This window comes from Lepisosteus oculatus, chromosome 1 (assembly GCF_040954835.1).
Source record: "Lepisosteus oculatus isolate fLepOcu1 chromosome 1, fLepOcu1.hap2, whole genome shotgun sequence".
In the NCBI taxonomy this organism is placed as follows: Eukaryota; Metazoa; Chordata; class Actinopteri; order Semionotiformes; family Lepisosteidae; genus Lepisosteus; species Lepisosteus oculatus.
This window is the reverse complement of record NC_090696.1, coordinates 33,152,030-33,373,668: the sequence shown is the minus strand read 5'-3', so window position 1 is coordinate 33,373,668 and position 221,639 is coordinate 33,152,030. Positions and strand designations below refer to the sequence as shown.

Sequence of the window (221,639 nt, the reverse complement as noted above, 5' to 3'; positions counted from 1 at the left end):
AAACCAAAAGTCGAAAGCGCATGCGTGCACCGTCTGCAGCGTTGAACATTGTCATGAACTCTAAACCCAAAGTTTCAACTGCGCTTCTGTGCGCTGTCATTGCACAATGTATTAGGTTGTTCATACATTCAAAGTATCTTTGGCATATAGTACCTACGAGAACAATTATCGTGTTATGACGAGAAGGTACATTATTAGTACATAGTAAATTATCTCGTAATTACGAGACAACACATGGGATATACCTTTTCCTTGATAACAGGAACGCGCTTTCGTACTGCAGTGCTGTTTTTTGTTTGATACAACAGACGTCGCTGCAGGTCAGGTTTGAATAATCTCAGCCCTCTGGCGCAGATTTCTGAAGTTCTGCGCAGATTTCTGCAGTTCTGCATAGACCTGCTCAGCTCAGCTTTACTCTCTCCTGTGGCTGTATGATGTCAGGCAGCCTGTCCTGGCCGCAGCCAACGAGAAATTGCGGCTGGGAACCAACAGAAAGAGACACTGAGGGTATGAGAGATCTAGCTGTCAGATTCCAAGTGTGCTACACAACTTTTTGGTCCTAACATCAATAACAGCTTGAATCGACTCCAGCAAAAACAAAGAAATAAATAGTTATTCTATGGACGTTGTCATTTATTTTCTAACGCGAACCCGTGTATTCCCATAGAATTCTCACAGGCTTTATTACCAACAGCTATGTCACCCTGCAATTTACAACTCACAACTGGCAACCCACTGAAGCTCAACAGGTTTGAGCCTGGCCAGTAGCTGGTTGGGAGACCTCCTGGGAAAGGTACGGTTACTGCTAGAAGAGCTGTTACTAGTGACACCAGTAGAAGGTGCTCACCCTGAGGTCTGTGAAGGTCCTAACGCCCCCATATAGTGACGGGGGCGCCATACTGTAAGAAATGTGCCGTCCTTGGGATGAGGCGTAAAACCGAGGTCCTGGCTCCCCGTTCTCATTAAAAATCCTAGGGCGTTTCTAGAAAATAGTACAGGTGTTATTTTAACCTGACTAAAGCCCCCCCCGCTTTACCAATCTTTGCTTCCTAATACTCCCCATTTATGAAATAATTGGTGTGTGGTGAGCGTACTGGTGCACTACTGCTGCCGTCGCATCATCCAGGTGGGGCTGCACATTGGTGATGGAGGGGAGTCCCTATTACCTACCTGTATAGGTCTAGTAAAGTACCAAATTAGTGTAATTATCATTATATTTATTATTATTAATATTATTATTATGTATAAGAACAGTTAGTGAGATTCACGGAGTAAGGCAAGTAAGCGTGTGACAACACCAGAATGCGAACAATAGCAATTGTCCCCCGTTTTTTAATTAAAAATTAAAAATGAGTTAACCAACGCATCCGTGGTGTAAAACAGAAATGCTTTACCAGAATGAAAATGAGGAAGAAACCAGAGGACTCCAAATAAACAAGTGGTAAGGCCCTGATATGAATTGTATTTTTTCAAAACTATTCGTTTCACGTGTTCCTTTTTCTTTGACTTGTAGGGAACTTTTCTAATTCCGCAGCACAACAGCTAACTGATGCGTGACGTCACTTAACCAGAGCCGCAGTCGCTGCGCGGAGATCTCAACCGCTTCTTCCGGCAGGGCGCTCTGCGTGCAACACTGTTTCCCCTCCGCCGGAAACGCGTGTTACTGTTGAGATAAAAACACAGAAGCAATGCTGGACAGCTTTAAAGAAAGAGTTGGCGAGGTTTTACTACCTGGCGATGTTTTTTCGTTTGAATCACCAGGTTCCGAAAGTAATATACAAGATAAAGTTATTTGTGGACCCGGGCTGCGCCGTAATGGAGATGAAATCCTTGTTTGCAAAAGTGGCATTTTGCGTCACAAGGAGCCGAATCTGTACTGGATAGATTCCCAGCAAAAACGGGTAAAGAGTGGATATCCATCACAGCAGTTTTTCTGAGCGTAAAATATAATGTTTGGTATAACGTATGAACAACAGAAGTTCACTTGTTTAATTATTTTTAAGTTATTTAAAGAAGTTAATCTATATGAAAATGCTTGCAATCGCCCACGTGGTTGATGTCATTCATGTAGACATTTACACAAGAACAAGAACACATCTCGTTTCTGAGACCAGTATTCACCTGCATATATTGTCAACCTGTTTCTGTCTGCAGTGCGCTTCTTCTGCATAGTCACAAACTACTAATAGCAAAGTTCGATTTACTATTACCTAAAACACGTAGTACATCAGACGGGTCTCTGTTAGGTCTTTTAGATTTGTTTAATCATGCTGATATAATTTAATATTTTACCATATAAGAATGTTATTTGTATATGCTGCTTTAACTAAAGATGATTGCCTGAGGTGTAAAATGCTCTCACAGTACTACTGTGGGCTTTTAACGAGAATGTTTACAGCTGACCTATCTGGTTTAAGATTAAAGATAACCAAATGTGCTAGATGGGGCGAATGGTATTTTTAACCTTTCTTATTTTGAAATATTTCTTCTTGAGTTCAAGACTAGATGTGCTTTGGTTCTTCAGTATCTAGCAGACTGTTACCTCCCCTCCAGGCGGCCTCCTGTCAGCTGATTTCTGGTTTGCTGTGTTTCCACTCTTATTCCACACTCTGGCAAATACGGGGCCCTCTGTTGCTGCACCCCAATACTCCATAACCATCTCAGAATAACCAGGGACTCAGCCACACTGGGTGCTTTTAAATCTATCCTTATTTTCTTCAGTTATTTGGTTGTGATTGAGTTTTTTTCTGATTCTGCCGTGTAATGCTCATTAATTTTACTGTGACACGTGCTTTTTATATTTTACAAGTGCCTTGAGAATATTGCTCTTAAAGGTACTATTTAAAAGGAAAATGACAAATGTTCCCCTGATTTATGAGGGATACAGCTGCATTCAACAGGAGACCAGACATCCATGAGACATCTTCGGACTGATTTGCCCATAAACAGCAGGCTTTGCCCAGGCAAAACAAGTCTGGTGTATTTTACAGATCTGGCATTGTGAGAAATACCTTTTTTATATTTCAGTACGTCCCGGCGAAGGGGGAGTGTGTCATTGGTATTGTGACAGCAAAGTCCGGCGACGTTTTCAAGGTCGACGTTGGCGGAAGTGAACAAGCTTCTCTGTCCTACCTGGCTTTTGAAGGGGCAACGAAACGAAACAGGCCGAATGTTCAGGTACGTGCTCTGTAGTACGAGTACAGGGGCTGTGTGGTAGACTGGACGTTTCTGGGGAGGGGGCAGACTGTGAGGTTACCATATGTAGATGCACTTAGTGATCAAATTGTTCTGTCCGCCGGAGTGCGGGAGTACTACCGCTACCAAGTTAGCTACTGCGTTAAAATGGTTAAAAAGCTACAGTGCACAGGCTTTAAAATCAAAGAAAAAAGACCCAGAGTAATTTGGTTTTAAACTTAAATTACATTTTATGCTAAAAATGTTCCTACAAAAAAATAAATCATACTGACAGGCTTCTCATGGCAGCTAATCTTTATCTGTGTATTACAAAGAAACTGTTTTATGTAGACCATAAAAGCCATGCAGCGTCATATAAATAAATTGCTTGGTTCCGACATTTAACTGGCAGCGTTTGTCTCCTGCAGTACAATGACAGAGACATAACTGCAGAATTTTGTCAGTGCTACTTAAGCAAAGTTGTAGCTCGTTTCTGTGATTAGGCTATAACTCTTCAAACGGGTTTCAGGAAGTTTTTAGTCATTAGTTTTTCTCAAATATAATAGGTTGTCTAGTAATAGGAAACAAAAGTACAATGTTTGAAGCCATTAGAACAAAAATGTGTTGTGGGTGTTCCGAGTCCCAGATGGGAATCTGAGTAGGCGCTGCAGTGTGGGTGAGGTGGGTGCGGGCTCAGAAAGCAGCCGTCACACCATACCTTTTGGGAGCAGCTGGACTACTCCCTACACCACCAGTTCTTCTATCGTGACCAGCTCTTGGGCTGTGTAATTCCAGGTTCTTGTCTACTATAGAAGAAGGAAGAAGGAGTAGAATGTCCATGTCTCGCTGTGTCTTATTTCAACCCTAAAGGCAATTTAAAACCCCCAAATCTGTTTTTGTGGATATGCCATTATATATTACCATCACGAGCTACAGTTATCTTAGGTCACACCTTCTGTAGTAGGGGTTCCCAACTTCATTTCAGCTTTGCTCTATTACATAATTAGACCCCTGACTTCAATCTTTTGGTTTCAATTCCTAAGCACGTTGGAGGTTGCCTTTCAACTGCTGTGTTTCGCAAGTAGCATAAGATCTCCAGCTTCCGAGTCGAAAAAGAGAACTTTCTGTAAAGCACTTTTAAAGGCGCTATGTAAGTTGATTCATTCAGTTGTTTGCAATCTAATGAAGCATCATCCTAGCTGAAGTGAAGATCTCAGTTTGAGTGTAATCCAGCCTGTGCGTGGGACCAAAGATGTTTTCGTTCCGAGTTGTAAAGCTATTCTGGAAATGGAGTAAATTTTATTGAAATAAAAAATGTCAATTGAATATATTCTGTTCATATTAAAGATTTGAGTTGTGGTGCATACAAAAATAAAGCTTGAACAGCAGAACGTTATAATGCTATTGTTCATTTTGAAAGCAGGCATCAACTCGGGGAGAGTTAGATCAAGGGTTCGGTAACAGATGTTTAACTTAGACAATTGAAATGTTTTAGGTATTAATAGAATCTTCCTCAAAATAGGTTTGGTAATACATTTTTTCTGTTTGAGCTAAATGTTCAGTATAAAATAGCTGGAGAAGACTATTAGCTTAATTGCCTTAATTTTACATTTACAGTTCTTACATTATAGAAAAGGATGTTTGCTTTTGGATGCTTTGTGAATCACATTATCTAAATCTGTGTTAGCAATTTTGGATATAGCACTTAACAGTTAAACACCACAGGATATAAGTGGAAGCTGAAGGGAAGTGCATGTGAAAACCAGAACAGGATGTGCTTTTTTACAGGGGGGGTGGTGGGAGTCTGGGACAAGGTACCCAGCCATGTTGTTGAACCTGATATCCTGACGTCTTTCAAGAAATGGCCAGATGAGGTTCCTGGATCATTTATACATACATAAAATAGCCTTGTCTTCTTTGCAAATGTTATGCTTAAAAAAGACATCTAGTAACCATTGTCCTGTTGCAATATCCTGATAGGTTGGAGACCTGGTGTATTCGCAGTTTATAATTGCGAATAAAGACATGGAGCCGGAGCTGGTGTGTATTGACAGCTCTGGACGTGCCAATGGAATGGGAGTGTTTGGGACTGGGGGACTTCTCTTCAAGGTGTCTCTGGGACTTGTGCGGAAGTAAGTTGACGTAACGTCAGAAAAAAAGGCTTGTGCCTCCCTTTGGCTGGAACAAACAAGCACCATCTGATATCAGAAAGTGAAAGACCTCATTCTACCTCATACTGCTGTGAACGCAGCCCGCAACTGAACATAGACATTACAGAACATGCCTCTCACCAAGGTCTTGAAGTTTTGGCTTAAAAATAGCAAAGGCCCTTCATAAACAGAAATATCACTGCTTTGGGTGATATAGCTCATAAAGCTACACATTGCGATCAATATAAAAAGGACATTTATAAAATATAAAATATAAAAGTGTCACTTCAAGATCAATCGCAATTTAGAATTGTCCACCACAGTTGTTTGGAGTCCTAAAAAAGTCTGTTGTTGGTACAACCAAAATAATTTATTGATTTTCATTACATATAAAACACATGTGCCCTAGATCTTAACATATCACAGTTCTACTAATGTGCAGAAGATATGAGTTTTGTAACAACGGTGTGATGCAGTTCAATCTACCACCTTCATGAATCAACAGTTAAAATCATAATATTCCTCTCTCATTCCTATGGTGTTGGTTATACAGCATTGTGGGACCCTCCAAATGTCTGTATAGTTCTTTAGCACATCCTGGTCCTGGACGTTCTCACACCTGCTGGATTTCATTCTGGCTGAGGTTAAATACCTAATTGAACTAGCAGGCTCGATTGGAAGTCTTGTTTTGCTTACAAGTATGGAATTTTATTTTACTTAGGAAATGTACTAGTTAAAATGCAGCCTTTAACATGTTTAAGAGCTGCAAACAGTCAAAATGTTTAAATTGATCCTATCATTAAGTGAGTAGAGGGTTCAGTTGTGGATTGAAACCCAGCAGGTGAGCAGTCCACCTGGGCCTGGATAAGCAGCCCATGTATGAGTAAACTTTATTCCAGTGAATGTCAGTCTTGAGTGTTCCAGACTCTTCTTATTTTCATTTCACCCAAGCTCTTAATGAATAAAATCAGATTGCTTAAATTGTGGAGATTACCGTTTTTATCCCAATCTTTAACCACTGAAGATCTCAGGCTAAGCTTGTGTGCAAGTATTACGTTTTGGTTCTTGCATGTAATTGTTACACCTTCTGTGCATGGACAGTCACAGCATGCTAGTCTTTAATCACCACCATAGCTTTTTTTTTCCCACAGTCATTGACAGCACATTGCAAATAAAACTGGAAAAAAATGAATGGTACATAAGTAGAGCTCGTTTTTGTAGGCCTTGAAGAATCTGAAAAATATTGAGCATTTTTTGTCTTTCAAAGGGTGTCAAAGTAAACATACATCATCCTGTATTAAATAAAGTATTTCGATTCCTTCAATCACTAAATTGTAAGAGTCCTAAATTTGCATGTAATTTCTTCTAAAAGTATTTTAAAGGATTTACTTATTGGTGACATGCATTTGATTACGGGTTTTCTAGCCTTGGTTCTGAATGTTCATGTACACTTTGACCATTCGTGAAAATATGACTTTTCCAGGCTCTTTTACCATTGCCGGACCATTAATTATTATTAATTTTCTGTCTTGACTTGCAGCATGATGCCCTGCATAAATGATATGTGTGTTTGTCTTGTCAACTCCATTTAAACGCTTAGCATGTTATACTTCTCCCTGCTTCAGGGTTGTTGACTTTAGCATGGCAGGTCTCTTGTGTGTATTCAAGGTTACATAACATTATTTGTTTTATAAGGATACTGTTGCGTTTATTGCATTTTTCTATTGTGAGGTGAAACCTCAGATGAGTTCCAGGGAAACAGGTCTGAATGCTAGTGTTAGATGTGATCCCTATTTTTCTTTTTTAACGTTCAAGTCACTTGTGACCGAAAACCCTTTTTCCCCTGCCATGCAGGCTCCTGGTACCGCAGAGTGAAATAGTAAAGGACCTGGAGAAGATTTTCCCCTTCGAAATGGTCGTTGGAATGAACGGGCGGATTTGGGTGAAAGCCCGGAGCACTCAGCAGACTTTAATTGTTGCCAATATCCTGGAGAGCTGCGAAAACATGACAGCACAGCAGAGGAGGACACTCTTTAAGAAGGTGGCACAAAATGCCTCGTAAATCAAGAACCCCGTTACAGCACACCCAAGCTGGTCTTTGTTGGCAGTGCCAGGAAGCGTTTCCACGGTTGCCACCTCCACAGACCTCCCTACAAGAGACCGGTCATTGAGGCAGTACAGCTGGAAGGAGTCTGCTAAACAAACTCAAGCTTTTTGGCTTATTTAACAGCACGGTCTTCACTTTTGTAAATCAAACTTAATGCCGCTTTGTGACGTGGCTTAGTTCCAGGAAGGAGTTTTTTTTTTAGCAGGATGGCAGTTGAGTATAAATCAGTGATTTTTTTTAATTGCATAATTTTGGATTTTGGGAAGGTTACAAGTTTGGTCGCATTTGTCTAGAACTATTTATCATTGTAAGGTTTTTTTTATGGGGGTTTACAAAACACTTTTAAAATGTAACCTAATAAGGTGTATTCTTGGACTTTCAATTAGAATTTTGATGTTGTTAATTTTGATATTTACTTTTTAATAAAAGCCAGTAATTGGCTCTCCCAACTGGGACAGTTCTTACAATATATGTGAAAGACAGAATAAATCACATCGCTGTAAAAATGCATAAATGCATTCACTGACATGCTTAGAACATGTGTTTCACAATAATATCTAGCTCCTGATGCACCACCTATTAAACAATTTGAAGCAGAATTTAAGCGATATCCTAATTTCATCATTTTACTTCACCTTAACCGAAGTGGAATAATCCTGATCCTGAAAGGAAAATGCAATTAAAACAGGCACTGATTAGTGAGCAGTCCAATCTACAACAATATGTAGATACAAAAACAATAACACCTTTGTCCTTGAGTACAAAAATAAGACTTATCATTTAAGTGCAGTTATCTAAAATGAGCTGTTTCTGTGATAACAATGACCTTGGAGTGTTTTTTAACTGTTGTTACTGACTTTGGGTACCCTAATAATCTGGATTCAAAATTCAGAAACAATCCAAATGCACAATAACTCTGACGTTTCGAAATTTAAAAAAGCTTTTCTCTTAGAATTCAGACAATACAGTCATGCAGCACCTTTATTTCATCTCACATTTGAATTAATCCTCGTATGTATGTTACTGCTGTCAGTCTTGACATCAGACCTCATTTCATTTATGTTCCCAATCAGTTCTTTTACAGTTTCTTTCTGCTGGTAATGATCATTTTCTTAAATTTACCTTTAAAATGCCACATAAATGTTTTTATGAAAAGGGTGGATCTTAAAACTGTGACTTGTGCGATATGCCAGTTCTCACTTGTACTGTATAGTATATACGTGTTTGCTGCGTGTCATGGTTGAATGTTTTCATATGGCAGTTACCTTGTAGAAGGTCCTCATGCTCTTTCTGGAGTAATGTTGTCTGAAGGGACAGGGCTGTTAACTGAGTGAAGACAATACATAAAACCCATGTTAACCAGACAGTCCGATAAAAAGTGAACCTGAATTAGTAGTTTGTTCAAAGCTTGATTAGCTCTGTTCACGTTCAAGAGGGATTACAGATACCAGCTGTTTGGAATATTTACAGAAAGAGTATGTGACAATTTCTGAACAACTGGAAATTGGATTCTATGTTCTGTGATAGGGCTAAAAATATTCTCATACCATGTATGTCCATTCTGCATTACTCTAGATGCCTGTGTCCTTAAGGCAACATTTATGGTAATGTATCAAGTTGTTCTCGTGTGTTCTCTCTTTCAGAGCAGAATGCAATAAGGTACTGTACATGTGCATTTCTGCTGTGCTATCTGGAGGTGTAATATACTTTTTTTCAAACTTCACTGAACTGTGCTATGCCTCTACATCCTGAAAGATGTGTTCTGAACACTTAGGAGACACAGAAGGAGATGGCCTGTGTAAGGCCTTGCTGGCTCCTGACCAACCTCTAAAACCAGTCCTCACCTTGTGACTTTGGGTTCAAATACAGGCCAGTTCGCATGTGAACTCAGTGTCGGTTTTCATTTTTAGCTACTTCCCTAGCAGATATTTGTACACATCACTAAAAAGGGAACTCCAAATTGATTGAGTGTTTCTTCAGAGACATATTTTGGAGTGTTGGAGGAACTAACACACTTAGTTTGTCAACTAAGGATGACAGACTAAGACACATGGATAGTCAACCTCTGACTTATGTTTTCATCTAACTGATGTCCACAGACACCTGGGTTCCAAGAGGAAATGTCAGCGGGTGCTCAGTAAAATTCAGAATTATGTCTCATGTATTCCAGTTATTAAATGCTCTCAATCACAGCTTTTAAGGCAATCTTACTCTTTTAAATGCACTGTGGGAGTTAACTACATGGGGGAGTCCCTGAAAGGCTACTGGTCCTGCACCAACAACTTCAAATGTCCAGTGTTACAGCCAACAGCATTCGACCTCTGATATTTCCTGTCTTTTTCCTGTATTGATGCTGATCATGACTCACAGCCACAAAAGGAGCTGATTGAAATGTCCAATACAAAAATGTGCAAATCAAATTTGCATTGGTTTCCCTATCAGAGCTCTGAATTTGCACAAGACGTACCTATGAGTGAGCTCTTCCATTTTGAAAGCCGTAAAAAGCAGATAAATGTGGAGAATGATCTGATTAGCACTAACAAGAAAGACCACATACTGTTGAGTACAGCAGGTTACACCAGCCCCACCCCTCCCAGAGTGGAGTTTTACTAGACTTCATTTTTTTTATTGTCCATCATTAAACTGCTCTGCAATTTATAGCCTGTGCTTGAAAAGTTGCATCACAGAAGTGTGTTAAAATATGTGTAAATATAAAAGTGTGGCTTCTTTCATTGAGTGTTGTTTGCTTAGTCAGAGTGAAATCATTTAGGGTTCTGGGGATTAAAATGTTTAGGAGCCCCTGACATAAGTAGCACCCATCAGAAATTCTTATTTGAGGTATTGAAAGATATAAATCAAAGCAGAGTTTGATAATAAAACAAATATCTTCGAACATCCTTCAGCATGTACAGTTTTGAGGTCTACAATGTGAGGTCCGTTGCAGATTCTTTCTTTGCGGAATCAGGCCTTCAAGACCATCAACAATCCTGGAACTTCGGATGGCCAGAACTGCAATCTTCCTATTTAACAGAAATTCCTCTGTAGAAGATTTAGGGTTATTACCCTTCTGGAATGCAAGGTCACATATGAAAGTGCACACCTTCTTGATGTTATGCAGCCTTCAGTGGTCCTTCTGTAAGGTAAAGCTGCCCATGTGCCGTCTCAGAACTTCGTCTATGAACAACACTGTCTCGGGATCTTGTAATATAAGATAAGCCTGAAAAGGCTTTATTATTTTTAGAAATATTTAAGGCTCTGATACTGAGACACACAGACATGCTTTTGTGAAGTTCACAGATATCTAACACAATGTAAGCTTCCCAGCACAGCCTGACAGAAGACTTGGCATTGTGGATATGGCAAGTCTCTAAGTGATGTCACCACAAACCAGCAGGCACCCAGCATGCCTCAGGAGTTGCCATGGCACCAAAGGCCTTGGCTGACGCATCCTAACCCTGCTCTAGTGGCACTTAGCTAATTGCTCTATCTCAGGGAATCCTACACACAGTCAGCTAGAGAGATTACCCAGGTAATCTAGTAACATCTAGGCAACAGAGCATTTTTACTCCTTAGACCAAGAAGCAAGGGTAGTCTTCTTGAATTTACCTAATGTCTACTGGATTTCCCTAGTTGAACCTGACCCATAACACCATACTTTGTATAGGAGGTTTTTACAGGCTACATGCACCTTGTGTGGCTACCAGAATTCTAGTTTCTAAACTATTTGAAAACAATATTTTTGGCATATCTGCTGTATGATGTAACAGTAAACAGATTTACAGTATTAATTTCCTTTTAGGAAGAGCCATATTCAAGTAACGTCAGATTTGTATTTGCTTAGAAGAAAACAACAGTAAAGTCATATCAAACGAGGACTATTTTAACATTTCCTGTAGGAATCTGAATCCTTTTATTTTGTTCTAAAAAAGTCTGAGTTGGGAAAAAAAACATGGGAAAGGATTCTATGTGAACATGGCTCATGGAGTCTTTATAATTTGTTATCAAAGATATGAATACAGAAATAGTGACTAATCTTAAAAATGAAGACTGCCTACCGACTTGTTCTTTGAGTGAATGGCCTCTTTTAGAGTTGCAACCTCCTCTCTCAGTGCAACAAGTTGTTCTCGCAGGGCACTTTCCTGGATCTTCCTGTTCTCCCCTCTCAGGGAGGTCAGACGTGTTTCGTTGGTCTTAATAATATCTATGCAGTTCTGAAATTAAGTCGATTGATAACACATGCTAAACAACTGCAACATCCTTCCCTGCATTGATCTTCCATCTGTTCAGTTTCCTCCTTCCTTTTTGCATTCTTTCTCCCCAACAGCAAATCATGCATTTCAACCTGGTGTTCAAATAGCCTGACCTGTCTGTCCGAGTGGTTAATGTTGTTACTATGGAACCTGTCTGTGACTTCATGTGTTTGATACATGCGAACACCAAGGTGCTACCAAATTTACAGCAGCAGTAAAAGTTTAACAAATTCTGTTATTAAAGTTTTTTTTACACATTTACCAGTTTCACACAAAAGTGGCCTAAGCAATAATATATAAAATAGCCATCACTAGAATAGTTTCATGTTAAAATATCGCTGATGTATTCAAACAAAGGGACTGAGCATGCCTACTAAAACCCGGAAAAATTCACAAACATTTCTACATTGCTAAATACTTGCACACATGCTGCCATATAGGTTCTGTTTTAAATTTTCATATTAAACTCTCCAGATGAATATATTCTATTTAGGTTGAGTGGTAATGAGGAGCAGAAGTGTGAAGTCTCCACCAGATAAATCTAACCTTCAGAAGTCTTGTTCGGTTCACCCATTTTACAGCATCCATGTCTTCTGGCTTGTCCGAGTCTTCAGAGAGTACCTGACAGGCCTTCCTGAGGTGTTGCAGTTCAATTACTAGGGCAGTAATCTACTCAGAAAAATATAAAACACATATCGTCTTTGAAGATGTACTGGACATATTAATAGAAATATCAATATAGGAAATTAAGTGATTTTTCTATCAGAGTCAAAAACCAACGGAGCAATACACTATAATGCTGTATACCCTCCTCAGGGCTAGTTTCAGATCCAAACCTGATTGAGGCTGGACAGAATAAGGCAGAGAAAACAATGTGCTTCCTTGAAGCGAGTTTGTTGGAATTCTATGCAAGCTTATTAACGCCACAGAGAAAAAAATATATGTTGTGTGTTTAAACAAGAGTGTAGTGTTTAAGTGAGAAAGTTATTGCGTTTATACATGAAGGATAGCATAGTTTCGAAAGCTGTGTCATTTCTACTTTGCACAGAACTGGCAAAAACAACACAGGTTGAATCCAGGAATGCTCACTGACATGATGTTGTACTTCATGTATACAAAAAACATGCTCCTGTAGATTATTTTTATTTCTATAAAGAGGAGTGCAATGATAGTCTTCTGTTGTTTAATTCAATGCTACTTTGCATGGGACAATATTACAGAATATGTAATACAAGATATTAATATAGTAAGCAATACTGTTCACAAATTAACTATTGCTTTTAAACGCAATGCTATCTAGTACAAATGCAATAATTTTCTTGTTTAAACACAATAATATCTTGTATAAATGCAATACGTTTCTTAAATGCAACAAAACATTCTCTGTGGCGCTAATAAGCTTCTGTACCTTTCTTGTGTTCTTATGTTATGACTTGTTTTACTAATTCCTCTGTCCTTTTTATATATAATTTTATGATCTGGCAGGTGTGCCTCTCCTGCAATTACCTGTTTGATAATCAGTTGTTCATCTTCTGTCTGGAAGCAGTGGTCATCCAGAAAAATATTAGTTTCATTCGCCCATTTTTCACAATCCTGAAAACAACCAAAAACATGCCATTGTGAAATCAAAGTATAAGCCAAGAAAGGAAAAAAAATATTCTACACATACAGGTAACTGTGATACGCCTTTGAATCACCAAAGGAAACAAAATGAAAAATAAAATATTTAATTTGGTTTATTTTGATACCAGTTGCACAAGCAGTTGAATTCAAGCCCAGTGAGATTTTGCTAATAGCATTTTTAACACTCACAGAACAGAGAAAGACATGAAATATCAAGGATCTGGAGGTTATTGAAGTGACTGCAGCTCTTAAAACTAAAATTTCTACACAGATTTCTATACAGTTTCTATGCGATGGGAAATGTGTTTGTTTTCCTGCAGTGGGTCCATGGAACACTGTCCAATTGCTGTATTTGCTGATTTTTTGGGATTATAGAGGAGTCTTGCTTGGGGACACCATTCATGCTGCCTTGAGTCCTAATATACAGTACAACGTGTTCTAGGCCTGTTTACTGTCCAGTGGCTGGTATTGCTGCCTCACAGTGCTGGAGCCCTGGGTTCAGTTCTGGACCTGGGGTGCTATCTGCATGGAGATCTCCCCATATTTGCGTGTGTTTCCTCTGGATGCTCCAGTTCCCACCCACACACCAAAGACATACTGGTAGGTACGTCTGGGAAAACTAGCCTGGTGTGAGTATGTGCATGTCTGTGTGTTCCCTCCGATTGACTGGTGTACAGACCAGGGTGTACCCTGCCTTGTGCCCACTGCTTGCCAGGATAGGCTCTGGCTCCCCTGCAACCCAGGATGAAGTGATTAGAAAATGGAGGGATGGGTAAGGGATGTATTGTGTTAAGGACTACACAATGGCGGTTTCAGCTGCATGGAGTTTGCTTTCTTCTCCGTGTGGGTTTCTATCCAGTGCTCCGGTTCCCTCCCACATTTGAAAACATGCACAGGGCTCACTGACAACAGCCCTCCATGTGCGGGTGTGAGTGAATACATGTGTGTCCCATCTATCCCATCTATGTTTTATAGAGGACTATGGGATGCCTAGGCCGAAATGGTGCTAAATACAAAAAATTGTATTGTTGTACTGTTGTACAGAAATCTTGTAATCTTAATACTTACATATATTTACCTGTCATTTGTACATACTCATATACAGTAACTTACTTATAAGGTCTTTAGTCCAGTTCCCCATGTGCAGGTGTGAATACATGTGTCCCATCCAAAGTGTATCCTGCAGGCTCTGTGCCTGCTTAGTCTAGCTCACTGCAACCTGCTATGAAAAAGCAGTCCGTGGAAATGGACAGACTGCATTATGTTGATTCAAATAAGCTACAGTATAACAAAAGCTATACCAAGGGAGGGATGACAACAGGCAAGTTCAATCAACCTCAGCCATCGGTTGTTTATAATCAATGAGGAAATCCTAATTTCTTCTCTTAAACATGATACATACTAGACATTACCCCCTTCTTTCCCTGGCGTATGTCTTGTACATCCCTCCTCCACCCCTGCAGCTGCACCTAGGCTACTCCTCACTCTGCATGGGGGTCCCAGCCTCCCCGTCCTGTGGCCAGGAGGTTAGACCTCAGCCAAGCAGGTAAAACCACACTATTATTACTTAACATACTCAATAAACCTTTTAATATTCCTAATTCTTAACTGTTGTCACTCCTAGAGAAATGTGAATTTGATGTAAACTGTGAAAGACTGGATTCATTAGCACAGGTTTCATTAACACGGTCACAGACTTGGCCAGTAGTTCAGGAAAATGTCAACAGAAAGGAAACCGAGCTGCAGGGGAGGTCTGGCGGGGCCAAGAGAGGCCGGGGTGTCGTGCAGAGGGGAGAACAGCACAATAGCAAGACAGACTGAGGCAACATGCCAATGTGCAACAAAACTGACCCTCTTTACGAGACGGGGGATAAAAACTGGCTAAATTCCCCCTGCGCGAAAGTGAACAGTGCTCCGTGGCTCAGCTCCATGGACTGGAGCAGAGAAGAGAAATGAACTATGAAATGATCAGGGAGTTAGAGGGGGTAGATTTCTGCAAATTTCTGCAAATCTGGAAAAGAAGCAGCTTTACAGGTAGCAATATTCTAGTTCAAGAGCTGTCATCTCCAGTACTCCAGTCCTTAAAACAGAGCTCAGTCACTTTCCCAGTTAAATTCAATATCGAGTCACCGATTTAACGTTTTCTTACCAGCAGAGGATGGTCCTGAAAAAGTGCCGGGGTAGAGCCTGTCAGGACTAGAGCAGCCCTGTCCTGCTTTAGTGACTCCATTTTAGAAAAATAAATGATTATGATTATTGATAGGAGTGAAGCAGAAAAGATTTTAAAAAGATTTCACTTTTGACTGAAGCAACTTTGAATCTTTCAAACTCATAGCGATTTTTGGACATAAAGTCATTTTAATACTTTTTTTCAGAATTTGGAAGAATATTAGCACCGGTATATCAATTCAAATATGCAATCTGTAGGCTAAGCACCCAAGGCACAGCGATGCCCGTCTCAAAGCAGGATGCACACGGCCATGAGACAATCTTGTGCAAAACTCTGTTTCTCTTGCAGCTCAAGAAACAAGCTTGCAAGCTCATGGGATGTGTGTCTTGCTCTACTATCACTAAACAAATCTGTTTTTGTCTTATTGGTTAATGTGGTGAGATGCTTTTTTCCCTTCGCTACAGATCAAAAATAAAACAAAATGTTTAAATGCAGGAGTTGGAACATCCACTGTGTTAATTCTGCACAGCCCTCCCTCTCTGCACTGACAGATGTCTCTCCCCTTGTGCTCAGTCCAAGGTGCTGACTGAGTGAAAACCAAACATTGCATCCAGGACACGGAAATAAATGTCTGTACTATGTTTGCTGTGAAGCCAGAGGAGAGAAGAACACTTTATGGCCAGCTACCAGATGTGTGATTAAAGAGATGTTATAAACAATTAAAATTATGGTATTCTGTAGAAAAACATAATACAATTATAAATTATATTGGATTTTTATGTAATATTTCAGATTGCACGTTCTGGGGTTGTGTAAGCAGAGACTGCACTGTGTATAAATTGAGCAGGTTTTAAGGTGTTGGGGTTGCCCAGCAAACATGGATTATTATATCAAACCCGCACCTGGCTGAGACTTAGTGCATCTTCCTCTTGGAATTCAAGATGAACCGGCGGCCTGAAAGAGATTTACTGACATGATAACCACACAGTCAAGGGGTCAAGCTCAGTTCGTACTTGTGCATTGATTTTCTTGGTGAACACCATCTCAAAGGGCTTTATGTGTGTAAAGCTGCTGTTGCACTGCAATTTCCCTCACGGGATCAATAAAGTATCTATCTATCAATCTATCTATCTATCAAGTCATGTTAGAGCATGCCAGGGCACTGCAAAGTGCAGCCCCATAGCCAGTTTGCAAAATATAAATAGGACAACCTCACAATCCACAGGCATGGGCAACAATCTAACATGCAGTAAACCACACGTCTTCCTTTATCAGAACATACACCACACTGGTTATAATAAAGGCCACTGGTAAACATAAAGCCAGAGTAACTGCATCAAACACAATGAGTTAGAATTACCAAAGGATCTGGATTTTTTCTAAGAAATGGGAGTTTGCAAAATTAAGCAATTGCAATGTGACGTCCAGAGGAACTCTGAGGTGTTTCTTAGTTCACAAGTGTAGCATACCATAAAAGAAAGTTTTTTTTTTAAGTAAGCCAGGGTTATAGTAGAATAAAACTAAAGGTGAGAAACAGTACAAAAAAAATCAACATGTTAAACTTTCATACAAGCACAAGAACCTTTCATAAGAACTTTTACTGACGAGAGGAGGCCATTTAGTCCGTCAAGGTCTTCTGGAAATCAGTTATTTATTGAACCAATGATCTCGTCCAGCTGTTTCTTGAAAACAACATGGCTGGGTAGCCTGTTCCACCCTTGATGTACAGTAGATACAAAATGATAACTGTGATAAGCAGTCCTGGATGTCAATAAAATGAGTACTTATGGTAACTATTTTGCAATAAAGGGAGTTTTTTTCCTCGCTGAATGAACTGCACATCTTTTACAATAATATTTAAAAAACTTACCCAGGATAGCTTTCTGATTTCACTGCATCTAAGACCATCTGTTTCAGTCTGAACTGTGAGGATGCCTGAAACAGCAGCAGAAATTTTCGTTACTGTTTTACATTATCCAGCGGAACCTCAGTACCTTTTCCATACTGTACCAGCAGAAAAAAAGCTTAATGCTTTCACCACATAGACAGGGTTGTATGAAGAACTGAGGATTGTGACAATCTAGCTGGTAGTGTTACTGTTTTCAATAGATTTTTTCTTTTCTCCAGAAACCTTTGGCCAATTGTAGAGTCAGGGCCAGTGAATTTAATCCTTCATAATAAGGAAATGTGACATCATTTTCTTGGCAGAAAATTTCAGTCGTAAGGCAGAAATATTAAAAGTGCAGATTCAGCCAGACTTAAATTGCACAGGAAAATGGGCAGGAGAAGGTAAAAAAACATGAAGCCACACTGATTTCAACTGGTTCTTCCAAAACAGGATATACTGAGAAAAAACTGGAGAAGGGCTTTTAAGCAGAGGACTTCAATCAGAAAAAAAGACAAACAAGAAAGAGATTCTCTTACACAATTTCAAGAGAACTCTTGTAAGACAAGACAATGTATCTCTGCATCTGCTTTTAAACAAATATTGTCCAGTTGGTACTTTTCCTACCGTTTCATCCATTTAGAATGACAAAAAGTAGCATTATGAAATATCACATAGGAAACATTTTTGACAATTTGGCAAATTAAAACAATCACTGTAAGGAAATAAAATGTCAAAAAGTAAGGTTAATAGGGATAGATTGCGGCTGTCTGAATTGGCCGTATCCACAGAAATGTCAAATTAAGAAACACCGAACAGCTACAGCATGCAAGCTTTTGGCCACATCAGTTTGAATTATTATTTCCCCTAACTGGCTTCCAAACAAATACATCTGTGGTTTTGAGGTAATTCAAACCTTGAATGTATTGTACATATCATTACATATTGTTAGTTGATACGATATTTTCATCCACTGCCAGGTCTAGTGAAACTGCAACACCTCTTACCAATTGGGAAAGGAACTCTCTGTGGTTTTTAAGTATTCCAATCATTTCTCCCCAGTCAGCACTTTCGATAATTCTCCTTTCATGCTGCTCAAGAAACCTCAGGAATAAAGACAGAGCATAGTATTTGGTTAAATGATTACCCAAAGAAACATTCTCTACTGGAAAATGAAATCAGTTCAGCAATTGAAAAAATAAGAGAGCATGGGTCCAGGTAAGCATTAGAATTAGAAACAAAACTATGGCGACAAGAGTTAAATATATGTATGTGTTTGAGTTTAAAATGGTGTCCCTTCTAGGCAGCACAATGGTGCAGTGGTAAGCATGGCTGCCCTGCAGCACTGGGGCCCTGTGCTGCATCAATTCCTGAGGTGCTGTCTGCATGGAGTTTGTTCTCCCTGTGTTCACATGAGTCTCCTCCGGGTGCTTTGGTTTCTTCCCACAGTCCAAAAAACATACTGGTAGGCCTACTGGCTTTTGTGAAAAGTGCCCCTGGTGTGAGTGTGTGCGAGTCTGTGCCCTGCGATGGACTGGCCCCCTGTCCAGGGTGTACCCTGCCTTGTGCCCACTGCTTGCCAGGATAGGCTCTGGCTCCCCTGCTGCCCAGAACTGGATGAAGTGATTAGAAAATGGAGGGATGGGTGAGGGATGTATTACGTTTAGGACTGCACAGTGGTGGTTTCAGTTGCGTGGTGTTTGCTTTCTTCTCTGTGTGGGATTCTATGCAGTGCTCCGGTTCCCTCCCACATTTTAAAACATGCACAGGGCTCACTGACAACAGCCCTCCATGTGCGGGTGTGAGTGAATACATGTGTGTCCCATCTATCCCATCTATGTTTTATAGAGGACTATGGGATGCCTAGGCCGAAATGGTGCTAAATACAAAAAATTGTATTGTTGTACTGTTGTACAGAAATCTTGTAATCTTAATACTTACATATATTTACCTGTCATTTGTACATACTCATATACAGTAACTTACTTATAAGGTCTTTAGTCTTTTAACTTGCTTGTATAATCTCTGCATCTTTTTGCTGTACATCAGCTGAATGTCCTAAACGCCTAATGAAAAGGCCTTTCAAAGCCTGCAATAATTAGATGCTGTGCATATCAAATTAATATTTCAGCTGATGGTTTTTTGGCACCCTTTGCAATTGCTGTTAACAGATGACATCAGTGCCTGTGAGAGATAGAGAGAGTTTCTTCCTGCTTCTCAGGTTCAGGTTGCCAAACCAGCAGATCTGAGTAAAAGTTAGAACCAATTCAAGGAAGTACCAGGAGAACAAAATCAACAATGAGTCATCGACCTTAACAAAACTTAAGCTTCCGTAAGAAAAAAAGACACCATGGACCTTTTCTGAGGATCAGGTTAGTACAGGCTTCAAAATTAAGCTTGGAGTCCATTACAGTCCCCAAGTACTTGTATAGTTCTACTCGCTCCACTGAATCTCCCCCCATGTAGGTTAGGGTGGGTAGGGGTGTTTTTCCTGAAGTCAATTATCATGTCTTTGGTCTAGGAAACATTTAGCTTGAGGGGGTTTTGTTCACACATGGTGGCAAACTCATTAACGACTGGTACATGGCTCCACTCGTTTGCTTGTAGCTGGCCAGCTACAGAGGTGTCAGCAAATGAAGGGACTTACAGCTCCAGTTTCAGCTTCAGACTTGTCAGCTGCTCTGTAATCTTCCTCAAACCTTCAAATGCCTCTAGGAGTTTACTGGTCTTAAGAAAACAAAAATGAAACATCTTGCATTACTGTTGTAGGCTGAAATAGTCGATCAGGTATTTTTTAAAGATGAAACGTCTTCTTTATGGATTTCCAAGGCTGTAAGTACAGTCAAATTTTCTGTCTGGGGCTTATGCTCAAAGTGCAACTCAGCAGTGAAAAAGGAATAAATACCCTTTGTCACTGCTGATCCCAGAGGAATGCAAGATCATCAACACAAAACCCATACGTCACTAGGGCCCCTTAGTAAAACGTCTGGAAAAACAGAAGAGCCTGTGGCTTTATCATTGCAGTGAATGATTTACAGTCTTGCCTCATACAGGGTATCAAATAACAGTTCCAGGGAACTAACATGGAAGTCCACCTTTAAAAGAAGCCATAGCCATAGAGCTTTCCGTCCTCTTTCATTCTACAAAATGAAATGCTTTATTAACCTAGCACACCCATTAACCTCATGATCAAAATGCTTCCATTTCAAAGTCTGTTCAGTTGCGGAATTTCATTATTGCTTTGGGGTTTTCTTTACGACACGCAGAAATTGCGTCAAGCTGTTACCATAAGCACCTCCTTTTCCCGCCGCAGCTCAGTGGGCAGCGGAGGTGTAGTAGCGGTAACAGTGCCTGCAGGTCTCTCCGTCCTGCGCTCTTCCTTCAGGAGCCCTAATTGAGCTCTCACGTGTCTCAGCTCTCTCTGCACCCGCTCACAATCGCAGCATGCTTTCGTCTCCCGCTCCCCGGTTCCGCTAAATGATTCACAGATGTGGGGAAAAAAAAACCTTGAAACAATCCCCTGGCCACTGCCAGAAGTAAGATTCTATAACGGCTTTCTCATGATTGGTTTTGACTCTAAACATTGTAATGAAACAGGAAGCAAGGAAGAGTTAAACCTATCCAAAGTAGGAAAGGTCTGCTGTAGGTGAATGAAAAAAAGCGAACCTTTTCGGGAAAATAAAATATTCCACATGAAAAAAACAGTAAGATACCTGTTTATTTCATGTTTGGAGTCCCAGTTCCCACTTTGGGGAGATTTATTCATCCTCAGCTGCTCCAGAAGCTGAACTTTCTGACGGATCAGCTGTTCTCTCTCAGACTCCAGTGCCCTGATCCTGACAGCGGAGATGTTCCGCTCGCTTTCTAGTTGAGCAATCTGCTTCTCAGATGACATCATCTTTTGTCGCAGCAATGTTAAGTTGTGTAAGATGTTTTCGTTGACCTAGATGAAATAATGTTAGAAACTCTTAAACGTTTTACCAGAAAACTGGCCTTTTTTTGTCACTCCAAAAACCTAAGAAGTAACAAAAACACAAAATTAAAAGCAACAGAGATTTCTGGAACTCTGATGACATTCGTTGGTCTGGTTATATTGTTTAGGACGCAATTCTGTTTTTGTTTTTGTCTTACCATTCCTCTTCTGAGCTTAAGACCATTTCCTCAGCAGTGAGAAGGGAGAAAAGCAGGGAGAGGGGTGTGGGCCTGTCTTTTCCACATCAGAAGAGACCTTAGGTTGCGGCCTGTGTAACAAATACGCCCCTGCGTATACCAGGGATCTCAGCCGCCTAGGCTGAGGGAGGTCTCCTTTAGCTCAGCCGGCCAGAGACCTGGGTTCGCGCCCAGGCAGTGAAGGACGAACTGGGAGGGCAGGAGCGGCAAGGAAACCCCAAGAACCATTACACCTGTCATAAGGCAAATGTCCCATCTTTGCATTGAATCCAGCACAGGAGAAGTCCATATCAGCTTTCTGGAGTCAAGGCTTGCCTACTGCCTTGTCTACTTAAGAGATGCAGAAAATGTCTTCTTAAGGTCTGAGGAGGTGGAAGTCAGTAGGTGCCAGGAAAGGGCTGAGGCGAGGGAGCTCCTGTATCTCTCACCTGTAACACTACAGGTGCTTGTACAGTAGGGCGTGGATGGACTGGCATTATTGTGCAGCAAGATGGCTCTCTGACACAGACGGCAGAGGACACAGCCCTTTCTGATCAGACCTGTGAACACCTGCAAGAGCTCTGGCTTTACTAAAAACATCAACAGACCAGGTTTTGCATAGAGCACAGGCAAATGTCTGGAATGATGTCAGGTGTCAGATGTCAGTGTTAATGCAGTATGGCCAGGGTTTCAACATAGTAGATGTTCCTCTTGTTGACGTGAATTGCAGGTGTAAGGAATTTTGGGGTACAATCTGTTTTGTGTGCAGGGGCATACTGGGGGCAGAATAAATGACACTATACTACTGGTGTCTGTTTACTGAAAATAAAGGAAAATAAAGCTATATGTAGGCTTTGTACTGAGAAAAAAGATTAGAAGAAGGAAAGAATTACCTGTCTACTGCTTTTGAGTTCTGTGTCTGTCTGGAGCTTTTCCTTCTCCAGTGCATGCTGCTGGCATCGCGCCTGGAAGAGATCTGACTGAAGATTTGACACCTCAGACTCCAGTGTCTCTCTGCTTTTCTCTGTCATCTTCAGGTGTGATGAAAGATCCTGGACAGACTGTTCAAGATTGCATTTTTCCTAGAAAGTAAAACTGACATACAGTACCTAGGAAAAGTATTCACACCCTTGCATATTTTCACAATTCTCAGTAAGGTCCCTCAGATACTGTAGGTAGGAAATTGCACCAAGTGGGTGTTCAAAGCTGGTAAAGACTTGCAACTGTACTTGGTGAAAGCAATCTGCAGGAGTTACAGCTGTCTTTGTCAATAGGTTTGCACACTTGTTTTCACACTAGGATAGTGCAAGTTTTGCCTTTCCCTATTGGAAAATAAAGATAAATAAATAAAAGCTACATTTATTAAAGAAAGAAAGTACAATGTTTTTAAAAATGTTTTTTTTTTCTTTTTGGTATTTTTTTTTATTAATATCATGAATATGATTTTATACAAACTGTTAAAAACATTGTGTTCACCACTATTGTGCAACAAGTATTTTTTTACTGTTGCCACAGCACTTAATGTCTCAATAAATGTAGGTCCCAACTTTTGCTTTTCTTCTAAGATGACTTCACATACTTTCTCTTCTTAGCCATCGGTCCACACTTCGCCACATTATTCCTTATACTCTCACGATTCTTCACAATAGTGTTTGATGTAGAAATCGGGATATTCAGCCGTTTTTTTTAACGTTTTTTCACGTTCACACGTGAGAATCCACCTCACATAATATAGATACTTTTGGTTTGAGGGAAATGGTCTTCCTTTCATTCTTCCACTCCATGTTAGGCTTTAAAACACATATTCGATTAAAAAAACTCACAACGCACACAAAGACAACCATACAGCACAAACACTGAAACAGTAATGGCAGACGGCCGACAGCCGAGGAGGCGTTGTTTTGGTTGGGACTGGAAGAAAAATTACATACATAACGGGAAAACGTAAATACCGGTAAAGTAAATACAGGGTTCGACAGTATATCTATTAGGAATTGTGGTAATATTGTAATCTACATAATAAGCAAATCATGTTACCTTCAACAGGTGACTGTTTTCCAAAGATAACACAATCATCTCTGATGTCCTCTTTAGGCTCTCCCCAAGCGAGTCTTGATCGATGGTGACTTGTGTTTTCTCCTAACAAAGAGTGTCAAAAAGGCATTGAGGAAATGGGAGGAACTGCTTACTGATTTATTACGTTTTTAATTCTCCGGTTGAAAGTGTTTAGCTCTGTGTCTCAGGCCCTGATCTTTGTTAACTTTGGCATTGAAGACATCTCTCAAGTGTAGAAAGGCTGATCATGTTGAAAACACAGACCTAGGGCCTCAATGGCTGAATCTTTAAAATAATATGACCCAAGAAGTCAAGAAAGGAGGCAACAGATTGGAGATTTCCTGTCATGTCAGAGCCTCCTAGTTACACAAACCCAAAGTATTTACCTAGCAAGATCATGTTCCTTTTATATGTAGACAAGAGCATCACATTAAAACTCTCATATATAGGCTTCTACCACATGAAATACACAAGGATACCCACTGGACTTTAGCCACGTTTGTTGTGATGGTAACTATGAAGTCATCTGGCAGCCACTATACGGCTGTGGAATCCTATTCAGAATTTCCTATGCTCGCCCTTAACAGGGAAAAGGACAAAAAGGATGTTCTCACCCTAGGCGGTTTAGGTCTCTCTCAATACCCAGCCAGCTCTAGGCCACTAACAAAATCCATCTAAAGTAATTCTAAAGTAACTCTGAAGAATCTCTGATCCAAAGTCAGTGTGCTTGCAGAAGCAAAAGTGTGCAACACTGAGTCAGTAGTCATACGTTAATTGTATTTGTAATGATTGATTTGCATTATTCAGTGCAGTTCGTTCCAAATGATATAAAATTGATGACAAGACCTCATTGTCTACAGGTAAAGTGCAGTGTGGTTGACATGCAGGTTGCCATTATAAAGGAAGTGTTTATACCCTTTGCAACTCCTATTTACAGTATGTCCTCTCTGTATGGCACTAAATTCTACCTTGCTCTTTGTTTCTGTTTTTTGAGTGCCTAGATGACTACTTGGCAGGAGAATTGACAGTTTGACAAAATGTAGGTCTGAAAAAATACCTCTCTACCCTGAGAGGAGGAGAGCAGTGTTGTATTAAGATCTCAGACCTACCATATAAAGCATCAGAGTTCCCACCCCTGGGACATTTCCTGTTTTTTAACTGAGAGAAGACGGCTCGGCTAGACTCTTTCTCCTGTACTAGAGTATACCACAAATACTAGAAGAAATTAACTTACATACGAACCAAGAAAACATATATACAATATGTTATAAAATAGAAGAGTTGTTTTAGAAAATATATTGATATGGACAATAAAGTACAAGAAAGAGAATCATGTTGCAATATAATTTAGTCTTTTATTAGATTTGCCAATTAGACTAAATAAATAATTAGATTTAACACTTTTTTAGAATGGTCTATAGGTATAAACTTCTCCATGTGGACAGTGGCAGGTTTTAAATATCTAGAATAATTAAAACTGTTCTTTTGGGGGATGATGATTCCTAAACATGAATGCAGAAGCATTTCTAATTATCCAGTGGCAAAGTAAAAAGAACGTGGCTGGATGGATATACAGTATGTGGTATATCAGCTGAAAGAAACTATGAACATGATCACATTTTACATTTAAATCTAATTGGAAATTATGGATGGATGGAAATTTGTATAGTTGCCTAGGCTCTAAAGCCTTCTTAAATCATCACAGAAGAAAGTACGTAAATCATGTAATTGACATCTTGTTGTCATTGATTACTTGAGTGTTTTAAATTTAAAAAGGCTATTTGTAGACAATAATGATGATGAAACCTGTATGTCTGAGAAATGTGTGACTTCTTCCATTTCAATTTGTGACATTGAAAAATGTATAGAAAGTAAACTTTGAGAAGAAATTATTTCACACAAAGCCCGAGTGAGCTGTTTTTATTAACTGGTTGTGAATTCTGGAAGTATACATACTGAAGCATTTGAATTATAGAAGTGAAGGCACATAAAATAATTTTAATCCAACGGTACTCACCTGTTCTGGTTTGGTGGAAAATATGACTGGTGTACTACAGATGAGTCTTGACTGGATGACTTCATCTAGCTTGCCCTTGATGATGTAAAGCTCTGATTGCAGTTGTAGAACTCTGTTGAAATTAAAATGTTGGTTACCATTTGGTTAAAACAAGCCAACATCTAAAAATATTTTGGTTTTAGATATAGGTGCCACTTTTGCTTATGTAGGTAACATTAAATGTTGGTGAGAACCAGTGATCTGATGACAAATCCATCCACGCGTTTTCTAACCACCATTCAAATTCAATCAGGGTCGCCTGTCAGGGAGCCAGATCCTGTCCCAGCAAGGAACGTGTACAAGGCAGTAAACACCCTGAACTGGACACCAGACAAACCTCTCGCACCAGGGACAATTAACATACCAGTATGTCTTTGGACTGTGGGAGGAAATCAGAGTACCTAAAGGAAACCCACGTGAACACGGGGTGAACATACAAACTCCACACAGAGAGCACCCCAGGTCCAGAATTGAACTCAGGACCCCAGTGAAGTCAGTGTTGAGAATTGAACTCAGTGCTGTGAGGCAGCAAATGTTTCATTGCAATGAAACTACTGGACAGATCATTCAGATGTGAATGATAGTCCTAAAATTGCAAGAGATGATTCCTTCATTCAACCAGAATATTCTGAGGATATAACTGAACCATCCATTTTTCTATAAAATCATCAAATCCCAGTCTATTCTTTACAGCTTTCTGTCTCCCTGCTTATGGAGTTACCAGACATATTTACTTCATCATAGTGCAATAACTGCTCTCTTTTCGGTGACATCATGAAAGGCAGGCTGGAGGCAGCTGTCAGGTTCACTGACTGTTTTACGGGACTAGATACCATTAAGGTTCCTGGTACAGCGATCTCCTCCACCTTGAAATGGGACAACAATTTACACTCTACTGTACACCAGATAGTGAAGAAAGCCCATCAGAGACTCTCTTTCCTTAGGCAGCTCTGAAAGTTTGGTTTGTGTTGGGAAGCCATGATCCATTTTTACAGGACAGCAACTGAGAGTGTATTAACTGACTTAAATTGAACCAAGCCACTCAGGAGAGGAAACAGCTGGGGACAGTGATCCACACTGCTTCTAAGAAAATTAGCCATTTGTCCACATACGCAACCTAAGACCTCTGAAAATGATCAGTGACCAGTCCCACCCAGAGTTTCCCCTGTTTGAGCTCCTTTCTTCGAGAAGAAGCCTAAAATGTAACAAATTTTATAGAGCAGTTCTGCAAGAGCACCTACACCCTGGCTATTTGGTCTCTCAACTCAACACTGTTAAAAAAGCAAATAATAAATTGGTAAATTGGTGGATTCCATCTTCGCTGTAATGTAGAAACATATTGTATTTTGTATATGAAATGTGTTACTTTCTCTTCTGGTATCTGTCTTTTTTTGTATCTCTGTGATTTCAAGTGCGACACAAAAAAGTCCTAACGGGTTGGTTTGGCAATAAAGTTGACTTTGAGTTTTCATTCCAGCTGGACCTGCTAGTCACAGAGCAGGTGGAGCTCGGCTGGCAGAGAGACAGAGGGAGAGAGAGGGTTGCTCCCCAGGTTTATAGAGGGACAATGGCGGGACAGTGTGAACCGGGGGTAAAAGAGGAGAGTTGTAGGGACAGTCCGGTGCTGGCGGCAGGGATAGCTACAGTATCTATCCGGTTATTGCACAACAAATCATTTATATGATGTTTATTACTATCTATGTGTTGAGAGAAAATTACATTACAGCCTAATCAAATTATCCCTCAACGGTTGTTACACTCTCCCTCAGCAGTTTATGAACCAATAAAGTATTAATCTCTCCATTCATTTATATCTTTCTGCTTTCTGCTCTTCCACTGAAATGCATCAGCTGATTTCTCTTTAGGACAATTTTACACACCCTTACACATTCACATTCGTCATCCACCCACCTTCCTCCAGTCTTCCTAATTCCACCACATTCCAGAAGAACATTATTTTAACTTCTTTCTATTTTGCTGATCAGTGTGCAGTTCACTTCTACGTGTTCCTTGGAAAATATATATGTCAACATTGTGAGACAAAAGAGTCACTTGGCATTTTGGCATTAATGTTCCTGGACATTTATGTTTATTTAACATTCCTTATTTTATGAGAGGAATGTAATAGTATGAAACATTCCTCTCTGTTTAGAAATGTCATTGGTGTAGATGCCAATTATTTCTTCATAATTGTTTAAGCAGGGCCTTGTGTCAGCATGTAAAGTTGAATTCCTCATATCTCATGAGCGGGGTCAGGTTCAAAAACAAACGCTGCTTTTTTTCAAGAGACGGAGAAAGAAAGCCTTGAATTCTGTTAACTGTTATTCATGTTTTTTAAATGTATAAATAATAAACTGAAACGCATTTTCAGGATCCGCATGATGCAAAGCAGAATGGGGAGTGTATTGAACTTTCTAGATTTACAGGGACTAAAAAAGAATAAAAATTGATGGATTGATTGATTGACTACTGACAATATTATAAATTCAGTGCTGTACACTTTTTAAAAACATTCCGTGTAATTTAAAAATGGTTTTACATTTTAAAGCTTAACAGTGTCTTGAATTGCACTGAGACTAGGGTAAGTTATCAGGAGTCTCAGGCCAGCTCAATATCCTCCTGGCCACAATGCCTCATATTACAGCCAAATCTTCATCCCCGTGAGAATAAGCCAGAGTTAAACCCCACTGATTCAGGCTGCATTCTCACCCTGATATTCTGTTGTCAGAGGGAGGCTGTTTGCTCAGCTTAGTTCTCACCATAGGATGATGTAAGATGAAGTGAAACATTTTTATAGGTAAAATGATCATGTTGGGACATAAACAGTGGAATTGCTTTACAATATATTATTGTTCTAAAAACTTTAATGGTAGAACCCTTTCTTTATCTCTCAGTTACTGCCAACAACATTCTGTGATCACATATGAGGAAATTATAGCATTTAAAGGTACATTAGGAAAACTTTCTGGGCTGTCATAAATACAACATTATGTGTGGATAGAGTTCATCTTACCTTTTGTGCAGGTCACTGTGATTTAACATATTAAACAGACCCAGTGAACAACTGTTAGTTTTAATCGCCCTAATCTGGTCTGCCAAGATCTGCAAGAAAGGAAAATAACGTTTTAATAACTAAAAAGCATGGGGACAGAATTTAATATTACATTTTCCATTGAACACTTTCAAAGCAAAGGAGCTGTTAACGTTCTTAATGTGGAGCTAGTAAATTGCAGTTCCTCTGAACCGAGCATCTCTTGGTGCAGTCAGCTCTTTTCACACTGTCTGCCATAATGGAAACACGCAGAAGACAGATGGGCAGCCTCTGTTGGTCAGAGCTGCTGTTAAAAGGCAGGTAGATCATCTAACCTCAGGCTATTGTAAGCTGGGCCATTGCAGGGCTTTGATCCTGTCCATTAATATCTTATCTGAGTCTTTGATATTAACCCACCTTTGTCTAATTCCTAGCTGACAGGAAAGCCGAGAACTGCATGATACTCTTTATGGAAGTTAATTATCATTCTAGGTTTCTAGCACAATGCCAGTAGGTTTCAAAGGGCTGAGGTTTCTTGTACTGTTCTGTGACTAACTGTGTTATATGTTAAGTGTGTCATATGGGCAGTTATAAAAATTGCTGTGTTTTGGGGAGTGATTCAAAACCTGGCGCATAAAACACAGACAATGTTTGTGCCTCACAATGTTCAGTCCACAAAACTTTATGGTGATCCTTCTGCCTTATTAAGCCCCTTATTTGCATAGTTAAGGCAACATTTCCAGTACATCAGGTTTATCATTCTGTTGTTACGTGGGAGTACTGTAGCCTCATAAACAAACCCAGTCTGACCAGTTTTTAACACTGTGGCTCATCAAGCTTTTGTGGTTTTAGGTACAAAGAGTATGGATAATTCCCTCTAGGGTGGGATTCTTGTTCTCCTCAGTTTTTGATACCTGATAATTTAACAATCCAGTTTTTCCTCACATTCAATGTATGTTAAAGAGGTATGCCAGAGTTCAGTAAATTGCTCCTGTTCTACATACAATAAACATTTGTTTGCCCATTGTATTTTTATCCCAGTGGGTTCTTTTTGATTTGCTAATTTGCTAATTCTTTGCCTAGTTTAGAGGACCTTTTAAATAATAAATATTTAATTTGGGATTGGACCAGAAGCTCGGGACTATCTGCTTTAAAGGGGCTTCACCAAACCAGACCAGAGTAAAGCTGAAAATGCTGCCCTGCTTCCAGGCAGTTCAAGAAAAGTGTCTCTGAGGTCAACAACAGCCAATGCAGTCACCGACATACTTTGTTAACTTTGTTCTTAATTAAACTATGATCTTTGGTCTGTGCAACATTTGGAGCCTGTTACACACAACTAACTATATCTGATAAAAATCTCTTCAGAAAGACCTTTTTTGTGAGAACTTCGTCATACAGTACAGTAAATACTGCCATTTGTTGACCAGGAAAGAGTCCCACCTTCCACTGGGCTATCCTTTCCTCAGTGGTTGGCCCAAAGACTGATGCTGGTCTGTGTAGTTTGTTAGCAACATGCTGCAAGGCATTCTGGGCATTTGCCAGGCTTTCCTCCAGGGCCTGCTCCCTGCTCTCGGAGTCTCGCAAGCTGACCCTCAGGCTGCGGGCCGTTTGGCAGCAGAGCGGGCTCAGGGGTGTGTGGTCTGGAAGCATTTTGACGAAGTAGGTTTTTCCAGCAGACAGCAGAAGCCCACCTTGCCGTAGTGCTGAACAAGCAGAAAGGCAGCAAAAGGGGTTTAAAGAAGCCATAGAAAAGGAAACTTTGTATTAGCTTTAAAGTACATAACCAAAATCACTGAAAGGCATTGATGTGAGTTAATACCTTTGTGCACGACTTGTAAAAGCCACTATTGTCTTGATCAGAAGCTGGTACAATGAGTGACAGAAAACATTTTACATAAAATACAGACAATGTTTGCACCTCACGATGTTTAGTCAACGTTTAATCAAAGTCCTTGTACCATAGTAAGTTGACATTCAAGAAAGAAAAAAACATTCTCGAGTTCACCTCTGTGTTACCATCAACAATCGCGGTAATCTTCCAGGTGCTTCGGGCCTTAGCAATAATTCAAATGTTTAATTACAGTTCTGCATCTTATGTGCACTGCTGACATGACTTGCAAGTCCCCTATGCAAGTTGCTTTATTAACTCCTTCAGTGTTCTGCAGTTGGGAGAATAGTTTACTGCTGCTCATTAGCTTCTTTCTCACTGATTCCCTTTCTCTTATCAAAGAGATAGAAGGAAATTTCAGAAGGAAAACAGCCTTTTTCTTGACTGTCATTCATCTAAGTGCTTCATCCAAGCCAGGATTGCAGAGGAAGGGGGCTGGGGGGGGTGGGGGGTGGGTACAGGGGACTGTTGCTTGAAGTCTATCTTGGCAAGCAACGGGCACCAGGCAGGATATAACCTGTCCTGCCAGCCCATCGCAGGACAGACACAGACACAAACACTCTCACACCTATAGCCTTCTAGACATTTGGGTCCTGAATGAGCCCAGTGTTCTCTGTGGCTCACACAAAGTCAGTGTTTCTAAACACTTCTATACCGTTCTGGTTGAATGCCAGTGTATTTTAACTTAAACACTGCGTGATTCTTTCCCTACCAATTTATTATCACTCAGCAAGTCTCCCGTGAGACACAATTGATGGCTTATAACCATGAAAGTTAGGAGAAAAACACAGACCTCACCTGAGAACAGGACTAACTTGAGATTAATTGATTTTTAAAAAGGTCAAGTTTATACCTGAACCTAAGAGCTTAATAGGCCATATATTGTTTTAAGTACAATGGGTGTGCCCTTACTGCTTTATTTAAGGAGGTAAGCCAATTGTGAGCACAATTCACAGTTGCAGTGATAACCCACGTGGGAAGTTCACATTACTGTGACACAGGAAGCAAAGCATTAAGTTAAAGGAAAAAGCCATTTTTAAAGTGAAAATAACAAAATTAACAATTCAGAGTATCAACTAGTAGTGCTCTAACCTTACTGTCCTGATATGAAGTAGGGAGAATAATGTTGGTGTATATACAGCATGTATATAGAAGCAAATAAGTTCCACCAGCAAGTTAAATAACAGCATTTTGCCATTCCCATTTATATTCGAATAGACAAGCTGATACAATTCCTCCTAAAGTCCTAGGCCAGTATTCACATTCTGTATATATACAGAAAGTAGGTTTAGGTCACAAAACCATGTGCAAAACAGTCCTAAAGTTCTATAATCTTTACACATGACCAATTCTTAACACTGGTGTCCAATTGCAATTAAATGTGATTTGCTCACCTTGTCCAAACCCAGAGTCTGAAGTAGCTTGTTGTTCAACTCTTCTCTTTAATTACCAAACATACGTAATTACTTCAACAATGAGATTTCCAAAATGAAAAGATAGCTTACAGTCGCTTGTGCTCTGCTGGGGTATTGTTTTGCTTAGCCTAGACTTTGTCCTAGCAGGTTACCTATGGATACGATCCTCCTACTGCACAGGGCCTAGATAGGTGAAGGTAGCCTTTCAGGGCTGAGCTGTGGCTGAACATTAACTACTGTGTGGCTTCCTTTGAGGGTCAGAATGTTGATGGTGAAGGCCAGAGCTCTGTGAAAAAGAAAAAATGGGGTGTGTGGTATCTTTTATGTAGCTGTTCCAGATGAGCCACATGTACAGTCTTGCTAGGAACCAGAGAAAGGTGAGTACATTCAAAACTTTCCCTAGAAGTTTCCACTTGGTTCCAAATTTGTTGTAGATTGTGTGAAACCAAATCATGCTCCGAAGGCAAAGCTAAATACATGAATAATATCATTCAGAATCTGACATTGTCATAAGGCTTGGACTGGCTTCAAAGCACAAGATGCCCAGTACAGTGTGTGTGAAATAAAAGCAACTGTGGATGGCAGCGTTCTTTGTCTCAGCTTTGGAAGTTGTTCGAGAGAAGATGCCCACTTGTGGAAAGGATTGAGCTTCCTGTCCTCTACTTTACTTTCCCACCACCTGCAAATGAGGCTGTACCCAGAGGAGCTTCTCACTGAGAGATGTGCACCCACACTGTCCTAAAGGTGTGGCAGTGCGTTTTCGAGTCATGCAGGAATAACCTGATGATGTATTTTAACTCATACTATGAGGAAAGAAACTGCAGTATAATACACATGGAAAATGATATTACTCTTATGGATTGCAGGTGAAATCCATTCATCACAAGTTCATCTGGTGCTGCATAAGAAATGTGCTGCTGTCTTTTCAGCCTGTGGAGCTGATACATTCCAGGCAGATTGCAATTAGCAAGCAGGCAGCTTCAATTCACAAGAGCTCCTCTGAGCTTGTACTATCGGGCTATTTTCATTGTGCATGAAGCAGCTACTTTTCTAGCATGTGCTGCTGACATTACAGTATGGCAACAGTACAGTAATCGGAAGTATAGATACAGTATGGCATGTCGAGGTCACATGACCACATTAACCAAATTATTCCTCTGATGTGTCATTAAAACATGATGATAAAGACATATGATTAAATCTGCAACGTATACACATTCTACTCCATGATTATACCTTTTTATTATTTATATGCACATTTTAGATGTAGTTGGTCTTGCACTGCAAAACATGCATATCCTTATCACAAACCTAGTGAATCATTGCAGGTTAAATTAGTCAAGTAGTAGATTAATGACTTGAAAAATCAACTTTTACCAACTAATCCAATTGAATGCTAAGTGATTTTTAACGTACATATTGTAATGGAAACATTCAATACAAACTCTCATGACAGAATAGAATTTAGTGTATAGAAGATGGTAAAAACACAACAAAGCAAAATCTAATTTTATTGACTCCTGTGTACGGTGTACGTATATATGTAATTAAGAAACATTCAAGTCAAACTCCAAAGAATTTTAATGTGATCCAAACAAAAGTGTTTTTTTTTTCATTAAAGCACACCAAAAAAGACCAAAATTCCCCCAAACTCAACAAGGAAATGCAAAAATAATAACTCTGATTTCCAAAAGAATGCAACCTTGATGTTACAAAATATAACAATAGAATTGAGACAACAAGAATTTAAAACTGCATTTTCAATGGCTTTTTCTCCTCTGAAAAGCTGAATTTTCACACAGCAGAAATGCACTGCATAACATATAAATACATCAAATAGTGTTCATGGCCTTTTTAACTTTTCACAGAAATTTACCAATTTAATTCGAGATGATTTGCAACAGCAGCATAAAAAACACACAGCAAGATAAAAATAAAACAGTCTGAGACTGTCTTTGGACATACAGCTTAATGGATTCAAGTTTGCTTTTACTTTCCATATATTGTTGTTCCACAAAATACAAAGATAAAAAGCAATAGCAAGGTTATCTCTGGAAAAACCAAACACAGTAAATTATAAACTAAAACAAAATGCTTCAAACCTCGGTATAACGCACCCTGCTTATAAAGGCCCAATGTTATAATGAACATGCTGCATCCATAGGAATGCATTCTCTTTTGACCCCTTTATTGTGATCGAAACCCTGATTACAGAGACTGTCTTATCACAAGACTGTGCTGTTGAAATAAGCAACATTTGTATTTAAGCGTCTTAGAGAAAAACTTGCCTGTATCCACAGACAGAGCTTTAAAAGGCAGTTATTTACCAAGCATTTTGGAATAGCATTTAAACAAGGCAACATATCCACTGAGCATGAAAACACCAGCTGCAAACTTTTTATATGCTCTTTGTAGTTTAATCGAGGTCTTTGTTTGCTGGAATCTTCTAATTGTGTCTGATAAGCTTGGTGTGATTATATCAGGTCTTGCTCTTTATAGACAAAGTTACATTTGTATAGAGTGAATTCATCAGTGTTCAGCGTTGTGTTCAAGGTTGATAGAAAAAAAGGTACTGGACACAACATGCAAAATGCGGATCATGTTACTTTAATGTAATTTGTGTCCTTCAAAACGTTGCTGTATCCGGTTTCCTTAGAGGCTAATGGCTCTCACTGACTGCTACAGGTAATTAAAAAAATATTGGCTGCGTTGCAGCTTCTGTTCTTGGGATTCCAGTCATTGTATCTGTGAATTTTCCATATATTTGGTCTCACACACATACAAAAGTAAAGCAGCTTCAATCATCCATTCAGAAATAAGACAAACAAAAAGCTCCAACACCTGAAAACTGATTCACCCTGAAGAAGGTGACATACAACAGTCTGATATAGATATAGATTTCAATATTGCAAGAACTCCAGGCTAGAGTTCAACATTAGCACATGCCAGGCACCACTTTATCATTAAAAAGTTCTCGTTCTTTGCATTTGTTTTCAGATTTCCTATAAAACGTTTAAGGCTGACAGATATTGCTTTAAAAGAAACCTGTTAATTGCACAATGAAATACCTTGCTCCTTTCGTTTATTTTATTTTACTATTCCATTTCTCATCTGAAAATGAGTCTCAGTCTGAGGCAGCTTTGACATGCCTTTGACTAATTCCTTTCTAAGGTCTGGAGTATGTCAGATGGGCACCAATGTTGACAACTTGTACATTATATCAAATATAATTTCACACAGAAAACAAACAGCAATATTGTAAAGAGGTTTCAGTAAGTGAAAAGGAATTAATTAAAGAACGTCCCTTTCTCTCGGGAAACTTGGTTGAGTTTTGAAACAAAAAAGCCTGAATCAGTTTGAAACTGCTAAGGGGAGATTTATGTGTCCGTGCAAGCAAAAACTTCAAAACTTTGTTAAAAAAAGTAACATACTAGAGAACCAAAAGGTTTTTTGGTACTTTGTAAAATAAACATCTCTATCTCCCGTATTAAAAAAAAATGCAAATACAATTTAATGGAGGCTGTGCAAAACAGGAATGCATCTGGGGAAAAGGCACATAGATGTGTCAAGAGTATTCACTCAGAACAACTTTTGAGTCTTCGCTACTGAATTCCAAAACACCTGGTCTGAAGCCTGTTTATGTACAGCGCATGCTAAGGCACATTTGGTGACTGCATACATTGTATTGCATGTGCATTTCTACATATACAAATATACACATTTCTGAACCATTCCTTTCATCGTTCTGGAGGTTACCTAGTTGGCATTCCGACATCCACGGTTATGTTTGTAAATAATTTATTCTTTTCTACTTTAACGACTTTGTAAGTCAGCGAATTGATGCCATCCGTGTTCATGGTTTCTCTGGTGTGCACAATCCTGTCGAACCTGTGAACAGAAACAACAAACTGTGAGCCGGACGTCTGAAAACGGGAGCAATTGTACGGGCGGTAGAGAGTTCTTATTCGCTGGCTGTCACGCATTGCAGAGGAACTAAAAGCTGTGCCCGTGAAACGTGTTCTCATGTCCACAGCTGAGCCACTGTTGTGTGCACTCCTTTTCACAGTGCCTCCCACATCTAAATGACACAAAACTAATCATGTCTGTTGGGGTGTGTTGTACTGGGGTATCCTGGCAAACAGATTTATTATATGACACTAGGGCGGCACAGTGGAGTGGTGGTTTATACTGCTGCCTCCCAGTGTGGGGCCTTGTGTCCAATTCCAGACCTGGGGTGTCACCTGCATGGAGTTTGCATGTTCCCCTGTGTTTGTCTGGCTTTCTTCTGGATGCTCTGGTTTCCTCCCATAGACCAAATACACACTGCTAGGGTCACAGCCATCATGAACAACGCCTCTCATCCGGTTCATGGGACTGTTACTGGGCAGTGAAGCACTTTTAGCAACAGACTGCTCCAGCTACAGTGTTCAAGCCGCAGGTCTTTCCTCCCGGCAGCTGTCAGGGTGTATAAGGCTGCCCTAGGCTAAGATTGTTAGCCCTTCATTTGCTCATCTATGGACAGCATGTTGCTCTATTGTACTATTTGGACAATCAATCTGTATAAACCTATGCACATTTTGCAAATATTTTATTGTTTTTACAGTGATTATGATAATCATATTTTGCACACACCTATGTATTATTTTTATTTCTTTTATATTTATTTTGTATAACTTTTCGTCTATTCTGATGTCTGTTTTTGCTTGTCTTGGGCTGGTCTGCTGTAACACATCAATTTCCCTACGGGATCAATAAAGTCTTAACTATCTTACTGCCTCCTGGGGCAAATGACCCTTGTGTGTGTGTGTGTCTGTCTGTGTGTGCCCTTTATGGACTGGTGTCCTGTCCAGGGTGTACCTTGCCTTGCGCCCAATTAAAAATAAAAAATATAAAACTGGTCTTGTCCGACAGATACCTGCATACGTTAGGATACCATCATGGCATCAGGGACCAGTATTCTTTCTTGCTATTGTATCACTATTGTATTATTCTGTACCCCCTGGACTAAATTATCTATAATATAAAAAGACCTTCTCATGTTCTATCTAACTGTTGTGCACTTTTGAAACACTTTTACATCAGTTTTGAATTTTTGAAAAAGATGAGGAAGGACAAATTGTCAGGCCTTATTCGAACCAGCCCTTCTCAAGTACATTTTCCATTGTCCTGCATTCGGATGTTTTACGGAATTTCTACTTTCACTGTAGAAAAAGAAATTCACTCTTCCCGGTCCAATAATGTTCCTGAAGAGCAAAGGAAAGATTCTTCCATCTTACTTCATCGTGTTTTCAAAAGACGCATTTCGAAGTGCCAATTACTTTTTGTCCTATTCCCAGCCATTTTGGCATGACTATGTTTTAGGATTCGGCTCTCCAGTAATGGCTCCTGCACCAGCCTGGGAAGGAATGAACCACATAGTCCTACTCTAGTGTGCCCACGACACGGCCAGCCTTTCGGCACTGGCCCTTCAGAAGCACCATGGTAAGGGCAGTTTGTAATAAAACAACTATGGTTGCTATATGCGTTACACAATAACTGTGACCCTATGTGTACTCTGAAGTCATTTTTGTACTAGGACCTTAGAAAAGGTCAGGGGTCATGGGAAAAGCTATTTATTTACCACAGCATGAAGGGTTTTTGTGTTCCACAGTAACTGTGACTGTAGCTGCTCTCAATAGAGGTTCTAAGATAATTTTCCAGGAAAGAAAAGGTAAGGCTGACAAATCTTGGGGTCAATCAGCTTTCTTCAGTGAAAATTACAATTCCCATAGGCTACTGTTCCCCTGGGATTGTTAACAAGCTTTCAACATTTTATTATAAACAGATAAAAAACTGGATAACATAACTGGACATTAAAAAAAATGTCACTTGAAGGACAATAAAACCAGTTCGTACCTCTGTGGGTTTGGGTCATTCTTGCGGTCTCTGTCGTGTCGGATCATTCGACATTTTCCAATCACTGCATCAGGGCGTGAGATAGACATCCCCCTGGAAGATATCCTACAGAACAAAGTACAGGTGTTAACACAGGCTAGAACAGCATGCCAGTCTGTGGTGAGAGTGTCACAGAGTGAGTCACAGGAGAGGTGTTCCCTCAGCTGGTAGATACACACTGCTCCTTCAGCCTCTTGTATTCTCTGGTAACTCTATAGACTGTTCTCTAAATAATAGAAATGAACAGAATCGCAAAGAAGCTGTCTTGAAAGTATAAGATTTGTAAAACCCACACAGAGCAGTCAAGCAAAATGCCTTTTAAATTAACGCATTATGACTGTAGACTGTATTTAACCACAGATTTTTTTTCAATTGTGATGCCATTATTAAATGTATAGGGTAAGAAACATTTTGGTTTAGAAATGTTCACAGTGCATTACAAAGGAGAATGTCTTACAGTCTACGTGGGGATAGGTACAAACAGTAAGTTATTACTAAAAGCTACTCCCTGGTATAGCCTTTCTGTGAATTATTTCAGCAAAACTGCTTTATAATGGTGGAGAGGAAAAAGCAAGGCAAGTCCTTCCTTCCTTTTTTAATTTGAGGTCATACTTCTTTTCTCTAAAAAAAGAGACTCTAGCGTTCCTCAGCACGGAAAAGCTGTGAATTATTTTTAATTGTGTCTTAACAGGAAGCACATAGTCACAGAATGTAGACTATACTAAAAACTAATGGGGATACAAGTACTTCAACATTGTACAGCTGAAAGGAACACCATTTCCTCAAGGCTGAGTCAGCAGAGACATCTTGGTCTCATGCTTTTGTCTTAGCTGTAAAAGCCTACAGTTTTGAGGATTTTAAAAGCTCTAAATGTCTTTCAAAAATATTTCTAAAGAATGTCAGAGCAAGATCTTGCAACAGCAGCGGAAATTAAGAGGTAATTAAGAGGCAAATCCAGAAAATGCTTGTTCCCTTTCTTTATATTAGTACGGTTGATTAAATTCACATAACCGCACTCTTAATCTCTGGATTTGTTTATTAAAATAAAATTGCCATATTATCTCAATAGCACTGTTGTTTGTATCAAGAAGGAGGCTACAGTATGTTTAGTGTTCAGATGTTGCCATGGAATTGCTATGCAGGCTTTTTGTGTTATGGAAGCCATTTTTTTTTTGGCCATCAAGAGCAAAGCAATAACTGCATAACAAAACCACAGAATTTTACATGCTGGGGAAATTTATTTCAAACAGGCTTAAGACAGAGAAATGAACCCCCAGAGATTGGAACACACAGGTAGACCATGAGCCCATCACCATCTTTCTGGAGCAGCACTTGCTGATGGTTAACTAAGTAAAGAGTGGAGGTGCAGTAATTGGGTCGCTTGCATTGGGTGGAGCAGTGGCTCTGTGGCTAAGGATCTGTGCCTGTGGCTAGAAGGTTGCTGGTTCAAATCCTGCAGCTGGCAGAGGAATCCTACTCCGTTGGGCTCCTGAGCAAGGCCCTTAACCCCAAGTGCTCCAGGGGCGCTGTACAATGGGAGACCCTGCGCTCTGATCCCAGGCTCTCTCTCTGTCTGTGTGTCTCATGGAGAGCAAGCTGGGGTATGCAAAAAGATCATTCCTAATGCAAGAAATTGTTAATAAAAGGTGATGTTATTTCTATCCTTCCATTTAGAACCTTGGGTTTTCCTCCAGTGGATGTGTGCTGCCAAGATCCCACCTAACCTATTCCAGGTTGGCACTTCACAACCAGCTCTTGCACTGGGGAACTAATACCTCTTTGGTCTCAGACACTTTGCCAGTTAGGCAGCAGTGTGAAGTACTCTAGATTCATAACTAAAAGGCCATGTGTTCAAATCCCAGGTGGGGCACTGCTACTGAAATACTGAAATACATTCAGCAAGGTACTTCACCCAGCTTGCAAAGTGCCCAGATGCAGAAATGCATACAACTGTAAATCATTATGTAAATCATTAACTGTATCATTAAAATTAAGTCAAATAATACTGATACTGAATACTGAAATACATTCAGCAAGGTACTTCACCCAGCTTGCAAAGTGCCCAGATGCAGAAATGCATACAACTGTAAATCATTATGTAAATCATTAACTGTATCATTAAAATTAAGTCAAATAACTTATTCACAGAGATGTGTAAAGCACCCGAAGCAATGCTGTTGCTGATCTACGCATACGAGCACAGACGCAGTGCAATTCCGTATGGAAAAGCCATTCAGGGAGGCCAGCTTCATGGGCTGGGTGACGTCACTGCCCGACAGAACAAAGCCTTGTTTCTGAGAAGCCAAAGCAGTAAAAATGCTTCATTTGATTACCAAAAATGAAGTACAAACTAAGGAGATTGGGCTGGCTCTCCTATGCCACTGTAAGAGGGACTGAGAGATCTTACTCCCCTCAAGAAGACTCCCAACTATTTCTGAAACAAAAGCAGCACGAACGCTGGTTTTAACAGCATATAATCTAATCACCTTTCTGTTTTCTGACATTAAGCCATATGCTTTTAATTTAACTCATATTAAATAATTTGTGCTATTTGTAGGGGGCAACCTTCATAGAGCCGCCACTTTGTGTCACAGTACAATGTTCTCAGAAAGTTCTCAGATTCAACTCTATATTAGCTATTTCTCAGTCTCATTTTGAGTTTTTTTATTATCTAATGTCATTTTCCCACTTGGATATCTAGCCTCTTATATAGTTGTGTTAAACGGCCCAATCAGTCTGTATTCCTGAAACTAGCACTCTCAAAGCACTCTAGTAAGCGAGCAACTTACCTGTTGTAAATGTCATCATCTTCTCCGCCCCAGCCCCAGTAATTGTTAGGAAAGCCGTTGATCTTCAGAAACTGTTCCTTGCTCAAAGATGACACGCCACCAAAATACTGCTGATAAGGCAACCTTGAAAACAACAGTAAACCTCTAAAATTCCAGCCTTAAACACAGATACTAATATGTGGTGGTGAACAGCTCTTACCGTCAAAAAGGGTTGAAAACCACTTGATTGCAGAATCAGGTAAAATATTTCACACAAGTTAATGCCGTGTCAGATCAACACACAATCCTACCACAATGAGCAATCTCCACAGGTATTCGAAAAATGTAAGTCAAAAGAATCGTATCAGAGCAGGCACAGTTAAAGTGCTTTTAATTTTGTGTGAGTGTGCAGTTTTCATAAATGGGACAATGGACATGTCACTGCCATGAACATAAATTATGAACATAAAAGTGTCAGAAATAATGAGGCTATTGGCTAATTTTGTTAATTTACAGGCTAGAAGCTCCATGATGCAAGACTCTTTTTAAGTATGTTCCTTATAGACATTATGTAATCTGAAATGTTTCTTCTTTTCTGGAATCTGAAACAGGAGAGCAAAGAAATTCCAATTGTGTTAAATACTACTTCAAGAAAATACACTTTAAGTTTCATCAGCAAAAGTTAAAGGGAACGCCAAGAAATTTGTTTCTAGACTTGTTTGCATTTCTTCTTCTACAATTTAAAGGGTAAAATATAAAAGAATGCCTGAAGAAGGTGCTGTTCCTCGGTGCAAAGAAAATGCATTGTACGAAGTCAAAACTGTCCCTCAAAAATTACCAGGGCTGGACTGAATTAAAAGACACCAATCCTGTTTATCGGAATTAACAAAATATTTTGTTTAGCCTGAAACATGCACGTTGGACTTTGGTCTGTGGGAAAACAATTTGGCTGCTCTCCTCAAAAACACATCTAAAACAAGGCTTACACACTTAGTCGACACAGTATCTGTAGACCGATACCTTTCAACAAGAAAAGGACTCGTGAATATAAAATGTGAATAACGAGGAACAGGTTCCATTTTCTAGTCAGTAAGATTTAAAATAACATTTTCTGGTCACAGCAATGCAGCAGTTATCACACTTCTGCAAGTGTGAGCAGAAACCACTTTTTCTAGCTGGCTTAGAATCTGATTTTTCTGGCTGGAGTCTGAATCGGAGGGCAATGCTCTGAACTTCGCTCTTGAGCTTGGATCACAGAGTTCTTCGGAGGTCATACATTGGAGAAGGTCTGAAGCATGCGAGATTGTCACTTTCCCTATTTGCTCCTAAAAATACCTGTTCACATAAAACTGGCCAAAGCAATAATCCTATCATAATGTAATGGTGAAACACAAAAAAGTAATATTTACAATTGGAAAGAATAGAGACCAACATTTTACATTCAGCTGGATACATTGTAGAGCCACCTTAATCTAACTAGGCATCACTGCATTAATTTGTTGGCTGTTTCTCTGATCAAATACCTCAGCTGTCCATATATATATTCTCACTCCTAGAATATTCTCACTCCTAGATATCCGACACTACCATTAGCTCTTAAGGTTACAAACAAGAGGAGGCCATTTTAACGCATTTAGCTTGTGTGGTTGTTGGTAGCTAAATGACCAGTGAAACTTAACCATCTTTCTTGAAAGAAGCCAGGGTGTCAACTTTGACAACATTCAAGTACGTAACTGTGTCAGCATGTATAGGCTGCAGAGGAAAAGGTAAAGTTTTATTCTATGCTGCAAAGAAAAGAGACAATGTTTTGGCAGTGGAGCCTTCTTCAGGTGTGACACCGTACTCCTCTGTTTGCTCCTGCAGGAAAACATCTCCTTGTGCGGCTTGCAGAAAGACCAAGCAGAGGACCAATGACGAGGTTGAAAGTCCGCCAGGTACCAGACGAGACATGACATGATCGGTCATCAAAGAGAAGTGCATGTTGGAGGACCTGGAAGAGCTTATCAACTGGAACAAGATGACCAGTAAATTCAAGAGGACTGAAGAAAGTGAAAATGGAAAATAGCTGGAGCTGGTTCAAAGCTGGAGGAAAGGAAATACCAACACTCTCAGAAAAGCCACTAAAGAGGCTGGGAAGTGTTTCGATGAAAACACTGAAAGATACAGTGAGCATGTAGAGGACAGTGAAGCAAGCAAAGGAGTGGATGCATAAAGTGGAGAAAAGCCGCCGTCCTGAGAAATACAACACTTGGTGTTGCCAACACGGGGTCCAATGAAGAATACTCTGGCCTCTCTTAGTTTTTGACTGCCCAATAACAACACTTAAGGGAATGGAAAGAAACATTAGTAGTTACCTAAGAAGATGCTAGAGGTACAAAGGAGCTTCAGTAGCTTGAATATGTACAGCACAGGGACCAAATTACAACTATGTTTCAGGGGGCTAGCCAAGGAGTTAGATAGGTCCTGCTTCTGCATGACTGTAGGGATGATAAAGTAAGACCCAACGGAGCAGAAGTTTGCACAGACAGGAAACGGTCAGCCACAAGGGCAACCAAAGAAACAGAATCCAGGCTACACCACAAAGATATTGCGGGGACAGTAGCCACTGGAAAGCTAAGAATTGGCTGCACCCAAAGCAAGAGCTGAGGAAAAGCTAACCTGGTGGAGAAAAGAGACCTGGTGCAGTTCCAAATCTGTAACGTGGTGGGAGAGGGTAGGTTTGCACGAGCGGATAAGATGAGACTGCAAGGGAGATGGACACAGAGGGAAGGAGTGAAAGATCATGTGGGCTGATATGTGGTCCATGGAGACCAACAGATCATGATTCCTGAAGATCCATGCTGCTGTGGAGGGCACCCAAGATACTGAGCATAAGAGACCACCACTGAAACCACAAGAAACTGCAAGGCAGTGGGACAAGAGGCAGAGAAGGTGGTGGCCGAAGAGGTAGGAGCAGTGCTCAGGTCGGGTCTGACCATCCTTGCTGGCTCACCCTCTAGAAGGTGCCAAAACACCCAGTGAAGTCTTCCAACTCACTGTTTCCCATTTATGTTGTGTTCTTGCTATCTGAATTTAAAAGTCTGCCCATGTCTACATCAAATATTTCCAGGTGTTTGCCCAGGCTTGAATTTTGTCAAAAGCTTCCCAGTTTGGTTTTGTTCAAATAGAGGTCTTAATAGGTTAATAAGATTGAACCCTCAATTTACCCAATCAGCTGATTTTAGCCAATTATCCATTATTGGTTAAAGTCCATTTGATTTTCTATTTTTAATTTCAAAACCCCATCCTACTTTTTTAGCGCTGTAAAATTTTTAAAATATTTAAACATTCAATAAGCTTAAATAAGACCTAGATTACAATGAAGACCAAAAAAAGAGATTGATGCTCCAAATCATTGTGAACTTCTCTTGTAGCTTGTACAGTGTTTGCAAATTCTTTTACATTGGTCTCAACTGCAAATCTTGCTGGAAACCCTGACTAACCCTGACAGTGATCTAAATCACTGATATGACTGAGGAAAAGCAATTCCAGCTCTTGAGTACTGCTACAATAATGCCATCCCTCTTATCTAACTCTACTTAATATGCGGTCACCAGTTATCAAACCAAATGCATTTCCTTAATTGCCTACTTCTTTCTATTTGAAAATAAATCTTAAAGAGATTACTGAAACTGTTACCCACTTTTGCCCCAGGGAAATCACGTATTGTCGTTGATAATTCTCACACACTCTCTGTTCCCGACAATGGACACATGTTGACAAGTGACTTGCGGCTCTTGTCTCGGGGAGTTGGTATGCAAAAAGGGTATGGCCAGTAAAGTTCCTGGTCTTTTGTTGCAAAACATCTCTCGAAGGTGGAACCTGTTTGTCAGGTGTAGGTTTTGGCCTTTACATCTGTGTAGGTTTTAGTTTAAACTTAGCTTTTGTTCATGTTAAGGAAATAGGACAGACCACCTGTCCATGGAATCCATATTAAGCTGATTAAAAGAGTGTGTAACATTTGTCAAACAGCTGGGAATCACATCATACATTCCGTGTCTATCTCTTCTTACAGCACATATGCCTTTTCATAAACACATTTTGTGTTTATGTTTTATGTCATAGACCAACATTTAATATTTATGTTAACACAGAAGCTGCAAGGCAGCGTCTCATGTATAAATTTCCCGTAGAAGTACTTGTGTCTAATAGAGGAGTGGGAGAACATCTGCAGGGATTTTTCTATCTCTACTCTCTGAGGGCTTTTGTGAAATAAACGTATTTTGCGACTTCTTGCATCCCCAGGCTAAGATTTCTGGAAATGAAATGCTTTAGAAAAAAGGAAAAAGGCAAAAACATAAGAGTCCTGGTTAAAATTAAACTACTGGGTTATACTTTATTTAAATGTTGCTGCATAATGGCTTCACAATCCCTTCATAGCTGCAACATAAAACATATTCACACGCATAATGCTTTACAGGGACATGCACAAGTGACATAACATGTATAAGAGGTCGTAGCATTTGTTTTAACATAATGTATAGCGCTTCATAAGATGCAATGCTAAAATGAAATGCTAAAATGTCATGACCTCGTATGCACACATTATGTAATTTGTCATATGGATAAACCACTTGTTTCTACTGTAGGAATGGTGAAAGCAGTTCAGTCAGGACTTTGAAGAAGCTTTGTTTTGCTTATTCACACCATATAAATACAAAACATTCATTTTTTATTCACTTCCACACTAAAAAACGCATCAGTTCTTCAGTGAAAGTGCATTATACCAGCCCTGAACTTGAAAAGCAACAAGTATAAGTTAAGTAAACTCAAGCTAGGTCCTTTTTTCAGTACAACTCCCCAGAAGGGGAAACTTAGAAGCCGATAGAAATGGAGTGGTTTCATGGATACTGTAGATGCAGCTCTTATCAAACCGTCTCTTCAGAATTACCAATATTGTGAAACATTCCTATGACAACGCAAACAACGACATTTGATGCGCTCTGCAATCGGATACTCCTCTGTTTCTTGCCTGTCACAGAGCTCTTTATCAGTTACTTTTTCTTTAAAATGTTTGCCGTAGTCATTCATGACTATACACTGCCTTGCAAAAGTATTCAGATCCGTGCAGTTTACACATTTTGTTGCTTTAAAGGTTGCATGACACAAAGACATAATTACTATGAAGGAAAAATATGAGAAAAGTCATGACTGCATAAATGGTCAAACAAGTTGCTGTGTATTTAGGCAAACCTCAAAATCACCTTAACAAGACACACAATAAGCTGGGTGGTGTCCGTCACGCTTCAATAATGTCCAGCAAACATTCAACCATCCAGACCAAGGAGCTCTCAAAACAACTCAGGGATAAAAATGTAAAAAGGTGCAGTTTACGAGATAAGGCTGAAAAAAATTCAAAGACTCCTAATATCTCTATCAGCATTGTGAAGGAGGGGCTACTGAAGCTACAGCCTGAGGAAGTGAATTAGTGCAGTTTATCAGAATTGCGCAGGCTCTCAAATGTTTGGCCTATTGACAGTCAGGAAGCTGGTGTGTCCTGATCGCTTTGGAAGTGCTGTTTTTTTTTACCTAGTGAACAATAGCTACTAATACAATAGACATTTTGGTGTCAATGCAAACCAAATTGTGGTGGTTCAAAAAGACATGAGAAATTTGTGACCTGGAGTCAGGGTTAACCCCGTCTTTAAACACACAGGCCGCTGGTGCTGGTGAAAACAGAAAGAGTCATGTTCTTAAAACGTGAGTAGAAAGCAAAAAATAAAACAGAAAAATAAAAAAAGGAGTTGTACTTCGCCAAAAGAGTGCTTGACACCCTTGGCCTCCTGTTCCTGGATGGAGTGGTTTTATAAACAACTGTTCCACTATAAAGAACTAGCCAGGATGTGCGAACCACAGCCATGCACTTCCCAATATGACTCAGCTTTCAGAAAGCAGCGGCCAGCAGCCTAATTCATTCCATGTCCGGAAACGACAGTGGAGCTGGCCCCATTAGCTCGGAGCTCCCAAGCCCTGACTACCAGCAGCGCTGAATCGACGAGGGGATCAGAAAGAAGCTCACTGACATGATATCTGTCTGTTGTGGCTTTTGACCACACCCTGCTGTACGTCAGCGCCTTCAGCATGCTTGGGTAGAGCTGAATCGCACACATCTGGCAGGTAAACTGAGGAAACGAGACTGAAGGGAAGGGGGGTACAAGCAATTTCCACTTGAGCGTGGAAAACAGGGAGCTCTTTGAAATCCATGTTGCAATGTACGAGGTGGTGCCAGGAGAGAACCGAAATTGTTGTTTTGGCTCCTGACAAGAGTACCGTATTCAACACGCCCTCTTTGCTTCTCAACGATGTCCAATTAAAGAAAATGAGCTCAGCTGTGTTGACCAACAGCTTGCCTTGGCTGCTCTTTGGACAGCACTTACTTTTTGGTTCCCTTTGTACCATGTGATGCACATTAATACAGGGCTATGTATGTGCTCTTCTAATGGTATAAGAAATGAGCTACGAAAAATAAATGGTTTGCTGGAAGTTGGATTGCGATAGACAAAAAAAAAACAAAGCCAACAGACCAAAGAAGATACCTTTGGGATTATTATGATGGTACTTGATCTATTATGTTTGATCTACTGGCATTTGATGTTTAATTTCTCCAGGGGTGTTTTTCATACCCCAACAAGCCAAAATAAGCAAGCCGTTACCTGGTTTATTTATAAGTAAGGGTGGAGCGGTGGCTCTGTGGCTCAGGATCTGTGCCTGTGACTGGAAGGTTGCCGGTTCAAATCCCACAGCCGGCAGAGGAATCCTACTCCATAGGCCCCTGAGCAAGGCCCTTAACCCCAACTGCTCCAGGGGCGCTGTACAATGGCTGACCCTGCGCTCTGACCACAAGCTTCTCTCCCTGTCTGTGTCTCAAGGAGGTATGCGAAAAAACGAATTCCTAATGCAAGAAATTGTATAGGGCTAATAAAGCAACATTATCATTAACTTTATTTTAATAAAGTGCCTTTCCACACCCTAGGGCACTGTACATAATGATAAACAAATACACTAAATAAAACAAGAATGTACAAGACATAACGTAAGACATAGGCCCCCGTTCAAAGATACTTTTTAAATTTAGGTTTAAAAAGAGTCAAAGAATCTGCCTCTTGAAGAGACACAGGAAGGGCATTCCATAAAAAGGGAGCAGAGAAAAAGCACGCTCACCAATAGTCCAACATTTAGTCCCAAGTACAGTAAGCAAAGTGACCAGCCTCAACTGAACAGAGCCTATGCGAAGGAGTTCAATAATGTATGATGGAGTCACATTATTCACAGCCTTAAAAGACTAAATATTGAATAATTTATAGGCAACCAATGTAGAGACTTGAGAGCAGGAGTAAGATGTTGCCATGGTCTAGCATGAGTATCCAAACATTTTATAAGTATTCATACATTTAGCATATAATTAAGTCCTAATAACAATTCCTTAGACTTGTACAGCTGTTTTCTGGACACTCCACACAAAGCTTCACAGGTAATGGGGATCCACCTCCTGCACCTCCATAGATGTAAAGCCCCCACCTGGATGATGCAATGGAAGCTAAAGTGCATCGATACTCTCAACACATCGTCAGCTAACAGTGGAGATGAGAACAAAGTGATGAAGCCAATTCCTAGATGGGGATTATTAGGAGGCCACAATTGGTAAAGGCCAGGGAGAAATTTGGCCAGGATGCTAGGGTAACACTCCTACTCTTATCGATAAACGCACGGTGATAGATTTTTAATGACCACAGAGTCGGGACCTCAGTTTAACATCTCATTCGAAGGACGGTGCCTTTTTTACAGTATAGTGTCCCCACCACCATACTGGGGCATTAGGACCCACACAGAGCACAGGAGGGAAGACCCCCTACCGGTCCCGCTAACACCTCTTCCAACAGCAACCTTAGCTTTTCCCAGGAGGCCTCCCATCCAGGCACTGACCAAGCCCACCCCTGCTGAGCTTCAGTGGGCTGCCAGTTGTGAGCTGCAGGGTGAAAAAGCTGCTGTCAGAAGCAGCTGTGAAGCCCTATTGCAGTTGGTTTTATCTTGTTTAGTAGCTGCATTGACTAGAAAACAGCCAACTTCTTTCAGTTCTCCTTTTCTGACCCCTCCCCCCATTCACGAAGTAAACAGAACAGGGCTTCAGCAGCAAGAGGAGATACTGACTGGTTCATGGGTAAACTTGCCTATAGTTGGGTCCCAGTCAGATCCTGTCTTTAACATCAACACACTGTACTCCGCATACCATACCCACACACTGGCTCCAGATCACGTCAGGACACCGAGCGGACAGACAGAACCTCTGTAAATTGGCAGTATCTAAGTGAGGCACACGTGCACACGTTGCAGTGCTTAAAAACAAGAGGCTGTGTTCACGATGGAGACAAAGAGCCCCTTTAATGAGAAAACAAAGCTCTTCTGGCTCCGAGCGTTCAACCATTGTTCTCGTTCTTCACTCAAGTCATTATTTCAAATTTTTAAACCATATCCACTCAAAAGCAGGTCAGGAGAAATCACAGCTCTAAGGGATTTTTACTATCTGTGTTACCTTATTTCAGAATCCTAAATCCTGACTCTAGATGAAAATGGAGAGATGATGAACACAAAAGAATGATCATTTTTCATGATACCCTGTGAGGCTTCTGTGTAATGTTCTCCAGTTGCTCTCGTGTGTTAAACATCTTAATAACAAACCTTGCATAATCTATGGAAAAGAATGCTAGATGCCATATATTAATCACTGTCCTACCCATACAAATTATATTTGCAAATCTTTTTAAAACTACCCTTGATTGTTTTTTAGATGCTGTAGCACTTACAAAATATCTCAAAAGGGCTTACAAGTTTAGCGTTATATAATTAGCATTTTTCTCTAAGGGTTCCTTAATTCGATGCAGAAGGTCTAACCACTGTTAAGCATTTTCTTTTCTTTTACAGGGATGGAAAGTTTACAGAAAACTCTGTAGGTTTCCCCAAGAAGTGAAGAAGTCTTCAAATACAGTGTCTAGATTAACAACATAAACACAGAGTATGCATCTACTATATTTAAACACCAAACACCCCTCTCCTATACAAAAACAAATGTACAGTATGTACACTGTACTGTATGTATTTGTGTATCGAAAGGTCCATGTATGGACTGTGGCATCACCTTCATCATGCTTCTGAATTAGCTCAGAAGTACCAAGATGAACAATGTCAGTTTTGCGATTGTGTTACGGATATATAAGACCAGAGGAACATTTACTAAAGTGATGGAAAAGTTAAAGCGTGGAAAAAGAAAGGAACTGAAAATGTTCTGAAGCCCATGACCTACTGTGTAAAGTATGTCAGAAGTAATATCGGGGTCTGAGCACACTTGGCTACCTTTGGAACTGGCTCACTCATGTTGTCATGTGACTAATAAAGCCTGCTGCTGAATGAATTCTGAAGTTTACAGAAACTTTGTATGTGTAAAAATATGTACCATACTTATAAGGGATTTCTTAAGCACGCAGCATGACCATGACTCAGAAAATACAGCCAATTGATCTTATGATCCTATATAGACACTGCTTCACTAAAACATAATTAAGTTTTGACTTTGCTGTCCTAGTAATTTCAGAGGGCACAATGCATGTATAGTTGCACCTTTCCAAGTGTTCACAGCATAGAAGGTCTGCAATCTGTATACATTACTTACTGTTTAACTTAAACTAGTAGAAACATATGCTAGATTCCCATTGCAGCTACTACATAGGACAAATCTTTTGAAGTGTTTTGCCCTCTGCTCCAGCTCAGACGTATTGTGAAGCTACACGCCCTGTTCTGTCAACAGGTGCCAAATGAGAACAGTGCAAAACCTGTACGGTGACAGACACTGTGTTGTCTTTTTCAAAACAGCCCACACTTGAATTTGAGGAGGAATGTGGGAGAGGTACTCTGGTGCGTGTTGCAAATTTAGGACTTGACGATGAAGCCTCACATAAAACAATAGTGTGTAAAACATCAACGTAAAGGAAATAAACCTTTAACTACCAAGATGGCAGATGTATAGGGATACAGGTTGGAAGGGGGAAAAAAACTACAGTAAACCAATGAGGATTAGGCCTATATTTGGAAAATTGAAACATAAAGCATTAAATCTTTTACAACTATTTCCAAAATCAGTGAATGTTTCAGATTGCTGCTCCATTTAAGGTTCGTATTGGTATTATTCATGTACTGTAGTAGTGGCTTGCAGCTTTGTCTTTTCCACGGTTTCCATTCAGATTGCTCAGTGGCAGGTAAAATATGACAACATTTTTGGGGCAGCATTTTATCGTGTTACAGTTTTCATCAAATAAAATGAAGACGTACAGAATGACCACGAACTGTGGCAGTCAAGACCACCTTGGAGAGTTATTGTGAAGAAAGCATGGGCATTGTTGTCACATACAAAAGATTATTCTTAGCAAATGAACAGGAAGACACCCTTGTGCACATATCAAAAGTAACAAAATGCATTCCTGGTTTCATTATTCAGGAAATTTCAATCTATATATCTATATACGGTAACTTCAGGAAATAAAATGTTACATGCCTAGTGCGTGCTATCTGATCTCTGCTTAGTAAGACGTGCTCAGTGCATTTCCACAATTGTAATGTAGAATTCTCTACAGTGTCTGCTTAGAACAGAATTTTTAGGTGACTAGCTATTTCAGAACAGCTTAAACTTTACAGTGTTAGTTTACAATATACAGAAAAATTCAAATAGTGGCACATGGACCAGTGTGTATCGAAAGGTCCATGTATGGACTGTGGCATCACCTTCATCATGCTTCTGAATTAGCTCAGAAGTACCAAGATGAACAATGTCAGTTTTGCGATTGTGTTACGGATATATAAGACCAGAGGAACATTTACTAAAGTGATGGAAAAGTTAAAGCGTGGAAAAAGAAAGGAACTGAAAATGTTCTGAAGCCCATGACCTACTGTGTAAAGTATGTCAGAAGTAATATCGGGGTCTGAACACACTTGGCTACCTTTGGAACTGGCTCACTCATGTTGTCATGTGACTAATAAAGCCTGCTGCTGAATGAATTCTGAAGTTTACAGAAACTTTGTATGTGTAAAAATATGCACCATACTTATAAGGGATTTCTTAAGCACGCAGCATGACCATGACTCAGAAAATACAGCCAATGTAAATAGAGTTCATTGGGATAAAAAAACAAAACAGAAAATTGTAGCCTGGCCAGCTCTCAAAATTTTATATCCTAGTCAGAATACATTTTACATGCTGAAGAATAATGTAAAGTCAGAACACCCCCAAACAGGCAACAACTCAAAGTGACTGCAGCAAAGCATCTTTAATGATAGCTCAAGAGTTTAATGAATGAGATGAATCACAGAAGTCTTGCAGTTATTGCCTCAAAGGGACATGCAACCAAGTACTAACTCTTACACGCATTGGGTTGTACTTAAACTATGTTTTCTTTATAATGTGATTAAATGTATGCATGGAATTACCAAACAAAAATGTAAATTATATTGTACTTATCATTCATATTGATCTTATGATCCTATATAGACACTGCTTCACTAAAACATAATTAAGTTTTGACTTTGCTGTCCTAGTAATTTCAGAGGGCACAATGCATGTATAGTTGCACCTTTCCAAGTGTTCACAGCATAGAAGGTCTGCAATCTGTATACATTACTTACTGTTTAACTTAAACTAGTAGAAACATATGCTAGATTCCCATTGCAGCTACTACATAGGACAAATCTTTTGAAGTGTTTTGCCCTCTGCTCCAGCTCAGACGTATTGTGAAGCTACACGCCCTGTTCTGTCAACACGTGCCAAATGAGAACAGTGCAAAACCTGTACGGTGACAGACACTGTGTTGTCTTTTTCAAAACAGCCCACACTTGAATTTGAGGAGGAATGTGGGAGAGGCACCATTTCCTTGTCACAAAAAGTATTTATGTGTTCAAAAAGACATATTTCACATACTGTACAATTACTTCAAGATAATCACCTCTTTATCCACATTAGTGCTCTGCCCCTTGTTCTTTTCAACCTTCTTTATTCTGTTACAAACTAACTTATTAAAAAGTAAGCCCTTTATAAAGCACATAAACGGACAGATCTTTCTTCTTGTAAATCACAAGGAATAAAGGTATTTGTACTTTGTGTTACATAAGGTGTTAAATTACTCACCTGAAGCCAAATTTATCCATTGACACCGCAAGATGTCTTGGCTGGCTGTAGCACTTGTATGTATTCCGGTCATCCATAGGTATCAAATCCACGTCACTGAACACAAAGCAGTCATAGTCATACTCTTTCAGAGCTTCTGCATAGCCTATGTTCAGGAGCTTAGCTCGGTTGAATGTCTCATCTCCAAACTGCATAGAGAAAGGGAGGACAAAGAAGTAAAAATTAAAACAGACTCCTTAAAACAAGACTACAGCTTGTACTCTGGTGCGTGTTGCAAATTTAGGACTTGACGATGAAGCCTCACATAAAACTATAGTGTGTAAAACATCAACGTAAAAGAAATAAACCTTTAACTACCAAGATGGCAGATGTATAGGGATACAGGTTGGAAGGGGGAAAAAAACTACAGTAAACCAATGAGGATTAGGCCTATATTTGGAAAATTGAAACATAAAGCATTAAATCTTTTACAACTATTTCCAAAATCAGTGAATGTTTCAGATTGCTGCTCCATTTAAGGTTCGTATTGGTATTATTCATGTACTGTAGTAGTGGCTTGCAGCTTTGTCTTTTCCACGGTTTCCATTCAGATTGCTCAGTGGCAGGTAAAATATGACAACATTTTTGGGGCAGCATTTTATCGTGTTACAGTTTTCATCAAATAAAATGAAGACGTACAGAATGACCACGAACTGTGGCAGTCAAGACCACCTTGGAGAGTTATTGTGAAGAAAGCATGGGCATTGTTGTCACATACAAAAGATTATTCTTAGCAAATGAACAGGAAGACACCCTTGTGCACATATCAAAAGTAACAAAATGCATTCCTGGTTTCATTATTCAGGAAATTTCAATCTATATATCTATATACGGTAACTTCAGGAAATAAAATGTTACATGCCTAGTGCGTGCTATCTGATCTCTGCTTAGTAAGACGTGCTCAGTGCATTTCCACAATTGTAATGTAGAATTCTCTACAGTGTCTGCTTAGAACAGAATTTTTAGGTGACTAGCTATTTCAGAACAGCTTAAACTTTACAGTGTTAGTTTACAATATACAGAAAAATTCAAATAGTGGCACATGGACCAGTCCAATGGATAGATTTCGTTTTGCTGGTATGAGAAAAATATCTCAGTTCCTATGTTTCAATCAGACAAACATTTTTTAGTCTTTTTTTCTTGTTTATTTATTTATTCGTATGAGCTTAACCTGCAGAAGTTACACAGTTAAATTGTCACAGTCAGGTGCCTCAGCCAGTCACGGCTGGCATCATCCAAATCGGTGAAGTTGCCGGGGCACCTGAAGCGAGGGCAGGAGTAAAGGATTTGGTCGGCCGTCGCCGCAGTCGCAAATTGGGTCATCAGTGAGGCCCCACTTGTATAGGGTGGCCCGGAAACGGCCATGTCCGGTTCTTAGTCAGTTCAGCTTGACCCAGGCTTGTCTGGGCAGGTCATTTCCAACGGGTTTGTTAGATACTTTGTCGATAAACTGTTTCAGCCTGTGGTTGTTATTATTCCACGCATCTTGCCACTTTTTGTTAGCCCAAGTTAGCACTTTTTGTGATGGTATAGTTAGAATTGCCCAATATGAAGTGGTATAGTTAGAATTACCTACTGAAACAAAGAGGATATTGCATGTCCTTGTACAATATGTACGGGAGAGCTGAAATAACAGGAGATACAGTATGACTTGAAGAAATTCTGAAAATAAAACCAATTTGTTTGTTGGTCTAGTACAAGACTCTGGTGAATATGAAATATCTTGCCCAATCTTTTGAAGCGAATGTTCTCAACTGTCTTGGTTGTCTAAAAACACATTCCTGCAATCTAAAATTAGACAGTAGTGTGGCATATAGGCTAAAACTCTGGACTGGAGGGTTATGTGTGACAATGTTGTGTCAACCAATGTGCTTCACACAAACTGCTCCAGTAAATGCCCTGTTGTGTAAATGCCTCTCCAGGTCATCGTCAATGGAAATTAGTTCCCATTGACTTTCCTGACAAAGGAATACATTTACTACTGACCCATAAAACAAGGAATAAAAACAGGTTTAACTTGCTCAAGACTATACTTTGACCAAACCCATTGACCAAACCCAGCATTGCTATGTAAAAGCATTAGAGGACAAACCCTTCCAAAAGGAGGTCATTACTATAGTGAATGATTCATGCTTGAGTGCAGCTTCTAAGTTACTGGCTTTGTTCTTTAACATAAGCATCAGATTTCCTACTGTATAAATAACTGTCTTTAAACCTGGCTTGGCGTACCTGCTTCTTCTACTTCAGAAAGCTTTGTTTCGGGTTTGCCAGCTGTGATAGGAGACGTCCCCCAGGACTGCGTGCCTGGGTTTGCTCTATTCTCCCTGCATCTCTCATACGGAAGAATGTAGTCAGCTTTCACTGTTATGCTAATGAAGGCCCAAAGGTATCTTTCTGCAAGGCCTATCAAAACCCCGGCACAAAACAGAGGCTTGTTGCTACACTTGCCTTGGATATGAGAAGAGTGAACAGCGACAACGGACCAAATGTGCCAAGTTATAAATCCAGAACACAAGGAAAAGATGTGTAACGACACAATGCTAACCGTGTCTGTGAAACGTGATGGTGAGAAAAGATTCACACATACATAAATCAAACACTGTCGTGTCATTGTATTGCCTGGTGCACAAGGCCTGAAGTCAACAGGCACACAGAGAATGAACAGTTCCTTTTTTCTTTTTCAATGCTGTGTTGACTAACAAAACAAGGCAGGATGTGCAAGAGCGGTAGAATTCATCGTAGTGGAAAATGGTGGAAAAATAAACTGAGCTGTGTATCGTATTGGTTTGCAGGATCTATATATATACACGTTTGTTTGGGGTCAACAGAACCTTCCTTCCACTTACAGTACAGTTGCAGCCCAAGTACAGAACTCAATTGTCCATAAGACAGACTGAGAGCAGCTACTGTATATTAAGCATTAAGCTATATTAAGCACTATATTATATTAAGCTATATTAATAAGCTATGTTATTTAAGCGCTTTGAAAAGACACCTTTAAAGGCACTATATAAATAAAGTTTTTTATTATTATTATTATTATTATTATTATTATGTGCCCAAAGACATCCTGCTTTTTTTCTACATTTATCGATATGGATTATCATACATTTCTTTTTCCGAGAGAGGGCACTCTTCTAAATACAATTCTTCATGGTCCAGTTTGCACTAAAACTAATTGGATGTCTGTTATACCTCCTGCATATTAGCAGCAAAAGGACTGTAATAATACTCTTGGCCTTCTGTCAACTCTCTGATTGCTACCTACATATTCAGTGAAATTGCAAATACTTTGCAATTGCAATTTGTGTCCTTTGCAAAAAAATACACAAGAGGTGCTTTTTTCATTGACTCAAATGATAGGAAAACTTTTATTCATCTTTCGTTTTATTCTGTTTGCTCTGTAAGTGAGCAAACTCGTCCACATTTCAATGATTTGCTGTTTGCGTCTTATATATCCAAGGTAGAACAAATTAGAAGAAAGGAACTGAAAACTTCTTTTTTCAAGTGGCTGGTCAGCCACAAACCCTCTATCGCTCACTGCAGTCTTTCTGTGCACCTCCTCTTGAGGTAAACTGGTCAATATCTAGGTTGTGCCACTTCACCATTTCATACATCTTCAGACCGCAACACAGTGGTGCTACATTTTTTCAAAAAAATATCTGAATGTTATATTTTTGGCAAAATGGTCAAAAAGTTACATACTCTTTTAAAAGCATAAGAGATTGCTTAGGGGATAAAAATAGATTACCTGCTCCTTGGAAGCAAATTTGTAGCCCAGAACTTACACATACAGCAAAATCATGTTTGAAGGAGTAGAGGCCAATTGAGTCCCTTTAGCTTCTTTGGGTGATAGTAGCTAACTGATCCGAGAATCTCATCTGTTAGACAGACGTGAAGGTCTTGGCTTCAAAAACGTGGTCAGTTGTTTTGTTCCAAAGGTTTTGTCCCTTTGTGCAAAGAAGCACCTTTTCTACTCCATTTCAAAAGCACTTCCCATTAGTTTTGATTTGTCTCCTCCAGGTTCATGGCTCATTGTTGATTCTGAAGAAGCCCATCCAATTTGCTTTGTCAGTGCCTCTGAGGACAGCCTTGGCTGGTTAAATCTACACAGACTTTGTGCTTTTAGCCTTTCAAATTGGGACATTTTCCCTTCGGGGATGTATAAAGTCTTACCTTATCTTATTCCATTCAGCCTGGGAGCAATTAAGAAGTCAAATATTTTCACTTAACCAAATTTAAATGAGTGATTTAACAATGTCAACTGCAAAGTCAATGTTTTACATTAATCAGAAGATTACTCATGTTTATCCAACGTTTGCTGTGTTCAGGGGTTTTGCATATGTTTTTTTTTAAACAGGAAAGCAAACAAAACTAACCTGTGCAAACGTAATGTATCACTCTTTGTTTCAGGAACAAGGATTTACATACTGTATATAGGGACTATTTTGACAGTAGCAGAATCTTGCTCCATGAATGGATGTGTTCTTAGCTTAGTAAGCAATTGATATCAATGCAATATAGCTAATTATTGTTCCTAGCCTTACCCAAGGGGCCAATATTTTAAACTGGAGCTATACACTAACTTTCTGAACTGAAACAAGAAACAATGAGTTGCCCTTTTTAAAAGCTGGTTTATCCTCCAGTTTTCATGGACCTGTTGTGTCTTTTCTGGTTTTACAAACTCCATTTAGAGTCAGAGAAAATGAACGAGCCAAAACACCTTCGATAAACAGATCTCGCCACAGAGAAAGATTAAACCCACATTACCGGTGTGCCCGAGCAGCTCAGCGATCACAGGACAGGCCCGAGATGACACCGCGGTCGTCTGAGCTCTTCTGAGAGGCAACGCGCATGGCTACAGACAAGACTGACATGTAAAGGGGAATGGTTTGCACAAGGGAAGAAGGAAAACAGGGTCAATAGGGGAGAACAGGGATAGGAGAAAAAGAGAGAAAGATTGAGCAGAAACACAGTAAAGGCATCAGGGGCCCAACCATTTCTTCAAGTGCAGATTACAAGGCACAGTCCCCAATAAATTAAATTCTGCTGGGGCAAAATGACAAAAACTTGCCTTTTCAAGGAGAAGCTTTATCTGGCAAAAGCCATGGCAATGACCTTTGAAGACATATAGTTCTGTATCAGGAATCTGCTTTAGGGCTTTGGCCCTTTCGATTTTCTAAAAGCATTTTAAACTCAAGGTCAATGTATCCTAAAGCATGACAACAGCACAACAGAACAACAGAACATACTCTATCACTGAAGGAGGTAAGACATTTGCTCCTTGAGCTGCCTTCCTTAAACCTCTTAACTCCTTAGTTTGTCTTCTTCTGTTCCTGGAGCGGGTAGGGATATACGCAGCATGGTTACAAAGTACAACAAGCGAAACTGGTCTTTATTTAGAGGAACAGGTCAAACAGCATCTCTTTCTTTTTTATATGAAACATTAGAAATAACAATAGATTTAAGGAGAGTCTGCTATTTATTTAAGAAAAAAAGGGCTTGAAAGCTTATCCTTGCTGCACAGAAGGGTCTATTAATCTATTAACTTTAGGTTCCTGACGCATTTTGTTACACAACAAGAGGATTTGAAAAAAGAAAACACCTTAAGCTCTCCAGAGATGTCAATGAAAACTACCTTAAATACAGTATGTGAATACTGCGCAGTTTCAAAAGACTTCAACACTTCACTGTACACAGTATGCACATTATTATGATTGTGATCTTATCAACAAATGTATTTAATACAGAGAAGACAAGCCATCATGTAATGATTCAACAAACATGTACAGCAATAAGGCACAGGCACTATTGGGTGTCTGATGAGACTCATCATCAACAAACGTGTTTGACACACACTTACTTTTTATCATACCAGCCAAGCCCTCTGCAAATACTGTGCTCAAGAAATATCTGATAAAAAAAAAGAAAAGTATGGAAGTCCCTTGCGTCATTAGTCTAATACACAATACAACTTTAGAGGACAACCTCAGCATGTCAGACACAACCTTGTGGATTTTCTTTTCATATCTCAATGTCAGCAACTGATGGCAGGATACTGCTTGTCATCATTGGAAATTAAAGTGCTTTGCTCAAGTATTCAGAAACTTTTTAAGTTTTCAAATTTTGCTGGATTACCAATGATACAGTACGTACACATCATTTTAAATTTTTTTTAGACAGCTGCTGACAAATACCTAATTTTATCAGTAACGTGCTTCTGTTTGAGCATCTGAATCTACTGATTGGAAAAAGATGTGTGAGTATCATTTGTAATCCATCAACATTTGAAAACTTTTCAAGGGTCTGAATACTTTTGCAAAGCACTGTAGGTGCAAAAGCCTAGCAAACTGAGCAGGAAGAAAGTACCAATCTGAGACATCTGGAATTATATAAAAAACATGAGGGCTCTGGAATTTAGGTGCCATAATCTATGTTGAATGTAGTTCTCAAGATCCAGGTCACATATCACAAGGCATCCTGGACTGTGAAGAACTATTTTTGATAATATATACTACTATTTCTGGTTGTGGGATCGTGAGGATTTGCGTGCTTGCCTGCTTCCTAATATTTTGTGTGCTTTGAGTTGTGCATTCAGCACACCTGGGCTATTTCGAACTCCAGTGCCTTGTAAAAATACAATAAATTTAAAATACTCAGACTCCCTTGTGAAAAGTATCTGTAAACATCTGTGTTTAACTGGATTTCCTGTTGCAGTGCAATTTAGCTGTTATGACACCCACCCCCAGAGGAGTTTTCGTCCAAGAATGCAGCTGCAGGTCTTTTCCTGTGCAAACCTTCAAAACATTCAATGCCCGAGTCTCCCATAACGATTACAAGCAAAGAGGAAGCCATGCAGTCATTCTAACTAGCCCTTCCACATTCCTGGAAGAATAAAATCCAACTGGAAAAAAAAAGATGGGACTTGATTAGTATGCTGCAGTACAAGGGGGACGGGTGATTAAAAATATCACAACCAAAACACTTGCTAAATATATCTGCTGGCACTGAAAACAGAGAGCGAAAGATTTATATGTTATGAAGGGCGCACATCTGTCTCTCCACCCCTGTATCTTGTTGCTTGAAGGCCATTCGCCCAACATGGTGTGTTTCTTGGCCTCTGCTGCTGTGTTCGAGAGGAACTGGGGGGATTTCTAGGCTAGTGTTAGAAGCTGTGCCTTCCGGGCAAGCATGACAAATACAAGCAATTTAAACTATCGAGTCGTGTGTTCAGTTCCATTGGTGGCTAATGCAAAATAGTACAAGTCTTTCACAAGGGCCCTGAACTGTGCTGGATAACTGTGCTGTCCAACACAACCAGCAGTTACCCTAGTATCTTTATGCCATGCACTGTATACTCATTCCAAGCTTTAAACTGGCAAGAAGGCTGTAAAGGTGGAAAGGATAAGTGTGAGTAAAAAAAAAACTGTAACAAAAGGAGGAGAAAGAATGTTTTTTTAAAAAAAAAAGCTCTAGCATGGGGGCTATCCACAAAATTAAGCGACAAACCCAATTAACAGTTCAACAACTGTCAACATAAGGTTTTCTTCCTAAATATTGAAAAAGGTTAAGACACAAGGCACAGCAGCACCCGAAAACTTAGTGAAGTCACTTGAACTAATAAAAATAAGAAAAACCTATGTTAAAAATTCTACTGCTGCAGAAAAAATGAAACCTACTTTTATTGCTGTTTATTAACATTGTGGTTTCATTCAAGGCTGAAATGAAATTGAAATATAATTAAATTTAAACAATAAGCATAATTTAAATCCCCCATTTTAATTCCTTCATTGTTCGGCATCACACTTTTTTCTATTTTCTGCCCCTTTCTCTGCATCTTTCATTGGATTTCACATCCAAAGTAAAACCCTGCCGCCCCCTCTCTTCACTCACTAGACCACGACGTGTGAAACTCCCCCAATTCGTTACCTGTGTAAATCTCTTGCTGTGAGAAGGTGCTGGAAAGCTCTGTTTGCTCAAGGAGTCTCATAATGAAACAAATAAAACACTGTTCTGGACATTTGAGAAGATTAAGAAATAACTAACTACTACAAAATCTACAGTATATAAATGAATAACTATTACACGCAAGCGATATAAATGCAGTAACGGTGCCCTGTAACATTTGGGACAGGAATGAAGACGCATGTGGGAGATTTCGCCAAAGAAGGCAAAGCTAAGACGAGCTCAGGTGTGTGTGTGTGGCTTCATTTACAGGGAAGACAGGAATAAGTTATAGCTCAATTTGAGAATGTGCGTCAGACGAGCACGAGAAACAGATGTGGTCATAGTTTATAAAATCTTCACGAATTCTTTGAAGCACATAAATGGCAAAAAGAACATGAATGGCATTAGATGTAAATAATGAAATTAGGGCACTCTGTGACTGTAACCTCAGTTTCTTTTGTGTTGCTGCTTTTACAGTTTAGAAAGAACTCAATTCACAATAAGGACATGTAACAACCCCAACATTCTCTTGTGTAGTCCAAGATCAGAGAAAATTGGTGTGTATGGAACTACTGGATAAAGATTCAGTAAATTTTTTTGTGAAAAAAGAGCACATGTAAAGAAAAAGGTGGCTTAGTAGTGTTGCAATGTGGCGGTGAAGCTACACAGAATGATGAATCACAGAACAATGTGACAAAACAAATATCACACTCGACTGAGCCCTTGAAGTTAGACAGGTTTGTTTGGCATGGGATCCTAGAAAGGCTGTTTTAATACAGTTAAGGCAGGCTTAGTGCAGCTAACCCACTCAGACAAACTGCTTAAAAAGGCATGCATGTAACATGATAAAAGCCAAAATCAAGCATTCAAAAAAGTCTTCTTCCTCAGACTGTGTAGCAGAAATGTCCCACCTCCATAGACGGAAAGAGTAAAATTACAGAATGAATACTTGGGAAGGATTTAAAAAGAGGCTGCCAGACTTGTTTACTTGTTACAGATCCTAAAAGGTTTATTTTCTCGCTTGTTAAATATCCAGACGTATTTACCTTCTGCCAATAGCATAATGTCATGAGACAAGATTATTGTGGTTCAGCAATTTATAAATAGAGTCACTTCTTAAAAAAATGTGAAAATATTATAGAAAGTGTTTGGACCAAAATTGAAAAATTATGCAATTAAAACTGATTGATTGTCAGTAATATTTAATGGTATCTACTGTAGTAAACCACCTTTACCACCAATTATCAAGAAACTTATCATCTTATTTATTGAACAGACGTATGTAGATTCACTATGACTATTAACATCAAGAGTTTATTGACAATTAATAATAACAATAATTGCTTACACTTATATAGTGCTTTTTTGGACATTCCACTCAAAGCACTTTACAGGTAATGGGGACTCCCCTCCACCACCACCAATGTGCAGCCCCACCTGGATGATGCGACGGCACCCATAGTGCGCCAGAACGCTCACCACACACCAGCTATCAGTGTGGAGGAGAGCAGAGTGATGAAGCCAGCTCATAGAGAGGGATTATTAGGAGGCTATGAGGCCATGAGAAATTTGGCCCAGACGCCGGGGTTACATCCCTACTCTTTTCGAGAAACACCCTGGGATTTTAATGACCACAGAGAGTCAGGACCTCGGTTTTACGTCTCATCCGAAGGACGGCACCTGTTTACAGTATAGTGTCCCCATCACTATACTGGGGCATTAGGACCCACACAGACCGCAGGGTGAACGCCCCCTGATGGCCCCACTAACACCTCTTCCAGCAGCAACCTTGGTTTTTCCCAGGAGGTCTCCCATCCAGGTACTGACCAGGCTCACACCTGCTGAGCTTCAGTGGGTTGCCAGTTGTGAGTTGCAAGGTGATATGGCTGGCTGGCTGACAAGGGGGTCTACTGTGAAAGTTACAAGCTAATGTCTGTGACCACTGTTGGAAACAAAACAAGCTGCACACCTCTGACTTATGCTTCACACCAAGTTGCAGATGATGTCTTGTGAGATTCATAAAGCCTGAACAAGCATGCGTCAATCCCCAGTTTCTGGACCCTACGTGCCACGTGTAACCTCAGCTCATTTCACAAATGTTCAATGGGGCTAAAGACTAGGTAGAGCTGTCACACTCTCCACTCCCAAGAAAGCCACAGTTGAAAAAGAAGCACAAGGATGTATGCTGTCGACATGCCACTGTCGTCTCTAGAATGTTGTCATGTCAGGATCAGGCCCAGAAAAAGCAGTGAGTGAGATCCCAGGACTTGACCAACGTTGCACCACGCAGTCCTTTATAGACCTTACACTTGCACCTTCCTCTTGATTTTGGAGAGGTTAGAAACTGTGAATATCCCAGACAGTGAATGACAGTCTACAACATACTGGGGGCAGAAAGGTGTTGTTCTGTTGATAAGTGCGACCTTTGGGTTCTTATCCATTTTTCTTCCTTTTTTTCCCCACTTGATTTAACTCAAAATATTAAATCACCTCATCTCTCTCACTAATGAAGCAATTTTGTGCTCATACAATTGTTACCCGGATGCTCCAGTCTAATTAGTGAGTAATCAAGTAATCAAAATGATACTACAAACATTTAATTCATATCCAAAATATGAAAATATTCATTTTAGTAAAAAAGCTCTGTGTGTGAATAGGGAATTTTTATGCCCAGGACAGAACAGAGAAAAGCTGTTTAAAGCCATCTTAGTGTCACATGGTTTCTTCTTAGCTTGATAAAACAGGTTTTTTAAATGTACGCATGCTTTTGGTTTTCTGTTTTGAACCCCATCCTTTGTTAACAGTTCTGGATAAGGCAGCAATAAAACTGTGTTAATTTCACAAGCACGGGCGCTGTGACACCAGTGACAAACTTTGTACTATGGAAGTCTGGCTGTATCAGCAACTATAACCAAGTCAAATCTTAAGAAATAACCGACAACAGTACGTAAGACGACCCTTGTAAATGTATATTGAGTATTGGCATGTCGGCAAAAACTCTACAGTGCAGACGTTGTCTACATATACAGTACCTGTTTAAAAAAAAAGATTCATGCTTAAGTGCACAGAGCTGAACACTTAGTTAATTTTGCAACTGTCATTCATTCTAAAAGTAACAAACCACTTCATTTCTACTATATCAGGCAGAACTAATTGTTTCGGACTTTTACTCCTCAAAGTCCAACAGCTGGGAGAAAAAGGCCACACACCTTCAAAGGATAGTTCTCGTGCATTCCGGAAACAAAAAATACACAGGAGGCTCTGCACTTTTTTTAACAACACAAAACGAGGAATGCAAAATGCCAATGCAACAACATTTGAATGGAATGCAAAAACAGCAACAACATACCAGAGCTGTCACCTGCCTTTCGATGACACCATTCTGTCGAAGTGGATTCTTACCTGGTTTATCACATACACCCCGTAGTCGAGCTGCTGCCTCTGGAGAATGGGATGCAGGTAGTACAACCAGAACTTCAGGTGCTCTTCACGCTTGCGGAATGGAATAATAAAGGCCACTTTCTGCCGGGCTACGCAGTCCTTTGGCATGTATCGGCCACCATCTCTGAGCTCGGGGTTTTCTAACTCGATCTGTTTCAAGCCCACGGGCTGAGAAAACTCTATTCTCAAGGGACCCACTGCAGAGAACAACAACAAAAAAAAACATTCTGTGTCAATTCAGGCACCTATATGTCTTTGAATTGCATACATATCGATACATCCATCCATTTTCTAATTGCTTCATCCAATCTGGGGTCGTGGGGGAGTTGGAGTCTATCCCGGCAAGCAACAAGCCGGGGTACACGTTAGACGGGATGCACAAGACAAACACAGAGAAGCTAACACCCAGGGCCAATTTTCCCACAAGCCAATTAACCCAACAGTATGTCTTTGGACTGTGGGAGGAAACTGGAGCACCTGGAAGGAACCCACTCAAACATGGGGAGAACATCCAAACCCCACACAGAGAGCCCCCCAGGTCCAGAACTGCACTCATTCAACTCAGGGCCCCAGCGCTGCGAGGCAGCAATGTTAACAGCTGTGCCCATGTGCCACCAAAACTGGTAACTTAGTAAAAGCAATTATACGGAAAATTATATCTGCATTTTCCTAGAGTTCTAGAACTTTCTAGAGCAAACAACTTCTAATGCTTCCCATGATGTGAAACTGCCTTGTAAACATATTCACCATTTCCAATAATTAACATTGTTTGAGTGCACATTTCACTCATCCTTAGAAATCTGTTCAAAATACGGCCACCTAACCTACTGCACCAAAACACTGCAAACCAAACAGCCAAAACGAATGACAGTCGCAGAATCTAAAAATTATATCAGAATCAGGATCTATGCGTCACTTAAAGGATAGTTCACCTAGCTTTAAAAACTAAAATCGTTCTTTGGAAAGACACCGTAAGTACTGGACACATACATAGCACATGCTATGGGATATTTGGATTTTCATATGGCTTTAATAACATTTCGCACAAAAAAGTAATTCATAAATTATGGGCGGTAAGTATGTTTGGAAAAGTAACAAAATACAAATAAGATGTAAATGATCAAACTGAGGCAATGTGCTTAAATGTGTACCACAGAAATCAGTCTTAGAAGCACTGCTCTTTTCTTTAACATTATATCAATGATCTAGTGCCTGGTACTGTATAAGCAGCAAACTAGCTCAGTTTAGGACTACCACTGCCAAAACAGCTATTGAAATTCAAAAGCATTCAATTAGATAAGAGAAATTATGTAAGAGAAAGATTAGATCAAATTCAAGATTGGGCCAACACCTGAAAATAAAAACATAAACTATGAATACAAAATCAGAAATGCTGAACTAGAAGACGTTACTAATGTAAAAGACTTGGGACTGTATGTTCACATGAAATTTACGCTTCTAAACAGTGTGGAAAAGCAATCAAAAAAGCAAAATGAAAGGCATGTCACATAAACGATGTCGCACAAGGATTAATAGTGTAAAATTTTAAAACAAGGGATGTTGTCTTAAAATTGTACAACACACTAGTAAAACCTAATTTGGAATATTATGTACAATTTTGGTTACAACATTTTAGAAACGATATTGCTGCTCTGAAATAAGTCAAGAGTCATGCATTTATGAAAACTACAGGACTGGAAAAACACCTGTCTAATGACGTTTAATGTAAGGCAGTCCATAGTTTTACATGTAGGTAGAAAACAGAAACTAAATACAAAATGGGAACTAGAAGAGGCTTATGAATAAGTCTCAGGTATCTGATGTCAACATATCATTTACAACATCTACACAATGTAGGGAAAGAGAAATGTTAAGGGTTTGTTAAAGGCATAGAATGTAAATACAGGGATGTTATGGTAAAACTGGACAATGCACTATTACAGTCTCATTTAGAGTCTTTACTCATTTAATGAGTACAGTTTTGGCCACTATGTTAGAAAAAAAGATACTGCTGCTCTGGTGACAGAGTACTGGCACAGGTTAATATAAAGAAAGTGCATTATTGTTCCTCTGATCTGATTAATTGTCCCCAAGGTTTCTAGAGTTTAATTTTTTTGATTAACCACTTAATCACTGACACTACCATTGACCTGAACAAAAGTTCTGATTAAATTGATTGCTTTTTAAGGATATGTTGAGCCTCAGGCTCAAATGCAAGATAACTGATCCCATACATATAGTATGGCAACATGTTTTATCTTTGTGTGTTGATTTTGTGTGCGAGTCTCTAGGCTAGAGACTAGGCAAGATCCAAAACTATTGCCTACTTACTTTCAAATGAAACATTTCAAGTAATGTTTTAAGTATCTGAACAGCCTTTTATATGGAGTCCATGAGCAAACCACAATTTTCTCCAACCCGAGAAACAGGTTTTGTCCCAGGCAAAACTTATTAATTATGTGCATTTCCTTTATCACCAAATACAAGACCCTAAACTGCATAGTCTTTTATGGAGTTAGACAGAATTAAAGATTTAGCTTCCATACTAACTGTATCATTTGAATATAATCATTGGCTTATTTTGTTATTCTTACTTGTTTTGCTGGTATTATAATTATAGTTATCACACAGTATACTTGATATGACAAAGATAAATCAGATTCATACAGCACATTTCATCCCCAAGGTCCCAAAGCAATTTAGAAACAAGAGGGAACAGATTCATTCCCCACTGAAATGCAGCTCCCATCTGTGTGACCTGCCAAAGCTATGATACAAGCAGCCCCACTACACAGCAGATCAGGCTGAGAAGAGAGAAATTACATCTCCATCTGGATTCAAGAACAGCTTCCAGCAGACCAGATAGTCGAAGTTCAAAGGAACATTTAGCCAGGATACCAGGCTCTCACTCTGCAGTTCCAGACAGCACCATATGGAAATGTGCTTTAGTCACCTAGAGGACAGGATTTTTCCACTTTTCAACTTCTCATCTGAGGGAAGGTAGCTCCTACAGCACAGGGTGCCCACTCCCTTTACTGGGGGAGAATGTAGGAGAATCCCTCTTCTCTCTCAGAGATTCTGACCTGGGGGGAAGACTGAGACCTGAGACCTAGGTGTAATGATGCTGGTGTAATTAATTCTAGCTCTGACAAGAAAGGGCTTTCTGAATACCTTTTGAATATTTTGAAGCACTATCAGGAAAATATATGCTATGCTATGTATATTTAAGTAAACCGCAACTGAGAATTCTTAGCCAATCCCTTAATTATGAAATGCCACGGCTTCAAAGTGAACTGCCACACAACAGTAATTTCAGAGTGTTCCACCAGACATGATTAGAACGGATGGAGTTCTTCACCCCAGACACCCAAAATAAAGCTCTAGTACCTAGACGCAGTCTAATGACAATACAACATAAATAAGATTTGCGCCAAAGTATTGTACTTACCTAGAAGAGGTGAAGTTTCGGGACATTGCTCAAGGTCTTTGGCTTTCACTGTTGGCGACCTTGCTCCAGGAGGTTGTCGTTCAGAAAGGTTTGACGTTAAGGTCGCTTCAGAACGGCTTAGAGCTGAGGTGCTATAGGTGTTCTGCTGCTGGTTTTGGGCAAACGAGTTACGAAAGACGTCTAAAGTATTTAAATAATAGAGAAGGGTGACCGAGAGATGGACAGCGCAAAGGAACACCACAAGTGTGCAAGTTTTTTGGAGAGCTCTTCCGGGTAAACTGGGATTTTGATCAGGCATTCTAATCAGATTTACGAAAAGTTTAAAGCGATATTAAAAAGTAAGCATTTAAAAAAATTGTACGTGGGATTGATGCGTTATCCCCGCTGACTTACTTCACTTATCTTGTCGGATCTAATAAGAAAGATCGTCGTTCTCGACAAGCAGTTTCCCCCAGAAACAACTCCTGAAAATCTGACAGCCGCAACACAAATGTAAAAAAAAGTATCAGGAAAAAAACGAAATGAACTGAAGACGCTGGGATTTTTAGTCGCTGTAATTATCAAGGTTGAATCAAATTCACCGCTGGATCAACTTGTATAATTGTTACTCTTTTCTTTCCAGAAGACCACCACGTCCTCCCTTACCTAGATCTTTAACTTCATCAGTCAGTCTCAGTAATCTCATTTAACGGGTCATTTTCCTGAAGAGATGCATCCTCGCGAACTTCTGACTTGGAAGCCACGATCAAGACCGTTTGTCAGTTTATTAGAAGTACGCAAATGTCCAGGCTACACTGTACCCCATGTTTCTCTCAGGCTGTGACTGGCTTCTTCCGGGCGGAGGGCGCAAAGAGAACTCGCAGAAGCCTGATGCCTACAGTCTGACGTGCGTGGTTTAGGCGTGGTAACTAGAAGAAACCGGAAAGATAATCGTAATGCGCGCTACAGTATTAGGGTTTGGAAATTAGGTAAATTAGGGATTTGGTTAGGTTCAGGGTCTGTGGTGGGTGTACCGAGTTTCGATTTCTAATCCGCGCCGACATAGTTGTAGTTACAGACTCGGGGCACCTGGAAGCCAGTGAGTGCCGGACGACAGTTATGGCTATGCACAGCACAAGCGCATCTGGAACTGAAGTTGAACATGTCTTAGTTGTTTTCCGAGTGCTCTTCTAAGATACATCGTGATAGCACCGCAGCTTGAAGAGAAACGTGTTTGCATTCTTTTCCTACAAACCAGAGACCAGTTTTCTACGTTCTCTGGGGTTGCTACCTGAGCCTATAATCTCTTGAGACATTTTGTGAGGATTTTAAAATCGTCAAGAAAACGAAAATAAGTTAACTTGTAAATTGAGCGCTAAACCTTTTCTTAATACATCTGCTTAATTAACATGTAGAGACTAACTACATAAAAGTCTTTATGTATGTTTATAAATTTAGAATATTTAATATTTTTTAATGAATCTGCTAATAATGCATAACTCAATTTACAATGTCTTCATGCTAAATTTTACAGCCTGCATTAACTCAGTAATCAGATGTGAACTGTTCGTTTTACAGATTAACATTAGATTAGTCATCAATTCCAATTACGATTGTACTTTTCAATAAAAATAACGTTTTTAAAAAAATATATGGAAAACTGCAAATTATTAAGTTAAAATAGATGTTTTCACATTCAAGGGATACTCTTATATTACCAGGCCTCACATAACAATTAAGCAGTAATATCAATTTAGTAAACGTTTATCATTCACTTTACAGGTTAATTTAGTTCTGTGTCAGCAACTTCAAGATAAGATCAACTTTATCATACCCTAGCAGAATTTTATGGACACATAGCGCTTCTGTCCATCTGAATACATCACTAAACACTACACATCCCGTCTGTTGTGCATGACACCTTAATTGGTTTATACTGTGACAATTGCATTTATCCTTGGCACTTTGTGTGCGTGTTAATTGCTTAAATCGTATGAATCTACGAATTGAAGGGACCGTATGAATATTTGTTTGTATTTGATCTACATTTGGGAACCCTTAAACATGTGTTAGAGGGAACAAGTTGATTTTCATAATTAACAATATGAAAAGATTCAGATATAAGTTTTCTCCCTGTTGTATCATGAATTGTTCAAACATTGTCTGCCAGGAGGAGAACTGGTTCACTCTCATTGCCTTCATTGCTCTTTGGACAAGTTGGGTGATTTTTGTTTTTCTTAATTGGACTGATAAATGACCAAGTCACACTGTTATACCATAACAAATAGCAGTCTCTATTGCAGCATTGTAAAAGAGGAGCATTATTTTCTGTTCATCTCCAAACACTCTTAATCTTTGTAAAAAAAATTCAAACTCTGGTGAACTCTGGAGCAAACCCTCTCAACCTGAGTATCTTAACTTTAGTATCCTGTCCTGTTCAATGATTTATCTATATTCACAGGTTTGTTTTGGTTAGTGTTCAGTTTCATCACCGGATGTCTTATAAAGGCCCCTGTGAATCATAGAACTTGATGACCATCAATAAAGTGAAAGAAAATAAAATTTTAATGTCCCAGGTTGTGCAAATTTCCCATACAGTCAAAGGCGGCATAGCAGCACCACCTAGTGGTATATTTTGTATAAAAGCTCTTTTCGGTCGCTTTGTCTTCTCGGTAAATCTCTTCTAAGTAACTGGACTGGACTGTCAGTTGTGTTACCATTTATTGAACAGCAGAAGTTTCTCCATTGGTGTTTATTGCGAAACCGCTATTATACACTTTAGACTACATAATATCACTTATGCATTTGGATCATAGGCCTGTGTGCTAAGGGTTTTCCCCTGTAGCTGGAAATCAAGTGCAGTAGCTTTAGGCTGGATTGTGCTTTTCCTGAGGATCTGAGAGAAGAAACCCTCCCATGCATGTGGCCACTAAATTAAGAAGGCAACCGCTGCTACAAAATGGGAGACTGGGAATGTTAATGGTCATTGTTCTGGCACATGTATGAAAGTAAAGTTAATATCTAGGATAACTTATTTTCTAATTGGGATAACCTGTGGAAGTAGTGTCACTCAGAGTCGACCCAGAAAAAAGTGCTTTGTGTCTGTATACTGTCTTGTTCTGTCCCATTCATCCCTCAGTACCAGGACAAGCTTGTGCTTGTGCCCTAGTTGCCACAAATCATCCCACAGATCAGTAGATGTTCGATATTGCTCAGGTGATTAGTCAAAATGATACAAATAACATTTTATCAATATCCTAAATCTGTATACTGTATCTTATTTTTCTAAAAACATACAGTTTTGTGCAAACATTTAGGCACCCCTGGTTAAATTATGTTTCATTTAATCTCTACGTGAACAAGAGGTGACATGACCTCTGTATGGTACTAAGTGAAACCCAACAGCTTTCTGTAAACTGTAATGCAAAAGTATGATTTATTATTTAATATTTATTGAAAAAATAAAAAAGTGAATGTAACCGGTGCAAAAGTCTGGACACCCTCATAGTTGATTCATTACTAGGTTTTTAATTTGTGTTTTTCAAAGGCCCCAAAACTTGACTGACTCGTTAGGCCTTAAATTGAGCCAGGTGAAGAATTCCATGGTTGAACAAATACTCTGACCCTTCTAAGCTCTCAGGTTGTGATTTCTGTTCTGCTTGCTTTCAACAACCATGGTCTCCTCTAAGCAGCTGTCTGAGGGCTTGAAGATAAAGATAATTCACTCTTACAAAGCAGAGGAAGGCTATAAAATGGTGTCTAAATGCTTCCAGCAGGAAATTTCAACTGTCAGAAACACCATTGACACATGAAAGTTAATGGAAAAGTTAAAGTCAAGGCAAGATCTAGGAGACCCAGAAAAATCTGATAGAACTGCCTGAAAACTGGGCAGATCTGCAAAGCAGAACCCAGAGATCACTGCAATATCTGAATATTATTGAAAATCTGTGGGGAGATCTCAAGCATGCAGTGCATGCAAGACCTAAGAATAGTTCTGAGCCAGAAGAGTTCCTCAAGCAAGAGTAGGAAAAACTCCAAAAGCAAAAATAGAAATACTCTTTTCTCACTACAGAAAAGGTTTGGATGCTCTGATTTCTGCCAATAGAGATGTTACTAAGTACTGACTGACAGAGTACACAGACTACCGCACGTCAGATTCACTGTTTTTTCTTGCTTTGAATATCTACAAAACTGTTTGCAGAAATGTTAAGTTTTGTACCACACAGAATTTGGTTCAGCTTCTTTTCACTTAGAGATTCATTAAAACTTACAATTTGACCCGGGGTGCCCACACTTTTGCACTCAACTGTAATTGCACAAAAGAGCATTAGGTTTTTTTCCCCAGTAAATGTGGCTGCTATATAAATACAATTACCTTATTGCAGCAGCAGGGGGAGCAATATGATGGAAATACTGAAACAGAACTACTATACTGTTTTGTACATTTTATCAATAATAACTTATCAAATGTACTCTTGGTCCAGGAATTCTCAGTCCTAATCCTGGAGGTCCACTGAACTGTTGATATTTGCTATAATTTCTTATAAATGCTGTAGATTGAAGAATACACAAGTGCAGTTGTGAGACCCTGGCTTTTAAGTAAAATAAAAACTGTATATTTTCTGCTGGCCCCTCTAATACCTCTTCTAGCAGCAACCTTTTTTTAAAAAAACATTTTTTTTTTAGTTGGTCTCCCACCCAGGTACTGACCTGGCTCACACCTGCTGAGCTTCAGTGGGTTGTCAATTGTGAGTTGCAGGGTGATATGGCTGTTGGCACAGACACATTGAACCAGGTTACAGTAAAACAACACAAAGAAATTAGCCTATCCTTTACAAACTAATTGTAATCTGCTATCATTATTCATTCAGTCTTTAACCATAGGGAAAAGAGTACTGTACCAAGTAGCCAGGTATGTGATCATGTAAAATACACTGTTTAATTTTTTTGTAGAAAACTTCACAAAGTATTGTAATAATTCATAATAACCCCTTGCATTTGTTTGGTGCTGTTCAAAAAGCAGGGTAGATTTTGCAGGCCCAGGGAGGAATTTTACTGGGGTTTTAATATTCGTACTCTTATGAACAGCAGAAAGAGTAGTCAACACCCTGGTATAACATCTAATCTAAAGGATAGCACCCCCTACAGTAGAGTGTACAGTACAGTCAGTGATCTGGCAGTTGTTGCAACTGAGATGTATATTTGGCATATCATGAGGTGACTGTTTACTGTGTATACACACCCAGATGGTTGTGCCTCCTATAATATTTCATTTCATTTGAATATTTAATTTGATTCTCATCTTTAAGTGCATCTCAGTTCTGAAAAGTAAGGAACATCTGCATGGTGTTTATTAGAAATTTAGGCACATTGTGTGAAAATATTTTTTTTGTTTCTGAAATTATTTTACTTAATATCCACAGATAATACAATTTTGTCTCATTTATTGCAGTCTCTAAATTGTACATTTCTTTTGGAATTAAGTACATACTGTATATATTCATATGTACAGTATGTTCTGTATTTCACAAGGAAAAATGAACAGGTTGCGTATTTGGTGATCATACCCAGGTCTTTGAAGAAGTATAGCTCATCACCGGCAGAGTTTTGAAAACATAAAGTTCCTTCTTTTTCTGCAAATGTTGAGCTCTTCACTCAGAAACCTTTCACCACCTGATGGTGGTCCATCTGGAAAGCCTCCAGTACTTACTGCTGATCTTTCAGCTGCAGAGCTTTGCTACAGTCTTCATCCATCTGCAGTCTGCAGAACCTCCAAGAAAAGGAATTGCTGTGGTATCTGCCTTGAAGCTGCTTTCCTCCCCCCCCCCACAATTCCCTCTAATCCAGACTGCCAGTGATGTTCTGTCACTTGGACTGCACACTTTGCTCCAAGGGTATTTCAGGCACCTCCTCCGTATTGTCATCGACCCTTGCCAGCCACCTTTGCAAAGCTTCACTCAAAGGCATAGTGACGGCTGAGTCACCAATGCGGTGAAGTTAAAGGACTCAAGACTCCGCCATCTTTAAGTGTGGTGCTCCCCAACCAACTGCAGCTTCCGCAATTTCCATGACCTTCCTTTGGCGGGTTCACTCGTGGCCTTTCAGAGGCTGTCCTCATTTTCACATTGCACAAGGGGCAAAAGGCACGAAGAAAGCTGAGGAAGAAGAGGTGATGCAAAGGCCCCTTTTCACCTAGGCCCAGTGTTCTCCTAGCCTGCCAGATTTATTACTCCAGGTGCTGGAAAGGAAGAGAAGTAGGTGCTGGAAATCCCTCAGCATTGCTATGGCTTCATCCTGGAATCGCTGTCTTCCACTTGGGTGCCAGTCAAGGTTGCTCTCTCGCTGCTGCTTCAGACACACACTGAATCTCTCTGTCTTCCCCATGGCCCCTCCTTCCCTTCTGTTTTCTCTCTCCTTCTCTAAATAATTGTTGAAAGGTTTGGCTTCAGCCTGCATTGCTTCCTGCTTCAGACACCAATATAGCACTAACATACGTCAACAAAGCTCTAGAAATAAAGCAGACAAAAGCACATTAAGTGAGGGTTCCAGCTTGCATTCAGTCTACTAGTAAAAATATCCCCAAGATACCGCTTAGCTCAGGAAGGCACCCTGGGTCCCCACATACTCTCTCTGTGCATATTCTGTGCAGGGGCACACACGCACACTCACAGACACAGATACACAAACAAGCACCCACACAGACTCTCCCACATACTCTCTCTCAACCCCTGCAGAGGCACACACACTCACACACAGACTTCCACATAAACTTCCTTAACCCCTGCAGGGGCACACATGTACACTCACAGACACAGATACACAAACACGCACCCACACAGACTTTCCCACATACTCTCTCAACCCCTGCAGGGAAACACACACACACAGACACACACAAACACTCACACACAGTCTCCCCCTCATACTCTCTCTCAAGCCCTGCAGAGACACACACGCACACTCACAGACATACAAACACTCACACACAGACTCCCCCTCATACTCTCTCTCAAGCCCTGCAGAGACACACACGCACACTCACAGACATACAAACACTCACACACAGTCTCCCCCTCATACCCTCTCTCAAGCCCTGCAGAGGCACAGACACCCACACTCACAGAAACACAAACAGGCACACACAGACTCCCATACAAACTGTCTCAACCCCTGCAGAGGCACACACACTCACACACAGACTTCCACATAAACTTCCTTAACCCCTGCAGGGGCACACATGCACACTCACAGACACACAGACTCCCCCACATACTCTCTCTCATCCACTGCAGAGGCACACACAAACACACACACAGACTCCCCCCAGGCACCCCCTCAGCCCCTGCAAAGGCACAGACAAGCACAGGTCAAGTGTCTCAGTTAACCAACCATGCCCAAACCTTACTAGCTACAAGATAAAGGCACACAAAAGGAAGAAAAAGTAAACAGAGGGACGCATGCACAATGTGTTTAATGCAGAACCAAAGATTAACACTAAGAATGATCAACAGCTTTTAGGAAAGGCAGGCCTTGCTTAACCAACATGTTAGTGTTCTTTGAAGAAGCAGCCACAGTAACTCTAAGAACACATAAACCATACAATACGGAATATTTTGATTTTGATTTTCATTATGCTTTTGACAAAGTTCTTCTCAAAAGATTCATTGTGCAATTACTGGCAGTAGGCATTCAGGGCTCTAGTGTTTAGATTGAAAACTGGTTATTGATAGAAAATAGAGATCACAGTACTGATGAGTACTCAAATTCTGGTGATGTAAGACTGGCGCTCTTCCTAATTTAGATTAATGATCTTCTAGATTGTGATATACTTAGTAAAGTAGTCAAATCTATAGATGATACCAAAATAGGAGGATTAGCAAACACTGTAGAAGTAGCAAATCAAATTCAGAAAGATTTAGATAAAATTCAAGACTAGGCAAACACCTGGCAGATGACTCTTAAAGCAAACAAGTGTAGAGTGCATAGGGTAACAAAAACAAACAACAAATACAAAATGTGAAAGGCTGAGCTTGACGAAGCTATTTATGCATTTTTTGCATATCTTAAAAACATTCAGATATGTAGGATGGTGCAGTGGTTTTATTGCTGCCTCATAGTGCCAGAGCCCTTGGCTCAATTTTGGACCTGGGGTACTGTCTGTGTGGAGTTTGCATGTTCGCCCCGTGTTCATGTGCATTTCCTCTGTTTGCTCCGATTCCCTCCCACAATCCAAAAACATACCAGTGGCTTTTGGAAAAATTGGCCCTAGGTGTGTGCGTGTCTGCTTCTGTGTGCCCTGCAATGGACTGGCCAGGGTTGACTTGTCTTGTGCCCATTGCTTGCCAGGATTAGGCTCTGACTCCTCTGCAATCCTGAATTGGAAGAGGTGGTTAGAAAATGGGAGTTTGGACTCAGATATTTATGTTACCATGTCATTAAATCAAATACACATATTATTAGTATAATACACAGTCCATATTCTATCTGTAATAGAGTAAGTAAAAGGCAAAATGTTAGTATAGAAAGTTAAATGTGATACATTTTTAATAAATTATTGCTATTTTAAAATTATACAATGCACTTTCAAGACCTTATTCAGAATATTGTGTTTAAGTATGCTCATTACAGTCTAAAAAAGATTAAATCAGACCAGGTACATTCTGGGGCTTAAGTGAAAGTCTTACACTGACAGGCTGAAATAACTTATCTTTTCTAGTTTGAACAGAGAAAACTACAAGGCTGAAATATAAGTATTCAAGATCCTCACATGTTTTGATAAAGTCAACCCAGTGAAACACAAACCGGGCGACACAAGGAGAAACTGTGTGGGTGCATTTGAAACTGAGACTAGGAGGCACAAAGGGTTGTAGGAGTATGGAACACACTACCCAGCCATTATACCTACCCTGCTGAAGCCTCTGGCTGGATGACAGCCTTGGATCAATTACTTATTAGCTGCCAAACAAAACGGATGGTCTGAAAGGCCTCTCATCTGTAACCTTTACAATAAAAACATACACATACAGTATACATACACATCCACATCCTCAGATGCATAAACACATCTTCTAAAAACCGGCCTTTGTCTCAATCTCCTTTGCAAGTACAATCCACTAGCCCTGTGGAATTCACCTGCAATAAGGTTCACAATCCTCTGGCATCATGGCACACTGTTCATAAGAAAGTGCTATGGTTCACCCGTACTCTTTGTCTGTCTCAAGTACTACATGAAGCGAGAGGGACTATGCAAATCTTTTATATTCATTTGATTTAAAAATATGTGGAATTGTGGTACCATGGCGACATAGTGAGTACTGCTTCACAGATCTTATGTCCTGTGGCCAATCTGGACAGAGACACCTTCAGTGTGGCGTTTGCATGTTCTCTTCCTGTTTATGTAGGTTTTTGCTGGGTGCAGTGGTTTCCAAGCATCTAACAAGGACAGTTATGCTAGTCAGGGAACTGGAGTCTCTAAACTGTTCCTATGTGGATACTTTGTAGACCTTGCAAGGGACTTGAATCATATGTATGACGCTTTCGGGTTCTCAAAATCTCCGCTGCAGCCGTGTTCCTATGAAGAACTTTAACAAACACAGGTCTTTCCATAGTCTTCATTGTTCAGTGTTTGTTGACTTATTTCTGTGAGCATGAATTTGCGTATTTTGCTATAGCCCAGGACCCTACTCTGAGATCTCCTGGATTAGAAGCAAGCCTTTGCTATTTACTCCTGAAAAAGATAAAGACGACGACTTCGCAATTTTGGAATGTGGTCTGCCTTGTTAATAAATGCGGCATTGAATGAAACCGCACTTTCAGAATTCATACTTTAGATAAATACTGTATTTGTTTTTCTTCTTCCATTAACTGCTATTATTAGGATTGCGTTCATTGAGGTTCCAGGACTGCAAGAGAAATCCACTCGTTTCAACACAGAACTTCAACTCAGGGCTGTGCGACTCAGTCCTGGGCAGAAACGCGAGTACGCGCTGACGTCAGCCATCCCCACGAACAGAGCGATGTGCTGGAATGTGGGGACTTGTTACTCCGGGAACAAATTCGTTTCAAATAAGTTGAAAAATATAGCTTTCGAGTTGCAAGAAAAGAAGAAAGTGGCTTAAGGTAAGTGGAAAAAGAGAGGCGAACTCGTCGGCTCTGCGGGCATGTGGCCGGGAATTTCCAGACCGAAAACTTTGAGAAACTGTTTTAAAAATGGAGGGGGTTTTCGCTCGCTGAAAAGGGAGAGGCGCTGTCCAGGGCTGATTCAATAAAGCGCAGAGCTCGGGTTTCAGCACGGAGATCAGGACCACGGCTAACACACATACAAAAAAGTTTGAGGTACGGCTTTAATGGGCACTTATCAACTGCGGATGTAGCTTGTGATCAGCACGTTTAACTTAAAATGGACGATGTTTTCCACTTTCTTTGTTTAATTTAGTAGAAAAAGTTGTCCTGTTTTCTCAGTTTCCGGAAAGGGCATGTTTACTTTGCTAAGTTTTTGAGAGAAGTGTTGGGGCCTTGAACATAGTTGGACAGCGATTTTTCCTCTCGCGTTTCCTGCATTGGAGTATAAATGCTTTATTTACGAAAGCATTTTTGCACATCGTAACTGTTCACGTCAGTGTTTTCATTGGATCTCGAGTTAATTTGTTCCTTAAGGTTGATAGACTAAAATAGGAGGCAAAAGTTTGACCTTCTGTTTTTACGAGGGGGAAGTGTGCTCTTCACTTCGGTTTTGCTAAAATGGTTTCTTGCACACTTAAGTGCGAACTCAGGCGCTTTGCTTTACTTGGAAATCGAGTTGCATATTCACGAATCTGAGACACGCAATATGTTAAGAAACTTGATGGTTTTGGAGGAAGAAAAATAAAAGAAATGTAACTATTCCCCTTTTCAGTGCTTAGGTAGCAAACGTGAGCTCGTCATCAGGTGACTTCATAAAGCTGTATATTTCTTACTTACACGGTACATCAGAGAGCTTGTAGTTGGTGGGGCTGTTTGGAATGTTATAAAATGGCCGAACGCAAATTTCTAAGCATGCAAACGCAGAGGCCTAAGTTTTTTACAGTTTGAAGAACAGACTTGATTGTACTTACGTTAACTTGATGCAGCATGTTTTTGTTTTATAATTCACTTTCTTTCACACTTTGTTTGAATGGGACGAGCCGACATGCTGCTTCCTTTTAGGTACCCCACAGTTTGCCAATAAAGAGAGTCGAGAAATGCCTTTTAGATTTTTGGAAATAAGTACAACTTATTTCGTGCTTCTCTAATGAAGGGTTCGCGGAAGAAATTAAACGCCTCATGCCGAAAGAAGCTGGGACATAGGTCACAGTCCTTGATTCCCATACCGAATACCTAAGAGCTGACGATCCGTAGGTGTCTTAATAGCCTTAAGTAAAATTTCCATTAAAGGTCATTCTTAAGCTTTGGTGAAATCAAGTTAGATAACGGATAGATTATTTTTTAATTTACCATCTGCTATGATTGCTCCTCTTGTTACATGTCATGTTTCCATAAAAGTGGCTACAAGTAGAAGATGCCCATTTTGGCCCACTGCAGTTGTATAGCTGTTAAAAGGTAATTGGTTTGAGAATGTCACGAGCTGTTTTTTTTTTAAGAATCCATGAAATCATGAAATCTTGGGAAAAAAAATGGCTGAGTAGCTATTTCAGAACTTCCACAATTCGCATTTTGCACTTATTTTTCTGTGACTGGAAACCTTACCAGTGTGTTGGTCCCTTCATGAGCTGGCAGAGTCTTAAATATTTAATTTACACAAACCCAGATCGGTGGTGTCCATACAATGAAGGCTCAGGTGTGAAAGGTGTGCTTTCTGCATTCTTCTGAGCTTGTGTCATCTTGTGCATTGTTCCAGTTTTATTACAGTTTAAAGGCTATTCTGATTTCGGTCTTCAAACTGGCCATGACCGCTTTAATTTATAATGCTGTCCAATTAACCTTGTGCTTTTATTCAACATTTTTGGATGAGGTGTTGGTCTTTCCTTTTTCCTTACATTCTGTGCCTGGGGTAAAATATTAGGCCTGAGTGGCGTTTTTTCCCCTTGTTTTTGTTGAGCGGAATTGCAGAACTGTCAGAAATGAGAAACAGTCATAGGAACCTATGAAAAACCTAATCTTTTTTGGTATTTAGTAGCTAATTTATCTGTGGATGTCAGCCATCTCAATGTGGCTTCAACAACATGGTTAATAGGTTAATCTGGACTCTCATAATCCTGTATGTAAATAAAAGTGCCTCTTAGCCTTGGTTTTGAAGGAAACAAAAAATAAAAGTGCCATGAATATCCTCTGGTTCATGATTCACTCCTGATTTTGTACAAGGCTCTTATGTAGGCTTTGTCGGTGCCTTTGGGGGTTTTGAATATTTGAATCAGGTCCTATCATGGTCTTCTGTGTTTAAGAATAAACAGATTTATTTCTTAATGCCTGTGAGAGTAGCAAATTCCTGTGAGACTGGGAATGTATCTGGTTGGTCTTCTTTGGAGTGATTCCAGAGAAACTGTCTTTTTTTATAATGTGGTGATCTAATTTGTGTGCTATATTCAAAATTAGGCCTTACTAAATTGTAAAAACATTCTCCCATTGATTTCAATTCTATGGTTTTAATGATGTATCGATGTACAATCGAGAAGTCTGCAGTGGTTGTCCAGTGTGCATTCAGAGGCCTAGTTTTGGAACGTTTAACAGATGTACTCATAGTGGCATGATTGTGTGTCATCCCTTCTTAGAACCACAAACATTATTCTTAGTTTATGACAGCTCACAACCACAAAATCGTATCTTTTGGTTGATCTTGGTTTTGTTTTAGAGGTTTTGGTATAAACCTTTAAAATCTCTTTTCGTCATGAGAAATCAATCAAATTTAAAAGACAGAATTTACATTTTCTTTCCAAGGTGAAGGAACTGAAGTCTCCTTCGTTAAATGTTTTTTTTTTTCAATTCTGAAACACTTTAAAGTGTTTGAATCTTGGGGAGAAATAGGATTTTATTTTTATTATTGTCATAATGAAAAGAGTGCCATAAAAGCTGCTCTTAACTTTAAACCCTTTGCTAGTAAGCCAAGCCATTGACTTAGTTAATGTATTAGCCACATTGCAACTGACTCCAAATATTTGAGCATGTTTTGCCTTGGCACCTGGGATATCATTGGCTGGTGAATGCTGGGGGATCAGGTGACTGTCACAGTTGACTGCTCTTGGCCTCTCCTGGTAGAAACAGTCCATGCACCAGTGGGAATGAGAGGCTCTAGCCTCTTGCCAGCTCTAGGAATGCAGTAAGGAGAAAGCTAATGGCTGATAGACATGCATCTGTTGGCAATGCATGAGCAAGACCTCTGAAGAGGCTTCATAGTACTTTGTTGAAGCTGGTAGTACAAATAGTACTGTTGGGGTCAGAACAGCCAAAATGTTTGTATTTCTATTTTTCAGTACCTGTGTTCTGTGTGTGTAAGTAATTTTGTAGACTTTCTTGTGCTGTGAGTGAAGAAAGACTTTTCAGTAAGAATAAAAAAAGCAACAGCATTTGCAATTATTTGCCAAGTGTGTTTAATTATTACTAAAACCAGACAGTTGGTAAGTGAATTAATCAAATGACAGAGGTAATGGGGATGATAGCCCAGTCGTCTTTCTTCTGAAGCGGAGTTCACGAAACCTTATCTTTACAAGAATCCAGTTACACTGCAATTCAAACTCCTTCTCATGTCCGAAGAAGTTGGCCTAGGCTTGTGGGAAACGAGCCACCATTTTTCTCTGTAGTCATTGTTGGTAACTCCAGTAGCTCCTCAACTTGTTGTCATGAAACTGAACACACTGTAGCACCACATTTTTGTGATTTAACCGAGGGCTTTTCATAACAGCTTCTTACCTTATTTCCTAATTATGGCAGATCTTGGAGCTAAGCAAGACTGGGATGGTTTGTACTGGGTCAAGGGAAACTGGGCTGCTGCTTTTAAGGGGGTGCTATGGACCAGTAGATGGTATTTTTCTCTTTGGTCCACAAGTTCCAAACCTATTCCACAAAGTGGTGACCAGGGTACATTGCTGAGCAGTTCAACTCTGCTGTGAAACCCAGGGCCTGCCTGCCTGATTGGTCAGGAACGATCCAGTGGCATTATGTGAAAGAGTAAGGCTGCTAACCCTGATGTGCTGGCTAAATTTGTCTTTGGAATATTCTTCCTGACCTTATTAAAAATGCAGGCTTGTGTCGATGTTTTTAAATCACACCTAAAAATGGCCCTTAATTCATACTCTCTCGATTTCGCATTTATACATGGATTAGCTGTATTTTCTATGCACTGTGCTTTTTATGTGAATAAGTTATGCAAGGTATCTTAAGAGTGTTCTGGATTGGATCTGTATTAAGTGTTCTAGCTCTGAGAGCATGGATAAAAATAAAATCCCCAGACCTTGTAACCAGTGTTACTGCAAACCTGTGGTGAAACGTGAACAGACCGGCACACAGCAGGGCTCAACAGAATAAAACTGATGGATAAATCAATAAAGAATAACATGGATTGATCATTTCCACTGTCAGGCCTGCTTAAGGCAAGCCGGCGAAGTGTTTTTTTTACTTCTCCAACCAGAGTGGTTGTTTTAGCTGTGGGTGTGGTGGTACTGTTGGGGGGGGGTATATACCACTTCTGTAAGTGACAAAACCGGTCACTTTATTGTGGGAGGGCTCCAGTTCTGTTTGCTGTCGAAGCGCAAAAAAGGGAGAAGTCTAACCAGGACATGCAGCATCATCTGTAAATTCTCTATATTTTTTGTGTTTCAGGACAGCATGGCTGCTCAGACTGTGCACCCCATTGGAGCCAACATGTTCTCGTCTCCGGGGGGCATGCCCCTGAGTGGGGAGGGACACGGGCTGACCGAGCTGTCCAGGACCGAGATGGCGGCGCCTCAGCTGGTCATGCTGGCCAACGTGGCCCTGACCTCGGAGGTCAGCGGCTGCGAGTACATGATGGAGGAAAAACAGATGGTGGAGCTGAAGACCGTGGGCAGCACCTTCTCGGACAGCGAGGAGGAAAACCTGCTCAGGTGCGACTACGAGAACCAGCTGGAGATGCCCGTGGGGTTTTACGCCGAAACCTCCCAGGGGACGGGCTCCGACGAAGAGGTCCTGCCCAGCGCCCCCGTGTTCTGCCATTCGCCCCCGGGGGCCAAGAGGAAGCGGGGCCACCGCTGCGTGGAAGCGCCCAAGAAGAAGAAGCCTTTCCACTGCAAGCCCTGCCAGTACCAGGCGGAGTGCGAGGAGGAGTTCGTGCACCACATCCGCGTGCACAGCGCCAAAAAGCTGATCGTCGTCGGGAGGGCGGAGAACGAGGAGCAGCTGAAGGAGGCAGCGGAGAGCACGGAGGGGGTGGTCTACAACAAGGGCGTGATCCGCTGCGAGCGCTGCGGCTACAACACCAACCGGTACGACCACTACATGGCGCACCTCAAGCACCACAAGAAGGAGGGCGACAGCCAGCGGGTGTACAAGTGCACCATCTGCACCTACACCACCGTCAGCCAGTATCACTGGAAGAAGCACCTGAGGAACCACTTCCCCAGCAAGCTCTACACCTGCTCCCAGTGCTGCTACTTCTCGGACCGCAAGAACAACTACGTGCAGCACATCCGCACCCACACAGGTACTGGGCATCGGGCACTTCTGACCTGCACTGACTGACTGTGACCTGCATCGCACTGACTGGCTATTACTGGCTGTGATAGCCTCTCTTTACTAGGGTGTTGCGGTCGTGGGAGTCTCTGTAGGGAGCCTAAAAGGCATCCTCTCATTTTCTGTGCTCTGTATGATCTGGCTTTAAAATGTGAAAAACAAAGAAATAGCTGCAGCTCTGACTCAGAACCCCACATTCTGTTTGGAGAACATGGTGGGGAGTACACAGCAGGGAAATATCAGTACAAGTGTCCCGGAACAAGTCCCTCTCGTCAGTTTTTGCTTGTTTCTAAAAACGGTGAGACAGCTTTCCGATCTAAAAGTATGATCAGCTTAAATAATTGGCGTATCAAAAACAGAAAACAAAATTGCTGTGACCGTAGGGGCAGATCCCCATTTTGTGCAAAATTTCACGTTTGAAATTCCAGGTTCCAGGTCAGCAGGTCTCGTATGAGCAAAAAAAGGCATAGAGGGGAAAACAATTATTTTTTTAAGGACATTTTTTGAAAGGATTTAGATCACTTTTTTTAAAAAAAAGCAACATTAAGCATGCAGCTTTGTTGAACAGTGTTCGTGAACTTCTAAGTAAAAGGAATTAACATTTTAATTAATTATAATAATAATTGCTAACACTTACACATTTTGAGCAAAGAGCAACTGTGCTGTGCGTATTTTGTTTCATTTTATTTTTAGTACGCAGGAAGTTGCCTGCAAAATCAGAGTCCTAGAAACCCCTATGTAAAATTTAATTCCATTCTCTCTTGAAGATACAGTTGCCCTTACTCAAACACTCTCCTGCTTTTCTCATTGTTTGAGGGTGTGAGATCGTTATAGCCTCTCTGTTCTATGCTGACACATAGAAATGCAGCACTGACTGGATCTGTTCAATAGCCTATTGTGATGTAAAATTCTACAACAGAAGACCTTCCCTCAAAACAACAAACAGCAAAGACAACAGTGCTTCAGTTAGACTGCTCTTGAACAAACAGGGGTTTAAATTGGGCTGTAAACCATAGAAATGGGTGTCATTAAAAACTCTGGAAGAAAACTGCAGGATACATCATGTACCAGCTGTTGAAAATGGTCTAGTTCATTATATGTGAAAGCTGTTCAATGAATAGAAGAAAAACCTCAGCCAGCTTGTGAACTTGTTCCAGAGGGATAATCTATTCTTTGCACTTGCACTCTGTGTTGCTTTGTGTGTGGACTGTGTGTAGAAAGAAATTCTCCATAAGTATTCTCCAAATGTATTCTTAATATTGACAAACTAACTGAAAGTGAATATAAAAGAAAATGCGTGTTCAGATGCAGGCATATCAGCATTTCATGTCAACATTTTTGATTTACCATGATAATGTATGAAGCGGAATCCTAAATATATCTTTGTAAAAAAGAATTCTATAGTTCTAAATGCAATACATACTCTTTGAATTTCTTTTTACTCTGTATGTAAATACTAAATTAAATCCTGTAATGTTCTTGGTCATCTGGTAGTTTCACAAACTTCACAATGTTTACAAAAACTTCCAGAGGTTGCCTTGATTGAATTTCTTCTTACTCTGTACGTAAACACTAAATTAAATCCTGTAACATTCTCAGTCATCTGGTAGTTTCTCGAATTTGTTTACGGAAGCTTCTGGAAGTCACTTTGATTGCCAGTAGGTAGTAAGGGAGGCTGAATACTCAGCCCATGTCATTGTGTGGAAAGCCAGAGAACTGTCCAACGATCTAGGGTAAAAATATTCTGATCTTCAAGAGCTCTAGTGAGGAATATAAAAGGAGACTAAGCCAACCAGGTTTTTCATTTTGGGTTCTGTCATCGAGAAGTTCAAGACTTAATGCAATAGCAGCTCCTCCCCTGGGAGGAAGGCATTTGAAAGCTCTACCCAAATAGAGGTCAGGAAGGAGATTTGAAGGATAACTCACACTCAAGGCAGCAGCCAGGAACCTTACAAAAATCTTTTAAATTACAAAAAGAAAGGAAATTGTTGACAAACAGCAACTAGTTCACCCCAAGACGAATGGGACCACATGACTACACACATGGAGTGTGTGGACTCTCCTGGAGTGGGGGTAATACAGAATAGTAACGCTGTTGTTGAAAATCAACACTGTCCCTTTTGTGAATAAATGAAATGGATCTGTTGTTCTTAGTTTACATCGTCTGGTCCTGGTTAGAAAGGAGAAAGAGCTGCATTGCAAATTTAACCAGGACATGGACTTCACAGTAAGAGAATACAGCACATGCTTTAAAGGCAATCACCAGATCTTTTAAAATCTTACAGAGCACACCTCCTTGTACTCAAAGCCAAAGGAGATTTCACAAAGTACTGATTGCCAAGATTGTGGCTAGTTAAACACCATTAACTACCATCTGGCTTTTGACTTTTCATTTTGAAGAGGACACATTAACTAACTGGTTGTCATCTTATTTTGGAGATTATATTTGTTTTTGTTTATCTTATTATTTAGGAGAACGTCCTTTCCGGTGTCCTTACTGCAAGTATTCAAGCTCCCAGAAAACCCACCTGACCAGACACATGCGAACACATTCAGGTAAGTGTCTGCCTCTTATCTTTTAAGAGCAGTTCACAAGATGGGTATAAAGTCCCCAGGGACTTGGAGTTTGACCTTGGACCCCTAGAGGTTTTTTTTCTCTTTACTAAGGAGTTTTTGGTTCCTCTCCTCCGTTGTCTTCTGGTCTGTTCTGTTGTGTATTCACAACATGTATGGTTACTTGCTTTGATAAGCGCCTTGGGGCAACCTTGTTGTGAAAGGTGCTATATAACAATCAATTGAATTGAAAGTTTGCAGTGTGGGGATAAACAGCAGTGTGGCTATTGGCTAGTTTTGAGAAAACTGGTGGGCAGGGCAGCGTCAAAATTAAATGGTAAATCTCAAGATCCTATTGCTAAGACTTTTGTCATATTTTTTATGTAATTGTTAGTGTAGCATGTCAACCAAATATTATTAGGTTTAATGCTTGCATACATTGCAAAACAAAAGCATGGTCTGTGTAGGGAATATTAACTGTATATCACTTGGGACTTAAGTTTAAGAATTTTTTCTTCACAATGTTCATTTCCATTTTTTGTCGCATTCAATGCATTCAATGGAGCAGTTGGTTTGGATACCCTTCTCAAATTAAAACAGTAAGCCATCAGGTAATGGTATGTATGTTTGTGCTTCGTGTTTTTGATAAGTGCTTGATCGCCGGTAATTGGTTGAATTTATTTTCTGGATTTTCCAGACTTTGTGACTGTTTTTCTTAAGCATGGGATCATGATTTATAAGCATCTCTGTCATAGAAATAGTATTTTGTGTTGCCATGGAAGGTATGGGTTTCCCATATAATGTTTATTTTTTATTTTTTTCTGATAACAGGTGAGAAGCCCTTTAAATGCGAGAGTTGCTGCTACGTGGCCGCTAACCAGCATGAAGTCACGCGTCATGCCAGACAGGTTCACGACGGACCCAAGCCCTTGAGCTGCCCTCATTGTGACTACAAAACGGCGGATCGCAGCAACTACAAAAAGCACGTGGAACTCCACGTCAATCCCAGGCAGTTCCTGTGCCCTGTCTGTAACTACGCCGCTTCCAAGAAGTGCAACCTGCAGTACCACATCAAGTCCAGGCACCCTCACTGCACTGAAATCACTATGGACGTGTCGAGAGTGAAGCTGCGCAGCAAACGGACTGGACCTGGGGCTGCTTACTACCAGGCAACAGGCAGTCCTCAGTATGCTGTGACTGGGCAAGAAGAAGAACCGAAACGCGTGGGCCAGGAGAAAAAATCAGAGAAACAAGAAAAGAGCGAGGGCGAGAAGCAGGCGAACACAGGTGCGTTGAATCTCACGACCGCCAAAACTGTGAAGCCCAGCTCAGAATCAGTTAAGGAGAAGCAGCAGAAGGAAAAGGGCCTCAAGAAGGGAGAGGAGGGCTCCGATAAGGAGAACATGGAAAAGAAAGAGAAAGTTCAGGGGTGCACAGACAAGGAAGAGAGAGCGGAGAAAACTACAGGAAAGGAGACTGTGGAGAAGAGTACAGGACAGGCTGCGGACAGGCCTGAGAAAGCAGAAAAGAGCTTGGAGAAAACGGCGAGAGCGGAAAGTAATATAAAAAGGGCAGAGAACGGTGCTGATAAGCTGGTAAAGAAGAAAGAGAAAGAAGCCAAGAAAACGGCTGAAGCGGCCAAACCTGCAGACAAGGCGCCGAAGACGAGGCCCAAAAGAGAAAGGAACCCAGCAAAAACGAACGTCAGTGCTGAAAAGCCTAGCAAGACTGCAGAGAGAGTGAACAAGAACCCGGAGAAGGCAGTTAAAGGCACAACAAAGAAGTCTGCCAAACTGACCAAAATGGAGAAAGCAGATAGCGAGAAGGCCCGCGAGGGTTCGGACACCACAGAAAAGGGTTCAGAGAAGCTGCCCAAGACCAAAGCAGGGAAGAGAAAAGCAGAGGCGATGGAACCTGCGCCAGCGAAAGAGAACTCTGAGCATCCTGCTTGTGTGGAAAAAAAGAAGAAGAAAATGAAGGGCAAGGACAAAAGTTCCAAGAAAAGTAGCATCCTCAGAAAGAAGCACAAAAAGCTGAAGAATTGCAAGTCATCAAAAAGCAAAGGTAAGCTGGGTAAGAAAGCAGACTGGCCCACCACTGTCAAGCTGAAAAAGAAAACTACAAAGACCAAAAATGAGAAGAGCAAGACAGCTGTGGAAGAGCCAGCCACACAGGAGGAGAAAAGTGACGCTAATGACTCTCGGGATCCCTTACAAAATGAGGATTATCCAGTCACAGAGATCCAGCTGGTGATTGTTGAGGAGGAGGAGCACCTGGCTTCTGAAAAGGTAGGCAGCTCCCCAGTGGACAGCTGTACTGAGGAGGCCACTGCTGATGGGCGGGAAGATGGTACTGGTCATGGACAGGAAGAGGCCATGGCTGATGGGCAGGAAGAGTCCACTGGTCATGGGCAGGAAGATGGCACAGCTGATGGGGAGGGAGAGGGCTCTGCTGATGGGGAGGGAGAGGGCTCTGCTGATGGGGAAGAAGAGGGCTCTGTTGATGGGGAGGGAGAGGGTGCTGCTGAAGGAAAGAAACAGGATGGAGACGAGAATGAGGAACAAAGCAATAGGAGCACAGAAGACAGTGATGTAGGGAATGTGGAGATTGACAAAAGCAAAACCTTGTCGGAGCTTCCTCATGAGCAAAAGCAGCTTCCTGAGGAAACCGGGACAGAACGAGAACTGGGGGATGACACAAGTGAACCAAAGGACACATCTGAAAGCATTAGCTCCAGCAGCCAGCAAATCCAGCCTTGTACAGAGGAGACCACAGGGCCCAAGAAATCCGCAGACCAAGACCGTTTGCCCCCTCTCGAGCTTCCCGCAGTCGGCAACAAACCCCACGCCGAAACCGTGGACACGGAGGAAGACGAAGGCATCCACAGCCACGACGGCAGTGACCTCAGCGATAGTGTTTCCGAGGGGAGTGACGACTCGGGATTAAATGGGGTGGGAGCGGCTGCGGAAGCTGCCAGTACTGCCATGAAGGCCAGCGACCCAGAGCCGAGGCAAGCTTCCAAGAGTTTCACTTGCATCTTCTGCGACCGCGTGTTTTCAGCTGAAGGGGAATACAGGAGGCACCTGAACCGACACTTGGTTAATGTGTACTATCTGGAGAACGCAGCAGAGGACAGCTGAACAGCCGCAGAGCGGTCGGCGATCTGGAATTGCTTTCATAAGCCGCAGATTTGTATCTCAAGTAGCAATCATCAGTGGTGTCTTGTTGTTGCATTACTCCTTGAGGCTTCCTTGATATTATCAGTCATATATGTGTAATTTGTATTTTTGAAGGCCATACATTTTTCATTTTTGTAATCTCTTCAGTGTCAAGGTTTATCGTATGAACATGAAAAATGATCTGGCTTTGCGTAAGGTGTATCTCGAGGCATATTATTGTTCTCAACCTGCTGTGAGTGTTGATTGAGATTAATGTATAATACAAAGCTTTATGGCGTTTCTAGAAAATGTGAGGCTAGCTTTACAGACTGCAAGTTGGAATGTGGAATTCAACAACCAGGAGTCTTATTTTTCTTCTTTCATATCTGGCGAGGCCTTTTTTTCTGTATTCATCCACATCCTGTTGGTAAATAGAGGAGTTGGTTCATTTTTGTGACATGGAAGTCGAGGAAATCCTTGCAGGGACAGCTTTGGCTTGTGTGGTATTTCAGAAGACGGCCCTCTTTTGAAAGCGTGAGGCATTGTTACTTCAGAGGGCTCTGAAAAAGGCAGTCGACTATATTCTGAAAGGTGAATTTATAGAGTAGGGGCTTTCCAGACTTCATACATCCCAGGACGTTTTTTTTTAAATCACCTCATGTTAACAGATTTTTCTTCAGAAAAAAACACTGCTTTTAGCCTCCATGTTTCTTGCAGCGGTGTACAAACCTTCATTAGTTATAGCTCTTCAGAAAAAAATTCAAAACTAGCGCTTTGAATAATCATAAAAAGAGTCTGTCCAACAAATAAGCATAGTTTATGCTTTATGAAAAGTATCATTATTATAATTAAGTAATGTACCAAAGATGCCCTTTGTCCTTCCTGAGTAAGAGGAATAATAAGACAGACACAGCTGCCCAAGCCATGCAGTTGTGAGAAGTGCATACACTCATTTTGTATTAGTTATTCCCATCTGCTCCTGGCTGTATCTGACACTTTACACTTTCTTTACTGTAGATGTGGAATAAAATGCTTTTAGGTACTCCAGGTTACTGGAAGTCTAAATGAAGGAGACTAAAAGCTATATGATTTTTTTTAAAAGCATGCACTTTGTAAAAAAAATTGTAATCCCTTTGATTTTTTTTCTTTCCTGTGACCTGCAATTGCAATACAGCATCACAAAAACATTCACTGGTTGCACACCATCTTAAAGCTATGCATTGGAGCAAGGACAAAAATAGACTTTTCGAAACTTTGTATTTTATTAGTTACCAGGTTTTATATTTCTTTTGGAACTTCTGTGTATATATGTCTATCAAAACCTAAATCATAGGTAGTCAGTAGGCTTTTAAATTGTAAATTCTTGAAATATTTATAAGGATGGGTGTGTGTACCTTGGAGTATTTAGTAAATGGTTTTCATCGCTATCACTTGGCTGCAAGAAGTGTTATCCTGGTATTTTACAGTGTAGAAATTAATGACTACAACAGCTTTATTGTCCTAATAGTAGGAAAATCCCCCTTATTGAAACATTTCATTCTGAAATACTGTAATATTTATGTATTAAATTCTGTTGATATTCACTTTTTCCTGGGCTTTTCTGTCTTAATAGCTAATCATGCTCCTGGTTGTGTTTAATTTGTGTAGTTTGATTGTGACGTACACAGTTCAGTGCACCATTGTGGGATCCCTGTCAGAGGCAGTTTCAAATTATACGTCTCCCTTGACAACTGAGCCAGTTTTGCCTGTAAATATTTTTCTGAAACAATGCTACAGGAAACAAACGGTAGACTGTTCAATAAACTGCTTACATCTGCACTTGGTGATGAGTTGGAAGTACATCTAATTTTCTCTAAATTCTGGTAATTCACGGCACATTTGTCTCTTGTGGCACTGTGTGCAAATGATATTTGCAGTTGTCCTGGTCAAACTATGGACTCTCGGTCAAAAGGTAAAACTGGAGAATAAAACATGGGACAACTGATCCAAGACTGTTGGTGTGAGCTGTACCCACAGGTCACCTGGCATCACCTGATGCTTCAAAAGAGGCTGATCTGGCCAGGGTGGCCTGTAAATGCTTGTAGTTATCAGTTTGTGTGGTGTCAACATGTAGATGGAGGGGTAGAAAGTGAAGAAAAATAAGGTAAATGCAGAGACCTCGACGGAAGATTCAGTTATACTTCGATTTGAACACAATAGATGAAGTCCAAAGATCTTATATATATATAGTATATTTGTTGTAAAGAAAGGAGTCTTTGTAAAATTTGACCTCTTTTCTGTAATGCCTTTGACAATCAGTCTTTAATCTAGTTTGTGAACAGATTTGTGCTTTGAGCAATTAAGCAGGTTTTAAAGAAAGTTGGACCTATTTTGGTCAATAGGTTTGTTTAGAAAATTCTTTATTTTTATAACAGATTGTCCTGCTTCTCAATAAAGTAATGGCTTTTGCCTTCCCCTTTTCTGGTTTAAGAAATTAAACCTTTCATTGACATGAAAGTATGATGGTACAGGTTTTGAACAGTGTATGATCTTCAACACCTTATGCTTTTCAGTCATGCAGTGTTTTTTTTTTTACTGACATTTTCAGAGTTGTTTAAATGTAGAACTGTTTTATTTTCTAGTGATGCTCTGTAATTATCACTCAAAACTTTTTTTTTTAACGCGAGAGCTGGTTTGGATGAAGAGAAAAAATCTGCATTTTTATAGACGTGGATTTTTCTATCCTCTCTGCCACAGTCCAGGATTCATGGAACAGCAGCTGAGTTCTGTTTGATTTCATATCGTCATGTGGCAACATGTAAAACAACTGTACAGAAATGAGCTGAATCACTGTATACTGTAATTTCACATAAAAGAACTGAAGACCACAAACTGTGACCATCCATCAGAGTACTTGAGGGAAAAATGAAACATCGGTAAGCCTGTGACTCTCAGGCTGAGGCAATGTCACAAATTAACTATTGAGGTGTTACTATTTGACACTATATGATTTTAAGGGCTACATGACAGATCAAAACTCTGTGGCTCTGCAGCTTTGTAAATTGTTGACACTTGTACACATTGTTTTGCCTGCATCCAGACTGAACAGATTGGTTTATTGGTTAAGTCAGCAGTGTTGTATTCGATTTAATTGACTATTTTCCTCACTTTAAGAGCAAATCAATGTATTCTGAATAATTTCATACACAAATATCAATTCAAATTGAATCCAGTGTTATGTTCTGCCCACACATATCATGGGTTTACTGTCCCTGAGCATTAAGCTGTTTTTCCATGTTTGCACACAAATGACCTAAATTGTCATTCAGTTTGGTATAGCTTTATCTGATTTTTTTTCTTTTTTTTGTCTGGATGTACATTATGTAATACGTTGTACTGCCAGACTGCTGATTATGTTGAGCAACCTATACACATTCTTTTGCATATCCAGTGCAATATTGCCTGTTCAAATAAAACCAAAGTATGTATAGGACTCTTATGAACTACTGTGCATTCTTAGTTCCCCTGTCTAAAAATATTGGGCACAGGGAAAATGATGTTCCTTTCAATTGCTATTTGTCTGAATTGAAAATGCACTCATTCTGGGTGGTTAGATTGCAAATTGTGGTATCTATATGTGTTAGTGTTATATAAAACTGGAAATGATTATTCTTTATGTACATTTGTTTATCTATAGTAATTAGGTCATTTCTTAAGATAGACACTGTAACTGTCCAATGCATGTATCATTAATTGTACTCGGTTATATGTAATTTGTTGTTTGTACTATGTAGTAAATAACACAGTATCCCTTTTTTTAGTAGGGGCTGTTGGGCTCATTAAACCATTACTGGACTAGCAAAGGAAAAATAAAGCATTTATGTTTGAAGAAAGATGTGATGCATACTGACATCTAGCAGTTGGGCCAAGATTAGCTTGTTTCATTTTCTTGTTTGTCCACAGAGAATGAATTTTCCCCAATTTGCATTGTCAGAGCATCTTTTTTTATTAATGATGCTTCATTTATAGACCACAAACTCCAGCTACCAATTTCACTTTACAGAAAGTGTGAAATAAGTAATTAAGGGGTGTATTATTACAGAACTGTACATTACTGCTATAAGTGGTAAGAACACAAATTATATCAAGAGATGTTAAAAGTGTAATGAGTGTTGAATTGATAGCATCTTTAACACCTCTCTCTATAATATGCACCAATAATAATGAGCTGTTATTGAAAGAAGGGGATACTGAGTCATTTGCTTGACTTTGACTGATCCAGTGTATATGAACTGCTCCCAAGCTGTAGAAAAACACTGTAGAATTTTTCAATAAAAATTTAAGTTGACTTTTTTTGTCAAATTGATTTATTTTGAACATAAATTTTGAAGATAAAGTAAGATTTCCACTAAGCAAATCAAGGGTGAAGACAGACCACGTGGTATTTTAATGACCAAATATAAATCAATTGCACAGGCTAAAAATTGGCAGGGATTTTTCCACTTTTTTTGTCTCCTTCTCATGATTCTGAGTTCCAGTTCATAGTATCTTATAGCAACAGTATTTTTGTTCTTGCATAGTAATGTAATAAAAACTATAATTTCCTGTTTTAAAAATGCAAGGTTTTTTTTATTTTAAATTTTGAAACTGATTAATTGGAGAGCAAGAACAATTGAGGATTACATCTTTTTGAACAAAACCCTGGAATTATACCTGCAGCAGGGATCTCCACTCCCAGTGTGAAAGAGCCCTTATCCTGTTACTCTTACAGGTCTCCCTTATTTGACTGTTATTTAAAGATGAGGATCACGTGTTTAGTTATTCAGTTCTGCAAGTAATGTTTTAATGAAGGGAACGCTCCTCCTTGAGAAATAAAGGTATTTTGATTCTTTACAAAATATCTCTAAATGATACATGAACATACCCCCTGCTAAACTGATCATAGTTTAACCGTTTCAAGCCTTGGGCAGCTGATAATTTAAAATCCATGTACATGTTGCCGGACAGGAGTTCTGAAGGACCAGCGTGAAGACCCTTGATCCATACATTTCACTTTAAGAATGGTGTTTTTATCTGGCAAGTAATAAGTAACATATAAAGTGGCTTCAAGCTGACAATCAGTGTTATTAAATCAGCTGAAGTGATTCAATTCAATGAATAACTGCTGAAGTGTAAGATCAGATCATTTTCTTAGCCATATACAATTTCCTGTATTAGGAATTTGTCTTTTCGCATACCCCAGCTTGCTCTCCATCAGACACACAGGCAGGGAGAGAAAAGCTTGGGGTCAGAGCGCAAGGTCAGCCATTGTACAGCACCCCTGGAGCAGTTGAGGTTAAGGGCCTTGGTCAGGAGCCCAATGGAGTAGGATTCCTCTGTCGGCTGTGGGATTTGAACTGGCAACCTTCCAGCCACAGGCGCAGATCCTTAGCTGCAGAGCCACTGCTCCGCCCTATCTAAAGCATTAACATTGCAAAACAATTAAGAGGTGTATGAATTTGATGGTCCTATGTTCTCATACAGCTGCCTGTCACAACAAGAGCAGGGATAAATCTTAAGTTGCCATCGTTGTGTTCAGCTGGAAGGCAATGGTCAGAGAGAGTGTCTTCCTGCCCCTGGGTGTGGGGTTCTACCCCAGGGGAGCAAGTCTGCAACTGGTAGATGAGCAGGGAAGAATATATGAAAGGAGGTAAAAAGAGTGATGAAGAGGGGAAAGAAGGATCTTTAAACAGTTCCAATGAGGAATCAGGAATGGTTCACTAAGTAACTGCATGAAGAGGAGGAGATGCAGGGGAAAAGCAAGACAAAATATTTAGCAAGGTGCAGGGTTTTGGATAAGTTGGAAGAGTGATTACCAGGCAGCTGAGAGGGATGAATAGAAGAGTCATAGGAGAAGGTATACAAGGCATAAGAGATGTCCTGATGGCTTGACATTGGACCACCAAACATTGAAATTGGCAACCTCAGAATTATGTGATAAAAACTAGTCTTAAACAACTGTTAAATGTATTTAACTCCCTTGACTGTTGTACAAGAATGCCCGTTCCTCTCCTGAGAAAGCTGCTGCTACAGAATGACATGACGTGAAGACACAGTATTTTTCATTTCTTTGATTTGTCTGCTCTAGCTGTAGACAGGCAGGTGTCCAGCAGGGTCGGAGGTCTCTTGGCTTTGTAGGTGGGGGATTTCCGGATCCTCTTCCCTTTCAGGAGCACGATGTGGGGCAGCAGCGGGGGCCTGCGCAGTGCGAGTCCCGCCCCCGCCGGACTGTGCACCCGGAACAGCAGCTTGTCTTCGGCGTGAGCCGTCACTGCCACCCAGCCTGGGGGAGAAGAAACCAACTCCAGCTTTCACCATACGGACTACAACTCGACCATTCCTTTAACATGCTTCTGCTTTATTGCAATTGAATCCCGCATTACATTATAAGAAGCAGTAAACCGCCACCCTTTATCAGAAAGCCTCTCATTCCTTGTAAACACCCAGACAGTACAGTGGGCAAGGTGAGAAAGGATGCCAGATAATAACAGGGCAGCCACACATGAGCACACAGAGGCAATTTTGACACCCTAATTACCCTAGCCAGCATGACTTTGAAGGCATGAACAAACAACAGTACCCATCAAACACTCATGTGAGACAACAATGCTAAATACCATGCCCCTCTGCTTCAGAACAATATTTTAAATGAGACTGAAAACAAATGTTTCTTGTCTGAGTTTGATTTTGTTTGCTATTTGGTTTCTAATTTGAAGGTATGATCTTCACATGGATGAACTGGTTAGAAAATGGATGTATGGAGGTTCTTCGCATCATTTCTTTATTATGCTTTCTTTCCAAGAACCCATCTTGAGTTTCAATGAAGTAGAAAGTGTGAACACAAGTTGGTTTACTGCCATTAATAGTGGTGCTCTTATGTAAAAAAAAATATAGAATAAGCTCCTGAAAAAACAGTCAAAAGTGCTTACTGAATTACTGTCCAAACTGTGTCTAATCTTGTTTCCAGTATATCCAGTAAGGGACTACAGCGAAACAATACAACTGGGACAATCACCCTACTCCTGTTGATAATCCAGTGTTCATTGGCTTTCAATTTACCTCACTGCAATACCACTCCACTTTTCCAACCCAGGTGCTCCTTATGTCACAGTAGTGAAGAGAATAAGTCAATGGCGCTGTTCCTACCTACAGACGAGAGCTTGATGTCGGCTATAGCCTCTTCAGGCCCCACTCCCTGCAGCTCAAAGTCTTGAGGTACAAGAGCTGGAAACTGTCTCATGCGCTCTTCCCCACCAGCAGGCACCTAAAGACGTACTGTTGTGTTAGCACAAGTCTCGGAAACAAGCCCAGCATCTCACCTGAATGTCCCCACAGTCCCATGACCTTCATATCCATGACTTATTACCAAGAAAGTGGATAGAATTTCAGAGCTCTCTATAGCTCAGCTAAATGATCATCACATTTTGCACACACCTATGTATTTATTTTTATTTAGTTTGTTGTCTTTTGTTTTATAACTATTCTAATGTCTGTTTTTGCTTGTCTTGGGCTGACTTCTGTAACACATCAATTTCCCTACGGGATTAATAAAGTATTATCTATCTATCTAAATTATTATATAAATGCCATTATGGAACAGAAAGGAGAAAAGGTTTATTGTTAGTTACTAATTTTGAAACATGCTACCAGAGTATGTCTAATTCTAAAAAGCAAATGTGTATTTGCAGCCACCTGAAATTTGTGTAACATCAATTTTAACTGCACTGCAAATCCGTTCTTTTTTTCCTTTAAAACAGGAAGCAGGAAAGAAGGAATGGAGGAGCCGAGTTAACCTAATGACAAAAGGAGAAGTATTCTGTGTACAACATGTTTGAACTGGAAATCTCTTAAAGCATGTATTAAATGGCACATGATGCTATGGCTAAATACAATCTTTTTTAGGTCATGAACAGAAAATTAGCTCCAAACAGTCCAGTCCAAACAGATTGTTCTTAATCGTTACTGGCTGTTCCCAGTATATCCAGTACAGACTACAGGACTACAGAGAAACGGGACCAGATTTGCTTGGTGGACTAACGGCTTCTGATGTTCTGATCAAAATGCACCAACTTGTGGATTTTTATGATAAAACTGAACTAAAGGCATCATATTTTACATAATGCCTAATACTAAACTATATATACATTATGTATGTCCAAACAAGCAAACTACAATTATATTTGTTTCACTCCTGATCACCTGTCAGTACATTATCAAATTACTGAGGTATCACTTTAATACTATAAACTAAAACATTCATTTTCCCCAAATTTAATTGCTACAGCAAAGATAAGAGTTGTGCTTTAAAAGTTTTCTGTTTTGGTTTCCTACTGTTCACACGCACTTACCCCAAGAAGTGTATTCCCAGCATGCTTTTGGTAAATGTCATCTGCTTTCTCCCCACTGGTGATGTGAACTGGCAGGAGATTGGAGGCGACAATCGAGAGCCAACAAGATCTCTCGCCCTAAGGCAAGAAGAGCCTTTAAAGTGAAACAGGCTACCACTCATGGAGTGCACAAGAATCTTAATGGCACCACTCATGCCTAAAATATTTTTTTATCTCCTTTGAATCTCATTGTTGCATCTCATTTGAAAAAAAATATTAAATCTCTCTTAAATCATTTGCCACAGACTGCTTTGCAGATTTATACAGCAGTTAACAATCCTGTACAGCAACAGTAGACCTCAAGAGTACAAAAAAAGGGAAAACAAAAAATTCCTGTGGGAGCAAATAGACCTCTGGGGTCCCAGTTCTCCTCCAGGCGATGTGTTTGTGGTACTTTTATTACGAAAAAATCTGTACAGATACCTATTGAATAATCAAGCAAAATCTGTATGTAATATTGGTAATATTGCAATATTACATCCAAAATCAGCATGTAATATTGCAAACTACCATTATTTGCCTCAATTATCCTTTTGGCACTTTTAACTTCACTGAAATCGTAATCCACTATTGTCACTTGCGTTTATTTTACATCACAACATTTAACACAACTGCATTTAAAGTGTCACTTATGTCCATGCTGAATTGGGGAACATACTCTAAAAACAGTTAACAAACATTTTACTTTTTAGTCCATGTATGACACCATGGGCACAAAACCAAATGGTCATGACCTCTACAATTTACCCACCTTAAGGAAATCTATGCGCACTAGGGCGCCCAAAAAGAGCACCATTCCCGGCTTCAGCACAAACGTCCTGGGCACAATGGCTTGAGTTGGTACCACCATCTTCAACTCTTCATCTGTGAGCTGACTGAGAACCTGCAAAATGCAAAGAGATTAAATAGCAGAACTGCTTATTTCAATAGGCTTTCAAACATGGGCACACAGTATACACAGCGCCCTGTTACAAACACTTTACACGTGTCTGCATTAAATGCTGTCTGCCATTTGTTAAAGTTTGCCTTGATCTTTTACAGATTGTTTTTAATCCTCATCCTCCTATTTTGGTGTCATCTGTGAACGTGACTAGTTAATAACCTAATCCCATTAAGATCATTAATATAAATTAAAAATTGATTTAGAGGAGTGGTCCTAACACAGAGACTTGTGGTACTTCAGAAATAACATCACCCAGTTTTGAGCATTTAACCCTTCACTGTTTTCTATGCATTAGGCAGTTCTCAATCCAAATCCATACAGTAGCTTGACTCCCTACTACCTATTGAGAATGAATCTTTTATCAACAGCCTTTGGAAAATCAAAATATACTCTGTTTGTATCCATTACTTCTGTTGCTTGTTTAAAGCTATGCAAAGAGCTACCCTTCCTACTTCCATGTTGACCTTGCTCAAGAAATCCACTGCTGTACAACTGAGCCACTAGTTCTAATTTCCAAACCCCTGCAAGTTCATAGTGTCTGAGAGCTATAACGCGTTGCCTGGTGTTCTGGATGACTACAAGAAAGAAGTCTGTACGTGGGTCTGATAGAGGCGACCTCTATGGGCACATATAAGGTTCTGAGGGGCATCTACATGGAAAAGGGAGCTGGAGTCAGTGTAGGACAATCAGTTTCCTCTGGGAAATAATCAAGCTTATCAGTACTAAAGCTTCCCATGTCTGCCTGGAATAAAAACAACTACAAGATGGCACATTTTAACTAATAGGGATAGCAATAACTGACCATGGGCACCAGCAGACAGTAAGTGTTTCAGTCAGAGAAGAGCTCTACATCTGACATGATGCTGCACTCATGACTCATGTCTGATTCAATATATTAGGTGCATGTAGTAATTATTCTGCAGCTAAGCACAAAGATTGCATTGGCTAAACGTACAATACGTTTTAGCAAAAGCACTCACACAGTGTTCTTTCATAATTCCCGGGGTGTCATACAGCCAATGCGCATCTTTGAGCTCGTTGTGGGTGAACTCCACTGGGTTGGAAAGAGCTGATTTTTTACTCATTCTGTCTTCTTCCTCCTCTCCCACACTGAGACTTTCTAGATCAAAATCCACAACATCCATATCTTTCTGCGCCTGGACAGCCGAGCCAAAAGATCTGCCAACTCGCCCTGAAATGAACAGGGAAGACAAATTCCTTGTCAACCGTGCAAGTGTGGCAACTCCACCCCCACAGGAAGTCTTTCATTGGGCTCTTGAAGAAATCAGGGTCATGGAGGAACAGGAATAGGTTTATTATTATAATTATGGGCTTGAAACCAGGCTGTGTTAAGGTACCAGATGCTGGAATGTAAGTTAAAGTGAGGACTGAGAGTTAAGGGGAGCATAGGGTTAGAGTTAAGAGTTTCACTGTGTCATTTAAGTTAGGGTTAAGGGGAAGTTTAGATTTAGTCACAGGGTTTTTATTCTGTCTCCTTTTAATTTATTCAGGCCTGAACAAATGTTGATCTGGTACTGTCATAGAAGTCAGAACTCTTACCTACTAAATATCCCTGCTTGCTGAGCTGCTGCAGTCGTCTTAACTCCTGTGGGCTCAGGTCCTTCTCTGACTGAGAGCCATCACTCTTCAGTCTCTCAGACCTCTTGAACATGCGATATGGAGTGGGGTTGATGATTGGGAACTTCAGGAGATTTAGTGTGGTGCCTCATGAAGAACAGATAGGTTAGTGTCTGCTTCCATCTGCAACAACCTAAAATATGACCACCTAACATGGGATAAATTTAGGTTTTGACAGATGGAAAACAATACTTTTCATACACTGAGCTGAGGGAATAGCGAAAGGTATTTCTTCCTCAATCATCAAAACATCTAGTGATTTAGACTGAGGTTTATTACACTGTTCATACAAAGACTTCACATAAACATATCCTAATAACTTGAACTTGGCACTGCAAGGCCTTTACTTAGACATATGGGCAGTTTCTCTGCAAATCATGCTAAACCTCACTGCATTATATAGTGCCTTCATAGGCTTCTACGACGAAAGAGAGCGGGTCTTCACTTTGCACTGGCCTGCAGCCTGGCAAATGTACAGTAATAATTACCTGGCCATCGAGATATGGTAGCTTTCTGAATCACATCTGGAGCTTTCGACTTGCAGTAGTCTGACTCCAGCAGGGTGTTAAACAGTGTAGACTTTCCAGCATTTGCTGTTCCAACCAAATACACATCTCCTTTATATTTCCACGATCTTTGAAGACTCGAAATTAGGTTTTCTATCCCATAGCCGGTCTTGGCGCTGATGAGATGGACGTCTTTGGTGCCATCGCCTAAAGTAATACCTGCGTCAACACAATATGCAAAAAGCTGACGTTTAATTCGTTTTAAATAGCAATCCGAATCGCCAGGTAGCAGATCTATTTTATTTCCCAGAACCACTATGGTTTTATTTTTGCCCACTAGTTCTAACAGATCTGGAATGATAGAATCGGGAATATCCAGAAGGTCCACAATGAACAATACCAAAGCTTTTTCTTGGCGTATCCGACTAACAACATTCCGATATTCTTCTTTCGAAACCTGAATATTTAAAGACTTTTGGTGATGGACAAGCAAGAAACATCGCTGACACACCGCTCTGTCCATCTTGTCCTCCTTTATTAGCTGTTTGTATTTCTCACTGGGTACATAACCGGGCAAAATCGGGTCAGTGCAATGCATACGAGCACCGCATCCCGAACAGCTGTTGTCACTAAAAGGAATCTCCTTATCTGGAGTGCCGTATATTTTTTGAGATTTTTTCCTTTTAGAAGTTAATTTAGGAAGGGGGAAGCCAGCGTCATGAAATTCTATATCCATTTCTTGTACGTCCTGGTCCTGGTCTAACACTGTATCTTCTAATAACCGCATCTGTATTTCCAAAGCTCTGTGATACACCTCTGTACACGACTTTCGCGATGCGTTTCTCTCTTTATTGGCCACAGACCCCATCTGCGAAGGGGGTTTGAAAGAAACCCCATCATCGTTCTCTTCCTCTAGGTTGGAGTAGTCTAGAAAGACGAATTCTTCTTCTTTTTCTGGTTCAATCGATGTGTAAGAGTTTCCAAGACGTCCCTGCTTTCCGCTGTCGCCGATTGCCGCTTGCGTTGTGCTGTAACAGCGGGCCACTGACGTCCACGTGTCTTCCAAGCAGAAGATCTTAAAAGTTGGCACTTTTCTACAGAGTCCTGGACAATTGCGTAGAATAGATGAACAGCGATTACCTTGTCTGTCCCCCAAAGTTGGTAAAAATACAGGAAACACATTCCGGGCGCAATAACAAGCAGGAGCACATTGCTTTAGTCGGTATAACCTCTGCATTTTTAATATAATTAAAAAAGAAATTATACTTGAAATATTTTTTTAAAGGTTACGTTTTTTCTTCTTAGTTGAACCTTGAATGGCAAATAATAACATACACATGTGGTGCGTCTAGGAGTCTTCCATTTTTAGTACTCTGACTCCTGTGACGTATATGATTACCACATCAAACCATCCGAAATTATTATTAATAATTATTATCACGATTCTCTTTGTATTATTATTGAGAATATCAATTACAATTAACATATTTCTGGTGGTTCAATTATTTTAAAATGTTTCGTTTGACGTCACGAAAGCCTGCAGGAAGTGACGTATACACCATCGATATCTCGTACTGTTGTGTTCAGGTGGTGTGGATGGAAGTAGAGGGTTATAGCGCACTTATTTTTAATTCAACGTATTTGTAAGTGTTTTTTTTTCTTTTGGAGTCAATAAAGGAAGTACCTTCAATCCAATATGTATGATCAAGATGAAGGTAGGTATCTGGTTTGTTTAGTTCTTTTTTTAAACAATATTTTGAACATGGCGTCAGGGTACGTTCTTTGATTTTTGGTCTGTATTGTACAGAGGTGTCTTATAAATGCAAAATGAATTGTGCCATTAACTCTGACACGTTTAACGACATCTGTTATTTAGATTTTGTGCATCCTGAAGTTTGTTTTAGAAATATTGTGCTTCGTTTTCAACATTCTCAGTCTAAACCGTTCGTATTTACAGTCACTTTCAGCACATGAGTTCTAAATTTGTATTTTGAAATGCATTCAACAGGCGAGAGCTTTACATCCAAATAGGGAAGGTGATTTTCCAAAAAGCTTTTGGCATTTCAGTTTTATCAAGAAACGCCAGAAAATGAAATCGGAGGAACGGTAATTAGTTCATGGTGGTTCTAACATCTCATTTTGCGTACCACTGTCCTTAGGAATTAAAAACGTGGCCTTTTCTTTAATGTTCGAAAAGGTTGCAGAGTAGCAAACGTTATAAAAGTCAATTTCGGTGAAGTTAACAGATGCCTCCTGATGTATTAGTCTAAGTTCTGTCTTTCGACAAACAATCACACTCGTGTCGCCATTGTAACAAAGCTGCTTCAGAGAGGGCAGGTTATTGAGGAGAATAAAGATTTTTTGCTCCTTTTATCCTTGATCATGCCTTTAGGAAGTGGAATGAAGCAAAGTGCCTGGAGAAAATTCATATGTGTACATGCAGTGCGATCAACTCTGCATAGGCGGCACGCTGTCTCCAGAGCTGTGAGATAGCAGGTCCAAGTACCATGTCTCTTGAAAAGCTTTTTACCACGCATGTAGTGTAAAAACAGTTTCTGTGAAAATCAAATGCATTAAGGGCCATCTTACCTTTCTTTGTTAGTTTCATATGCAGCAAGCTTTCTTCCTGTAGAAGGTAACTGCCTGTGAATAATACTTTTTTAGGGGGAAGTCCAAAGAGAGCATAATATTTTATGTGGATGGGGCTCCCTTAATATTACAATTCTGTGGTCTTGTTTAGATATTCAGTATGATGAAGATGACGATGAGATCACTCCAGACTTGTGGCAGGAAGCCTGCTGGATTGTCATCAGGTGAGCAGCCTAAAAAATATAACATATTAACCACCTTCACCTTTTAGGGTTATCTTTTGATTTTATTGATCTTATTTTTGACTTAATACTCACATTTCAACATTCTTCTGTGCTGTAAAAGTCCAGCCCTGGTCCCAGTGACGTACAACCCAGCAGATTTTGAATGTCACCATTAGTTTTCCTACAAACAATTGTAAAGACTTGAGAACTGAAATGAATAATTTCAGTTTTGTTCATTTTTTAAAGCTACACAGTTTAAAGGTTGGTCATTCCTGATTTAGTTGAACCAGTTACCTGACTAAACTGATCACAGTCCACATGTTGCAGGTCCTTACAAAGATATAATTTAAGGATGACCTATAAGACCTACTTGATTGTGGCTCTCCACTGCAAAAGTTGAACTGTTTTTCATTTTGTTTTAAGTGTGTCCCCTTATATATTCATATATATGTTTGTCTGTTTATGTCCAGTCAAGTTCTATCCTGCTTTTTTAAAAAAGCACATTTTTTTTCTGATACAGATATACAAAGTTAAAAACATTTCTGGTAAAGGGTTTCACAGATTTGGCTGTAATGAATCAGAATGTATTTAAAGTTCTAAAACAGAAGGAAATGTTGGGCTTTAATGAAGATAGTCTATAGTTCACTGTCATTCTTAACATTGCAAGCTGCAGTTTGTCTGATGCAGTCAGCATTCTTCCTTTCTGTGCAGTTATTCTGACCTATATCTATAGAAGCAGTAGTGATCATCTCCTGTAATGCAGATCTTCAAAGCAAATTCAGCCCAGGTTTTTTTCCACATTTGGGGCACAAAGGGGGAGAATGGTATTAGTAATGGATGGCCTGTTCTTGTCTTCGTAGTTCTTATTTTGATGAAAAGGGTTTGGTGAGGCAGCAGCTGGACTCTTTCGATGAGTTCATCCAGATGTCAGTACAGAGGATTGTGGAGGATGCCCCACCCATCGACCTGCAGGCTGAGGCCCAGCACACCTCTGGAGAAGTGGAGGAGCCCGTGAGTCTCTCGACGGCTTGAAAAGATTTTTCCGGCATGTGACCCCAAGCAGTCTGAAAGTGTAGTGATATGTATTGATGCACAGATACGTCTGATTAATTGGTGCAGGGGGCGGTTTGCCCACAGTAGGGGCGATTTCTGTGAAATCAATGGGTGGATTTTGCATGTTTATCACCTCTTGTCATCTTTTCGTTCTAGCCACGTTACCTGCTGAAGTTTGAGCAGATTTATCTTTCCAAACCTACGCACTGGGAGAGAGATGGAGCTCCTTCTCCTATGATGCCAAATGAAGCTAGACTCCGAAATCTTACGTAAGTTGAGCTTTACATTGTTGTGTTGCTCCCTATTCTGATGCGATCCCCCACATTGTTTAGTTTTGTCCATTGCTGTTGCAGAAATGTGCTTCACACCAGGGTTTTTTTGAGAGCTAGAGCAGCATTGTGCAGCAGGGGTTAGGTCTCTGAAACTGGAAGGTTAAACTCCAGCTGAGACAGTGCTGTTTGTACCTTTGACCAAAGGAATTCACCTGAAGTACTCCAATAACAATACCTGGCTTTGATATTTTTCCATTTTAAAATAAAGTTGGACACTGGGCTCCTCATTTCTGGTCTACCTTCTAAAATAACGTTTCTCCCATCACAATATCAATTTCTGGATAATTTATTTCTCTTATTAAGGGAATGTATTTTAACCAACTGGTTTAAGAAAAACACCCTCTGTTACATTTTGGTATGGTGAATGTTGTAGTGTACTGCCCTATGGAAGGCTTAGTGCAGTTTCCATAGGAGAACAGAAGATCATAAACTATGGTCACCTGTTACAGAGTATTTGCCAGTGGCATTAACAGAATTGTTGCTTAAGGGTCAGTGAGTATGAAAGTGAATCCCTCTGTGGGTTCCCCAAACTGAGGGAGGAGGGGTTAGGGTGGATGGTGGGGGGATGACTGAATGTGGAGGAGAGGACAGGATGGATGTCACTAGTTGAAGACTGGAGATAATTTTTTTATCTTTATCTTTCTTTTATTGTATACTATTTCATGGTGGATTTTTTTCTTCTCTTAATCTTATTGTTTTTCAATGATGGATGGTATTTGAATTTTGTTGGAAAATTAATAAAAGGATGTAAAAATACCCAGTTTTGAGTTCCATTGTAAATTGGTTTGGTTTAAAGGGTCAGTCGGATAAAAATGAGTAGAGAGTAAAGAGTACTACCTTTGGAGAAGGTGTGCATGAACTGACATCAGGTGTTCGAAGGATAGCAAGTGGCCGACTTCACAGCTGGTCACGAGTGATTAGTTTACGTAAATGACTAGTATAAACTGTTAACCTAGTGGAGTGTATGTGTCCTTTCTTTTGCGTTCCTTATCTTGATATGAAATTCAAGTCAGACCCAAAACATTGCTGTGTTTGTATCGTACAAAACACTGGGGTTTGGCACATTGTCCTGGCCAAATTTCATCCTGGCCTTTACCAGTCATACCCTCCTAATAATCCCTATCTCTGACTTCATCACTTTGTTCTCCTCCCCACTGATAGCTGGTGTGTGCTGGGTGTACTGGTGCACTATGTTTGCTATTGCATCATCCAGATGGGTGCTGCACATTGGTGGTGGTGGAGGGGAGTTCTCATTACCTGTAAAGCTCTTTGAGTGGAGTGGCCAGAAAAGCGCTATATAAGTGTAAGCAATTATTATCTTCTGAATCTATTGATGTTCACAAATTTTTTTCCTGGCTCAGGTACTCTGCTCCTCTCTATGTGGACATCACCAAAACCATCATCAAGGAAGGGGAGGAGCAGCTGCAGACGCAGCACCAGAAAACCTTCATCGGAAAGATTCCCATCATGCTGCGCTCCACCTACTGCTTACTCAGTGGGCTGACAGACCGTGATCTCTGTGAGCTTAATGAGTGTCCCCTGGACCCGGGAGGCTATTTCATCATTAACGGATCAGAAAAGGTAAAAGGAATAATCCTGTCCAGCTGAGCACAGCCGATGGACAGACATTTCATGTGAAGTGGTGTTTTACAAAGATTTTCATACTCTATAACAGCAATAGGGACACCTTTAGTCAAGTCTTTGGCATCGGTCAGAAGTATTTAATGTTTTAATTGTTAATAAAAATCTGCAGATTTTCCAAAAAAAAACATTGTAGATTGTCTGGTTAGCTTCTTTTTGAAGAGCGGAATTCATACATGGAGAGAACTTGAAATGGGCCAGATCTTGACACAACCTCTTGCCCCCCAGATCTGTCCTCTTTGGTTCCAAACCAACAACTGTTCAGCTCTAAAAATACTTCTTTTAAAAATGTATGTTGTGTAGTTTCTTCTTTTGAAGTGTACTTGGAATACATGGAAATGTGTCAACTAATTCAGTAGACAAGTAATTAGTCATTAATAAAATAACAGCTGGATGAATATTGGATTAGAAAGTCTTGATAGTTTTATCTGAAGCTGAATTCGCAGGTATTTATACTGTGGCCCAGCTCATGATTTTGGTGCTATGCACCTTTTTTGCTGCAGGTTCTGATCGCTCAGGAGAAGATGGCCACAAACACAGTGTATGTGTTTGCCAAGAAGGATTCCAAGTACGCCTACACCGCAGAATGCCGGTCCTGTCTGGAGAACTCTTCCCGTCCCACCAGTTCCATCTGGGTCAGCATGATGGCCAGAGGTGGTCAGGTGAGACTAGGGCTTGGGGCAGCACTGGGCTGCTGGACACTTTTGGTCATACTAAGTGTCCCCCCCATGGAGTTAAAACACCTGGGAGAGGCACGTGTGTGACTGTCAAAAAATGTCCTTTTTCATTTTGGTGAAATTTTCACATTTGTTCACCCACCTCATTCACCAGGGTGTGAAGAAAAGTGCCATTGGCCAGAGAATCGTGTCCACTCTGCCGTACATCAGGCAGGAAGTGCCCATAATCATCGTGTTCCGCGCCTTGGGCTTCGTGTCTGACCGCGACATCCTGGAGCACATCATCTATGACTTTGATGATCCAGAAATGATGGAAATGGTGACTTTTGTTTTGTTGTTGTGTGGTTTTATGAAAATCTTTTAATTTATCTTCATGTTTTTTCTGTGCCACATGCATTTTTAGCATTCATTTTAAATACAGTACCTTTTGAGTGTAATGTTCTTAGTGTACCATGGATTGCAGTCCATGCTTTAAGAAAATGTTGCAAGTGTTTGATATGTTTGCAGTAAATGATAGATTTATTATGGATAAAATCTTTCCCTTTTTCTTGCACTGGTGAATCGTTACCGGTAACCCAGCTGTTGCATGTATTGAATATTTAGGTATATGGGGAAAAATGGGAGTTAGGTTCACATTGCCTGGATTTGACTTGTAAATCTCATTATAACACCCACGTTTTCTTAAATACACAGTAATGTGTATAAGGAACTGCATTATAATCTTATTAAATATTGGTATATATATTATAATATCATTTCCCGTACATTAATACAATGGAAATTGAATTTTAGATAAAGCCACTCGCAACACCAGCCCCAATTGATAATTAATTTTTCCAAATTGTGCATATAGATTGCTTCACCCCCTTTAATCTACCACTCAAGCACATGATACATCTTCTAAGGCCAGTCCATCACTTCTTTTTTCTTTCCTAAAGACATTACAGATCTTGAACTCTTACTAACAGTGCTTACTTACTGGTGCCTTCTCACTCGTAGCACACTTAGGAACCATGGTTTCTCACTAAGTAGTATTTCACAAACATGAAGCAGATGAGAGAATACAGTGACAATGTAGGGGACGCAGTGTGGCACATGTGTGGTACAAGACGACCCAAGACAGTATGTGTTGCTGGTTCCACTTGCTGAAATGTTAGTATCAAATCTTCATGTAAATGTGAAACCGAGTAAACCACAACTGCCTTGTAAGACAGGGGAGACCTGTTTATACATTTCATAATATTTTAAAATACTCATGCTAGAGATGATCCCTTCAGTTGTCTGATATATTCATCAATATATGAGTGCAACAGAAGAAATGCAGCTTAATTACTTGTTGAAATTTGACTCTCTGCCAGATGAGGTAAAAATCTCACCCCTAATATTTAAGACCTCTTTATCAACCTATTTGTTTTGGTCTTCAAGTGACCCAGAGCACAAGGAAGGAACTAAATGGGTGATAAATGTTTCATCCATCCTGCCTATCCAATAAGAATTAGGTTATTGGTCCATAATGAACTACATCACCTCATGAATATCCTGTAAATCTATTTCATTAAATGTAAACTTGTCCAAAAGGCAAATTTGTTGTTTTGAAAGGTTTGACATTTTTATGATTTTTTTTTTCCATCCAAATCTGTGTCTGGCCAGGTCAAGCCTTCCCTGGACGAGGCCTTTGTGATTCAGGAACAGAACGTGGCTCTGAACTTCATCGGCTCTCGAGGTGCCAAGCCCGGGGTTACCAAGGAGAAGAGAATTAAATATGCCAAGGAGGTGCTGCAGAAAGAAGTGCTGCCACACGTGGGAGTCAGCGACTTCTGCGAGACGAAGAAGGCTTACTTCTTAGGGTAGGAATTAGAGCTTCGTACCTCGTGGTGGTGTTTTATAATGATTCTTGTTCCCCGGGAAAATACATTCATAGATTTTGGAAAGGGTAACCAGATGACAGTTATAGAAATCATAAACAATGAAAAATACGTTAACATCTCATGAGAGGAGAAGTTTATTTAGTTGTCCTCTTTACTTTTGTCAGAATTGTGAGGTGTGATTTTGTATTATTAAATGATAAACGGTTGATAAGGAGCTGTGGTGAAGTACACAAGTAACCTTTTTTGTTGTAATACCTGATTATGGCCCATTCATTGGTAAAACGCAGAATTTCTTGTAAGAAAATTAAGCTCTCGGGGTTTCCCAGCTTGGTAGACAGACAACTGCCTGCAGGTTTCCATTTGAAAGGAGCCAGCATCACTAGTGTGAAATAACATCTATAGTATATCTACTTGCATTCAGCGCTGAGATTTTAAAAAATGCACTACTTCAAAGGATGTTGTTTCCAACGAATTCACCTCAATTTAACCACTCATAAAAACTTAGTTCCTTCTTCAGAAGTCCAATGCGGGGGTCAATTTTCAAGCAACTTTTGAATGGGAAGAGTTGAACCTCTTTGCAGAATACGAATCTGAAAGCAAGCGAACATGTACCCCCAGAACAAACTATAAATTTTGAAATTAAGGGAATGTGTACAAAATGAGATTTGTTTTAAAGCGTGTTTTTATCTGAAAGGAAAATTGAAAGTTGACCGTGTTATTTTTTTCTGTGCTTTCAGGTATATGGTCCACAGGCTGCTCCTGGCCGCTCTAGGCAGGAGAGAGCTGGACGACAGAGATCACTATGGCAACAAGAGGCTGGACCTGGCGGGGCCGCTTCTTGCTTTCTTGTTTCGCGGGTAAGATCAGCGGTTGGCTTCACTTTTCCAACGAGCGCGTCAAAATGGTCCAGTTTGCTTAGGAACTAATTTCTGAAGATCCGAATATGGTACATTTGTCCTTCATTGACTTGTCAGATACCTGATTTTAATGTTGTTTGTAGTATTTCCGTTACTGTCGGACGCTTCCCATTGAAAAAGAATAAGCAAATATAAGAACGTATGAGTAAGTAAGAGGAGGTTGTTTACCAGATGTGTTAATCATAAAGAAGAATGTTGCATGTTATTTTTCTTGTGTTCCTTTATACAAAATATTTATATTCTAAATTTTCTGTCGTTTATGTCCACTTGAAAAACAGTTCTGGACCTGATTTTATATCGGTTCTGTCCTAAGAGACTTACTTAACACTGAATACTGATTGGTGTTGCTATAACATGTTAAAAGAAGTACCCACTGATTGCTGTTTTTTTCTTGGCTTAAATATTAATGAATGAACAACATAAATGTCTTTTTTCCGTGAGAATCTCTCAGCTCTCTCAAAATAACTCGGTAAAATATTTGTTCAGGCCTTGAGAAATAGCATTGAGTCCTTGAGAGAATGGTTATCTTGTGGCTTTGTTTTCACGTAAGATCTCTTTTGGCATTTCTCATATTTTTGGGGCTAATCTTTGCAGTGTTCAATAAAGACTATACAAACTATACTATATTGGTTTTGCTATTTTCCAAATCTCACAGTTTCTCATTGAATTCAAAGGTCATACCATGGTCATAAAGCATGTGTTTTAAATGCTGTTGAAATATTCAAGAACAGACTTGATATCTGTAAGAAGGTTAACATAAGTAGGTTGGAATAATAATTCAGTACGTTCTTTGTAAACAGACATGATGTGCAGCAAAGTAATTCCCACACTGATAGTTACAGAGCTGCTGATAAATATTCAGGGTTTTCTTATTTTAATTTCTCTCCTACTCTTTATTTCTCTCAGAATGTTTAAGAATCTGTTGAAGGAGATCCGAATCTACGCCCAGAAGTTCATTGACCGGGGGAAGGATTTTAACTTGGAGTTGGCTATTAAGACTCGCATCATCTCAGATGGGCTGAAGTACTCTCTGGCCACAGGGAACTGGGGAGATGTCAAGAAGGCCCATCAGGCCAGAGCTGGAGTGTCTCAGGTGGGTCTTGGAGAGAGAAGGAGGAGGAATGATGCTCTGTCTACAGCCAAGACCCAGCTTGTGATTGCATGAAGTATATGAACAAATTCCCACATTGCTTGAGAGCAAGTGTGAAATGCTTTTGAATTTTTTTTAATAAAGGCTTTCATAGGATTGTTCAAGGTTTTGATCAGGAGATTTTAATAAGGCCATTGGACACAATTGTTTCTCATGAAACACTAAAGAAGAAACTTAGGTTTTTGTAATATTCAGTTTTAAAAGAAGTATGAATTTGGAAAGGCTAACTGGACTGAAACACCCCACTTGGTGTGCAGGATATGTCCAGAATCTTAGAGATTGCAGGTCTTTGTTTTGGCACTTATCTCATGACCTAGAGCAGGCTAACTGAACTAGCCTATTAATTTTCACTGTCCACCCTGCTTGAGCATAGCAGAACATTGCCTGTCCTTCTGGGTAGTCCTCTCTAGGAATCGGGCAGAATCAAGATGTGAACTTTCTCTAATGCAGTGTGGGAGAGTTGTGACGTGGAATTATTATTTTAGGTGTTGAACCGCCTGACCTTTGCTTCAACCCTGTCGCACCTGAGGCGTGTGAACTCTCCCATTGGTCGAGACGGGAAGCTGGCCAAACCCAGACAGCTCCACAACACCTTGTGGGGCATGGTGTGCCCAGCTGAAACCCCAGAGGTAGGATGTCCAGACCTTAATGTGTTGAATGAGTTCCTTTCTTTATTACATCGGTATGAATTAATTCTATGTATCTCTGCGTCTTATGACTTATAAAATAAGCACCTATGTTCACCCGACTTCGTTAGACTTGTAAATCGTGCTGTTGTGCTTTTTCTATGAGAGGTTTTATGTATCATCACATTTATACAGCAGTGGTGACTATTCTTGGGGGGTATTGTTTCTTCTGTTGTAGGGAAGTAGGACTATTCATTTGTTGGTAGGTCTTATGTCATGTCATGGAGGAGTTCCTTAGAAGTGGTGGTGTTAGGTTTGCAACAGCAGTCTGTATGTTTGAAAGGTTTTGAGAATGTGATTGAACTGGGTGTGGACAGGACTGTTTAGTCATGGTTTCTCCGTTATCCAGGGACATGCTGTGGGGCTCGTGAAGAACCTGGCTCTGATGGCCTACATCTCTGTGGGTTCCCAGCCCTCCCCTATCCTTGAGTTCTTGGAGGAGTGGAGTATGGAGAACCTTGAAGAGATCTCCCCGGCTGCTATCGCCGAGTCAGTACTGACATCTTCCATAGACCAGCAATTGCAGTGATGAGCTTCGACAGCAGTGATTTTAATCACTCTCCCCTTTGTTTAACGTAATGTGTAAAAAAAAAAAATTGGAATCGGATAATACAGTATTAAATTAGGATTGTGACACTGTGTGTTAGAGTCATCTGCCTACTAAAAAAGCTTTGTGCTTTGTTAATGGTTTGTGAACGTCATGTCATTACAGTGCGACCAAGATTTTTGTAAACGGCTGCTGGGTAGGAATCCACAAAGACCCCGAACAGCTGATGAACACGCTGAGGAAGCTGCGCCGTCAGATGGACATCATTGTGTCAGAGGTGACGAACGCCGGCATGATTCCACAGCAGCCTGTTGTTTAAAATAACTTTTGCAGTATGTTTAGTTTTTGTGCTTTTAGAAAAATAAAAACCTGTGCCCATGCAGGACATCTACTGGTAAAGACAGTCCCGTAATGTAAATTTATTCCCAGTTCTGCCTTCAGTTTTTTTTATGCTGATTTAAAAAATGTAAAAGCCTCTCCCAGGAAAAACTAGGTTTATGTGATCCATGGTTATAGAGCTATGTGCTAATGTTAAATTTTGTTGCATCAGAAAACCAAGATTAAAAGTTCTAGGGGGCGTATGTTCATATTAATTGTAAGGACCTAGTTGCCTCATGAAGATTTAAACTGCCAGAATCCATTATAGCACTGTCCAGACAGCTCGTGACTCTGAAGCCCCTTTCTGTCTGTTGCAGGTATCTATGATCAGAGATATCCGCGAGCGAGAGATCCGGATTTACACCGATGCCGGGAGGATCTGTCGGCCTCTGCTGATTGTAGAGAAGCAGAAACTGCTCCTGAAAAGAAGACACATTGACCAGCTGAAGGAGAGGGAGTACAATAACTACAGGTGTGTCAGCTGAGGACAGCTTGACAAATGTTCATTTCTTATTGCAGCATAAATATATTTTATTTTATAATCAGTGAAGAGAATCATTGAAAAAAACATTTTTGCGATGTATTAAATTAATTTGCATTTGAGAGTTACCGTGGTTATCATTCCCTTTGTATCAGAGTGTGTTGATCGATGTAACACTCCCACTTTGTGCAGTAGTGGAAATTTAAGTTGAACTTTAAGTTGAAATTTAAGTTAAGATACACCATACTGCGTGTATCACAGGCTTGTACTTACATGGCAATACCAATCGTTCTGTTCCGAAGTTAAACATTTTTAACCCACCACATGAGATTCAGGGCGATGTCTGTATTCTCTCGTCCAGCTGGCAGGACCTGGTGGCAAGTGGGGTGGTGGAGTACATTGACACTCTGGAGGAGGAGACGGTGATGTTGGCCATGACGCCTGATGACTTACAGGAGAAGGGAGTGGCCTATTGTTCCACATATACCCACTGCGAGATCCACCCCTCTATGATCCTGGGAGTCTGTGCCTCGATCATCCCTTTTCCCGATCACAACCAGGTATGGCTCGTCTTTGCATTTATGCTGGTTTGTCTTTTTTTTTTTTTCTAGCACAAGAGAGGGGAATACCGTTTATTAGCCCATAGCATAAGTACTTCTTGTGCTGAACAGAAGACTGTCGTAGTCATAAATGGATATTATCCCTAACTCTCTTCTCAACAGGTTGCAGTACGTTCAGATCTCTGCAGCTGGACTACTAACTCACACCAGACCCTGGCAGCATATCACTCCTGCACTTAAGTCTTTACATTGGTTGCCAATCAAGTCAGATATTCAATACAAGATCTAGTTGTTGACTTTCTAGGCTCTAAACAATCTGGCTCCATCACACATCTATGAACTCCTCCATGTTTACACTCCCCCTCTGTAGACTCCGTTCAGTTGAGGCTGGTCCTCTACTCACTGTCGCCAGGACTAAATCACAGACTATGGGTGAGCGTGCCCTATCTGTTGCTGCCCCAGAGTTGTGGAATGGCCTTCCTCAGACTTTAAGAGACCCAATTTCTTTAACTCTCTTTAAATCTAAACTGAAAAACTTCACTTTTACAAAGGTCTATGTTTGATTGCCCACATCTGTAAAAACCTGAATGCTTTCCTTCATTTACTTTCACTGTATTTTTTTTTATTCATTATGTACAGCGTCCTTGGGTTAGGAAAGGTACTTGTAGTCACAATATTTGATCTGTGACACAGAAGAAACAACTTCGGAACCCCCCGCTTTCTAATTTTCTCAGTTTTTTTGCTAATTTCTTTTTTTTCCCCCCTCTCTCCCTGTTTAGTCACCAAGAAATACGTACCAGTCTGCTATGGGTAAACAAGCCATGGGTGTGTACATTACCAACTTCCACGTGCGCATGGACACTCTGGCCCACGTGCTCTACTACCCACAGAAGCCCTTGGTGACGACGCGCTCCATGGAGTACCTGCGCTTCAGGGAGCTCCCTGCGGGTGAGGGCTGTCGCGCCGCTGGTCCACATTCAAAATGTGCAAAGAACTGGGAAGGAAATTTAAAGAAATGATGGCCAGAGTGTCGAGACTTTGTAGTGCTACGTTTTTGTGCGAACAACTGCTGTGCGGCAGTGATAAAGTCGGACACGTGCTTGAAGGGAAGTTTGAAAATCTCCGTCACTTTGACCTGACAGAACCTAGATCTGAAATGAAGATGTATAACGGTAGTCCAAAAAACAGGAAAATTCATTACACAGATGTCTTGAAATCTGGCCGCTGACCTTCAAATCAGGCCAGCGCAGAGTGTTAAATGCAGGTAGCAAACATATAAACTGGAAATCGGAGATTTGACTTGGGTCTTTTTGTCGATCCATTATTTATTTCTTCAAATAGAAAAGCAAATAGGATGTTAGGATAGTTAAATGTAGAACTTAAATCAACTTTATGTTAAGTACATGTTGCACAAGTAATATTAAGACAACAGAATACTGTGTGATATCCGCTCCATGTGATTTTGATCACCACATTGCAAAAAAGATACTGCAACCCTGGAATTACTCCACTGATCCTGATGCATTCCTTGACTCAAAAGAAAAGTCCCACTCCAAGAGGCTCAAAGAACCATTCGATTTTGTTCTTCCAGGAATCAATTCTATTGTTGCAATTGCATCATACACTGGGTACAATCAGGAGGACTCGGTCATCATGAACCGATCTGCGGTGGACAGAGGATTTTTCAGGTCTGGCTGCCTATTCATGTTGTCTCCTGGCTTCAGTGATAACAGTAATCAGACGCAAGCTGAAATAGTACTGTTGAGTAACAGTGTAGTAATATGCACTTGGGCAAAACAAACACACAGCACATAATCTCTGCTCTTGGTCAAGGGAAGTACCTGATCCCAGATGTACTGTACCTGCTGCCTTGCATTCTCAGTGGTTTTATGGATTGAATCACTGTGCTCAACAATATGTGCAGTGAATGTGCAGGTCACGTCAGAAAGTCATGGATCTGGTGGTTTGCTAATTCTTTAGTGAATTTCAACATGTGAAGGGATACCCCTGGACATGAAGAAAAGTGAACATTCTTAATGTTTTGTTGATTTAGACTGGCAGAAGTTGTTTCTCTGATTTAACTTTTGAAAGCCATGTAGAATTTGGTGCAATTTAATGGAATTGTAATGTTTAATTGTTCATCAACTCAAAACGTTTTGAAAAGTGCACCAGTGTTTCATAGAAAAGGTTGGAAATTCTGCCCTATTAGGATATGCCAAAACTTTTAAATTGATATTATATGTGATTACCATCATCTCCTTTTACTGCAGCAAGAAAAGGGACTCCTGCATTATTTAAAACAAAGATAATCTTTGTGATATTCTGTACATGTGATTCAGGATTAGTGTAGTTCCTGTATCTATTCCTGAAAACCTGTAAAAAAGATGTGAAGTGTAAACCTGTCTCCCGGGAAGAAAATAATTCTCATACCATGCAGAGACATCACACATACCTACAAAAAGGTGAAGCTTTCCATGCCGGGTTAAATACTGAAATGTCTCGTTTGTACAGATCTGTGTTTTACCGCTCATACAAAGAACAGGAGTCAAAGAAAGGCTTTGATCAAGAGGAGATTTTTGAGAAGCCAACTCGTGAGACGTGTCAGGGTGAGTTAATTCTCTTTGCTCCTGTTAATAACTACCTCAGTGCCTTGTGATCTTATAGAATTAGCCTCCACTATAATAAGACTGACTGCATAAAATAATGTGATGCTGTCCTGAAGGCCCTGCCTGTAAGACCAGTATAGGATAGTTTAAAACAGATGGTGAAATACAAGATTAATATGAATGCCTTCCCCCTCTTCCCAAGCAGTGCTTTTCAAGTAGTAACTTTGTATTAAAGAAAAACACTTTTGTGTAGAAAAGTGTGTATATAGTAGTAAAATACAGGAATAAAGAAAGAAGCTCAATTGCCCTTATTCCGAAAGAAAAGGAAAAGAAAAGAATTGCAAAACAATTTGTTGTACCAGGTAAAGACTCTGTGGCATTAATGTGGGTCCTCAACCTGTTTTGGTCTGGATATATTAATGTATAAAAGTAATCCCCCCAGTGCTTTATAATATATTTTTTATTGTTGATTTATAGTTTTGCTTTATAAAACCAAGTTGTATTCATTTGATGAACATCTTGGAATTTGAAATCGCATTGATGGTACCCTTCTGCTTCTTTCTTTTCATACATTGGATACACTTGGATCTGCTTCTCAATATCTCGGGAGGAATAAATAATATTGCTGCAGTTTTCATTACCGCCAGCTGCCAGTGAAGTCCTCTCTGCCCCTTGCCACGGTTGTAGTCACTGGATAATAAAAAGCCCAACTTAGAAAAAGAGCCAAATTGCCACCGTAGAATTTCAGATTGAGAAGAAGAACTGACAAAAGGGGTGTCCTTGATCCATCAGGTATGAGGCACGCCATCTACGACAAGCTGGACGACGACGGGCTGATCGCGCCGGGCGTGCGCGTGTCCGGGGAGGATGTGATCATCGGCAAGACGGTCACGCTGCCGGAGAATGAAGATGAGCTGGACAGCACCAACCGGCGCTACACCAAGAGAGACTGCAGCACCTTCCTGCGCACCAGCGAGACCGGCATCGTGGACCAGGTCATGGTCACGCTCAACCAGGAGGGGTACAAGTTCTGTAAGATAAGGGTGAGTCTGCCACCCTCAAGTTTCTCCACTTACCGACAACACAATCTTGGGCTGTAGAATGATCATGAAATGGAAAAGCTTCTTTCTATCTCAGCGCTTGTTACAGATGTGCCCAGCTTTAATTTAATTTCTCTTGTTTTTCAATGATCACAAGGAAATGGCTGGAAATGGTCTTGAGGTCACGAAGAGAAATAGCCCTGTGCTTGCTTATTGTTTTTCAAGGACTTTGCCGTATTTTTCAGCGGTGTTTGTTTCTCTTCTGTGAATCCACAGGTGCGGTCGGTTAGAATCCCCCAGATTGGAGACAAGTTTGCCAGTAGACATGGGCAGAAAGGTACTTGTGGGATCCAGTACAGACAAGAGGTAAAAGTTTATTTGTGCAATGCGTCAACCTCCCTTGTTTATTTTCAGAAATGCATTCTTTGTGAACTTAAACCAGATACACTCTCTATGGAAGATCCTGTCCATAGCTGACCACTTCTGTGCCCTGTGTATACTTTGGACTAAATGCAAAACATTCTTGCAAAATATTTCAACTAAGTGATGTGAAATTGGGCTGCAGTTTACTATGGAAATGTTATATTGCATATTAGAACAAAATACTTACCGTATCTAGAAAGTGTCACATTCTGATTCAGCTAATATAGAAGTGAAATGGGAACCAAAGAAAAAATGTATGGGTACCTAAGAGAGGATTGCATTTGGAAATCTGCCATTTTTAAGGAAATGGTTTTCTGAGCAAGATACTAGCCTTGACTGTAATTTGAATTGATGAGAATATCTGTTCCTACACATGAAACAAACACAGCTGGAGTTACGCCACTCCTGATATCCACTTCCAACGGATTTATGTTGAGACTGACTTTTAGCTTCCCAGAGAAAAGGGAAACGCTGTCTTTTCAGAGTGCAGATGTGTTCTCTGTGATATATTCCAATGTTCTCTGTGATTTTATTTTTATTACTTAGATGGCTTTTGCATTCCCACATCTTTTAACGGTTCATTTGGTTTCTTAGAGCTTTTTGTTTTCATTGGAGCTGAACTTATTTATTCCTTAATTAGCTGGAACGTTCATTGTCATATTTCACATCTGGTAAATGAAATTCCAGGCTAGAGAGAATATAACAAACTGAGAATATAAAAAGCTCATCAAAGGGGGAAATACTAATTCTACGTGCTAATGTGAAGGTACAATACTGTAATGTCTCGGAGAAGCCAAGGAACTAGGAATACTAACAAGTCTGCTGTGGAACCTGCCAAAATAGGGCAACTTTTATCATCAAACAAGAATCTGTTTTTCCAAGAGGCCTGGAGGGGATTCAATTATAGATAGAATGAATGCAGTGTTTCCTACGTGACTGGTATGAAACATTCATCATAGCCTGGTTTGGGTCATTTGATGCAAAAGGGTGAAATTTGAGAAGTCTGAACTGGGAGTCTGGGTGAACAAGGAACAGCTATTCCCTTTAGAGGTGGAGTATTTTAGGACTATTGCTGTGGTAACATTGTTCTGTCTGTTGATTACTTCTTGCATAGGACATGCCCTTTACCTGTGAAGGAATAACTCCTGATATCATCATCAACCCTCACGCCATCCCCTCTCGAATGACAGTCGGCCACTTGATCGAGTGTCTTCAGGGCAAGGTATTGCATTAGACTCTCTGGAAACTGCTTTTATGTGTGGAGAGAAATAGTGTTCTTGCACTCTAAGAAAGAGGGGCATTTTTATATATTTAAGCACAAGTGTTTTCAGCTGTGACTAGAGAATACATGATGTCTAAGGGATTTCATTATGAACAGGTGTCTGCGAACAAGGGGGAGATTGGCGATGCCACACCTTTCAACGATGCTGTCAATGTGCAGAAGGTTTCTAACCTGCTCTCCGAATACGGTTATCATCTGAGGGGAAATGAGGTATAGTAGTATTTCCTCCTAGGAAAATTAATGCATAGAATTCATTCATACTGGTGCAGCAGTATAACCTAATGTATATTGTTTATTTGGAAGCTTGTACACAATAAGATATCAAAATATTTTATGCTTGCTGTTAAACCTGCATAATCTTCATGTAAGCAGTGCACTGTTGTGTTGCAATAAAATGTATAGTTCTTAGTTGCTGCTGAATTTCAATTAATTTCTTGTACTTATGAACAGTTGTCAGCCCAAAAGATGTCGCAGGAAGGCATAGAGGTGCATCATCCACCTTAATGTACTGCCCAGAGTTATTTCATTGTGAGGGTGTAGGAAATTGTTCAGATTGATGCCATTGATTGTTTTTCAGGTATTGTACAATGGCTTCACTGGCCGCAAACTGACCTCCCAGATTTTCATTGGCCCGACCTATTACCAACGTCTGAAGCACATGGTGGACGACAAGATCCACTCCCGGGCTCGCGGGCCAGTTCAGATCCTCAACAGACAGCCCATGGAGGGTAGATCTCGGTGAGGATGTGACACGGTTAACATTCCCATTCTTTCAGAACTATAGGAGTTTGTCTCGGCAAAATTAGTCAGGGCCTTCAGTCTGGAGTCAATTGCGTCTGAAAAGAAAGACCCACAGCCTGACTAGGTTTGTGCTCCTGTCCTGTGTGCAGCGATGGAGGCCTGCGATTCGGGGAGATGGAGCGCGACTGTCAGATTGCTCATGGAGCCGCCCAGTTTTTGAGGGAAAGACTGTTTGAAGCCTCTGACCCGTACCAGGTCCACGTGTGCAACCTGTGCGGGCTGATGGCCATCGCCAACACGAGGACGCACACCTACGAGTGCCGAGGGTGTCGTAACAAAACACAGGTACGTTTTCTTTGGTCAGCGTCTTGGGAGTCGCGAGTCTTGTTTCCTTCCCTGATGTTAAAACGAAGAAAAGAAACTGTCGCCCCGTGGCTGGTGCCCCTCATTCCTGTTGCGTTAATTGCTAACACGACGCGCTTGTCTCCGTCCGCAGATTTCTCTGGTCCGAATGCCCTACGCCTGCAAGCTCCTCTTCCAGGAGCTGATGTCCATGAGCATCGCGCCCCGCATGATGACCAACTAGTGAAGTCTGGCTTCTCGGAAACCGATATCTGAAGAGAGAAAACGTCTTGCGTTGCCTCTCCCTGTTGAACTGAAAACAGGGAGACTTCGAAAATGAAGATTTTCTGAAAGGCTTAAGTGCTGGAATCATTTACTTTTGGAAGTAAACGTATGTTTGTGAGATCACTGTTTAAGCATAAGGAATATGCTTTTGTATTGGTTATTTTGTCATTTGTTGTTTTAGAGAAAACTTAATAAAGTTCTGATTTTTAACACTTTTTTGCTGAATTGTTGACATTAAAGAAATACAGAGGTCGCGCAGGAAGTCCTGCTCTGTATTACAAAAAAATCTACAGGAAAGCAGTGAAACATTTGATGATGGAGAATTTAATTTTCAAAATAATCCTACAAGGTCATCAGTTATCCAATAGATTTCAACTGAAATAATTGGGGTTTTTTGATGGTTACCAAAGCTTATAAAAGACTTGCAAAATGTATTGGTCCAAATTGCACCATAGACAGTAGATTGATTACAAGACTGAAAAATTATTATTAAAAATAAAGCAATGAACTAAGGCAGCTAGTATGTTCTCATTCCAATTATACGTTTTTTTTGGACAAATATTTCCACACACTTTGCAAAGTGCATTTCTAACACGTACCATTTGCAAAAATTGATTTTTAGCAAATGCAGGATTTGGTAGGACTGTGGTTAACACATTCCCTTTAACATTTTCTTAAAGATTATTTCTGAAACTCTTCTTTAAAATGTTTAACAGGTATTGGTAAGAACAATTGAACCTTTTTTAAATACTTTGAATATATGATATCCTGAGTTTCAATTCATACTTTTTTTTTCTTCCTTGATAATGATACTTTCTTTTTATTGTCTTGGCACAATTATGTATTTTTTTTGTTGGTGACAAAGATGCATAGAAATTGATATTTACTATGAATGTATAGCAGTTTTTCAGAAATTATGGTCAAGTATTTATACAAATTCATAAAATTTATACTGGTGCAGCTGTATAACCTATTTTTTCCTTTGGAAGCTAGTTTACAGTAAGATTTAAAAATGGTTTAACAGCAAGCTTAAACTTATGTATAACTGTCGCTGTACATTCAGCGGAGATCGTGCAGAGAAAATCTATAAAATTGGCGGAGATGTGATTTAATTTAGTTATAACACTTTATACAGGTCAGTCATTAGAGATAGAACATCTTTATATAAAACTCCAAACAATTTTTCACTTTCTTGGGTTTTTTAAAAAAAAACAGTAAAAGTTCCATCAGAAAAAATTGTAGAGGATACTATGTTCTTTTTTTTAAAAAAAAAATGGTAATGTCTTATCTGAGAAAAACACAGACCACGCTGACTGGACTAAAGAATAAAAAACACAAATTGTCTATATAGGTTTTGGATGACGCTTGGTCCCACTCCCCAGTTCCTACTTTAACATTTCAGCCATCACAGACATAGCCTTTTTACAGTTTTCACTTTGAATATGACCATTTAGATTTTCTTGGTGTTTGTGGTATTCAGTTTTGCTACTTAAGTTAAGAGCCTCATTTCAGTACTTCCCTAGATCTTTTAAATGGACATGACGGTAAACAGTGAAGGACTCTCAAACGTTTTAGAATCAAAATACATCTGCCCTTAGGTAAATAGAACCTGTTGACCATACAGCATCGGGGAATGCACTATGCTGAAATGCTGGCCCACTTCTAACCTTTTATTGGAGATAGAGGTATCACAACCCTGGGTCCTTTATCAACACCCCAAAGGAGTTATACAAATGATTTACATTTTTGTAGCTGTTGTAATGTCCTGTTGCTTTATATTTTCTTGTAATTCTCTGCTGTAATATAACAAGCTGTCAGTTCTGGATAATTCAGCTTCTGAAAAGAGATCTTAAAGTTGCTAACCTGGAATTACAAAGGGAAATAATGCTTTACACACAGCCTAAAAGTCCATTGAAAGTCAAAGACCTTTTAATGATGAAACACTGAAGTTTACTCTCTGATTTCAGGTTGTAAGAAATCTATTCAAGCCTTTTTTCCATCATTCTTCTCTCCCTTGAACACTTCCTGTGGATTGGTTTCAGGATGTCCTTTCAAAAGCTGGTTTTATGGGATTGTTTGGTTGTCATGTTGAAAAATAGGGAAGAATACCTGCCACCACACACAAAAAAGTCCACTTGTCAGACATTTGAACTGTTTTCCTCTGCAGTTACAATTCCAGAATACCTGAAGCAATCTTGACAGATCTACCATCCTGTAGTACATTTTAAATAAGAAATTAAAGAAATAAAAAGAAAGTTCCAGTTATGGAACTTCACTATCAGGCTTATTCTGTCAAACACTAATCTAAATGTGCATTTATGTGTTCTTTAAAAAATACAGGTTAAATATTTTTTTTATAGACATAAGAGTGGAATGCAAGCATTTGCAGTGCTGGTGTGCTGAAGATATTAGTTTTGCGCTGGATTCAAACTCCTAACTCCATCCGGGCTGCAGAGCTGTGTAGGCTGTTGATGGTGCACACTGCTCCTGACTCTCAGGTAGGAACACACCATGTCCGCTCCATCTCAGAGTTCGTCGTCTTGAGCTGAGGGCACAGAAACAGCAATCAGTTTCACTGCAACCAAGATCACCTTTCATTAAGAAGCATGAGGTTTGATGCAGCAACTGAAATGATTGTCATTTAAAATAGATTACATAAACTGATAGTTACAACTGGAACAGGAAAAAGTTAGAACAGATGTCTCCCTGAGCTCACTGGGTGAGAACTAAAGACGTAACGGAATAGGGTGGGTTTTTAGAGCTTGAGACAATACAAACCCATGTAACCATTAAAATATGACTCTAATGAATTCTGAATAATGCCTGTATCAAGCATATTTACTGTGACATTTTTTCTTACACACCTACCTTAGATGCGTAAGAAAATAGGCCTGTGTAATTCTTTACTGGCATGTGTAAATATGCATGTCTGGTAATGCTAACTGATTAACTGAAAGTTACACAAGAAAGCTTGCATAGCACAATTAGGGCTAGAGCTTTTCAATGAAGGACAGGTGCCCTGGGCCAAATCAACCCCCTAGGCATTCTGTTTCGTATGTCTAACCCAAGAACTGAATTCCTCTAGCTAGAGAAAGGCATTCAAAGCCTTGAGAAAGTACAGGCCTGCTTATCTAGCAAAATGACAGTCATATGTGGACGTGGAAGCAGAAGGAGCAGGGATAAGATATTACAGTTTTTTGTCTTCTAAACTCTGAAGCCATCTAGCTCTCTTGCACAACGAGGGCATTTTTTCAGGAAATTCATGTTGGCCCCCTGTGACTGTGATCAGCAAGGTGTGTTTTTTGGACACCCGGGGCTAAATGGCAGAGGGACACTGGGGTGAATGACTCTTGATGTGCTGCCTACTTAGACTGACTCAATGTCTGAAAGTATCCAGCTACAATCAGCACTTCACTCGAAGTAACTCAACCGGTTACCTTGCTGAGCTGGGATGCCATCAGACAAGTCTGCCACGTTGATTCTGCCAACAGCAGATGTTTCTCCTTTAGAGTTTGCTGCATGGCACTCATATTCTCCGGCATCCATTTTGGTCAGTGGAGAAATCTGAAACAGAGGCATGAAGACAGATACGCTGTGTCTCAGATTCCTCTGGCAGTTTGCTATTAACAGTCCAGTTTTCCATTGTGAGAAGGTTAATTGATTTACTCTTAAATGGAAAAAAAATCCAATTTGTCAGTTATGTTTTCACCTTTGTTGTTTACTTTAACTACTAATTTACAAAGTTTTAAGTCTGATACACATATGCATAAACATATAAAACTGCTCTGTAGTCTTTTTGTAATTTTTTAAAATCAGGGACATCTTACTTTATTTTGTTATCATTACTCAGAAAACATTACTGTTTCATAGAATGTTTTATTAGAGTTTCACATAATGATCTGTAGTAATCAATTGGCTAGCTGATTTTGGAGAGCATTACGTTTTTTCAATTGCTCACATACATCCAAAGAATGTTATAAAAATACTTGTGTTTATAAAGAAAATAACAAAATCCTGCAAATACTTCTGCAGAATACCATTTCTTTGTTCAACAACTTAAATCCTTATAAGGAAAAATCACTGGTAACTAACGCTGATAAAGAATACACTGTATTTTAACAGAGGGTACAGTTTTGATTTTACTATCCCAATAAACTTGAAACAGAAACACCATCATGAATGAAGCAAACAAACAAAAAATGTTTATTTTAGAAGCTGATCTTTGCCACCAAGAGCCAAATGTGAGATTTTAATCCATATAACATTATACAATAACAATATTTTATCTTACAAACTTTCTTCTATCAGTTTTTAGTACCTGTGGTGTACATAAGCTAAATTATGTGTTTTTATGAAGCATGGAAATAACCAGAACTAAAACAGTCAACTGCTGAAGGATATCTGATACAAAAAGTAGGAAAAAAAGAATACATACCCAAAGACTACAGAGGTGACATCTAATAATAAAATCAATAACAACAGCAGACTCTCCACTCTCTATATCCGTAGCATAGATATCAGGACAATATGCTATCTGGTACAAATGTAACTATTTTTAAATTGAGCCACACTCTTGGCGTAAAGCCATTCACTAGTCAACACAGGTACTTTTACATGAATAAACAGCCACAAACAGTTCATTTTAAGTCAGACATTACTTTTAATAACAATAATAAGGCAAAAGTAATGCTGTCCCAGCTTCGCTAATCACAGCAGTCTATTAATCCTTGATAAAGAAGCTAATGTTTCCAAAAGTATTAAAAAGATTTTATCTTATCTATAAAATCTTAAAAGAACAGCTACTATTTATGAATCTTTGACTCTACATTCAAAACTTTAGACAATCATGATGAAAGATATTGTGATACTAGAGGCTAACGTTTTCAAAGATTCTGTCTGCTTGTGTTGTGGAAAACATTAAAACCTTAAGGCCTTACTTTAGGGTTGTTTAAAGCTTGTTTAGAGTCTTGTTTTAAACAAGGTCAGTCAACCCAAAAGCACAAAAAGTCTCATTTTCTTAAAGCCACTTCAAAGCCACAGACATTAAGTACAAAGATGTTTCAGAGGTGTCCTCAGACACATTCTTCAAAAAACTAAAACTTCTTGTGAGCAGATGTGGAATTTCACATAAAGGGGTAAAAAACGGAGACAAAATTAAAAGTTACAGTAAACAGGTCACAAGTCTATAATCACAAGCTAATAGCAGTTAACTATGCTGGAGAGTGAACTGACACCAAGAAAATGCTACCAGTCACCTTTGGAAACATGCATGAATGACTGCTGCTTAAAGCGGATCTTAAGAATCTGTATTCTGGGGGAAGGCAAACCTCAAGAGCTCACTGCTGATGTTTTTACACTAGAGCTTGCGGGTCAAGATGTAAAAGTCAAGAATTATCTAAGAGAATAGAGGAGCAAGTGAGTGGAAATATATGCTGTATATTCAAGAGGGAATATGGCGCCTCAGATCTTAACTTACTCTGTGAATTAACAACCACTCTTTTTTTATCAGAAGGGTTTACTCCACTCCCATCACAGAAAAAGAGGAAGCACTAATCCTGGAAGAAGTGTTAGTGGGGCCAGCAGGGGGCGCTCACCCTGCGGTCTATGTGGGTCCTAATGCCCCAGTATAGCGACGGGGACACTGTACTGTAAACAGGCGCCGTCCTTCAGATGAGACGTAAATCCGAGGCCCTGACTCTCTGTGGTCATTAAAAATCCCAGGGCATTTCTTGAAAAGAGTATGGGTATAATTTCCCATTTGCCCTTACCAATCATGGCCTCCTAATAATCCCCATCTATGAATTGGCTTCATTACTCTGCTCTCCTCCACACTGATAGCTGGTGTGTGGTGAACGTTCTGGCGCACTATGGCTGCCGTCGCATCATCCAGGTGGATGCTGCACATTGGTGGTGGTGGGGAGTCCCCATTACCTGTAAAGCGCTTTGAGTGGAGTGTCCAGAAAAGCGCTATACAAGTGTAAGCAATTATTAATTATTATTAATTACTAAAGAATTACTTTTTTAGTAGTATCTGTGTCCACTGTTACAAAACCTGCAGGGGACTTTTCAGAACAAATTCCCTGTGTTTCTATGTACTCCATTTATTTTTATATTCTCCATAGCAGCTGGTGTGTAAGTGGGATGTTATATAATGTCAAAATGTGAAAGTTAACACTCCCAGCGTTTGGTCATATGAAACATTTGTGTTCAGTTGACAACAGTTCAGTTAAGGACATACATTGCAGAAATGGAAAAACCGCAGTCTTGTTGGGAGAAGGAGTTAAGTTTAGTGTGTTATACTATTTACCCGTGGTCCTCTAACAAAAGGACGAAGACATCCTGACCTACACATGGCAAGAGGAACTGTGGTTTCCAGAGGCAAGTGATTAGTGAGAAGTATCTTTCCAAAAGAACTCAGCTGTCTGTCGTTACACTTCCACGTACTCGAACGCTGAGGTCCTCTTTATTTAACGCACCAAGTCCCCTCTGCAGGTGTGTCGGGTAGCCAGTGAGAGAGCGACCACAACACACCTGGGAGCTCTGAGGGAGAGTGAGAGAGTTCCCGAACTAGCCAGAGCTCCAAGACACTTACTGTAAGTGTCGTTGGGCTAAAATCGAAGGACCCCCCTGTACGAGTGACCAGAAGATGAGCCACAGGGGCGGCCATTATAGAGTTGAAACCACTGGTGAAGCTTCTTAGCGGCTAAAGAATATTTTTCTTTTCCTTATTTTAGTTTGCACCATGACCCCCCGTGCATTTTGTTTCTCCCAGAGCCTCCAGGCTTTGTTCTGTTTACTGAATAAAGGGAGTGGCGGCGCAGGGACTCAGCTCAGCCTGTAACAACGTGTTCAAGTTAAAGGAGACTTTCTGACGTGGATACCGCCCGAGACAAAAGAGCCTTTAAGACAAAACTCTTCCTGGCCGGGTTTGTGCGCGAAGCCCACCCAGCGGCGCAGCACTCACCAGCACCCAGCCGGTGACCTCATGCTTCTCTGGCCCGCCACGCGTCTGGATGGCCAGGTTGTCACGGTCACCAGGCAGCAGCTCCATCTTCTCCTGACCCTTGCTCGTAGTTACGATCTGACATCCACGTAAAAACGAGAGAAAAAAAGGAAAGACCTTCACGTGTCACTGATTTAGCTCTGAATGCCATCCTTTTGCCCGCCTTGCAAAACATTCAAACACAGTGGGGCTGTTCACAATTCATCTCAGGATTGCCAGCCAGAGGCCAGGATCTCAGTCATACCAAACAACTTTGACAGGATGCAGATGACAGAAAAAAAGAGACAGTCATTTATTGGTTTGTCAGTCAAAACAAGTACATGTAAATGGAACTTGAGTTGTAATTACTAGAAAAAAAGTGATTAATTAGACATATGGTTAATATGCAGTAAATACCTTGCAATACCAAAAACGTAACCAATGGAGTATGGGACATATGGTGCAGTAAAAGCCATTCAAAACTGGGTACTCAGCTTTAAGGTAGATTTTCTCAAACATGCATGATCCTCATTATAAAATCATAGATACAGACTTGCCACTTTTAAGCATTTTCTCATGACTTTACAGCACTGTACTGTACTACTTTAGTGATTGTCTAATAGAGTGACATTACAGTAAACTTTATTTTATACAGCACTTTTAAAGGTGGCTTCTCAGAGCACTTTTTACAGAACAAATAATTGGTTACACTTATATAGCACTTTTCTGGACACTCCACTCAAAGTGCTTTACAGGTAATGGGGACTCCCCTCCACTACCACCAATGTGTAGCCCCACCTGGATGATGCCACAGCAGCCATAGTGCACCAGTACACTCACCACACATCAGCTATCAGTGGGGAGGAGTACAGAGTGATGATTCCCAATTCAATGAGAAATGTGGACAGGATGCCAGAGTGACACCCCTACTCTTTTCACGAAATGCCCTGGGAATTTTAATGACCACAGAGAGTCAGGACCTCGGTTTTATGTCTCATCCGAAGGATGACGCCTTTTTTACAGAATAGAGTCCCTGTCACTTTACTGGAGCATTAGGACTGCAGGGTGAGTGCCCCCAGCTAGCCCAATCCAGATACTGACAAGGTTCACACCTGCTTAGCTTCAGTGGGTTGTCAGTTGTGAGCTGCAGGGGGATATGGCTGCTGGACATATTATGCTTTAGAGAGGTATGTAGTTCTTTAGTGTTACTGTACACAGTGACCTTTGGTTAACTCAGAGTACTTTCTTGAAAGTCCAGTCATGTGCTGTCTTGAGTAACCTGCAGCTGCTGGGCTGCTTTTGGTGTGTCTGCAGTATGTGTGTGTCTGAGTATGCAGGGGTGGATTATGAGGGACTGCTACATGAACCTTAACAGTGGTATTATAGGAAAGCAGAGAGCTGTCTGCTGTTAGCTGAATAACAAGTTAGTTACTACACCAGGGGCACATCAGACTTGGGCTGTTCACAATATCCTGACAGATACACTACCTGACACACTGTCGGTTATATTAATCCCTCTTGTGACGGAGTTTAGGAAGAGATTGAGGGTGTGGTGTTCCCTTGATCTTAGCAGTATCTTTTTTCTGTTTTTTCATGTGACCGGCTGATATCTACTCAACACAGAAACAAATTGTCCACAAGCACATCCTTGGGCCCCAGCAGCTGTGTACTTTCATCCATCTTCTGTCAAACCAAGACGGTGCTTGAAATTTAGGTTTCTTTTACAAGAGACACAGTGAGGACTGTGTTAAGTACAGAATGACATGATAACTTTGTCTTGTTATAAAGCATCTTCTTAAGCTTTATTCCCATTGGCTTCCTTGGTCAAAACAGAAAGCTGTGCCAATTGACTCTCAAGTCAATTGTGTCTCCTTCCAAACAATTTATACAATTTATACACGCCAGGGATACAACTACCCCAGATGCAAATGGGGTTACCTTCACTCCAGTTTGATGTGGTGTCATTGTTTCCCATTTTATAAACTGCATTGCGACTAGCTAATTTATCATAAGTACCCTCTTTCCACCCCCTTTTAGTTTATCAAACCCTTTCTGAAAACCCTTGACTAAAACCTCAGCAAACAAGTCAGATAATCAAATAGCAGTGCTCTGTCCCCCGCTCTTCTGTTAGAAGTGATTGACTGACCTTTTTCCAGGTGAGAACAGGTGTTGGGATTCCTATAGCTTCGCAGCTCAGGTAGACCTGGGCTCCAGTCACATTCCAGATCTCTTTAGGAGGAGTCACAATGACAGGTGCTGCAACACGAAGAAATATTAAAGAGGGTTCGTAAGTTCAACACAAAGCCAATTCTCAGTTTTGCCATTTTGTTTCCTTGACAGCATAATCTTAGCAAAAACTTTCTTTTTCTTCAGCAATTTACTGAACACAGGAATGGACATAAAATTCATGAGAAGTTTCCAAGGCGTGCATAAATTTAGTCAGGCATTTTCATAAACCTGTTATGCATTGATTAGTGCAAGGCATCAGTGCTTTCAGACTTCCCACAGAATCTAAAAGTAATCCATCACATACACTGTAGGCAGACATCAACAGTGTCTCTGAAGCAACTGTTAAAAAATACACAGGAAAGCCAATTTATTTTCACATCTGGATTAAAAGTCCCTTAAAGAAAAATACTTTAGGACCAACTTATTAAAAATTAACATTAAATACTTTTTTTTAAATATGAGGCTAATTTATTTATTTGAATATCAAATAAAAATATAAGAAATTACACGAGAGAGTAGGCAAAGCTTGGGTTACAAATACAGTACTTGAACTTTTAGTGTAAGGAAGTATTTTACTGGCACATTCTGATCATTCCTATCATGTTTTTTAGGTAAAAAGTTCAGTTTTTCTAGCTGGGTCATGAGACAACAGAATGAGAGAAGGTCATGAGAAAAGTCTCACATGTTAATTTTCTAAACTGACACTAATTTTCTAAACTACGTCTGTCCATATTCTTCTGTTTCAGACAGAAAAACAGGGTCACCGAGTTCTGGTATGGAATTAATTTTGGGTTGTACATTGTCACTATCTGCCTCATCTCTGAACGGACCCTCCTATGAAACCTGTCTGAAAACACGCAATAGAATAAAACGCATATAACTTCTGGTATATTTTACATTATCATTTGATTGTTAAATCTTTCAGACTACTTAATAATAAACACTTCTGCCTGCAGGAGGGGCTATCATGCACTATTACTGCCTTAACTTTAAATAGATAAATTAGAAGAAAGTAAAACGGGATAATATAAAATTCACATAAAATTTTGGATAGCTCATTTTGAACAGGGAATAAAGATTCCATTTGCTGCAGTATTTGTCCTCCGTTTGGCACATAAATTGATCAGTTTAACCTACAGTATGTACATCAAGTATAGTTCTGGGTGATAGTCTCTCTTCATTAAGACACCACTGATAAAAATGCACCTCAAATGTCAGTTTATTACACATTTCAATCTTTTAATGGTTTATAAGTAAACTTTGCACTATGGAGTTTCTTCTTTTTGTATTTTTTAATCTTCCTTTGGCATGCTCAACTTTTTTAACCGAGTACAGCACATTACTACAAGCTACAAACGACTGAAAGATTTTTGGACTCACCCTCATAACTAATGCGCTAAAATTACAAATACTTGAAGAGTACATTCAGTGCCTCAAAACAAAAAAAGGATTTTTTTGGGGGGGGCTGCAAGTCCCGATTTTTCTAATGGCAATCCTTTGAAATCAGCCGGTCTAATTGAAGGGCAAATCGGGAGCCGTTTGAATTATTCCCATGGCATGTGATTTTGCTTACGGGGACTATTTTTACATTGACCACGATCAATTCACTCGCTAATCCAGGACGGGCCAGTCTTTGTCGTTAATCATGACAGGGTTCAGTGAGCTAGCGGCAGGCTTTGGTTTGAAACAACACGCTCATCCATGTCTCTACAAGTGCCGCAGAGGTATTTGATTAGCACTCTTTTCTTTTGAGGCTCAAAAGCCCTCTAGGCTGAAATTTCAGACAGCATGTCTATTCAAAGCCATGAACTGGTATTCGTGCCATCCAACAAGGCCCACTTGTTTCTTTAATTGCACTTATGGAACCGTTCTTGATTCTTATCTGTGGTCTTGTACTGTCAGTTGGATTTTAGATGATTTTTAGAGTAAGAGATGCCAGTGCAATCGCAGCATTACTGACAGCTGTTACTGTAACACACCTTGTCAGATACACCTGACAAGAGACAGGTTCTACACCATTCTGTGAGGAGAGTCTAGAATATACATGAACTGAATAAAATCAAAATAATGTCCCCCTTTTTCAATTAGGTATTTAAATGCAATTTAAGAACATAAGAAAGCTCCGTGAAGTTGCCCCTCCAACAGACAGCACAAACGATGAAACCCACCTCATGCGCTAGTGCTACGTTTGTGCTGGTTTGTGTCGCTGTACGTAGCGTTTGTGCTGCTTTTGTTTCCGAGATATAGCGCCTTGGGTTTTCGGGTAATCACGTGACTATCTACGAGGAAGTTTACAGATGCCAACAAACTCGGTACTTTGACTCCTGATTTTCATGAAAACAATGGGGGCAATTTGTTTTCCGAGTCTGTCTGATCGGGTGGGGTGGATGTTTCAATATAGCGCCTTATTTTCCTGGCTGTGGGCTAACTCTGTGACGTATAAAACAGCAAAGCCACGACTAACAGACCTTTCCGTTGTGATCTTTTGATCAGTTGACCCCAGACTTTGCAGCCTATACACGAATAAACAGTCTTACATTTAGGGAGGAGTTACTATGTTAGTTCATTGGGTTAAGTGTTTTGTTTTAATTTTTAACCATGTTCTCGAACATGTATTGCTTGTGTACTCCTTTCATTAGTGAAGAGACCAGTTTCCAAATTACCACTGGTACAACACGAGAGCCCATATTCACATTTTTAGGAATTAGTTTCAAGTTCGATATAACTTAACAATAAAAAACAAAATTGAAAGCACGAATATAATAATACAATGATCATATACTTTACATTTCTATTCATTTTTGAAGTACAAAGCAGAAGGTGTTTCCCCTACCTTAAATATACGATTACAATTGTTCGAATACCATGTATTCATAATAGAAAGCAGCGGAGACAGTTATATTGCAAATAAAAAAATGTATGTATTTCGAAGATTAAGGGACATTTTGAATCAATAAAGACGTTAAAAAAACAAGCCGATGTAGTAATTTTTCAAATAAGTAAAGCATTTTAAAAACAGATTCTAATTAACAGTAAACAAGCCGATCCAGCTGCCGCTGCTAGCTTCAACAGCTCTCAGACCCGTGGTTGGCTAAACCCCCGAACAGTCCGGGCCGCGATTGGGTGAAGAATCGACACTCTGATTGGGTAAAGCGCCACAGCGGAAGTTCTGTGTGTACTGTGTGTGCTGTATGAGCACACTGGATATGCAGTAACACATCTATTGGATTCCAATTACTGATCAATCGCAGACAAAAAATGTCATGTCATTCCCCCCCGCGCCCATATCGCGACATGAAAGGCCTTATATCGTGATATAACAAAAACTGCCAAGCCCATGTCGCGACATGAAGCCCCTATATCGCGATATGACATACCCCGGCAAAAGTGCCCCCCTGTCGCGATATGAAAGGCCTTATATCGCGATATAACAAAAAACTGCCAAGCCCATGTCGCGACATGAAGCCCCCTATATCGCGATATGAAATATCCCCCCCCCCCCCCCCCTCTCCCGACAAAATGCCTCGCCCCCATGTCGTGACATGGAGTCCATATGTTGCGATAGGGCATACTCTGACAGGATATGCTGACCCCATGTTGCACAAAGTCCATATATTGCAACACAAAATCATATATATCGCGACACGTCCTATCTGGGTATATCATGTCCTGATATGAAACCTTTGTTGGGACAGCGGTGCCAGGGTGGCATGGAAGCAAGGGGCCACTCGAGATATACACTGCCACGATATACATGCCTTATACATGGGGCCCCTATCATGACGTGCTGCGGAGGTCTTGTCGCGATGGTATCCAACAGTTACGCGTTTGGCAACAGCGTGTCAAGCTAATCGATCCAACGATTTAATCCAGCCATTTCTTGAAGGAAGCTTGTCCCATACTCCCACAATCCTTTGTGCAAAGAAATGCGTTTCATTCTTGGTTGTAAACGCACTTTCACATAGTTCCCATGTGTGCTCTCTGGTTTGTATTTCAATTTCCATTCGATAAACTGGGCTGACTTTTTCTCTCAGAACATATTTAGAATTTTTGTGTCAGGTCTCCTCGTAGTTTTTTTTTTTCAAGACTAAAAAATGTCAGTTCTTTTAGCCCGTCAGTGTAGCACATTCCCTCAAGCCCCTGCATGCATCTAGGTGTTCTTCTCTGGACTGATACCGGCAGAGCAATATCTTTTTTTTTCTAACTTGGTGGCCACAATTGCACACAATATTCTAAATGAGATCTACCGACTGCAGTGTACATTTTAATATAACATCCCATTATTTAAATTATACATTTTTACTTTATATCCTAACATTTTGTTTGGCTTTTTTATTCCTTTCCCATATTGTCTAGAAGATGTAGATGCTGTGTCAACAGAAACAGAAAAGAAAAGTCTTTTAGAAAAGTAGCATTTTCAATCTCAGAATTTTCCATTTTGGGCTAATGCTTTTACTAACGTTTGCAAAACTTTGCTTTTGTTAACACTGATCATCAATCGGGCATTTATCCAGTATTATATTTCGATTTCATCTGCTTCTACAGTGTATACAAATCCTGTTCACAAGTGTCGCCACTGGGCTTTAAATGATGTTGAACTGGCTGGGGTGGTCAAACTTTTACACAGCACTGGTTTAAATGATGGCTAGAAACCAGACCAAGCTGAATTTCTGCTAAAGCAAAGGACGTGAGGAGTGTTTCACACCTGAGACGGGACAGGAAGGAATGTGAGCCGATTGCTTCGCGTGTATGAAAGCGAGGTCCGCTTGCGTGCAATTCAGATTCGGGGCGGAGGGAGAGTGAGATCTAGGGAGCTGAAGGGGCAAGGGTCCTCTCACAGAAGACTGAGCTCAGAGTAGCTAGAGCCTATCCTGGCAAGCAACGGGCACAAGAGGTACACCCTGGATGAGACTCCAGTCAATCGCAGGGTACACACACACAGACACAGGCACACTCACACTCACACAAGGGTCAGTTTTCCCAAAGGTCTATTAACCTAGAAACCGACTCGGAACACAGGGTGAACACAGAGAAAATATACACGCTAACAGAGAAAATACAAACTAGGTGTCCGTGTTCCTGGGACTTGCATTTCAAGCCACTGCGTGTATTCAGTCTGTGAGACTCCCTGTTTGACAGCTCGTCGAAGAATGAATTTCTACGATTTCGTGCACTGGACACGTTATCAAGAGGGCTTTATATTTGAGCACCAAATATACAGCGACGTACAAATAATTGCACTATAGAGCAAATTCATTGCAATACTCATACAGGTGGATGCTGCACATTGGTGGTGGTGGAGGGGAGTCCCCATTACCTGTAAAGGGCTTTGAGTGAAGTGTCCAGAAAAGCGCTATATAAGTGTAAGCAATTATTATTAATTATTATTATTAATTATACTATTTTGGATTGTGGGTTGAACTGTGGGCTCATTTATCTCATCTAACCAAAACATTTTTACGCGTTACACCTTTTAGCACACCCCGAAATGAATCAAAACAGTTCGTTAGCGGAAAAGCGGTGGCCTCGGAGCAAGTGGTGTTGCTACTACAGAAAAAAAAAACACTACCTTGTCGAAATGATTTTCAGAGGAAAATGTGTAAGTAGTGCTATAGCCGCAAAGCGGCAACTAAAGTATTGTCTAAATACGGTCTATTCCGTATTTACTACATGCAAATTAACTGTATATTGCCAAAAAAAAGAACGCAAGATATACAGGCAACATTTCTAATATATTGTTTTAGTTTCAAATTAAATTTCAATATAATATCTCGCCAACATAATTTGATTTTTACATTGTCTTTTTATTCGCGTGACCTTCTTTTCCCGCTTTTAAGAATTATAGTTTCACAATACAATACCAGAAAGACTAGTGCAAAGGGCATCAAAATACATGTTTTAATACATAAGACCCCAGTTTAGAATTTCCGTGATTTATATTACTTTAAGTAGAGCTTAAGGTTTTCAGGGGCTGGCTCAGTACTGTACTCCGGTGGGTCGTGGGATTATATTAGACTGCTGTTGTACTGTTGAGCAAAGGAATTCACTCAGATTGCTCCACGAAATGCTCTGCTCTGTTAGAGCTCTGTTGTTCTCGATTGAGTTAACAAATAAAAAAATGCTAATTCCTAAACGCTTGTCACAGTGGTGTAAATAAAGGTCTCACTTGAGTAAATAATACAATAATACAATGGATGGGGCATCTTTAACATCATTTATCGAACAAGGAAGACATTCTCTCACCTTTTTCGCACTTTCCTTTATTTAGCACCTTGATCTCGGGTTGCTTCATGCTTACGGCTTTCTTGCTGGCCGCTCCGAGGTCACAGCTGTTCTTGTAGGTGACTCCGTCAGTGCCGCACACTTCGTGGGCGCCCTTGCAGGCACACACCCCGGTTTCTCCCTTCCTGCCCTTGCCGCTCTTCACGCACTCCATCCCAGCCGCGCAGCGCCTGGAGGAGCTGCCGCGTCCCCCGCAGGGATCCCCCTGCCCGGCAGCGCAAACGGCACAACACCCGCAGGAGTCCTGAACCGTGCCCAGCTCGCAGCCTCCCGCCGGGAGAGGGGCGCAAAGACTGGGCTGGCACGGAGCGCAGCCCCGGGTACCACGGTTAGATACCGTGGCCGAAACGGACATGGAGAGCACCAAAGCAAAAAGCACCAGCATATTTAAATAACAGGAACCCCTGTGCTCTTCTCTTACTCGTCAATATCCACCTCGCAAAATGAGGCGACAGTCCTCTACACCAAAACTACACTAAAGCTGCTCCCCGCCCACTATACTTAATCGCACCCCTTACAGTCCAAGTTTAGCTCGCTCCTTATTGCTTAATTTCCCGAAAATATGTAACAGTTATAACATATCCTTCTAATCCAGTACAATACTTAAATTGGCTTCCTAATGAAGATAATGCAATATATGATTTTATAAACCTAGTTTAGTTTATTAATTTCTAATACATAAATTATGTTTTATGAATTTTATTTCACGCACATTTTATTACCGTTTTCACTGTTTCAGTGAAACATTTTTAGTCAGTTAAGTTTCTTAAACTCTCCCAACACAAGAAGACAGTTGGATGTTGAACAGAACCGCTCAGTTCAAGAATAAAGTAAAACACAGAATACCAGTTTAATTTCGAGAACGAGAACAAAGACGTTTTATCTTCAAAATCGAGGATTGATTGAATTTACACTTTACACGAAAACCAAACACCTTTAAAGAGGTGTGCTTGTGGAAAAAAAAAAGGTTATTTTCTTAAGTATCGTTTTCTGGGGGAAAAAGACATAAAAAAGGACATGGAATATCCCTAAAGGTCTTATCATGCTGGACAGTACTGCAAAACTAAAAGCATTCTCATGTGAAACTTTTTGTTTAGGGATGGGAATTGGTCAGTTGCCAAAAATTCCAAGGACGCTGAATCCCTGCCTCTCTCAACAGCTAGCTTCCTTGAGTTTTTACATTATGTACTCAACACACATTCCAATCCATTCAACACTCCCACATGAATAAAATGTCTCCTGCAGTAAAAGCTTTCCAGTCTTCCATGGTATTAACATACCATATACAGGTGTTGTGGAAATAACGTCAGACTTCCACCAAAGCCAAACACAAAACCCTACAAAGGTTTTTTTTTTTTTTACTTTCGTGAGGCCTGTTGAATCCTCAGAAAATTCCAGATTTTCTGGATTATTTTTCGAGAGGGATGCGTATATTCCACTGGGAAAGCCAGCTCCGCAAGAGTTTAAAACCAGGAAATGAATCGCACGGCAGAGCGGTCCTCCACAGAGGCCCGGCGTGGCCCGGCACCAGGGCTACTTGAAGTATTTGGTGACAAAGGCGGAGGCGAGGTCTCTGTACGGAGTCTCCGAGTCGGCCCGGCTGGGGGGGATCCGGCAGATCCTGCGGAAACGCGGGGAGCGCAGCAGCAAGTTGTGCCCCAGGCCAACGCAGCTGGAGCTCAGCCAGTACAGGGTCATGGACTGCAGGAGAGGAAGCACACAGGACGTCAGACTAAACAAGAGCAGCAGCTTGGACAAACAGAACACACAGCATTCAGGGTCAGACGTCACTGGAAGAGCAAGACAAGCTCAACACGGAAGAGCAGATCACAGCGTCCTGGGCGCACCCAGTTTAGGAAAACAAAGTCATTTAGCCGACACCGGTCCAAGGGCACTCGTCTGCGGAACAAAAGAAGCATAAAATGCTACATGAAAACTCATGGAGAAGGGTAAAAACAAAATAAATCAGTTAATACATTCAATTCACGTTATACGATGATCAAACCAAGGTACAGAAATGATTAAATGACCAAAGCACAAGGTAGAATAACTGAAGTAAAAGGTAACGCAAGACACCAAAACTGTACTGCAATCTAAGGATAGAGTCTAAAGAGGAAGAGGTGCCTCCACACTTGACACGCCCCCTGTGTAATGCCACAGTACTGTACACCCCACCTGGATGATGTGACGGCAGCCATAATGCACACGGTACCTCACCACACATCAGGTTTAATGGGGTGGAGAACAGAGTGATGAAGCCAGTTCATAGATGGGGATTACTTGGAGGCCATGACTGGTAAAGGCCAGGGGGAAGTTTGGCCAAGACTCCGGGGTAACATCCCTACTCTTTCCGGGAAACGCCCTGGGATTTTTAGTGACCACAGAGATTTAGGACTTGGTTTTACGTCTCATCCAAAGGACGGCACCTTTTTACAGTCCCTGTCACTATACTGGGGCATTAGGACCCACACAGGCTGCAGGGTGAGTGCCTACTAAGGGCCCCACTAACACCTCCTCCAGCAGCAACCTTAGTTTTTCCCAGGAGGTCTCCCATCCAGGTACTGGACAGGCTCACACCTGCTTAGCTTCAGTGGGCTGCCAGTTGTGAAAAGGCAAAGCATACTGTGTACTGGCAAAATATATATATAGGACTAAGTATATATACAATTAGCAAATTACACTGACATCCAATATCTTGTACACATAACTATCAGTTTGATCCGTTGAAAACTGTTATGTTCCTCATCCCTCCTCTAGAGGGCGCTCCACCCCTTCTAGTTATCATTAGTTTCTATTATTTCCTGGAGCATCTCGTTTGCTTTTTGGTTAAAAGCCTCGCGTCTATGCAGTTACAGGCTCAGTACTGGAATATGGACGCCACATGGTTTGCCTATTTTCCGGGTTGTCTGATGGCAAGCCTTTTCCCCGGCATCCTGACTGCCTGGTCCTGTTATGTTTTTAGTTCCTGTTCCTGTGCCGGTTCCGACCCGGTTCCCGTTTTTAACCGTTTGCTTGGATGGATCTCCCAGCTCTTGGATTAAGGACCGCGCCCCGACTTCCCTTTTGGATTTCCTTGGACTTGGTTGCTTCCGCATTTCCCCCGTGCACCTGCTCACTACAGTCACCGCCCCCTGCTGTGTCAATCCATCCTAACCCCGTTGTACCTTCCTCCGTCGTCTTTTACGGATTATACCGTCCGCATAGTGTCTTTAATAACGCACTCCACGGGAGTCAAAACCGGCTCTCGTGACAAAAACAAAAACACATTACTTGTAATTCATCAAAACGTGACATTATTGGTGTGGGAGGTGAAGACCTCCAAAAATAACTGTGCAACACTCAGCACTCGACCCCACAGAGACTCAGTTCTGGAACTCAAGAGGGGAATGTCATACTCACCGAGGGCACAGTAGCTGCAATTGGTATCATCACCAACGAAATCCCACGGATAAAATTGGTGATGTACTTCTGGAACCTGGACACTTCAGTTCTCCGTAAAGAGAAAATCTGAAAGGGGATGAAAAAAAGAAAACTCCATCCAGCACGTGAACATTTATCTGGATATTAAAAGGAGATTCGAGTTTCCCACAAAAGAATAGTGACACTGATCTATCCATCCATTTTTAACTGCTTCTTTCAATTCAGGGTCACAGGAGCCGGAGCCTATCCCATCAAGCAATGGGCACAAGGCAGGAAACACCCGAGAAAAGACATACGCACACACAGACAAACAAGGGCCAGTTTTCCCAGAAGCCAATGAACCGACCAGTATGTCTTTGGCCTGTCTTAAGAAACCAGAGCACTTGGAGAAAACCAACCCATACAAACTAAGGGAACACATACGAACTCCACACAGACAGCACCCCAGTGGAACCCAGGGCCCCAGTGCTGTGAGGCAGCAATGCTAACCACTGCGCCACTGTGCCAACCTCTTAATATCATTATACAGTTCAGACATAACATAGTTTGATTTAGTGGTGAAATAAAATCAGGAGTCTTGTCTACACAGATTAGAAGATCTGTCCTTTCTCCTTTCATTTCCTAAGAAGGAATGTTCACTAACTCTGTAAGGAAACAAATTAGTTGAATCAGAAAAGAGTTGTTAGGCTTGATGGGGTTAATGTAAGGTGCTGAGTATCCTGAGTGTAGGAAACATACCTCTACAATGATCAAGTTGACCAGTCCTAAGGAAACTGGCATTATCCAGGTGGGATCAGGCAGTGTGAGATCAGGAAACCAAAGGGCGCCCCCTGCTGCGAGCTCTGATTGAAAAGCTGTGAAACAACCAAAGATTGGGGTTTAAGGAAGCCGAAACGTAATGAGCAAAGCTATAGCATTTACTTGACATTCGCACATGTGAAGAAAGGCTTCGCTCCATAATATCCCCGAGAATGCATTTGCATGCATTTTTCCACAGTAGCAGTTTTTGCCCGTTTTGCGATACAGGTAGGCATCTACACACACATTGAGCAGTATGAATGAAATGCAATGCCCCCAAGTACCTCTAGAGGAGTCGCTAACTCCCAGACTCATGTTGCGCAGAGCGAGCGACAGAAACACCCACATGGGGATCTGAACCCAGATCAGGAGGCTGGCTTTCACCGGGTGGCAGTTGTCTCGCACGTATAGTTCAGACACGATGCGGCGCAAGTTCTTCCTGAAATGGTACCTGAGCGACAGAGAAAATGGGTGTTACTCTATGTCCAGAACAATTTAGAAAACCAGACGGGCCCTCCACACTGGACATGAGAAAAAAAAAACTAAACTGGAAGTGTTTAATAAAGTAACAATAATGCTATCATTTATGAAGTCGACTTTCCAAGAGACAAGTTTCTGGCAATGTACAATCAGCAAGGTTATGTCACAAGAGTGTAAAATTCAGGGGAATAAACAGCAAATTACAATGAAAACCACAACTGCCTGGACTGTGATCAATTTATGAAGGTTGGGTTTAGTCAATTAAATTATTTGGGATTTAATACTGAATTATACAATGATAAGCAATGGAAGAATCACTTTAAAAAATAAGAAAATAAATAAAATGTCCAACTACCTGTAGAAACCAAGAAATTCGAGCCTGAAGTGTTCATTTGTCCAGCCAAGCTTTATTGTATGCATACAAGGAACCACAATAAGCACCATAATAGTTATAGTACCGATTGCAGCTCAAAGTGGATATGGTCCTACAGAACTTATATACACACGTCCCCCCCCCACCTCCTCCTCCCCCTCCTGTCTTTGATGTAACCGAAGGAAATAGAAACCTTCCTTTGTCATCAGGTGTTTAGTGTAAACATTTACCATCTGGGGGGATCAAGGGGAGAAAGCCTCTGTGATCAAGCAGGCGTGACGGTTACAGTTTAGCATGTAAAAGCCATTAGCAGGCTCCATCATACCTTATAAATTATCTAACATACCTATTGATAAGTTCGACTTAAAAGGAAAAAAGAGGAACATTCGTATTCCTGCAGCACCTATTATTTGTATTTCTGTGTGAAAGTTCTCAAAATGTGACTGGATGTTGCTCTGATTAAAAGCAATTTGCTGCCGGGGCAAAAAAATCTTATGAAAACCTCTGTGATGACACCACAGGCATCACATTGCTGGGATTTAGGACACCCTTCCTCAGCGTAAGCCACTACATTTTAATATGCATTTGTCATATTTGTGAAATGTGTGTCTGTATTTGTGAAAGCACATAGCATGAGCAGCACACACTGCTCGGCTATAATCTTCAGAGTTTTATTTGCATTATATCCCCTCAGCTTGGAATGCACCTAAATAATGCGGACCTGCGTGTATGCTCCTCCCATGCGTCCAGCTGTCTGAGCCATCGACCATTTCACATGCTGCTGAGCTCACACTTCCTTCCTGGAGCATTCGCAGCCATTGGACGAGACATGTGTAGCTGTCTGACATCACCATTGGCAGGAAGCAGGAGCGGAGGTATTCCTCTAGCCAGCTCAGGGCAGCCCAGCCACTGTGAACTTCTACTTGGCAGTCCTTATGCTGAATAAGGCTCAGTCATAAATTGAACAGTATACGGATCTGCCTTGATCAGGAAAAGGCTTACCCATTAAAATGTGATCTATTTGCTGGATTTGTTTAATATTATCACATATGGTGTTGTTAAACAAGAATGAGAAAAGGTCAAACAGTAATCTCACATCTCTGCTCCCCAATTATAATGTGGTGCGTGCTGCCCACAGCTCTGTGAGCACCTTTTCTACAGGTACATCTTCCTCCACAGCAGCTCCCTGTTTCATTCCTCATAAGTGAGAAAAAAGGGTTTCGGCAGAACTGACCAGTCATTTCCTCAAGTTAATGCTGAACACTAAAGTATTGAGATGCTATTTCAAATCGTCACATTTCAAATTTGACCAAACTACTGAAAAGCCCATCATTGAAAAGAAAGATTGAACAGAATGTATAAAAAGAGATTTGATATTTATTATGAAGTGCCATATCTAAAAACCTTTACAGCAAACCAATTACACAGTAAACTTTTCTTATTTGTGATAAAAATCCCAAATGGCTTTAATTACTGGATACTAAAAGTACCACAGAAAGGCTTGAACAAACAGAAATCTTACCAATTTACAAATTAAACAGAGGAACAATTATTACCACAGACTAAGATAAAATTGTAACATGCTCTTTCAATGGCTTTTGGTGTCAACATGCAAGGCAATTTCTTACCGAGCGACTTTCTCAGACCAGCCCAGCTGTTTGGCCCGGACGGAGACCTCATATCGTAGACGCTTGGCTAGCTCTCCAATTTCAACTTGCAACGACTCAATCTGGCTGGTGAAAAGACCGAAAAAATGTTACATTACCTGGAAAAGCTTTTTTACAGTTCCAGCAAAATCTCAGCTTGTAACATAGCAGGGGCTTTCTATAGGTTCTGCTGTCAAAGGTATATAAAAAGAAATAAAAATATTTCATGACATTACAGTCACCCTTTATTGCTACATCCAGCCCACTTCTGCTTCAGAAACTGTATTCTGTATTAAACCTAGAGATCTTCTTAACACAGATCAGATTCCACATCCTGAAACCTTGCCTTTAAGATGGCACACTGTCATACAGCAGAAGGACACTGACTGTCAAGCAGCTCCCACTGTTTCTTGTAAATGGCTTTATGCAGCCGGGCCAGCAAGTCAGCGTAACATTGACCAACAACTGCTGTTCTTTGCAGCTAGTAATTGCTTTACATTAATACATTTGCAAGCCAACTTAAACTTTGATTCAGTTTCCGCAGCAGAGTCTGTTTCTGGACTGGTTGCGTCTGAGGATCATCCAGATTCTCTGGCATTTTAAATTCCTTCAACTACGGAGAAAAAGCAAGGGGCAGGCTCCCCTGATCACAGCAGTCATGTCTTCCCTCCTTTCATATGGATGGGCAGTTTCCCTTAAGAGCATGTAGTGCCCTCAAACAGCAGATTATGTTGCTGTCAACAAGGAGCTGTGAACACTACAGAGTGCACAAGCTCTTCTTGACAATCCTCACTGTGGTGGAGTTAAAGTCAATCATTTACTATCTGTTCTCCCTCAGCCAGGACTGCAGGGGCCTAATTTTGCCCTCTTTGAGAGTTTCCAATCAAAATGCTGATTACAGCCACATCACCCTGCAACTCACAACTGGCAACCCACTGAAGCTCAGCGGGTATGAGCCTGGTCAGTACCTGGATGGGAGACCGACTGGGAAAAACTAAGGATGCTGCTGGAAGAGGTTTTAATGGGGCCAGTAGGGGGCTCTCACCCCACAGTCTGTGTATGGTCACTATACTGGGCCACTATTCTAGTGCTCCAGTATAGTGACAGGGACACTATACCGTAAAAAAGGTGTCGTCCTTTGAATGAGACATAAAAGAGAGGTTCTGTGGTCATTAAAGTCCCCGGGTGTTTCTCAAAAAGAGCAGAGATGTAACCCTGGTGTCCTGGTCAAATTTCCCCCTGGGCTTTACCAATCATGGCCCCCGAATAATCCCCATCTACAAAGTGGCTTCTGTTCTCCTCCCCACTGATAGCTGATGTGTGGTGAGCGTTCTGGTGCACTATGGCTGCAATTGCATCATCCAGGTGGATGCTGCACACTGGTGTTGGTGGAGGGGAGTCCCCATTACCTGTAAAGCGCTTTGAGTGGAGTGTCCAGAAAAGCGCTATACAGTATATGTGTAAGGAATTATTATTACGGACATATTCAAAACATATTAGTAAAAATGATGGGTTCAGGCAAAGTTTAAAGTTGACACGGAATGCTGGCTTTGAAACAGACCTTTGCTATAATGGCCATCTGGTAGGTGCCCAGGGGCAGCGTGACGGCCGTCCTCAGGGCCACCGTGGTGCAGGCGATGCTAGCCCACCATGGCAGCCCCGTGGCCTGCTGCGTCAGCGCCAGGAGCCCCTCCGTCAGGTGGACGGGCGTCGAGTCCGCGAGGCTCTCGTACCAGCTGGGACCGGCTGAGGCAGCCGAAGCCGCAGAAACCAGGCCCCTGCTCTGCAGCACCGCGCTGCCCGGAGATCTGGAGAGACGGACCCCCTCCCTGCGGGGCAGTCTTTGGTCATGGCAGGAGGCAGTGCAGGCCATCTTTAACGCCCTTCTTGCGCAGGGCCTTGGAAGTGCGGCCATTAACAGGCCGGCTCTACTCTGCCAAAGCATGAGGCACGAGCTGAAAGAAAAACATGGGCCAGATAAAACGACTGTATTTACCCTTCCTAGAAATGCCACGTTTACGATGACGACATTACTACATTCGATTAGCCAGCTGTTACATCACCCTGCAACTCACAACTGGCAGCAGGTGTGAGCCTGGCCAGTACCTGGATGGGAGACCTCCTGGGAAAAACTAAGGTTGCTGCTGGAAGAGGTGTCAGAGAGGCCAGCATGTGGCGCTCACTCTACTGCAGTCTGTGTGGGTCCTAATGTCCCAGTATAGTGACGGGGACACTGTACTGTAAAAAAGGACCACCCTTCGGATGAGAAGTAAAACCGAAGTCATCATTAAAAATCCCAGGGCATTTCTCGAAAAGATAGGGGTGTTATGCCAATGTCTTGGTCAAATTTCCCCTCTGTCCTTTACCGATCAAGGCCTCCTTATAATCCCCATCTATGAACTGGCTTCCTCACTGTTCTCCTCCCTGCTGATGTCTGATGTGTGGTGAGTGCACTGTGCACACTATGGCCGCCGTCTCATCATCCAGGTGGTTGTTGCACATTGGTGGTGGTGGAGGGGAGAACCTATTACCTGTAAAGCGCTATATAATTTGAAGGAATTATTATATTATTCGTTTTTAGTTTGTCTCCCTTTCAGCTACAGCATTTGGAGCAGGCAGACATGCTTGGCAACAACATTATTTTACATACAGGGAGTTTGGTAAAAAAAAAAGTGCACTGAAGATCAATAACAAGATGTTGTTCTTTACTCTAACTGTTGTGGAAGTGTGGAACAAACCTTTATGTTGCTCAACATAAATATGTTAAGAAAAATTACAAATGAAATGAGGGAATTGCTTCAGTTTTAACAGAATGGCTGATTAGTTTATACTCCGAATCCCACCTCAGGCTCTTGATTTTAGACACACCTGCCCCCTCTGCTTCATAGGAACAATAGGTTTATTCTATGCTGAAAAGAGAAGAAGAAAACACAGCGTTTCGGCCGTGAAGCCTTTTTCATGTGTGAGGTTTCACGGCCGAAATGTTGCGTTTTCTTTCTTCTCTTTTCAGCATGGAATAAACCTATTACTTGTTCCTTTGCAGCCTACCCACCCAAACCTCCTCGGCTTCACGTTCCCTTGTTGATTTGGAAGAAGTCAATGTTTTGAGGATATTAAATTCTTTAATCAGGTTACCATATAATCGTCTCTGTTCAGGACTAAAAAGGCTTAGTTCTTTCAGCCTGTCAGTGCAGGAAATTCCTTTGTCTCGGAATGTAGCTGGTTGTTTTTTTCCTGATTGACTCCAGAGCGCTAATGCCTTATTTTCGTCTTGGCGTTCGTACAAAAATAAATGGACAAATAGACGTTACAGTAATAACAGGTTATATTTTATTAGGGTTGTATGACTCACAACAGAAAGGCATGACCTGTTCATTTTAAGTCGTTTGCATATTTCATTATCATAATATCGTTATCATAAAGAATCGATTCAATTTTGGTCCGTTACAGTTAGCTGAGAATTGTTTACTGTTTCACTGCTATCACCGTGGTCCTTAGTATTATTCTTCCAGAATTAAAAAAACAAACAAATAGGGGTTCGTTTTAATCATTACATAGCGATCTTAGCTGTGAGGCTGGAAATATCATGAAGGTCATGAAATGAATGAAATGAAGAGGTACCTTGTAGTACCGTTTGCATTCTGAAACCCCAAGAGTCATTCGAAAACCTTAGTTTAAAGTGAAAAGTAATACAGATGTTGTTCTCATAAACAAAATACACTGTTGTATAGTTCTACAGAAAATATTTAAAGCACATTTACCTTTCCGTAGTTTATGGTGTACGGGTCGCTGAAATATGACGTCACAGTACGCCCTCGCTCCCGGCATGAGAGGAAAATAGGTTTGTGCTGAGTTTGCTCGAGTGATAGGCATGTGACTTCGCTGACTATTTAACTGTGTGATAAACTACAGTTTTGTACCGCTTTATTTTTTTCTGTCAGCATCATTAGAGAGGAAATTCGTTTTACACGGTAAAGTGTATTTTTAAATAATTTGTAAGATATATGTGATTTGATTGCGTTTACTCCAGTTTTTTACTGGAAAGGCACCGGGATAGGGTACAAAAATGTAATTTATTTTAAAAGGTATTTTAAACATATATGGACTTATTATCAGAAGTAAGGAAAAACTACTATCCAATATGTAAAAAAGAGCAATGTATCTTTGTTTATACAGTACAAAGCGCTATATAGGCTTTATTTATCAACAGACATAGGTGATATGAAAGACCGGTGTAAAGTTAGCTTGAAGTTCGAAAATGATTTTGACACACCTGTTGCGTTTTCACGAAAGCTCCTAGAGTTACGAAAACACTTGCTGTGTGTACAAAGTACATTGTGACTGTTTTCACAGCCTTCACTAAGTCGTTTTTATGCACTTTTTTTGACCACGCACGAATATTCTTATGGCCACATCTTCTCAAGGGAAACACAGAAAGCCTTGTTAAATTTGTTAAATAAACAAAGAGCTCTACTTGTTACATTTTTTTCACAGCCCCCACATAAAACCATCGGTGAGCTTTTTTAAACCTCCGTTTTTATATCGATGCGTAATTACGCACTCACTTACCTGGGGGACCCCTGTGTACACACGTTCACAACGCGAGAAATACTGCTCAATGCGGCTTCGTGCGAACAACCCGTATATGACCATAGGAAGCAGCGCAGTCTCCAATTACCCAGACTGTAAGCACGGGAATAAAGCTTTGTTTGATTTCTGAAACCCTTTCTTTATGTCCTGTTTTCATTCAGGTAAGGGTCAGCTATATACACAATACTGCTGACAGCGGGAAAATTCATATTCTTTACTCAGCAGCTTATTAAAAACAGCACCCATGATGTTCAAACCGATTTTGTACACAGAAGACTGACAGCTTTGCGTTGTGAATCTCTTTTTCTCGTGCTTTTATCTAATGTGGCACTATGCACTGTGATAGGGGGATGCTGTTCACAAACCAATAGCATTTAAACTACAGCACCCACAATGCTGCAAGTGTTTTACACACTAAGCAGGTCCTCTGACCCTTCCAAGCCTTGCTTTGGGTTGTGTAACCTCTTTTAGTTTTTCAATATGGCACCATTAGACATGCAATACACTGGGATAGGGGGGTCTTCTTCATGACTCTAGTTTTTTAAGCATAACATTCACAATGCTGCAACCAAGTGTTTTACACAGCAGATAGCCCCCCTCACCTTTATACAACCTTGCTTTGGGTTGTGAAACTTTTCTTTATTTTTTTTTATAATTGTTTCAATATGGCACTATTAGATAGGCAGTACATGGGGATAGGAGGGTGCTATTCACGAGTCAGTTGCATTTCAAGCACAACATTCACAATGCTGCAACCAAGTGTTTTACGCACCAGATAGCCCCCCTCACCTTATATAACCTTCCTTTGGGTTGTGAAAGTTTTCTTTATTTTTTTAATGATTTTTTAAAGATAACACTACAGGTAATACACGGGGTAATACAAAACAAAGGGCTGCAGACACCTTTTCTCAAAGAAAATCTTCTATTTGACATTTGAGCAAACAGTACATCCAAAAGCATTAACTGATTGAGCGATAAAGTTAGGAACTCGGAGCATTATTTGTTCCACAACACCGACTGAGAACCAAGTACTGTACATTTCCTTGTTTTCTTCAAAATAGATAATGTACCATGCCTGTAATCACCCGGTACATGTTTCCTTTCTTATGCTGACAGTCTTATTCTTAACTTTCTCAAAGTCTAACACATGCACATGACTATAGTATCTGTTGTATGAAGTGTATAAGATGAGGTATGTCCTTGTTCACTTGGCCGCATTTTGCCCTTCTCTTTCAGAAAAGCGGAACTGTGTGCTGGGAAAAGGAACTCCTTGTTATCTGTGGTCATTAGGTTCTGTTTACTCTTCTGTACAGAGTGGCACATGTCTCTGTCAATAAGCCTCCCAGAGGTTATTGGCTTTTGGAGATGTCGTCATGAAGGTTGGTTGCAGAGTAGTTGTGGTCAAAGGTAGTTGGAATGAAACAAGGTACATAGAGGAAGATATTCTTTTAGAAAACATAACAGTCCGAACACTCAGGAAAACTGTTCAGTTGTCCACTGGTCTGAAAAATAAGGAGAATGGAATGGATCGGGTGAGTGATTTTTTTTAAACACTTTTTTGTTTTTATATTATCATAACTGAATGTTTTGGATATCTCAATCATGCTGTATCGTACCTTAGATTTCTCAATAGTACTTTAGTACTTGGTGTTTATAATTCCTTAGTAAGTATTTTCAAATCTATGCATTTACTATATAAAGTAGACATAAAGTATTTATCACATATCCCACATTCATTCTTGTTAGTTATGTTAAATCTGGAAGCCATCACAATTCTGGTCTTATCACTAACCAGTATCACTTTCCAAGCCACATGGTTGTTCATTGGTTTTGATAGGGGGAAGTCTTCTCTTTTCCCATTCAGTTCATCTAAACAAAACATGCAGCAGACTATAAACAAAACCAAAGTTATAAAGCTCTTTGAAGTTCTAAAGTAACTGTTATGGTTATTACTTATGTTGTAGAGGCAGGTAGAAGCAGACAGTGGATTTATGGCCACTAAGTTAGTGCCTATTTGCTCTACATTTGACTTAAAGTAGATGCAGTAGATTAATGTGTAATTGATTATTGCTGAGATTTGTTCAAGACAAACGTTGTTTCACTACTTCCTGGTCCTGGAGGCTTAAATAAGAGCTAGAACCACTTTTCTTGTGGTGAATATGAAATTATTCTTGTATTCCATAGTCACACCGGAAATAGATAAATACAATATTGATTTTATGCTTGAACCTGGTAGAAAACAGGACATTTATCAACTTCCCCTTTTTTCTATTGTGTGAATAATCACATATATTATTTTTCCTTGAATTTGGCTTTTTATCTAAGAATGATCTAAACAATGGTTGATGCTGATATTTCCAATCACATTTCAAATGGCTAAAAAACAAAAAATATAACATTTGATTATAAAAATACACATTATTTCCCAGTGTGACTAGATCATGTTGATGTGTGAACAAAAAGTAAACTACTTATTGCTATAAAAATAAAGTTTTAGTTTTATTATACGTTAGTGATACACAAATATGCTCTACTGTTCTGCTATAATTTATTCTGTAATAAACTGTTAAATATTTTCATATTATTTTGGTATTTATTTTTAATGTCACCATACACCTTTGCCTTTCACAAACTATGGTCCTTCAATACAGTACATGCTAGCATTAATGATTTAATTCAGAATATTACACAGAGACATGATAGATCTCTTTCAACACGCAGTTAATCAGTAAACACTCTTTTTTAGTTGACTGTGATGGAACACAATCACATGACTGTCATACTTTTTATTATGACTAGTGAAGGACCTCATAGAATGATAGGATCAGAGACAGCTGTGCTGCCTGAGGCATTCTTCAATTACAGGATTTACTTTGGCTCCAAAATAAAAAGCGAAGCTAGTTCGGATACAGTGACGTCATCGCCCTCCCCGCGCATAGCAGGGACCTGGGCTGATGGAGGTCTCCTTTAGCTCGTGCGGCTGGTTCCCTGTTGTGTTACGCCGGAGACCCGGGTTCGCGCCCCTGGTGTTGCGGGGCAAAATGGGTGGCGGAGTGCACAAGCCCATGCGGAACCTCGACAGTCACATATTATTCATGTCCATATTTGCTGAATGATTCAAAATATTGATTTCACACACTAAGCTAAGGAACTCCTTTCTTCTCACTCAGGATGCCTGCAAACAAGACATGTGAAAGTGAGGTGTCCATGGAGCTCTTTCTGCACTGCTCCCTTGTCCCTGCTGTGAGTACCCTTGTAGTCTCCCAATGGAAAATTCCTCGTCAGCACTAACAAAGTGCACATGCACCCAAAGTGTAAAGTGGAGGGGAGTTCCTGGCTCGAGAGTCTGAGCTGGGCTTATTCACTGCTCGTAGCTCTTCCTCCCCATGATGTCCCAGGACACTAGAGACTGCTTGGCTCAGATGATGTAGGTTACACCTCTCGGTCTGCATGAGGCTGAGCTTTCTGCAGGTGAGCAGAATATGGAGCAGAGGATTTCTCCTGGGTGGAGAATGCTTGTGGGTTTGTAAATACTGTGGAGTAATGTTTTTCGTTTTGTGTTCAGGCTGAGGACAATAAATAATCAACCAAGATTAATTCTCTACATTGTGAAGCCTATGGCAGTAATAGACAAATACACCCTTTTTCAGTTAAACATATTTATATTTTAAACCCTTGAGTGTAACATGGAGAGTTAGTTTTTTTTTGTTTCTTAACCATTCATGTCCAAAGGGAATATGGTTGTTTGTTTTTAAGCATTCCTTAAAATGGAAACAGCTGCCTTTCCTTGCCTTACAGGAACATTTCCCATCTGTCCTTCTTCCAGGTTTTCATCATAGCTGTCCTGTCTTTTCTGCAGAGGAGGGGCAAGAAAATGGCGATCGATGAGAAAATCCCCGTTCTTCGCGGGCACTTTGGCCTAGTCGTGTGAGCCAATTGATCTTCTCAAACACTCAAGGGCCACATTCCTCTTTCTAGGGTTGTCTACCAGTAGTCAGGCCCGGCCTGACTATTGTCATTAATGAGAGGACAGTGGTCTGCCTTCAGCTTCCCATACTTGTAAATTGTCAATTCAGTTTTTCGTCTTTGCTGAAATGAAAACTGGTGACAAGCTCCTGTGTGCTGTAAGGATGTAATTGTGATGAGCTGGTCACTATTCCTGCCTCTGACCAGACCATGAGAAGTGCAGCTACCGGTTTGCTAGGTCATTAGGTTTCACAGTGAAGACATTACACTGAATTTCCACATGAATGTCTTTTATTTTAAGATCGGTTTTTAAATGTTCAAATCCTGTACTGCCTCCAAGTGTCATTTTATCAATAATCTTATCCTTTGATTTATTTTTGCCAGGCCTTTAGACTTCATTGGGAGCCTCAGTAACAGATGGTCCTATGGCTTTGCTTTTGGAGCTGTATCTTCTAGTGTCCTGTTACTATTCTCTGAGAGATATATACCATTTACTGTTCCATCATGGGCTAGAGGTACAGTCTGTAATACAATGTCATTCTTGTTAAAAGTGTCAGTAACAACAAACATTGACAATATTGATTTTTAGTAAGATATTGATTATATTGAACATTTGGGAGCTCTGGTTATCTAGTTTATAGTATGTTGTAGGACTTCATTTTAAAGTGTGTAGTATGTGTTGTGTGGGGAAGTAGGATGGTGGCATTAAAACACATCTATCGTTGTTTTGCATATCTTCCACTCACTTTTCTTCTATACCTTGATGCTACATATCTATTGTTTTCAAGTAATATCTAAGATAATACTGCTGATCCATCTTCCTCATGCAGTCCAACGCAACAGGCCCTGGTGTGAGAGTGGGTGTGTTTGTGTCTGTGTGTGGCCTGTGATGGACTGCTGTCTCATCCAGGGTGAATCCTGCCTTGTGCCCAGTGCTTCCTGGGATGAGCTCTGGGTTATGGTGACCCTAAGTGGGATAAGTGGTTAATGAGACTGATGTAATGATGTGATATGACTGAATGATAAAATTATTAGGGTTTTACCATGAATCCCTGTATATTCACGACATAGTTTTAAGCACTAACAGGACTACTTCACCTGTAAAATTTAGAATTAAATCACCTATGTACACATTTGCTTATCCTATGTACATATATGCTTATTTGATGACATCTTAGCCGTCTTCAAAGGCAATCAGTACCCTCACCAGACAGTAGAAACATATAGTGCACTACTGCAGGACATCCACTGAGGAAAACGGTCTGCTCACCTGAAAATGAAGATTATTTAATTAACATTAACTGTGAAAGAGGTATGATGATTTTTCATGGCTGTTAATCTCTGTTTTTTAAAAAGAGGATTTTCACGTCTGGGTCGTTCCTGCATAGTCAATTAAAGAATTAACACAATTATTTTCTGAATTAGATGTGTAAAGGCTCTTTGGAAAGGGGACCTGCAGTCCCAATTTCTCTGACCGATTATTAAATCTCCATCACAAAATAAGTTATTTGAGGTTATAAAAAAATTACATATTCCGAATTAAGCACAAAACTGTGAATGTTTCGTGTAAATACTGTACGTCGCCATGTTGTCGCAAACTCACATTAGAGTTTCACTGAAATGTTCCAACGTGATCTGCGTGCAGTTAACAAGTAGTATTTGTCAGAATTGAAAGCAATATTTGTATTGGATTAAAAGAGACGTATTCACAAGCAGGCTTGTGAATACATAGGGCCACAACATGTATATCGCATATCTGGAAATGTCTGTTTTGTGATGTAAATTGTAGGTTTTACAGGTTACTGGTTACTGTGTACATTTTACTTTTATTGCGGTTTGAAATGCGCTCATCAATGATGATTCTTTCTAATGCCGAAATATAAAAATAGCAGTGTGGTTCCCCTTTAAGGTCTTTTACAGTTGGTTACTAAAATTGTACAAGTAGGTAGCTGCGTCAGCTTGCGTAGGCTGCAAACGAACAAGTAAAGGTTTATGCCATGCTGAGAAGAGAAGAAAAGAGACACAACATTTCAGCTGTGGAGCCTTCTTTGGCTGTGAGAAAGAGAGGAAAGTCAGCAGCAGATAAAGCATAGGCGAACAAAAGCCAGGAAGCGGGAGCAGGGAGGAGGCAAAGTGGACACTCAAGTGGTGCGAAGTCGAGAGAACTGAGGAGAGGTGAGAAGTTTAAACCTGCATGTGAATAGAGAGGATTAGAAGGAGACGAGTCTGTCGTTGAGAGAAGGGGGAAGGTGTGGTCCTAGTTTCAGGATAATTTGGTTTCAGCTATGGGAGTTAATAAACCCTACTTTGAGAACACAGACGGAGAGATCAGTGTGAACATGGCCATCAGAGGTGAAATGAGTAACTTGGAGTAACTTGGCTTGGAGAGATCTTTGATCCTCACAGCCCTGACATGTTCTCTGAAGCGGTCTCCCAGTCTCTCTCCTGTTTTCCCAGTGTAGATGGCTGGGTATTTTCTGCAAGAGATGCAGTACATAAGGTTGCTGGGGGTACAAGATGTCATCTGAGTGATCTGGAATTGTCCTGAGGGGCCGTGAATGAGGGTGGTATTAGATATATACTGTATTTGCAGGTGATGTAGTGGGTTCTGTGGCAGGGGAAAGTGCCTGGTGTAGTAAAATAGTGTGCTGCAGTAAAAGTACAGTTACCTACTGTATAAAACACCTTCCAGCCTGGCTAGAAGTATTAACAGTTACATTATCAGACCTGCTCTGTAATTGAGAGCTTAGAGGAAGAAAACTCGGATGACACCAGGCCCTGTATGTGACACTGGTTCAGATAGCTTCAGTACTACAGAGCACTAGCTGGAAAGTGGCTTGACAACTTGCTCAAAACCAAATCTACATTTATAACTGCAAATAATTCCCCAAACTAATTTATGATTTAACCTGCAATAGCATCCTCTTTTCTCTTCAGCTTTAGTGTATTTGGCAGGAGCTCTTGAGGTAGGCCTGGCCTACTTCCCTTTCTTTGCCTGCCTGTCGACAGACTTCAAGATTGTCGGAGGAGTGCTGGGGATCCTGTATACTCTTATTTGGTGGGTACTTAGGGTTGACATTTTTTTTTCTTCCGGAATGTAAGCAATGATACTTAATTCACTGATAATTAGTTGGGAAAACAATTCTAAACAGATGGAACAGAGCTCCATGTTCTGTGTTTGAACAGGCTCACAAAAAAACATCACGGTACTTGCAGAGTGGTTAATTTTCTGTAAACATAACTGAAATGATGTGTTGTAAACAGATTCTCCAATGAGTGACAGATTTTGCTAGAAAATAAAGATTATGCTAGTGATAAATCTCCATCTTGTGGTAGCATGGCACCAGGAAGCTATACACATAAAACACCCAAAAGATGTCTTTTTCAAGATTGAAGGACTCACCTGGCTGTATTTTCATGATGTTTAACACGTGATTGTACCTAGGCATTCTTTTTACTATAACCCTGGTTACTTTCCACACACCTTTAACCCCGTGAACTGTTTTTGTACTTTAACACACCATTATGTAAGACGGAACAAGTATAGGTTTATATGGAATAGATTTATTCCATGCTGAAAAAAAGAAGAAAGAAAACAACGTTTCGGCCATGGAGCCTTCTTCAGGTGTCAGGTGTCCAAACTTAAAAATTAAAAAAGGTTTTACAAAACAGAAAGAGCTACAGATGATAATTCATTTTTAGTGTATTTTTAAATTCTCTTTTCAAACAGATTTTAAATGTGTTTTTTTTCCCAATTTGTAGGTTTATCATTACTCTCTGGGATATCGTGACATGTCCTAGTGGTCAGGTAGGTGAATATTAAAATATATGTACAGTGCTATTAAATATTCAAGCTTTTTTTCTTGAAAAGCTCATAGGATAGTAAAAAAAAATGACCATGTTTGAATTTATAAAATAGGCTTACCTTGATTAATTTTTCAAACTTAAAATGCAAAATGGATACTTTTCTGTGTTGTTCCATGTTTGCTTTAGTGTTAGAGATGATTAAATCAGTATTATTCTAAAGGATGTCTTGTCCTCATTTGAGCTTATTGTAGCCTCTTTACACAAACAGGATCTTTGAAATGAAAAGCGGTCTAAAGAGATGATTATTTTTGCTATTATTCTGATGAGTAAGAAGTGCTCCTGGTTCTGAATGAGGTCCTGCAGATGTCAGGGCTTTCACCGCACACACAGGGGAGACTTTAGTAAAGGGCCCCGGTCACCCAGGATGGCCATGAGCCAAGTACACACAGGTATAGGAGCACAACTGAGATAAACCACAAGGTCAAGACTAGCAGCTGTTATACGAGCCACGTGTGCTGTAATCTCTCCCAGTTACCTCACCAGAGGTTGCAGCAGCCACAGTGCATTTCTCCCAGTTACTGCTCATTTGATGCTTTTTGAATGTTAAGTCTCTAAAGGTCCTTCATGTGAGGTGTCAGGTTTGCACCTGATGAGGTGCGGTGGTACGGTGGCTAAGGATCTGCACCTCTGGCTGGAAGGTTGCCGGTTCAAAGCCCGCGGCCAGCAGAGGAATCCTACTCCGTTGGGCCCCAGAGCAAGGCCCTTAACCCCAACTGCCCCAGGGGTGCCGTATAAATAATTGACCCTGCGCTCTGACCCCAAGCTTCTCTCCGTCTCTTGTGTCTGTGTGTCTCATGGAGAGCAAGGTGGGGTAATGCGAAAAGAAAAATTCCTAATGCAAGAAATTGTTTATGGCTAATAAAGTGATCTTATCTGCTCTGCCCATGCTCAGATTCTTGGCAAATACCAGAAAATTATCTGCCTGTGGCCATGCATCCTCTGCCTGTTTGTTCTGCTGGCCCGATATATCCACATGCTGGTCAAGGCTGTCCAGGCCCACCTGAATCTGGACGTGGATGAGGTGAGCACACATTTCGCGTCTTTGTCTTTCCATTTCTCCAGCCCCTGCTCGCTCAGGCAGCATGTTCGTCTGCTGTTGAGAGTTCATGACAGTTACTGGCTTTAAATACAACACATGCACTGAGGCAAGCCACTGTTAAAGTAAGAAACAAACAAAATCCCAGATGTGTTTTCCGCATTTCTATTGTTCAATTGAGTGCTTTTTTCATGTGTTCAACTATAATCAACTGATCACTATGCACTGCAAACTACTACGGTCAGATGGTAGCTGCACAATCTCCCAAAGATAGTTCTGCCCCATGTCTTCACCTCATGGAATGTCTACCCAATGAAGCAGTGCAATTAAGAGATCCTAACTGAAGGGGACTGCCGGAAGTGAAGTGATCAGTTGTTTTAAGCACTAGGTTGGTAGAGTCTGTAAAGCAATGTGACTCACCAGGGAAAAGGCATTTTATGCAGGACAGCACTGAAACCCAGCTTATGTATTCCTGCTGTGCGGATTGGCAGGGGGCTTTGTTTTCCCCTCAGTAACATTATCCTATGTGTTTCACACTTACTAATGGGAACCTTTTTTTAAAAAAAGAGAGGAGCAGAAGGAATTTCCCAGCACTATTTTTTTCTTTTTACAAAAGAAAAGGCTAAAGTAATTATTTTTTATGGTGTTTATGTTCATGCCCCTGTTGTTTCTGCATTCCCCCAAGGCTGTTGACAAAGCAGAGGCTGGTTATGAGGCCTGTTCTCTCCATCCTGGGCCTCCTCACCCTTGTTATCCTTTCCCACAGGACCAGGAGCGGCTGTTGCAAACCCACCAGGCTCAGTATGTGAAGCAACTGCTGAGGGCTCCTCCTGAACGGTACGGTAGTGAACTGCACAGCGTTTCCTCTGACTGGTAACAGAAGTTTCTGGAATAAGCCTTGCTGACAGGTTTTACATCTCTTGTGCCACATGTTGGGATGACAAAAGCTTATAACCCATCTCACAAATAATGAGGTAGTGCAATAAATGGAGCAAACTAACAGTCTATTCAGAATCTTAACAAATTTGAGTTTAGTACATAGAGAAAATGCCTGTTAGACCCATCACACAGGTCTGTGTATGGGGAATTACATGTTCTCAGCAGAGCTGCTAAATCAGCTGAGTGTTGCCTAGTTTGGGTTTAGTAGTCAGGAAGCTCTGCCTGGCAAGTTCATCTTTGGTCCCTGGAGTTAAACTCCAAACGAAGGCTTTGAGGTGTTTCTCACTGTTTTGTGCCTGGTTCATTGTTCAGTGTAAAGACACTATGTCAGTTGCTTTAGCTTTGTTACAGTAAAATATTAGAGCATTGGAATTTAGGTGACAGACAATTGGGCCATCATGCTTCTAGATGATATTGTGTTTTCAAGTTTTAGCATGTAAAAATCTGGGCTTCTGATAAAAAGGGCACGGTGGGATGCATAGACAGGCATGGCTCTGAGTTGTCCAGGGGCCCTTCAGCTCTGGGCTTCTGTAGATCTCTGCCACTGGAGGATGATCTTCCCTCCTGCAGTCATGGTGGCCCCGTTTGAGCTCCTGTTGATTGCAGTTCAAAAGATTCAGAAAGTCTATGGGAAATAACACATATGTAAGAGGATAGGTGTGTATGTTGTCTTCAGCACTGCCATCTGCCATCTTTTATTTAGGGGTTCAAAAATAATTGGCTCTTCCAGATCGGAAAACACAACACAAAGGCAGTTAACTGATTCTAAAGTTTGCAAATGTTGTTCTGTAGTATAAAGGTCCATTGGGAACTATGTGTATTGAGCCTATTGAGGTTTAATCAGATTGGGTAGATCTGCTGGCGTTTTTCTTGGTTTCTCTTCACAATCATGCTTCAGCAAACTCACTGATAAAGCTGTTGAAGGACAAAGACAATTTGCCCAAATGGAGGGCAGATAAACCTCAAGAATTAAAAGGTGGTAAACAATAAATTGTATTGACACTTGTAAAGTTTCCATTTTAATTGCCTGAGACTGGGGCCCCTCATGTTTTACGATGGATCTTTATGAGGTTGTTGTAGGCTTGTTGTTTATTCATGTATCTGTTCTGGCAGAGAGGTGGAGAAGAGCTGGTTTCAGAGGAAGATATATGACTGGGACCCTTATTTCAAGTTCCCCAACAGACTGATCGGCACAACCATCATTTCCCTCATTGACTTGTATATTGTGAGTACTTTACATAGGTCCAGTGCAGCCCTTTTAAAACAATTCTGCTGTTTGCTTTTCAAGTGGTGTCTAGCAGAGGCCTAAAAATACCACTTTACATTGAAATATTCTAAAGTGTAAAAAATGCCTGGCAATACAGTATACTCAATTACAGAAGAAAATAATTAAAAAACAACCATTCCATAACACAGTGCAACTTTTCCAGGTTTATAAGTTTAACATTTTGTCAAAACAAATAGAAGACTTTTGTCCTATCTCTGTTTTGTAGCCTTCTATTACTAATTTTGGTTTTCCCTTAATTTTAGATTAATTAACAAGAATTTAGACAGTTCCTTCCTTCCTGGAGCACAAACAGTTCAAACTCCTTTTTCTTTCAGTGGTTGTCAGGCCCCTTTTACAAACTCTCTGCTGCCGCTTGCAGGTTTGTGTTTCCAAGAGCTACGGGCATACTGTGTGTGGTCTCCCACTGCAGAACAGTCAGCACAGGGCACCAGGAACCGAACTCTTCAGCAATAAACGTCAAGCTCTTTAAAAGGCCTTTGCACGTTCAACCTCCTTTTGAAAGATTGGATAAAATGGTCAAATTTGTAGGAAAACTGCGAGAAACAAATAATGTCTATATGAATTTGGACTTTCCGCTTCCTGCAATGTAATTTTCTAAAGAAAGCACCAGCAACAATGCAATACATTTGTTTCCTGACTGTAGAAATGGTTTATGTGTTTTGATGTGCTTTCTGGTGAGATTCTCCACTCATTCTTTCTAGCTCTCGCTGGCAGACTACAGTTTGAGCAGCTATGCCTTCAACAGGCTTGATGGGCTGAAAGACTCCCTGGAGGATCTGGCTTCATCCCTCAATATGACTGACAACATCATTGCAAAATCTATCCCTCACATTGAAGAATTAATCCGCGTTGCCAGAGGTGACAAATTTGTGATTGTTAAGGACTTAAAGATGAGCAGTGAAAAGAAAATTTAAGGTTTATGCTGGGTTTTGATACTCTGTTACGAGATGGAATGTAAAATAGTTCTGATTGACTCACTGCTTAGTGGATTAAGTCTGGACCTTTCAACAATTTTTGGATTGTGCAAGAGAGCGTTCTGGGCATTTTTATTTAAAAATAATGTGTTCTCTTTTGTATTTGCTTGCAGCTGCACAAACTAAATTCTGATGACAATTACACATTTTTAAAGAATAGTATAATAATTCACTGTGTATTACTGATGCACAAGAGCAGAGATTCAGTGTCTACATCATAGGTATTAAATTCACTATTTTCTTCAGAATTTTACAGTTACTTTTTACATTCCCACATGTTTTTATATCGAGGCTGGGGAAAAGACAATCATTGACCTATCCCTCTAACAGGCTGTAACAGTTTAGTTAAGCAGGGTACAGTATTTGCGAGTACTAGTCTTTTGCATTCGATTAATTAGTCTGCTCTTTACAATTATGGCATATGAGTGCATGAGACTCTCCGTTTATCGTTAACTAAACCCATCTGTGATTTGCTTTTCACTAATTTGATTAAAGGAGGCCACTTCCTTTCACTTCCAAATTAAATTTTAATGAAGTGTCCTTTTGAATTGTAGAAATGGCCTTTTTAAGTGGATTAAGTGACGGCTCCTTGTAGCCTCTGGCACTTTTCTCACAGGGTTTTCAGTAAACCGTAAGAGATGTTGGCAACAGTTTTAAAAGATGCACTTTGTGTTATGATAACTTTTCCTGATTAATGCTTCACAAAAATGCTTTGTGTCGGTGTGGGCTTCACTGTGGGCTCTGGTCTGAAGTAATTGCAGCAGTGAGTGCCTTGTTGTGGTGATGTGTACAGCTATGAAGCTAGATAAAGGATAGAGAAATATGATATATCATGCTGTGGAGATGTTGTCACTACTGTTACTTACAATTTCAAGCAAAAAGCAAGATGATGTGAAAAACGAAAACATTCATTTCTGTCAAATCATTCTGTCATGATTAGACACAGAAAGCTTGTTTATGTATTCTGTTCCTTGTGTTCTCATTAGGAGCACAATAGTGTAGATGTGTCTTTACAGTAGAATCCTCCAGTTGTAGTCATTCCCCATGTAACTTGGGAGTTTGCTTTTATAATTCTATGATACGTGAGTGCAATACAAAACTGAAAATAATTAAGGATTTGAAGGGAAAAATACTTTGTCGAAGATGTAGTTGCATAGAACGTTTCTGTGTTAGAAACATTTCTGTTTTTTTTTTCACATTTTAGGTGCCTGGTTGGTCACAACCATTTTTGCCATGCTGACCTCTGTGACTTACATCTTTCATGTGTTAGCATGTTACAGGTAAGATGGCATTATGTTGGAAAAACACAATTTCCAAGTACCGTGAATGGAAGAGCTGTACACTTTAAAGATACTGCAGGTGTTTTCTATCTGGACACTAGTGAGCAGCAGGGATGGTTTAAATTGTCTGTTTCATAAGGTAGTAGTAGCCGTAACAGCCCCGCAGCATAGTGCCCAACACATGTAGAGACTAAAACATCAGTCTTGTGAAGGAGTGGCAGCTGTGTGAGAAAGTCAGCATTTAGGCTCAATCCTCAGGCCCAGTGGTGTGGCCTTGAGTCGACATTCGACTGTTAATTGGAAAAACCTGCTTTATGAGGCACTGCTGGTCTTAATGGGGATTCAGCACTCACTGACTGGAAAGGCTCTGTGTGGAATGAGCCATTCTTTAATTAAGAGGCTTGTAAAACCAGGTATGAGGAAAAGAGTTTCAATCTGTGTCTACATCTCAATCTGGAAGGAGTAAGAGTGAGAGTGGGAGTTTTCATTAGCAGCGGATTGGGCTGGGTTATAGGCCTGTGGGACTAGATCGTGATGCTTCAGGAAATACCAGGGTTGACTGAAGGCGTAAACGCCTGGAGGAGTGGGGAATCAGTTCAATTCAACGAGCTTTATTGGCATGACCGATGAATTGCAGTGTTGCCAAAGCATATACAGTCAATACAACATCTGCAGACATTTTTAATATAAAAACATTATAGGACAATTACGTACAATATACAACACATAGAATATTATTGCGTGACAGGCTCTGTTCCTCAGGCTGTGACTGTGAATCAGTGTACCGTCCGTCTCCCTACAGCTGAGAGAGAGCAGGCTAGACAGCACAGGTTGAGTCCTTGAGTCCTCAAGAGTGTGAGATACGTGTGAGACAAAAATGACGTCTGCGTCTGGGACACAAGTTTTTTACGGAGTAAAGTTGTTTACGGAGAGGTGTGCCAGGCCAATCAGAATCATCTGGGAGAGCTGTTGATTGTGTGGGGCGGGGAAGCTGCTGTTATTATTGAAGATCTGGTACTAGCGAAAAGTAGGAACAAAGAGTTGAATTGAATTAAGTATTCTAGTGTAGAATGCAACTGGGCAACAACAGGTTAATCTGGTTGAGTTCTTTGGTGTCTATAGATGAATGCAGATAGAGTGAAGAACTGGTGAAAAGATTTGGTGAGTGTCATTAGTACATGCAGGGCATAGTGATTGATGAAGACAGAGTGAATTGTTGGTGAGAAGATTTAGCAGTTTGTTTGAGAAGAAGCAATTGAGGAGCAACCTAGGAGGAATAGGACCATGCAGTCCTCCCCAAGAGAGCTAGGACCAAGAGAGGGGTCGGAAAGATAAAGACAGATCGTTTGAAATGTGAAAAACTAAGATGACTCTCGACAGTGCTGGAATTGGGAATTTGGTGTGTGTTGGCATTTGTCAGAGGCCTTCATGGTAAAGTGTTTGAATTTCACAAAAGTTGTGAGAAAACAGCATGAAAATAAGCCAAACGTTTAGAAGAAATGACTACCATGTGCAGAGGTTCCAAAGAGCAGAGGTAATAGCAGTGAAAAACATGATTTTGTCTTTTGTCACTGTGTACTCACTTTATTCAATCCTTCCTTAAGGAAACATTTAAAAAGGCTGTGGGCTGGACAGAAAGGGTTTCTACCACAGAAATTTCACAGGCCCAGTTCTGCTGTCAGCATGGTGAGTCATACCTGTTCTGTCTATAGAGTAGTGGACAAGTGTGGAAAATTTAATGTACCATGCAGTACACTCATGAATGTGGCCAGTAGAGAGGGCTATATTATACCTATATCCCTCTGTTATCTGAACTATGACGGTTTTCTGGTTTTCATGCTTAAATATCTAAGGATAAAGTAGTTCAAGTAGGTAGCCGCATCAGCATGCGTAGGCTGCAAAGGAACAAGTAAAGGTTTATTTCATGCTGAAGAGAGCCAAAAAGAAACAATGTTTCAGCTGTGAAGCTGGTTACAGCCAGAAGATCACACCCAAAGAAGGTTCCACAGCCGAAGCGTCGTGTTTCTTTTCTTCTCTTTTCAACATGGAATAAACCTTTACATTTACTTGTTCCTTTGCAGATCTGAGGATATCCTGTTTCACAATTTGGTCACTTTCCAACTCATTTTGCTACAATAAACCATTCTCACTCTGACCACTCTAACAAGGGCTGTCAAACCAGTTGACCTTTACCTGAATTGTGAAGCAGTATATTTGTGTGATATCATGGATTTACTGCATCACTGCACTATAAAGCTCAAGGTGCTGCCCAGTTGTAAATATTTCACCAGAAGGTCAGCCTGTGTAGATTGCATGCTAGGAAATGTATCTGGAACAGTTGTCTTGCTATTGTGACTTGTTGGTTAGAGGCTCCACATCACTTACCTGTGCTGCAGCACTAGAATATTGTGGATAAGCATGTTTTACATGACTATTTTTTCCAGGGCTTTTTACTAATTCTTTAAATTTCATCTATACACTTCGTTGTTCTTTGGAGAGACTATGCCTAGAGACCTGGAAGTGTGTTTCTTGTGTAAAATGTGATAAACTGGATTATCAAAAGACAGTTGTCCATACAGTTGTGCATACAGAGCCTGCATGCTCTGCCTGCAAGTGTTTTTTCATAATCTATAATCCTCAATGTAGCAGGTTCATGAAATCCATAGACACATTATGATGCCTATGTAATCTGTGCCTCTATGGTAATGTAGCTTACGTTATGCATGTAAATTACCTTGAGTGACCTGAAGTATGAGTAGAGAATGTAATACTTAAAAAACTAACCCGCAAATGTAATAATGCTGTTTGTTATGAAACTAAAGATAATTACACTATTGCATATTACTAATCTTTTTATGATTTCAGGTGTGGCTTTGAAACATTTTTTTTAATTTTCAGGCTGCTATTACAAGGTATTCAGGATGGCAAATAGCTTTTACATTATGGGGTATGTACAGAACTACTTATCCAAACATTACAGAAACCTCTTCCAAATCTTATCATCACTGTTTCCATGTTGCATGTGAATTGATAATTTCCTTCATCAGTGTAAACCTTTGGGTTTGTTTAAAGCCACAGTGTATAACTCTTTCTGTTCTGAATCTTTCTGATAGACAGATCTTCGTCACTCAGTCTATCAGTTCACTATAAATGACTTAATCTTACTGTCTACCATCTGAAAGTGTTCTGAAAGGTATTGTGGTATGGTTAAGACAAACGTAAAGCAAATGTGATATATAAAATTGGTTTATTAAAACCATCAAAACGCTGACTTCAAATCTCTTAGATGTTGCAACAAATATAGAGTGAAAAGAAATAGCTTGTATTCAGATTGAAATCTAATGTTGATTAAATTAGCTTAAACTGATGGAATATAACCTATTGAATGTAGAAGAGCTAAAATGTAGTTTAATGGAGATGATCAGGAGACTGTTTTTTTATGTATTATCCAAAAACAATACAAATCAGATGGGATTTACAGCAGTAACCCATATGTACTGTAGCCTGATCACATTAGATCGCAAAGCTAAGCAAGGCACGTGCTCAGTCCTGGGGTGGGAGACCTTTAAGAAAAAACAGGTTGCTGCTGTATGTTGTGTTGGTGGGCCAATAGGCAGCTCTTCTTCTCTATAAGGTAATTGCTAGTCCAGTGCCTCATTATAGTGATAGGGAACACTGTGCTGTAGGAGGTGCTGTCCTGAAGATTGGATGACTATAAGGTCTTGAATGATATCATTACACTCTGCATAATAGTAGGGGTGCTAACCTCTTATTACAGTAATGTGTGTAAACATGACAGCTTGTCACTGTCCTATCCCTTACAGGTTACTTGATCATTCATTTTGTCCAGTTCCTGTTAGGACTGCTGATTGCATATGCATTGGTACTACCAATCGTGCACGGCAATGGACTAGAACTGCTCAAACACCTGGCCATCATAATGTAAGTTTGTGACAAGAATACTGTACATTGATTGTATTCTGTGCCCTTATATACCTTTCAGTTTCTTGTCTTGCTGAATATATATCAGCCTGCTATTTGATCTTTACTCCTGGGGTTCTTTGTTTATTAATAACTAATTTAAAAGCAATACATTTTCTAGAACTGCACAGTCAATTCATCCAGACATCAGATACCTGCTTATTCCTGGTAAGAATCATTACAGTCACAGGCGGGGATAAGACTACACCTAGAAGGGATACAAGTCCATGCTCACATCAGACTAATGACTCTATACAACACCATCACAAAAAAAATCTTGCAAATGCACAGTCACTGTTTTCTCTAGTTTTTAAATTGTATTTATGGATATCACGTTTTTCCGGGCTCATGTCCGGAACATACAAGATGCTGCCCAATTTCTCTAACAAATATTTTTTTTGTTTGTTTTTAGCTTGACCTTAGCTCTGGTTGCAGGACTTGTGATCCTTCAGATTTTTCTTGTCCACATCTTCTTCCTTCAAGACAAGATTTTGCAAACGGATAAGCAGAAGCCATTAGCTCTAAATAACAGGTACGTAATGATGGGGTCCTAATCAGAAGTCAGTACTGAGTGGGCCTTCCAGTGCATTTTCATGATATGAAACACCAACAAATCTGCAATATGAAGACTGCAGTACACTTAGTGAAAGAATATAATCTCAGCTGCAGTATTTTACTGAGATTGACAATAACCCACTGTTGTAGTTTTTCAATTTAAAATGGCTATAACTAAAATAGAAATAAAGAATGAGGAACAATCAGGAAGAAAGTCAATCTCCAGGATGAACCATTCCCCACCCCAGCTCCAAAAACACAATCCATTTTTATGTGAAACAGAGGTGTGTTTGATAATATATTATCAAGAGCCATGCTTGACAGATTTATATAAAACCTTTACACAGTGACTGCAAGTTTTGAACATTTAAATTATTAAAGTTTTCAATTCCTGTCAAGTTTCACAGCTCATGTGGTGGAATCTTTGCCAAGCTAAAAATATACAACATCTCAGCTCCAGCGAGCAGCAGTGCACACCAGCAGAAAGCCATCTCCTTCTTAAACTAACAGAAGAGTGTTAAGAGATCCCTGCCCGCTCCCTGTGTCCCTATGGAGAGATCTTTTCTAAACACACAGCTCAACAAGAGCTGTAGCAAGCAACCTGCAGGGGAAGCCAGTTTTCAAGAACTGGAAAAACCCAAATGGCTGGTTCAAACAAATATTTCACTCACAGCCTCACACCTCTGTAGTAAATAAGACCTCTGAAGCCCAGGCTACAGTCCCATCTCCTACTGCCAGGGGACACAGCGTATGGCAACACTTGAAAAGAGGAAATTCACTCATGCCGATGTGTTTTTGGATATGTAACAATTGCACTGTGTTTAGGCACAGACATATTTATAGTGTACAAATATCATGGGTTCACCTTGAAAACCTACTTCAAAGAAATTGAAAAGTAAAAAAAAAGATCATATGGAGTGATGAGTGATCGGCTAAAATGAGTATGGTTGTTTGTCCTTGCAGAAAAGCTTTTCACATCTTCAACTATTTCTTCTTCTTCTACAATGTGATCATGGGTCTGGGTAACTGCATCCTGAGGCTGATCTTCAGCTTCACGGTGGGAATGTGTCTTGTGCCAAGAATCGACCGCACCATCCTGCAGCGGGGGTACGAGACTCTGGACCCAGGTCAGCCCCTCTCCTCTCCACTGTCTGTCTTTCAGCCACTGGTTTGTGTCATCCGCTGGCTCTTGAGCCAGGGTCACTCCACTGGCTCGCCTCCTCTACATTTGTGAGGCAAAAAGTGGATGGAATGAAAACTAGACACCGTCCTATTGCGTTTGACTGTGTGGATTTGCTTTGCAGTGGTTGGGATTTACATTTCTCTCATTTCACTGGTTGAATTAAGACATTGGGCTGGAGTTAAGTCAAACACATTAAAATAGTGTAGGAGAACACACATAGATAATAGACTAGACTATGTTACAAAATGTCTGTTACGAGCTTATGTCAATGCCAATGCAACCGAGATCATCAGGAGAAAAAGTGGAAAATCAGTCTTCATTTTTTAATCAAACTTGAGTATACATTTAACAAGCTGAAGACAAATGAAGTCTGAATACTTTAAACACAGACAAGAAGCTAACATTGCTGTAGTAAAGGCTTGGCAAAGCATCCCAAATGATTATACAAATTGTTTGGTGAGCTCACTGGCTCACAGGCTTTATGCAGTTGCTGCTTCCAAAGGATATGCAACCAGATTCTGACTTTTGCATTCTGAAACATAAATTGAATGTGCCCTAACATGTAAGATTACTTGAAATCACTGGGTTAACCAGAATGTATTTTTTTGTTCTAATATGATCAAATAAATGTGTGGCATTATCCAAAAAAGTTAATTCTATTGGATGCACCATACATATTAATATTATGATCATAAATATAAATTGTTTGGCCGTAAAGCAAAAAAAAAACATTTGTCTTGCTGTCCCAGTGCTTTCGGAGGGCATTGTAACCCATATCCCTATTTTATATTGATACATGAAACTATATGGTGTATATGATGGTGCTTGTACTATACTCCAAGCATACTAACTGTACACCAAGGAGCAATTATGATTTTTCCAACAGATAATTACAAACTTGGTGGCATATTGTAAAAAAGACAGAAATAATAGGGGAGCTTGTCCTACAAGGTAAACATTAAATTAATAGTTTATACGGTTGACAATTTTATCCAAAGTTACTTGGAATTTGTACAGGAGTGTACCACAACCATCCTGTTATGAGTCCAACACCTTAAATACCACCCCAGACTGATGACATGTAAGAGAAGATTTGCAATAAGCTCTTTTACTGGGAGTTATAACAATTTAGATATTTAAAAAAACAGTATTGCAGTTTCTAATGACCAAGCTCAATGCAGATTAAATGACCGAAATATGAAAGTTATGACCTAGTATACACAGGTAGATTTTGTAATCTGTTTTTGGAGAAGGACTGCCAACGTCCTACTGTTGAATGTAATGCTATTTGGTTGTGCTTTAGGGTATCACACTTGGATTGGTATGATATTTGCTGACCACTATCACAGCAATCCTGTCATGATTTGTTTCTGTCATCTACTGCTGGCTGCAAATCTTGAGAATCAAAGAAGAAGGATTTCAATTTTGTCATCATTTGATAACATATCTTCAGGTAAGAATCTCCTCACAGCCACAATGAGCTCTGAATGCAAAAATATAATTCTGTTAGTAAAACTGTTGAAGGATTTATAAATGTAGAGAAGTATCTCCTATACCTGTCAATGCAGTGACAATGATTGAAAACTTTGAATTCCTTCTGTTCTGGCCTGTATTGTCCCAGTGAGTATTGTTTTATCAGGGTCAAACATTGAGACAATTCAGGGAGTCAAAGAGAATTTGAGTACTTTTGAGGATATGCATCCAATGTTCAATATTTAACTTTTTTAGGAGTTATAAGTTTTGTTCATAAAGAATCAAGAGCATGGTGCATCTGGTCTTCTGAAAGACTGAGTACTTCACACTTCTTGTGCAGTGTCTTTTTCCATGTCTGATTTTGTACTTTGGTAATGCACATCTACAAATAAATCCACCTTAGAAGTGAATGTGGTGTAAAGTCAAAACATGGAACATTGGCAAAACAGAGCACACATGTGGTACTTATACAAAATGTGACTTGCGTAATGCCTTAATGCGGTACACTACTGGATTTTGGTGTATTGTAAAGCACTCTCTTGCTGGCAAATGAATCGCATAACCTTGTGAAACTGTGCATACAGTTGTACTCTTCCCTCTGGACTAGAATTTCCAAACCAGTGCTGCAGAATGGTGACCAGTCACAGTGCCGTAGGAGCTGCCATCCTTCCTGGCTCAATTCCACTCTGCACTTTCACAATCTGACCCATCTGAAATACCCCCTAATGCATTTGTTTTTCTTCAGTTTCTCACCTCTGCTCTTGATGTGCTGCCGAAAGTGGCTCCTGGCAAAACATGGGTGCTGGGTCCTGCACTTCACTAGCAGACAAAGTGGGCCCCCTGCTATATGTTAAATGCTTGGGATCATTCAGGATGAAAAGCACTTTGCAGAAAAGAAATGAATGAATATTAATTAGAAGTGACCAGGGCAGCATGGGGGCACAGAGGTTGGCATTGCTACCTCACAGCCATGTGTCCCATGTTCAGTTCTTGGGGTGCTATCTGCATGGAGTTTGTATGTTTTTCTTGTGTTTGTGGGGGTTTCCTCCAGGTGCCTGGTTTCCTCCCACAATCCAGACACTTACTGGTAGGTAGACATACTGGTTGGCCCTGTGTGCATGCATGTGTTTGTGTCAGGCTGTGTGGCCTGCGATGGACTGGCGTCCCATCCAGAGTGTATCCTGCTTTCCGTCTGTTGCTGGCCAGAATAAACTCTGGCTCTGGATCTTCTGCGACCTTGTGTTGGATAAAGCAGTATAGAGGTGGATTTTGGATAGAAGGGACCATTTTAGGGTCACAAAATGGAAATGGTACCATGAACAGGAAAAATAAGTTCTCTATGTGTCATTTTCTTGATTTGTCGTATAGAGCCAGCAGAGAACTGCAGAGCTCGTGTGAGATGGAAGCTGATCTACACCCTGTTGAAGAACCCCAAGCTGATACTTCTGCGAAAGCGCAGGACATCCTGGAGCAGCTCAAGGTCTGACCAAGCCAGACCGGATACTATGACAGTACCTTATGTACTGGCCTCACAGTACAGGAACCCAGTGGAATCAGACATACCCAGCACACTGCTGGGACATCATGTCAGCATGTTACTGTCAACAGAGAGCCCCCCAGAATCTAGCAGTTCAACAGGTTGAGGGCCATTATCCTGTGCTATTCGATGATCACTGTGCTCCATGAACACACACACGGCCCACATGCCCTAATGACCACTCAGTAGCTAACTACCTGCGGTACAGGAATGTCTGTCAGGCTTTTAGAAAAAGCCAGGAGGATGTTCTTTATAATCCAAAAATGGATTAAGTTATTTCAAGATTTTGCCAGTCCTGTGTACCCTGTTATTTTTTTGTGATGCTTGTTTAACAGAAAAGCGGGAAATTTTTGGGGAAGTTTCTGAACTTGTACACTTGGAACCTTCAGGACATGATGCACAAGTATTATACTGTATACTGTGTGCAATCTACGGTTTAATACGAATTTGAACTGTTAAAGATACATATGTTTAGGGTATTCCATTCAAGGTTAATTTAGTGATTATTGCTGCTACTAAACTTATTATCCACCATTATGAGGCTGTTGAATTTTAAAAATAAGGTTTTAACAGTGCTACTATTTGTTTTACTGTATATAATGTATTGTAATATATATATATAAAGAGGAAACACATATTCCATGTAGATTTGTCTCTATGGTGGATTGGTAGGTTTTGATAGCTCAAGGACTTTGATGTCAATCCTTCATTTTATTCTGCTAATTTACTCTACCTTTTTAACCGAATCAATAGTCTTTTCATTTGCTTCAGACAGATTTCTATTTCCTGTTTAACTCTGCACTCAAAAAATTGAGTTTTCAGATTTTAGAAGTTAGGAAGAACTGGTCCTTGCCCGGACTAGGATGGGGAATACCTAAGATAAATCCGGTTGTGGTTGCAAGTGGTGCTGGTAGACCAGTAGGTGGCGTTCTTCCTTCTGGACCAGTATTTCCAAACCATGTAGTGACAGGGGAAGCTGTGCTATAACAAGTTCTGTCCTTCACATGACTTGGTCATGAAGCACTTAGAAAATGGATGGAATCTACCTCTAAAACTTTTGCCTTGGCCCCTGACTACATCAGTGAGGTGTTATCTCTCTATGAATCTTAATACTGTGTGAGTTATGCAGCCTCAGGTCCCAGTACAAGGCTTCAAGCACTGGGAGAGCATATTTTCTGATCTGTTGACCAAGGTTATGGAATGGTCATCCATATCAGGTCTTCCAAGACTACAATTTCAAATTCTGTCTTAAGGCTCACTTTTATACTTTTATATGTGTCTTTTAATTTTGATTTGCTGCTTTAAATTCGCTGTGTAAATGTATATCTTATGTTTTTTATTTGTTTTATTCTAATGGACATTTTATTCTAATGGACACAGTACATTTCACTGAATGTATTTTAAAACCCTGGAAAAACAATAATAAAATTGGCAGTAATGGACATGCACACTGAAGAAAATCTAATGGTAATAGATGCCTTGCCATTCTGTCACTAGAGACTAATATTATATTTATTTACAGACTTGCCAATGAAATGATATTACATACAGTATATAGAACAGTGTGTGGCAGATGCAGCTAAGGTTCTTGGTTTATTTATATTATGAGCTTCCCAGTGATTGAATTACGGAGGTTAGGGAATGATATAATGGTCAGATCTACATTTCTCTCAGAATTAACTTAAAAGCACAAAGCTGTAGTTGAAGGATAACACATTCTGATCTGCGAGTAGCTATATCAGTCTGCGGCTCACAAACGGCAACCCACTGAAGCCAAGCAGGTATGAGACTGGCCTGTACCTGGATGAGAGACCATCTGGGAAAGCTAAAGTTGCTGCCAGAAGAGGTGTTAGTGGGACCAGTAGAGAGCTCTGTGGGTCTTGATGCACAGGGGGTAGGGGTGTTAGCCCTGGTTTCCTGGCCAAATTTCCCCCTGGTCTTTACCAATTATGGCCTCCTAATAATCCCCATCTATGAATTAGCTTTATCACTCTGTTCTCCTCCCCACTGATAGCTGATGTGTGGGGAGCGCACTGGTGCACTTTGGCTGCCTTTGTATCATCCAGGTGGGAATCCACATTGCTGGTGGTGGAGAGGAGTTCTCATTATCTGTAAAGTGCTTTGAGTGGAGTGTCCAGAAAAGTTCTATATATGTGTAAGGAATTATTATTATAACAATATCAAACATTACATTAAAATATTGATACTGCATGATAAAGCTGCAAAACGTGCAAGTACAAATATAAATGCATATTCAGTTAATTTTTTTTTCATTTTCTCATAATCCCGACTCCTTTCACAGTTTAAACAAATTCATGTCTTATATCATTTTCACTAAAATGTTTATTTTCGGCAGCAATCATAAATGTATTTTGCTTGGTACTGTATATTGTTATGGTAGCTACGGTTTTAATACAAATAACAACACGCAAAATTACACATTATAATTAGTCATTGTAATTAAAAAAACTATACTGTATTATCATCTACATCGCTTCTCATCTTTTTTACTTTCCGAGTACTAGACTTGCCGATAAAAAGCTAGTATTTTTGCTGTACTTTCTGTGCTGTTTCATTAGCGCCATTAAAAGCACACGAAGACCAGTTCATTGTTACAATGTTCTGAGCACCACCTACTCCACTGGTACTTCTTTTTTCTCGGGGTCCAAATGATAATTACACACGTATCCTAGCCCTCCCGTCTGCGTCGTAGTTGTAATATACCAAAAGAGACAGCTCTGTGGGAAAGCATTTCGATTGCACGAAGTCTCGTTTTCTCTCTTTTGCGGGTAACAGAATTGTTGACAAAAATCCAACTACGAAAAAATGGTGATTATGAAATCAGTTGTGTATATTCTAAAAGTAATTGCCAATTAAGATTTGAGACCACATTGATAACTTTACAAGTACTTACAAAGTTTAAAACAACTGCAGAGTATTACACGCATGAAAACAAACGTAAATGGAGATGGGCTATAGAAATGACCCGGGTGTCAATGTGAGCCCAGTCATGCATTCACTCAGATATTGTAGGTTAAAAGATTTTAATGAGTGAGGGTTTTTTACAATTTAAATGAAGCGGGAGGGGTCGAAATACAGTGCTGTTTTTTCTCGTCTAACCCCATTTGCAATACTGAGTCCAGTCTGTTCCTGACGCACCACAGAAAGGACTACAACTACAAAGCAGCCTGCTCATGTTTATTTGTAGTTTAACATGAGTCTTGTCTGATTAGACTGCAAGACACCTTCTCCAAAACTAAGTAAAATATTTTGGACTGGTTAATTTATATCAGTTCATCTCAAAAGTGTAATTCACTGGGTGTTACTCTTGAGAGTAACAATCAAGAAACAAATATTTTGGAATATGCATCCAGGCCAGTTTGACCACATACAGACTGTTCTGACAGAACCAACAGACAATTTCTACCCAATGTAACAAGCACTTTAAATATATGGAAACTTTTAAATTAATCACATGTGCATGATTCCAAACTGAACTCAATATTTTGTTTATCAGATTGTTTTTACCTTCACCTACAAATTAAGCAACACACCAAAGAAAGAAATATGGAAAACTACTTATCCAAGATGGACATGTTCTGTGCCCCCAAAGATTACTTTTTGTATAAGCAGATATTGCATTCAATCAAATCTACATGAACATTACAGGTTTTATCAACTCAGATTTAATTCAGCTAAGATTATTTCAATTTATATACAAAAGGAATGATTGCCACCTTCTCCATTTCCTCTCAAAAATGAAATAATTCTTTATAAGATTACATAGCAATTAATGCTAACATGGATCCCAAACATAAAGACATATAAAGTCTCAATCCAGCCCCTACCCACCCAACTAACTTATAGGAATAAGAAGAGCACATCTAAAGCATGTGCAGCTTTAGATGTGCTCTAAAGCATGTGATCTAGAGCATCCACCTGGATGCTGCACCAATGTGCAGGATCCAGGTGGATGCTGCACATTGGTGGTTGTGGAGGGGAGACCCCATTACCTGTAAAGCGCTTTGAGTGGAGTGTCCAGAAAAGTGCTATATAAGTGTAACCAATTATTATTATTATTATTATTATTATTATTATTATTATTATAAACCAGAAACTGTGCTCTTTGCAACACACACCCTATAACCAGCACTTGGATTTCTGTTTTAATGTATGTGCTACAGGGCAGGAAAACTTCAAAGGGAGAGAAAACCAGGTACAAAAGAGAGATTAGAAAAATACCATATCTGACAAACACCCTTGCCATTATATGCTAATACAGTATGGCAGCCGACAATCAACACAAATTGGACAATACACTATCTGCCCAGACATGCATCAATTACACACATTCAGGGGTGACACATTAGACTGGGTGGGAGTACTGAACATGCTGGAAGTACACCTGCCACACCTGTGGTGTCATGCTGACATCACACCTTTGGAACAGAGAGGCAGAGAGGGAAGACAAAGGACAAAGGACAAAGGAAGCAGGGACAGTGAACTGTGACACCTCCTCATCTCCATGCATTCAGTTCCTCAGGCTGTCCTCCCCCTCACACTTCTGTATGTCTGCCTATCCCTAGGAGAAGAACACTCCTCTGGTCTTTATTCATTTGGAATATCCTATAATACATTTTCACAAATGGAACTGTAGGCACATTTCACCAAACACAAATACAAAAAGGTCGTGCTGGTTTTAAAGCAAGCAAGACCTTTTCTGTCGCAAAATTAGCAAAAGACAACACTGAAGTGGATTTTCTCTAAGAGTGTATTATATAATTATTACAGAAGATGAAAAGGTAATAACCAGAAAGGTTAATTAATACTGTACTTTTTACATGTTTTAGTAAAAGGTTAAGCATTTTTTTAAGCAAATTCAAACGATTTGCCAATACTTGATGACAGGTAGATAGCCCTAATGGACATGTTCCAACCATGCAAACAGATACTCTAATTGTTGTGTACTAAAGACGAACCGATGGGACAGTCTGAGAGAGATGGTCTGAGCAGGAGTCTCTATTTGCTGCAGAAAAGCAGAAAACCATTGGTTTGTTGATTGGTGGCCATGTGATTGCAAGGCGCTACATTAATTATGTCCCTGGACCACACCTGCTGCACTTCCTGTGGGCTCATCCCGACATGACAGCATTCCAGCAGCATATTTCCATGTGCTGACTTTATTGTGATGAATTCGTTGCGAGACTGAGAGTGTGGCAATCATGATGTGGATGTCCTACTCAGCAGACCTGAGCCCCATTGAAAATGTATCGGATGAGCTGGGATGACATCTAGGGTTCAGAGACCAGTGAACAGACACTATAAGAAAAATGGGACACGATCTCTTAAACAGCACACACAACCTGTTTTACAATATTTACGTCTTGTGTTGCTACCAACAATGGCCATGGAAGCTATGAGGCCATTACTTTCACAGTAGACCCCCTCTTGACAAACGTTGTTGAGTACAAATGTTAGCATAATGAAATTTATCCCTATGTCTGATCAATAAAATAACACGTGCTACAACAAAAATTCTATAATTTTCCTGATGACTATTGGAATTTGTTGCAGTTACAAATAATAGGTTTCTTTTGCAGCTCAGCATATATTAGCTTAATGGATATGATGATATTAACTCAATAGTCTGTACATAGATCATTATATTTGCCTGCAATGCTTTAACTGCTTTTAGAGCCAGTTTAGAAGTCACTGATAATTTCTCTTCATGGATGGTTAGTAGTATAGTATTAATATCCAGAAAAAAATATATATAATGTGCAGCACACAGATCATTTGGTTAAACATTTATACATAAGTTATATATAAAATCCTGAAATAAAATTCTGTTTATTAGGAACATAAAAAGTGAAATGTGGTGCACTCAACAGTAAGAGGGAGGCAAGACACTATGTCCGTCTTGTTTAAAACTCCAGAGTCACAACTTTTATCATGAAAACACTTCACAGTCATACAGCAGAAATGCAAAGGACAGGGAATTTGTGCACTTTATAATCTCATTTTAAGACTTTAAAATAGAAATCTCAGTTTGTTTATATAATTGATTAATTATAGATGGTCAAAGGAGTTCCATCTGTTGTTGAGAAATTCAGTGTAGACTTTAGACTTACACAGAGAATGCAGCGCATATGTACTTATCAACACTGGATCCTGAGTTTCTGAAGCAATAAAGCATTGCATTGATTTGAATGATAGTAAAGTTTAAATTTCAACAACATGTCTTGCATTATACTTACAAACACAAGAAAGGTTACAAACAACAGTAGACCATTATTGGTAGTTAGCAGTTAATTTAAGAAACTCATCTATTTTTTAAAAGACACCAGGATATCAGCTTCAACAGTATTGCTAGGTATCTTGGTCCACTCTCCGACAACCCTTCGGGTAGAGAAGTGTCTCCTGTCCCGATTTTTAAATGCACTTCCTCTAAGACTAAACATGGCAAAACAAGCAAGTGTAATTATACAATTAAAACAAGTAGAGCAATGAACACGTGTTTTGTTTCTTATGCTGCACTTTCCTAGTTTTCATTGATGTGGTGCTCTTTTTCTCTACATGAAAATCACTATTTTTTTCTTTTGGTGATCAGCTATTGCAGCTTGCTGATTTTATAACCATTTGCTACGGGATGCGAAGATATTTTACTGCACAGAACTTGACGCTTTGGGTCCTTCTCGATATTGCTTTATGAGCAGAAAGAAAAACCGAAGAACCTGCCACGTTTTCTCTGCTGTCTTTGGCGTTTGGCATGATCAGAGCAGGTGGATAGCTTTGCATGGATTCCAGCTAGAGAAGTGTGATTTTCTTTTTGTGTTAGCTGCAAACAATACACAAACAACCCCCACGATACATTGAGAACGTTCTGATTAGTCGAGTTGTAGAGTAACCTTTTAGGAACTCGGGGCGCTTCTTGGTGTTTATTTTTACTTTAAATACAAATACGTTATTTGGAGACGCTTTGCTCATTGGTCCTAGTAGGTCGCCTTTCGGACGGCCTTGCGGACAACGCCGGCACTGCGAGCGGGCCGCTGTGACTGGGAGCTGTCTGCTGTGCTCTGAGTGCCGCAGTGCCTGTCGCGACGCCTGCGCCTTGATGGCTAATTAACAGGGGCTGGAAGCAGCTGGCGGATCACGTCACTATTAAAACAGCTCAGCAGTCGGCACTAGGAGAGAGAGCCGCGGTACTGGAGTGCTGGCTGGGAGGAGAGAAGGGGAAACGTCTCCTGACGCTGTAAATAAGTGAAGCTCGGTCTTGAGACTACATCCTCCAGATAGGTATGAACTAGACAGACTAAATCTCAAAATTCACTCTTGACACAAAGTTTGTTTATCAATTTTCTTCTGGAAAAGTGTGATGTTTGTGAATTGGCAGCGTTCTTTCGTTAGTTGGGTTTTGGGCAAAAAAATAAATCGCACAAATTCGCGGCTAGCATCGCTGACAGTTCAGAAAGCTAAAACGTCAGCCTGCGATGTGCTCGAAGCGGGCAATTGCTGCATAAAACGTAAAATGTGCCAAGTTTCAGAAATAATTGTTTGTGTTTATCTTGCTGAACTTCACGACTATACCGGCAAGTAGATCCCGATGGTGAAATCATGTCGCTGTCCGTGCACTTGCTGCTGTGCTAGATTCCTGAGGTTACGCGTAAAGACGGTCACCAAATGGTAATAGCAGTTTTTTTTGTATTTATTATTGTTTAGCTAATGAGTGAAAGAGATGGGTTGCAGTACATCAGACTAGCGCAGGAAGAAACAGTCCAGCTATTCAGAATCGGTTTGATAAGTAAAGAGGGTGTGTCACTTAGTATGGATACCAAATGCTAAAATTCTGCTATAAAGGTCGCTGGTCGCTGATCAGCATGACTTGCGGTTTCTCTTTACGACCAGGGTTCAGCCTTTTGAGACGTTTTCTCGTACTATTTTTGTTTGAAGCCGGTAGGTACAGATAGTAGTTGTGTATTGGGGCGGCGAGTAAGATTCTTTACGGTCTCGAGTTGCAGTAAACGAAACTGAAAATGTTTAAACGAACTTCTTAACATTCTTCTAACCACATGTGCTGTCAGTTTATTACAAAAGCGTATAGTTCTGGTGCATGACGTTGGAGTCGGTTGGCAACAGGTCACATAGGGTACGGATATTGGAAGTTTTCAGCTATAGTGAAAGGATAGTATTGTGATAACCGTCTTAACGACTGCAACACTTAGCAATTGGAGTCCTAACTTCCATTTCGATACCAATTTAAATTAAATTCGCTTAGTTTAGCCAAGTCGATTCATAATGCTGGTATTTTAACACTATCTTGTAATACTAATAGGAAAAAATCTGATTACTATAATGAGGCAAGCACAAACTGCTAAACCAAGTGCTGTGCAAACAAAACAATTAAAGAGAATGGTGTAAACAATGTAGTTGACATCGTAGGGGCTGAAAGGGTGGTCAGGGACTAAGCATTTTAAGTGCTGTGGGTATTTCATTCCACCACCGAGGGGGCGTAGGGAGCGAGAATCTGGAGATTTCCGAAGTTCAGCTCTCACGGCAGTGTTTTGGGCTCTTTAAAACAAAATTGAAAACGGCTATTCTAAGGAATATTTCTATATTCTCTATTACACTTCTATTTTATTTGCCTTATGTGTAAACACGATTAAATAATGAGTAAATCCAGAGAATAAATTACTTAAAACTTTTTGTGGGTCATATAGTGTTGTACACGGAGCCAGTCGGGGCGCTGTGGCGTGACGTCACCGCAAGCGAGGGTGTTTGGTTGGGTGTTCGCGTCACGCTGCCCGCTGCCGAGCGCGCGAGAACGGGTCTTTAAAAAAATCGACCGTTTACCGACGCTGACCTTTGCAAAATAAAAGACCATGACGCGGTCGAATAAAATATTAACTGCATGAGACGGCAGCGATTTTGCACCGGCACGCTGAAAGAGTCCCGTCACAACTGTATGATCTATTTCAACAAATGCAAAGGATTTCGCTTCCTTAAGAGTCGGTGATTTCTTTCATGCGTATGTAATAAGGCCGTAGGTTGGTGCTTTGTGGATGTTATGACGGCGAACTGTTTTTCCTTGGGCTACAGCTAACATTACAGTTGCATCTTCAGACAACGAAAACACTGTAGAAGTAGATCAAACATTTTTTTTTTTTTGGTCACGACTAAGTTGTCACAGCATGTGGTCTGGTCCCGTCTACTCAACTCAATGACCCGTGCGGGTGTTTTGGCGACTCTGTATCTGTAACGCACAAGGTCCTAGATACTGACAGTCTAGCTAATTCATGATGAAACCTCAAACTTGGTTGGCAAAAACTCACCGGTTTAATCTAACCTAAACAGCGCATGAATTAAGTAAAGGGACTCGGATCCCATACAGGATTCGGGCGGTAAGCACCTGAGTCTCTTGCGTTTCAGCGACAAATGACATAACCATGCTATAAGAAACCTAAAAATAAAACTCCGAGTGACTTTTTGTCTGGAATTGTAAACTTACGTGCAAAATGTTTTGAGTTTTGGAGTTCATGAAAGATGTAGTAAGGATCCTAAAAGCTGTTTTATCAGAACGGGCTTTAAAAACTGTTAAGAATTTTAGATTGAGACTCTTCCCTGCAGGCTTCTATAGTGATGGTGTGTTCACTGAAAGCTCAGCTTGCCTAGACCTCTTTAATGAAACCTGTAGCAAGCAAGCAAGCTAATGATTTGTATTAGAACTGGTCATTGGTGTAAAAATAGGGCATTTTAAACTAAATGTCTGGTACTACTGATCGGGATATTGAAGATTATTTAAGAATTAAGACAGGAGTGATTGACAGTTCTTAATGTTTTGTGCATTTCAGCTAGAGGATGTCGGAGACGGAATTGGTTAAGAAGATGTTGCGGGCTGTGCTGCAGTCCAAGAAAAATGGGGTCTCTCTGTCACGGCTACAGTCCGAGTACAGATCTCTCACGGGGGAGTTCATCCCACACAAGCAGTTTGGATACCCTTCCCTTGAGATGTATCTGCAAAGTATCCCTTCAGTGGTGAAGATGGAGCGCAGCCGGACAGGAGAGGTGAGAGCTCCCAATCGTCATCGCAGTCACGCCTTGAAAATGCTTCACAGATGTAGGGGTCTTTCATGCCGGACTGACCTTTTAAATCTGTGCTGAGATATTGACAGTACATGTCCAGCTACACATGGAGTGCCTGTTCTTTACACACAACTCAAGTTAGATTTATAAAGTCGATAATTCTTATAATGAAGGCCTGTGATTTCTTGCACTACCATCCTAGATGGACTAGATTAAGCATTTATGTTTAAAATGGTCAGATCCCTGAAGGAACAAGATTTCTATTTTAAAAACATTTCTGAAGTAGAAATGTTTTCTCGGTTATGAGGGATGTAGAACACATTTGTTTCTAAACTTTTGAAAACATGCATTTTGTAAATGGCGATTTTGAGGTTGCTTATTTTTGGTGAAAGATTTAAAACTAATTCAGAACAGGCTTTGTGTTTTAAGCACTTAAATATGGTACTTGGTAAGATTTCAAAACTGAAGGTACGTAGATGCGGCTGTATTGAGGTTGTCTGTTGGTGTAATGCGGAGGTAATTAATTGGACTAGAATAAATAAGATTATTGTAAATTGGATTTAAAAAGGTACTGTACCTAATCCTATATGAAAAATATAGGCTATCCTGTGGAGTTGGAAACATTTATTTTTGTGCAGTGGATGTGAAAAATGCAAGTTCCTTTTTGTTTTTTGTATATTTTAACATAATAGCCATTTTTTATGAAAGGCTTGTAGTGAGAGTGACTATTCAGGCGTTTCCATGTGGTCTTGGTGCTTTTAGATTTAATATAAGGAAACCATGTACATGCCTATGATTCTGTATGGACACCACACTTCCTCCCGAATTAACTTTGATTACTCCAACAGAATGTTCTTAAATCAAGATCACTTTTCTAACTACGTGACTAGTGGGGGGTGTTTCATTTAACTTTTTGAAATTGCTTGTGCTCCAGCACGGCGACACAGTGGTGAATGTTGCTAACTTGCAGTGCTGATGCCCTGGGGTCAGTCACACAGTCTGCATGGAGTTTGTATGCTCTCCCTGTTTTTGCCCGGGTTTCTGTGGGTGCTCTGGTTTCCTCCCACAGTCTGAAGACCTGCTGGTAGGTTAATTGGCTTCTGTTAAAAACTGGTGTGTCTCTGTCCCTGCAATGGACTGATGTCCCATCCAGAGTGTATCCTATGCCTTGCACCCACTGGTTTCCAGGTTAGGCTCTGGCTCCATCCATGACCCTGTACTGGATAAAACAGATTCGAAAGTGAAACGATGCTCTCAAACTGTTGTCCAGATTAAATTTAAGTTCTTTTTACACATTTAACTATTACCTAACTGCCTCTTTTGTTAACATTGCCTCTTGCTACAATAGCATACTATAAACTTCTGCATAGCTCAGATTAAAGTAATGACAGCACAAATGGATCTGTTCCAAAGGAGAGCATTCAGGAGGCTTGTTTATTCCCAACACGGTCTTGGTGCATTGGAACATGGAATGGTGTGTGTGCATTGTAAGAAAGTGTTGCAGTTTGATTATTAAATGCCTGTTCTAAATTTTTAGATGGAGGGGGTTCTGAGGGTTTGGCATCTATTGCTTTTTTTTATTGGTATTCTGTTTGCAGTGCACAAATGTGTATTCCTAATCATAGTGAAGACTTTTTAAAGTTGCACTTCTAATTTGACATTTGTGTTTCTTTGCTATAGAATTAATCAGCCCTTTATTGCAGCAGTACAGTGGTATTTTAGTTGAATGTATGTTACAGCATCCCAGTTGAATTTCAGTTTCTAGGCTATCCTAAAATTCCAAGCCCTGGTGCTTAAATTTAATTGGATCCGGAAGGATGTCTATAGTCTAATTTGTTGTACAAGTTTAATGATTAATTTAGTAATTGGCAGAGTACTGCATGGGACTTGAATTGAATACGTCTCACTGAAAGTTCATGAATTCTAAAATATTGGTAATGCACAAAGCCTGCAGAACACTAGCAACGGAATCAAAGAATACTGAAATGTTACTTGTGGTCAATAAAATCATTAAGTATTTTAAATTTCTGGTAGGTTTTGAACAAGAATCTTTTTTTTTTCCTCCATATATTCTGTCTTGGTTTCCCAGAGATCTTCTACATTTCTATGCATCTCTAAAGTAGTTTTCTTTAATAATGGATAGAGACAGACTCCCCCTACTCTTGACTAGAACTTCAGTGGCTCTGATCACCCCTGTGTTACTCTGCTACTCAGTGTATAAAATATAAAATTGCTCCAGCTAGAATAAAAACTGTTGCAAAAAATCTTCAAAGGTATGGAAGATGCAAAGCAATATTCTTCTAGACCAGTGGGACTGGGAAGGTGTTACCCAGAAAATTCAGTATGTAGATTTTTGACTTTAATGACTAGCAACTTTTCCTTCAGCATGAGGTCCCTGCCCAGTGCGAAGGATTCCCAGATAGAATTGGTCATCTGTTCTGCCGACTCCACTTCCATCCTTTCTGCAAAATGCTCTCCTAGGATCTTATTCTGTTCTGCGTGGTTTGAGACCATGTTCTAATTTAGACTCCTTTGAATTCTGGTAAGATAAAAGCTGAAAACAAATTGATCACTGCAAATACCTGCTGACTGAAATAGTCAAGAGTAGAGAGAAGATAAGATCACTTTATTGGCCATATACAATTTCTTTTATTAGGAATTTATTTTTCACATACCCCAACTTGCTCTGAGATACACACAGAGAGAGAAGCTTGGGGTCAGAGCGCAGGGTCAGTCATTTATACGGTGCCCCTGGAGTAGTTGGGGTTAAGGGCCTTGCTCAGGGGCCCAACGGAGTAGGATACCTTCGCCAGCCGGGGGATATGAACCTGCAACCTTCCAGCCACAGAGCAACTGCACCGTCCCTAGTAATAGTGTAAAGCCCCTAATGTAGTGTGCCATCTTCCATACACAAACATGTCTTGAGCTCTCTATCCTCCACTCCCCGCACTGATATGCCTTGAAGTGCTCTATCTTGATGTGAAGTGCAGGCTAAAGGCTCCATAGCTAATGCAAACAGCAAACTGAGATACTGAGCAGCCCTGCCTCAAACCAGAAAAGACTTTAAAAGACTGAGATGTATAGTAGATCACTACAATTCTTCCATTGCTACATATATAGATAATCAGTGATTTAAATTGGGCCAAAGTCCCTTTGTTCTAAAAGGGATCTGAGGTACTGTTAGTTTTGGCAGAGCAAACTGTGTATATTTTAAGAGGAGACCTGAAATAAGACGAGGGAAGAGAGAGGTCCTCCAGGTATAGACAGTAATATGTCAATAAGGCCGGGTTGTTGCTCATTAGATGCCCTGCAAGCCCACATGCCTGTTTTTCCCCTAGTGATTAGAAAGGGGCTTTGGACAGGGTCATACTGTCTACACCTAGCAGTCTGAGGGGCCTCCAGTTATTGATGTCATTTTGTCATCTCTTAAATGAGAGATGGTGCTCCCTTTAAGCGTCGAGTCCAACTTTGAAGCTTTTGTTCTACAATAATGCTCTTACAGTACTAGGTCCTTGGATAACAACAGGTGCTATGAAAATTCTTTTGGGAGTCCATCAGTGCCAGGAGTAATAAAAGAAGCATTCAACAAACGGAACACACCATAGATCTAAAGACAAGGGAGAGACGTGGAAGAAAGAACATTACCATAAACCCCCTTTTCCTTTTTTTCCTTACCACTACTGAGTGAGTACCTTGTTGTGTTCATTCTAGGAGAATGGGTTCTGGTATTAATGTTTTAATGTGTAATCGTGAGGGGTAAATAAAGCTTGTGAAATTGCTTTATTGTAGAATCTTCTTCACTTTCAATAATTGCTTATCCAATTCAGCGTCATGGTGACCTGAGCCTGTCTAGGGAAGCATTGGGCAGAAAGACCAATTAATCTGGGAGCACCTGGCAGAATCCCACATGATCATGCAAATAGCACCCAAGAAATCAGACCCAGGGCCCTAGCACTGTGGGGCAGCAATGCCAACCACTGTGACCCCATGCTGCCTGATGTAGAGTCCTCAGGTCAGGTTCCCATTCTGTTTTGATATCCATGTTGAAGGAGGAGAGTGTTTCTTGGCCTGCCTGGTTGGTATTTGAATTACAAGGTTAGAATTCTAGGATTTCTATGGCTGTAGGATGTAGACCTTTGGTAAGCATTGATTTGTACATGTTTGTGGAATGTCTTGTCAAGTTTAAGCCTGATTTATTAATCCATCACAAGAGCTGTACCTATAGAATGAACTTGCATGCCTCACATTGTATGTAATGCTTGGGTTATCAAATCACTATAATTTGTTATAAACAAAACTTATTTGGGTGTTTTAATCTTGGCTTTGCTCAAAGTGCATAGCGCAGGTGCCTTTTCCTGGCAGGATTTGATGACAAAGAGCTGATGCTCGTTCAGTTCCTCTCGCACAATTTCTAGTTTTAATGACTGTGAACCCTCATAGCTGTGCAACAGGCCACACTCTTGCACGTCAGACGTGCAACAGAATGCTTTGGTTTCTTCATACAAACTAATAAACTGCATTTCTTGTTTCTCATGTGAATTTTCCAAATGTTTGCAGCATAGCAACTAATATCTGGAGGAGTGCTGGTGGACCGCTCCACAATGTACGCGTCGTCCTTCCGCAGAGGACCAGTTGGTTGCACACCTGAATGAGGGCTGTTCTTAAAGTCTGAAATTGGTACTGGGTTTAATACCCATTATAAACACTTCCACCTTATAACGGCTGAAAGCAGACTTTCCATTAGCCCTTTCCAAAACCATATCCATTAGCCTGCAATGAAGAACTTGGGTTGAGCAAAACCAGAAGATTGTTTCTCCAGAACTGGGATTGGGATCTGTTGGCCTACTTCTAGTGAAATGCTTGTTTGCAGCCACTGTTGGTGCCTTTTGTGTAAAATTAAAGCTAATATCACTATAAAGAGACCATTTTTTTCAATTTTTTAAGTTGAACCAATGTATACATTTAGGGTACACTTGGCCAGTCAGAACCTTTTGTCCTCATTAGAAACTGCGGTGTCTGCTAACATCCTCAAGCCTCCGGTTTACATTACAGCTCCAGTTAATAGCACTGGAAATCTCCTTTAAAGCGCTCCGCCCTTTCTTGTTGTGGTTTTCATGTTAGCATTTAGGGTGTGACAGTCATAGCTCAGTTAACTTTTTGGACAGTGGAAGTTTACTTTTCTGGTATGTTGTTCGTCTGTAAATTTTATAAATGTCGATGTGCATAGCAACAAGGTGACGCTGGTCTTCTTTTATAAGAGAACTGAGCTATGATTTTAGGGAAATCAGCGGATGCAAGACCCAAGCATGTCTGTTGGGTGTTTTCTCATTCTAGTACTACAAACTTGTGTAAATGTTTAGGAATGCTACATTATTAGCAGCTCAGCTACTCTAGGTATAAGTCTGATCATATTTATTGGTACAGCTTATTTACCCTGTTTCAAGACCAATTAAGGTTCAGTTAGGGCAAACTTCCCCTGAACTTTGATGCTTTCATCTGTTGGGGTGTAAGAAGTCAGTGGTGTGGGTGGATGACCAGCGTAGAACTCCAGAACACTTGATTTTGAGGTGTAACTAGACTCATTACAGAATCTAAATACCTCTTAGTCATATTGAGACATTCTACACAAGTGGGTCTGTTGAACTCAAGTGTTATTTCTTATGCAATAATGCATCTGTGTACATAATGAAGTGTGTTTTGATTAGTTCTGTCTAAAGTCATTCTAAGCAAAGATTGATTAATAAGATGGTTTGTTTTTTTTTACATAAAAACCCCCAGCAGCCATATCACTCCGCAACTCACAACTGGCAACCCACTGAAGCTCAGCAGGGGTGGGCTTGGTTAGTACTTTACAGGTAATGGGGACTCCCCTCCACCACCACCAATGTGCAGCTCCACCTGGATGATGCGACGGCAGCCATAGTGCGCCAGAACGCTCACCACACATCAGCTATCAGTGGGGAGGAGAGCAGAGTAATGAAGCCAATTAATAGATGGGGATTATTAGGAGACCATGATTGGCAAGGGCCAATGGGAAATTTGGCCAGGACGCCGGGGTCACACCCCTAGTCTTTTCGAGAAACGCCCTGGGATTTTTAATGACCACAGAGAGTCGGGACCTTGGTTTTACATCTCATCTGAAGGACGGCGCCTGTTTACAGTATAGTGTTATACTTTGTATGAAACAAATAACAAACAGCAAATGCCTTTTGCAACATTGGCACAAATGAAAGTATATTTAAGCATCTCACCCAAGTAAGCTCAAAACTTCCTAATTTATATTGGTCTGTTTTTGCTTCTGGTAATATGACATTGGCATTTCATTGGGCGAGCTTATCTGAATGGAAGCCAGATGACTACTTTACCAGGTTGGAGATTCTCAGATAACTAGGTCATATTACAGAGATGAAGTAGCAATGTGCCTGAAAGAAATAGGAGTTAATATGGGAGAGAGCAAGTTACAGCCCACCTTTGTCTCTAATTGCTGCCTGATCAGTAACCCGTCTTTGAAGTGAAGGGTCTTAATTTTTGGAATGGATCTGTGTTTTTGTTTTGGTGTGACTGTTTCCTTTTAAAATCCACTAGACATTCTGCCACTCTTGTATTTTTGGAAGAGGCAGCCTTTGGTGGGTTACTTAGCTTATTAAGGCTGTTTTGCTCTCCACGTCTGAGTACATTGTGTATCTCATGAGAACGTTGGATTTAAAGTAATGGGGTTTAAAATCTGTTGTATTGTTTTAGGTTTCATATAGTAAGCTAATGCCCAATTTCTCCACTATTAGATAGTTAATGGAAGGTTAAATAAGGCCTACTTTTATTGATGACTATTGTAGTGAAATTGTCATGCAGTGATGAACTATGTGTACACCCTACAAATGGTGCCAAGAAGATGAGTAATCTCAGATTATACTTGCAATCCTATTGGTGCAGTGGTGTTTGTTATTCTGGTGTTGAACACCGGTCAGCTCTGTTAATAATGGTAGCAGCATCTTGAAGGTTCCCCACTACAAAGCACTGTGAAGGTGGGATAAAGTGAGACGGAAGTTAGCTGAGTAGAAGTGGTGGTTGAAAACTTCCACAAGATGTTCCTATCTAAACCAAGAGGTCCTAGAGAGCAATGATTTCTGAAGATGTGGGATATTTAAACTTGGCTCTCTTACACAAGTGACTCATTTAGCAAATGATAAGACACTAAAGCCCCCAAAATTGCAGATGCCTTAATTGAACAAATTACTTGCTTAACTGAAAAATACTTTACAAGTGGTCCTAATCTTTAGAAGGCAGGGTTGGTCTAGATGAATGCCTGCCCTCTCTATGTAGAGGGAGACGGCTTGTGACCCTGAAGCAGCTGCAGTAGACAAACTGACACCATCTTCCTTAAGAAATATCTAAAGCATAATGCTTATATACATATTTTGAAAATCTTAACATTTGCAAAATTGAGGTTTTCTTTGGCATCTGCTGTATAGTCATAGTTCAATGTGTGGCCTTATGACTCGTGCTGCTATAGACCAATGCTCCTCTGCGCAAATGTTAGGAACTTTGAAACCCTTAAGCTTGTTGCACAAGAAAGTATCTGGTTCCCTCCTTGTGCTACTCCTTTCTCAATAGTGTAGTGCACAGATTAGTTAAGGGTTTTTCTGTAAGAAGTGTGTATGAGGGAGAAGTTAGGAGCTGGATGTGTGCAGTCTTGTTGCCCGCCAACTAAAGCTTCTGTTTTTTCCAGGCGACGTGCTTTGCTGCGGTCTGTAATGAGACTGCACACATTGCCCAGCTCGTGGCTCGGCAACGCAACTCTAAGAAGACTGGTAAATCGCAGCTGGTGAACTGCCAGATGAGGGTGAAACCTGCTACTCCATTTATGCCAAATGGTAAGTTTGTGACCTGCTGTCTTACAGGTCTACCCCCCTCATCTTTCTAATTAACTTGGTCAGTTCTACAACTTATCCTGGGCGATGTTCTCCAGTACTGGAGTATTGCTAGTCATATGCTATTGGGAGAGTTTTTTTCCCCAGTTAACCCTAGAGCACTTATTTGTAAAACAAGACAAGCTGTATCTCTTTTTGGTAACTGAATGTTTTCCTTCATCGGTCTCTCAGGCGCTGGTTATAGGTAGGTGATGCTGATCACAAAGTCCAGTTAACTTCATTTGAACTACATTTTAGTCCCAGCAGTTTACCAACTGGTGAATGTGAACATGGGGGAGGGGGGGGGTGTATTTCTGCCAGTTGTTGAATGAAGAGGTGTAATGTATAATAAATCCAACTATAACTGACGAACATTGTGGACTTGGAAGGTAATAGTTGTGATAAATTGGGATGTAGTGAGTGCTTGCATCTTAAAGGAGTTATGTGGAAAAATAAACATTGGAAATGCAGAATGCATCCAGTGTAGTGCACGAATGCCAAGGCCAAGTTAAGAATACATGGAGAGCACAGGTGGTATGACAGGTCTGGCAGATCTGTGGCAAGCCGCAGGAGTTAGTTCAGTGTATGCAGCATTATCAACCATCAGAACCATAAACTTCAATGGCTGCATTTTGGACAACTTCTCTCTCTGGAATTACAAATGTTCTTTGTACTTTTTTATATAAAAAAAATGAAAGCTTGACCCATTTCATTGTTCCTCTGAGGAGCTCGGTACTGTACAAGGAGCTCCAAGAATAGCTGCTGCAGATTAGGTCAGACATCTGTATCCTACTTTTTTGCTGTTTTTGTTAGCTGGGACATTGATTGCAGTCATGTCACATTAACAAAGAAAAGAGCAAAAGGAGGTTTGTTTTTTGTACCTGCATTGGTGAGGCTATACTGGGTAATGTGCGTTAGGAAGGCAATAAAATGTTTTTACAGTGGTGTGAGACACTGATTCTGCTATTTCAGTAGAACAGACTCTTTCTGAGTTTATCACTTGAATAAATTGTCAAAATCAATGGATAATCTCCCACTGCCCCCTGCAAAATATCCAGTGGGCATTTTCTGTAGTTTTAGAAATGTTCTGTTACCCATTTGATGATGTTTTTGTGACAGCTTCAGTGTTAAATAAAATATGATCTTTGTTTTGAATGTCATGCCCTCAATTTGTCCCATATTTAACATGAAAATAAACCACTTGTGACAGAAACTTTAACAATAAGATGGTTACATTTAAGATGACTTGGCTATGCATTACCAGGTTAGAAATTCCTGGATATGAACAAACCCCCCCTCTCAGATTGACCGTGTACAAATTTGATCACGTTCCATTTTCTATAGCTGCAAAATTAATATGAATGTATTCCATTGTTATAGTATTACAATTCAAGTGAGGAAGCACATTTTCATTATAAACATGAGAGCTTGGCTCCATATGTTAAAACCTTCATTGTCTTGTAAAAATGTTCAAAGATCTTTACAATGATGTCATGTAAAGATAAGTGAATTGTTACCGAGGTTTCTGAATCACTTGAAGAGTGGCACAGCCAAAGGTTGGCCACCTTTCTCCGTTGCCAGATTGAATTCTCATCTGCATGAGTGCCATTGAATGTTCTTGTAGATGGATACTTTATTGATCCCGTGAGGGAAATTTGCAGAATTTGCTTGTTAAGAGGCAATCCAACAAGTTAGATGGGCTGATTTGTAGATGCTCAATGATCCAAGGATCACATTTTGTATGTAAAAAGGCAAATGTACAAACTATCAAATGGACTAATGGAACTGCTCCACTGTCGACTTGGATGCTCCAAGCATTTTATGGATCACATAAGTAGCTGTGTCGAGGTTTTCCCAAATGGCTGTGTCCTTGCATCCAGCTTATCAAATTTAATATTGCATCTAGTTTGTTTCTTGAGGAATTTGTGAATACAAATTAGTGAGCCTTTTTACACACCATATTTGTATGGAATAAATCAATAAAATGTATACATTTGTTTTCCATAAATTAACAGTTAAAATATTTGCAATATCCATTTTAAAGAATGTCTATTTTTTTTTTAATGGTTCATTATAAGTGATTTTAAAAAAATACACCCAGCTTACTTGACACGTTTTTTGAGTCATTAGGGTTGAGGTGCATGGCTAAAGTTGCTTCACGAAACCGGCATGTCTTATGAAATGAATTTCAGTCACATTTTATTCCCATGTGCTGAATTCCTGAAATTTGGGTTTTATGGTATAATCCCTCACACTCCAAGTACAAACCCAATACGCCCATCAAATGAAAATTCCACAGAATTCCTTATCAACACATTTGTGTGCAAATTCAACTTTACACAACCTATAAATCATACATTTCTAGACATGACTTTGTTACATGCATAAAGACAAGTAATACAACAAGTTTTGTTTTTTGTTTTTTTACCCCTGGCCAGATTTGCAAGGAGTAAGTGTAATGTGATCTTCAGTAGAGCTGTTCAACACTTTAGTGTCACTTTGCTTTAACATTTTCTCTTGCTCTTTCACTGAAATTTGTAACCCCTATTGCAATCATATAAGGGAAGCACCCAAGTTATTTTATGTATTGTGGGTTTCATTACTGAACAGTACAGTGTAGGGTTAATGAAATATACAGATGAGGTTCTGAACTGTGGCATCTGATTTCAGAGTAATAAATACATAAGTACTTGTCCAGTCTACACAATAGGTAAGGGACAAAATTCAGCTATAACGCATTTTGCAGAATTCTGTATAATGCTACTTCTATTTTTTTTTTCTTCCAAAATTCCTCCATATCTTTGGGGGGGGGGGGATCAATAGGGATTGCTAATGGCCTGTAATGTTCAAGTCTTGTTATAAATATTCTGTTGCTTTTGTGCCAGTGTACTAACCAGACCATGCAAGGACATTCATTCTCCTTTCAATACAATACACAGAAGTAGTGCTTTGCATTTGGACCAGAAGGCTTGTCTTGTCAAACCATAAACCCTTTTGCAGTATATATCTCTTACTAGATTTAAGGTTAGACCTTGCATAAAACTTTTAAAGTTGCTTTGGACTTCATAGTGACGTTCCTGACCATTTGTTTTCCCCTGGTTGCTCGGTTTGGAAAGATGGCCTGGGTTATATGATACACATTTTTCTGCACGCGTACCATTTTACACTTGGTTCGGACGTTCTTTGGCCATCTTGATTGGCTTGTTGTATCACTTATGACTTTGAAATTTTAATATTGACTGAAGGAACTTGCAGTGACTGCATTTCATTTACAGTTAGCCATTATGTTAATTGTGACTTTTCAAACTTCCTGTGCATGCTGAATTATTAAAGGTTGTCAACACACAGCAGTTTTTTTGGGGGAAAACTACCAGTACTTTAATCTATTTAGATTGTATAGACTAAAGTCTTTTTGAAAGTCCACATCATATGGAAAATTCTCAGGGTAATGAATATTTGTAGCAATGTGTATATAGTACTTTGCAAAATATTACAGTTCAGTGCTATTGATGAAAGGAAATGATCAATTTCCCTACGGGATTAATAAAGTATAATCTATCTATTCTTCAAAACTTTTGCCTAAAATTACTTCAATTGTTCATTTTATTAACTTTATTCACATTGGTTCTTTAGCAAAACCCAGGACTTCCCTGAGGCAGCCAGATCACACAGGACGTACCAATAGGAGCATGACTCAGCTGTCCATGGGAAGCAGGAGTGGAGTCTATGGGCAAGTCTTAACGAGAGATTTGCAGCCTGATGCAAAAACCGCTTTGATGAACCGGACCCCCACTGTTCAAATGCGGAAACCCCCGACAGTGAGTGAAAGGTGAGTTACGCATCTGACGAAGGTCAAACTTTAGTTCCCGTTGTACCAGATTAATCCCAACTGTTTTAACCCATTCACTTTTAAGAGGATCTAGTACCTAGCAAGAAATGCCAAGCATGACCTTGGAATTTAGTTATTTTTCATATTGTTTAAGTTAAATTTACAGATAAAATGGAAGAATCTTAGTTGAATTGTAAGCCTATAGGATTTTGCTTTTGTAGCTTTTTTTTCTAAATTGTACATATCCGGTGGCAAAAAACTTAAATAGATGTTTGTTTTGGGAGTGAATTTCACTTTTGAGAAACTAATCAGAATCGGATTTCCAGAGACAAGGAAAGTCATTTGCTTATTGGGTTGCTTGTACTAGAGCTTAAATCGATTAGAATTACTGGGTGTTCCATAGGATCCTGGAAAGAGGTGCATTTTGTTTAGTAATGCAGCTTGTAAAGATCAATGGATAATTCTGGCTTGTCGGATCTTCAATTTACTAATTGGATCTCTCCTATATTGAGGATTAGCATTGCATTGTTTTCAGGTGGATGCTGCACATTGGTGGTGGTGGTGGTGGTGGTGGTGGTGGAGGGGAGTCCCCATTGCCTGTAAAGAGCTTTGAGTGGAGTGTCCAGAAAAGTGATACAAGTGTAACCAATTATTATTGTATCCCCCTTCCATTAGTGCAGCATGTAAATGGGACTTGGTTAGGTTGGTTTATTATTTGGAGATTTTGGCATGGTGCAGCTGGGGAAAAACTATAAAAATGGGTTGTGCAGTGTGGCTGTACTTTTTCCATTTCATTCGGGTACAGGAGTGAGCAACTCTTGGCAAAACTGCAGTGTCTGTGACCATCCATAATGCAGTGTTTTTAGACCTTGAAACATCCTTTTGCTTTTAGGCCAGAGCTTAGCTCAAGAGGAAAGGCTTTAAATGTTTGATCCAGCCTGTTCAACCTAATGAATTTTTCCAACCTACGTATTTATGTTGACGTTCTGTATTGTTCAGACAAATAACAAAGTGGAGAACAAAAATAGAAGCTACAGAGGGGAGTTGCCATTATCTTCTGAATGTGCTTTGATGTTGAATTAGTCAGACCTACTTATGTCCAGGTTTATACCAATGTTCTTAATTTCTTTTCTTAAACATTATTTGAATCTTGTAAAGAAATAAAGAGAATAAAGTCAATAATATAAACAGTGGTTGGTTAGGGTGAGTTACTAATGGTGGAGAAACAGTTTGCTTCCGATGTAATGGCTAAATCTGAATATTGACAATATTCAGGTGTTGACAAAAGTCCAACTGCCATTGGTCCAGTGATCAAATGGACACATGGTGGTCAATAAGCTAGCTGGTGGCAAGGTCTTGTTGAAGGCAGACCTTGGGCAGAATTGTTACATAAGGATTTTTCCTAAATGTTTGCCTGAAGTTTAAGTCCTATGGCTTTGGGAAACAGAAGTGGCAGTTGCATGGTGTTGTCACCTGGTCCCTTCTGTGGGAAAAATTCTTTTTTTAAGAGAGGCATGCAGTGCTTTTTAAGGTCACAGGGTACAGTGAATCTTTGCCCTACAGGTCCCTGATTGGTTGGTCTTGGTCACAGGTCTTAGCCAATCACCCAAAAGATCACCATTGTCTAGATGTATCTAAAGGCTCTCCACTAGACATCCAGGTGCCTGAAGAGGGCATCCATCATTAAAAGCATGGTGCTGGGTTGTGTCACTGTTGCGAGAGGCGCTCCTTATCGAGCAGCATTATCTTCTCTTCCATTCCAGCATGCAAGGATCAATAGGCTATTCTGAGGCTCAGGCAGTGAGGGGTGTCACTGAAAAGTCACAGCAACACTTAATTCTGTGGTTTGTTTGTTACTACAAAGATAATAAGCATGGACTGTGTCCTAAAATGCGGGAACTTTCTTCTTTTGGCTTTTTCCCCCAAGTCTGAGGCACGAGACTGCATAAACAGAGAATGAGTACAGACAGATATTTGGACTCGAGCTTTTAAAGTTGGTGTTGGACTGCATCACATTTAGCTGCCCTGGACCCGTCTGAATCCAGGTTCTTGTAGCTTTAAGATCACGTCTTGCTGTATGATTGGAGAATCACGATTAATTGATATTTTATGTAGATTCCAGTAGCAAAATTCAGTGTACCCTATGGGCTGAATTTGTGAAAAGTAGTTTTGTCCTTTTTGATAATAAACCCAGGCTGTTTCTGAAGGCATAACGAACAATTTGGTGTTAATCTAAAGGTGAAGAACGTTGTTAAATTTTAGGAAGGACAATCTGTGCTAGGATGATTTGCCAAATTTTAAATTGGGAGCAAATCGATAAATCTCAAGCTTGGGCATTTCTCTTTTTCCCCCCACAAGAATTGTTCCAAGTCAAAATGAAGGTCAAGTTTGTTGAAGAGCCACACCTCAGTCTGCAGTGGTGGAAATCCCAGTTTGGGGCTAGAATCCCATGGCAGGGGTGCGCACTGTCTCATTCAGCAGTGCTGTGCAAGCACTGGGCTGCAGAGGCTTTTTTGGGTCGCCGTCTTTGCAAGCACAATCTGGCTTGGCCGGAAAAACAACTTACATCATCCCGCTGTTTTGTGTATTATTTGGATACCAAAAAGGGGTGTAGAGGGACAATAGAAAATTGCTTTTAGAGCTGAATGAGTGACTGGCTGAAAGCGTGAGAATAGTCCTTTAATCCTCCATCTATACAGCAGGGATTATCTATTGTTTGGGAGTTTTAGAATGATTCAGCATATCCGTATTAGAATGTGAACTATGCACTTGTTAAATGCATCTAAATTACAACATAAGTATCTCCTTTATTAGGATACTGGCTTCAAGGTCAGTGGTGGAGTTAGTATTGGCATAGGGTTCTTGTGCTTGCCACACAAAATATTACATAGCTGATATTACTCTGTGCAATACCAGAACTGCAGTGACTAATATGCCTGAGAAACAGGCTTTGTACAGAAGTTTACTAGTGATTTACTGAAATGGTCAAATGAAACACAACTAAACCACGTGGTAGTTTTTTTTGCGAAGACCAGAGCTCAAATGTACTGTGGATAAACCTGTGTGCTGATGAGCAAAAAACACCCTAAAAATAGTATACTTTTCCCTGGGTTTTATATTTTTAATAAAATTAATATACCACTTCTGTAATTCAGAAGTTACAGATGAACAATTTGATACGGTAGTGTCATGAACTGTTTATTCCTTAACTTGAATTGCTTTATTCATGTGCATCTCATTTAATTTCTAATTGTTTTGTAGGTTGTTGACCAATATTAAATTACTGCTAATTTTTATTGAACAATATTAGTCGGTGTAGTTGGTGCAAATTTACTGTTCATGTTTTTCCACTTCCCTCTTTTTTCACACTGCATTAAAGCTGATGCTGTTTGTGATTGGCAATACTACTTTAGCGTTTAATTTTTTTCCTAATTGACATTTGTTCTATATAAATACTGTAAGCCTTTTTCAATTTATGCTGGAGGTAGTTTACGGAACAGTACTTGCTGTCAGGAGTTCAGAGCCCCAGCTGCAGCTCCATGATTTGGCAATAACGGTATACTGTTGTATAATCTACAGCAGGTTTCTACTTGGTATTAGTGTCCACTATCCTTGGGTGTTCTGGTTAATGTGGCACCAGCACCTGAAAGCATCTAACAAATGCTGCTTTAGATGCGTTATGATCTGGGGGGGGTGTCATGTGCGGTTCACTACTTGACTGCACCGCTCCAAGCCTTACTCAGTATTGAGGTGTTCACCTAATAGTAGGTGGACAAAGAGGCAGGTAAACCGAGCTCAAAGGGGATTTCTGGTGGATAGGGGGATCATTTTATAGGACCCATGGCAGGTTTTTACCTGACATGTTGGTTGTCTTGTGTAACCCGGAGAGTGGGTGTAGTATCTTTTTTTTTTTGCCTGTTTAGGCCTTGCATAGTGTTTTCTAAGCCTGTATGACACAAATCGGTGGCACACATTTATCTATTGTAGAATGTTGTGCGGTTTTGTTAATTTACTGTTTGGCTCAGATTTATTAGTCTGTCCTTAGAACTGTGCCAGAAAATATAAAGAACTCATGGATTGTTCTTCCCCCGAAACACTCAAGTTTATATCCCGACTCCCAGCTATTTTGTGTTCTGTAAATTTGTTGAATTTTCTCAGCACTGTTAAATGGTTCTTTGTTGAATTGTCACAGACTGGTCTGAGACTTTATAATCTAGAATATTTGTGACTTATTCTTGTGCCTCTTTTAACCTGCATTTGTTTTTTAGACTGTGCATACCAAACGCAAGCTGTGTATTTTACTTGTTCTAGTCCAACTTGGTAGCTGGAATCCTTTCAAGAAAAGGGAAAAAAAAACATCTTAAATTCCAATAATGATGATACAGTGGGCCTATTAAATGCAATATGGAAGTTATCCATTTGGAATTTTGGCAAGATATGCAAACAAGGTGGACATCCATTTGGGGAATCCCTTATTGTGAAACTTGGTTATTACTCCAGTCCTGTGACTTGGTATGCTTCAAACTGTTAACCTTCTGTTTTGTGTTCTTAACTTGCTTTCCTCTCCGGAGCAACACAGTGCTCTTGTTCTTTTTGCCCAAATTTACAAATGCTTTAACTGAACTGGGACCCTTCCTTTTAGCTGGATGTGTTATTTAATCCTGCTTGCCTTTTTAAGGAGGGAAATGCAGGTAAATGTCCTTTCACCGAAAGCGAAAGGGACATAAGCTTGTCCTGAACAAATGTCAAAATGTACTTGTAATGTATTTTTCAGGTCTGAGAAGAGAATGAATTTGCCTACACGGTTTCAAAAAGAATTGCACGCTCACCTTTCTAGGAATACCCAGCAGATCAACAGTAAGTGTCTCTTGTTTTGGAGGAATTTGAGAGCTGTAGGAGGCAGGCATGTGGGTTTTGGAAGAGCCCATAAAGCCTTTCCCTTGATCTTGTTTCTTTTGAACTAATTGTTTGCGTCATCTGTAAAGTTTGCTTCCTGTCTGTACTGCTTGAAACGCATCCCTTGACATATTAAAAAGAAATAATGGCATTCCTCAGTAAGTGATATTCAGGAAGGTGAAACTACAGTGCTGAATGTAAAGTAATTTAAAGTTATGTTATAATTTGCTTCACAATGAAACTTGTACCCTCATTTGTATATATTATAAAATCATTTCATGACTATTATTCTCGTATATCAAGCAGTTTTAAAAATACAAAAAGAGTTGAAACATTACTACTTATTTTTATTGCCACTTAGTATAAAAGGCAAAAGTAGCTTTTTTTGTACTTGAAGTAATCTGGAGTAGGTTATAACCTTAATAAGCTATATGGACATACCCATGTTTACCCTAATTGATGCTAAAGAAAAAAGGGGAAATGGGATGGGGGTAACCTCCCCATGTTACAGGTGGCTTTCCTGTTGGCTTTTTCCGGTTTTGCTGCACGTTTAATTAAAATGCATGCCAGTACTGCACTTTTATTATGACCTGTTTCTATAACATAAAACGTAGTATATACTGTTCCTGCATAATACCATACCTTGCTTCTTGTTAAGTGGCAAATTAAATTGACTTGGCAAGGGGTCAAAAGAAAAGCCGAGCTGGGTGGCGGCCCTCTGTATATTACCCATTTCCTCGCAGGTTGCGATTCATTCTGTGAAATGAGACTTGTGGCTTCCACCATGAAGTCGGGTTTTAAGTGATCTTGTAACTTTTTTTTTCATTTTCTCTTTCCCAGTTGACACGAGCATAACGGTTTAAAAATACATTAAATCATGTTTGTTCTGACAGTTTTTCGCTGCACTTGACCCAATTCAGAAAGCTTATGTTTTGACAAGTGTCTTGCACCAGTATGTATGAAGGTGGTGACCTGCTGTTTTGTTAACTTGTTCTCCTCTCAGGAGAACCATTGCATTGTTTATTTGAGCAAATGTACTGATGCCTCATATGAACAAGAAATGCTTAATTCAAGGGGTTTTTCTTTAGCAAACATGTTTTGAAGGGTATCTTTTCTTAATCCTGTCTCACGTGACTCTTATTCCGGTGTCTTGGAGTCTACTGACTTGCTTTATTTTTGGGCTCTCCAGCTAACCTACAGGAAAACATTGGGACGGGAAAGTCAAAAATGCCTCAGTCCAGCACCTATAATGAACAGGTAGTCCAGGCCCATCTTAAAGAGATATTGAGCAAATATAGCAATGGATTCTGGGTCTCCAAGCTGCCTCAGCTATACCGGGAGCTGTACCACCAAGAGCTACCAAATGATGCCCTCAAGGAACTAGAATTCTGGACCCATGTTTGCATAGTAAGTGTCATTTATCAGCTTTCCTTAGGGGGGCAAAACATTTACAAGCAAGTAGTAGTCCGAGGTAATTTTTTGGGGTCTTGAAAACTGTTTTATAGTTCTTAGTTTTGGAATGAAATGAGAACTACACATGAATAAGCAATAAACGTTCAATGGATTGCCACTTCACACAAACTTCTATACATGTGAAGAGAAGTGAGCTTTTAGACAGGTGTTTCTCACTCTTCCATTGCTGTCCACTAAGAGTGATGATCTGCATTTTGTCTGTGGGATTTTTATTAAATTGGTAAAACCTTTGCTAGTTATTTTGGTATTGCATGGTGGTGGGAGTGTAATGGTTAGATTCTGGCGAATGTCAGGGTATCCTAGACTTGAAGCTGATCAAAAGTCTTTTCCATTAAGACAATGATCCTAGAGCTCTGAGTAGATCTACAAATTTAATTTAGAAAAAATCAGTGTTTTACAGTGCCTTTGTCAGTCTGGACATAAACATAAAAATATGGCCGGACATAAAGTGAGCTATCTGTGCATGGCAGCCTTCAAATGTCACATGTCAATGTTGAAGGAGGTGTATACGCTGGAATGGGCAAAAATTCCTCAAAATCATTGAGCCTGGTCAAATGTTGAAAGTGACATTGGCTCCTCAAGAGGGTGCCACTAGTAACTGGACCTAAAGGTTCACCTAATTTGTCAAGAGGATATTTAATTTATTGGGACTTAGATGTAAGATTTCAAATATGGAAAATCTAAAACTTTTTCTCAGCACAGAAATGGAAGTATTTCTGAAGCCAACCCTATTGAAAATGCCTTTCTGGCTTGTCATCTAGGTGGAGAAGCCTGGTAGCACCAATTCATCAGAATTGCTTCTGTACCCTGCCAAGGACACAAAAGCAGGCTCAGTCACAGCTGGGAAGTCCCCTGCCCTGGAGAAGCGGGCATCTCCGGCAAAGCCTGACCCTCCTGTCTCCCCTCAGTCTGCAGCAGTGGCCCCAGAGATCAGACTGAAACTGACAGACCTGTTGGCAAAGTACAGCAATGGACTCTGGGCCCATGCCCTCCCCAAGCTATTTCAAGACACTTACAAAATGAAATTTCCAGAATATATTCTCAATGATCTCTCGTTGCTTAGTGATGTGTGTACTATTGACTATCCCATGCCTGACAATACACAAAAAGCCATCTTGTATGCACGAAACACCGAGGATGAGAACCAGAACAGGCTTGATTTCAAATTGCCCCAGGCATCTGAAGCATCCAAACCACAATTCAGCACAGTGACTGTGCCCCTGCTGGTTATCCCGAAGGAGGAATACCCTTCAGTCCTGTTGGTGGAGGCTAGCAACACAAATGAAATTGTTTTAAGGCAAGCAGTATTAAATGTCAACCATGTATGATTGCTTGGACCTAGGTTTGCCTACTCTATATTGCATTGCTTTCCTTAGTTGAATCCTGCTCCCCCTTTGATCCCTTCATTATAGAATGTGATGCCACTGGAGTGCAGTCATTTTATGCAACCTTTAGTAGGTGGGTCTTGAGACAAACTCTCCAAAGCAATGATATGATTTAATGGCGCTTTCAAGTATACGAATGTCAAAAGAGCAACAAAAGTATAAAAGCCTAGCTCATGGGTGGAGCTTCTACCCCACTTTCCCTATAACTAAATATCAAGGTTGTTATTTTGCCCCTAATGTGCAAAAAGTAAACCTCTTGCTGTTTTTCTAAAAACATAAGTCTTCATAGTCTGAATCTTGGTTTCTGTTTCGTTTTCCTTTTCTTAAACGTCTCTTCCTCCTCTTCATCTGGGTTTTCCACTCATTTTTCCCACGCTCTTTTCCATCTCCATCTCTTAAGTATAGTGCTTAGTTTTTCTCAGTTCTTTTGTTCATATAGCAACATAGACTCCAGACAAAAGGTAAGCAATTGACGTATCCTTATATGATTACAGTTAATTATTTCAGTATATCAAGTCCATTTTTTAACAGATGTTGGATTTTTCTACTCGGTCACTGGCATAGAGTTGGTTCAAACATCTTTTGCAGTGTATAGCATATTCATGTGCGCCCCTGCCTTACTGCTGATTTATACTGTCTGCACCCATACCCAGTTCCAGACATGGAACTGCCATCTGAATCTCTCTTTCTGTCTGCATTCATTTTACTGACGTCAAAAACATCTGAAAAATCCCATGACCCATTTAAGTAATGCCCTTCTATCACACCCCTAGTGGCATCACAAAAAGTTGAATTTTATTGTGTGCATTAAGGATTTTAATTTGCTTCCATGTGATGTAACTGCTTCATACCGTGTGTTCATTGTATATGCTTTGTATATATGATCTCCATTCCCAAGTGGGAAACAGTCATCAGTTAAGCAACATGCAATCATGCATTGAACTTACTAGCTGCATTCAGAGTGAGACCTATGAACAAGTGTTTTAAAAATTCTTGCTATAAGAATCACTTTTGGACTTGATTAAATGTTTTTATTTTTTTAAATAAAACTGCATTTGAAGCCTTGATTAGTCTTTATTACTCATCATAGTTAACTGTATCCCAAATACAGCCTTGTACAATTTTTTTTAAGAATCTACATAAGTGCTTTATAGAAGTATTCCCCACTTCCAATGATTTAATTTTCTTGAAATACAAATAGAATATTTTGAATGCTTAAACTGAGCTATGTGTGGAAAGTTCCTTGGTGAATTCTGGTGTATAGCATAGAGCATCTTTTATATATTGTAAGGATCCTTTAAGTAAACTTGCATATGGTATTGATTTTTAAATGACCTGCTTTCTAGTTTGTGGTAGGCTTTGATTACTATAGATGAAAGTGGTTTGCTATAAACCCATGTTTTGTTCTGTAATTCTTGTAGATACATTGGCGAAGGATACTCACAGTCCTTGGAGGCACTTGAAGACAAAATGAGGGAATTTTACAGTGAGGAAAAGAAGTTTTTGCAGTCCCCGGCTCCTGGGAATCTTGCAGCTGTTAGAGCTGAGGAAGAGGATGAGATTTTAAGAGTTAAAGTGTGTGAGGTGATGGCTGATGGGGTGAAGGTAAGGAAACGGTTTTGGAATCAAACTATAATTAGGTACAAGAGAAACTTTGCACCAGGTTAAAATTCCATTGAAGGTAGTGGATTTTTCACAAGGGTAAGAAAGTCCATTTGAATTGCAGACTCATAGACCATTTATTTTCTAGTACAGTGGGTTCGTGTTGTACATGACTTTAAAATAACAGCATATACCTTAAGTGTAATTTAAACAAAACACGCCGCATAGTTATGCCATTGGCTGCTCATGGTGTGAGTGTTGCGTTGACACATTGGGAATACTGGTACACAGTGATTGCTGTTGAGAAGTTCCCTTTACACTAAAAATAACTGATGCTTATTAATATTTAATGTATATGTGTCTGTGTAAACTATTTATACATTACAAGTTGATGTAAGCACGTCCCCTCAATTGCATTGGTAGGGTCAAACTTGCCCATGAGGAACACAACTATAGCATTTAAATAGGAAAAATTGTTTACATTTATGTGACATTTAAAATGCATGTGGCTTTCCGGAACGCAACCCTCTCATAAACTGAACTCTCTGTACTCGGAGAGCATTTCAGCACCCTAGTAACTTTAAATTTTGCTCTGCAATGTGGGAAGTGGTTTCTGTTGTCATGATGGTCAGTAAGCCTTTATCAATCGCCTCATCCCTGGAGCATGTACAAATCTTCTAGGACCATACAGTACATCCTGTAAAGCAGCCATAAACATTTTAGTGGTTGCCTCTTCAGTGTACAGGCTTATCTTGGTGTTTACGCAGTATCAGATTTTGATCCTTGCGTGTAAAATAGGACAGTCTGGGAAAAAATCCTGGCATTGTCACCTTTGCACACAAGCTGCTGAGAGATTGACCTTCCATTATTGAAATTTTATACAGCAGCCTTGGTAATAGGAAGATCATCCAGTGGCGAAGGTGTACTGGACTGAGCTTCAGTGGAATAAGTAAAATTAATTACGTGGTGAAAGACGTTTTCTGATGACATGATGAATTTAAAATGGAACGGCAGGTGTCTCTTCCATCTTTGCTCATAACTGCAAATCCTGCAATCAAACATGGGGGGGAGTGTTGGCGGCAGCAGCCTCTGACCAGCCCACCTCCAAGCATCTTGTCTTCCAACACCTCACATGGTATTCTGCCTATGCCAGAGGTTCAGCGCTAACCGAAGGAAATGCATGTCCCTCACTAATTCCACCAAAAGGCTGCTGGACTGTTATTGCCAAGAGTCCCTCAACCGAGTAACTTCATACCGCCCTTGGTATACAACCTGGGCTTGGACCCTTCATAATGGAGCTCACCCTGTGCTTGGGCAAGCAACTTAACTCCACCTGGGAGACCTCCCTGCCTTGGAGGTTGGGACAGTAGTCTGGATACATAGCAAAGCGTTTTAGTGAAATAGACTAGAAGCTCTAATATCCATCCAGGTAGGTGCTGCAGATTGGTGTTGAAGGGGAGTCCCGATTACCTGCAAAGCGCTTTGAGTGGAGCGTCCAGAAAAGCACTATACGCAAGGAATTAATATTTGGCAGTAATAGTTTCTGTTCTGCTTTTTTGGTGTCCATTTGATTTAGCTCTTTGTGTATTATACATATCCTTATCCATCAGTGTATCTGGTTGCTTTGCTTGCCTTTTCCCTGTAATGACCAACATGAGGCTTTATTTTAAATGGGGGAACACAAACATTATGCAAAATTACTGTTCTTTCTCTGGATGACTAAGTTTCATTATTTGACAGGTAAACATACTTGTGTATGCTACTTTATTTTCACAACTTTCTGGTATAGTGTGTTTATGGTAAAAGCTTTTTGGTAGTGACAGAGTACTGAATAGAATACTGAGCATCAAAAGAAATATGTCTTGTTAGAAAAGTATTGATGACTGCATAATTCATTAGTGAATTGGTTTGGACAGTTCATGAGGTGATTTAATACATTGAATATCCAGTCGGGAGCAAATGCAAAAATCAAAATTTGAAAGGAAGGCAGTATGCCACACTTAACACTTGCTGTCCATACACTGTCAGGAGGTGGACTTGCCAGTAGTGGAGCCAGTTTGTTAGTGATGAAGCAATGTTTTGCGTAGACCTCACTGACTGATTTCCATTGTGCTCGTCCGCAATACAGTAACCATGTGGAACAGACGAACAGTGAGGTCCGGCATGATTTGTTTAGTTAAAGCATTCAATAGGTAGTGATGCATTGATCAAATTCTGGAATCTAATTTAATACCCTTCCACAGGGCTATTCCCAATATAACATTCAAGCAAGACAGTGGAGGTATTGGTACCGTTTATAGAACAGTCTTATCTCAGTTTGTTACAATTGTCCTGGATGCCCCTCTTGGCAGGTATTGAGTCCTTGGCATTGAGTCCTAGTTGTCATCCCAGTGTTCAGATCATGGAGGTCCTGCAAGACAAATGGTACAGAAGAGAATGGTATCTACAACCTGGCACAAAGCATGTTCTAGATGGACACCATTGGAAGCACTACAAGCTGTACATAAATTTTACTAGACTGTGGTTTTCACAGTAGACCCCTGTTCATCAATCCTGTTGACAAATGTGAATCGGTTTTGTGAATTAACCCACATCATGCTCATTCTATAAAGTGTTATAGAATGAAGTGTTATTAATTATATTAATTTATAGAATATAAAGTGTTATTCTTCCTGCGACAGGACGGTTTTCCTGATTTAGTACTTTTTACTTTCTTTTGATGCTCTATCTCCTTAGGTTCTACAGGTTGACTTGAGATTAATACAATAGCTATAGGCAGCTGGACAAACAAGATGGGCTTTTTGGATAAATTTTCTTCTGTCAAATCCACAGTTTACCAGTCTTGTCACCCTACACCCCCTTAATCACTGTACTCAACTGATTTTTTTTTTCTTGTGATACTGAAGGTGTATTATGTTGACCATGGATTTTTTGAAATAATCAACAAAAGCAAACTGCTGGAACTAGATGAAAGGTTTTATACCTTACCTTTTCAAGCTACAAAATGTAAACTAGCAGGTAAGTTCCATTTGTCCTAAGATTCCTGTTTTAGGTGATAAGTCATTATGGTGACCTAAGCACAAGCCCTGCTTTATTTTTTACATGAGATTTTAAAAACTACATTTTCCAAAATCTTCGTAACTTAAGACAGATCAGCTGAATTTTGTGCTATTTTGATCCTGTTTAATTAGAGCATTCTTGGAACTTCCAAGTTTAATTCTTGATGCATATGAATAATGAATAAATTGGTTAAATTTAATGTATTCATTGGATAAATTAAGTTAATGAAATTTACGAGTTTGTAACTTAACAGGAAGTTCAATTTCAGTTTGACGTGACATTAGTCATTTATTTTTCTACTTCCATAAGACTGGTTACAAGAAACTACCCAAAATCTGGAAACCAAAGAGTCTCGTCTCTAAATACAGACCAGCACACAATCAATAACAAATATGGGAAAACTCAGTTATCAAGGGACGAGTTAAATGAGTCAATTTTCTAACGTTAAAAAAATCCTCATACCTGTCAATCCTGATGAACGCTTCCAGATACACTCAGCACTGCCTGTGTTGCTTTGGGGTTTGAGTTCCAGGAATCCACAGCAGAAAAAAATAGGGTATTTACACCATTTCATGAATCTTGTATAGATCAGCTTGCCAAAACTGATCAGAAACATGCACTTGTGACATGATATAAAATTACATATAAAAAAAGTTTTTCAGGTTTTGTATTTCTGACCATGTATCCATTCTTTAAACTTTTCTCATCTTGGTACTTAAATCTCAACCAATATTTCTAGGACTTGAGCCATTCTCTCAGGAAGCTGCGATCTTAAAGTGCTTGGAGTCCATAGCCTGTGGCAAGATCCTTTTGGCTGAAATCTTAGAGAGAGAGGAGGTGCCCCTCGTTGTTCTCTATGACACATCCCAGGATGATGATGTTAACATTAATACATCATGCTTGAAGGCCTTGCAGGACAAATCTCTGGAGAACAGTCTAAAGGTACTTTTACCAGCTGCTGATGACCCAATGTGAAATGTCACTTAGGTGATGTATTTGTTGTTGAAAGAAATATACTGTGTAGCTCAAATTCCATTCCCTGCAGCCTTTCTCCAGTGGAGTCAAGATTAAATGAATATATGTAGGAATTGTTCAAAGGTGATTTAACTCTTGACATTTGCCAGTTTCTTTTAAGAGTTTCAAGTTGGAAAGCTGTTTTTACATTCAATGTAGTTTGAAAGTATTACTTTACTGCATCAGTATTAGCATTTTCAAACAATCTACCTTTCCTAGCAGTGCTCTGGTTATACCATTTATTGTAATTGATCATTTATTCAACTTCTAGTAAAACTGCAAGTGTCCTCTTCTGAACTGAACAAGTTGGACATTTTATTAAAATAATAAAGTAAGGGTTACTTACAAGACCTTACTCTGCCCATCTTGGTTGTCCTATGTGTAAAGTCCTGGCAAAAGTGCTAGGAAGAATTGTATAAATGTGCATGTTATACTCCCTCTAGAAATGGAGCTTGCAGTGTGTGAATAAGACATCTTAACCCAGTTTGATGTGTACACAAATGTTTATGATTATTTTATCTTCATTTTTATCAAGTGCTGTTCTCAAATTACAAATATCCAGGAAGAACTGAGTAAACCATTGCTTGTGAATCTACTGGTTTTACAGGTTTTGCTTCATGGTTTTTTTTACAGGTCAACAGTGTGTATATGAATGTTGCTGTGACAAACATTTGTTCTGATGGAACCATTTACTGCCAGTTACCTTGCCGAGGTCAAACCAAACTAAGTGAAGTGCTGGAGAAAGTGGAGAAATACTTCCACTCCAAGGTAACTACTGGATTTAAAATTGCTATAGTATTTGTACTATAGCTTGTTAACATAACAGATGTTTTTAAACGTAATGGAATTGCACATAATTACCAGGTTCTGTCTTTTAAACTTATTTTCCTAACTGATTTAGAATGGGCTCCAGGTGATTTTCATGTCTTGGCTCATGGCTTTTGTATCTTGTGAATAGAAATGAGTGTAGAAGAATAAAGCATTGGTAGACTTCTTTGTCCAACACCTTTAAGTCATTCGCTTAATGCATCATAGACAACACATCCCTATACCAGGGATTCTGTGCCAATTAACTTGTGGTGCAGTCATTAAGTCGCATGCCACAAGTGTACAGGAGGTCACAGGAGAGCACACTGGCTGATAAATCCCATCATATCTTGCCCTAGGTGGGAGCTCAGCCAGTGTCACTGCCTGGGGAATCCCAGTCACAGACAACTAGTGATCTGACCCAGGCTTGGTGCTACGTCATGTCACTAATCATAAAGCTCATATTTGCAGTATGTTCAAGCGAGTGCCTTCATTTTAGCTGCTCAGGAACACCATAAAGGTTTGTTTTGAAACTACTTTCTTATCCAGTACTGAAAAACATACTTTATAGCTTATTTGTTTATACTTTAATATCTGCCAACCATGGGAAATGAGAGGATGAATAATGAAATACACTGGATAGGCATTGTTGTTTTCACACAATTACACTGAATGAAAGTGGTTTATGGTTTTGTTACTTTGTTCTATTAGTAGCACTGTAATAAACTTAGTTTCAATATACTGTTCAGTACTTTATTAATAAAACTAATTCAGGCAAATAGGATTGTAAATTATGTAACATGGTATTAAACTATGAAGTTCCTAGCATTAGCTTGCCTTTGACACCTCTAGAATGCTTTTCAGCCACAACTAAAAATGTAACAGTGCTAACATGCAATGTACACTTTTTCAGACAATATGCACGTAAGAGAAGATGCACACATGAGGCAATATGAAACAAGACTGAGGCCGTAGTTAGATTGTTTGTAAATATTTGAAGATCAAACTAGGCAAACATGTTGCATTGTCTGTGCTGTATAATAGATATTTACAGCAAGAGGCACTGAAAACGCTAACAAGAAAGGATTCAAACTGGATAGACCCAGACGTTTTCCTGGGTAGTAAAGGATGGCATAATTCGGCTACCAACAGTGATCCGTATTGGTACACATGGTAGTCTTGCCAATACAGCTACATATACTAGTACATGCTTTAGTGTTAAGGAATGGTTGACCGCAATAAGTGAGTTTGGATCAATAAGAATGTACAGAAAAATGTTTGGTTGATTTTATATTTATTGGAGTATCCTTATGGACAGCTGGAAGCAAGACCAGAAAAAGATGTTGGTTATGCAGGTTATAAAATGATACAAAAGGTGTGGTAATACAGCTACAATAAAGCTAAAGGTGTTAATGTATTTTAAGCAATATATGCCTGACACTTGAGGTGTCATGAAGTTTTTATGCAATTATAGTTGACAGAAAATGTGGGATGTAGTGCGCCTCAGCTATTTTTGGATCAAGTGTGGTATGGTGAATCTCAGGCTTGCTCCATTGTCTTGACCTGTAGTGAGGTCAAATGGAGATTATGTTCCAGTATATCCTAACACCTGATTATGCAAATTATAATCTTGAGTGGCACTGAGCCCGACCTAGTAGCAGAGATAGTGTTTTTTGTTTTTAAGTGTCTTTTTTTTTTGTCAATGCAAACTGCCCTAGGAAATAGAAAATACATTTTTAACAAGGGGTATTGCTGGGAGAAGGCAGCTGCCACTAAAAGACAGTCATGCTGGGTTTTGGAAGTTAAGAATTGTAAAGATGTTTAAGTGGGAGAGGAAGGTTTCTGATTTAAAACCTATGTTTCTTAAAATATCCTAGAAAAGAGGTACACCATTCACTTGTCTGGCATAAACACAAGGCACTTGTTACACGTGGTCCCTGCTATATGTCATTTTGCAATAAAGTTAACCTAAAAGTTCCCCACACTTTCATCCTTTTTCAAGGTACTGAAAGCCAGCACCATGGGTGGCTTGTTGATCATTTTGTGCTCTTCCTGAAATGAAAAAGTTCTTGTGATTATGAATTATGCCACGACATGAATGTTTGTACCACTACACAATATGTTGCTGAGATTTTTGAATTTGTTGGTTTTGACAAGACCACAATTCAAAAAGGGCTGGATGGGTTTTAGGTATATGCCGGTTTGAACTGTAATCAGCTTGGGATGTTCCCAACACGTTCTTCATGGACATTAATTCCCCTTTCCAAGTCATTCTGCAGTAAATTGCATTATTTGAGAAACATAACCTGGGATTATAATGGGACCCTCTGTACTGTATTTGTTGCTTCTAGTGGGCACACTTCTAAAATATTCTATAGTCTACTGACTTATGGGTGGGGGGGGGGGGATCTCTTTCCTTGTCATATGGGCAAAGGTTACACACTTAGTCCCTAATGAATATCGGAGACCTCCTGTGCTTGTTGTTTTCAGCCAAAGATTAGATCATTCAGAGCACCATTCCTGTATTTTAAGCATGAGTATGGTCCACTTCGGTTATAATAGTGAAGTAAATGTGCCATTAACACAAATTCCAGCAGTATTTTAAGGGTATGATTAAACTTGGCACAGATTGAGATAATAGTACAGTCAGCTTACTTTGGGGTTTGGTATTTGCTTAGAAGTGAGTACTGGCTGAAGCAGTATTTAATTTAAAATATAGGAAACCAAACTTTAGGGGTCTCTCTAAACTTTTTTCTGTGTATACAGTAAGTAAACATTTGAATTTAAGTAATTAAGCTCCATGATTATTGCAGAATCTGCCTTTATAGTAGTAGTTTTCAATTCTAGTCTTCAAGGGACCTTATGGTCTTCTGGCTTTCATGAAGATGAAGCAGGATATTTTCAGAAACCTAGTTCTGTGTAGAGAATTGCCTAAAGTCTTCAGTTGGTAAGCTTAGTTGTGAGAGAAATGCATGTTCCCCAATGACTAGGATTATAATTCCCTTCATTATGGTGTTTTTATTACGGTTTAATCATCTGTACTGTGACGGCCAACTTTCAAGGAAAAGGTAGGAAGCTTCAAGCAAAAGCAGTAACAATTTATATTGACAGATTTCATCAGAGGCCTTGGTCTCCAAACCCTTCTGTGGCAAATGGTGCTTGGCCCGATATAAAGGAAAGTGGTCTCGAGTGGAGGTGAGCTCTTTATTCATTGAGTAACTCAAATCATTACCAAAGCAGATTAGCTTTTTGGGGGGTGCCAGCAACAAGCTTTTGTCCCCAAAAGAGTCATCCAAGAATTAAAAGAAAAAAAGGGCAAAGATTTATTTTATGCCAGGCTTAGTCCTCTTCAACAGCAAATTAAAGTTTTAAAAAGGTGTGGCACAACTATTCTCAAAACATGTGCATCACACATCAGTCTTTCAGGAAAGACCTGATTCCATTGGTGCCCTTTTTATGTAGGTGTAGCTATAAATAAATGTGATGTTCTAGAACTAGCTTCCAAATTAAGTAAGAATTTGAGAACAGTATTTTTTAAGTAACCATAACACTTAAGGCTGATACAGTTTAATGATCTTTTCGGTACTGTGGAAGTGCCCATTATATATTTGGTCATACTGGTTATGTTAGGCATCATGGGCAGAATGTAGATAAGAAACCAATACCTGGTTACCTTCCATGTCAGGTGTGCTAAATGTTTTCACCTTTTTAGATCACAAATCTGCATGGTAGCCGTGTACTGGACATCCAGTTTCTGGATCTGGGAGTTCCTGCATCGGTTGAGGTGATTGAACTCCGGGAAATCCCACCTCCTTTCCTCCGGGAGCTTGTGACAATTCCTCCACAGGTCAGCCATGAAAAGTTTAAGTGCAGACAAAAAGCTATTTAATTCTGCATTCAGAGCGAACTTGAATAAAACTTCCCTTTTCTGTTTCTCTTTAATACAAGTACTAATGATTTACTGCTCTATCATGAAAACTTGTACTTTTACAGTAGGTAAAGTGCCAACTTCATTTAGACTAACCCTGTGCATTGTTTTAAATGAACCCAACTTCTTAGCATGGAGAAAAGTGTCTTAAGCAGTGCATGCAAATTTATGAAGATGTAAGAGAATGCAAGGCATAACGCATCACTAAAGCACTCATTTCTACCTTTTTGGTTTTTGCTAAATAAACAACGTAGGTCTCGGATATACAGTATTGAAAATGAAATCTTATTTTATGAAGTCTGCATTGCAATTAACTAATTTCTACATAGCTGTTGATGCCAGTATTGATGGTCATTTACATGACTAAATCTGCCTGGTGGGTTAAATCAACATTGTATATTTGTAAAAGTCCAAGATATGTAGTAACTATAGAACTTTTCTGCTACCATCTTTCATGGGTTTCTGTAAAACTAAGTTTCTCTGCTTTAATGTGTTTTAATTTGGCTTCAGAAGTGTAAATTGAAAATAGACTGTATACAGTACCACATTGGTATAGTTTCTGCCCATGTATGAGCAGTCTTCCAAGAGAGCCACCTGGCTTAACCCCCATTATGTTTATTCCAGGCAATGAAGTGCTGTCTGGCTGATCTTCCTGTCAGTGTCCGCTCATGGACCCCTGAAGCAGTTCTGTGGCTCAGAGACAGTGTGTTGAACTGCACCGATTGTAGCATAAAGGCAAGTGTCAGCAGAAAAGTTTAGTTGTGAATTCAAGAGTTTGAAAGTATGTTAGAATAACTGGTGACTTTCAAATCTCAGTTCAAAGTTCTTGTAGACTAAAACTATTATGATTGTTTGCATGAAGCCTGACTATATAAAATACTGTACTTAAGCAAGTGTGCTTGGAGCCTTAAATTAAAATGCTTTTTAGTTCAATTCTTTTTGATATGTTATGCAGTACAGACACTTTATCCTAATATGCCATTTTCAGAGCAGTGCATAGTTGCATTATATGTATTTTTTATTTTTCTCTAGGTAGCCAGAGTGGATGAGTCCAAGGGGTTGATCCATATCTACCTGTTCCCCTCCAAGAATTTTTATGACATGGAGGGTAGCATTAATCAAAAGATTGCCGACTCCAGTCTGTGGAAGCATCAGAAGGATGTGTTCCTCAGCAGCAGCTCTGTGAGCCCAGTTAAGACCAGCTCTGAATCGAGTAGCCCCAGCCCCAAGAAGTCCCAGCCAGAAGCTGGGGACCGCCTAAGCCCCACTTCCTCTCTGCTCCCCCCTCTATTAGAGCTGCCACAGGTGGGGCAGAATTTGGACATCTTTGTGTCGGTGGCCTGCCACCCTGGGCACTTTGTCTTCCAGCCCTGGAAGGATCTATATAAATTGGTGGTCCTGATGGGGGAAATGATCCTGTATTACAACAAAATGGAGGGGAAACCCATTCCTGTTGAAAAGAACCAAATATGTGCAGCCAAAGTGGAAAATAAGTAAGTTGGACAAATATGTGGAAATGTTTATCTTCTAGATAGAGATTGATCGATAAGACTTTATTGATCCTGAAGGGAAATTGAGGTGTTACAGCAGCCCATCCCAAGACAAGCAAAAACAGACATCAGAATAGACTAAAAATTTAAAATAAGTACAGCATGTGTGCAAAATGTGGATAGGTATACACTGATTGAAAGTACCACAGTACATTATTGCAGTGTCCAAAAAGTATAGTGCAACATGCTGTCCATGGATGAGCAGATGAAGGGCTAACCTCTGTTCTCACCCTGGATGGAAACAATTAGTGATGGCAGTGGTTTGTTAATTTCAGGAGTTCTGTGAACAGTATGCATGGACCAATTACTTTATTAGGATATATGTAATAGTTTTTAAAACTTAGTATAAAACCTGCAAGTTGGATTTGAACACATTTGAGCATCACCTGATCGGTGTAGAGTCAGTATTAAGCATTGTACTGCTGAATACATTTTTGGTAACATTTTAAGCTTGAGATTAGAGGTCTCCTGCCACAATCCACTGTGGCCACGTACTAAAGATTGGTAACACCTCTAAATTGATAGATTAAGAAAGATCAATTCTTTAAATTAAGATGACAGTTTTAAGAAATGGCTCACCAATTAATCAGTTTATATTCCATAAATCATTGGCTTAACTGATCACAACAAGCGTCTCATATGTTCAGAAATTGAACTGATGGTGACCTGCTCCTGGACCAGGATTGGAGACCCATACCCTAGGCCTACCCTCAGATATGTATTGTCAGCCAATACAGTTACATACAGAAAACATTTTACTTACTTTATTTGTTAAAGTGGAACTACAGTCCCAATTTCTAAGACGGGTTATTAGATCTCAGTAACAAAATAAATTCATTGTTGTAGAATTTTACAAAATGCTTAATTCGCAATCATTAACTTTGTGAAAGTACTGCATTCAAGTTCCCATGAATTGAGATTATCCTGCCCTTCCTGCTCACTAGTCACCATAATGAATAATGTAATGTAGGAGCAAATAAGTAGAGGTTATGCAGCATTTGTTCCATGGTCTGCAAGCACAGTTAACGAGTAGGTAGTATTTGTCAGCATAACAGTCTCGAAATCAAGAGCAATATTTCTATTGGATTAAAAATGTGCTCACAAGCTTGCTTGTTCACAATATAATAAGGCTCCAACGTGTCACCAGATGTTTTGTTGCCTTGTTCAGAATCCAACAACATGGTGCTGTGCACATCTGGAAATTCTGTTTTGTGATATAACTTGCAAAACCTCCAATTTACTGTGTACATTTCACTGTTATTGTGAGTTTATTACAGACCATCAATGCTGATGCTTTCTAACCCCAAATATAAATAGCATTGCAGTTCCCTTTTAATCTGCCTCACCTGTGCAGTTTTGTCTTGATGCAGAAGGCTGATCCCTTTTGAAAGTATGCAGCGCTTTTAAAAAAAAAAAAATACAAATCATACAGCTGTTCTTGCTCTTGCTTCAGGATTTAGCTTAACCTTTTGCACTTTGTGTTGAATTGTTAATTCTTTCTCACCCCTGAGCTTCCATAACCAACCTGTTTAAGTGCAGTGTGACTTGAATTAAAACCACCCACAATTCATTGTTCTCATCTACAGACTGCAGATTTCATTACTATTAAGTTTTGGATTTAAGCACACTAGAATTACAAGCTGATAAAGCTTGTTAATTTTTTTTACCACTTTTCAATTCTGGCCATCTTCATATAAGATCTTTCAAGGCGGAATGCAGTGAAAATTGTGGCCATTAAACTGTTACTCAGTATGTTAGTTCCTTCTTTTATTACTTTCACAGGATAGCAGTTAATCTTTAACTGTATCCACTTCAGTAATTACACTCCTGTACATAGTTCAGGAGATAAGTGATTCCATTGTGATTGCAGTTGGAATCATGTTTCAGTGAGCACAGTTTGAAAGGCTTTTCTCCATCCGTAGAGACCTAACATTATTTCCAATACAAGGACTTTAGCAGTATCCAGTCTTGTTTTTTTTAATGGGATAAACCTGTTTTGTTTATGCCACTCACAAAAAAAATCGGTTAATAAAAAGTGTACTTTTTACTGGTAATGTATACATTTATAGTTTAGAAAAGACCAGACTGAATTTACAAGACCCATGGATAACCTAGTAAATTTAGGTTCAGCCAGCAGCCATATCACCCTGCAACTCACAACTGGCAACCCACTGAAGCTAAGCAGGTGTGAGCCTGGTCAGTACCTGGATGGGAGACCTCCTGGGAAAAACTAAGGTTGCTGCTGGAAGAGGTGTTAGTGGGGCCAGTGGGGGGTGCTCACCCTGCGGTCCATGTGGGTCCTAATGCCCCAGTATAGTGACGGGGACACTATACTGTAAACAGGCGCCGTCCTTCGGATGAGACGTAAAACCGAGGTCCTGACTCTCTGTGGTCATTAAAAATCCCAGGGCGCTTCTCGAAAAGAGTAGGGGTGTAACCCCGGTGTCCTGGCCAAACTTCCAATTGGCCCTTACTAATCATGGCCTCCTAACAATCCCCCTCTATGAATTGGCTACATTACTCTGCTCTCCTCCCCACTGATAGCTGATGTGTGGTGAGCGTTCTGGCGCACTATGGCTGCCGTCGCATCATCCAGGTGGATGCTGCACATTGGTGGTGGTCGAGGGGAGACCCCATTACCTGTAAAGCGCTTTGAGTGGAGTGTCCAGAAAAGCACTATATAAGTGTAAGCAATTATTATTATTATTATTAAATTTAGTCAAATGAGTTTAAAGCTCCCAAATGCTTTTTGTTTTCCAGTTGGCACCGTGTGCTTGTCAAGGGGATTCTGACTAATGGGCTTGTATCGGTATATGAGCTTGACTACGGGAAGCATGAGCTGGTGAGCTGCACAGTGCTCCAGCCCTTGATCGAAGAGTTCAGACAGCTTCCCTTTCAGGGGGTCAGAGCTCAGCTGGCAGGTAAAAGCAGGAGGGTGTGGCCAGTATCTGCTCTCAGTGTTCTTCCAGGGCAATAATTGTGGTGTTGTTTCCCTGGTGCCTTTTGTTACTTTGAAATGGCACATTGTACAAATGGCTTAACGCCGAGTTTTGCTTCTCGCACAAATACACTGATTTTTACATTTTATGCAGACTGCAGTATATGCATGATTACTCTTGATTTACTGGACATTCGACCTAATCACCCACTGTGAGACTTTATCATCCAGTCTAGTGATGAATAGCTAACAAAATCTCATAGTATGATTGGAAGATGCTTATATTGTTTTAGATTAGAAAAACACCTAGGTATCTGTCTTCTTGCATTCTAAGTAATGGCTGTCAGATTTTTGTAGTGATGTGTACAATTATAAAATCTAATAAATTTCTTCATAATTTAAACCACTAACCTCCTAAATTGTCCCAACATTGTAAATATTTCTTAATTTTTTTATATTCTAACTTTTCTTACATGCTGAATGTGCAACAGTGTAAAGCTGTCATTTGATTGAGGTATGATAATCACTTTCAGCTTTGGCATCAAAGGTCTTCTCCAGTATTTTAATAGTAAACCTATGACCATTCTTTGTGAATTACCAAGATAGACTTGAACCGTTATTCTGACAGCAGAAACATTGAATCAGATGCTCCAATAAATTCCTTGCTGAGTAAATTGGTCTCTAGTCAGTCACTGTAAATGAGAATTCCTCAACTGGCTAATCTAGTAAAATACTGCATCTCCAGTATACAAAAGTATGCCCTCTAGTGATGAGAATATTGTAGTACAAAGTTATAGTAAATAGAAACACCAGGTTAAGATGCTTCAGATGAAGGTGGAGAATAAAACTGCAATGAAACTCATTTTATGGAGACTGGAACAGTGAACATCCAAAATCATTTGGGTCTAACTGTGCCATTACTTAACCCCCATTCCATGTTTTAAAGTGTGTGATTTGTGGTTAAAATAACATTTATAGATAATTTCTTGCCTAATGGAAACCAGGGCATGTAGTACATAGTGCTTGACTGTTTATCAATTTTTTTCTATTACAGGAGTGAAGGAGAGGCAATGGTCAGAGGAGGTTTCCATTGTTTTTCGAAACCATGTGGAGAAAAAGCCCTTGGTAGCTCAGATAGAGGCTATCCATGAGGGCGCCAACCCCTGGGAGAGGAGAGTGGTGGTCTATCTAGTGGACACGGCACATGAAGAAAAGGATGTCTGGGTGCACGACCTCATGTCCGAGTTTGCTGAGGAACTTACAAAAGCTGCATAGTGTCATTGGCAAACCTGGAAAGAGTCTGCTTTTGTGTTAGATCCTAAATGGGCTTATAAAACCTTGTGAGTCGAGAGTTCTGTAGATCATAATGTACTGCACAAGGTGAAAGGTCTTAATGATCTATTATTCACATGCTCTTGACGTATGCGTTTTAAATGTTTGATCATGAAACAGCAACTTTGTTGCTGAACTACAATGAAGTCATGAGGACAACAGCTGCTTAACCTGCTCTAATTTGCAGGGTTCCTGTAGGTTTTAGAAGCATGTTTGAATTGCAAAATACAGCTGATCGAGTGACTTATCCACTTTATTGGTTCAGTCAAGTCATTTCATTCCATCTCATCCCAGAATCAAACTTCATATTGTGGGACCAGGGCTACCTACCTGCTCTAGACAAGATTTCAAAAGGTTTTCTAAGCCCACAGACCAAATGTTCAGTTGCCTGGCTCTCCTAAAATATTTTAAATACTAAGGGGACTAAATCGTCTTAAACAGCAATAATTAAAAGTTTACAGAGTTCTGCATAATTACATGCAAGGTTTTGCAGTTATCCAGAAACATTAATTTCTTCACTGTAATCCACATTTTTGGTCCTTTGTTTTATTTAACTTAGAGTAGCAATTTATTTTCACTTTAAATTTATTTGGACATTTTATGGAGTTGCTGCACCTTTAAGGAAGGTATTTTGAATTTCGCAGGTTTGTGCACAGTGTTTACATGTTTAACTAAAATAAGTTTGATTTTTTTTTTTCTCATAGAAATTTGAGCAGTGATGTGACAATGGCTGCGTTCTATCCTAATGTAGGAAATGTCTTGACCAAGTTGGCTATTTGCTGTATAATCTTGTGTAAGATTACTTTATTTGCAAATGTCTGGTCAAAAGTGCAGATGCAGAGTATAATAAAGTTAATTAAGGGAGAGGTGTGCTGAATTTTACTTTATAAAGGTTTAATAGTATTGTTTTTGTCTATAGTAGTTTTGAATATTGGTTGTGCAATTTTTCCATGATAATGGAAAACCAGCTATTACTAATGAATGTTCCTCAGCTGAAAATGAGTTTGATCCCAAAAACTAAAGTAGTGTATAAGTCAAGAGTGTTTCCTCTTGGAACAACTAAAAGCTCTCATTTAAGAACTTTAAACCACTGAGGCAGGAATGGAGTGCATTTCAGAAACTAGTGAGATTCACTCATTAACAAGGCTTATTTTGGTTGAGAGTGTGGATATACCAACTGTGTTAAAGTGTACAGATGTATCTCTGGATATAAGCGTCAATATAGCTAATGAGTAACATCTGCAGTAATTTTTTTGACTGCACATCTTTTGCCGATACTTTGATTCATGAAGATATACTATGTGTAGATGTATTTATACACTGGAGGCAATAGACCAAAACATATCCTTTAAGTTAAGAACTGGATAATTTCTTACTTTATGCTAGTTATACTGTGCTCATAACTTGCACAGACAAAGTAATTTCTTGTAAAACAATGTAATGTTAGTGTTTTCTGGATATTTACACTAAGTTTTTCTTAAAAATAAGACTTTTTGGAAGTGCAGTGGAAGCCTCTAACTATAGAGAGGCCTTCAAAGGTTTCCTTTTTCCCGGTTTTAAAGGATTTAACTCAACATGTCCACTAGTTGCATGGACCTTGCTTCTTAAGAAAATGCTTAAACCCACTGTGAAGTATGGTTGTTTTGTATGTGTGCAGTCCCGGAGCCCTGGTTTAGATGGGGGAGGGAATCGTACCAAGAAGCTCAAGCTTGGCTGGGGTTTCACCACCCATGTGCTATTGCCCATGCACTTCTAAATTCAGTCATTTAATTGACCCCATGCTAATTGCTGTAATACTAATTACCCCATCACTATAAGAACCATCTTTACTCTCTGCCACATGTTTATCTCCTTTAGATTTGATGGTTAGAAACCATATTTTCTGTAAAATTTGAAATTACAATTAATCAAAGTGTTAATTGTAGATTAAGTATATTTGATAGTGACTAGAAAAAAGTTTTGGAAATGTAAATTATGCCTGCAAAAATGTTTTTTTTTTTTTTGTTTTGGGGGGGAAACTGCTGACTCCCGGATGAGTGAACTGTTGTGTATTTTCTCATTAAGAAGACTATCTCCATTAAAATGTCTAAATCGAAAGCAATATATTGGATTAAGTGTATTAACAAGCATGCTCCTTTACAATGTAATAGGGCCGCTTCACGTCAGCATTTTGTTGCCTCGTTCTGAATTGCAGACCGTTGCTGTGCATACATGGACATTCTTTTATGCTGTAAATTGGTAGTTTTATAACTACGTTTGACTGTTGCTGTGGTTTGAAATAATGCACTCATCAGTGCCAAATCTTTCTAACCCTAAAATATAAAAATAGCATTGCAGTTCACTTTTAATGTTGTAACAGCCTACACTCGATCAAGTATACCCTTTAAATATTAGCCAATAGGTTGTGCCCATGGAAGTGTGAAATTCTAAATCATTTAAAACTTTCCCAACAGTTATGCCTGATATTGCTATTTACAACAAGAACTCATATGGTGGCCTCTAGTGGCAGGTATAAAAACCTGCAACCCTAAGGGGATCTGCCACAAAAGCAGTTACTAAAACAGATGAGATTGCATATCCTACTAGGCTGCTACTAGACCTAGGTTTAGGAACACTTGCTCTAACCTCTCTTCAGCTGAACAGAACACAAGCTAGATGATGTACTCCCCATACAGATCATTTGCCTCATACTGCTCGTCTCTCCTTTCATTAACACTCCCCTGCACTGCTTCACTGACAACCAAGAGATCCTGGAACCACTAGACATGCTTCCACAGCAGTATGCTGAAGGCTAATTTTAGGTTGGCATGTTGAAGTCTGACGTGTGAGGGCTTGCCCAATCAGGGTAAGAAACCAATAATGTAATGCAGGTTACCACCCCAAGGTGCAAGGAAAGTAACTGTTGTTACAACCTTGATCATCAGAACATAAATTTAGACCACTCATTACTTCAGAAATCAAGTTGAGTTTTAACAATGCATCCATTCCCTGAGTTAGTATGGGCTCTGACTTCCACTTCTTTACTGTACATAACCCAGCTTACTGTAGGAAGGAGGATGCCACTCTTAATCATTCAGTGAGCACACAGAGAATTCCCATTAATATTTAAATTCATTTTAAATGTAAGTTACATGTTATTTTAATTCCAAGGTTTTAAAACTTTTTCCCCCCTCTCGAAGCAAAAAAATATAGTAAATGCAACACTGGAGAGAGAATTGTCTTTTAACAAATGTATAAATACTGTACATTTCATTACATTTTACTATACAGTAATACACAGTAAAAAAAAAAAACTTCAGTGCTTCCCTGACATAATGGCAAATAAAGCTTATGGTTTTGAGTGGAAAAAGCATGATGATACACAGTCTGAGCATCAAACAGATATGGGAGGCTTTGCATAAAGTTTCATTTGAGCTGTTGAGTCTTGCGTAACACAGGGAGCGGTTATATACTGTAGAAATTTTGTGGGGCAGGTGTGTATCTTGCATATTAACACCCTTCAAATATTTTACTGCAGTAAAAATGTAATGCGCTTAATTTCTTGTTACTTGTAGCCCATGGCAGTCATTGGCCTGTGCAACAAACTCATCTGGTAAAGAAGTCCAGTACATAATAATGTCCAAGATAGAATGAGAACCAGAAAGACAATGCAGCAGCTGAGGATCAGGGCTGTCTAGCTTTGTACTCCCAGGTGTTCGGATTGAAGTCAAGATGGGAAATGCACTTGTGTGGAAATCCTCACACATCTATATTTACAGAGACAACATGGCCAGGGAATCTGAGGTGCCGATTTTGGCTTTAGAATTGCACCTGAAATGTCTGAAGATCTAAGTCATAAACCATGCTGATGAGGTCAGGGACTGGAAAAGACCAGTAGATTGCTGATAAGTTCACTTAATGACTACACTTGTGGTGGAGGCTGTGTAACCAAAATCAGTCACAGGTATCGCAAAGCACGGTATGACATCTGGATACTGATTTCAAGCAGAACATTGGAAACCAGGTAGGTAAGCTTGGGAAGGAAGCCTTGAACTGTGAGGGAACTAATCAGCAGGTCATGGTTATGCCATTTCACCATTTCCAAAAACCTTTTTACCTCATAAGAATATATAGCACATCTGAGTGATCAACAACCCCACTCTGGAGCCATATTTGTGCATCATATTTTGTAGGCTTGTTGGTAGTGTGATTTTTAGTTAGAAGCCATATCACCCTGCAAATTCATAACTGGCAGTCCACTGAAGCTCAGCAAAGGTGGGCTTGGTCAGTACCTGGATGGGAGGCGTCCTGGGAAAAGCTAAGGTTGCTGTTAGTGTTAGTGTGGGCCAGCAGGGGGCACTCAACCTGTGGTCTATGTGGGTCCTAATGCCCCAGTATAGTGACGGGGACACTATACCGTAAAAAGCCACTGTCCTTTAAATGAAATGTAAAACCGAGGTCCTGACTCTCTGTGGTCATTAAAAATCCCAGGGTGCTTCTCGAAAAGAGTAGGGGTATAACCCCGGCATCCTGGCCAAATTTCACATTGGCCCTTACTAGTTGATTGGCTTCATTAGTCTGCTCTCCTCCCCACTGATAGCTGATGTGTGGTGAGCGTTCTGGCGCACTATGGCTGCTGTTGGTGGTGGTGGAGGGGAGTCCCCATTACCTGTTAAGCACTTTGAGTGGAGTGTCGAGAAAAGTTATGTATATATAAGCTATACTGTAAAAGTGTAAGGAATTATTTTTCCCTGGTGGTTGCTTTATTAAAGGCCAGGAGGCTTTTGACCCCTACCCCAAAAATGGCGAGGAATGTGTTCTTTTCTGCCGTTTTTCATGCCTTGTTTGGTCTTGTCAATGTGTTTCAGCCCCCGTACAACTCGGCAAACAGCTCAGTTCTCTTCTTACCTCGAAGCGCCCAGAGACCTGCGAATATTGACATTATTTGGGTGTTTGACAAACCCCAGGTAGCCACTTCCATAACTAATATTTACACACACACACCTTTTTTCTAATCAAATTACCATTTAAAGTTAGGTTTTAAACCAGGCGCTGCACACCCTATTACAGTTCGTACTTTGTATATATATTTTTAAATTCCCTCGAATTGATTATTTAAAATTCAGAGACCCCAGATTTTTTGCGTGTTAACGAACATGCAATTTGAGTAATATTTTTTAGCGAAGTCGGTGGTTGACATTCCATTAAAAAGCACGGGGAGTTCTCACTAGAACTTTACAGAAATCTTTTCCATTACAAAAAATATATCAATGCACACCATATATCGGCTAACTTCAGTTTATAAACCACAGTTCCAGACATCCCGAGTCTGCCGGAAGTTCCGGAAATCGGCGTCTCCTCCCTGACTCCCGCAAGTGATCCAGAATCTCCCGGAAATCGCCCCCGCTTCCAAATTTTCTCAAATCTGCTTAACAAGCCACATCTCTGTACAGCGAAAGTTTGCAAAGAAAGTGAGATTATTGAACCGGACTGCTGAGTTATAGTGTATTGGATATCTATTATAGTATCTATCAGCGAATTATTTATATAGCTGTGATTTTGTTTTTCAAGTCCCCCACACCTGAACTTTTTTTAAGTTGGGATGTCTGCAATTCATATATCACAAAACAAACCAAACAAGAATTCAAACTAATCACTGCCCATACAGCTAGCATTGCATCGGACACCCCATAATACTCCACGCCATGCGCTCAGACTGCATACAGTAGACTATCAGAATCACATTTATTCAACACAAAATAAAAATAATAATTCATCTTGTAATACCTCTTGATTTTTTATAAATGGTTAGGAACATTACAGCAAGATGTTAAACAGATTTAGAAAGAGAGACAAACGGAACACATTCACCTTCGAGTTCTGGCCAGCAGGAGGCAGAATACCAGCTGTGAACGTGTAAGATTCCCAATACACAGCGCCTCCTAGAGGCACAACCAAGTTAGTCCTCCACCCTACATTTACCTGTTCCTCGGGTGACTGCGTCGCCGACAGCAATTAACCAATTATCTACAGAATCAGTAAGTGTATGGTGGGTGTAGGGCACGGTGCAGCAAGCTCTAAACAGGGACCTCTTTTCTAAGAACTCTTAATTCAGATGTGTACTAGATTTCTAACCCTTTAATTTGTCATGTCTCTAAAACAAGGATAAAGGAGACTCATTGACAACATGACAATCTGTTGGGAGGGTGCCTCTGGCACATTGGGTACCAGTGCTGTGGCTGTGTACTGTGAGATAGTTTTCCATGATCTACCTGTTCCTGTGGACCAGCAGGAGAAAAGATAGATCCATCTGTCACCTCAAGACTGTTCTTGGCACTAGTAGCTGGCATGTCTCCCTCCAAACATTCCAGCTCAGGTGTCTCCTCGCTGGTGTCCCTGGCTCACACACAGCTTGTCCACCACCCTACATATTGAACTGGGATTTTTGGCCATGATAGACACAAAAAACTCTATAATGTCAAAGTGAAAACAAGTCTACAGACCCTCCTAAATTAATTATAAATATAAATCAGAAAATAGAAGGTATTCACCTTCTTTGTTAT

At 40.0% G+C, this 221,639-nt stretch overlaps 10 protein-coding genes across 19 annotated transcripts; 5 read left to right on the top strand and 5 right to left on the bottom strand.

The window, feature by feature from the left end:
• Window positions 1-1,468: 1,468 nt before the first annotated feature.
• On the bottom strand, window positions 1,469-32,114 carry LOC107077117 (uncharacterized protein MCAP_0864-like). 4 transcript variants are annotated; one of them, XM_015345080.2, is made up of 19 exons: window positions 31,933-32,114; window positions 30,091-30,353; window positions 28,633-28,721; window positions 25,581-25,692; window positions 23,546-23,647; window positions 22,402-22,590; window positions 21,073-21,302; window positions 20,646-20,832; window positions 20,007-20,086; window positions 18,367-18,463; window positions 17,345-17,409; window positions 16,377-16,428; window positions 15,454-15,528; window positions 13,188-13,274; window positions 12,228-12,350; window positions 11,487-11,642; window positions 8,697-8,757; window positions 8,067-8,093; window positions 7,241-7,319 (listed from the first exon to the last, which is right to left on the bottom strand). In XM_015345080.2, exons 2-18 carry the CDS (start codon window positions 30,298-30,300, stop codon window positions 8,068-8,070), a joined length of 1,941 nt encoding a protein of 646 aa, XP_015200566.2. In that variant the 5' UTR covers window positions 30,301-30,353; window positions 31,933-32,114; the 3' UTR covers window positions 7,241-7,319; window position 8,067. The 4 variants fall into 4 exon arrangements, with proteins under 4 accessions (XP_015200564.2, XP_015200565.2, XP_015200567.2 ...); XM_015345078.2 differs by lacking the exons at window positions 7,241-7,319; window positions 8,067-8,093 and adding an exon at window positions 1,469-1,663; XM_015345079.2 differs by lacking the exons at window positions 7,241-7,319; window positions 8,067-8,093 and adding an exon at window positions 1,470-1,663 and having other exon boundaries at window positions 20,655-20,832.
• On the top strand, window positions 1,629-9,317 carry exosc3 (exosome component 3). The gene is made up of 4 exons (XM_006629758.3): window positions 1,629-1,901; window positions 3,028-3,177; window positions 5,155-5,306; window positions 7,179-9,317. Exons 1-4 carry the CDS (start codon window positions 1,689-1,691, stop codon window positions 7,384-7,386), a joined length of 723 nt encoding a protein of 240 aa, XP_006629821.1. The 5' UTR covers window positions 1,629-1,688; the 3' UTR covers window positions 7,387-9,317.
• Window positions 32,115-33,516: 1,402 nt separating the features above from the next.
• Window positions 33,517-68,798, bottom strand: b4galt1l (DP-Gal:betaGlcNAc beta 1,4- galactosyltransferase, polypeptide 1, like). Its single transcript, XM_069189400.1, has 6 exons — window positions 67,736-68,798; window positions 64,249-64,484; window positions 52,861-53,048; window positions 40,677-40,799; window positions 37,849-37,953; window positions 33,517-35,841 (listed from the first exon to the last, which is right to left on the bottom strand). Exons 1-6 carry the CDS (start codon window positions 68,031-68,033, stop codon window positions 35,706-35,708), a joined length of 1,086 nt encoding a protein of 361 aa, XP_069045501.1. The 5' UTR covers window positions 68,034-68,798; the 3' UTR covers window positions 33,517-35,705.
• An 8,893-nt stretch (window positions 68,799-77,691) lies between these two features.
• On the top strand, window positions 77,692-93,430 carry rest (RE1-silencing transcription factor). 2 transcript variants are annotated; one of them, XM_006629757.3, is made up of 4 exons: window positions 77,692-77,833; window positions 82,505-83,363; window positions 85,865-85,948; window positions 86,777-93,430. In XM_006629757.3, exons 2-4 carry the CDS (start codon window positions 82,511-82,513, stop codon window positions 89,083-89,085), a joined length of 3,246 nt encoding a protein of 1,081 aa, XP_006629820.3. In that variant the 5' UTR covers window positions 77,692-77,833; window positions 82,505-82,510; the 3' UTR covers window positions 89,086-93,430. The 2 variants fall into 2 exon arrangements, with proteins under 2 accessions (XP_006629820.3, XP_015200598.2); XM_015345112.2 differs by lacking the exon at window positions 77,692-77,833 and adding an exon at window positions 77,950-78,049.
• Window positions 93,431-95,071: 1,641 nt separating this feature from the next.
• noa1 (nitric oxide associated 1) lies at window positions 95,072-101,968 on the bottom strand. The gene is made up of 7 exons (XM_015345057.2): window positions 100,578-101,968; window positions 100,012-100,176; window positions 99,432-99,643; window positions 98,260-98,391; window positions 97,470-97,586; window positions 96,268-96,385; window positions 95,072-95,404 (listed from the first exon to the last, which is right to left on the bottom strand). Exons 1-7 carry the CDS (start codon window positions 101,830-101,832, stop codon window positions 95,184-95,186), a joined length of 2,220 nt encoding a protein of 739 aa, XP_015200543.2. The 5' UTR covers window positions 101,833-101,968; the 3' UTR covers window positions 95,072-95,183.
• Window positions 101,969-102,160: 192 nt separating this feature from the next.
• polr2b (RNA polymerase II subunit B) lies at window positions 102,161-120,629 on the top strand. The gene is made up of 25 exons (XM_006629739.3): window positions 102,161-102,310; window positions 103,336-103,408; window positions 104,269-104,419; window positions 104,618-104,730; window positions 106,155-106,374; window positions 106,938-107,096; window positions 107,266-107,430; window positions 108,762-108,958; window positions 109,717-109,836; window positions 110,803-110,989; window positions 111,532-111,675; window positions 112,082-112,221; window positions 112,445-112,556; window positions 112,975-113,129; window positions 113,500-113,698; window positions 114,478-114,646; window positions 115,290-115,386; window positions 116,210-116,304; window positions 117,097-117,347; window positions 117,621-117,710; window positions 118,882-118,989; window positions 119,146-119,259; window positions 119,627-119,787; window positions 119,940-120,135; window positions 120,287-120,629. Exons 1-25 carry the CDS (start codon window positions 102,292-102,294, stop codon window positions 120,374-120,376), a joined length of 3,525 nt encoding a protein of 1,174 aa, XP_006629802.1. The 5' UTR covers window positions 102,161-102,291; the 3' UTR covers window positions 120,377-120,629.
• Window positions 120,630-121,688: 1,059 nt separating this feature from the next.
• igfbp7 (insulin-like growth factor binding protein 7) lies at window positions 121,689-136,371 on the bottom strand. Its single transcript, XM_069189394.1, has 5 exons — window positions 135,872-136,371; window positions 129,546-129,655; window positions 127,382-127,498; window positions 123,855-123,981; window positions 121,689-122,962 (listed from the first exon to the last, which is right to left on the bottom strand). The coding sequence occupies exons 1-5, from the start codon at window positions 136,293-136,295 to the stop codon at window positions 122,943-122,945; spliced, it is 798 nt and encodes a 265-aa protein (XP_069045495.1). The 5' UTR covers window positions 136,296-136,371; the 3' UTR covers window positions 121,689-122,942.
• A 365-nt stretch (window positions 136,372-136,736) lies between these two features.
• Window positions 136,737-146,452, bottom strand: cox18 (cytochrome c oxidase assembly factor COX18). The gene is made up of 7 exons (XM_006629754.3): window positions 146,389-146,452; window positions 144,189-144,582; window positions 142,610-142,710; window positions 140,413-140,579; window positions 140,069-140,184; window positions 139,310-139,417; window positions 136,737-137,611 (listed from the first exon to the last, which is right to left on the bottom strand). The coding sequence occupies exons 2-7, from the start codon at window positions 144,570-144,572 to the stop codon at window positions 137,444-137,446; spliced, it is 1,044 nt and encodes a 347-aa protein (XP_006629817.3). The 5' UTR covers window positions 144,573-144,582; window positions 146,389-146,452; the 3' UTR covers window positions 136,737-137,443.
• An 11-nt stretch (window positions 146,453-146,463) lies between these two features.
• Window positions 146,464-170,652, top strand: stra6l (STRA6-like). Its single transcript, XM_006629753.3, has 19 exons — window positions 146,464-146,598; window positions 148,454-148,749; window positions 150,388-150,460; window positions 151,044-151,144; window positions 151,568-151,698; window positions 154,121-154,241; window positions 154,946-154,991; window positions 155,943-156,071; window positions 156,853-156,923; window positions 158,139-158,250; window positions 159,015-159,171; window positions 160,492-160,567; window positions 162,172-162,253; window positions 163,466-163,514; window positions 164,392-164,509; window positions 164,961-165,080; window positions 166,067-166,230; window positions 167,590-167,739; window positions 169,128-170,652. The coding sequence occupies exons 2-19, from the start codon at window positions 148,736-148,738 to the stop codon at window positions 169,400-169,402; spliced, it is 1,989 nt and encodes a 662-aa protein (XP_006629816.3). The 5' UTR covers window positions 146,464-146,598; window positions 148,454-148,735; the 3' UTR covers window positions 169,403-170,652.
• A 5,677-nt stretch (window positions 170,653-176,329) lies between these two features.
• LOC102692539 (tudor domain-containing protein 7B) lies at window positions 176,330-215,961 on the top strand. Of its 6 annotated transcripts, none has more exons than XM_015345124.2 (17): window positions 176,330-176,592; window positions 179,145-179,358; window positions 187,103-187,247; window positions 190,917-191,112; window positions 195,887-195,969; window positions 197,198-197,415; window positions 198,243-198,778; window positions 200,288-200,471; window positions 203,375-203,486; window positions 204,268-204,470; window positions 205,176-205,310; window positions 208,461-208,544; window positions 209,062-209,196; window positions 209,902-210,012; window positions 210,310-210,770; window positions 213,588-213,748; window positions 214,820-215,961. In XM_015345124.2, the coding sequence occupies exons 2-17, from the start codon at window positions 179,152-179,154 to the stop codon at window positions 215,038-215,040; spliced, it is 3,192 nt and encodes a 1,063-aa protein (XP_015200610.2). In that variant the 5' UTR covers window positions 176,330-176,592; window positions 179,145-179,151; the 3' UTR covers window positions 215,041-215,961. The 6 variants fall into 6 exon arrangements, with proteins under 6 accessions (XP_015200610.2, XP_069045471.1, XP_015200616.2 ...); XM_069189370.1 differs by lacking the exon at window positions 176,330-176,592 and adding an exon at window positions 176,661-176,979; XM_015345130.2 differs by lacking the exon at window positions 176,330-176,592 and adding an exon at window positions 177,161-177,249.
• Window positions 215,962-221,639: the final 5,678 nt, after the last annotated feature.

Excerpts from the sequence above, each read along its gene's own strand:
- exosc3 (XM_006629758.3), top strand. The coding sequence starts at position 1,689 with ATGCTGGACAGCTTTAAAGAAAGAGTTGGCGAGGTTTTACTACCTGGC. Across the intron at positions 3,178-5,154 it reads GAAACAGGCCGAATGTTCAG|GTTGGAGACCTGGTGTATTC; the intron begins GTACGTGCTCTG and ends ATATCCTGATAG. Across the intron at positions 5,307-7,178 it reads TCTCTGGGACTTGTGCGGAA|GCTCCTGGTACCGCAGAGTG; the intron begins GTAAGTTGACGT and ends CCTGCCATGCAG.
- LOC107077117 (XM_015345078.2), bottom strand. The coding sequence starts at position 30,300 with ATGCTTCCAGACCACACACCCCTGAGCCCGCTCTGCTGCCAAACGGCC. Across the intron at positions 18,464-20,006 it reads CTGAAGCTGAAACTGGAGCT|GTTTCTTGAGCAGCATGAAA; the intron begins GTAAGTCCCTTC and ends TTTATTCCTGAG. Across the intron at positions 11,643-12,227 it reads ACCGAACAAGACTTCTGAAG|AACTGCATAGATATTATTAA; the intron begins GTTAGATTTATC and ends ACTTAATTTCAG.
- b4galt1l (XM_069189400.1), bottom strand. The coding sequence starts at position 68,033 with ATGCCTGATCAAAATCCCAGTTTACCCGGAAGAGCTCTCCAAAAAACT. Across the intron at positions 40,800-52,860 it reads ATGGATAAATTTGGCTTCAG|GTTGCCTTATCAGCAGTATT; the intron begins GTGAGTAATTTA and ends GTTGTTTTCAAG. Across the intron at positions 35,842-37,848 it reads AATGACCCAAACCCACAGAG|GTTCGACAGGATTGTGCACA; the intron begins GTACGAACTGGT and ends TTCTGTTCACAG.
- rest (XM_006629757.3), top strand. The coding sequence starts at position 82,511 with ATGGCTGCTCAGACTGTGCACCCCATTGGAGCCAACATGTTCTCGTCT. Across the intron at positions 83,364-85,864 it reads GCACATCCGCACCCACACAG|GAGAACGTCCTTTCCGGTGT; the intron begins GTACTGGGCATC and ends CTTATTATTTAG. Across the intron at positions 85,949-86,776 it reads ACACATGCGAACACATTCAG|GTGAGAAGCCCTTTAAATGC; the intron begins GTAAGTGTCTGC and ends TTCTGATAACAG.
- noa1 (XM_015345057.2), bottom strand. The coding sequence starts at position 101,832 with ATGCAGAGGTTATACCGACTAAAGCAATGTGCTCCTGCTTGTTATTGC. Across the intron at positions 100,177-100,577 it reads TACCATATCTCGATGGCCAG|GCACCACACTAAATCTCCTG; the intron begins GTAATTATTACT and ends GTTCTTCATGAG. Across the intron at positions 96,386-97,469 it reads CTGGGAATACACTTCTTGGG|GTGCCTGCTGGTGGGGAAGA; the intron begins GTAAGTGCGTGT and ends GTACGTCTTTAG.
- polr2b (XM_006629739.3), top strand. Across the intron at positions 113,699-114,477 it reads CTTTTCCCGATCACAACCAG|TCACCAAGAAATACGTACCA; the intron begins GTATGGCTCGTC and ends CTCCCTGTTTAG. Across the intron at positions 117,711-118,881 it reads GGATCCAGTACAGACAAGAG|GACATGCCCTTTACCTGTGA; the intron begins GTAAAAGTTTAT and ends CTTCTTGCATAG.
- igfbp7 (XM_069189394.1), bottom strand. The coding sequence starts at position 136,295 with ATGCTGGTGCTTTTTGCTTTGGTGCTCTCCATGTCCGTTTCGGCCACG. Across the intron at positions 127,499-129,545 it reads CTGTTCTCACCTGGAAAAAG|ATCGTAACTACGAGCAAGGG; the intron begins GTCAGTCAATCA and ends CGTGGATGTCAG. Across the intron at positions 122,963-123,854 it reads TGGCATCCCAGCTCAGCAAG|CTCAAGACGACGAACTCTGA; the intron begins GTAACCGGTTGA and ends CTGTGCCCTCAG.
- cox18 (XM_006629754.3), bottom strand. The coding sequence starts at position 144,572 with ATGCTTTGGCAGAGTAGAGCCGGCCTGTTAATGGCCGCACTTCCAAGG. Across the intron at positions 142,711-144,188 it reads AGATGGCCATTATAGCAAAG|ATTGAGTCGTTGCAAGTTGA; the intron begins GTCTGTTTCAAA and ends TTCACCAGCCAG. Across the intron at positions 140,580-142,609 it reads TGGTCTGAGAAAGTCGCTCG|GTACCATTTCAGGAAGAACT; the intron begins GTAAGAAATTGC and ends TCTGTCGCTCAG.
- stra6l (XM_006629753.3), top strand. Across the intron at positions 151,699-154,120 it reads TGTTCCATCATGGGCTAGAG|CTTTAGTGTATTTGGCAGGA; the intron begins GTACAGTCTGTA and ends TTTTCTCTTCAG. Across the intron at positions 158,251-159,014 it reads CCCTCATTGACTTGTATATT|CTCTCGCTGGCAGACTACAG; the intron begins GTGAGTACTTTA and ends CATTCTTTCTAG.
- LOC102692539 (XM_015345124.2), top strand. The coding sequence starts at position 179,152 with ATGTCGGAGACGGAATTGGTTAAGAAGATGTTGCGGGCTGTGCTGCAG. Across the intron at positions 195,970-197,197 it reads GAATACCCAGCAGATCAACA|CTAACCTACAGGAAAACATT; the intron begins GTAAGTGTCTCT and ends TGGGCTCTCCAG. Across the intron at positions 210,013-210,309 it reads GCACCGATTGTAGCATAAAG|GTAGCCAGAGTGGATGAGTC; the intron begins GCAAGTGTCAGC and ends ATTTTTCTCTAG.